At 36.1% G+C, this 248015-nt stretch overlaps 1 protein-coding gene across 15 annotated transcripts; it reads right to left on the bottom strand.

Moving 5' to 3' along the window:
• Positions 1-6615: 6615 nt before the first annotated feature.
• MPDZ (multiple PDZ domain crumbs cell polarity complex component) lies at positions 6616-224867 on the bottom strand. 15 transcript variants are annotated; one of them, XM_027862857.1, is made up of 48 exons: positions 224804-224867; positions 188935-189007; positions 185201-185367; positions 162763-162963; positions 161947-162086; positions 161051-161267; positions 155677-155805; positions 150178-150387; positions 146334-146448; positions 145529-145617; positions 137366-137561; positions 135334-135423; positions 131639-131742; positions 130058-130204; positions 128667-128831; positions 126789-126977; positions 123976-124185; positions 120797-120913; positions 115343-115504; positions 103628-103912; positions 103082-103205; positions 87309-87507; positions 83882-83923; positions 78516-78620; positions 74997-75092; positions 65964-66141; positions 63327-63437; positions 62700-62783; positions 53333-53495; positions 52033-52229; positions 51032-51123; positions 50693-50783; positions 49010-49090; positions 39771-39863; positions 39579-39653; positions 38860-39034; positions 36533-36678; positions 34900-34983; positions 34567-34760; positions 30762-30909; positions 27557-27658; positions 24297-24387; positions 21300-21343; positions 18729-18851; positions 17282-17386; positions 16348-16460; positions 14816-14939; positions 6616-8107 (listed from the first exon to the last, which is right to left on the bottom strand). In XM_027862857.1, exons 2-48 carry the CDS (start codon positions 188948-188950, stop codon positions 7961-7963), a joined length of 6276 nt encoding a protein of 2091 aa, XP_027718658.1. In that variant the 5' UTR covers positions 188951-189007; positions 224804-224867; the 3' UTR covers positions 6616-7960. The 15 variants fall into 15 exon arrangements, with proteins under 15 accessions (XP_027718658.1, XP_027718657.1, XP_027718655.1 ...); XM_027862856.1 differs by lacking the exon at positions 224804-224867 and adding an exon at positions 223885-223994; XM_027862854.1 differs by lacking the exon at positions 224804-224867 and adding an exon at positions 223737-223836.
• Positions 224868-248015: the final 23148 nt, after the last annotated feature.

Raw genomic sequence — 248015 nt, 5'->3', positions numbered from 1 at the left:
GAAAGAAAGAAAGAAAGAAAGAAAGAAAGAAAGAAAGAAAGAAAGAAGGAAAGAAAGAAAGAAAGAAAGAAAGAAAAAGAAAGAGAAAGAAAAGTAGTATGCTTCAGTCTATATTCAAATGCCATCCGTTCTTTCTCTGCAGGTGGATAGCATTTTTCAAAGGATTACATTTTCATAGAAAATATGATACAATGTAATAGTAAGATTCTTAATATGCTGAGGGTAACTTGGGGTCATAGGATTGTATATGTAGGGCTGGAATGAATTACGAGGGCCAGTCTAACCCCCTCATTTTACAAATGAGATCACTGAGATCCAGAGGAGCCAAGTGATTTGCTCAGGGTCATATAGGTAGTAGCACCTATTTTATCTTGGAGCCAGAGATTGGACCCCCAAGTTCAGAATTCTTTCCACTTCACCATACTACTTATTAAAAACTACTCTTTCCCTGAGAATAAAAGTCACTTTTTTCTTAAACAACTGGTCTAAGGACAAAAGAATGTGGCTAATTACAGTTCACTTTAAAAGTCAGGCAATCACTGAAAATATATACTTCTCTTTTAAAAAAATGTTAAAATATGTGGGTCATGTGGGATTTGTTTCCCACATGCGTGTTGGGGTCTGATTGCCCTCCTCAAACTTTGCTGGAATGGCAAGGCAAAGAACATATTTTTTACTCGGTTGAGAGATTTTATTATAACATTTAAAGCCAGTAAGGTGCATAATTAGGTATGTCTGCCATCTGTATAACCCTCCAGGTGCAAGAAGCATTATCCTTATTTAAGATTACCACAACATTGATTTTATTCCATTAATTTGTGGTATTCATTTTTTTTTTCAACTCAAAGCTGCCCAAATTGAAACATTAGACTTGATCAGCCAGCTTAGATTTGGGGGACAGCCCATTGTTCACCATCAATGGCAACTGATGGTAAAAAGGCTCCCACATCAAAGGAGATCATAATCCATTTGTAATTTGGTAGGCAAATCTCAGAGAGCTACCCGAGGCTCCAAGAAATAAAAGGATTTGCTCAGGGTCATACAAATAGTGTCAGTGGTGAGTTGCATGACTAAGATTTCTCATCACCAGGTCTAAGCCTCTACCCACTCCACTCTATCCACTGCCTTTAAACAACAGTCTTTAAGTAACTTCTGTGATATAAGAATTACTTTGAACAGCAGCAATTATTACAAGAAGCAAATTATTTTGAAAATTATCTCATACCAATTTGACAGCCTTTAAAAAAAGGAAACTACTTTGATTTGGCTAAAGAATAATTTGCAGCACGTAAGCCATAAAAAAAGTCTATCCAGTCTACCCTACAAAGCAGATTAATCTTCCAAATGTGTTGCTCTATTCATCACTGCTGTCCTTCAAAGCTTTCAATAGCTACCCATTACTAATTGAAGGCCTTTTACAATATGGCTCTAGTCTACTTTTTCAGTTTCTTATCCCAGTGCTCCCCTTTACATACTCTGCAGTACCAATAACCTAAATTACTCATTCCCAATATCCTCTTACCCTTGCCCTCTGCTGTCTCAGCATTTGTCAATACCAACCCCATCTTGGAATGCCTTCATTTGCATTCTCTGTTGAAATCCTTCTGTACTCAACTCATACCATTTTTTCCCATAGAATTTCAGCTGAACATCACCTTTCTATTCTTTAGAGTTCTCACAACATTTTTCTGATGTATTCATCACAATCTGTTTTGTATTCTTGTTTTCACATACGTGTTCCATCTCCCTTACTGGATTATCAGTTCTTTGTATGCAGAAACTCTGTCTTTTAAGAAACTTAAAAATAGTGGACAGAGTACTCTACTTGTAATCAGGAGACCTGAGAATGATGTTCGAACATCTTTTAGCTGTGTGACTCTGTGAAAATCACTGCACCTCTCTGCTCCTCAGATTCCTAATTTGTCAAATGGAGGTAGTCACACTGCCTACACTTATGGAGTGACTGTGAAGAAAGCTCTATCTAAACCTGAAAATGCCATAAAAATATAAATGATTATGTATCACATGATATCCTAGCCTTGCCTTTGCATTCCCAGTTTCTAGCATGTACAGTAACAGGCATTTAATAAAGGCTTATTAAGAAGGACAAGAATTTAAGAATACCTTGAAAGACCAACCTATGTCAATTGATAGTGTATTTTTTTTTCTTACCCATAAGGCAAAGAAAATAGAGATAGTATGATGAAATTATTTTATATGCTGTGACTGGTCATTCTCCATATTAAGGTAGCTGCTTAAGAAATCCTTGTTAGATTGACTGGGAGAATGTGTATTATAAGATTATGACTATCTTGAGTACCTGTCTTCTGGAACTTTTGCTTAATTTTGTATGGAACCTTTGCTGTTGTCTTACACTAGGCATTATCCTATTGGGTATGACTCCTTTATCCTTTTGCAAAATCTTCCTTTGTCTGCCTTCTTTCGGGTACTGTATCTGACTCATTCCTAAAGCTTACTTTTGGCAAAGATCCTTGGAGCCATTTTTAAGTGCACAAAGGTGAAGACCTTAAACCTCTAAGCTCTTAAACATAGGAGCGGAAATAGCACTCAGACTTATCAACATTAATGGAGTTCTGAATGTGGAATGCCATGAGGTGAGTTGGGGTGTGAAGCCAAGTCATCCCATATCAATCAGCAATGAGAAGAGTCAGAAAGCTCAAGAACCTGAAGTTCAAGGTAACAGAGTTTACTTCTAAAAATGTGGGGGGAGGAGGAAAGAGAGGTAAGAAGTTCATGAAGCAAGATCATATATGTCACGCCCTTCACAAAGAAGCTCAAAGTTATGTGGACAAGTCAGAGCTGCCTCTGAGTATCTGCCTAAGGCAGTGTCTTGACAGTGGTAACTTTGGAAACTTCAAGTGGTACCTCCGGTGAGGCAATTCCAAGGTCATTCATTTTAAAAGTAATAACTCACATTTCTATGGTAATTTATGGCCTCCAAAGCACTTATCACTCTTGTCCCTTGAAAGAGGTCATATGAATATTATTTTCCCTATCTTACCAATGAGGAACCAGGTTTACAGGGGGTAAGTGATTCAATCATGGTCACACAGCTAGTAAATACTGAAGTGGGGATTCCAACATAGCCCTCTTCCTTCCAAATCTAGGTGCTTTTTCCATTGTACCTCCTTTGGTTCCTTTCCTGTCCAGCCTTCCTTGCAATGGTCTGCCAATATAGTATTTGATTCTGAAGCAGACAGTCTTTGGACAGCCCAAGTGCTGCACTGGCATCCCCAAATCTGTAACCATGAAGGTAAAATTGAGAAATTGATGAGACACTGATGAGATCATGGGTCCATCAAAAAATAGATATTTTTGATCATCACAGATATCAAAGGAAATATCCTAATTTACTTTGAAATAGTGTCACATGAAGACAAATATTAAAAATTATTATATTCAGAAATAAAAACAGGTCATCAAGGAAAACATCTGTATATCTACAGAAATACTTTCACATTTAGGACAGGGACCTTACAGATACCTAATTCAACCCCTATTTTATGAAATGGGGAAACTGAAGTTCAGAAGGCATAATAAACCTTGCCAAAGGTCACATAGTGCATCAGTGGCAGAGTTAAAAGTGAACATGGCTCTCCTAACTTCCAAACTTTTCCCACTACCTTCCCGTACACTGCCTCTAGCTTTAAATGAAATTCCTTTCACAGCAATCAAGATTTCCTGTTGAGTGATTACGAGGTCAACAAGTGGCTCCCTTTTTAGAAAAAAAAAAAGGTAAAGTTAAATATTACTGCCAAGTAAACAAAGTTGAAGTACATCTTTGCCAGAAAATCAGATGTTTTCTAGTATGACTGAGCTAGTCACACGCTGTCAGTGACTTGAAAAAGCAGACCCCAGGCCTGTTGAAAGCAGGTGGGGATGATTTTGACATTCCCACACCTAGGAAAAGAATGATCTGTTTACTCTCACCTCCCTTCAGGCAGCCTTTCAACTTCTCAATGCAATCTGACTGAAATCTGAAGAGTAGCACTAAATCACTCTGCTGAATTTGTCGACCCTCAACCTAGCAGAGTATGCCAGACAATCACCTGTAGGCATCAATACGCTACTGTAAGTCATTTAGATGTCACTGGGGGAGGGGAGGGGCATTCCTTCTTCCCCTTTGGGATCTCCAGCCTATCAAATCCTCTTTTTCAGAGGCCCCTTTCTCACTGTTCCCCCTACTTGCCTCACCTCTGTGAACTTTCTGATCTTTTTATTTAACACAGCCTTCTTTTTTTTCCGGCTCCTTGCTCCATTCTGCTATCACTGTTACTACTATGTCCCAAGTTCTCTTCAGTCAAATTTCTTTGGTTTAAAAAAATCATGTTGCTGTAGCAATCCATCCTCTTTCATAGTTGTCAGCAGCTGTGACACCAACATCACTGAACTGCACTATTTCAGAGTTAGAAGCAACCCCAGAGGCCATCTAGTTCAATCTCATAAACTGAACATGAGTCCCATCTACAAATCTTGAAGAAGCAGGCATAGTCTTTACCTAAAGACCTCCAATGATGACCAACTCATGGCCTTCTTAGGCAGCCCATTCCACCTTTGGGCAGCTCCAATGTTAGGATGTTTTTTTCCTGACATCAAGCCAAAATTTGTCTATTTGTAACTTCTACCCACTGCTTCTTGTTCTGGCTTTTGGGGTGAAGCAGAACCAGGCTAATCCCTCTTTCCCAGACAGTTCTTCAGATATTCAGAATGCAGCTATCAAGTTTCTACTCTGGGCTAAACACCCCCAGATCCTTCAAGGAATCCTCATATGATGTAAAACATTCAAGGCCCTTTACCATCTTTGTTGCCCTCTTCTGGATGCATTCTAGTTTAGAAATGTCCCCCCAAAATATTAACGTTGCACAAGCTTAATGTGATCTGACTGTCTCAAAAGGAATGAAGTAGAATTTGTGTCCCCTACGGTAAACATCAGGATGAGATAAGTTTTTGAGTGGGTTTTCCTTTTCCTTCACCTCCCAATGCAATCAGTTCTGAAAAATCATTGTTAAGGTCCTATCTTAAGAGAAAGGGTAGATCAAATTCTTGTAGCTTAGGATGTATTGATGCTACATCCTCTATTAACTCTGCCATGTGGAGATGAAGAATCTCTAGCCTTTGCCAAGCCTGTATTGCTAATCTGAAGCCCTCTTCTGCTTCAGCCTTTATCCATAGTTGCTCCAGACAGAAGGAGGGAACTGAATAGACTTGGCAGGAAAGGGAAGGGAAGAAAGAAGGAGGTGGGGAGGGAAATTACAGTAGGGGGCAGTTTTACGGGTCATGCTGCTCTCTGGTGGGAATTTTAAAAGGGGAGACAAAGTACTTTGTGGCTGACTCACTCTCAGTCTTCCAAGATGTACTGTCACAATGCAGCCAAGAAAAATGGAGAAAGCTGGGTGGGAGGAAGTGGTGGGGAGAGGTGTTTCTTGAGCCCAGCCAATGTGAAGAGGCCCATCCAACTAGGATGAAGTCTACTACTCACAGTGATACTGGTTGAGGTAGTTCCACCTCCGTATTTTTTGATTTAAGATTAAGAATGTATAGTAGTGCTTCTCCACAAAAGTTCTTCGTGTCCCCCTCCATAAGAACAAAGAAGAAAGAATGAGCAGAACACAAAAAAAGATAAAGGGGATTACAATTTTAGATTCTACCACAGTGGGAATAGACTAGCAAATTGGTAATTATACTTTAATAACTGCATTCAGTCTGTTTATTCGATGAGTTTTTTGGAGATACATTGAGAAGGAAAGAAAAATTGAGGCCTCAAATGGATGGGAGCACACAAGTCAATAAGAGGTATGAGTTATTCTGGTGAATTAATCCAGGACACTAGATAATAATGTGGAGCCCAGAGGCAGTGGCCAAGAAGACCCTAGAAGGTTATCTGTTAATGATCAGGGGTGGAACTACCAGATGCATTTGAATAAGCTTATCAAAAACTTACAAACATGTTACCAAAATAACACTCCAAGCTGAAGCTCCAAGCCACACTCTCCAGTAAAGAAACATTGTTCATGTGGGAGCCAAACTATGGAGGGGAGGAGGCATGTTTCAATACTAAATGGGGCTTCCAAATGACTGCTGAGTTGCTGGTGGTGTCATGGAGAAACTCAGTAAAATAAAGGATTGTAGATACATTTTAGCCTTTCGCTGGGTACCTAAAACCACATTTCTTTGTTATGAGACTGTTTAAAAAGAGTTGCAATGATTAATTTTTGTTCATTAATTTGTATAAACATAAATTATTAATAATTTGTAAAGTGGGTATACCCATCCTAAATTCCTGTGAACCTTTAAAAAAACAATCCTCCTCATTAGTTTTTCTGCTATGCATATTGGTGTGTGTGTGTGTGTGTGTGTGTATGCACAGCATCTTTCTTTCCCTAAAACATTCTTTACCTTTCTTCACTGCATCAGGACTCCATTATAATTCTATTATTGAGTTTTTAATGGAAGTGAACAATGCTGAGTTTTCCATAATAATGATATCCTAGGATTCATGGATTATAATGGACATCATGTGTCCAATTAGACATGATAAAAACATAATTTAAAATCTTAAATCTTAAACAACAGAATGAAAAAGGCATCTTCCCATTAAAACAAAACATACATCTGTTTCTTTATTTGTATACCAGCGAGACAGCCTCATATTTATTCACTTCAGTTCTGCATTTGCACAAGAATGCAGTAATAAAATATCTGTACACTACTTCTGTTACAAATATAGATAATATTTAAAGTGACTTTACATATTCTAATGTAGGAGTTTCACGCTCTAAAATGGGAAGGAACACATGAAAATGCCTCACCAGTTGTCTCAATAAACAGTCCCATCTGTTTTCCTTGGTCTGAGGCTATTGTACTATAAGATGTTAATAGGAAGTAATGAAATGAAGTTATGTTAATCCCCTTAATTTTTCTATGAATTTACTAATGGCTTATCACCAAAATAATTACTAACACACTGTTGTTTTCAGACATTAAAATTAATACTAATTGTTAAGCCAATCACCCAGATCATTAACACATTTTTAGTGTTGCCTTGGTAGTTAAAACTAGCACTTGAAATATTTCAGGTTTTCTACATACCACTCCATTTTTAGCCTGGCTGCTTCCTGTAGAAAAAATATACACTGCAGAGTAATGGAAGCAAATGCCTACAATAATGGGAATATATCCTAGAATAGGTCATTAGTGAAAAGGAAAATTCTTAAGAGCCGTAAAGTATATTTTTTCTTCAAAATCATTCAGAGATCGTTTTATATATTGTCTGCCCCCAACCTAAGTTGAGAAAAACTAAACAGATAGAACAGATAGCAGGAACAGATAGAGGGCAATGAGAAATCCTTGTCCACACTGCACAGTACTCAAGCTAAAGGCATTACTGAAAAAAATTCATTGCAGCTTTGCACACCAGAGTACAATTTTTGTGTGTTTCCAGTAGGGGAGGGAATGTTGGCCAGATCACACCCAATTTTTTAAAAACCTACATTTTCTTTTTTACTTTAATTCTACCAACACTTAACCCCTTCAAAAATTTCCAAAAATGTCTGTCTCTAGCAACTATTTTGCCATGTATTTCTGCTTTATCCTTTACAAAATTTCACATATCTTTGCAAAGATGTGATGGGGTTACTCATATATTTTCTGTTTGGGTATTAAAGACAATAACTAGGAGTGAAAATGGGGCATAACGAGGGATGGTGGCCAAGTGAGGATATTCAGTACTAGGTCCACAAAGACACTACAGGAATCGATTGCATGAAATATTTTTAAAATGAGAAAAAGTATATCATTGAATGTCATTATCCTCTGAAACAGCTGAAGAGTCAAGTAAAGATGATGTGGGAAAAAAGTGACAAGAAAAACTCCATTCTCTTTACTAAGTAGAAGGAATATTCAATAAGGTGATCTGATGACCCAACCAGGTCAGCTCAGGTCACGAGAGAATGGTCAGCGTGACAGTGCCTTTTGTCCTCTTCAGGATGGCAACTGCTTCCTCATGGGTCACTCCTTCCAGGCTCTGACCATTGACAGCAATTATCTGATCACCCCTTTTCAGGCGCCCATCTTCAGCTGCAGCTCCCTGCAATGACAAAGAAGGGTTATTTATCTCCAGAAAACACTGCCTTCCCATTGTTGGACATACACCCCAGGAAGTTCAAAGGCCCAATATATGTCAACAAATTTGTAAAAGTACTCTTTATGACAGTAAAAGAACTAAAAACCAGATGGATGCTCATGGATTCCACAATGACTGAATATTATTATGAAGCAAGAATGATGAATATGAGTAATACAGAGAAACATGGGAATATTTGTATGGACTAATACAAAATGAAATAAGTAAAAGCAAAAGGTTAATCAATACAATGACTTCAACAATGTAAATGAAAAGATCACTATAAAGGAGCAAATCTCTACTCACTAGCTGTGTGACTCTGGGCAAGTCACTTAACCCCAACTGCCCCCCCCCAAAAAAAAGCAAATCTCTAAGTAAAGGAAAAACCAGAGAGAATAGACAATGAAACATAACTACCTTCTCAAGGTGGTGAGGGAGAGGAACTACTTGGGGAAGAATGTTGTATACACTGTGAGATGCTATCAGGTGTTTTACATAATTACTTTTCTTTGTTAAAAGGTGAGGTTCGAGGCAGCTATGTGGCACAATGGATAAAGCACCAGCCCTGGAGTCAGGAGGACCTGAGTTCAAATCTGACCTCAGACACTTGACACTTACTAGATGCGTGACACTGGGCAAGTCACTTAAACCCATTGCCTCGCAAAAAAAAAAAAAAAAAAGTGAGGTTCAATCAGGAGAGGAAGGTTTGTATACACTGTTGATCCCATCCGAGATTGTGATGAAAAGACAGAATGTATTAAATCAAAATCTACCACACTGCCTTGTAGTTGCAGGACACTGAAGACCTAAACCAGAGTGTAATTTTATTACATTACACCTACATTACACTCGGCCTCAGCGGACCATGGACACTTGATCTGATAGTGGTATGTATGTTAATAAAAGGAAAAAAAAACTTTTACTTAAGATAAAAGCTGAGACACCGATGTGAGCTAGAACTCTGTGGTATTATAACAGGATACAGAGAACATCTGGTCCAATTCCCTCATTTAACAGATGAGGAACCTGAGGCCCAGAGAACTGGAGTGATTTGCCCAAGGTTGCACAGTCACACAGATATTACAAAGACTTGAACTGAAGCCTTCCAGTTCCAAGTCCGATGCTCCTCCCATTTTACATGACACCACCTAAGAAATATGGTTCTTCATAGAAATTCACAAAAATTCTTTTTCTTCTTCTTTTTTTTTTTTTTTGCAAGGCAATTAGGGTTGTGACTTGCCCGGGGTCACACAGTTAGCAAGTGTCAAGTGTCTGAGGCGAGATTTCTATTTGAACGCAGGTCCTTCTGACTCCAGAGCGGTGCTCTATCCACTGCTCCGCCCAGCTGCCCCAGGACTTCCTTTTGATAAAAATTACCACCACTGTAGGATAACAGGATGACAGTTCCAGAGCTGGAAGGAACCACAGGAACCCTCTAGTTTTATCCACTCATTCTACAAATGAGAACCCTACGGCGCAGGGAAGCTTAAGTGACTTACCCTGTGGAAAGGATTAATCAAACCAAGATTCTACAACCTGCATTAGAATCTACAGAAAGAATATATAGAATTGGGCGGGAGATATTTAGCAGCCCTAAAACATACATTATTTCCTTTCTACCCATCTTTAGTGAAAAGATCTGAATAAACATAAAGTAATAAGAAGCTCACTTTTGTGGAAAGTTAGCTAAGAAGACACTGGGCATAAATTCTAATTCTAAATTTAGAGATGATTTCAAGTCTTTGGGTGGTTGTGAACAGACCTTGGTTCAGCACTTGCAGGAGTAGATAGGTAATGATGTGCAGTGAAAAGAGTCGTACCCTTGATGGTATTCAGGCAGTAAGAAGAAGGGAGGGTTTGGGGAAGAAATAGTGAGTTCAGTTTTGGACAAGTTGAATTAAAGAGCCCATTGAGGCACGTTCATGGTAGGAGCCCTGCAACTGTGAACAAAATTTTAAAAATCTAGAAAAAATTTCTGAGTAAACTATAACTAAAAACACTTTAACATAGCCACCTTGCCTTAAATAAATCTCACGTAAGCTGAAGAAATAACTGTTTTTTTCAACTTTAACTAAATATGTTTATATTTTTAGAGGAAGGGATAGATAGTTTAAATAGATCTGGATAATTATGCCTGTAGCTAGCTTGCTTTCAGGTAGAATACTTGAAGTCAGTGAAAACAATGGTGGTTTCTAAAATGACAAAAATGAACTTCCATATGCACATGGGCACTACAGCACTCTTGAAATCTCACGTTAAATTTTGTTAACAGATCTGACATCAGCCTCCTGGGCTGTAAGGTTGTGGAATTCTAATTTGTTTTTTCTATATAGGAAGTTCTGTCCAGGTGTCCATCTAAAAAAACTACTTTCCCCATAGATTTAGAGGTTTATTCTCCAAACACTGAGACCTTGGGTTTTGGCCTTTTATTCTTTCCTTCCATCTCATGACCCTTTCCAGTAGTGGATCTTTAAGATAGTACACATTCAATTGAATTGTTAGAGGGTATGATGTGAGAATATTCTGAGACACAAAAATGAAAATACTTTAATAGTTTCACTTCCTATTACTATTCACACTTATTTCTATTCCTAGTCTCAGCTTAGTGGTCTTGCTTGTTTTTTCAGGTTTACTGGACACTGTAATAGAATAATAGAATGCAATACAATCATTTTTCAAGAATCAGAGATGCTTTGAGCCAAAGGACAATGGAGAAACACTCTATGGTAATGTGGGAAGAGGGCATGTGTGGCAACATAGTAATGTAAAGAATACCATTGAGGAAATATATGATCAGAAAAGGAGAAGAAAGCCAGTTAAGTATCAAGAGGAAGAGATGAAGGTAGGTACAGATCATAAAAAAGGCCTAGAGTGGGATGTCAAGTTGTTTGTTTCTTTTAAAAAATATTTTGATAATAATAATTAGTTTCTTTTAAAATGCTGTATATTTTATTTTTATTAATTAATTAAATTTTAGTATTCAACATTCACTTCCATGAGATTTTAAGTTCTAAATTTCCCACCCCCTTCCCTCCCCCCTACCCAAGATGGTATGCAATCTAATATAGGCTATGCATATACATTCATATTAAACATATTTTCACATTAGTCAGGTTGTAAAGAATTAGAACCAATGGGAGAAACTATGAAAAAGGAGAAACAAACAAAAAAAAGTATATAGCATGCTTCAATCTGCATTTAGACTCCACAGTTCTTTTTCTGGATGTGGATAGAATTTTCCATCATGAGTCTTTTGGAGTTGTCTTAGGTCCTTGCATTGCTGAGAAGAGCTAACTCTATCAAAATTAGTTATCACACAATGTTGCTGTTACTGTGTACAACATTCTCCTGGTTCTGACCACTTCACTTAGCACCAGTTCACGTAAATCTTTCCAGGTTTTTCTGAAGTCCATTTCTTATGGAACAATGGTATTCCATTACATTTATATACCACAACTTGTTCAGCCATTCCCCAATTGATGGGCATTCCCTCAATTTCCAATTCTTTGACACTACATGAATTTTTGTACATGTGGGTCCTTTGTCCATTTGTATGATCTCTTTGGGATGCAGACCTAGAAATGGTATTGCTGGGTCAAAGGTTATGCACATTTTTATAGCCCTTTGGGCATAGTTCCAAATTGCTCTCCAGAATGGTTGGATCAGTTCACAACTCCAGCAATAATGCATTAGTGTTTCAATTTTCCCACATCTTCTCCAACATTATCATTTTCCTGTTTTGTCATGTTAGCCAATCTGATAAGTGTGATATGGTACCTCAGAGTTGCTTTGATCTGCATTTCTCTGATCAATAGTGATTTAGAGCATTTTTTCATGCAACTATAGATGGCTTTAATTTCTTCATCTGAAAACTGCCTCTTCATATCCTTTGACCATTTACCAATTGGAGAATGACTGTCTTCTTATAAATTTGATTCAGTTCTCTATATAGTTTAAAAATTACACCTTTATCAGAGACATGGGTTGTAAAAAATGTTTCCTAGCTTTCTGCTTCCCTTCTAATCTTGGTTGCACTGGTTTTGTTCATGCAAAAACTTTTCAATTTAATGCAATCAAAATTAGTCATTTTGCATTTCATAATGTTCTCCACCTCTTATTTGGTTATACATTCTTCCCTTCTCTATAGATCTGACAGGTAACTATTCCTTGCTTTCCTAATTTGCTTATAGTATCAGCTTTTATATCTAAAATGCATACCCATTTTTACTTTATCTGGGTATATGGTGTAAGATGTTGGTCTATGCCTCGTTTCTGCCATACAATTTTCCAGTTTTCCCAGCAGTTTTTGTTAAATAGTGAATTCTTATCCCAGAAGCTGAAGTGTTTGGGTTTATCAAACAATAGATTACTATAGTCATTGACTACTATATCTTGTGCACCTAAACCCATTCCACTGATCCACTACTCTGTTGCTTAGATAGTACCAAGTAGTTTTAATGATTGCTGCTTTATAATATAATTTGAGATCTGATATTGCCAGGCCACCTTCCCTTGCATTTCTTTTCATTAATTCCCTTGATATTATAGACTTTTTGTTCTTCCAAATGAATTTTGTTATTATTTTTTCTAGCTCTATAAAATAATTTTTTGGTAGTTTGATTGGTATGGTACTGAATAAGTACATTTATTTAGGTAGAGTTGTCATTTTTACTATATTAGCTCAGCCTACCCAAGAGCAACTGAATTTTTTTTTTTTGGCAAGGCAATGGGGTGATGTGACTTGCTCAGAGTCACAAAGCTAGTAAGTGTTACGTGTCTGAGGCCGGATATGAACTCAGGTCCTCCTGATTCCAGGGCCGGTGCTCTATCCACTGTGCCACCTCACTTGTCCCCTCAACTGATATTATTCCAATTATTTAGATCTGACTTTATTTGTGTGAAAAATGTTTTGTATTTGATTTTATGCATTCAAAAACATTGTTCTTAAAAGGGTTCAGACTGCTAAAGCCGTCCCTCAGAAAACAAAAAACACAAAAACAAAACAATGTCAAAAGCTGCTGATTTAAAGGAAGGAGTCTTACATATATTGGATAGCTTCTGTATGGAGAAGCTATGGGAGAACACAGACAGGATTCAAGATTTGTACAGTACAAGAAGATATGGATATGTTGTGACTTGCACTGATGGAAGGAACAATCACATAATAAAATCACAATTCCCCTGAAGTCTCTAAGTGAAAAGTGCAAAGAGCCACTGGGTGAGAAGCATTAAAAATTCATTATTATTAAGTGCCTTTTGCAATGAGAGGCAATTGTAGCTATTATGGGGTTCTTTGATGGAAATGATATAACTACATAAGGGAGGGCATAAGAAAGTGTATGGTTTGTGTATATCAGATTGCCAATTAAAGTGACAAAATGTAGCAGGAAAAAGTGCAGAGGTTAGAAATGAAGAAACAAAGAGTCTAGTCCAAGCTCTATCAGGAACTAGTTTATGACCTTGGACAAGCCATAACTCCTTTCTATGCTTCAGTTTTCTCAACTGTAAAATGAGGAACTTGGTTTAGATGTCCTCTAAGCTCCTTTGCAGGGCTAAAATTCTGATTTGATAGTTTATTCCATGAACTAACAATTCTACCCAGAAGCCTCCCTCATTCTGGTGCAGGTAGGATCCTTGACTTGCAAAGACTATTTTAATCAAGTATGAACTATGGAAGTTCCTACCGAACTGGTTTGGCCAGAGATTGTGTATCTCTTATACAGGGACCAGCTTAGCTAAATTTGAAGAAATACATCATCAGGGGCTGGATGCTGGGTGATGAACTTTTTGCTGTTTTTGTTGTTGTTTGGTCATAACAACTCACTGAAACTATCTACTGAAGCATAGATAGGATACAAATTGACTTACTGAAGAAAGAACTCACAGCAATGAAATAATGGACCCTATCAAGTACAACAATAATATGAAAATGACAAAAATATTTACATTTTATTTATTTTCAAGGTTTAGCTTAGCATTGTTATTTTGTTATTATTTTCAATAACTTAGGACAGAACCTGGCATACAGTAAGAACTTAATGTTTGCTGATTGGTTGACTGAAAGGATAGAGTATCCTTGGACTAGCTGACATTTCTACGTGACAGACTCTATACTAAGTGTTTTACAATTATTATCTCATTTTATCTTCATAACAAACCTAGGAGAAAGGTGCTATTACAAGGGTTAATTACATGACTTGCCCAAGTTTACATAACCAGGAAGTATCTGAGCCAGATTTGAATACAAGTCTTCCTGACTCCCAACCTAGAACTTCATGACCTCTGGGATTTATCTACGTATAATAAAATATTTAAACTATTCAAGCTGAAAACTGTACTAAGAGTTTAAGGTCACCTTGTATAATTATGTTCTGTTTTCAATGATAAAAGGAGAGGTCCCAATGACTAAATGAATTTTAACTACATGTCTATAGAGTGTTTCCTTAGCATTACATCCAATTTCAATTTAGGTTCATTTCCCTATAAATGTAACTAGGTGTCAAATCGGACAAAAATATTTAATAGCTCGTTCCTATAGGGAGTTCCCAAAGAAAATGATCAACTGCTGGCCATTTGGCATTTACCTCAGGCCATAAACTAATAAGCCAGCTGCTGACCACTAATAATGAATGTTTAGGGGGAGAATGGGATGGTTAAAATGTGTATTCTTACCTTTGCAAATACTGTTTTAACATAAATGGGTAAGTCTCCATGAGGGCTGCCGTATCCTCCCACTATACTGAAGCCCAGACCATCTGGTCCCCGGTCAAGGGTAATACTCTTATACTGAGGAGGGCTAAAGTAGAAGGAAAAAAAAAAAAAGGATTTTTAGTATGTGGGTGTGGATTTGATATATATGGAATTATCTGACAAGAAAGTTAGTTGGTCAGCCCATTGCTGGCAGCAGGTATATCATGAGTAGTTTTTAACTTGCTAATGTTTGCTATGCTGGAAATTCTAAATTTGCATAATCTAATGAAATCCCACTTAACACCTTAAATCTATTACTCATTTACAGTTCCGTTATACACTAAGATATTCACAGCATGTTCTCACTCAGCCCAGAAGGTTATTTGTTCTCTACTTTAGAGAGAGAGGGCTGCAATTTAGTGGACTATTCAAGTAATGTGATTTATATGAGCATCCTACTGTGCAGAGACAAGAACTAGGCCTACAAGAAAATAAATGCCACAATAGCATCCAGTCATTTGCAAACACACTTCATTTATCTGTGTCATCATTTATTGTGTGATTCCAAGCTTTTGCATTCATGGAAAAGGAGATTAGGTAATTGTCAATTGCAGGGCTTACTTCTAATAGGCTATAGGACAAAAGACACAATTTGACAACTCCACCTCATGCAGTGGGCCAGACCATACCAGCTTGTCTAGCCTACCAAGCCAAGCCTGAGGTGAGTGAGTATGAGAAGCCATGTTCCATTTGGCAATGGTTTTAATTCACTCAGCATCTATAAAGGGATAGGGGCTTGACCTGTAATTTCACTAATGTAGGAAGTTCCCAGGAGTAGGTAGGTAGTACAGTGGATATGGCACTGGGTCTGGAGTCATCAGAAACTTACTAGCTCTGTGACCCTGGGCAAGTTACTTAGCCCTGTTTGCCTCAGTTTCTTCATTTGTTAAATGAGCTGGAAAAGGAAATGGCAAAACATTGTAGCATATTTGCTAAGAAAACCGCAAATGGGATCGCAGAGAGTCAGACATGATTGAAAACCACTAAACAACAAGAAGGAAGTTCCCAGTTAAAGAAATACCTTCAAGCTTCAGCACTTTCTCTGCAACTTAGTCTCGGAGAGTTGCTTAGACAATTGAAAGCTTAAGTGACTTGCTCAGGGTTACACAGTGGAGACGGGTCAAAAGGAGAATCTGAACCTAGTTCCCAGGTGAGTTGTCTATCTACCACAACACAACTAAACCAACATAGTTTTTCCATTCCATTATACTTTTTAACTGAGCAGAGGAATTCATGATGCTTTTGCCCACTTTATTATTATTTTTCATGTATACATCAGTGTTGCAAGGAATTGGGATGGTCATGGTATTAAGAATGGAGAATGAGTGGCTGGTATTATAGGAAATAAAGAGTTGTGAAACCATTCTTGCTTCTTTTCAGTTATTCTTCACAATTTCACATTTCAAATGCTGAATACCCTTAAATTTTACATCAACAAAAATATATGAGCTCACCCCAAATCATCCTGAAAAATACTGTTTGATGTCAGGCCTGTAAAGGAAAGACCAGAGCCAGCTGGCTCCTGCTGTGGGCTGGTGACCACACTAACATCTCCTCCAGCAACCACCTGTATGCAAAAGAGAGGCACAATAAGATTCCCTGAGTTCATGTGACTGATGCTGATCTCAACATCAATCTTTTTTTGTCAGTAATTTTAAAAAAATATAGTCACACACATTAAAGAGAATTTCCCATGGGACAGAGGATCCTCAACATATTGTTAAACTTTTTAAAATTAAATTTTATTTTTTCAATTAACGAAAACTTACATTCTCTGCCTTCTACCCTTCACCCAACTGAAAAAGAAAAACAAAATCCTCCTAACAAATACATATAGTCAAGTAAAAGAAATCCCTATATTGACCTGTCAAAAAAAAGTCTCAATCTCTACCCAGAGGCCATTGCCTCCCCATCAGAGGTTGATGGCCCATTTCATCTTGAGTCCTCTGGAATTATGATTGGTCACTGTTTGATCAGAGTTCTTAAGTCTTTGAAAATTGTTTGTTTTTACAATATTATTGTTATTGTCATACACATTGTATCTACAAATGCAAAGGTTTCTTCATTTTACTTAAATGATATCTTATATTACTCTTTAGAGTTTTCTTTGGAAATCTTGGCCTCTCTCTCATTCAAAAGTCTAACAATAATTGAAAAGTAAAGTCTTTTAATTTCTTCCTTAAAAAAATATGTTGAAGAAAGTACCTCTTTAGTTCTTGCCTAGAATCCTTGAATTTATACATTTAAGAAGGAAATGCTAAATGTGAAAATGACAGCATTAACGGTTTAATAGTTTGGGGTTTTTGTTTTGCCTTTGTTTTACATCATTTATCCTTAAGCAACCCACATCCTAAAAAACTCTTACCTGTACTTAGAGAAAACTATTACCTGTACTTCAATGGAGCCAGAAGCATTTTTCAGTAAGCTCACTGCTTGGGAATGAGTCATACCCTCAGTTGACGTTCCACAAATACTCACAATCCTATCCCCAACCTTGGCAAGGGGAAAGAGAACACAAACCATTATTACAACTAAGTTAGCATGGGTATTCCTGAAAATTCAGGTATTTGGACCTCAGAAGTCCTAAGACCAATTCCTTTTCTACTTCATTATAAATCATAATTCCCCATTTGCAAATTTTTAAAAGTACTGTAAGTTGGAAGGCAGAGAAAATAAGACCATTTATCTCCTATCTCCATTCCTTTACAATGGCTGTCCACTGCTCCAAGGATGCTCTCACTTCTCAATTCTCCCTCTTAGAACCTCTAGCAACCTTCATGCCTTAACTCAAGTCTAAGTTCCCTTAAGAAACCTTTTCAGTTTCCCCTAGTTGCAGGTTCCCTCTAACTTTGAAATTATTCGGTATTTATTTTGAATAGAATTCTGTATTTGCTTATACGCATACATTTTTTTTCCTCTGTAGTAGAATGTATATTTCCAGGAGCACATAGTATGTGCATGACAAATGCTTATAGAATTTAATTGCCTTATATTGATACAGTTGGTGAATTTGGAGGCTGTTTCTTCCTTCATCCTTAACGATCTAGTCATCTAACGTGTCTGGAATGCTATCTGGGCTGCACATAAGATTTTAAAGCCAGGATTTATCAGGCTGAATCCCTTTGGACCGGCATTTTATCCCAAACTGGGGCACAGTTTCAGTATAAGTGGAATATTCCTATAGAATGCTTTAATTATGTGGACCCACTTGTGGCAGCTTTTCTCAGAGATATATTAGTGCCTGGATCATTTCACACACACTTAATCTACCTTTAAGAAAAAAAGATAAAAGTTTTTAGCCAAACTGAACAACAGCTCTCACAACAGAAAGCATCTCATAGGTTATTCACAGGGAGTGGGGCTGCTGGAGTCGACAGGAAGACCCCCAGGATGTGTATCCAAAAGAAGTTATAATGTTGTGATATTACACTGACCTTGGATAAAATTCATAATCTTATCTAACTTCTATGTAACTATCACTTAATTCAAGAGGCCAAAGAAGACTTTCAAACCAAATATATGTTCAAATTCAAAGTAAAATTTAGTACTTATTATATATTTTATCTTGCTATAGTTTTAATTAAGCCAAAAATGTTAAGATATATCTATATACTACTGCCTTTTTCTTGTTCGTGAATTTGGAGTTATCAAATAATTTTCTTCTTTCATTACAAGTATTCTACTTTTTACCAGAAATACCTCTACCCCAACTTTGATTTGTACTATTTGAGTTATAGAAGTTTTGATTTACAATACAGCAATAAAGGTCTGAGAGAAATTTTGCACCAAATTCTCCCACCAGAAATATGTCTGAGGACGTATACAGTTAAATTACTCTGAGTTTCTGGGTCTGTGCAGCAACTCCATTTGGATGCATCATGGCAATGAAAATTGGGACATCACCAAGTGGACTGCCTACACCTCCAGCAATGCTGATTCCCAGTGAGTCAGCAGGTCCCTGCCAAGAGAAGAAAAATAAAATTTAAAAAGTCATGCTTCATCTGAATTCTGATGCATAATATTTCATAAATATACTCCTATCTTATGGTGGGACATGAAGAGTAGAAAGCCAGATTTAAGACATTTATATCTTTATCTGTAGTAGAAACCATGACCTGTTCATTGATGGTATTGTTATTATTATTACCATTAATAACAACTAATATTTATATGCCACTTTAAGGATTACAAAGTAATTTACAAATACTATCTCATTTTTATTCTCCAAACAACCTTGGGGAAGTAGTCGGGGTGGACTGTTTTATTCCTCCAAATTTTCATTTCTGGGACTAAAGAAATGCTGGGAGTAGAAGATTTCTGAGCAGAAAGGAGCAAGAAGCTTCGGACTGGTCCTTAAAGTGTCAGAGTTACTTAAAGGGGTGCCATGGAAGGTAAGGGAGGAAAAGGAGGAAGAGAAAAATGCAGGTTCCTAAACTAAGGGACCAGAGGGAGAACGCAGTGGCTGGATCAGAAACTAGCTCAAACGTGGTGGGGCAGGAAAACAGAAAGGCTCTGAATTCCATGCATAAGTCACACAATTTGTAGCACTCAGTTTCATTCTGAGTTTATGCATGCATGTTTTACGCCCATCAGTCATTGAACTTCCTTTAAATGAATCACAGTTGGACTATGGCAACATTACTTACTCTAAGAATGGTCCTATCAAGTAAGAGAAATTAATAAAAATTAAACTTTTAATACACTCAGATTTCCATAAACAAAACAGGAGAGTATTGAATAATTTACCTGTCAGATGTACGGGTAAAGAAAGAATTTAGGACCAACAAGATATAGAAAGCACTATGAAATGTAAAATGACTAATTTTGATTATATAAAATTAAAAGTTTTTGCACAAACAAAACTAATACAACTAAAATTAGAAGGAAAGTAGAAAACTAGGAGAAAAATTTATAGCAAGTATCTCTGATAAGGTCTCATTTCTCAAATATTTGGAGAACTGAGTCAAATTTATAAGACTACAAGTCATTCCCCAATTGATAAATGGTCAAAGGATATGAACAGGCAGTTTTCAGAAAAAGAAAGCAAAGCTTTCTGTAGTCATATGAAAAAATTCTCTAAATCGCTACTGATTAGAGAAATGCAAATTAAAACAATTCTCAGGTACCACATCACACCCATCAGACTGGCTAACACAACAAAAAAGGAAAATGATAAATGTTGCAGGGGATGTGGAAGAAGGGTTACACTAATGGACTGTTGGTGGGGTTGTGAACTGATCCAGTTATTCTGGAGAACAATCTGGAACTATACCTGAAGGTCTATAAAGCTGTGCACAGCCTTTGATCTAGCAATACTACGATTAGGTATGCATCCCAAAGAAATTTTTGGAAAAAGGAAAAGAATCTATTCATACAAAATATTTACAGCAGCTTTTTCTGGTGGCTCAGAATTGAGGGGATGCCCATCAATTGGGGAATGGCTGAACAAGTTGTGGTTTATGATTGTAAGGGAATATTATTGTGCTATAAGAAATGACAAGCAAGATGATTTCAGGAAAAAACTTGAAAACCTTACATGAATTGATACAAAGTGAAATAAGCAAAACCAGGAAGACACTGTCACAGTAACAGCAATATTGCGCGATGAACTGTGAATGACTTAGCTATTCGCAGCAATACAATGATCCAAGATAATCACAGAGGACTCACTCATGATGAAAATTCTATCCATCTCCAGAAAAAGAACTGATACTGTCTGAATACAGACTGAAGCATACTATTTTTCACTCTTTTCTTTTTTTTTTTTTTGAGTTTTCTTGCCCAAAATGACTAATATGGAAATGTTTTACATGATTGCCCATGTATAACATCTCAGGGAGGAGGGAGGTGAGGAAAAGAGGGATAAACTTTGGAACTCAAAACTTAAAAAAAATAAAAATTGGTTTTGCATGTAACTGGGGAAAAATAAAATATTATTTTAAACATACTCAGATTTCTCTTATCTCTTTTTTAATGGTCAAATTAAGAAATGTCTGTTGCAGGGAGGTGCTCAGTTTGATAATAAAGGAAAAGTAAGAGGAGGAAAGGTGGCACATTTTTAAAATGTGAGATGATTCTATTTTTGCAGACAAAATGAAAAGTATGGTCTTAACAATTTTTTAAAGAACAAGTGAAAAGTTTCCAGATCCATTCACTGTAAACAAAAAGGCCTTTACCCTTATACTGCCTATGAATGGATATTTTACAACACTTAATAGTTACTTTCCTCAGGGAATTTTGCAATCTCTGCTTCCTACTTCTGCTCCATAAAACCAGGCCATATTGTACTAAACAAACATTTTTTTTCCCCACTGGGTATCTTAAAATGGCAAGACAGCTATCCAGAAAATAGATTTCACTGTCTCTCTCAACTGAATAGTTTATATGGCTTTCTGGTCCAATTTACCTTTTTTATTTCAACTGTTCTTAATCCTTGTATTTCCAAAGCCACTGTAAAATGAAAAAGTATGAAATACAGTTATTACAATGATAATGTTAATAAAATAGGCTAACCCAATCAAATGAAGTGCAAACAGTGCCTGACATGGGGTGTGTTATGAGATGGGTGGTTCACACTTATTTGTTTGGAAGAATCACTACAAAACTATTACCTACTATCAATCCACCCTTTTTAATACATTTTCCTATTCTAAAAGTTAGAACTAACCTTATACCACCCCCACTTTCTTCCTTGTCACTTTATATACTATCTAACTACATAATCCACTCTTAATGAGTTAAGAGAAGAACTCTTTACAAAAGTCTCTTTACAAAGGCATGAATGCACAACATCAGGGACTATGGTTATAACTTCATATAAAACAACCTAAGGATCCGAGTATTTTAATGTTGTTAATACTAAACACATTTTAAGCTGAATAATTCATTGAAGTCCAACTCTAATGCCTTCTTGGGGCACAGAGATAACCCTGGGTTCTTGGGGGCTGTGAAGATAACAGTCTCTGGTAGTCCCACCCTGTCAAGCAGCAGTCTCTGAGTATAGAATCAATGACATATTAAGCACCTATCATGTGAGGAATAATCTAGCTAAGTATAATTCACCAGGGTCCTGGCTACCAGGTGATATATTTTTAACCTAAGCCAGTAAAAGAAGTACCTATATAAATGAAATCATGGACCCCTGAAGTACTGAAAAAATGAAAACTAAGACCACCATATGGTTAGTTTCACAAATTTGGGCAAGCCTTAACCAATACTTGTGGCCAAAATTCCTCTGATGCAATTTTCACATAATTTACACATCAGAGGGAAAGCATGAGTTCTCAGTTTAAAAATAAAATAATTATGGAAAAATCAGTGTTTACTATGGGAGTGCCTCATATATATGCAGAATTTTTTTTAATGTTAATAGAAAAAAGTAATAAAAATACCAAACTGCCTAATAAGAAAAGTTTATAGGATCCCAATTTAATAACAGTAATGATAATAATACAAGAAAAAGCATTGTAGTTCAAGAAAGCTGGGCTTAGAGTCAAGAAAATCTGTATTCAAATTCCAATTCTGACACTTACTAACCAGGTGACCCCAGGCAAGCCCTTTAATTTCTTTGTTCCTAAAAGTAATTCCCTAGGATTTAGTTACTTAAAGCAAAGCCTATTTGCATTTGCTAAAATATACGCCATCTAAGTCCATCCTATTCAATCCTACTTGTGCAATAATAATAAGCCATAAATCTTGGCTAGAATAATTCTCTCCTCCATTTCCATCTATTAAAAGTTCATTTCTTCAAAGCCCAATTCAGATGCCATTTCCTTAAAGTCTCTCTGGATCACTCCATTTCTGTCTTCACTGCATATTGCTTTACACACACATACCTCCCTGGTTGAAAAAAGAGCTCTTTCAAATGTCTTATCCAGACTTAAAACTGGGTCACTTTATATTTCTCACTCTGTCTCAACCCCCATATCAAATTAGTGGCCAGGTAATGTGGATTCTATAATTTATTATATTTATTACATATGCTCCCATCTCCTCTGACGCTTCTACCACTCTGGTGTATGGTTTTATAACCTCATGCTTGAACTGCTGCAATAGCCTTCTGGTTGGTGTCCCTGCCTTATGCCTTGCCCCACACCAAGTCTTCTTCCACTGAGCTACCAAAGTGATTTTCCTAAAGTGCAGGTATGACTATTTCACCCCCCTATTCAATAAACTTCATTGGCTCCCTATTGCCTACAGGATCAAATATAAAATCCTTTTTTGATTTTTTAAAACACTCCATAACCTGACCCTTCCTAATTTTTCGATATTCTTATACCTTTCTCCCTTCTCTGCACTCACCCCGACATATTCTACAATCTAGTGACACTGGCCTCCTTTCTGTTCCTCAACCAAGATACTCCATCTTCCTACTTCAGTGGCTTTCCCCTATGCCTGGAACATTATCCCTCTTCATCTCTAGCCCCTGGCTTCTCAACTTCAAGTCTCAGCTAAAGTTGCATATTTTACTAATTTTTCCCAGTCTTCCTTAATTCCTAGTGCTTTCCCTCTCAGATTTTTTTTTCCAGTTTACTATATACATATATATGTGTATATATATATATATATATATATATATGTATGTATACACACACACATAATCTTGTTTGCACATAGTTATTTACTTGTTTCCCACATTAAACTATGAGCTCCTTGAGAGTAGGGGCTGCGCCCCCCCTTTCTTTGCATCCTCAGCTCATAGCCTAATGCCTAGCACATAGTAGGCACTTAATGAATATTTATCTACTTGACTTCTTGTTGCAATCACATATTCTCTGTATCACAGTTACTTATTTGCTTTCCTCCAGCAAGAGGACTTTGCAGTGGATACAGCACCAGCCTTGGGTTCAGGAAGACCTGAGTTCAGGAAGACCTGAGTTCAAATCTGGCCTCAGACACTTGACACTTACTAGCTGTGTGACCCTGGGCAAGTCACTTCACTCCACTGCCTCACAAAAAAAAGACTGCAAGATCCTTGAGAACATCTGGATCATATATATAGTAAACATTTAAATGTATACTTAGACAGTTTAAATCTGACAAAGTGCCATCTTCACAACAGCCCTGTGAGCAGACAGTCCAAATACTACTACCTCCACTTTACCAGTTTACAGATGAGTGAACTGAAGCTCAGTGAGCTGATGTGACTTGCCCATGGGTCTAGGTAACATCAGAACCAAGATATAAAACCAGTTGCCTGATCAGCACTTTATCCAGTAGAACACCAGACCTATACTTTTAAAGTTCAGTCTCCAATGGATATAACTTTTTTGGAATAGAGCAGAACACATAAAAACTTTCCACATTATTAAGATACTTTAGAGGAAAAGACTGTAGATCAAGTTTAGTGGAAGAAAATCCCCCTTTAATACACAATTTAATTCAAATATGAAGTTAATCTTACAGGCATTCTTCTTTGAAACACTGTCAAATGCCTCTGATGTGCTGGATCCAGAAAGAGGAAAAGTGAAGGATGACAGACTTCCTTCACTCATCTAGAAAAAAATAAAATCTCAATTATTCTTTTAAGTTTAGAAAGCAATAATAAGAAAACTGCTTAATTCTAAAATCCATTTCACTGGTTTCTTTTCATGCAACATTTAAAAATTAAGGCTCACACTGATAATGTTCTATTTCGGAGGCTGACTTTGCCTTTTCTTATGCCATTTCATTTTTGCTGACTTTTTCATTGGCTAAATTTGCCAAATTACAAAGCTTATAGAATCCAAGATAAATCAGCTTTAACTTCAAAAAGACTTTGAGAGATTCTGAAGACAATATTCTTATCAAACTGGGAAAATAATAACATTTCAAGTCATGATACTTTTAGGTGATGAAATCATTATTATAGGTCTATGCACAAACCATTATTAAAGGTCACTTGCCATCAACCAGGGAAGCATGTCAATAGGCCTGATAAATGAACACACACACACACACACACACACACACACACACAGAGATCCTGCTCTGTGCAATGAATCACTCTAAATGCAGTTAAAGAACAAGTTCATTCATTGGGATATCACCATTTAAACTTGAGAGAGGTAATTAAAATCAGAGGGGAAAGAGTTCAAATTAAGATAGCCCTGAGAACCTGAGGACTGAAGAGATAGAAAATCAATTTTCCATGTATTGGGTTAAAAAAAGACTGGACTGGTTCTCTTTGGCAAATAGGGACAGGACCAACAGTCTGAAGTAACAGAGAGGCAGATTTCAACACAATACAAATAAAACCTCCCCAATCATTGCATCTAAACAAAAAATGGAATGGGGTGATACTCCTCAGGTAATGTGAACTTTTTAGAGCTGGAGGTGTTGAAGGTAAGGCTGGGTGACCTCTCATTTCCAAGGAAGTTGTAGATAAGATTCACGATTTAGATAGAATAGAGCTCTGAGTCCTTTTCAAAGTCTATGATGCTGTATGTTTAATGGTGGCAAAGGCCACCATTATTTAGAAATATTTAGATTCATTTAGAAAACAAAAGTCAATTTCACCAAAAAAATTTGAGGGAAAATTGATTTTATGCATGAATACAGGTAAAGACCTGGGAATAATATTTAGCTAGCTACAAAATAATTCCATCTAGATTTCAGCATTGTTTTGTCTTCATTGTTACTTCCTCTAGTTCCAGGATTATGTAATGAAAATAAAATGTAGACCATTTAGAGAGGGTTGAAAGGAAAAGATTAAAAGATGTTAGGTGAGAGGTTGTGGTGATGGAATAGTACCCATAATGACGATATTTTTTGTTCTTTGTTTTTGTTATAAGGGATAGCTTGAGAGCAGGGAAGGTTGGAGGAATACAGTTGGAAGTGAAAGTGATGGAAAACAAAAAAAGAACAATAACACTTTTTTAAAAAAATGAGAAATGAAAATGCTGGTGAAATGGGATTATTTAGTCTCTAGGGAAAAAAAGGATTTTAACCACACTGAAATACTAGGATAAAAATTCAAACTGTGATTTTATTCATGTAAAAAATTCCCAGGTGAAGGAATTCCCTCTACCAATGCAAGCTGGCATCTTTTATGCAATTTACAGTCTTAGAGTTGCCTAGAACATCGAGAGATTAAGTGACTTGCCCAGGAGAAATAGCCCTACGGTGTCAGAGGCAGTTTTTGAGCCTAGCTCCTTCTGGCTTCAAGACCATCTTTCTATCCATGACACTAAACTGCTTCTATTAACTTCTTAATCTTGAAGTATACAATGGGATAATGTATGTGTGGTGATCCCTGTGTCATTCATTTACACAAAGGAAATGAACTTAAATTAGAAGAGGAGGAAATTAAACTGGATTATTAAGAATTTTCTACTTTAAGGTTAATAACACTAGAATGTGCTATCATACAAGATTTTAAGGTTTCTTTCCAAGATAGTTTGGTGGAATCCTACTTAGAAAGACAACAGATTTTTGAGAAGATATTTACATTTTCCGAGTGCTATGAACCCATGCTTTGTAGGGGGAGGTGTTTTCCAGCAAAAACAACAACAACAACAACAAACAAACACATTAGGCAATCATTTCTTTTGCGTATTTCATTTTTTGTTGTCTCCACAGGGACTCAGTGTCAGGGGTAACTATAAACTAGTTAACTAGTTTCCACACACATCCACACGTGGTTCCCTACTACCACTAGAATAAAATCTGAACTCATCAGCCTCACATTTAAGTCTCTGCCTAATCCATCTCCAACTCAGCCTTCCCAGCTTTACTTCACAGTATTCTAGGAAAACAACATTATAAGCTCTTCCCCAATCTCATCCTTACTTCTCTCTCCTCCATATATTTACATAAGCCATTTTCCACACACATAATGTGCTACTTCCTCACCTTCTTTTGAAATATTTTTCTTTCTTTAAGACCCAGCCCAAGTAGCACCTCATACATAAAGCTTTTCCTACCCACCAGTCACCCTGTCCAAGTACCATGATCTCCCTACTCAAGTATTTGACCCGGATTTACTCTTTCCTCTTTCTTTGGATTACACTAACCTATGTATACATTCTATCCTTTTTATTATACTGCAAACAGCTTGAAAGTTTTGAAACTTTATTATCATCCAGAACAACAATGCTTTTTATATAGTAGTTATGTAACAAATGATTGATGAACTGAATTTCTTGATGACTTGGGAAGTTTCAAATATCAAAACTGTGTCTTGGTTTCTATAGTCTTCACTTTAGTAACACTGCGTATTCTAATGATTGAGTGTGGCCTTAATATGTTATCTCATGGTTTTTTTTTTGTTTTTTTTTGTTGGTCTATTGATGTGTTGGTTAGCTTTACTGAACTGATCCCTCCCCCCCTCCACCTTTCCTTTCTTCCTTCCTTCTTTCTTCCTATTATTTATCAGATGGGATGACTCTCTAGGGAGAAGAGTAGGGAGAAATCTATGTAGAGATAAAGGTGATATAAAAGCAAAAGCTGTCAATATTTTTTAAATAAAAAGCTAAAAACGGGTTTGGCTACAAGGGAATAAACCGATTTTCATCCAGCCCTCCTTCCTCAAAGGAAAAAAAAAAGTTTCCATATTCTTCACTTGCCCCTACCAATGACCTTTTGATTCAGTGCTATCTGACCCTAATGGTCTTATAATATATTTAATTTCTTTGTGGTGTAGGGAGGCAGAATTCTGCTCTTTGGAATGCCACAATTACCAACCTGGCTACTTTGGGATGTCCTCCTCTCTGAATGGAATGAACCTGTTTTGATTCTTCCAACTTCCAATCTTACTGTACCTAGAGAACACTGAAGAACAGAACACTGAAGAATCGTTAATTTTCATTGAAGTCTTTCCATAAAATGCTACATTCAGATTTTATGTTACTGTATACCTCCACAGGCTGATTTTAAAAAGGTTGCCCCTTTTATAGTACCTTACAAGCAATTAGCTCATTATGCAATAGAACAGATGTAGATTGTATCTATCAAGGCAAGGGGAAATGGAGAGTTGCGTAATTATCTAGTGAAACTCATTGATCTAGACAAAAAATATGAACTGAATTAAATAACTGGTTTTTTTTTAATCCACCTCTTTTTTCCCCTCAACAGCAAAGTTATTCAGATAATTGCCCTAATTCTCCATTTCATTTTGCCTGAATAGTACAGTCACAAAAGGCTTCCTCTCTTGTGGGTACAAAAAGATAAACAGAAATTTTGGCTTAAAAGGCCATATTGTTAAAAGCAAAAGGAAAGCATTACAGATAAGAAATATCTTTGAGATAAGAAATATTGTAATGGATCAGAAGAGTAATTCATGCAGTTCCGTATTTCATCTGTGACCATGAAGTCAATGCTTATTTTGTAGACACGTAAAATACCTATTACTTATAACTTTAACTTCAAAAGATTTCAACAAAGGGAATACAGGATATGTGACTATAATTTCTAGAGCCAGTGGGCCAAAAAAGGATCACAATTATGTGGAGAAAGTTTAAAATATTAGTTATATTTTCTAAAAATTGAGACAAATGTGCCAATACTTTTTATCATAAATATAATTGCATGCTAGTTTCCTACATAGCCTACAAATATCACAAAGAAATTATATAGGAAAACTATACAGCTGAGTAGTAACATTGGTCAATGAGTCATGCAAGTGACAACTTGAACAAAAGTAACAGACTGAATAAAAAGGCAGTATTTGGTACCACATGCCTAAATCAGGGAGATGGTCTTCCATTCAGAACAGGACTCGTTCATTCTGGTCCCTTGGTCTGTCTCAACACACAGTTTCAAACCTCTAAAACATCTGACATGGAATGAAAAGTATGCAGTATCACTCCCAAGGCTCAAAGAGAAGGTGAAAGACTATGACAAAGACCAGAGGGTCATAGGAAAAATACTCTATGGCATGTGTGAGACCATAATATGTAAAGAAAAGCACAGAGCATAGGCTGGATTTAGGCCTAGGTGTGCAGGCTAGAGAATAAGCATGCTTTAAATTATCTCCCTTTCTCTCTATTGTCTCTACTTGAGGCAGCTGGTGGATAGAGTGCTGGGCCTGGAGTCAGAAAGACCTAAGTTCAAATCCAACTTCAGACACCAATCATGTGACTCTAGGCAAGTCATTTAACCTCCATCTGCCTCAATTTCTTCAACTGTAAAAAAATGGAATAATAATAGCACCTATACTGCAGGGCTGTTATCAGGATCAAATGAGGTAACATTTGTAAAAGTGTTTACCACACAGTAGATGATATATAAATGTTTATTCCTTTCCCTTCCTCCCTGTCCCATTGGTCTAAGGGGGAGGCACCATCTCTCTTCCTTCACAAGCAACAGACTAAACTTTCATGTGTGTGCTTTTTATTTTCCTTTCATCCTTGAAGAAAAAATCAATCTCTGTGAATCAACTAGGAAGGTTGACTCTCTTGCTCTGTCAGTCTCTCTTACTTCATTACGTCTTCCTCTCTTCTCTATTAGCACAAGAAGAGAAACAGTATAGAGGAGCCTTTCAGGAGTATCTCAGTTTCTCTTTAAGGTTGGACATGCTTACAGCCAGCCCATATAAGCGAAAGAAACAAGACCTTTACTCTGATCATTTGGAAGCTGGCTCTACTCATATTGCCCATAGAGAATGCTACAGTGCTTAGAAAGGGAGAAAGGCAGCAGGGTGGCCTCACTGCAACATAGCACTGTAACAATAGGATTTGGCCATTGCTAGGTATTTTCTCCTGTATTTCTGAGCATGTTTCCCTGATGCTAAAAAGGATTGCTCCTGGAGCTCCCCCTTAATCCTTGCGCTTTTCTTCTTGGATTATCTTTGATTTATCTTGTACATATCTTGCTCGACACAGTTGTTTGCATGTGGTCTCCTCCATTATTCTGTGAGATTCTTAAGGATGGGACTGTTTTTGCTTTTCGTTGTAAGACCAGCACTTATCTCTGTACCCAGCATGTAGCACATACTTAATAAGTGCTTGTTGGCCTAACTTAACAGTTGTGTACCACACTGCTAAGGTGAATGAGGTTAGGGGAACAAAGAACTTCAAATGACTTGGCTGTGATGACTATTTCCAAAGGCCAGAAAATGAGACGGCTTTTTGAGTCCTTACTTCTTGCTTAGGGCACAATGAAGGTAGAGTTTAAGAGATCCTACATGTCCGTGGCTGAGAGACCCTGATAATCTGTAAGGCTTCTGCATCCTTCTCTCTTTCATTAATTCTCCCTCTTCTGTTTGTCCTGTAGCGACTACGTGATTAAGCCAAGAGTCAGTTAAGTAGAACAGGGTATAATAAGGTTTTTATTTACAATCTAACCTCATTTCTTTATATAAGTCTGTAAGTACCTGAAATTTTGGAGTATGATTTAGAAAAGAAAAAAGAGATTTCCCCATCCACCTAGTATGTCCAAAGTATGTTTGTTTTAGGATAAAATTTCCCTGAAAGAATTAGCATTCATTTTAGTTCTGTATCTTCTAAAAATAGCATCGGCTTTTCAAAGATATATGGATGTGTGCCTGCACATGTGTGTACATGTGTGTGTATGTGGTGTTTTACTGAGGTAGATTAATCTATTGAAAACATCCTATTGCCAGTCATTAAAGCTCCAGTGAGGAAGACTGGCTTTTGGCCAAACTCTCTCCCTCCAAGAAACTTCTTTAACAGATCTTGAGGATGATGATTTTATTTACATCATTAAGAGTCCATTTATAATACTCCCTATTATCCAATAAAATGTATACCAATATTACAGATAATTGCACTTAAGATTACCATTTTAAAACTATCAGTGAATTAAAGGATCTTGTTTATTAAAGTGTGATGAGATCAGTAACTGTTAATTGCCATAACTCACTTTTAAGTTATTTTCTTTTGCCACAGTACTATGCAGCAACGTTATTATTAACTTTAAAAATGATTACCTTGAGTAATGCTGCAACAGCTTCCTGAGTGGCATTACGAACATCCTCCCCATTCACCATTAATATCTGGTCTCCCTGCATCAATCTTCCATCCATATCTGCAATTCCTCCTTTCACAATGTCTGACACAAATACTCCAGTATCATTTCTGCAAATACAATTTTTATTTTCAATTCAATTAATTTTTATTAAGTTCCTATGAGGTGCATGACTTTATCCTCAGCACAAGGAACAAAAATTCAAGATGAAACATGACACACCTTCAAGGAATTTTTACAAAAGATCCTTGGGGGTAAATTAGGGACAGGATACAACTGGAGGAAAACAACACATAAACCAAGAAATAAATACAAAATATTTTGAGCAAGGAGAGAAGACTAACAACTGAGGGAATTAGGGAAGGTTTTTGGGAGAGGGTAGCAACTATGATATCATTTTTTCCTAGCTATAATACAATGGTTATATAATGAATGAAACTTCACTTCAACAAATCACTTTTTTTTTTGCTTAGAGCTAAAGTTAGCTCTATTACTGTGACGTGAGGACATAATTATAGTTAAGACTAATCTTGAGGAGGTAGTGTTAATATTAAAACAGACTTAAGGAATATTTTAAACTAATCAATAACAGAATCTCATTATGAAGAGCTAGAAGGAACTTTGGAGGCCATGTAGTCCAGCACCTCATTCATTTTACAGGTGAGTAAACTGAGTACCCAGGAGGTCATCCTAGGCCACACAGGTAGTGACAGAGACAAGACTCGATCCTGGTCCCTCCTATTCCAAAGTCCATATTTTGTTTTGCTTTTTCCCCACTGTTCCATTTTGCCTCTTAATCTATAAATAAACATTTATTAAGATCAAATGTCTGATGCCCATTTTCTCAAAAACAAAACACAAAAAAACAAGATATTTAAAACTAGTGGCTAATTTTATTGTTTGGAAGATTTAACTTATCTACCACATAACATAAATACAGGTCTGGAGGTAAGCATCACATTACTTCCATTTTTTGGTTTTAATCATTGGTACAGTTGATTTGGAGACAGGTGGCTCAGTGCATAGAGTGCTGGGCCTGGAGTCAAGAAGACCTGAGTTCAAATCTGACCTCAGACACTCACTAGCTCTGTTACCCTGGGCAAGTCACTTAACCTCTGTTTGCCTTAATCCATTAGAGAATGGAATGACAAACCACTCTAGTAACTTAGCCAAGTTAACTTCATACATAGTCACAAAACACCAGACATGACTGCACAAGAAGAACACAGTTGATTTACACATAGTAGACCCTTACTAAACCAGACTGGCTCCTCACAATCACAATTTCTCCCCATGGAATAAGAACAAAATTATAAATCCTTGATTATGATTATTCATTACCATGGGATATAACAACATCACTAAAATAATCATCACTGACCCACCTGAGTGAATATAATACAGCAAAAATGGAATCCATTAGAATGAATGGAAGCTTTGAGAGAATAGGAATCTTTTCTTTCCTTTCCTTTTCTTTTTTAAAATTTATTATCTTCACCGCCTAGCACAGCACCTGACAAATAGTAGGCATTTAATAAATGCTTACTGATAGACTACACAGATTCTTTGTGAAAGGACTTGGGGTCAAATGCTACGTATGCCACTTAGTACCTGGGTTCCAGTTTCTTCATCTGTGGAATGAAGGGGACTGGACTTAAAATGACCTCTAAATTTCTGTCCACATCTAAATTTATAATCTGATGGTCCCAAAACAAGACATCTTAAGTGAAGGTCATTCTTATTCCTTGTTAAAATTAACCCATTCGCTGTAAGGGAAGATCATTCACAAGTGAATCCACGAGGAAACTTTGGGATGAGCATTCAGATGCATTTCGTTGGTTTTGGCTGGTTTTATAAGTACTGGGGTTGCAATATAAAAGGCCATAGTCACTGAGATTTTAATTCATTTGGAAAAAGAAGTCAGAAAGTTGCTTTGGGATCACAAGGATCTGAGGTCAGGAGGAAAGATCAGAGGGTTAAGGATTTAATACCCAGAGCTGACACCCTATAAGCCCTGCTGAGGCAAACCACCATCTGGAAGGCTTTGCTTCTGTCTTCTCTGCTGCAAAATGGGAAGACAATATCTACTCCGCAGGGCTTTTCCATTTTTCTCCTTCAGATTAACTGTTTCATGAAAATGAATTGCCCAGGAAAGGCAACTTAATTTTACCAATGCTCATTACTTTACCGGGCACCTGTGTAAAAAGGGCTGGTTAATTATGACCAGGGAGAGCACCAGAGACCAGAGGAGTTATGAGGCAGTCAAGGGAAGTTGTTAGCGTTTCTTCCTTGGAGTACAACAAAACTTGCACTGAGTAACCATCCCTGTCATAGCTCAGTCCTAGTCCGTCTTACAAGCAGAAAGCCAAACTGGACAAATTCTCAAAGTCCTATTCAAAAATTTTGATCTCACCATGGAAAAAGTATTGCAGCAAACAGACATTTGCTTAATGCATATACATTTTACTGAGTGGAAATAAAAGAGTGAGTGTTAACTTTATTTTTATTGAACTATCTGGCTACCTCTTAAGGGTGAAATGGGTTTATAAAAGATTTGGAAAAAGACAGGTTTTGTAACCTCACTTACATCTTTGAATTAATGCAAAATGTTGGAGAATAGTTAAAAGGAATCTTAAGTTGCTGGACCAAAGTGACTAAAGCACAAAGTAACTTAGCTTATTAGCTAAATGACAAAGGGATGGAGTGCTGGGCCTGGAGTCAAGAAGACCTAAGTTCAAATCCAGCCTCAGGTACTAGCTGTGTGAACCAGGGCAAGTCACTTAGCCCTGTTTGCCTCAGTTTCCTCATCTGTAAAATGAGCTGGACAAAGAAATGGCAAACCACTCCAATATCTTTGCCAAGCAAACCTCAAATGAGGTCACAAAGAATCAGACATGACTGAAATTACTGAATGACAAAAAACTCAGCCCATTACTGATTCTCTATTAGCATTTAAGTCAACTATAATACAGAAACATGTAAATATAACATGAATTGCTTAAAGGATGTTTTTTCCAAATTCTCTTTGGTCAGACCCTGGGATCTTGCAGGACCCTATAGGGAATCTGTGGAGTATTTTTCAAGTTGTTTTAAAATTGTGAATTTTTGTTTGAACTTTAGATTTGAGTGATTATATATTATTTCTGAATACGATTCCCTTTTCTCCTTTCAATTCCTTTTATTTTAGAAAAGTGTTTTGTAACCTTTAAAGTACCACACAGATGAGAGTTTTTATTATCTTTACCAGGTAGTAGTACATTTGTCACCAAATACAATCAATGACTTCATCCAATAGTGAACAAACAGTATAAACCCTACCATTGATTTAAGTCAATAAACATTTGTGAAGGGCCTGATCTGTGCAATATATAATAATTTACATTTATATAGTGCTTTAAATTTTTCAATATGTTTTCCTTAAAACAATCATATGAGGTAGATAGTACAAGTGTTACTGTTATCCTCATTTATAAAATAAGGAAACTGTTGAGTGACTTGCTAAAGCTTACACAATAAAAGACAGAACTGGGTTTCAAATCCAGGTTTCTCTTAACTCTAAATCCAATGCAATTTTCAAATTAAAGGCTGCATCCAGTACATAAAAAAATATTCAAAGCCTTGTGATTGTATGCAATAATATAAATTGATTCTATGAAATAAACAAATATTTGCTTATGTCCATGGCCCATACACAAATGTTCCTAGACTTTAGATTGTTTGAAAGCCCTCCCTTCCCCGATGTAGAGAATAAATTTGCCTTTTCATACCTTTTTCCAACAATACTCAATCCAAGTCCTTTTCCAGGCTTCTTTTGCAGTTCTACATTGAACATATCATACATGTCCTCCTCCTTATACTGGGCCTCATCCCTGTAGATAGTGAGGCGTACTTTCTGAGGAGTCTGCCTCAGTACATTAATAGCTTCATCATGTGTAGCATTCCTGAGATCAATCCCATTCACCTGGACCAGAGTCAAACATGGACTGTGAGAAACTAGGCTGGTGAAAAAGAATCAAATAACAAAACAAAACAAAACAAAACCACCTCCTTTTCATAACCAGTAAAAGCTTACATGTATTCTCTAAACTCTAAATCCATACCTCTAAAATCTGATCCCCAGCCCAAAGTCTTCCATCTTTACAGGCAGCTCCTTCCTCATAAACTTCATGGATAATAATGGCGCCCTGTGGAGTGAGAAGACAACTATTGTTTTTTGTGTTATCCCCACTCCAGTAAAGAAAAAAAAAAGACACAACCTAAATTCGTTCACTAACACGGGCTAAAGTATTACTGAATAAGATAAAAATACGTATGTGAGAGCACCACTTTTACAAAATAATCTTATGCAAACTATTGTAACACAGTGAATGGAGTGGTCAGTTTAAGAGTCAGGAGACCTGGGTTCATATCCCAGCTTGAACACTTATTATCTGTGTGACCAGGACCAAACCACTTCCCTTTTCTGTACCTTGGATCCTTCATCTATAAAATAAGAATCATAATAGTCGTACAGCATGTCTTACAGGGATGTCAAGATGAAACTGCTTTGTAAATTTTAAAAAGAACAAGCCTGTATACAAATATTTGTTATTAATAGAATGTAAAAATTCAAAACATACTTTTCAAACTGAAATTATTAAGGCACAACAGATATCTCTGGTACTCAAAAATATTTAAGATTAATTTACAGCTATTCAAACTAAAAAAAAATCTTCACAGGGTATATCTAGGTTATGAATACAGAAAATTTATGAGTTGTGAATGACAAGAAGTTTTGAAATCTGAGCATCACAAAACACTGCCAATATCACAAAACCTTACTACTCCAAAATTATTTTTTTTAAATAATGAGCAATTGAAGCTACTATCTAATCCAGAGAAGACTAGATGCTCTATTATTTCTTATGTAGTAATAAAATGATATGGATCATAGTTCTAGAGTTAGAAAAAGGGTGTGCTTGGGGCTAGTTCATATCAGATCATGAGAGCTAATTGTTACATTTTCATTGTGAGCATTTACCCCTCAGAAATCAGGAAACATCACAAATCAGGCCTTGATTTATTGTTTTCTTGAATATCTGGACTTTAGAAAGCAATGGAGAAAATGTTAAACATGCAGATTATACTTAAAACTGTATCATGCATACATTTCCCCCCAACAGAGCCAGTTGGAAGTGACTTCAAAAGCCTTATAATTGAACACCTCATTCTATAGATAAGGAAATGAGGTCCAGAGAGGATTAGTGAAGTCACATCCTCTGACTCCTAAGGCCAGTACTCTCATCAAAGATATGTCTAACTAGAAAAGGAAGCAGGCTGGTTGTGTAAAGAGAGAAGATAATGAACAGAAAATTCTAGTATCTACATGTTATTAAAATAATCAGAGGAAGGCCACTGGAGTACCAGATGGACTCTATGGAAAGACAGATGCTAACCTGTATTGATAGAGAGGTTCCTCTTCTAGGAGCTTCTTACATCAATGAAATCACAGATCCAGTCACTATCCCTTTATCATCTATAGCCCAGAGCAACCCCATGAAGAAGGCACTAAAATGTATAGATATTCTTTATCTACACTTTGCAGAGGAAGAAATGTAGGCTCATAAATGCTAAATGATTTTTTCCATGGTTATATAGTGAGTATTTGAACCCAGGTAGTTCTGATTCCAGTTCCAGCATTTTATCTACTCTGCTTGCTTCTTATCCTGAGATATTTACCACCTAAGTGCTCACCAGCAAAGTGTCTGCTCCTCCAACGATGCTCAATCCAAGCCCAGTGCGTCCTTTAGAAATGTCAATTGTTGTTTCACAGCCAGGGATAACTGGACAGGTCGCTGGGTCAGAAGGGAAAGTGGCTGGGGTGGAGGACCTGCTTGTGCCTTAAAATAGAGAAGATAAGCTTGACTCTATCAACAGAATGAAGAGGTAGAAACTGAGTTAAAGTTGCAAGGATTCACTGATATGTTTTGGGAGGCAAAATCTCCCACCAAGTAGGTGATATATTATTCAAAGTTTTATGATTCTATGCAGTAATATAAATTGATTCTATGAAATAAATAAATAAATATTTGCATATATCTATGGCCCACACACAATAAATAGGTAAATAAAAAGAGCTGAATAATCTCAAACTCAAAACATCTTCAGCAATCTTTGGTTGGAGACCATACCACTATTTTTACTTTCTTTCTCTTTCATTCTATTCACATCCATCTATGGTATAGTTATTACTTTTCTATAGCATTTTAAGGATTATAAAGTACTTTCCTAACTTAATATTCCCTAGGAGATAAGAGCAGTATTATTATCACCATTTTAAAGGTGAGAAGGCTGAGGCCCTCAAAGGAACATGTAAGCTGTATGACCTTGGGCACAGAACCTCTCCAATCCTCAAGTTTCCTCATCTACAACACAAGGGAGTTAAATGACATGACCTCAGAGATCTGTTCTAGCTCCACATCTATGCTTCAATTATCCTCAATCATTTGCTCAAAATCACACTAAGCAGTGTCAAGACTGGGAACTTGAAGCCAGGTCCCCTTTCCTTATACCTGGTGTCTGATTTAATAAGGTGTTAAGAGAAAGTCTCAAAATCATAATGATTCTTCTCCTTTATGTACATCATGTAAACTAAAATTATATATTTAGTTTTATGATATTCTTCATTTAATATGTTACCCAAGAACTAGTTTTAAGAAAGCCAATCAATAATAGCTTAAGTTTGAGATAAGATGTTCCTCTTTTTAGGAATTACAGAGAGATAGACCACTTTCTTCATTCTAAAATGGTAAGAACAGGTGTAAAGTATTTTCTTCTCTTATGCTATTTTTGCATGTATGATTTCAAATTATTTGGGGAATGCTATTCTGGGAACAGCAGAAAACTTAATGTGAAAGGGGAAATTTTCTAGAAAATCTTCAAACATTTTAATGAATTGGCAAATGTTCTCTATATAAAGTATTTCTTTCATCAGATACATACTATTTTGCTTTGAGATACTGTTTTGAACTATTTTTTGAATGTTTTGAACTACTGTTTCCCTAAAAAGCATTCCAAAAAAATGTGAATGTTTCAGGTTTTTTTATGCCAAAACAGATGAATCCTTTGGGGTTGTTAACATAACCAAATGGTTTCCCTACATTTCACAGTCAAGAACATTAAACAGTTTTTTGAAGAGAAGATGGTGCAAATGCTTTAAAATGTGTTTCTGCATGAATGAGAGGTTTTTATACAAGAAAAAGTTTTCCTAAATAGATGCACCAACATGTAAAGGAATAGCAGTAACTTATGTTTACGGCACTTTAATACAAAGCACTTCTCTCAAAATAACATTTACTTTATCTCAGGTGCGCAGCATGAAGTATTATTATCCCAGTTTCACAGATAAGAAAGTTGTGATTGAGAAAAACTAACCATTTTTGGTTAGGTAGGATATTTAGTATCTGATTGGAGACTCAAACCTATGCCTCTTAATTGCAGGTTCATCACTTTTTCTACTATGTCAAACTGCCCTCATGGTCTACATGGTCATGGGATCCTAGACCATGTTATAAAAGGAGACCTTCTGGCATTTTCATTACACTCTCATGGCATATTCTCCCAACGCTGACCTTTGCTATGCCATATTCCACACTACTACTGGTCATGGTATAATGGGATTCCAATACATAATGGTATTTTCTGAAGTATAAAGAGAACAAAATGATCCTAGTTTTCTAACCTGTGAATCAGAGAGCTAGCTAGGCTGGCAGAGGTTATAGACTATAGAGCTTTTTTTTTCATAACAGAAAGAATAAAATGTCCAGGTCACCCAATATTTTCCCTTGAGGCTACATTCCCAAAGGGAGTGAAACAAGTCTGTGTAGGACCCCTACATTATATATAACGTGAAGGACGTCCAATATGAAAATTTTGATCTGGGGCTGTCACTCACAAGCATGCTTTTAGAAGCACTAGGTAGGCTACTGGCTTCTTTACAGTGATCATCTGCTTGAATTGGGATTCTTATATACATACAGACTCTAATCTCTGAGACTTGAAGCTTGCAGTACTATCCTTACTTCTGATAGGTTCAGGTTCTGGAGATCCAGAAGGGGGCATCACTGGAGCTTGTGAGATGTTCTTTTTTTCTCCAATGGATACACTGAGGGTTGACTGGACAGGCTGGACTTCTGGGTCCTCCGCATTAATAGTAAGTTTCACTGTGTTCTTTGCAGTCTTCAAAAGATTTATAAACTGATTGAATAAAACAAAATTAATGAGCAAATTAAAGTAATGCAATTGGGACATTGATATCCCCAGAGGTTTATGCTTTCTATGACTAAGAGAAGAAATAAATATATTTAACGCCTAGTTTCCTCATCTATATAAATGTAAATGTTTGACCAGATGATTTCCAAGATTCCCTCTAAGCTCTAAATATTGAGAATCCCTCTATTAGACTACATGTATCTGGGAACAATCAGATCTGTGAATACATTAATAAAAATGTTACTCTGGTTATAAGATTGAAAGAGGATCTTGTTAGGATCCAAGGAAGTTTAATTATTTTCAAGGAAAAGTAATAGTCATTCAGTCAGTCAACTAGTGACTAACACACACACATACACACCACACTGTATACAAATATGTATATACATGGAATTACGCACACACATATACATGTATTATGCATACATACCAATCATACTTCTACATTCATTAACACACAAGCACATATACACACATGTACTTGGCTATAATTGTTTTATCAGTCACTCTCCTACTTTGATAAAGGTACCTTTTCCACAGGATAGCCCACAACAACTTCATCATCCACTGCTAAGATTTGATCTCCAACTTTGATACGTCCATCCTAGGAAGAAAAAGGAAATTTTCTGATACCTTTTTTTCTTTCTTGGAAGTAATACCCTACCTCTTCTCCACACATACACTATATTCTACAACAGCCATTATGCTAATAAAATCTCACCTTTGCTGCTACTCCATGATCAGTTAGACTCTTTATGACAACTCCATTAAGTGTATCTTCTTCACTGATAGCAATGCCCAAACCCCCTTGATCCTAGAGAAATAAAGACCATAGAACTCAGACAATTTCAAACAAAGAATTTTAATGTCCCCCAAAAGAAATATATGCAGGTATAATGTCTTCTGCTTACCATATTCAACACTTAATAACAGAGAAGAAGTTGAAAATTGATTTAAAGCCCATTGTTTAAAGAAATTAAGATCTCTACCCTTCCCTCAAGGCTTTATAATTTCCTTCTTAAAATCTGATGCATGTTCTCACATCTAAACCCTTTTGCAATTGAAGCAGAAATATCTGCTTAACTTTGAGTATAGACTCATCTAACTAAAGACCAGCTGAGCCAATGTGAGAGAGGTTCATCTCTAGGTGGTTTTACACTGGATGGTGGATTTATTTTGGAGCCATAGAAAATGATTTCCTAAATCATGGAGGGGTTGTGCTGTGTATTAGTGGAATAAACATCCACGATGACAAAATCATGCATCTTTCAAAGCACTGACACACGTATGTTAAGCAGCTAATAAATATATATATTTTTAATCTAACCAATATTATACGTGTAGAACTTGGAAATGTTATCTGAGACATCTGCCTGATCTTCCTGTATCTCTGGTCGCCTTTCAGAAAATATGTCCTTTCTTTTTCACCACTCCCCTTGCCTGTCCTATTCTTCTTTATGTTCCTTCCACTCAAAATAAGAGCTGATCCAAATGCAGCCATTAATCTTATCCTCCCTGTGCTAGCCAGGGCTTAGTATCCAGAGCCTGTTTCCATGGATATTTGAGTTTTGAGATTGCAGGGCTCCAAACTCTGGAGCACAAAGAGTCTCACTAAAAATCTGCCACAGCCTCAGAACTGAACTTCTTTTATCCATAGTCTTCACATTTTCTTTTATCAAAACCAAATGCTTAATAACATCAGCCTGTGATTCTCTTTACTATTAGGTATAACAACATTAAAATAGTTTTTTTGGAGTGTATCTCAATCTAACCAGAGCCAACAATACTTTTCTTTGTAATTTCTGCACATACAACAGACAAAAAAGTGAAAGGGAGGATTGAAACTGTTCTCATTGCTGATTGGAAATGTATACATGTCCTCCCATCCTTCTTTGCAGAGGTGACTGGCAATAGGTGTGGAAAGTCCCACACATTGTCAGACTTGGTTGATATGCTGGTTAGTTTTGCTGAATTGTTTTCTTTTGCTTCTATTCTTCTTTATAAGGGTTGGCTCTCTACAAAGCAGGGGTTATATTTGAAAAAGAAAGTGATGTAAAAGCAAAAAGATATTAATAAATATCTTTTAAAAGTATATATTGGCACTTTCCCTACTTTTGGAGAAAAACTCTTCTTCTAGAATGGCAAAGGAGTGCCTGACTCTCCTGTGAGAATTATTACATTTATGCATTTTCTAAGTTCAATTGTTTATTCCTTAACTGATTTTCCTTGGCCATTGACTCACAGGATCTCAGAGCTGGAAGGATCATGGGATCATAGGCTTAGAGCTGGAAGGGAAATTACAGGTCCTTGTATCCAATCCCTTTATTTCACAGATGAGAACTACAGAAATTAAGTGACTTGCCCAGAATCACAAAAGTAGTAAGTGTCTGAGGTGGGATTTGAACTCATGTCTTCATGACTATAAGCCCAATACTCCATTCTCTATTCAATACTGCCTCTTTTCTCAGAGTTCACCTAGTCCAATCTATATCTAAGAAAAAACCTTTACCTGACCATAAACGTAACCTCCCCTACTCCAGGTGATGCTACCACCCAGATGCCGATGGGTACTCAAGGGCCCAATAGGAGTAAGACATGTGGATCCCTTCCCCTCCATCATGCCAGGCCCCAAGCTGGATTCTCTCCTCTGGATTAGTTCTGACCTCTTACACTCCACTCCACCTGTTCCTGAGGTAAGCTCGATCCTGGGGGCAAAGCCCAGATGGCAGAGTAAAAGCAGTGACTTGCTTGAGCTCTCCCCCAAACCCCTCCAAACACCTATAAAAATGGCTCTAAACAAATGCTAGAGCAGCAGAACCCACAAAAAGACAGAGTGAAACAAATTTCCAGCCCAAGACAACCTGGATGGTTGATAGGAAAGGTAAGCTAGATCCTTACTCTGCTCTAGCCCTATCACTGGTTCCACTCTTCTCAATAGCCATTGTTCAGGCACCATTTCTCCTTCCTTATCAATTGCACTACTGCCCTCCAGATCGCTAGGTATTGCCATCTAATTTGCTACTGTACACTACGGTCTTCTGGCTTATCAATGACACGTTCAAATTCACTCAGGTAAGTACTAGCTCTGTGAAGTGGCCAAACCACTTCATTTCTGCTTGCCTCAGTTTTCTCAAATGTAAAATTGGGATAATAATAGCACCCGCCTCCCAGGCAGGTGAGGATCAAATGAGATAATATTTGCAAAGTGCTTAGCACTGTACTTGACACACAGCAAGTGCTATGTAAAAGTTATTATTGTTATTGTTTTACATTTTCCAACTCTATTGGGCCCAATACGTAGACCACCCAGAGTTCTGAAGGAAAGAGAATCTGCTCACTGTTGCTGTTAGACAAAACTCTCATTTTTCCAATTTAGGGAGTTAGTGAGTAGTTAAATTCTTATCTAGGAGTCAGAAAGAATAGACTACATTAAAAAAAATAGGAAAGTAAATCTTCTGAAGACACTACCTAACAAAAACTAAAGTCAAATACGAATAATTTTCTATAAGTTTTGGATTTTCCATGCCACTGTCCTTTTCTATTTGAACAAATAATTGTGAATTGACTTTTCACATATTGGTAATAAGTACAAGCATGAAATCATCAAGATCAGTGATTTCTAGGCAAATGATTTGTGTGTGTGTGTGTGTGTGTGTGTGTGTGTGTGTAGGTAGTATTTAGAAAGAGAAAGGAATACTGGTTCACAATTTTGAGGTCATCATTGATGCTATTTGTCAATAACTCTCCTTATCCCTTACCTCACATATCTCTTATTATTTACATCCTATCATTTACACACCCTATCATTTACAAATATTGTTTTCAGCTCTTCAAAAAAATCTGGGACCTGGCTCCTCCTTTCTACTCCCACTGCAATCAACATAGTTTAGGTCTAGAGTCTCAGGGGTGGGGAACCTGCGGCCTCGAAGCCACATGTGGCCTTCTAGGTTCTCAAGTGTTGTCCTTTGACTGAATCTAAACTTCATAGAACAAATCTGAAGTTTGGATTCAGTCAAATGGCCACACCTGAGGACCTAGAGAGCCACATGTGGCCTCAAGGCCACAGGTTCCCCACCACTAGCCTAGACCTAATAATATCCTTCCAACTGCTCTTCCTGCCTCTAATCTATTTCTTCTTCCTAAAGTGCTGCCATCATCATGTCACTTCTCACAACCTACCTAGCCCTGACATTCAAGGCCTTCCACAACTGATTTCAGTATCTGTCCAACCTCATCATTTCTTCACAAAGTCTTTGTTCCAGGTAAACTAATTCACTTTTTTTGTTGTTGATGTTTTTTGTTTGTTTTTGGTTGGGCAATGGGGTTAAGTGACTTGCCCAGGGTCACACAGCTAGTAAGTGTTACATGTCTGAGGTTGGAGTTGAACTCAGGTCCTCCGGAATCCAGGGCCGGTTCTCTTTCCACTGTACCCCACGTAGCTGCCCCACTAAATTACTTTTTATCCTGCCTTCTTATATTTTCATAATTTTGCTTGTACTGTTCCCAAGGCTTGGAGGAAACTACCTCAAATCTGTTAAAGTCCTATATTTCCTCAAGGCTCAATGCAGAGAGCATGAAGACTTCTCTACTGATCCCCAACCTCATAGCTGAAAATGATCTATCATATTCTTCTGATTTTTAAGAGTGCCCTGTCTAGCTCTCAGCTTTACTCCATCACATACTACCTAGTTTCATACTTATTTGTGTAAGTTCCTTAAAGAGAAGGCAAGGACTATGCCATTTTTTATCTCTTTATCCCCAGTGCCTAAGGTAATACTTTGTACAAACACACCAAACACTTGGTGGAGGCATATTAAAAAGTATCTTTTCAAGTTTCCTAGAAATACTAAGAAATAATATTTCTCACAAAAGATACTTCTAGAGTTTCGAGAAAAGCCCCTTAGAAATGTGGGTTGGAAGCAAAAAGTAAGGTCAAAAAGACCTTTCTTAAGGAAATGGATTAAGGGTAGAGTACTAAACCTTTATAAGAACGAATAACTCTCCTCTTGCTTATATCTTTATTTTTTCTACACCTAAAGTGATTTGGTTATTGACTCATCTGAAGGGCAATCTCTTCCGCCTAAGGAGATTAAAAGACTAGCATCCCCTCTTTTCATGGGATAGCTAGGTGGCTCATTGGATAGAAAACTAGGTTGGGAATCAGGAAGAGTCATTTTTCTGAGTTCAAATATGGCCTCAGAGACTAGCTGTGAGACCCTGGGCAAGTCATTTAACCCTGCCTGCCTCAGTGCCTCATCTGTAAAAGAAACTGGAGAAAGAAATGGTTATATCAGAATAAATAGGAAATAATTAACAGAGGGAAGGCCCTAGAATTAAGAGCTATTTGGAAAAGCTACTTTAAAAGGTGGAATTTTAGCTAGGACTTTAAGGAAGCCAGGAAGTGGAGATGAGGAGGGATAGCATTCCAGGCATGAGGGAGAACCAGAGAAAATGCTTGGAGGTGAGAGACAGGATGTCTTGTTCGTGGAACAGCAAGGTGGTCAGGGATACTTGATACAAGATTACATTGGGAAGGAGAGTGTAAGGTACAGGAAGATTGGGAAAGTGGAGAATATGGGTTAGGTTAGGAAGGGCTTTGAATGCCAAAAAGAGGATTTTATACTTGACCCTATAAGTAATAGGACATCACGAGAGTTTAATGAATATGGGGTTGCCATGGTCAGACTAGCACTTCCAGAGAATTACTTTGGTGGCTGATTGGAGGATGGACTGGGGTAGGGAAAGATTTGTGTCAAGCAGACCCACTAGCAAAATATTATAATAGTCCAGGTTTTGTGAGGTAATGAGGGCCTATAACAGGGTGGTAGTAGTATCATAGGAGGGGGGGATATGAAAGATGTTGCGAAGTACAAACTGACAGGCTGTGGCAGAAGGATTGGAGGGAGGTTGGGGGAGCAGTTTAGCTTTGGACATGTTGAGTTTAAGATGTCTACTCTACATCCAGTTATGGATGTCTGAAAGGCAGTCGGAGATGAGGGACTAGAAGTCAACAGAGAAGTTAGGGAAGGATAGGTAGATCTGAGAATCATCAGCATAGAGATGATAATTAAATCCATAGGAGCTGATGAGATCACCAAGTGAGGCAGTATAGAGGAAGAAGAGAAGAGGGCTAAGGACAGAGCCCTGTGGGACACCTATGGTTAATGGGTATGATTTGGATGAGGATCCAGCAAAGAAGACTGAGAAGCAGTCAAATAAGTAGGAGGAGGACCAGGAGAGAATGGTGTCCCAAAAACCTAGAGAGAAGGGCATATCAAGAAAAAGAGAGGGGTCAGTGTCAAAGTCTGCAGAGGAAGAATAAGGATTGAGAAAAGGCAACTGGATTTGGTAGTAAGATCACTCATAACTTTGGAGAGAGCAGTTTTACCAGAATGGTGAGGTCAGACTGTAGAGTTTTAAGAGAGTGAGACATGTATAACCTATATCAAATTGCTTACTCTCTCACAGAGAGAAGAGGAGAGGGACAGACATAATTTGGAACTCAAAATTTTTAAAAAAAGACTATTAAAATTGTTTTTACATGTAATTGGAGAAAAAATAAAGTATTACTTAAAAAAAAGGAGAGTGAGAAGAGAGGAAGTGGAGGCACCTATTGTAGATGGCATTCTTTAGGAGTTTTACCAGAAAGGGCAGAAAAGATATAGGATGACAGTTAATGGGGCTGGAAGGACTAAGAAGGTTTTTTTTTTTGAGGCTGGGGAAGACATGGGCATGTCTGTAGGGAGCAGGGAAATAGCCAGTAGACAGGAAGAGATCAAAGATAAGTGACAGAATGGGAAATACTAGGGGGCAATCTATTAGAGGAGTTGAAGTGAAATGGGATCACTTTTGCCCTCCTACGAAAGCTTAAGTTGGGAAGGAGAGAAAGATTGTGAGCCAGGTACTGAACTCCTTGAGAAAGGAAGGGGAGTTCCCTGGAAGTTTGTCTTTGTTCAATATTGGTATAAATGTTACCTGAAAGCCTGGGGCAGAGTCATGTCAGAGGTAATGGAAGACTATTCCAGTTTGAACATATCTCTTTTCAAGCTAAAAATGGCTTGGATATAGATTAATGATGAATCATATGTTTCTGGCATGATAGTTAGTTCCCAAATTCAGAATGTAATATTAGTATTATTTTTCTTTGAAAACTTAATGTTTATTAAGCTAAACAGAAGGAAAACACTTTAATCTCATCTATTTAATATGGAAGCTATAAAAATCTGGAGAGTTGGGGGGTGCTAAATTACTCAGAATGACAGTCTATAGATATTATTAATTTCCCACTTCACTTCTGTCAGGATGGATACTAGTGAGTAGCAAGAATAGCTTCGTGGAAAAAAACAAGTCTATGATAGATCACTCAAAAAAGTATAAAGTAAACAGGTAAGGAGGCAAGCCAAGATGTCTAAGGATAAGGTTTCTTATGCTATACAAAACAATGAGCAGGGAGGGTAGGGATATACATACACAAAGTAATTCTTGTCTTTGTGGCAGATTCAGAAATGAGAAATCCAGTAATAATCTGCTCACTCTGCTTGTATTCAGCTGAAATATTTATCTGAGGAACTGGAAAAGGAAAATTCTATGTGCTTCAATGAGCTGGTACTTCTCAATTGTGCAGGATGTGCTAATAATAATTCTGACCAAAACATATTTACATGCTAATAATATCTGATATTTTTAAAAATATTTAAATGCTAAATTGAAAAAAGCTAGTCTCAGAGGGATTCCCTGTTTATAAAAAAGATATGTTTGCGGATATCTCTCTACATAAGAATATATTGCTTTTATATAGAATTTTAAAGTTGTAAACTATCACATATACAGGGGTATGCTGGAGACAGTTCTAATTAGCTTGGAAGAGAGGATTGCTAAAATTTTCAGTGTTAGCATTTATACCTCAGTAATTGGTGATCTCGGTAAATCAGAACTTGATGTATTGTTTTGTTGATTGTCTAGACTAAAGAAAGTAATAATAATGCAGATCAAACTCAAATGTGTGCACTGCATGCATTTATATGTATATGTATATATATGCACACACACATATACACACATGTACATACATATACATATATGTATGTATATCTGTATAAACAAGTGTATATATACAGATATACACACACAGATACATATATATTCCAGAAATTTTATTGTTTAGTTATTTAAGTTATGTCCAATTCTTTTTTGACCCCATTGAGAGTTTTCTCAGCAAAGACAATGGAGAGGTTTGCCATTTCCTTCCCCAGCTTATTTTACAGATGAGAAGACTGAGGCAAACAGCATTAAGTGACTTGCCCAGGATCACACAGCTAGTAAGTGTCTAAGGCTGGATTTGAACTCAGGAAGACGAGTCTTCTCCAAGCCTGGCACTCTATCCACTGCGCCACCTAGCTGCCCTAAATCAGTTTGTTAAATATGTATCAGCGCACACCTATTTTATTCTATAAACACTGATGACGATGATGCTGATGATGACTACTAGTATTTATATAATGCTTCAAGGTTTGCAAAGCACTTTATATACATTATCTCATTTGATCTTTGCAACACCCCTGTGTTTATTTGATGATGTAAGGCAGGTAGTGCAATTACTATTCTCATTTTAAGTATAAGGAAACTGAGCCTCAAGATGTTAACTGTTTGGCCCAAAATCACAACAATTCTCTTTACTTTTCATTATTTTAATACATAGAGGCAATGTGGCAAAGCTAGGAAGACCAAGATTCAAATCTGGTCTCTAACACAAGGTGACTAGGTGATCTTGACCACTTTTCTTTCCAGTGTGTTAGGCTAACTCTCTAAGATTATATGTTTCAGAGAATGTACTACCTTGCATTGGTAGAAGTTTCCTCAGGCAGTAGTTCCCTGTACTGATGAAATCACAAATCCAATCATCCTTTAATGATTACTATAAATTGTAATATATATGCATGTGTGTATGTTTATGTAGCACATATGTGTGCATATATTGGTATATAGAGTATATATGTATATATACATATATATTTCTAAAAATCAATGCATGTATATATACCTGTACATATATACATTATCTATCCATCCAGCCATCCAGCCATCCAGCCATCTAACTTGCTAGATCAACACTGAACAAACGAGGGTGTTAAATTTCCCAGGAGTACTAAAGGGAAGTTCTTAAGGAGTGAGAACGTGGATCATTAACAAAGTTTCTATCAACAGACTGTGTAAAAGCTATCTTCTCTTCCAAACTCCTATCTCCTAAATTAAATGTGTCTTAAGTCTGCTTAAAATAAGCACTACTGGAGTGATTCACTTGTACCTTGTAGTGAAGACTCATGTACATTTCCAAAATAAATCAGATATATCAGTACTGTAAAATTATTCAGGTTACAATCCACATTTAATAATTCAATACTTTAAAAAATGTCAACTTCTTGTAGGTTTACAGTCAAATTGAATGCTTATTACTGAACACATCTAGGTTCCTAATGCCACAGAAAATGAAAAAAATATATAAAAGCTATCTTTCAGAAAGTACAGGACTCAATTATTTGTGTTACTCTTTTCAGAGAAACTCGAAGAAAAAGCTGCCTGTACTTCATTACCTCTCACTTATCAGCCTTTTTGTGATCTGGCTTCAAATCTCATTAATCAACTGAAATTAGTCTCTCTTTTTGGTATTTATTTTCTTTATATTTAAGCTATATACACTTAACCATGGTTTTGTTTTTTGGTTTTTTTTGTCTCCTCTATTGGGCTCTAGGGATTATTTCATTTAATGTATGCTGCAGCGGCATCTAGGGCAGTGCCTGGAACATTACAGGTCCTTAATAAATGTTTGATTGGGTGTAATGGACTGACTTTTGGTGTCCATTATAAATGTTTTCCCAAAAAATTGATTTCTCTTTTAAGCTATTACTTAGAAATTGTTTTGAAAAGACACATAAACTTCATGGCTATTTAAAAAAGATTTACCTTGGGAAGTTCCAGTTGATGAACATTTTTAAAAGAATTGAAGTCTATTGCTATAATAGAACTGGTAGTACTCAAGTCAGCCTACGGGAGGAAAAAAAACAAAAAAAATTCAAGTATATTTTCAAACAAAAAGATCCGTTTTAATCAAAACAATTCAATGGAGTGGCATTGTTGTTGTTGTTGTTATTATTATTGTTTAGCACTTGATGAAATTTACAAATATATTTTCTTACAAATTGAGTTTTAATCATTTTATAAAATAAATTACCTTCGAGGTCAAATGATTTTCCAAAGTTGCCTAGAATTTCTATGATGAAACTTTGCAGAAAATCTCTAAGGCACAGTTTCTTAACCTGAGATCCATAAACTTTAATAAAAAATTTTTGAGTACTATATTTCAATGTAATTGTGTTTTTTTGTAATATATACATATATATGCCACATTTAAAAACACTATTCTGAGATGGCTACAACACATATAAAGTTAAAAATCCCTACTTTAAAAACTCAAATGCCCTAAAACAGCAGGTTCTTCCTCAGCATCCATCAACCATTCTTTTTTCCACTTTTCTCTCCTCTAAATGAAACTAATCATCATTTAAATGTGTCAGTTTGAAAACTGTTTTTTGAATCAAATAGAAATGAACTGAGGATTGTGGATGACAAATATTGGCCCAATAGTACATCCTGGTATGACAAATAAAAGGCTTTTTTTATCTGCTTTAACAATTGCATAAACTTTGTGGATTAGTTTAGAGAATTTTGAATATTTTTAAATCATTACCGAAATTTGTAGTGGTGTGCAAATTATGTAGGATAAGCAATTTGGTACCATTTTGTGACAGCAATTGTGTGTATATACATGTGTGTGTGTGTTTACTACCACTGACACGATCCGGAACCTTTGATCAACAACACAGAATTTAGCTGATTTTCCCAACTTAGCACAGTTCTCTGTTAGTCGACCGCTATATTTTGCATCACACACGTGTGCTTTTTTGTTGTATTTTAATTCTGTAGCACTTAGGAACTGATATTACTCCAAAGAAACATATAAGACCTGTAGTTCTTAAAGAGCACACTTTAATGATGGAAACCTAAGGAGTATAATTAAGGCTAGATGTGGAAAAATGAACTGTCAAAGGTGCATTTAGGATGGTAAGTGTTGTTTAATGATGAAGAATTAGTTATAATAATAGCTAACACTTACATAGTGCTTTAAAATTTGCAAAGTTCTTTATAATTATTATCTTCACAACCATCCTGGGAAGTACAGGGTATTATCATACAATTTTACAGATGAAGAAACTGAGGCAAAGTAACCTCTGTGACTAGTACAGGATCACACAACTAGTAAGACTATGCAGTCATATCTAAACTCAGGTCTTCCTGACTCCAGACCCCAACGTTCTATCCACTGTGCCACCTGCATGCCTCATACATTAAAGAATTAAAGAATACGTGACAAATGACTGGAAATTTAATGCTAAATCATGTAAGACAAGTGACTGCAGTAAAAAGAGAATATACTGTATGTGAAAAGATTTTTAAATATGTAAAAAATTAAGGTACCTATATCAATTAATTCGATTATTTTACTTTGTCCTAATCAATTTGAGCATCACTCTACAGAGTACTAAATTAAGTCCTTTCACAAAGAAATAAAATATGTAACTAAGATACCTCCTGATTCTGAAGAGCCTCTACAGTAGAAGGTAAACCTTCCAGTCCTTTACCAGGACAAACAGCCATTTGATTCACTGCATCTTTATTTCTAGAAAACAAAGTATAATCATGCTAAGTTCAATTTAAATAACATATCTGTCTACAGTAACAGGTGGCAGTTAGGCACTAAAATAGAAATCTGTGATATTTATTTATTTTTTAAAATATACGTTTTGTTTTTCATTCATGCTTTGACACAGTAGACATCTAGTTAGTATTTGTGGAATAAACAGAAAAGAATGTACAATTGACTTGCTAGCTAAAGCATTTGGAAAACAATAGGAAAATAAGGCTTACCTGATAAAAATGATTTTTACTCTTGATGGGGCACATTTAATTATTGATGAGGCATTCTGATGACTTCTTCCATATAAAATTTGTCCATTTATCTGTATAAAACAAATATAGACTAGCCTTAAAATTTAGATTTCTCTAATTCATAAAACACTATCTTTAAAAAGTATAGTGTGTGTCACTTTTGATCATTCTGATGAAATAACTGTCTTAACATACATACATACACACAAGCACATATAATGTACGTATGTGTGTGTTTATGTTTAACCATCAATCTCTGAGAGTAGAAATAAAGATCATCTCTCTCTCCCTCTCTGTTTCTCCTTCTATCTAGCTCTATCCCTCTGTCTCTGTCTCTCTTTCCCCACCCCATACACAACACACACACATAAACCACATAGTTTAATGACCATGCAGTGTCTGAGATTAGTCACCATGTGCTCTAGTAGTCTAAGGCATCTGTCAGGCAAGCAGGAAGTCACTGGAGCTTGCCGTCTTCTATTAGCTCCAGTCACTTACGATCTGGCTCTCTCATCAATTAACAGGCTACTCAAATTATTCAGAGGATCTTCCTGCTGTGACTGCTGCCAGTTTCCTAGTATCTAACAGAAATCTCCGTGGTCAGAGTCCCAAATGAGTCTCTGTTTGACTCATGGGCAACAGAAGTTCTAGGGTGTGCTTTTATTTTATACTATATTTTATAGTGCTTCATTTTTACAAAGCACCTTCCTCATCAGTTATCCTGCGAAATATGTAATGTAGGTACTATAAATCCCATTTTACAGATTAGCAAATAAGGAGTCAGAGAGGTTAGGTGACTAACCCATGGTCATTTAGGTAAAGCCAACCTGACCTTCAATCATCAATGAGACCCTTTTTTTTTCCACAATAAAATGATAAGAGTGAATTATTGCTGCATTGCAAATTGGTGATTCTATCTTTTACTAGGATTTTCTTGTCTTCAGTATGTATCACAGAGTAGTATATCACAAGAAAGTTACCTCCAGAAGTTCATCTCCAATCTGCAGTCGACCATCTTTCCCAGCTGCACCATTTGGGTCAATTCCAACTATAAAGACACTCATTCTTGATCGATCTTTGTTTCCAGCAAGACTCAGGCCCAAACCAGTTCGGCCTTTTTCTAGTTCAATCATGAAGAGTTCACCAGCTAGGGTTCCATAGCGCTGAAGGATATTTTCTATATAAAATTGAAAGTGAGCAGGTTTCAGGAGCTAATTATTGTTATTAATATCTAAGAACTTTGATCATCATTACTTAGTTTCAATCTCCAAATGCTACCACCTCCTTTGTAAGTATTATATACTTTATGCTGTTTCTTCAGTTTCCTATGTCATTTTTTGAAGAAAGGTACTTTAACTTAAATCTTAAAAAAAAAAAAAGAAAAAGAAACATTGCCTTCTTTTTAACAACTTTGGCAAAATTAAAGAACCTCCCTCCTTTGCCTTTTAGAATGGTTAATTTTCTTAGAAGATGGCCTTTTTCTTTTCTTTTTTGTTTTTTGAAAGCTACAAAGTAATTTGGATGTAATTTAAATCGAAGTCTTCACTACGCCATATGAGCAAACTGACACATAGGGATATTAAATTGATTTGTTCACCATAATGCAACTAGTTAATGGCAGAACCAGGGCTAAAATGCAAATCTCCTGAATTACCTATAGGGAACCTTAACCTGGAGATAAGTCTTGCTTTCCCTGATGGAAAATTGCTTGTATACTAATGTACTTTTCATGAGCACAGCAAAATAAACATTCTTGAGGCTGTAATCCTGAAAACATAACTGTAAATAGGAATAGCTCTTGGAATTCCCTTTTATTTTAAATATCAATAAAGTAAAAGTGAAATTTTTTGAGTTTCTCACATTTGCAAAGTAAGAAAGGATTCAGCTTTCAGGTCTAGTTTACTGCTCACTCCTAGATCACGTTGTCTCTACGTTGAGGCCAAAAGACCATAACGATTAGACTATCAATTATACATGCATACCAACTATAATTAATTATAAACAATTTAATCATCAAAGGGAGCCCATTTATTCTTGCTTTCATGGAAGTCTCTTTATAGTAAACACTATAAATGGGAAAGTCTGTATAAAGAGGATTTTAAAAAAGAAAGAAAAACATGATTTGTTGCTTCAGGAATGTGTGCTATATTCAAGCAAAACCATGAATAATTTTCATTTTCAGATTATTCCGTTTAAGGAAACTAAACAGGCATTCACCTGGACCCAAACCTGTCTATTTTAACACTCCTTTCCAAAGACCATTCCAACACAACAACTTACTCCAGCTATAACCAAACTCGTCTTCTTTGTCTCCATCTTCTGAGACTTTGCTGGAACATGACTCTTCAGTATCACTGCTCATTCCAGAAAATGTTGAAGGAGGGGGCAGAGACAAGCTGGGGAATGAAGACTTTTCAGTCTCTGAATCCAACTGACTAGATGCCTGTGGAGAACAAGAAGAATGCAGTAAATATGTGCAGTCTAAGGACCAGAAAACTTCACAGAATGAAAAAAAAAAGTAGGAAACAATAACAACTATGACTTTAATGTTTCAAACACATAGCAGTTACATTGTGGAATGAAAGATATAGGGGAAAGTGATGGCATTCGATCACATGTATACTATGATTGACAAGATTCAGTTAAAGTCTAAACGTATTAAACACAGCAAAAATTCAAAGTCCAATTTAATAGACTGTTATGTGTTATTTTCAAAGTCAAGAATCATTCAGTTTTGAAGACTGAAATGACTATCATAGGAAATTAGCACAAACTTCCCCTTTAAAAAAATTCCTCATTCAAATTTTTTCATAAATATGCAGATGGAGTGGGTGAGGCTTGAGGGATTTGGCAGGTTCTTTCAAGAAATTAAAAGGAAGTTAACTGAGACATCCTGCTTTGAAATAGTAGCTCAACTGAAATGTCTACAAAACACACACCTTAGATTTACATTGAATTTTTGCATGCATTTTTCATATGCCCCTCTTGTGAAGAAAATGAGCTATGAATTCAGGATTCTCAACTCTACAAATGAGAAAGCATACATAAAGCACTCTGCAAACCATAGAGCACTATATAAATGTTATCTATCATTACTATTACTTCCTGACTCTTGTCTTTATGGAATCAGAGAATCGTGGAATAAGATGGAATGTCTGAGAGTCATCTAGTCTGATCCCAACCTGACAGTTCAGATTACAGACCTATTTTTGCATAGAACTTCACCGTCTTAGAAAAATGAGTCCAGGCCAATACACTGGAACACTGGCACCTTCAGAGGAGGGGCAAATGTAAAAATATTTGCTCTAAATATAAATAAGTCCAAAGCGATATATATGTATGTACATATATCACTTTGGATTATTTATATATGAGTGGGCATAGTTATAGTTACCCAGCAAATAAGCAATCATTAAACCACTATTAAAGTCTGGGTATATGTATATATTTGCATGCCACAATTTTAATACTGATTTCCCAAGAGAAGAAAAGACCCCAGAAATGCAAGTACCATGAGCTTTCAAAGCCTTCCCTGGTATGTCTAAAATTACACTGATCATTTTCCTTTTTCTCCCTCCTATTATACTGTTGCCTGTATTTCATCTTAGTCTTCATTGCTTCTTGTACATATATGCCTGGGCAGGGACTAAAATTTATTTCTTGGGCAACCAACTTCTCCTAGCTCCTAGTTACATAATATTAGGTACATAATAATAGGTGCTAACTGATTTTCAATCAGCTGTTCAAATAAACAGCACATGGCAGAATAGTGATAACAACTGGACCTACAATTTGATTAGTACAGGGACCTTCTGGATGAGGAAACTCCCTCTATCAAGGTAAAGCAAAACCTTCTCTGCAATTTAGTCTTACGAGAATTTCCCTAGAGCAGTGGTGTCAAAGTGGGGCCACTAAACCATACATAAGGATTCCTGTGAGCTACACATTGACTTAGCAAGCCATATATTAATAATATCTGTTTCATTCTATTTTTTATTTATTTTGTCAAATATTTCCAATTATATTTTAATCTGATTTGGATGGCACTCAGGAAAGGTGGGCCCACAGGGGGCCCTCCAGTATGTTTGACCTCTTTGGCCTAGAGCACTGAAATTAAGTGACTTGGTCACACAGGCCCGTATGAATCTCAATCAGAGGCCAAGTCCTTCTGGCCTCAAGGATGGATATCTACCTGCTATATTAAATTTCCTCTCATGACAGCATGTTAAAATAAAGACTATGTTGAGTAATTATGTAGCTCATAGAAACAGAAGGGGATTGAGAAGTAATTTATCCTCACATTTTATAGATGAAGAAAATGATGCCCAGAAAGAGGTTAATTGATTTGCCTTAAATTACAAAAGAATTTGGAAGAGAGTCAGGATTTGAACTCAGTTCCAGGATTCCAGAGTTCAATGCTTCAAGTCCAATCCTTTTTTGAAGATACCATGAAAATGACTCAGAAAAGGACATCAGAATTTCAAAGTACCAAGGAGTTATTATTATGCATATTAACTGCCCTGTCACAACAAAGTGCTGATCACATGATGATTTTGATTAACAAAGACTGCTGCATAACAAAGCCTGCTATATAATGAATGAGCTTTTCCATTAACAAAATGTTATCTAACCAGCCTAAATATTGCTATAACAAATGAAGCTTTTGTGATCTTAAAAAAAATGTGAGGCTGCTCCAAATTTCACCCAAGATGAGCTTTGTATTAATCTCACATGGCTCATACGATTCAGTCAAGTTTTATTAATAATACATTATAGAAATGTCTCTAAAATTTTTCAGTTATAAAAAAAGGGTAACTTTTTTATGATAAATGGAAATGATGGAAAAGTAAGAATTAGGAAAATTTTACCAAATAAAGCAATGAGCAAACTTAAAATATAAGCTTCCCAAAACTCTAAGAGAATTTTGGCAAATCTAGAAATGCAGACTGTATGGCTCCCAACAAAATTATGGCATGACGTCTTACATAAATGAGTTCTATTTAGGCTAGAATGTAGTTAGCAAACTTCTTTGCCTGGAATTCTAGGTCCTTCCCAGCCTTATCTTGATCCACTTCACTTCATGCAGTATCTGTTACAGCTAAAAATAGGCTATACTTTCACCTACCCTCTACCCAACAATCCAGCTTTTAACACATTTCTATCTTAGCTCACATTATGCCCTATGTGTGGAATTTCCCTTCCTTTTTCCATGTTGAATTCCTAACAATCCTTTCAAGCCTGCTCATGCCAACTCCATCAAATTCCATCCTTCATCCCTAGGTCAGAAATTACTTTTCTACCTTGAACTTGACTTTGCTTTGCAACTCTGATACACGTGCTGTGTAATGTTTATTTTAATTAGCTATATGTGTATCTTATCTCTCACAAGGTCTATGGCTTATCTAAACTTCCTATTGCCCCTGGTGACTACTACAGCTCTCTGAGCATAGCAGCAACTTAATGTGTATTTGCTGAATGGTATCTTCCTTGAAGACATCAGCTTGTTAGAAATACTCCTTAAGATAAAGTAAAATCTTTCAAAAGTGCACAGTGCAAACCTAAATGTTGCTATAGCAAAATACATGAACTCTTTAAGACTAGCCTTTTACCTACTGGAAGAGTGAGTGAAGTCCATTTCATTAACACTGACACACCTCCTCCCACTGAGCTTATGAATTAGCTCATTGTTGGCACTCTACACATTCCTTAATAGTAATGATAATCCTTTAACATGCATATTTTATAGCTTTCAGGATAGCACATAAGGTAGAAAACATAAGCTATTCTGAAAATATTACATGCCACATATATACGCACACATGAATGGCAACCATCAATCACAGCACACTAAATGCAACACACGCACTTATTCGTATAAAACTACACAGGGAGACAAACCTTAAATGGTGTGGGAGCAAAAGGGTTAGTTGGGGAACAACGGAAGGTAACTCTACCTGGATTCTGTACACCCTACAGTAACAGAAAATAATATTCCACATATTATGGATTATTATCAACTTCAATTATGCACATTCTTATAGTATATAATCCCTTGCATATTAAAGATGGGTAAAAATCTGCTGTAATTCATGAAATGCTTCCTCATAGACATGAATGGCAAATTCAACCCTTTCTATGATCAAATACCAGTATACAGTTTTTTTTAATGCCTGCTAATTTTTTCTAGGTTTTCCAAATTTACCAGAATACTAATTTTCATATAAAGTCTACAGAAGCAGAACTGCGTATGCTTCTTCTTGGTCCAGACACTTATCATCACAACATTTTGGGAATATAAATAGACTCATATCCACTATTACATAAGGAGGGCAGATGTAGACATACTATTCTGTTACTACTATGGACAAATCTGTTAATGTAGTAGTTTTAAAATTGTTTGCAACAGTGCAAAGTTTTCACAAATAACTTTTCATAAGTTGAACAGAAAAAAATAATTCATTTACAGACAACATTAATATCAAAAAATCAAAACTACACAAAAAAGACAAACACAGAACAATCACCCTTACTGTTCATAAGGGACATCTAATTTCAGTTGCAAAAATGAACTGGATCTAGTATAGACAATCTGTTTAAAAGAGTAATTGCATGCCTCCTAGAAACGCAAAAGTTTGGTTGTTTTTTTTTTTTTTGTTTTCCAGATCAAATTTAGCAATGTAAATTAAGAATTCATTAAAGCAATAACAAAGTACACAGCGCTTTTGGAAAGAGGAATTGCAAGCTAAAGGCATTATCCAACCTTGTCAGTGTTGAGCTGCAGAGAATCAGCAAAGGGGTTAGTGCTGCTGAAACTGTACTTAGTGTGAAGGTTGTACGGCAGGGAAGGCAAGGGGGGTTTCTAAAAGGAAACAGAAGAGGACCTATGAAGAAAAGCAGTTCTCACGTATGGCTTCAGAGCTAAAATGGAATATATTCTATTATAAGCTATATGTGTATATAACTATATTTAGCTTTTAGATCTAATTATTAATATAATCAGAATACTTAAATAATCTGAAATTAAAAGTGTTTAACCTAAAAACAAAATAATTGATGCTCCTTTTAAATGTTAAGAAATAAAAATAAGGAGTTCACAAGGGTCAAAACCAGCTCATAAATTTAAATATGGAAACTGGTTTGTCTGATGATGGCCCCACCCCAAGAGAATGCCTTTGTATTATTCATTGTATCAACAAATACATAAACACACATACATAGATGTTGACATATAGATGCCCCCACTATATTTTAAAGTATTGTAATAAGTACATTTGTTTCCTCATTTCAGAAAATAGAAATAATTTTACATTCCATTATATATGTATATATTCAAATACAAAACAAAACATTATAGTGTGCCAGTTCCAGAATCTCCACAGCTATGCCCTCTTTCCCATTTTCCATTGTACTATTATTACTTTTATTAGTTGTTAAAGTTATTTCTTTGATTATTTCATGCTTAACAACAAAAACAAAAACAAAAGGTAAAGAAAACAAATAGTTGAAGAAATAAATTTTGTCAATTTCTGTTTTCCTCTTCCTGTTGCTGGGGATAAAGGGAATGAGAAATAGGGTTTGGGGAAGTTGTGGGTGAAATCCAAAGAAGAAGAAGATGGGACACAGGGGAATCAACTTGAATAAATTTCCCTGAAAGGAAGTGAAAGACCTCAGGAATAGCCTATGAAAGTTCCTTGCAGTCTCTATTTTTTAACTTGTCTGTAATAATCTATAAGCCAGTATTTCTAGAGCCTAATAAATTGAAAAGAAGGATGTATGCCCACTGTAATCCAGTGTTTCCATAGTTTTTGGTTTTGGTTTTTTTTCCTGGGGGGGATATTTCCCCACCCTTATTTTTCAAATTTTCTTATTCTTTTATTTCATGTATCTTCTAAGAGAAAAATCTCATACATTTAAAATTCATTTCAGCTCTAGTTAGATGTTTGTGCTATTTCTCCTCATAAAAGTCTTGTTGGCAGACATTAAGTATAGGCTATGGTAGAGTCATGTGCCATGACACTGCACTCTGGCATGATTGTATTCTAGTGAAATATTCAGATACAAATTTCTACTAAAGCTTATGCCACAGTCTTCTTTCTAACTGCTGTTCTCTTAGTGTTTTCCTACAAAGGGAGGAAATAAATAAAAAATGGGCACACTGACACTTTTGTTCTTAGACTCTACAGGGCTTTTTAATAAAGTTTTTAGCTTAAATTCTTCATTTTACCAAGTGGAAAACCATTGGATTTTAGTCTCATTGAAGACAGGGCTTGTCATTTTTCAGTTTTGCATTCCATGATCTAGCCTGGTGCCTTGTACGTGTTGCATCATTCAATAACACTTGTTGCATTAAAATACCAAAGTTAATATGGTCATTTAACAATTTGATAAAGATGATTATGGAGAGGAGAACAAAATATCCTAGGTCCAATGGTTTAATCTTTTGTAGGGAATAAGATGGCACTCCTTTAGCATTTTAGCAACAGGAATTTTGTTGCAGTGGTTCCCAATGTTTTGTTGCTTTGGTCTTGGACAAACTCCTTTCAATAACAATAACAACAAAAACAAAAATGTGTTGTGAATCCCCAGGGTAATTTAATATACTATTTACAGTATCCTGCATTTATTTACTGCATAAGAAACATTAAGGAATTGCTACCAGGAACTCCTCAGAATGTTGTCACAAACTCCCAAAGGGTTCATGAACCTATAAATGGGAATGACTGTTTTGAAGGAACAGATGAAAGGTAATATGTTACAGTAACAAGAATGCTGGATGTGGACTGGAGTGAGAATTGAATTGAAATCTCACTTCTAGTACTTCTTAGGTAGGAGTCTGAGCAAGTTGCTTACCTCCTGAACCTTGATTTCTTTAACTGTAAGATGGGTATAATAATACTGGTAGATTATCTACCTCAAAGGGCTGGTGTGAAGATAACATGACATGCAGAGTACCATGTAAATGTCAACCATTATTATTAATAAAATTTAATGTGAGATTCTTTGGTTTTCTGGTCTAGAGCTATTATTTAATTTGTTTAAGAAACTCCCAAAGTAGAAACTTCCTCTACCGATGTAAATTGTCAAATCATCTATAACAGAGTTTCCTGGGGCGTGAAAAGGGAGGTGATCTGGCCATAACTGCACAAACCTGTACTCTACATCACCCTGCTTTTCCTATGAAATGTTCACCCTCCCCATGTAATACTATGGAAAACTTTAGAAATCATAAAAATCCAGGAAATGGCTGTATTTATCACTAACCAAATTTCTTAAGTTACTTTTTATTTGTAGGTTACCCGGGATTTGAAGTTGGCCCTGACATTAGAGTATAGAAGAACAGTATGAACACAGTATGAACAGTATGGAATGATAGATCACTTAAACATTCTTCTTATTATTACCTAAAAATTTATAGAAATGGAACAGAATTCACATTGAAAAGTCAGTGACTGCCATTTATATTTACATCCTCAAGAGCCAATGACAGCAAACTGGAGGATTATTAACTGGAAAAAAAAATAGGGTTGCAGTGGGAGAGAGAAGAGAGAAATTTGGCTCTTTTTGCACTGACTGAACCCACTTCAAATGGGAGACTGGTTCACTGAATTCATCAGTCTATTATGCACCATTCTGTTGTGTAAAATGCTATAAAGTAGAGATAAAGGCCCTGCCAGATTCATTGGCAGTTATAACTTTTAGGACAATTTACAAGCAAACTTATCTTATACCTATAATGGGCAGGTACCTACTGTGCAAAAACATCAGCTAGTAAAACTCAAGTACATTTTCCCATAGAGTTATAAGGAATAGGAATATAAACAACAGGAAGAAGAAGTGTCAAAAAAGGTAAATAAACCTCACTATAAACATTATGATGAATTCTGATTAAATCAATTCAGATGAGATCTGTCTTCAAATCTTGAAACAGTTTGAAGAAATAGGTAAACAGACTGAGGTACTCCTAAGATACAGGTACTCCTAAGATAATAAAACCAAAGGGAAGTAGTACATCATGTAAAGTGAGTGCTACATGGAGGGTTTACCCAAAAACAGTGCCAAAAATCTCATTAAGAGGTGTGGAGGGCTTTTGTTCAACTGAGTGGAAAGAATAGCCATACCAATGAAAGCATGGACTCATTCACATATCAAAGCACTATTTTATCAGGAATAAGAATACATTTAATATTAAAGCAGGATACCTTTATCTGTGGTAGAGAGATGTCTGGTCTTAAAACATTAAGAAGTTATGATTGGCACTGAGAGAAATGTTTATGAAGCTCTAAAGGTAATCCTGTGAATTACTAATCAGCAGTTTATATTATTGTCTCGAATACAGAAGTTGGAAACTAAAAAAAAAATAGCTTTAACGTCATTTAAACAAGCTATGCCAATGTTATCTTGCTGTATCTATGTTTAACACAACAAATGGAAGCATGAATGTATCAAGATTTATAATTATTTAAACAAGCTGAAAAGCATTTATATGGAATGCATTATGATGCTACCCTACCATTTCATAGATTTTCTCAATTGAATGGATAATTATTATCTAACAATAAACAACTGGATAATTATGAATTGCAGATGTGAAGATAGCTACTTAGAGTTGGAACTACTAAATTAATTTCTTACAGTCAACCCAGCCCAGAGCTACACCTGTCCTGATAACAAAAGTAAGAATTAGTAAGAGAAATCCAGTATTTTGTTTGTCACTTAGGCCTCTGAGTATTAACAATTTAGCTTTCCTGATCACATTGCACTACCTATTTGTTGGTGTTTCCCTATGCAACTAACCAACAGGTCCAATGTTCAGGAAAAGGATATAGAAAGTATTCAAATCCCTTTCTATCATAAAATTAGATTGGAAGAATTTTGCATTTTAATTTTAAGTGACTTGATAAAGATAGTTGAACTTAAAGTGTGCATGATATCCCTGAGAGAAATTATTATTTCTCTCATATTAATAACCAATTAATATGTAGGGGGGGGGAGAAGGAATCCAGGTTTTTTTGCTTTTCTGTTTCCTCATTCAAAGTTCAGACTTTCCAGAGCATTTCGGACCCTGCCCAAAGAATTCACCCCACCCAAACCATGTTATCTAGGTGGAATTCTTATCCCACCATTGTTCATAGATAGTAGAGGATAGATCCTTTTGTACAGATCAAGGCTTCTTAAACTTTTTCTAAAGTCAAGTCCCTAGCTCCTCATTAGAATAAGCCTACCTCTCACTATAATATGTATTCTCTCATTAGTTGTTAACCAATCATAGTTGATTTCTGGCCACTGGGAATACCCATTCTACCAAGGATATATAAGTGTCAAGTGGCCTACATAAATTGATTTGTCTTTGGTTTATGAGAGAAAGACAAATGACCATCATTTTATTAATGATCTGCTAGTCACAATTAATAAAACAGTTATTAATTACCCAGAAATTATGTCTCTCAGACTTTTCAATACATCACATCCCTAATTAAAGCCAGCTATGAGAAAATTTCACAAAGAAATTAAGCCTTAAGTAAACATACCCTATCATAAACTGCTGGCCTAATGCTCATTCTTAGAGGTCATTATAGTTTCTAATGTCTAAAGATAGCATTTCTGTCCCCAAAACAATTCATTAAACATTTTTTTTAAATCACTTTACCTGAGATGACTGATGGTAAAATGGGTTAGTAGGTTTCTGCCCACAGAGAGCAGATGCTGATGAGGTGCTAGACACAGACTCTGGCTGGGAAACAAAAGTTATGAAACCACTAGTAAATAGACATGCAGTTTATACAGAATCCATAACGAGAAGTTTAGTTTTAAGTGGTGCACACAGATACAGAAAGGCTCATTCACATGTGATCATAGGTTTTGATTAGCACAGAAGATTATTTAGAGAATAGAATTATGAAAGTACAGTGCTCTCTACTGATTGTTAAGATATTATCTTTGGTAATCACTGAATGTTCCAGTTATCTACTATCACACTGCTTTTCTCTTTAACGAGTTTTCCTTAAATCCTTTGTGACCATAGTCTGAATCAGACCTCTAGGGCCACCAATACATCTTGTTGATAGCTTTTTCAATAGGACTTTTCCAGTTTGTATAAATCAAATTAGAAATGATTTCCACATGGATTCTGTATCGTAAAAAAAAAAATCTGCAACAAGTCTCTTAGAGATTTCAAGAATCACTGTCTTTGTTTGCACAGACAATTGGACCCTTCATTAAACTCTAAATCAAGGAAGATTTTCAAATGCCTCTTCTACACTTTGCAGATGCTTACCCTCGTTCTGTTTATAATGCTCTGTACCATAAAGAGTACAGGGTTGCCTGCTTTCCGTATGGCTTCCACAGCTTGTTCATGGCTTGCATCTCTGAGGTCCATTCCATCCACCTGCAATGGAAGGCCTCAGCTTAACATTATAAGAAGCTAAAGTGAAAATGGAGCATTTTGTAGGTCTCAGGAGTGAGAATCATTTACCACGAGGGCATCAGGAATATCTGTTCAAAGCTTTGAAAGAATTTTGGCATTTTGGCAAGCTCTAAAACCAACTTTGTTGAGAATTCAGCTGGGACAGTGCATTTGTCATAAGAAATTCAGGACTTCCAGTAAACCTGATTGACAAAAAGGAACTGAGCATTCTTTATTTTTTCTTAATATTGCTAAGTTGTTTCTTAAATAATGAACACATCAGTATCATTTAAGGAATGATGTAAATAAATTCAACAGTCACATAACTTTTATGGTGAAAATCTTTTAACTTTTTTCTTTACCACTTAAAGATGGCTGAATATAATACTTCTTGTGGAGTAATGAGGATTATTTCCCCTTCTTTTTTCAGTCATTCTCTTTTTCTTATTCAATGTACAGTTCCTCTGATAAAGAAGAACCTATTCTGGTGCCCAGGAATATTCAATATTATGGTAAGGTTAGTTTTGCAAAAAGAGGTTTTTTGTTTTTTTGTTTTTTTTTTTTTTTGCAATAGACATGATAGGTGCTGGAAGCCAAGAAACGTGCTTATTTGTTAGTAATTTTTACACAAATAGCCTTAAAATAAAAGTTAAAGTTATGTTTTGTCTAATATAATAGACTATCTGAATCATAACCAAATGATAGAAAATAGAAAAAATGAAAAGAAACAGTCTAAAGGTCAAATGCTAATCCTGGTGGGAAAATAAAGAGAATCATAATCATGGTTTCATCATCTCCAGTGATTACAGATGTGGTATATGCTAACTCCAAACAGCAAAGTCAAGATCAACAGGGACAATTCTGGAAAGGAAAAAATATGAGCTATATGCATAGAATACCATTGTTTTTAGAACGTGAATCATTTCCAGTTACACTAGAAAATCTCTGCCAGTAAAATGGTCTGATTACTTAATTGTGCATCTTTCAGTGAACATTAACAAGCCTTCAACCTTTTTGTAGAATTCCCATTCTTAATAGATCAGAATTTCTTAATAGAGACATGCCACTGACTGTCATGTTTAAGCATATGAAAGTGACTTATTCTCTAACTGCAAGGGAGTGATGCGACTCCCTGTTTGACTGAGAATGTCCATTCAGACAACATTGTGCAAAAATGGAAGGGTGTTCCCCTCTGAGGGAGAAGTTTTCAATATATTGTCCTTTCTGGTTCGGTCAAGGAAATTTACTGTAAAGGACACATGGAAGAAATCGCTTTGTGATAGTGCAAGAAAGAAAAAGGATATATTCTTAGACTTCTAAGATTTTTTTGAAAGGTAGTCAATAGGCTTTCTAATGATAGGTGGGTGACTATGAGTTATTGAGAAGGGAAGTATCATCAAATAGAAAAGCCCACCATTCTCCAATCTGCATAATCACATAATCTAAAAAAGAAATGAAAAGAAAGGGAGCTATCTATCCTCTCTTCCACACGGAGGATCACAGGATCAGTGACTTGCAAAAGATCAAACAACTAAGATGTTTACAAGTGGATCGTTCTAACTCTGAGGTTGACTCTCTATCAATGACAGTAGCTTGCCTATCACAACTTAGAGTCTTAAGAGTTTACTTTATTACTGGGAGGTCACATATTTGCCAAGGATCATGCTGCCATTAAATGTCATAGACACAACTTGAACTCAGGTTGTCCTGAGACTGATATTACCTGATTCTCTCTCTTTGGGATAATTTAAATTTATGTCCATACGTACAGAATACATATTTATGAAAGGCAGTGTTGCATAGTGGGTAGAATTATGGACTTGGAGTCAGAAAAACACAGATACAATATCTTGCCTCTGACCCTTATCATCCAAGTGACTGGAGACAAGCCATACTAACCTCTCAGTAATTAAAGCAACTCCCTAGGGCTTATCTACTAAATAAGTAGCTCTCAGATTAGTTCCCATCCTTGCAGTTGTCCATACTGACAAAATCACACATTCTAGTATTCATACTTACATATATTTTTAAAACATAGATACATTTGCATATGCTAAATTAAAGCTTTTGGCAACTATATAAAATATGGATGATGGAAAATTTTTCCTCTGGGGTACAAGGGGAATTAAAGATGTCACAGGAATGATCCACTAAGAAAAGCCAAAAAACAATCAAATTAACCTGCAAGAGAAAAGTGATAATAAAATTTTCCTTGCTTTATACAAAAAAGTTTGTCAATTTAAAATCAACAAATTTATAATTCTGTTTGTAAAGAGCTTTGTAAGAAAAATCAATATACATTTTTTTTTCCTTCAGGAAGTTCATGAATGGGTCTCCTGTGAATAAAAACATCACCAAATACATATATACATTTTTAAGGTGTAGAGGAAATATTCTCATTGACTCAGACTGAGCTCCACTATAATGTTTGAAAAATAGTGAAAATTTTTTTTTCCCTTAGAAAATAAAATAAAATATTCAGTGCAGGAAAATGATATTGTAGGATACCTCTACTATTCTATCTCCCGTTTTTAAGGTTCCATTTTTGCCAGCTGGACTATCTTCCAGAACATGCTTGATGAAGATACCCCTCATCACTTCACCGTTGCTTAGCCGACTTCCCATCCCACGTCCACCAACAATGCTGATGCCCAGGGATTTGTTTGGTTCTCTCCACAGCTCAACCCTACCAAAAACAAAAAGAAGCAAAGTTTCTGTATTCATGTTAGTTTTGCAATAGTCACTTATCCAACTTCCTGAAACAACCATTTATGTGTAATCGGTTCTTTCTTTTCCTAAATATTTATATCCTATGCCTGTCAAATATTCTGAACTTGTTTACAAAGATTTGCAAATATATGCAAGGAACATATTTGTTTCCACTAAAGTTTTACCCTAGTGCCTCAGTGGAGTATGGGAGGGAGCACTGGTTTCTCAAAAGCTACATCAGCAAGCATAATTTGGAGTACTTCTGAATAGCCTAGAAAGACCAAAGGTTTGGCAAACAGTTTTATGTCTTTCATCTGAGGACCAGTTCAGTAGTCAGGAGAATCTCATTATTAGGTTAATGCTGAAGGTGATGAAATTCTCTGCCAAAGCAGCCATCTCACTCAGAAATAGAAGGCTGTGAGCAGTATTTGTGGAAGGAATATATCCATCTATCAGTACAGCAATGGGGGTCACAGACAGTGAATGAAATTGCCCACAAAAGTAGATTTTGTGGGGGGGGGTATGTGTAGGAGTATTGGGGGAGGGAACAGGGAAGTGAAGAGAGAAGCATCATATAGGCAAATTTAACGAGAAGCTAGAAGAACAACCAAAATATCGTAAAAGAGAACAGTCAAGTGCAAAGAAAAAAATCTTTCACTTACACCTGTATACAGGTTTGAATACGAGGAAAATGGTGTGAAGTGTGAGGTTGGCTAACAAGAGTTACAACTTATCTAAGACTAGCAAACCCTACATTATAATAAAATAACTACTATTTCTACAGTGCTTGAAGGTTGAAAAAGGGCTTACCTCACAAAGAGGTAAGATCTGTAGTGGGACTAATATTATATTCATTTTACATTGAGAAAAACTCCTTTGTTCAGGTATGAGTCAGCTCTTGGGTTTCACTTAAGGCTCTTTCCTGACTCCTCTTTTTTCACTCTAGCCTCTTGGTTATCCCAGCTGCTTCTTGGAGCTTACTTAAAATCTCATTGCAGATGACAAAAAAATCTACATATCTAGACTTAATCTCTCTTCTGAACTCTATTCCTAAATCTCCAACTGCCTGCTACCTGCAGATGTCTCATCAGCATCCCAAAATTTCCCATGTTTCAAATGGAACTTAGCACCTTTCCCCCAAATCTACCCATTTTCTAAACCTATAATTCTTTTGCATAGGTCCCCACACTGCCAGTCACCTGGCTCTGTAATCTTGGAGTCATCTTTGATCCTTTCCTCTTCCTTTCTCTACTATGTTCAATTCTACCTCTCCTCCCACATCTCTATCCTTTCTAACCACAAAGGCATCATTCTAGTTCAGGTTCTCAATCTTGTGTATATTCTTCGATAGCTGTTCCTTCTTCCATCTTTTGTACATGTCTTTTACAAATTCAGTTTGAGTTCCCTCTGTTGCTTTATAAACTCCCTTTTTTCTTTCCTATTGTAAATACTTATTTTTGTGTCCTCAAAATTTCATCCTCAATAACTTTTCATCCCTCTCAGGCTGATTTCCCCTGCAGAATTTTAGGCCATGGTATCCTATCTATATTCCTCTGATACCTTTGAGATCTTCCCCCCCCCAAAAAAATGCATGTCAGAAAAGGCCTGCTTTCCTTTTTTTTCTTTATCACAAATTTTAAGACAGATGGCCACTTGCCCACAAGTTTCCAATCATTTTTACCCCAGTAACCACTTCCTCCCTCTTAGGATTGAGTTCCAGAATTGCATTCCTTCTCTACTTTCTGAAGGATAAAATTATCACTGAAACAAATGAAATAACTGGTTTCTCTGTTTTGGGCAGAGAGAGCCCTAACAGACATCTGGATAAATGAAGTTTCTCATCAACTACGACATCAAAGTCTCTATATCAGAATTGTGATTCACATATTCCTCATCTATTTCCTACCTGTCCAGGTGATCTTTGATCTATTTCAACAGCACTATCATTTCTGTTTCTCCCTCCACTGATTTCTTCCCAAGTACTTTCCACCATGCTTCATATTTCCGTGGGCATATTTTCTAAATATATAACACTACCTGCTAACTATTGTTTATCTATTCTTGATCTCACCTCATGGTATCTCCTTTTTGATGAAGCCCCACTCATTCCTGAAATCTCAGTCCAAAGGCCCCATAAGAAAACTTTCCCAAATTCTCATCCACCCACTACTTTCCCTTATAACCTTGCGTAACACTTACTATTATGCCTTTCTGATGCATTTATCAAGTAGTAATGCACATCACACCTGGCTATGCTTCCGCACAAGATATAATTCCTACTAAACTATAAGGTCCATGATGGCTAAAACCTTTCTTTCTCCTCTTAATATAACAACATGCCCAAACACAGTCTTTTGAACATGATAACCACTAAATAAAAATTCCTTAAATTGATTTTACGCTTTATTTCTAGATCCCCTGAAATTGGTACTTTGTTACATCTTTAAAAGAAGCACATATGTTAATTATTCAGTCAAAGTTTATTTAACAAGCAAGAGTTCTTGGTTCCATTCGGCCAATGGCCCATGCAGATACTTTGTTATGTAGAAGGCACTGCTCAAAATAACAATCATATTTCAATTATTTAGAAGAGGCATTTCTTTGTATTTATCCCTTAATCATACACTGTCCTATACTCTTATTTAACCACTTTATATATTATCTTATCTACTGCATTAAAACCTCTTTGAGTTCAGGGACACATATCGGTCTTACATTTTTTCTATGCTCCAACGTACCAATCAATTTAGTGGAGGCAGAGCCACGATGGAGGAGTTAAGGCCGGGACTCATCTAAGCTCTCCCCCAAACCCCTCCAAATACCTTTAAATAATGACCCTAACCAAATTCTAGAGCAGCAGAACCCACAAAAAGAGGGACTGAAACAATTTCCAACCCGAGACAACTTAGAAGGTTGGGAAGAAAGGTCTGTTGCACCAGGGCACCAGCACAGACCAGGCCCCAGCAAACCAAGAGCAGGCCTCCGAGTGACTGAATCAATAGAAACAGGGGCAATTTCCAGACCTCTCAGCCCACAGATGGCCAGGGGATCAGATAGTAAGTCAGAAGGAGACTTGGAGGAGTCCCTCTGCTGGCAGCAGGGGCAGGACTCCGTTGCATTGACTGTACTTGAATCTGGGTGGCAGTCCTGGGTCTGAGTCCCAGTGTGAGAAGGAGCATTAGCACAGCAGAGCTTGTGGCTGCAGGCGGGCAGGGTCAGAGTTCCTAGTCACAGTTCCAGGTTTGAAAAGATTGCTTGTGTTCTCTCACAAAGCAGCGCACAGTACAAGAAAGTAATAAACACACCTCTTATTAAATCATACCATCTTGGAAGACCTGAAAACTCAGAGGTCCCCAGAATTACCTCTGAAAACAATTGCACAAAAAAAAAAAAACCTAAAGCTTGTAACAGTTTCCTTAGGAAGCAGAGCCCAAAATAGTCTGGAAAATGAGCAAACAACCGAAAAAAAATTCTGACCGTAGAAAGTTACCATGGTGACAAAGAAGATCAAAACACACACTGAGAAGAAGACAACAAAGTCAAACTTTCAGCAAAAAAAAGCCACAAAGAAAAATATGAATTTGTCTCAGGCCATGGAAGAGCTCAAAAAGGATTTTTAAAATCAAGTAAGAGAAACAGAGGAAAAAGTGGGAAGAGAAATGAGAGTGATACAAGAAAATCATTAAAAAAAAAGAATCAACAGCTTGGTAAAGGAAACAAAAAAAATAACACCCTAAAAAACCAAACAGGCCAAATGGGAAAAGAGGCACACAAATCCAATGAAGAAAAGAATGCCTTGAAAAGCAGAACTGGCCAAAATGAAAAAGGGACAAAAATTCACTGAAGAGAACTTAAAAAGTAGAACTGGCCAAATGGAAAAGGAAGTACAAAAGCTCACTAAAGAAAATAATTCCTTAAAAGTTGGAATTGGGCAAGTAGAAGCTAATGACTTTATGTAATGTCAAGAAACAATCAAACACAATCAAAAGAATGAAAAAAAAAATAGAAGGAAATGTGAAATCTCTCATTGGAAAAACAAATGGCCTGGAAAATAGATCCAGGAGAGATAATTTAAGAATTATTTGACTACCTGAAAGTCATGATTGAAAAAAAAAGCTTAGAAATCATCTTTCAATAAATTATCAAAAAAACAAACAAACAAACAAACCTGCCTTGATATTCGAGAACCAGAGGGTAAAATAAAATGGAAAGAAATCAACTGATCACCTCCTGGAAGAGATTCAAAAATGAAAACTCCCAAGAATATTATAGCCAAATTCCAGACCTCTCAGATCAAGGATAAAATACTGCAAGTAGCCAAAAAGAAACAATTCAAGTATCCTGGAACCATAGTCAGGATAACACAAGATTTACCAACTTCTACATTAAAGGACAGGAGAGCTTGGAATATGATATTCTGGAAGGCAAAACCAGGATTACAACCAAGAATCACCTATCCAGCAAAACTGAGTATAATCCTTCAGGAGGAAAAATGGACATTTAATGAAATAGAGGACTTGTAAGCATTCCTGATGGAAAGACCAGAACTGAAGAGAAATTTTGACTTTCAAATACAAGACACAAAAGAAGCATAGAAATGTAAACAGGAAAGAGAAGTCATAAGGGATTTGATAAAGTTAAACTGTTTATATTCCTACATGGAAAATGATATTTATAATTCCTAAAAAACTTTCTCATTATTAGAGCAGTTAGAAAGAGTAGACATAAACAGAAAGCAGAGGTGTGAGTTGAATGTGATGGTATGATTACCTAAAAAAATAAAATTAAGGGTTGAGAAAGAAGAACGCCTGGGAGAAGGGAAAGGGAGAGGTAGAATGGGATAAATTATGTGAAAAAAAGGCCTGAAAGAGATTTTCCAGAGGAGGGAAAAATGGGGGAATTGAGGAGGAGAGGACATGAACCTTACTCTCATCAGAATTAGCTAATAAAGGGAATAATAATACATGCTCAGGTGGGTACAGAAATCTCTCTTACCATATAGGAAAGTAGGAAGGGAAGAAGATAAGAGAAGGGGGAGTGGAGTTGATAGAAGGGAATGCAGTTTGGGAGAAGCAAAAGTCAGAAGCAAAACATTTTTGAGAACAGACAAGTTAAAAGTAGAGAGAGAGTAGAATAAACAGGGTAAAATGGGATAGGGGGAACATTCACAGTTGATAACCATTATTGTGAAAAAAAAATTTTAGAGTGAGTTTCTTTGATAAATACTTCATTTCTCAAACACATAAAGAAATGAGTTAAGTTTATAGAAATAAGAGCCATTCCTCAGTTGATAAATGGTTAAAGGATATGAAGAGAAAGTTTTTAGACAAAATAATCAAATCTATCTATAGTCATATGAAAAAATGCTCTAAATCACTATTGATGAGAGAAATGCAAATTAAAACAACTCTGATCTACCACCTCACAACTGTCAAGTTGGCTAATATGACAGAAAAGGAAAATGACAAATGTTGGAGGGGATATGGGAAAATTAAAACACTAATGTACTATTGGTGAAGTTGTATACTGATTCAACCATTCTGGAAAGCAATTTGGAACTACACCCAACGGGTTATAAAACCATGTATACCCTTTGACCAAGCAATACCACTACTGGGTCTGTATCCCAAAAAGATTAAAAAAAAAATGGAAAAGGACCTATTTTTACAAAAACATTTATAGCAGCTTTTTTAGTGGTGGCAAAGAATTGGAAATTGAAGGGATGTCCATCAATTGGGGAATAGCTGAACAAGCTGTTGTACATGATTGTGATAGAACACTATTGTGATTTAAGAAATGATGAGCTCAGATCTCAGAAAAACCTGGGAAGACATGAACCGATGCAAAGTGAAATGAGCAGAACCAGGAGAACATTGTACACAGTAACAGCAATATTGTATGATGACCTACTATGAATAATTTAGCTATTCTCAGTAATACAATGATCCAAGACAATTCTGTAGGACTTATGGTGAAAGGTGCTGTCCATCTCCAGAGAAAGAACTGGTGTGACCTACTATGAATAACTTAGCTATTCTCAGTAATACGATGATCCAAGACAGTTCTATAGGACTTATGATAAAAGGTGTTTCCATCTCCAGAAAGAGAGAACTGGTATAGCCTGAATGCAGATCAAAGATACTTTTTCTTTACCTACTTTATTTTTCTTGGCTTTTTTGTATGTGTTTTCTTTTACTGAATGCCTTATATGAAAATGTGCTTTGCATGACTACACATGTATAACGTATGTCAAATTGCTTGCTTTCTCAATGGGGGTGGGGGAGGAAGGGAATGAATTTGGAACTCAAAATTTGAAAAAAAGAATGTTAAAATTATTTTTATATATAATTAGGAAAAATAAAATATTAACTAAGATTAGAAAAGAAATTTAATGAATTAACTCAAATCAATTGAATCCTAAGCTAATCTGCTATAGCATTTATTTTATTCCATCACCACATTTTCTAAAAATAAAGCCAAAAAAGTTTTTAAAAATTCAACAAAAAGATGTCACTACTGGCATTCAATGAAATAGAGTATGCCCTAACCTTGGAATCTGAGGGTCTGGATTAAAAGGCTGACTTTGCCATTTACTATCAGTGTGACCTTAACAAGTCACTTAATGGCTCTCTGCCTCAGTTTCCTCATGTGTTAAATGAGGGGGTTTGACTAGATGCCTTCTTTTGTTCCTCCTATTCAATTCTAAATATAAAGTCATATAATTCATATCTGTAGCCTTTTCACTCCATGAACTTCCATTTTTCCCTCAGGGCAATTAAGGCAATAAGATAGATAGATGGACAGAATCATTTTAAAGCATTTACTGTGTTGTCAAGCACTATTAAGTTTGTGATCTATTATTCTACTATTAAAGCTGTTGTTTATAGGAAGCAGCTTGATAATAGATTTTTAGTTGGTTCCCCTGCCCCAATATTTGAGTAGTCAGTCAAATGAAATATGAATTCTAACCAATTCAATTTATAAAACTATCAGAAAAACAAAAATCCACCATTTGGGCTGCGCTTTTTTTAAAATCATGTAGACAAAGATTTGTATATAGCAATGGTCTGGGGCGATGAGCAAAGAAAACTAAATAGTTTTCCAACTCTGAACTATTCTTCACATTTTGTCCCAAAATTCTTTTGTTAAAAATTAGCTATACCTAATATATCTTGTCATGATACCATCACCAAACTATCCATTCTGGTCCTCAGTAACCTTCCCAATTCTGCACTCCATTTTTCCGAACGTCTTCCAATTCTTTCTTCCCAATCCCATCTCCCAAATCTTGTTCATTAGTGCACCCCAGATGAAGCCAAGAAATAAAGCTATAAAAATCAAAGTAAACATTAGCTCACACATCACCAAGACTAGGTTTTCAATAAGCTCAATATAATAACAACCAAATCTTTCAGTTCACATATTTATTCAGGAGATATAATCTGGCATAGTTGCAAGAGGGCTACACTTGGAATTAGAACAACTCAAGTTCATTTAAGTTCTGCTTTGGACACATGCTGAACTAAATATCTTTTCCCCCAAACTCTTCCTTCTTCCTAACTCCCCTATTACTTTTGAAGGTACCACTAACTATCCATATCTACCCATGCTAACAAAGTAGCTGTCATCCCTGACTCCTCCTTCTCTCTAACCCCCAATATCCTATCTTTTTGCCAAGACCTGTCATCTCCCATATATGCTCCCTTCTCTCCTCTAACACTGCCACCACTCTAGTGCAGGTCCTCATTATCCCATACTTGGACTACTGCAATAGCCTGCTGGCTTATCTGTTTATTTCAAGTCTCTCTCCTGTCAAGTCTCAGCTAGCAAAGTGATTTTCTTAAAGCATAAGACTGATCACGTCATCCTCCCACCACCTTTTCTCAATAAACTCCAATGGCTCCCTATTATCTTCAGGATCAAATATAAAATCTTCTGTTTGGCACTGAAAGTCTTTCATAACCTAGCCTCCTCTCCTTCGCTATTCCAATCTGTTTATACCTTACTACCCTCACATAATCTGCAGTCCAGTGACACCATCCTCCTTGCTATTTCTTGAGCAATCTTCTCCATCTTGAGACTGGGCATTTCACTTTTCCCCCATACCTGGAATGTTCCCTCTTCATCCCCACTTCCTAACTTCCTTCAAGCCCAGCTAAAATCACACCTTCTATTAGAACCTTTTCCCAGTTTTCCTTAATCTTAATGACTTCCTTCTGTTAGTTATTCCTAAACATACATATGTGTATATATATATATATATGTATATATAATGAATATAGTTTATACATAGTTGTTTGTATGTCTTCTCCTTTAGATAATGAGCTTCTCAAGGGAAGGGACTGTATTTTGCTTTTTTTTTTTTAATCCCCAGTGCTTAGGCAGTGCCTGCCAACATAGTAGGTAGGCACATGACAAATGTTTATTGACTGAATGATTCATAGTTTTTATTATAACTATTTGTTTCTTATCCTTTTATACCAATCACGGTGCTCTACCAGCTCTATAATAAATATACATAGAATGAATGGAATGGAAGGAGGAAAGAATGACTACACCTTTGTGGCACATTGTTATATATTTAATGTGCTTCTGTATACAAAGTTGTACCAGCTAAACCACTGGACATCAAAGTACTAAAGTGTGTGTATGAGAAAATACCATCATACTTAAGTAATCTGAAATCACACAAGGACTCTTTTTTTTTTTCAGTTTATGGAATGAAGGCATTTTCTACTGTAGTGAAGAAACCTAAAGAGCATGCTGACCAAATTCATAAGTATACACCCAAAATCCCTACAAAGACTTTTCTCAACCAGAAACAATACTCACCTCCTTGGCTGACTCCAGTTACTGCTGTAGGCTGCATTCTGAAGCTCACTTTCTTCTCCCTCTCCTTCCTCACGTTCTGGGAGTTCTGGGATTTCTCTGTGAAAGAGTGATGTACTGAGTACTTTAAAATACTTGTAAAAACACCCACAGATTTCTTACCACTGGTTCATCTGTTTCAGCATGAGCATAAAGCCTTTAGAACAACTATTTGTTTCAGCACTGTGAAACTCCTACTCACTCAACTCCTCTGCTCCATGATTGCAGTCAAAAGCAAGAGATGATGAAAACATTTTGTCATAAGCTTAGTGAAAAGATATAGAATAAATCTCTAAGACCAGAGTTTTTATTCTGGGTCTGTGAACTTGTTTGTTTGTTTTAAAAATATTTTTTGATAACTGTATTTCAATAAAAGTGGGTGCCTTTATTCTGGGTAAAAATATTATTCTGGGCAGCTAGGTGGCACAGTGGATAGAGCACCGGTCCTGAATTCAGGAGAATCTGAGTTCACATCTGACCTGAGACACATAACACTCGCTGTGTGACCCTAGGCAAGTCACTTAACCCCATTGCCTAGCCCCGCAAAAAATTATTCTGAGAAGGGGTCCATAGTTTTCACTAAACTACCAAAGGCATTCATGATGCAACAAAGGTTAAAAACCTGTACTCTAAGAATAAATACAGAGTCTGCAAAAATCTGTTTCTCTCCTACTGCAATGGGAAAATATCATCTGAGTTTTAAAGGAAAAACAATTGCTTCATTTCTTCATTTATTCGGCAAATACTTACTTACTTAGAAAAAAGCACAGTGCTTGGTACTTTGGGAGGTAGGGACACAAAAATATGCAAAGCATTCTTCCTGTCCTCAAGTAGCTTACCATCTATAAATCAATAGTTTCAAGCTAGTCTTTCCCATGGGTTGATTCCACAAAAGCTTTGGGGGAAAGAAAAAAAAGAACAAGAGCTTTAAAAGCAAGTGTTTTTTCCTTTAACTATAAGAGAAAAACAGAATATGCTTATGGCACAGCTGTGGCCCATCTGGAGTTACCAGACACATGCTACACTTCCTTACATAGGAAGTTTATTAAAATACAGACTGTGTTTGGATTTTCCCCCTTTCCATGTCTGCTGCAATTTTGCTTTTACCAAATGCTAACTATATAAGAAAATATATCTGGATTTCTGATTGGCAGTAAGTACAATAGATACCAGCAAGGGAATGCTTTTTTTTTCTAAAGAGAAAACATAGCCTATGTCATTTTAAAATCACATTTAAAGCCTACTGAAATAAAGTATACTAGGGGATTATTTATTTACAGTAGCTGGAAACCTACTGAAAAACAGTACAGACTCAAAGTGAACCCATTTCTGCAGCTGCACTGAGCTTTCCCATACTCTGATGCTCAAAGAAGTCAGTGCAGAGTAAAACAAAGTTGCAGCAATAGAATGGTATAGTGGAAACAACACTAGACTTAATATCAGAAAATCCAGGTCTACCATTTAGTACTTGTAGTACCTCAGGCAAGTTACCTAATCATTTTGGGTTTCAGTCTTCCCAACTATCAAATGGACAGGTTGGAATTGATCAGGAGTCTGTGAACTTGATTTTTAAAATAAATATATTTTGGCAACTGTGTTTCCATATAATGGAATTCCTTTAAAATCCTATCAATTTTACTTACAACATTTAAAAACATTATTCTGAAAAGGGATCTATAGACTTCATCAGACTGCCTAAGGGGGTCTATAATACAAAAAAGGTGAAAAAAAAATCCCTGGTCTAAATGGTTTTTAAGTACCTCTCTCAAGCTCTGATATTCTTTGAATCTATAAAAGGACATAATCAGAATCAATTATTTAAATATCTGGTTAAAATCTTATGATATAGGGGCAGCTAGGTGACATAGTGGATAGAGCACTGGCCCTGGTGTCAGGAGGACCTGAGTTCATCCAGCCTCAGACACACTCACTAGCTGTGTGACTCTGGGCAAGTCATTTAACCCCAATAGCCTCTCCAAAAAACAAACAAACAAACAAACAAAAAACTCCTGATGATACAAAACTTATATAAAGACTTTTAAAAGAAAACAAAAATAACTAGTGTTATGAAAAATAGAAGAAAAAAGTTTTAGAAGAGGAAAAACTTGCCTAAGCCATTCTGGAATCTTGTATAAAGCATGTATTTAGATTTTCTTTTTATTGAATATAGAGTACTGTAAAGTTTTGGTGTAATAATTTTGTTATTTAGGATTTGTTATTTAGGAAATAGTTAAAGAAGTTATTTTTATTCTTTTAGATTTCTCATAAAATGAGACTCTTTGTATGTTAATGTATAAAGAAAATTTAAACAAGGTTATTTTCAATTTGAAAATTTTGTATAGTTAAAAAAATGCTTCTGTATTCCTCATTGGTATGGTGCCACTGCAAAACTTTAGGGCAGAGTATTCTATTTAGCTAAACTATTCAGTTAATCAAGAAATCCATAAATCTTTTATTCTCAATGACATTTGTAGCTATAAATAGATTAACCTATGAAAGTCAGTATTTTCTAAAAATCTTATTTAATAAACAGAAATATTCCCTGACATAAAAAAGAAATAGTTTATGAAAAAAGGAGCCTCATTAAGCCTTCTATTTTACTAGCAGCAAATAGGTTTTACCTTAGAGTAGCAACCAAAACAGATGATTATGTTATTAAACAATGTATTATATTTTTTTATTGCCAGTACTCTTTGGGTTCATAGTATATTTTCCATGTTTTTCTATATTTTCTAGATTAAACATTTCCTTAGTATCAGGACCCTTGAAAAGAATGAGGTCACCAAGTAAAAGAGTGTCGAGCAACAGTAGTGGGTCAAAGAGCACTGGGGTATAACCACTATTTGGGGGCATGGTGTGGCTGCTTGAAAGCCTCTATGTCAATGGCATTATACAAAAGTTTAGTTATTCAGTTGTGTCTGACCCTTCATGACTCCTTTTGGGGTTTTCTTGGCAAAGATACTGAAATGGTTTGCCATTTGCCAGCTCATTTTACAGATGAGGAAATTGAAGCACACAAGGTTAAGTGACTTGCCCAGGGTCACACAACTAGTAAGTGTCTGAGGCCATCTTTGAACTCAGGATGATTAGTCTTCCTGACTTCAGGCCTGGCACTCTATCCACTGCACCACCTAGCTGTCCATGTAGAAGTTTACAGAGTTCTAATAACCTACTTTGAGATTATAGAAGCAAATTTTAGAATATCTGCTCACATTTGGAAAATATGAAAGAGCTCATTCTTCCAGCTCTGTCCCTTACACACAATTAAGCTCTAGGACTTGAATGCTAGCTGAGAAATAATTTTGCACAAATGTGAGTGGAAATTAGCATGTTATATTTCCCCCTGCCCCTTCCTTCCAGTTCATGGTTTCTCTTCAAAATCCTATTCTTGTTATTCCATAAGCAAAAAGTTGAACTCAACCATGGTCTTTCAGTTTTGACAAACTCTCTTGTGGTGCAGTTACTAGAGAGTATTTTGATTACCTGGCAGTATAAGATGAAAACATATCAAGTGACATTGTTTCCTCAGTCTGGTGTCCTAAATTTGCTCTGTACTCTTCCAAAAGCTCTGCAGGAACATAGGTAACCCTAGAAAATAAGACATTACATAAAAGTAAAAAGGGATATCAAAGATTAGCAGAATGTTAAGGAAAAAAATAAGAGAACCTTCCAAAAGGGCAAAAATTCAATATTACCATCCTTATTAATCATGTTCACAGAAAAGTATTTTTCTATATAAAAAAAAAATCTTTTTGAGTGTAATATACTAAAAGAAACCAAATTAGGAAGGAAGCCTCTGAAAATCTACGTGTAAACAATTTTTTTAAATGGCTATCACCCATGCTTTGAATGCATTCTTTCCTCATTCCTGCCTATTAGAAACTATTTCTTGATCTTTTCTAGTAAGCCTTCCCTGAGCAATTTCACCTTCCTCAAATTTACCAAATGTATTTTGTCTGACTCTTTGCTTGCCCTTATCACACTCTAATCGGTGTAAATGTAGTGCACTACACCCCGGTTAGACTTTAATGGAAGCTGCTTATCATCATTTTCATCTTTGGTATCTCCAGTATTGAGCAGAGTCAGGCACATACAGGTACTTTAAAAAATGTGTGTTGAACAGAACTGAATTGGTAGCATGGGCACATGAAATGATGCCCTAGAAAAAGTTGTTTTCTATCATGGCCTCCAAGTGAAGGCATTTGTCAACTTTATACAATTTGGCTTGGGTCCTCATTCAACTCAAAATGATTTATCCAATCACCTCTTAGTTGATGAACATGATGGTTTTCTTTTCATATTTCTTAATTTTTTGTCATCAATTAACACTGCTGAACACTCTCTTCTCTCTCACCTGGGATTTTATTTTTACTTTACTGCTCTCTCTTAGTTCTCCCACCTGACTACACCTCAGTCTTCTCTGATGGCTTATCAGCCACCCCATGCCCCCAAATAGCGGTTATACCCCAGTGCTCTTTCCTTGGCCTCCTATTCTTCCTCAACACTCTTTTAGTTGGTGACCTCATTGGCTCTCAAGAATTTTATGATCATCTCTATGCAAATGACTACCAGATCTATATATCCAGCCCTAGACCTTCTCTTGAGCTATAGTCCTGCATCACCAACTACCTACTGAACACTTTTAATTAGATGTCCTATAGTTATCTCAAACTCATCATGTCCAAATGAGAATTCATTATCTTTTCTCCAAAATTCACTCTTCTTCAAACTTCCCTATTTCTGCCAATGGTACCACCTAAATTTGCATCCATAGCGTGCTCCCTGACTCCTCACTCTCTCTTATCCCACATATCCAACCAATTCCCAAATCTTACTGTTTCTACCTCCACAACATTCCTCAAGTGTGTCCCCTTCTTTCCACTGATACATCCACCACCTCAGCTGAAATCCTCAAAAGCTCTCATCTGGACTACATCCTCCTAATTTATTCTCCCTGACTCATCCTGCCCTCTTTATACCATCTTCCACACAGGCAACAAAGTGATTTTCCTAAAGTACAGGTCTGACCACGTTATTCCTTTTAAAAAAATATTGATTTTATTTTTAGCTTATGGAATAAAACAAGCATTTCCATAACAATAAAAAAGATGACTACACACGAAACTGCAAATCTTTATTAATAAATTCCAATGATTCTCTACTATTCTAAGGTCAAATGTCAACTCCTCTGATTGACTTAATTTAAGGCCATTCCCAATCTGGCCCCGACTTCCATTTCTAGCTGTATTATATATCATTCTCCTTCATGTACCTTAAGTTCTAGTCAAATTGGCCTTCTTACTGTTTCAAATACCACCCTCCATTTCTTTTGTATAAGCTGTCCCACATACCTAGAATGTCCTATATTCTACCTCACCCTGGCTTCATATAATCCTTAGAATAATTCAGGACTCAGCTCTAGGAATGCTTTCTCAATAAACCAAACTGCTAGTATCTTCCCGGCCTAAATCTAATTTGTATATACCTATATGTGCATATGCCATCTCTCTGATAGAATGTAAGATCCTTAAGGGCAGGGCCTTTTTCTCTTGTGTCTTTGTATATCCAGTACAGTGCATAGGACATAGAAGATGTTTTATAAATGTTTGTTGATTGAATGTCATTTAGGTAGCATTAGTTTTCATTTTGTGTTCTGGGGACATAAGCAGCCAAATTTTTCCAATGAAAGTTCACAGGAAACCATGATAGTAGTGGGTGATTAATAAATGTTATGGCAGTTCCTAAATGATAATAAGGCTTACAATGATATCTTGGTATTGGAAATACATGTAAAGCATCAAACTCCTCTGAATATGTCCAGGTTCCAGGACACACCAAATTTAGTAGCCCATCGCACTAGCCTTGCCTATCCAGGGCTACTTTTATTCTTTCTGTATATCTAAACCAGTCACTTCAATTAGCAAGCACTATGAAGGACCACCTAAAAGTCCCACCAAATGGTGAGTCTCAAACTCTGAAATATGATATCAAATTGTTTAAACTATGTCAAAAATATCTTTCTCCTTCACAATCTTCCTCTAATGATATTTAGAAAAAGTTAACTTGACATTTAAAACACAAGCACTCATTTGTTCATTCACTAAATGCTCCTGGAGTAACTACTGCACTGTGCTAGGTATTGCCTCCTATTGCTTTGTGGATTGCTCAGTATCCCACTGTGGGCAAAGTATTTGGCTTTTGCCCCATTATGTTACTTAGTGCACCATACTTTGTGCTCCCTAGTTGGAACTTGAGCCATAGATCAATGAGTAACAGGGCAAGTTAAATATATTAAATGAGATCAAGTCTGTGTATTCGTGTAACTAAAGTGTACTTATGGACCAACAACTGCATAATACAGAGATTATAAATAATGCGAAAAATACCTACAAAATCAACATGAGGGTGATATTTACATGAAAAGTCAGTATTTTCTGGCAGGACTGAGGATTACCTTTTTATGTTACTCAAGTGGCCTAATTTATCAATTGAGGAAGTTATACAGTTTTATGTGGGGGTCTCTCTATTTCCTTTCACCCTTCAATGCCCACTACTATGTCCTGTTAATTAGCTTTCTATCCCAAATCACTAATGTACCATGTAGGTATACTCTTACCTAAGATACATCAACTCTATGGAACCACTTCCTTTGTATACATTTTTGCCAGGTGACATACATTAGCCAATGAAAGAGGAAACAATTTATTGGATTTAGTTTCAACCTGGAATTCAGGAGACCTAAAAAATTCTGGACCCAAATTTAATAACCGTTTGATCTTGGGCATGGCAATTAATTGTCTTATGGAATTTTAAGAAGGCATGCTATATGCTAGACAAATGATAGAGCAAGGAAAGTGTAGTACACTCCTGAGGTACAAATATGGAGTCCCACAATACAAAGGCCAGGCTATGTTACTATCACAGAATGTTCGGGTTGATAACATTCAACGGACTAAGATGAGAGGGGATGTCATTACAGAGGCCGAAACTGAAGCAGGGAAGTAAGGGTCTAAGAAGTAAGATAGAGGGAGTGCTGGATTATTTCTCTAACTTGACCTAACTCCTCAGAGCGTTAGTCTTTTACGGCAGTCCCAGCTCCCATCCTGAAATGACTATTTGAGTGTCCCTGAGTTGTGTCTTCTTTTGCTCCACCTGATTAGCAAGGCCATGGGTTCTGACATTAATGTCTACATTCATCTGATCTTCAAAATGGTAATGAAGAGGTAGGCATTTGACTCACAAAAGTGCTTTATGAAGCAATAAGTACTGAAACTCTTCAGAAGAAATAATAAAAATTGGAATTGTAAGCCCTGCAAAGGCAGAGTTTCTATCTCCCCCAAAATCTAGCATATTGCATTACATAATTCTTCCCCACCCCATCCCCCAACACCTTTGGTGGGGAAAAGGAGACAGGCAGTTCAGACCAGTGATTGCTTAAGTTTGGGAAACTCCCAAGATGGAATTGCTCTCCAAAAGAGATTTGAAATTCATTTATAATTTGAATCTGAAAGATTTGCCTAAGCCATCAAGAGTATAAGTGATTTGGGGCAGCTAGAAGATGCAGTGGATAGAGCACCGGCCCTGGGTTCAGGAGGACTTGAGTTCAAATCCAGCCTCAGACACATAACACTGACTAGATACATGACCCCGGGCAAGTCACTTAACCCCATTGCCTAGCCAAAAAAAAAAAAAAAAGCATAAGTAATTTGGCCATAGCCACATAGCTAGTGTATCAGAGGCACTTTCTAGCCTCACTCCATCATGTTGCCTCTCATTACAGTATATTTGTTGAATGAACAAGTAAGTGAATAAGCGAATACCAGGAGAGTCCATGAAGTTAAATATGGGGGAAATGAGTACTTTAACTAAGGGCCTAAAGAGTCTCTACAAGATAGGTGACAGTTCTAAAAATTTTGTCAACTATCCAAATCACAGTAGAGAAATCTTGAAGAAAAGTCTAGGAAAGTAATGAGGAAAGAACATGAGAACCCAAAGGAGAGAAAACAAAACCCAGTAAAACATTTTTAATTTATGTACGAGATGTTAAGCATCCACACAAGTGCTGTATAAAGAGCTTTGTTCTAGATCCTTTTCTCATTTTCCTCCTTGGACCAATAAAAGCTCTCTACAGATGCCTGCCAGACAGAAACCTGAGGGGGGAAAGGCAGTTTCATAAGTATTTATCCAAGATTTATCGAAGAGACAAGAACCAGCAACACCAACATCCCACAACACAAGGGTGCGTGCAGTGCAAGGGGGGTACTGAACACACGCTTGGCCACACTGTCACACAAAACAACCTCTAAACCACCAACAAAAAAACAGAAAACAAAACAAAAAAAACTGAAACTGTGTTATGTACCACATTTGGAACACATTGAAGACAACTTATCTGATAGCCAGTGTTACATATAAATATACATACACACTTAAAAATAAACTAACCTGCAGTAATATGTGAAGGGGCAAAACAAAACAAAAAAAGAAAACAAAAAAAAAAAAACCCGATAACATTAGTGCCGTAGAAAATGTGACACGGAGATTAATCCAGATACTGTGCTAGAGCTCATGGGTAGGATTATCCTCTTAGAAACAAGCTTGAAAGCTCAACGTTTAGAAAATACAATTTTTCAAATAGGCTAACAACCATCAATCTGAAAATGCAGCAACCATTTTCCAGCCCTGCTGGAATTTATGCTTAAATTTGAATAAGTAAAAAAGCTGAAATGTATACACTGAATCTATATCTGGATGCATCCCTGCTTTTGGATGTTATAAAAGCATGAAATGGTTTCACAGACAAATTGCAACATATAGCAATAATGAGCTTTTGAATCGCCAATACTCACACATAAAAGGGGGCCTGATCATCAGCAGGTGCTGGAGAAGATCTAGAATGTGAAGCATACGATGCAGCATCTTTTTACAATGGTGTTAACAAATGTCAGTGTCTTGTGCTGAATGTGAGATGCATACATATGTAGTTAAAAGTGTGTGCTCCTGTTCCTCCCCCCTCTTTCTACCTCCCTCCCATCTACACCTCCCCCGGAAAGCATCTGCTCTTTACTGGTGTCTATAGCAGTGATTATTAACAAGCATGGAAAAATGTAACTGCAATCAATCTTTTATTCCTTGATCAGGAATTCATCCCACACTTTAGGTTAAGGCAGGTGAATTCTGATTCAGCTCAGTAATTATCTGGCAGATGTTACTAGCAGCTGCTGCTAAGCGCAAAACCCTGGCTATTATTACAGAAATATAAGGGCTCCTGGCAAGGTGGAGTGAGAAGTGAAACAGAATGCATTCTGGTGAGGCTACACATCTGGTTTTCCCCAGAAAATAATGAAACCTGGAACTTAAACTGGCTGTTCTTGAACTCTTAAAACTCAAATTCTACACACACACACACACACACACACACACACACACACAGTTGCCATGTACTGTGACTTTCAAGAATATCCAAGCATTTTCTCAATAATCATAGAATTTCCTAAAGCCAAGCAATTTTATATTTCATTTTGGGGGATGCCTTTTTTTTCTTTTAGATCTCCTCTTAACAGGTTATCCACAATCCAACCAAAAATATCCCATCATCCTCCCCCCAATTTTTCCCCCCTTGTAGGAAGAAAACCTAGTCTCAGCTCTCAACATAGTTGGCAATCTTAAGCCAAAATTGAAACCTCAGTGGTTCAGAGGTGAGGCTTCTGCTCCTGTATGCTCAAATACAAGGGAATGACTTTTCTTTTGGGAAGATCAAATGGGATCCAAGGGAAATTATGTCCTAGCTTCATGCAAGGCTGGTGGCAAGGAAAGAACACTAAGGACAAATGCCCTTTCTCCCCAACACTTGTGATAGCTGACCAGAGGGGCTGAATGTTGGGTTGTTTTGTTTTGATTTGTTTTGGTTTTGTTTTTTTTTTTTTTTTTGCTTAGTACCCATTCTAGTGTGGGCTATAAGGAGTATGTGTGTGTGTGTGTGTGTGTGTATGTATATGTATATATGTACATGTATATGTCCTTCTTGCTTTGTATTCTCTGCCCAGTGAGCCAAACTCTACAACCATCTGAAGCAAGACTTGGTGGTCTTGGTGGTATCTATGATTCCCCCTCATAATATTAACACATTTTTTTTCTTTTTTTTTTGGAAATTACTTGCCAGACCCCCTCTCTAGATGCTCTTGACAGTCAGAATAAAGCTATCTTCAACATGAAATTAACAAATTCTGGTAAGGAATTGAAGGAAGAGGCAACAGAGAAGAGCAGCAATTTCAATTGTGGAGAAGGGATGGAATTCACTTCAGTCCTTTTAAGCCACAAACAGGAGCTAAGGCATGTCATTTTAAATTATAGTCACAATGTCCCTTTTATACAAAAGTCTACAAATATTGCAATGTACTAGAACACTGAGGATAGCAGTACTGAGCTCCAATTCAGGTATCTCAGGAAAATGGAAAGTGATCTGTATTAGCTCCAATAACAAAAAACTTAAAAATCATAATACAGCAAAAGAAAAGATTCAGTCATCACCTTATCCATATATGATGCCAGAGATAAACTATACAAATTAATATTTTACAATAAGTGGCTTTATCCCTTTATATCCCACTTATCTTTTGAAGAGAAATAAATGACAGTATAAAAGAACACTGAAAAGAAGACATGATTTCTTTCATTAGTGTGTACTTAGATAATATTTATAATTTTCACTTGTACTTAAATTGTGGTCAAGATTATTAAAGTTACATGACTTGATTTTTAAATCAAGGATTAATTAAGACATGCAAATATTGAAAAACTATTAATGAAGTTGGGAAAAGGGGTTAGGTTGTATAATAATAATACTTCTTTTATATATCACCAGCAGAGTCAACCAGAAAAATGTCATAAGATATACGTCTGCTTTTTATTGAAAGGAGAATGAAAACCAGATTGCAATTGTGGCTTTTCTTTATGAAAATTCAACATACATTCTTTGTAGGAGAACCAGTAATATAAAATGCATGTCAGTAAAATAATGTGCAGTACACAAAACCAGTTACACAAAGTAATCCTAACTCCAGTTCCAGATGAACATCATGCTTGGGTGCTTATGAACATCAGATTTGGCACTATTATATTCCCTATACAGGAATGGAAAATGTAGGATCATAGGATTCTCAGCTCTAAGGAAAGGAGGCCAAGACCTAAAGAAAGGTGACTTGAAAGCAGTGGTAAGTAGAAAAAACAGGGTTCAAACTCAGATCCTCTGACTCCCCGGCCCTTTGTTCATCACAACTAAACAAGGCTGTCTTTTATGAAAGAAAACAATCACCTTAGAAATTGTGGCCATAAAACAATAAGGCTGATTTTATAGGTGGCTTAAGGAAGCAGGCTTACTTTATAGGTACACATTATATGACAAGTTTAGTGGAGCTAAAAAAGGTAACATTTTGTCATACTCTAAGAGCGCTGATTACTTAGAAATATAAATCCAGAGCTAGAAAGTACATCATAGCTCCTGTAATTTAACCCCTCCATTTGATACAGAAGGAAAGTAAAGCATGGAGATTTTTTTGTTTTCTTTATTCAGTTTTAAGTGACTTATCAAAGTCACACAGGAAATGGCAGAGCCAGGATATGTTTAGGTCCCTAGACAAGGGTAGACTAGAGAGCTTCCATTGGGGAATAGACAGATTGTTCCAGGCCTATTTTTGAGACTCTCTGGTCAAACTATTTAACTCTGAAACTTCCTTCAGCATTGTACAACCAATGGGTATCCTAATGCTCAATTCAGCTTTTTTTCTTAGTGAGCCCCTCACTTTTGAAATTTATTGAGGACCCAGAGTGTCACCAAACCCTCCAATGGTTTTCACAGTGACAGGCTTAGGGGTAGAAAGGTCATGAGCAACATATTCTCAAGCTACAACTAAAGTTAAAGAAAAAACAGCAATGTTTAAATATAAATAGATATTGTTATGCAGCAAGAAAGAGAAATAATGCAAGGAATGTGATAGTTAACAAGGATTCTTTTATGTTTTTCTTTGTTACAGGAAGCAATCAATGTGATGTATGGGGTATCTAAGGAGAAATGACTGTAAAAACATGACAATACATTTAAAATATACAACTTATTAAGTGGTTAATGTTTAACAAATATTATGTTGATTTGAAAGATTTATAACAAAGAAAACTGAAAAGCACACATTTTAATGATTTTAGATCCTCTAATTTTATAGGTCATATAGGTCTCAGTGTGTTTAATTTTTTCAAAACTCTTTCCCTACTATTACTTACTTTATGTCAGGTCCAATGAGAGAATGCCTCCTTAACATGGCTCTTGCCTGGGCGCTAGTTAGATTGGTGGTAGATTCTTCATTAATGGATAAGATACAATCCCCTACACCAATCCGGCCATCTCGACTGATGGCTCCACCATGGATGATACTTCGAACTATCATTCCTGAGCCATCTTTGTTAGAACTTACCGTCATCCCTATGAAGAAACAGAAATAAAGGATTTTGTTGTGTACATAAGTTTTCAATATTTTAGGTAAATGGAGCCTACAGATGACAGAACAAACTGGCTTTTGTTAGGTTATTTAAAGCCAAATGGTGAAAAAAAAAGTCACCCAACTACCAGGGGAAGGAATTAATTTAATTTTTTTTTAAAATTAAATTACTTTTAAATTAATTTAATCCCAAATTAAATTTATTCTAATTTAATTTTAAGTGAAGTTTACTAAAGATTCAATATTCACCATTTAAAAAACTAAATGGATCTGTATCACAGAATAGATCAGTTAATAAAATATCCAGTCCTGTGACTATCAAATCAAGAAGATACCACTACTCAAACATCATTCCCTAGGTTGTTTTTCTGCCTATGTTGAGAAATTTTCACTGATCAAACTATACTATGACCAAAAACAGTATCCAAGTTCAGCTGCAGTGATACCTCCTACAGTAAGCCATTTCTAATTGGTTGACAAGAGTTTTCACAGGACTCAAATCTTCTGGTATTTACTCCTTTCTTTTTATTTTTAACACCCCTCCCCCCAGTATAATATAACTTTCTCAAAGGCAAGGACTATTTTTGTTTTTACCTTAGAATAACCCTCCCCTAGTACAGTGTTTTGAATATAGAAAGTGCTTAATAAATGCTTAGTGGAGCTGATTGAATTAAAATGTACAACACAAAAGCTGGTTGGGCTTACTGATGAAATGATAAAAAAAAACTCACATGAATGTAACTATTCGAGGCTTACAATGTACTTTCTCAAAATAACACTGAGGCTTCCATCAGTAATGTATTCCCATTTTATAAAAAAAAAAAGACTGAGAGGGTTACAGTGTTCTTCTCTGTTACCTCCCAGTCAATCAAGCTATTGGTCACTCTTACACCACTATATATAAATATCTATCATGCCCCCATTAAATTGCTCAGATTCCTTGAGAGTATCACCCACCACAACTGGTGTTTTAATAAACCTTGTCTCTGGTTGAAAGAAGGCTTGGGTTGAATTCATTCGAGGCAGGACCAGCATTGTTTGCCCTTCAATTTTAGGGTTCCCAGCACCTCTAGACCTCAACAATATTACCAAAGAGTAGGAGACCAGACTTCAAACATAAGTGCCCAGCACTCTTTCTCAGCTCTGTTACATACCACTGCTCTCCTAACTAGCTAAGAGTTCCATGGCTAGAGCCATGCAAAAGGCTAAAGCAGCTAGCCTGCATAGGAGTCAGACTAAGGGCAGAAATCAGTCAATGAACAATTATTTATTAAGCACTTATTTTATAACATGCATATGCTATATGCCAGAGATACAAAAAAGTCAAAAGTAGTCCCTTCACTCAAGGAGTTTACAATCTAATGGGGAAGACAACATGCAGATAAGTTGGTATGTGAAGGACACATACCCATTTGATGGAAAGTAACCTTATTGGGGAAGGTTCTAGGAGCTGAGAGGACCAGGAAAGGCCTCTGTGCTAAATGTTCTAGTTTTCTTGTTTTTTTGGTGGGTTGTTTTTTTTTTTTTATGAATCTTGAAAGAAGTTGAGTATTCTATATGAAGGACAGAAGAGACAACATTCTAGGCATGGTGCAGAGCAGTGACATCTCGTGCAAGGAAGAGAAAGAAAGTCAAATAAGCTGGATTCTAGAGTATGTGATGGGTAGAAAAGATAGGAGGCTAGAAAGGCAGGAAAGGACTAGGCTGTAAAGAACTTTAAATGGCAAACTTAAAACTATATTTGATTCTGGAGGTAACAAGGATCCCCTGGAGTTTACTGAGTAGGCTGAATGACATGGTCAGACCCATGCTTCAGGAAAATAACTCTGACGACTATGTGGAAGATAGACTGGGGAGGGGAGAGGTTTGAGACTGAGAGACTAATGATAAACCCAGCCAACTCAGTCCTAGTATGTGTATTATGAGTTAGGCTAAGCAAGAATCTGGAGTTCAGTCGCCATGACATTTTCAAACCCTGCCTCTAATCTAGTTGATCATGAGGTTGTCAAGACATGTCAACCCTACAAATGATGGTCAATCACTGTTATCTAAGTCTTAATTCTCTTCCTCACTCTAGTCCATTCCATATATGACTGCCAAAGTAATTTTTCTTAAGCACAAATCTGACCCTGTGACTCCCCGACTTAACCAACTCCAGTAACTCCCTATTGCCTCTCAGATAAATACTTAAACTACTCTGTTTAGCTTTTAAAAATCCTACACTTCCTGCCCCCAGCATATCGTTCTAGTTTTAATAGGTATTACTCCCATAATCTCTGAACTAGCCAAACTAGTCACTCTATTCTTCACACATGATATTCTAGCTCCCATCTCTATGCTTTTGCACTGGCTGTTCCCCATGATGGGATGCCCTTCCTCCTCATTTCTACCTCTTACCTTCCTTGGCTGCCTTCAAGTCCTAGCTAAAATCCCACCTTCTCTGAGAAGCCTTTCCTAATCCATCTTAATTCCGGTAACCTTCCCTCCACTGACTAGCTCCAATTTCTCCTATAAGTATCTTGTTTGTATATAGTTGTTTGCATGTTGTCTCACCCGTTAGAATGTGAGCACCTTGAAATCAGAGACTGTCATTTGTCTTTCTATCATGGGTGCTTAGCAAAGCATTTGGTACACAGTAGGTACAGGTTTACTGACTAACTGCATGCAAAAAAAAATTCTTTCATTAACTTGATCTCATCCATCTACAACCAAATTTTTCAAAAGCATAGTTTGTACTAATTGCCTGGACTTTTTCACTACATAATTCTTTACTTTAACCTTTTACTTTCTCTGGATATCCCCTCTTGAAGGTGACATGCATTCAGTGGTCTTTTTCCCCCTTCTTCCTGGGCAGGAATCCAGGCTCAAAATCTCTGCAAATTATTGACCCATATATAGTGTATCTTTCTTTTTTTAAAAAAATTATTTTATAGGGGCAGCTACTGTTTGGAGTCAAGAGGACCTGAGTTTAAAGCTGATCTCAGACACTTGACACTTAACTAGCTGTGTGACCCTAGGCAAGTCACTTAACCTCAACTACCTTACCAAAAAAAATCATTTTCCATTTATGGAATAAAACACAGTACAAAAAAAGATTGCATATGAAACTGCAAATCTACTATGCATAACTTGCTATTCCATTTAAATATATAACAAAATTATCAAGTAAATTTCTTTTTTTTCCCTTTTTTTCTTCCCTCTTCTCCCCCACAACCTAGGAGATGGCCATCATTAGTCACAAATGGGAATATATGTAAAATTATTCTACATATACTTTCATCTTTCTCTATTCTCTACTACAGAATAATCATTCAGTCATCTGTTGATAATCTCTACTGTTTCTCAAATCCAAATGTTCATTAATATTTAGGTTCTTATTATATCTTTCCTAGACTATTACAACACCTTCCTAACTAATTTCTAGATTATAGTCTCTAGACATTTCCTTCCCTTCTAAAACACAATGCATTTGACTGCTGGCAAATTTTAATTTCACAAATGCACCGTTCTCATTAGCAGCCCTTTGCACACAGGAGGTATCAGATAAATAGTCATTAAATTAATGATGTCATTATCTTTCTTCAAAACTTTTAATGGCTCTTCAATCAAATAAATAAAATCTAAATTCTTTAGCTTGGCTTTTAGGGTTTTATACAATATAGCTCCAATAAATCATTTGGCCTTACCTCACATTCCCCAAACAGACCCAGCATTTTTAATATTTTGTACTTTTGCTCGTGTCACTCTTTCACCAAAAATTCTCTCTCCCTCCTCCTCCCACTGCATCTTACTCTATGCCTATGGAAATAATACCCATTTCTTTTAGGATCAGATTGTCACCATGAAGTATTCCTATACAAAATAAAAATAGCTAACATCTATATAGAGCTTACTATGTACCAGGCATTGTGTTAAGCTCTTTATAAATATTATCTTATTTGATCCAAAACAACCCTGGAAGGTAGGTGCTATTATTATCTTCATTTTTACAGATGAAGAAACTGAGGCTGAGGTTAAGTGACTTGCTCAGGGCCACTTAGCTAGTAAGTATCTGAGACCAGATCTGAACTCAGGTCTTTCTGACTTCAGGTCCATTGCTCCATCAATTGGGCCACCTAGCTGTTTTTAACCATCTATAAGTGATTTCCTGCTTCTTATTCATCCATGTCCTTCCCTCATGGAATCTAGCACTGTGTCTTGTATAGTACCTGTAGAATAAATGAGCAATGAACAGAAACAGGGAAATTCAACAAAGATACTCCCATCAGCAAACACAGTGTCAGCAATACATTTTCTAACAGTATTTAGCTTTCCTGAAATAACAGTAATTTTTTTTTTCAATATAGACCTGCGATTTCAGCAGTGTAGCGAATTCTTGGTGTGAAAACTCCCTCTACTGACTGCAGATGGACAATTTGTCTGAAATTTACAGTCTTAGACAATGACCTAGGGAACTGGAAACTTAGAGGGTTTGCCATATTGTCATGAAGCTACAATGTATCAGGAGTAGGTCTTGAATCTAGGTCTTTCTGACTCCAAGGCAGGCCTACCACAATCATATTTACTGTTCATTTCAAATGAGAACTGAAAAGCACAGAGAGGAATAAACAATTAACCAAACAAGATATAGGAACATCTTGAAACATTTCCTAATTGAAGCAATTTCTCTATATTTAAAGAATTTAATAGGATATACATTATCAAAGAACTATAAATTTTCTTTGACTATTTCATTTGCAATAATTTTGTAATTATTTGCTTTTCAGAAAAGCATATTTTAATGAGTTTTTTCTATATGAAATAATGGGAAAATTCTCTAAACTAAGCATGCCACTCAGGTCTTAAATGTTTGTTATTATGGAGACTATTTTAATCCTCCTCATCAGGTTCTAGTTAACCAAACTAATAAGGACAAAGCCCTGGAAATATCGCGTACCTCTAGAGAGAGAGTGTATACAAAACACTACAACAGGATTTAGGAAACCTCACTTCCTGTTTTGGCACTGTCATTTATTAGCTGGCTAAGCTTTGATCAAGTTCCTTACTTTCTCTGGGCTTCAGTTTCCTTACTTGTGAAATGACAAAGTAGGGCTGATGATCTGAGTGGTCCCTTCCAGCATAAACATCCAAATGTTGTATTTACTTGCAACATACATTTTTATGCCTCCCAATCACTTCTCAATTCCCTGAAATTGTACTTTTGACTCCACTCCTTATCTGAAACTGTTCTATCCAAGATGGAGAATGATTTCATAACTGGCTAAGTCCAATAGTCTTTGCCCCCAGTCCTCATCATTTTTACCTATTTGCAGCTTTTGACATTGTTGACCGCTCCTTCCTCTTGTATAATCTCCTCCCTTGGGTTTCTGGGACACTGCTCTATATTGGTTTTACTCCTACCTATCTAATTACTCCTTCTTAGGCCCCAAGCTGATGCATCATCCTCTATCCACACACTAATTACAGTTATCCCTCAAGGTTCTGTCCTGAGCCGTCTTCTCTTTTCTCTATATATTCTTTCCTTTGGGGAGTTAACCATTTTCTCTGCAGATGACTCCCAAACCTACACATCCAGGCTCTAATCTCTCTTCTGAACTTCATTTCTATATAACCAACTGACTACTAGAAATCTCTACCTGGATGTCCTCAAAGCATCTTAACCACAAGTCCAAAGAGTAGCAATGAAACTACTGATGCTTCAAAGGTTTCCCCTACATTAAGAAGTGCAATGGTATTTTTACCTTTTACTGCTTTCCAAGTGTTTAATCATTTTGGTATAGATTATTTAATCAAAAATGAAAGCTAACAATGTCATGATTTGGGTTTAAAGTGCTACTGCAAGTCACAGTTGATGACATTAAAAGGAACACAATGCCAGATCTAAATGAATTTGTTGGCACAGCAGCAGCTTTCAACAGTACTAAACCTTACCTGACATAACTTTTACTTTAAAATTAAAAGCAGCTAAGCTCTGTGTGCAAAGTTGTGGCCGTATTAGCGAAACACAGGGTCTCAAGATGGAAAGGGAGTTCAAATGGAAAAAAAAAAAAAGGAAAAATACATCAAAACACAAAATGGCTTGCTACTGTTGGAGGCTATCACTCCTGAAGCAGGCATGAACAAAGGTGATTGATGAAGGCCTTAGCAGAGTCAGGCAAAAAGTAGACACCTCCGTCAGAACGCATTCATCTTGTCACTGTCAGATTATCTACTCCATTTGGTGTGCCCTTTTGCCCAAATCTTCAGATTTCTTCCCCTCTGCCCCAACCCAAATAAGGTTAAGTCCTGCTTCCACAAGAAAATCCCTGGTAAATACACACAGAAGAGCCACTGCATGTCTTCTCAAGCCAAGAGATACTGCAGACTAGAAAGAGAACCTACAGGGCAATTAGGTGGCACAGTGAATAGAGCTCTGGCCTTGGAGTCAGGAGGACTCAAGTTCAAATCCGGCCTCAGATACTTGTCACTTACTAGCTGGCTGACCCTGAGCAAGTCATTACCCCTGATTGCCTCACCAAAAAAAAAAAAGCAAAAACAGAAAGAAAGACTCCAAGGAATGGAAGGACTATCAATATCACATCAACTTTTCTTTCAAGGTCACTGCACTCCACCCTGCCCCTTTGAAGGCTGATAATTTAGACTACACCAGTGACTGATCACCACCAAAGACCTTCCTTACATGAGCGGCACATAATGTCCACCCTGAAAAGACAAAGATGGATAAGTCTCTCTTCCTGGAGTATGACTTCACTTCCCTTCTCTCGCCTGCTGACTGTAACTTCCAAGTGAAGTCTTTTCATTTACTATGCACAAAACAAAAATTAAATAAGGTGACATTAAAATGTTATTATAATGAGTGGGTTCTTATGAATGGGGCTTTATGTTCTCGAAGACCCACGAGGGCCAATGCTCTGATCCAAGCATTAAGATGAATATACTTGTGAGTTGTGGTTGTGCTGTAAAAAATAATTATTCATTAGCTTAAGTCAGATGGAATGCTTTAACTTCCAAGTCTGAATACAACATAGTATGGACTCAGTGGGTCTCTTCTGATACTGCAAAAAGTCCTCTTTGAGGGGCAGCTAGGTGGCACAGTGGATACAGCACTGGCCCTGGAGTCAGGAGGATCTGAGTTCAAATCCAGCCTCAGATACATAATACTCCCTAGCTGTGTGTGACTCTGGGCAAGTCACTTAACCCCAACTGCCTAACTAAAAAAAAAAAAAAAAAAAAAAGGCCTCTTTGAGATGGCAAAAGGAGACAAATGAAAATGTTAGAGGGGCTATGGGAAAACAGGCACACTACTGATAGAGCTGTAAATTGGACCAAACTTTCTGGAGAGCACTTTAGAATTAAGCTCCAAAAGTTACTAAATTGTGTATATCCTTTCACCTTGCTATAATACTAGTAGGCCTATACCCTAAAGAGATCAAAGAAAGAGGAAAGGTACTGATATGTATGTATGCAGACAGGCACTTAGTTATTTATAGCAGCTATTTTCATAAAAGGCAAAACTAGAACCTAAGGGGCTGCCCTCCTATTGGGGAATGGCTAAACAAACTGTAGTAGTGCAACATTATTATTCCATTTTTAAAAATGATTGAATGGAAAATTTCAGAGGAAATTGGAAAAATCTTTATGAACTGCTTCAGAGAGAAATGAGCATCACTAGAACAAGATATACAATGATAACATAACAGAGAGGAAAAACAAAAAACTTTGAAAAACTTTAGAACTCTAACAAAAGCAATAACGAATGCTGAGTCCAAGGGACAGAATATGAAACATGTCATGCATCATCTACAAAAGAGATGATGAAATTAAAACACATAATGAGATATGCCTTTCTGGATGTGCCCAATGTGGTAGGCTATGTATGTTTATTACAAAAGCTTTCTTTTCTTTTGGGGGATTGTAGTTGTGGTGGGGAGAAATATCAAATGTTTGTAAAAACAAAACAAAGAAATTTTAAAAAGGAGAAATGCCCTCTTTGTACTATAAAAGGATACTTCATAAATATATTATTACAAATGAAAGCTAGTTTACTTAAATTCACTAATTTGTATTATCTAATACAGAAATTCTAGAAATCCAGGGTCCATGAACTTGTTTGTTTTTTAAAAATAATTTGATAGGGGAAGCTAGGTGACGCAGTGGATAGAGCACCGACCCTGAAGTCAGGAGGATCTGAGTTCAAATCCAGCCTCAGACCAAACACTTGATACTTACTAGCTGTGTGACCCTGGGCAAGTCACTTAACCCCAACTGTCTAAAAAAAATAATAATAATAATAACAATGATGATGATAATAATTTGATAACTATATTTCAATATATTTGGTTTCCTTAGTAATTTTGTATATTTTATTTTTATTAATTTACATTAATCTGAGAAGAGATGCATAATGTAAATGAATCAATGAATTTGTAAATTATGATTTCATGGTAAGCATTGGCTTGCATTCAGTTTTTGATGATGACCTATGTAATTAACATTCCTAAAAAAAAACTTTGAAAACTTTTAGGAAAAGATTTTCTTTAAAAATGGTACCTTTCATTAAGAAAAAATGTTTAGGTAAACTTAAGTTAAAATGTTTACAGATCTAGATCTTGAAGAGGCCTTAAAAGGTCATTTATACTAACTCTCTTTCTACAGATGAGGAAAATAAGTCCCAGGGTGGTTAAATAAATTTGGTTAAGGTCACACAAGAAATAAATGGCAAAACTAGGATAAATCCAGCCTGCTTCCCTCCATACTTTGCAGGCTCTGTGTATTTGAAAAGGAAATTATATATCCTATTAGAAAGCGTTAAATAAATGCAAGTATATGTTTTCCATTACAATAACAACAACAAAAGTTTAATTTTAGAATGGTTAAGATACCCAAGTATTCTGGGCTCTTTCCATTCATCAGTTCAAATAGGTAAATGTTGCTTAGGGAAAATTTTGTATTAAGTGTTTGAGTTACTTAAACAATGCTCTTCCAAAACACTTGATATATTTAAAGCAATTACCTATAAATTCATTCATTTGACAAGCATTAATTAAGCACCTACTTCTGCAGAGCACTGTTCTATGACCCAGACACTATTAAAATTTTTATTCAATATAGTGCTTTATGAAGACCAGAGACAATGATATCTTCTTTCCAAGAAGAGATACTTAGTATATGTTCCTTCAATTAAACTGCTTGGTTTTCCCCTGTGCAATCCCCTTACTGCAAAGGAGGACAATGCTCCCTCTGGCCCAAACTCTGGAGTGTAATCATTGATTCAGCAGCCTGCAGAATTCTGCACAAGTACACAAAATATCACAGAGACAGGCATTCCCACTCCCTACATGACCTCTACCATATGTTCTACATCCTTCACAGGTAACAGTGTGGGAACAAGAGTGCAGAAATAAGCTTGATTCCTACAAAGATAAGGTTAAGGAGCACATCAATTCACAGGGTTATGTGAATCCAGGTTGGATTTTATGAATAGAAAATCCTGCTGGATTCTTTCAGCCACAAGTATTGTGCTAAGGCACACTTTTATGCAATGAATTTAATGCAACAGACTTTCACAACACATATTGAAAAATTCCATGACAACTTAATTTTCTCAGTGCTGGCCACTGCATCTTATTTCACAGTTAAATGTACAAAGTTTAATTTAACATAAATTAGGGAACACAGGTGAGAGATACTATGTTCCATTTCCTCTGCTAGAATGTAAGGTCCTGGAACATGCTTAACAACTAGTTAATTAATGTCTTAGAATTCTAGATCTCTCTTGAATGGTTAAGGACATTAGCACCAGCTATTTCCAACACACACTACCCTCTACCCATTACTTATTCAATGGACAGTAGGTGCCTACTGTATCAATCTAATTTCTTAATCAAACATTCAAAGCTCTCTATCAAATAGCCCTCACTCTTTGCCAACCTTATTTCTCAGTACTCTTTTATGGAAAATTTCTACTCCATGACAAGTTTTATTTCATTCTATTCAAATCAATAAATATTAAGTACAGAGTATCTGGAAGGAAGTGGGGATACACAATTTTTAAAAGACAATAATTCCTTCCCCCAAAGAATTTGTTAGGGGTATAAAATTTTAAAAAATAATAATTCCTCCCCCCAAAGAACTTTTTCATAAGAGAACAAAACATGTTCACAGATAAGGATATGCAAGGTACTCTGAGGAAGAGAGGGGTACTAACAACTAAGGCTCTCTGCAGGAGGTGGCACTTGAGCTGGGCAATGAACATTACAGAATCTTCAAAGTGCAGCTGAGGAGAGACTGCAAGTTCGTGAACCGTGCAGGTTCACTGAGGTGGAGAGTGGAATGTGAGTTCAGAAAAAAGCCAGTAACCAGTATACCTGTTGAGCTTCAACACAGAATGATGAATGACAGCTATGTGAAATAAATCTGATAATAGAGTCAGGAGACATTTTTGAGAGCCTTCAATGTAAGACTGAAGATATTGTAGTAATTCTAGAAGCAAGAAAGAACCAATGAGTAGAGTAACATAGTCAGAGCAATGCCTTAGGAAAGTAATTTTTGCAAATGTTTGGACAATGGATTGAAAATGAAAGAGACTGAAAGAAAGACACCAGTTAGGAGGCTATTGAAATAGTTTAGCCAAGGGGTGATGAGAGCCTGATCCAGAATTCTGGCTCTGTGAATAGAAATAAAACAATGATGCAAAACGTGCCTGTTGTCTAGATTAATATATACAGTTGGTTCAAGAGCCTGTTGAGTTATTACAAGTTTGTACTTGTATCACCCATACCTAGCATGGTATCTGGGACGTGTTGGTAGCATAATGCATATCTCTAATTAATTGAATGATATAACTGTTAATAGGTTCAAGACATATAGTGTTAGCTTTCTTCTAATGTAACATTTTCAGTTTTGCTTTAATTCATCTATGATCTGAGTGGAGACACAGAGAGCTGATTCTGATTTGATTCCTTTATCAGTAACCAATCACGTACTATTTGTTAAGGTATAGTCAGTCTAAATTTTAATACTTTGTTTAAGCTCTTCCAACATGGTGGAATGCGCCAGGACTTTTACCCTATTGGCATACCTTCAAGAAACCAGGTTCACTAACAGCACTAAAATAGGATTTCACAGAACACACATTAGACGCTCAATAAATGTTTATTCAATTTAATTGAAGTCTAATCTGTATGCTTTTTCCCTAAATATGGTATATTCATTCCCATCTCTATGACTTTTCATAGATGATTTTTATCATCTCCCTTTCTTTCCACTTGGAGGATATGTTTTCTTAACTACTGCCAATGATTTTTGAAAATAATGGAGGGCAAGAAAAGCATTGTTCCATTTTTAAAGGGAAAATTAAATAGAATCTGCAAACTATAAGCCAGTAATCATGACTTCTGCTTCTGGAAAAAACTCTAGATTTTATTTGCAAAGAGAAGGTTAATGAACATCTGGAAAAGGAAGTAGTGATCACAAAAAGCCAGAATAGCTTTTTTAGGAATTTTGTTGTTGTTCAGTTGTTTGGGTTGTGCTTGACTCTTTGTGACCCCATTTGGGGTTTTCTTGGCAAAGATACTGGAGTGGTTTGCCATTTCCTTCTCCAGCTCATTTTATAAATGAGGAAACTGAGGCAAACAGGGGTAAGTGACTTGCCCAGGGTTACAAAACTAGTAAGTGTCTGAGGCCAAATTTAAACTCAGAAGATAAGTCTTCCTGACTCCGGGCCCTGAACTCTATCCATTGTGCCACCTAACTACCATATAGCTATCTAGGACCTATTTATTAGAAATAGGTTTACCAAAAGGTTGTGGTATATGACTGTGATGGATTACTATTGTAATATAGAAATAATGAGCAAGAGCTATAAGAAATGATGAACAGGATAATTTCAGAAAAACCTGAGAAGACTTATATGAACGGATGCAAAGTGAAGTGAGCAGAATCAAGGGAACACTTTACATAGTATCAGCAATACCATAATGATGATACACTGTGAAAGACTTAGCTAATATGATTAATACAAATATCAAGACAATTCCAAAGGACCTATGATGAAAAATGCTACCTCCAAAGAGAGAAGTGATGAATTCCAAGTGTAGATTGAAGCATTTTTTTAACTCTATTTTTTTTGGTCTTTTTGTGTGTTTTCTTTCACAATACGGCTAATACAGAAATATGATTTGTTTTGTAGGACTTCACATGTATAATTGATATCCCATTGCTTGCCTTCTCAAGGAGTAGGAGGAAGGGTGACATGGAGAGCATTTGGGACTCAAAATTTTAAAAAAAGAATATTAAATTTTACATGTAACATATATGTATGTGTATATATATACATATATATTAAAAAAGGAATAGGTCATATCAGACTAATAATTCATTTCCTTTTGGGAAGAATTACTAGACTAGTTGAGCTGGGAAATACAATAGCTATAGTGTAACTAAATTTTAGTACAGTATTTGACAAAATCTCTAATCTTATTTTAATAGATGGAGTTATGTAGGCTAAATAGTACAATTAAATGGACTTGGACCCAGTTGAATGGCCAAATCCAAAGAGTTGTGGTTCGATGTTATCTCGGAAGGAGGGATTGGCACTGTTTAACCTCTTTATCAAGGACTTCAATAAATGCACAGATAGTACGTGTCTCAAAATTGAAGATGATAAGAAGCCGAGGAAAGTTGACATATTGGATTACAAGATTAGGAGTCAAAAAGACCTTGAGAGTTTAGAACACTGTATAGAACTGATTAAGATCTAACCTAATAGAGATGAATGTAACCTTACTTAGGTTAAAAAAATCAACTTCACTAGTAGAAGACAAGCATGATCAGTATATAGGCAGCGGTTCATCTGACAATTTTATGGGAGTGTTAGCGAATCAATGAGTCAATACTTTGATATGGTGGTCAAGTAAAATCTCAGGGCCTTAGGTTACATTAGAAGCAGCACAGTGGCCAAGATCAGTGAAGTGATAGTCCAGTCCTACTCTGCTTTGATTAGTGTTAGGTACCATATTTTAAGAAGGACATTGATAGGCTGGAGAGCATCCAGGAGTACAACCAGGATGGCAAAGGGCATTAAATTTCTGCCTTATGCAAAATGATTAAGGAAATGGGGAGGGGAGTATCATCTAAAGAAAACACTTAGCGAGTAAAGGAAAACTGTTTTCAAATATTTGACATGATAGCCTGTAGATGTGGGATTATGTCGCTTCTGCTTGGCTACCAAGGACAAAATTCGAAACAATGTACAGAAATATCAGAGGCAAATTTAGGCTTGATATGGGGAAAACAGACATCTTAACAACAATAAGCTCTGTCAAAGTGGAATTGGCTGCCTTAGTAGAGAAAATTCTTCCTGAGACTTACTTCAAACAAAAGCTGAAAGGCCATTTGTTGGGTAGGTCTCAGACAGGATTCTTGTTTAGATAGAAGTTGAACTGGAAAGCCACAGAGGTTCCTGACAATATAGTATTTCCATGATTTTTGATCTAGGCCATCTTCAAAACACAGCTCAAAATCACTTTTCCTTGAATTTTATACAATTGGGCTCTCTTTCCCAACCATTTACTTCTGCATCCCTATTCATATTCTCACTGCACACTACATTAATGGGTTCTTTGTTATATGATGATCCATTCATATGTTTATCGTTTCATTTTAAGGGGTGTGTGTGCGTGTGTGTGTGTGTGTGTGTGTGACAGAGAGAGAGAGATAGAGAGAGTGCAAAGGTCATTTCTTCCTTTGTAGGCCCCCAGGGCACCTAACACAGTACTCTGAACATGATACACACTCAGCAAATTCTTTTGATTAATATAAATATCAAAAACAGATGTTAAAATGTAAGAGCAAGGCACGCAGACTCAAAGGTTTGTTCTGGCTAAGCCATTATAATGAGATCTATTTAGCTTCAAAGGACATCTTAAATTCTGGCACACAGAACAGAAAGGCACTGCTTTAGGGAGGCTGACCTAAAAAAGTAAATAAAAGAGTAGGTTCTGAGGGTGTGATGGGGGCTTAAACTCAAAAAAAAACCAGTCTATATAATAAGGAAATCAATCATGAGAATCGTACACACATGAATTCTAAATGTATCAGTGGCAAAAAATATTTTAACACCATTGTGTACTTATTCCATTATTGAGGAATAATGGGAAGATCTGAAAGTACCAATCTTACATAGCTGGCATCACTAAAGTAGAGTGTAAAACAAGATGCATTTTGAGACTTGAAATAATTCTCAACGTACATACTTACATCACATCACAGTAGTAGCTCACATTTGTAGAGTGATATTTTAGTATGTGATATATAGCTGACTTCAGAGCTTCAGTTAGGAAGCCTGTTTGTAAGAACCATGCCCTCAAAAATGAGGCAGGAAGCTCTGATGAAGAGACTGTTTGAGACTTGGTAGCTTAACCAACACCTCAAGACTCAACCCAGCCAGTCTTGGACCATGTCGACCTCTCCATGGAAACTCAAATTCAGTAGGTAATTGTACCCCTTCCTTCATATATGCACATTGGAAGCCCCTGCACGTGAATCCTTTCAAAGGGTCAAGAAGTGGAGAAGAACGAAAAGCTCTTAGGTTGCCTAAGAACAAAGGGGTTCAGAAAACCCGAAAGTCAGCACTAGTTCATGCTGAGCAACCCCATCATCTGGCAGCCATTCATATTTCTAACTCTGGGCTCCTGATCCTTCACCTTTCTCTTAGTCTCTTGCTATCCTTTAACACCACCAAACCCAGTCTCTCCGATTATACTGTTACTGTCTGAGCTGTGATAGGCTAAACCTCTCTTCTCTGTAAGAAGCACGTCTATGAAGGCAATGAAGAACAAGGAGAAAAACTGGATCATTTTCCTTATTTTAACCATTACCTTCTGTTGCCAAATGAAAGTATTCTTCGTATGAATCTTCTTACTCTTTGACCCAATCTGAAGGACTGTTGTATTTGTATATTACAGTAAGCTACAATGCCTTATGGACAGTAATGTACATGAAGCACGCCAAGGGACCAGCTAATAGATATTTGATTTTGCCTGTGGCCCATCCAGCTGCCATTTTAGATGCTATTTCAATGAACAGAGTAAGTTAAATATTCAGAAGGACTCACTCTACCAAGCAATTTACTTATAACTGCCAACATTTAAAGAAACTAATAATTTAGTTTCGCAAATAATCTAGAATTGTAAATTACTAACTTCATTTTCTATAAATTCCATTACTGATATAATTTTTACTTTCATAAAAATGAACACCTTTAAATAACTAAGAGAAATATGCACAAATACCAGTATGAAATAAAGTCTTTCAACAAAGTGGTTAATCATCTGGGAGAAAATACAAGCATGAATTAACCAATTTGACCACGATTTATATAAAAAAGTACTAATCATCTATTTTCTCATTTTAGAAAAGAAATTGTAGAACTTTCTATGAGCCTAATAGTACTGGCATAAATCCATAAAATGCAACCAAAGAAAATTTTTGCTTAAGATTCACTATGCACATATAAAACACATACACACATATACACAGAAAATGGCTAGCACTTACCTAGGCTAGAATTGCCTTTTGCTATGATAATAGTCTTCTCAAATGACTGTTTGGATAAATTGTGGAATGTAGCACATTCATCAGAGGAATCCAGGGAGTCCTTTGCCGTAATGGGTTCTGGTTTCTGGCCAGAAGAAAAACAAGACGTGTGAAAACAAACAAAAAAAAAAAAAGAACTTGGAAATATGATTTCAACATCAGGGACATTCTCCAATTTTTTCAGGTTTAACTCACCAAGACAATAACTAAAATGGGGCAGTTTTCTAGAACTCAGTGAATCAATAAAGTGATACTTAATCTGGTTCACTGGAAAGATTGCTGGATTTAGAGTCAGAGCACCCAGGTCAAATCCTACCCCTGCTCTTTGTTGCAAATCACTTACTTTTTCTAGGCCTCAATTTCTGCATTTGTAAAATGAAAGCAATATACTACAGTATCTCTTAGCTCTAAATTTATAATCCCCTAACCTTATGCATGCATAAAAGAAGTGCTTAGTACCCCACCCCCAACTACAATACAAAATCTGCAACAAACAAAGGATTTTACTTGTCCAATAGAATCAGGAAGCATAAATGAAGAAAGTTTTGCACTGGAAAATGCTTCATTGGCTAGTTGAGATTCAGTCCAAATCTCTGCATTTTCACATTCAGTAAGGTTATCAATAGCTGGTGCAGGCAGGAGATCTGTGCTGGTAAAGCTAGAAGAAGCTTCCATTCTCAAGTCCACTGAAGATATGTTTTCATCTTGTCTCTGAATCAGATTCTTACTGTATAGATCCTCACTGGACATTTGAAAATCAAGCAGCAGATCAGAAGAATTTTCATCAGTATCCTAATTAAAAAAAAATCAAGAACCATAACCATAAATCGATTAATCAACTCTGTAGTAGAGTATGGTTTTTAAAACTACAATTTTAAAGTAATAAGATGGAGATAATACAACATAATCATTAAGTATTCAAAAAGTATTAACTAACATGCAGCCCTTCTCTTTGAAGCCTTCTGCTTACTGGATGTTCTTCTTGTCTTAACTTCTTTTGAATACTATTATTTTTTGCAAACCATATGGAACAAAGCATATGTTTTAGTGAGTGGATCTTCTATCATGTGCTGCTTGCAAGACCAGCTAAATACTGGACTCTTCTGAATCAATCCTTACTTTACAGAGCCTCAGGGTATCTATACAGTTATACCCAGGACAAAATTATTCCACAGAGAGTCTTCCATGAGTTTTTTAGAAAAGTAACTAATTTATATTCCTAAATTCCACTGCATTAATATTTTTAAATATGGATAATAATCAATATGATAGTGACATTAGCTCCTTGAAGGCAATACATGTTTCATTTTTTTGTCTCAGTAATTCTGGAAGTTAGTCCAGCACCCCATACATATTAGGTGTTTATTATGTTAGTTGAGTTGAACTGAATTAAACACAGTACATTTTAACTGACTGAGACTTCCCTAAGTCAGAAAAAGAAAGAATTATTTTGGCAAAAAACTTTTTTCAGGTCTAATGGGGGAAAAGCATTGGACAAGTGAGTCAGGAAATCTAGATTCCATTTCTGACAGTGCCTTGAACTAGCTTTGTGACCCCAGGGATATCTACAACCTAATATTACTAGGCCTCAAACTAGATGATCTCTAATGTCTCTTCCATTCTAATATGTGTGTGTATAAAATATATATGCATTTTGATATTATATATGCATTCATGTATGTGTGTACACCATTTTTCATTGTCATTTCCTCTTCTCTCTATACTTTCAATCATAAAACTAACAAGCTTTTCTATTCCAACAGAGGAAAAAACTCACATAAGGCAGAGGTTTTTAACCTGGAGGTCCATGATCTAAGATGGGGAAAAAATTGCATCTTTACTTCAATATAACTGATTTCCTTTATAATCCTATGTTTTTCATTTATGCATTTAAAAACATTATTCCAGGAAAGGGTCCACAGGTTTTATGCCACACCATGCCATGCCAAAGGGTCCATAACACAAATTAGGTTAAGAGCTCTTAACAGAGGATAGCGATGATGCTGGATAGTTTGAAATCCTGCATCAGTCCTTGACTTAAACCTCTCAATTCAATTAAAAATGGCCCAAACACAAGAAATAATAAAGGATAAGATAAGGATTATCTGGAGGAATATGATTAGGTCTCAAACGTCTATCCCTTCATACTCTACACCTTAGCTAGTCCACATACTCTGAGATTCAGTATCACCAGTCTCCTTTCTGTTCTTTGCATACATGTCACCTCCCAACTCTGTCTATTTTCACTGGCTGTCCTCCATCCCTGGAATGCTCCCCTTCTCAACTCCACCTCCTGGTTCTTTCAAATCTCAACTAAAACCCTACTTTCTGCAAAAAGACTTTCTCAAGCCTCAATCACAGTGCCTTCTTTCTGAGATTAACTCCAATGTGTCCCATATACCTCCTGCTCATACATAGTTGTTTGTATGTTGTTCCCACATTAAACTATGAGCTCTTTGAGAGCAGAGGCTATTTTTGCCTTTTTTTGTATCCCCAGAACTTAGCATGGAGTAGACAATAAATGTTTGTTGACAAGTTTACTGAATGGCGACAGAGGCAGAATGGTGTAGTTGATAGAAGGCAAGATTTAGAAGAACTGGGTTCAAATCCTGCCTCAAACTATGTAACCACAGGCAAATCACTCTGAGCCCTCATCTATAAGATGGAGATAATAATATAGCACCTATAGTATTCACTTTGCTGGGCTGTCATGATGATAAATCAAATGAAATGATGTATATAAAGCATTTTCAAAATTTTAAAGCTCTGTGCAAATGTCATGTGGTTCCTAGTTTTGACATCTGCTAGCTAAATTAAATTTGGGCTACAATTTTATCCTCTGTAAAAAAAAAAGATACTAATATTTGTACAAGTGCCCTCACAAGGTTTTGTGAAGTACTTTCTTATATGTAAATCACAGTTTTAATGTATAAATGCTAGCTAACTATTGTTATTGTTCTCTAACTACCAAAGCCATTATGAACTGTTACATAAAGAGTGGAGGAAAACAATAGATTATATTGTAATATAGGATGAAATTCCTATAAAATAATTTGCTGTTTCATTACTTTAAACTACTTAATTTTGTATTCACAATGAAAAACCAAATAGACTTATTAAAGTTAACTGATGTAACATATCTAATACCGCTGCATGACTTTCAAATTATGTAGAAGTCATTTAAAAATATACCCTCAAGAAGTGAAAGACACTAAAATTTGTAGTTAGAAAAACATCAGAGAAAGCCCCATCCTAGGTTAAGTTTACTGGAAATTACATGTCCCTAAGCCATGCTCAACAAAGAGTTAATATAGATACAAAGAAAAGAAAAAGCTAGTCAACACAACAGACAACATACGCCTACCTCAGAAATGTTCATGCTGCTCAAATGCCAAATCAGTTTTATTTTTGAGTCTTATGGGCTAAAAGAAAGGCATTTTTTATAAGAGCTTCAAAAATAACTCTACAATCCTCTAACACAATTTCATCTCCAAATTAATTTATTTCAAAAATCTGTGTTAATGTGTACCTACAAGTGAGATAGTCTTATAGTCCCCCAATGGGTAAAGTTGAATAAAAAGGAATTAGAATTTTTAACAAATGCCTCCCCCAATTCCCTACATTTTAAAAGTGGAATACATAAGTTATAACTACCCATCAACATAATCTAATATGTTAGGGTGTGGAGAGGGTTCTGACAAGATGGCTCCTTGAGTAGTGGTGACTAATTCCAATCTTCCCCTGCCTCACAATCATCTCAAAACAATAACAAATTGGTCAAATAGGAATTTTTTTCAGTAACAATAAAAGAGCGGAAATAAGTGGAATTCTCTTAAGGAAAATAATTATATTTGGGAATATTAACAGAAATACTGAAAAAGTAAAAAAAAGAGCTAATAGAATAAATAAGTAGAATAAAAATAGCAAAGGAGAAGAAATCCCCAGAAGAAAAGGATTGCTCTAATAACTGGACCCACAGAAGCAAGAATGAAGTCACTGCCCTAAATCTTTGGAGTGTTTAGAACTCAAGAAGAAACATATAAGATCTGCCATGTATCATTATGAAAATAAGATCAATCAAAAAATATAAGAAGAAGAATATGAGTGACAGCTTAAAAACAGTGGAAATCTAAGGCCTGGATATGCATAGATGAAACACTAATATTCAGGGATGGCAGAATAATAGGACAAAAATTATTTTAACAGTGTCATTGCAAAAAGTCTTAAATTCTCCTCAAAATAAAACAACAGAAGTAAAATACAGAATTCAGAGAGACAATCTGAGAATTATTGCTCTTCAAAAGAAATCCACAACCACGCTCCAGGAAAGCATGTATTTTCTGGGAATTTTTGGAAACAGACAGTAGAGTACAAATTGATAGACTCTAGTGGATCTTAATGGAGAGAAATTCTAAGTTTAGCTCACTCAGAAACGTAGCCGCAAAAAAAAAAAAAATCAGAGCTTCAATGTCAAAATTATAATTTTACTAGCAGCCTGAAGGAATCAATTCCCATTTCAAGAAGCTGCAAGACAAATCATATAATACTATAAAACAAAAATAAAGAATTCATTTCAATAGACATTTATTAAGCATCTACTATATACAAGGCCCTGTGCAAGGTAATGGAAGGAAGGAGGGATCAAAGACAAACATTCCCTACCTTCCAAGATTTTTCATTCTACTGGAAGGATAAAATATGTACAGAGAAAATATGACATAATTTTAAGAGACAAAAAGCACTAACAACTTATAAGACCAGGAAAAGCTTCATATATGGGGTGTCATCTGCCTTGAAGAAAGTTAGGCATTCTAACAGGCAGAGTTGAATTGAGAAGGTATTCTAGACGTTGGGAAAGTAATGCTAAATTTGGAGAAAAACTATTAGAAAACTGTTTAGAGTATAACACACATAACTGGGAGAAATACAAAATTTGCATGGAAAGCTAAATAGACATCATATTGTGAAGGGGTTTGAATGTCAGACTGAGCAACTTATATTTAATCTTATATGCCAGCAAATTAATGAAGTATAGGGTATTTCCTTTCATGGTTTTACAGAGCTATTTTCAAGGACTGTACTTTTGTGGTTCAATTAATTGTGAATTCATTTAGGTCACTGTACAGCATTTTAACAAAATTTATCAATAAAAAGCTGACTTATCGCTAAGTTACTGAAACCTGGGGAAGGAGGACCCTGTGGAACTATCAAACTTTCTTTTAAAATTCTTGAAAAAAAATAGACATCTTTCTGCTTTTCTTCTAGTTTGGGTTACATAGAGGATAGAGTGCTAGACTTGGAGTAAGGTGGACCTGAGTTCAAATTTTTCCTCAGACACTTAGGAACTGTGTGACCCTGGGCAAGTCATTTCATCTCTCGGTAGAATGGGGTTTATACAACCATTTTTTCTCATATGGTGGTTGTGAAGATCAAATGAGATAATGTAGGTAAAGTGCTTCGCAGACCTTAAAGCATCACATAAATTTTAACTATTATTGTTAATATCTAATACACTACAAAATTCTTCTTCTACACTTTTTGTTGAATATTTTTTACTATTTTGAGTAAACACAGCTGTTCCAAGTTTCTATTCTTCCTTTATTATATTATCTTCCAATTTTAATGAGCTATAGAACTATACTATGCATTCATTCTTTTTCCAAAGACGAGACTGTCTGAATTAAAGGATGACATTTTTTTCCAAGTTAGTAATGACATAACTGACATATAAAAAATAATTTCCATTATTATGACTATAATATAAATAAACCTGGGAAGGCAAAAGGTAGATAAAGATCGGAAGGGAAAAGTTCTTTGTTAGAGGGATAGCATGGTATAGTAGGAAAAACAATGGAATTAGAATAAAAATAACTAGCTTAAAAGTCCTTTTTCTGCTACTAATTAACAGTGAACTCTAGAGTTCATCACTGAGTAATTTCAAGGGTTTAAAAAATAACTGGGGTTTTCAAAAATTACACTATACTTTCCTTTCATTTATCACTCATAGGTGGTGAAAATAAAAGTGTCAATAATTGGAAATACCTTAGAGTTCATTTAGTATGGAACAGTAATCAATTTGAACTGGACATTTTGAACTTGATGTCCCATAAACATCTCCAATACAACATTTCCCAAATTGAACTCATCACTTTTTCCCCCCAAATCTCCCCCTTTTCCAAACTTCTCTATTATGGAGGATATACCATTCTCCCAGGCACTGAGGCTCATAATTTTAGTGTCATCCTTGACTACTCACTTGTACATATTTCCATATATATCTATGTCTTATCCTTTATACCTTCACACCATCTCTCCTCTATCTCCCCTTATCTTTACTGGCCTGAAATATTTTAAGTTTTCTTTTTGGTCTCCCTGCCTTAAGTCTCTCCCTGCTCCTGTCTATATTCCACTCAGCTGCCAAAGAGATATACCTAAAGAGTAGGTCTGACGATGTCACTCCCCTACTCAAAAACTCCCATGACTTTCTATTTCACTCGGAATCAAATAAAAAATCCTATTTAACTTTGAATTTTTTTGGCTTCATGATCTGGCTCTTTCCTATCTTTCCAGTTCTCTAATACTTTACCGCCTACTTATGATCCAAGGACAATAGACTTCTTGCTGTACCACCTACAAGGTGACATTCCCTATGCTTTCTGAACTAGGAAATAGAGATAAAAAAAGTTTAACATTTATTTGAAATCTAGGATAAATGAGGTGGTGAAAATAGAGCAGCTTATTGCCCTTAATAATTTCAAGTAATCAGGCCCAGAACAATATTCTAGTGTAGTAAAAAAAAAAAAACAGCAAAAACAAAAACAAACAAAAAAAATAACAACAAAAAAACCCCCAAACCTGCCAGATCTTGATGCCTAAGCTCCACTATCTCCTCTTCTTCTCTAATAGTCAAAGACGGAGCCTTTATCTTCAACAAAGAAAACTTCTCTGCATAATGCTTGATCCAATCTTCCCTCCTGAAGATTACCCCAACTACTATCCCCACGAATTTTCATTCTTTCCCTTTTCACTAGTTTTCTCTGCTATCTACAGATATGCTCAAGTCTCTCCTATCCTTAAAAGATCCTCACCAGATTCCATTATTCCAGAAATAGTCCTTTTTATCTCTCCTTCCTTTCTCAGCCAAACTCCTTGAAAAGGTCTTCTACACTCAATACCCCTCCTTCCTTTCCTCTCACTCTCTACTAAACTGTTTGCAAGCTGGTTTCTGCCCTAATAATTCACTACAACTACAAATGAGCAAATGACTTTGTTTTTTTCATTTCCTTATCTTTTATTTCTCTGCAATATTTGACATCATTCACTACCCTCTACTACTGAGTTTTGGGGCAATGTCTTCTCTTGATTTTCCTCCTAAAGATCTAAACATTTCTTTCTGGTATTCTTTGAGTTTTCATAATCTATGTCATGCCCACAAACCAGCCCTGGCTTCTCTCTTTTCTCTTTTATCTCTATGTTCTCTCACTGGGTGTCCTCAATAGCTCCCATAGGCTCAATTATCATCTCTATGTCAATGATTCTCACATCTATTTATCCATATTTGCTCTCCTGGGCTGTAGTATTCCTTCAAGAACTGCCTAGTTGACTGCTCCTCAGCTCTGGTATTCCTTCAAGAACATTAGAAGACGATGTTCCACAGAGATTTCAAACTCATCATGTTAAAAATAGAACTCAATGTGTTTTACCTCAAACTCACCTTCTCTTCTAAGTTTCCCCAACACTACTGAGGGCACCACCAATCCTTCCAGTCACTCATGTTTATAACCTCAGTGTCAAATATTGTTATTTCTATCTCTATTTCTCTTGAATACTTCATCTTTTTCTCTAATCACACATCTACCACTCTAGTTTAGTCCTCCATTACCTCTTACCTGGATACCTGGATTATTATAACAACCACCTGTCTTAAGCCTGACTAAGCACTGTCAGCAAGATCTAAAAAAATCATGAAGAATGAGAGAAAAAAGACAGAGAGAGACAGACAGACAGACAGACACAGACAGAGAGACAGGGAACAAAGGACTGTAAAAAAAAGTTCACGTTCTGATTTTTTTAAGTGGCTAAAGTCTTCAACTATAAATCAATGGGTATGACTGATTCATGGCAAAATTCTAGAATATATTATTTAAAGGATGCTTTTTGAATGCAGAGAAAATAAATTAGTAATCATTAAGAACCACAATCAACAGTAGGTCATAACATATTGACACTATTCCAATTTTGAAGGGGTTATTAGACAGATTAGGAGAATTCCATAAGCATATCCAGATTTCAGCAAGGGTCTTTAGAATCTCTCATCTTATGCTTGCAGATAAAAAAGGAGAGTGGTGGGTGAATTTGTCTAGTAAAGGATAATCATTTATGAGACAATGACAATTTGGACAGATATGGTTAATGGAGTGAGCCAGTGTCATTCAACAATATTTTTATCAATAATTTGGATGAAGATGAAGATAAGATCCCTATTAAATCTGTAAAATGAGATTTCAATATGTTGAAGTATTAGGTTAAAACTGGAAGGAATAGCTAACACAATGAATGACTGAATCAAGTTTCAAAGATCTTGATATGCTAGAATTATGGGCTGAATCTAATGAGATGAAAATTATTAGGGGTAAATATAAAGTACTATTCAAAAAACCAAATGCATAAGTATAAGATGGAGATGTCATAACTAGACAATTTATCTTTTAAAAAAAGGTGTAAAGGTTTGAGCAGACAGAAAGATTGCTATGAGGAAGTAACATGGCACCTAATATGATCTTAGGTAACAACAGAGGCATAATTTTTAAAAGGAGGGAAGTTGTTATTGTTGTCATCCTTCTAAAAGAACCAAGAAAATCACAGGGTGATGACTTGTGTGTGAACTTGGATTTAAGCAAGGCAGAATTGTACAAGATCGTCAGCCTCACTCTCTCTTCCAGAGTCATTGAAGTCCAATGGCAAGATGAAAGTCAGGATGACTGGCAATGATCCGAGATACGGTGGATGATCTTGACATCTTTGATGTCTGACTCTAAGCGCTCCACAGCATCTGCTTTAGCCATCTTCATGACTGTTGGAACAAATTGTTCCCATCTGCCCATTCTGCTGGGGGATGTCTTTATATACTTGAGGTAAACATTCTTCTAACTCACCAACAAGTTTGAGGCTTGTCAGTTACTCTCAACCTGGCTCAGTCTGTCTGTCAAGACCATTTACCAGGATGTGACTGCTGGACATGCTACAGCTTCTTGGAGCCACAGGTGACAGTTGGATAGACGAGCAGCCCTGAAAAGGGCTTGGCAAGGCCAGAGACACCAGTCCTCTCTAAACACCCCATACAACCTTTCAGTACTCTATCCCAGTCAGACTATATCTAGAGTATTCTGTAGAATATTTTAGAAAGGCCTACTAAAAAAAAAGCTACAGGAAATCCATAGCAGAATAATCAAAATGTTGAGGAAATTAGAGACCACTCCATATGAGGGTTAGTTGAAGGAAATGAGCACACGTTTTGCCTGTACAAGGGAAGACTTGGGGAGAACATGATAATACTCAAGTATCTAAAAGGCTACATCATGTGAAACAGGAATAAGACTTGATCTTCTTGACACAAGAAGGCAAAACTCAATGCAATATTTTAAAGTTGCTGAAAGGCAAATTTAGGTAAGATATAAAGAAAAACTCCTTAACAATGAGATTTCACAACACCTTTTGCAGTAGCAAAGAACTAGAAACAAAGTAGATAGATGCTCACTGACTGATAAATAGCTAAACACATAGCGATACATTGAGGTAAAAGAATGGTACTGAATCATAAGAAATGATGACTATGAAGAACACAGAAAAGTACAGGAAGCTTTACGTGCACTGTGGCAAAGTGATGCAAGTGGAACTAGTAAAGCAACATATAAAACATGAAAACAGCAACACAAATGGAAAGATCAATAAACAAAAAAAAAATAAAACAATAATCACAGGTGGCCCTAGAGAGGATAAAATGCTCCTCCCTCACTTCTTTGTAGGGATGGGAGACAAGAGTTACAGAACACTGAATATCAGCTGTGTGTTAGACTCAAATGATGTTGTCTATGTTTGCTAAACTGCTTTTCCCCCTCTCTGCACTTCTTGATTTAAAAAAAATATTACAAAGGATGGCTCTCCTAAGAAGAGTGGAAGATAAATGTTTGGAAATGAAGATAATATAAAAAGAAAATATAGTTAACAATTTTAAAAGCATAGGATGGGATGGCTAAAGGGATAGTGACCCTCCCTCCATCCACTGCAGAACTTCAAAGTAGAGACTGGACAGTTATTTATTAGTGATGTTATAGACGTGATTACCCTTTAAATTAAATGACCTCTGAGTTTCTTCACAAATATGATACCCTCTTACCTATGATAAAAAAAAATTTGGACATCTTTTTCCATTTATAAAACAAATTTTGGCCCAAAACCAAATATATTACAATTGCCAAGATCACTATGGTTCATGAACTGTTCTACTCTAAAAAAAAATTAAATTGAATACCGGCAGAAGTTTCTCAGTGTGTTTTTAAATAGTCCCATTAATGTATTCTTTGTTGTTTTCTTATTTACTTATTTCGATTGATAGGCCAGCTTGCCAAATTTCATTGCAACAATGAAGTAAACTGCTCAGAAAGAGAAGGGAAAAAGAGGGAGAGAGATGAAAACAGAAGACTTTGGTAAGCCAATATGTTGTACTACATACTGCCAGCATGTCCTGTAAAATATATGCTTCTCAGTATGCAGATAGTGTAATTCCTTTAAGTAACAATTACTAAGTTAAACAATGCAATCTGTCCCACTGGCATGAAGAAATGTGCTGTGTTGTGGATTAGGAGATTCCATTAGGAGATGAACTCAGATTCCAGCCCCAAGGCCGGTAAAGGCTGAATCTCTTCCAGGAAGGATACAACCAGACAGACAGTCTCAGGTGTGGTGATACAGGAGCAGCTGCTCCATTCAAGATGAGACCTTGCAAACCAATCCAAGGAAATTGCCCAGCATCATTTGCAGCCTGAACATGAGGGGAAAATCTTTGGGAAGGTTGTGGCCAAAAATTAATGCATAACTAAAAAGGAAAAATGTTGATACCCACACAAAATCTATGCCAGAATTTATATACATGTATAAATACACACATACATATACACAACCACCAAAGATAATATCAGTTAGTTATTTTTTCTATCTTCATAATATTTAAAGGCCTACTTTCTTGATATTTTAATAACATAGTTGGAGGTTTTTATTTCACATAATATTATCAGATTTAGTTTAGAAGGGCCAACCACAGAGTTTAATAAGCCTAATTCCTTCATTTTATATAATAAGATGAGGACTAGGCAGGTCAAATGATTTGCCCAGAGTCTTACATGTCACTGGAAAACTAGGGCCCAAACTTCACTCCTTCAGCTTGAAATCTAGTATTTTTTCCATTATTTTACTACCTTCCATAGTGTGTAATTTTCAATTCAATTCAAACAAAGGACTGCTGAATCGAATCAAAATCAAAAATACTTCAAACCAAAAGCATGGAACAGAAGAAAAAAAGACTCAGGGTCTAGAATGCCATCTGCCTACACAGGGCCAATTAGGTAAATAAGTTCTTTGTTCTTGCTCTCCACCACCTTGCCCACAGATTCAAAATAACTTCATTTTTGAAACTCACCATAGCTTAAAGGTAAAACAACTATAATCATAATTTTCCCTGAAAACTATTGTTGTTGACTATGTGTCATACTACACAGAATATGGAACAGTATACAAATATAGAAATACAAGAAATCTATTTATTACTTGTTAAGAAATCAATTTTACAGCCATTTATTTGTGAAATGAGTATTTCATTATTTCTTAAGAAACATGGAAATACAACTGGAATTTTTCAAATTGTCTTCAAATATTTTATCCTTCTGGGTTGTGAAAATAAAAATCATAGCTTTGAACCCTTGTGTGCCTGTCACACTGCCTCACAGATATTAGATATAAACAGTGTGTTACTGATCTGAGAGGTATCCAATCAACGCTCCCTAATGAAATTGTACTTTAATCTGATAATGAAGCCATGAGCAGATGGAACTGCAAAAACAGAAAGCCTCTACATTGAATTCAGCAGCCAGACATAAACACTGACCTTCAGATAATTATAATAACGGTTTCCCCCATCAATAAAATTACGTTTTGTTTTTTTTTTACCTTAGGAGGAGATGATGGAATAGAGAGGCTATAGTTCAGGCCACTGCTGCAGGCACTGCCATGGAGAGCTAACATTGAGGCTTGGAAGGTGTCCTCATCCTCAGGAGAGTACTGAGACTCGAAGGTGGATTCATCTGCTAAGTCTGCCTCATTTGCGTCCACCTAGCAATAAATATAATTGCATCAGTCTGAATATCTGTCTTATCACATATGTTCCCAACATTTGCCAGCTCAAGGCTAAAATGCATCCTGTTACTATTCTCATTTTGAATCTTTGTTATGCACAGAATCTTTGATACACCAAGCATTGGCTAATGCAACAGAACAAGGAAAAGCTGGCAACCAGGAGCAGAGGGTGCTGACATTAAGTGTCACAACTACATGACTTCATTCCTTTAATAACAGAGCCAATGTATTCTTTTCTTCACTAACAACAATTAGCAAAAGGCTTGGATGGCCCTTCTAAGTTTAAAGAAATTGTATAAATTAAGCATAATTTGTTTTCTAATTCATATTTTTAAAAGCACCATCTCCTCCTGAGATTCTAATGAAACATAAACTAAATCTTTTTTTAAACTTTCAGTCTTAATAATTTGCAGAGTAGTACTGAAGCAATGATTTTCAAAGATGTTAAAAAGCACATTTTAAAATATACTCTAAGTCTAGAAACCATTAAATTTTCAATGATTGAGACAATAATCAAATTTGGTGTTTGTAAGAACCCACAGAGGGGATTAATGCTAACATCACAATAGCAAGCCTTGAATCAGTTCCTAATCCAGGCAAAGTGAAGCAAGAATATGGAAGGAGGAAGTGTAATAGAAAGGGTAGGAACACTATACAAGGTGGAAGAACTCTCTACTTTCCATCTACAGTTCTGCTTGGTTTGAACTCTAAGGAACAGGATGTCCCCACACTTGGTACCCCATTATCTTCCCCTTTCCAGTTTCTAAATCCTCTTCCCCCATGAGACTGTAAGCTCCTTGAGGGCAGGGACATATTTGTATCCCTAGTGCTTAGCATAGTGCCTGGCATATAAGAAGTGCCTAATAAATGTTTACTGAATTGAATTGAATGAGACTATGATGAATGAGGGAGAGTTAACTTTTCTGTGGTGTGGGGGGGGAAGAAAAGAGTTGGTTGGTGATGATGCTTAGAAGCAATGAGGAATAAAAGAAGGGAGATATAGGTTCATAAGAATTTAGAGTGTGAAGGGACCTTAGTTCAACCCTTTCATTTTTACAAGTGAGGAAATTACATTGAGGGAGTTCATAGCAGTTATTATAAATGATCTTAGAAGAAAAGGAAACTAAGTCATTTACTGTTAGTAAGGAGGTCAAGGATATGGTTGGGAGTACAGCTGGTAACAACCTTCCCCCTCAAACCTCACAAAGTATTTCACAAGATCCTAATCTACTTAATGTTGCATATTATTGTTAACTGTATTGGTATCTTATATCCCTGTTAGTCTGAGCTCCTTGAAGGTCAGACCTATGTCTTCTATATAATTTACCCCCATTTCCTATCATGATGCTCTTTACATGGTAGGCCTATAATAAATCATGCTGTTACTATAGGTTAGAAATTGCTACTAATAACATTTCACATGCATAGAATGACATAGGGATTATCTACCAAGAAAACTATTGCTGTTCCTGGGAAACAAAGAGCTTGAAGTCCCTAGGAATAATCTTTCACAATTTTTTGGCATTTCCTTCACATATATATCATAGGACTTCAGAAGAAGCAGAGTACAGTTTTGAAAAAGTAAATTTGGTGGTAGTATAATGGCTGTTATCTCTTTCAAACTCTGCTTCTATTTCACATTTGCATTGGTGGTACTGATAGGGTAGGTAGCACTTTTTCTTCTGCTAAGGAAATCTAGAATTTCTGCATACAAACAGGCCTGGCTTGATTTCATGTAATTGGTTCCAAGTAAACACATTAGGTGAAGCAACATTACAGAGAACTGTCTTGTTATTTAGTTAAGTTAGTTCCATAGAAAAGAAGAGAGGCATAAGTTTTGTTTGTTTATTTGTTTGTTTTGTTTTTTGAGCATGGAATGGTTTTGTTCCGAGTGGACAGTGAGCTAGAAGCATCCTCGGAGGATGAAACTAAGGATATTATGGATAGGAGATGTGATGTTACAATGGGATTTATTTATGTAGGGATAAGGTACAGGAAGTGGACCTGCAATTTTACTCGAATAGGGAACTCCAAGAGGCAGAAAACTCCCATTATTGAGGCTGGTCAGCATTTCCTCTACAACTTCTAGTCTCAAAGAAATTCCTACAGCAGTGAAAAGTTAAGTAATTTGTGCAAGGTCACACTCTCAGTATCCATCAAAGGCAGGAACTGAACTCAGATCTTTCTAGATTCAAGAGCAACTCTCTATCTCCCATGCGAAACTGCCTCTCTTATCTTTAATGGTGTTACTGGAGCATAATAGTGGCAGAAGGAAGACGATTTACTGTATGCCTGTCATTTCTTCCTGAAAATCTGCTGTTTTAGACATGATACAATTTAATTCAATTCCATAAATATTTATTAAGTGCCTCTATGTGTAAGGTGCTATGCTGGCTGCATAAGACTTGAGACACAAAGGAAGCAGTCTTTGGAGGTTAGTCTACTGAGGTGACATAGCACATACATAGATAACGCAAGTATGAGTTTAGTAACAAAACAAAACAATAAGGGAAAGAAAAATAGCTTAGGAAAATTTCAGGAGGTCGAGAACATCAAAAATTATGAGGTTTGAGAAAGGCTTCATGGAGCATGTTTTCAACCACTATGACCATTTGTCATGTGAAATGTAACAAAGAGCTTGAGAAGTAATTTGTAATCTAGCTTGGAAGGAATGCACAGTACAGAAAAGAGAATGTTATGAAATCAGGCAGGAAGAGTACATGGGAGTCAGACTGGGGATTCTCCTTAAATAGCACGAGAAGTTTATATTTTATCATAGAAACAATAAAGAACCATTGAAGATAGGTAAGGGACAAGGCACTCCAGAGTACAATGGAGTGAGTGTATTGCTATCCTTGGGTAAAAATGCTTGAAAAATAAAGTTACTTTCAGTTGAAGTCAACTAAGCTTTGGAGTTTACAAAGGTCAATAAATGTATAAATGGATTTATTGAAGTGAGAAAGTATGTACAAGTGCCTAACACATGGTAGGTTACACACATAATATATGCTTTTTGAATTGTTTTGAACTGAACCTACAACACAAGACTGGTTATGAAAAACCATTTTTAAAGCTTATTTAAATGTTACCATGGTATAATTTATTCTTGAGGAATTCCCCTGGTCCACAGTAATTTCTATACTTAAAACATTTTCCTTCTTATTTCATTTTAACTTTCTTAGGGATGCAGAACCTGGAACAAAGAATGTAGAAGCATCCATTTCCCACCCCCTGTCTATCCTCCAAGGTCCAGTCCTGGGCTCTCTTCTTTGTTCCCTCTATTTTTCTCTTCCTTAGTGAGTTCATCATCTCCCAATGAGTTAATGGCTCTCAAATCTCTCTATCTTTCTACCTACCATCTATCAATCAATCAATCTGTCATCTAACCATGCCCTAATACTTCTTCTGAACTTGTGCAGTATCACCAACTGCCTGCTGGACATCTCCACCTGCATTTCCCAATATCGACTCAAGTTCCACACGTTCAAATCAGAACTCATTATCTTTTCCCCTAAACCTTCACCTCTTCCAAACTTCCTCTTTTCTATCACAGGCACTAGCATACTGCTAATCACCCAGGTTTAATCAATTCTTGACTGTTTCTTTTCCTTTAATCTCCCTTACCATAGCCAATCAATTGCCAAGCCTTTCTGCTGTGATCTCCATGATGCTGATCTCGTCTATCCCCTTCTCTCTGCTGCTCATCCAGCTCAGAACTTCATCATCTCTTGCCTATACTACTTTAACAGCCTTCTATTTGGCTTCCCTGTTTTCTCTTTTCTCTAATACATCCTTATCCAAATCATCATCCTAAGGCAGAGATCTATATTACTCATCCACTCAAAAACATTTAGAGCAAAAGCAACCTTTTTTCTTTGCATCATGGACTCTGTTAGCACTCTGGTGAAGCCTACAGACCTATTCTAAAAATAACCTAAATGAATAAAATAAAATATAGAGGATCAAAAAAGAAACCAATTATATTTGAACGCAGCTGTTAAAATTATTTTTTAAACAAGTTCATGGACCTTGGGTTAAAATTTTCTGACTCAGAGACTTCCCAAGGTCTCTGTAATTAAATACAAACTCCTCAGTCTCAGCATTACATATAATGTCATCCACAGTCTGGCTGCAAACTACCCTTCACAAATAATCCTAAATTCCTCTTATTTAAGCGCTCTACATTCTATCCAAGCTGGACTATTCCAGGAATACGACATTCTACTTCCCATCTCTCACAGAGCCATTTTCTCTTAAAATGAGCATTGGTATAGATACATTCAACTGAAGAATATAGGACTACAGTAAGTTAAGCTCTTATTTAAAGCAAGAAATTCATATGACCAACAGTGTGCTAAAAACTTATGATGAAGTATTTAATATATTCTAAAGCTGACACCAAAAATGTGTCTACCATGTGTGAATGATTTAAAGAAGACATCCAACTGCAATACAGTACAAGACATTAGACCAAATAAGTTTACAAAAATGTATGCCAAAAAGGTTAACAGGAAGACAATCTGGCCCTTAGTGCTAAATGTACAGCTAAATTTATCTATTTATTATATTTATACATTCCCTTTCTCCAAGGACAGAGTGAACACAAAGTCTTTACCTTAATTTTTACACTAAAGCATCAAAATTTGCTTTGGTAATTATACAAAGCATGAGATTTCTCTCTGCCCCACCCCCCATTTTTTTGACAGTCTCGTCCATAATCAAAAATAGAGCCAAATGCATATGATTTGGGCATGTCATATCGCCTAATAAGTGACTAGCTCTTCTCTTATAATAGGGTTTTGCTGATTAATCTATACTACACTGCAAACATCATGACAGCAATAAGAAAATATAGCTAGTGGCACATTAAAGAGACTGACTGTGATACATAATGAAAGAACAGAAAAGAAGAAAGTTAAAGAAAATCAATTTTAGAAAACTTGAGTTTAAAGTGAGTTATATTATACCTTAATAAGCTATTAATTACATTTCCCCCTCAAATATCAGCAAATTAATTTTCCACACACATATACATACACATGTATACACATATATATGATATATATGCATATAATATATACATATTTTTTCTTACTTCACCTTATAGCAGGGGTACGATGAATTGGCCAGGCTTAAAGTTTTTAAAAATCAAATTAGCAAAGAATCAGCACAAGCCTATTACATTAGTCTATTACAATGCTTAGCAAAGCAATCATTTAGGCCAAGAAAGGACTCTGAAAGAAGGCTTGGTAAATTTGGGGCACTGACCAGAGCTACCTCAGCATGGAAGAGGGCTACATCAGTCGGCCCTTCCTCCTCAAATGAGTATGCTGTGTAGAAAAAGGGATCTTCCTTAGCAGAAACATAACCTTCTTCTGGTGAAAGCTGCAGAAAGAATGAAGCTCAGAGTTGGATGAATAGACATTGAAAAGGATATGCAAAGAAAGACATGATGGGGAAGATTTTTCCGTTTTAAAATTTTTTTTTCTTTTTCTGATTATGAATTTGACAAACATAAACAAATATAAACATTTCCATATACAAAGAACATAAAAAGATGATTACATATGAAAAATTATATTACTTCTTAAATTTCTGAGTATATGTTAAATTTAATGTAGTAGTTTCAACATTGCCTTGCTTGTCCAAGGCCCCTTCTAAACTTCGTTCTGCTCTCTTCTGTGTCTTTAAGACACTTCTTTTTTCTTTTTTAAAAGTCACTATCATTACTCCCCTTCATCCTCAGAATTCTTCCTTCTCAAAACAAATATCCACCCCATCTCAACTTGTAACAAAGAATAACAGTCAAGAAAAACAAATCAACACATTGGCTATATCTGAAAACCTCTCATTCTGTACATTGAGCATTTACAGAAATTTTCAACAACAAAAGAAAAAAAACTAACCTGGGTTTAGAAAGAAAACACTCAATAAATAATTAGAAGTATTGAACTTTTATAACTATCATCTCCTTCACTTGTTATTTAATGAACTTATTATCATAGATCATTTACTTCTAATATAACACAACATTCTTATTTTGTCAGTTTTTAAATTTAAATTCCATCAGTTTTTGTTAAATCTTTCGGTTTTTAAATTTAAATTCCCCCATAAATGATTATCTTTTAAAAATAATATGAAATAAATTTAGTTCCCAACTTCATCTGTTATCCCTTCCGAGTAAAGAAACAATGACTATTAAAATGGAAACAAAACAATTTTTATGGAATAAAATGCTTCAGCACAGTGCAGAAGTACTTAAGAAATCATGAAATAACAGCTCCTTAAGCACAGTGCTTTGCACATAGTAGGTTTACAAGAAATGTTTGTTGAACTGACAGTTTTATTTTTCCCTTTCATTATTCAAGAAGGATATGAGTTAACAAAATATAATTTATTTGACTTTACTGTGTGCCATAAAAGACAGTTTGGGCCAACCTGGGAAATATAATTTAACTTCTCATAACAAAAATAATGGCTCGCATTTATATAGCACTTTAAGATTTGCAAAGTGTTTTTCCATACATTATTTTATTTGAGCCTCATGACCACTCTGTGAGACAGGTGCTATTATTATCCTCATTTTACAAATTAGAAATTAGAGGGTTGTTTTTACAAATTTTTACAAATTAGAATTAGAGGTTTAATGACTTTCTCAAAGTTTACTGCTAGTAAGTGTCTGAGTGGGATCTGAAGCGGCCTTCGAGGCCAGCTAGCTATCCATTACAACAATGCATGCCTCTGTCTACCCCTTAGCAACTCTCTAACACTGTAAGTTACAGAGAAGTTGTCAATTGGCATTATGTTGGGTGCATATCTGGGATTTCTTGCTACAATAAAATCATAGATCCACACCCCCCCATACACACACAGACACAGAGAGACACAGAGACACACACACGCACACCTTTGTGCCCTATTAAGTTCTTTTTAATTTAAAAAAAATAACCTTCTACTGTGTATATATGCCAGTATGACTAGAATGAAAAATTTTCAATTGTTGGTGAAAACCTGACAAAATGAATTTCTGTCAGTCACTGGTACATTGGAATCAATTTTCTAAATAAGTGCCTCAATGATTTCTTTTGGAATATTATTTGCTGTACCATAATTAATTAATGATGTGTTTGCAAGCAACTTGTGGATAATATGAATTATCTGCCACAGAATGGGCAGTTTGAGAAGAATCCCTTTATCAGTGCAGCAGCATCTTTGTCTACAGATAGTTATTTATCCTTCATGCTTTATAATTGTAATACGTTTTGCTAATCATCCTATTTAAATGATAGAGCAGCATTATGAAGTAACAGATAGAAAGCTGGCCTCAGAGTTATGAATACCTAAACTCAAGTTTTATCTCTGATAAACACTTGCTGAGTGTCCCTCAACAAGCCACACTGCTCCTCAGAGCACTAGGCAACTCTCCAAGATTCTATCTAGATTGCAAAGAAGTTGCCAACATGCATTAGAAGAAGGAGTTTCCTCTGCTGGGATTTTCTTGTATCTATGAAATTATCACAGGTCTAGTCTCTATCTTCTATTAGGTACTTTTGTGTATAAATTCTGTCTATATCAGTACTGTCTTTCCTCTTACATACAGAATGCATTGCAGGTATACCTCACTCTACGCAAATATAACATTTAAATATTGCTTATTTTTCAAAAAAGTAAAATTTGAAGATTCAAATTCATCTTGCTAGACAATTTTATACTTTATAAAATAATTCTTTAAATTAGCAAGCTCTCTTTCCTTCACTACTTTAAGATTCATTATTTCATTGGCCCCTACATAAATGTGTGTAAACACACACACACACACACACACATGCATACACACACCTACATATCAACCCTCCCCCATCATCATGATGTAAAATGCAAACCTTCCCTGTAGTCAACTTTCTTATGGTAAGCCTCGCTGACTTTAGTTTACCTAAGATATTTTAAATATGCTTTAATTTTCAAAACCAAAATGCATATGTAACTTTGCAGGATATCTATTGCAAAAAGTGTGGCATATTCACTTTTTCCAGCATAGTAGCAACCACACAGTTCAACCAAATCAAGGTCATAGGACCACTAGGTGAAAGGTATTTCTGTCACTGGAAATGAAGCAAATCCCAAGTCCTCTGGGGGGGATTATTAATACTTTTCTAGCATTCACTCTAGTGTTCCCCAACATTCATTTGCATTAATTAGTACACACTAATCATTAGTCAAAATGTTTATTTATGGGATTCTATTAGTATCTATCATTAGCAAATACATACATAAATAAAACACTCATGAGTGGTTGGGTTTTTTTTGTCTGTTACTGATGGAAATTATTATGTAAATTGTAAGGATAAATTTTCATTGTTCAAGATAACACCTTAACCTCAAAGTGAGTATATAGCCCATTTCCCCTGGAAAAGAGATAACAAAATCAACATAACCAAAACTCTTACAGGGAGAGGTTTAGTAACTCCAATTCTCACGGTTCCTGATGGTGCTCCTTTGAGGGCTTGCACAGCTTCTTCCAGACTGCCATTTTCCAAGTTAACATCATTGACGAACATAAGCCGGTCCCCAGGAAGAAGTCTTCCATCCTGTTCAGCGACACCACCAGGCACTAATGAACGAATTACAATGACTGTGCGAGCAGGGTCAACTGGATCCTGAAGCAAACAGAGCAAAAACAGTGAGGAAGGTGAAGAACATAGTTTATTTAGGAAAACCTCCAATTTTAAGTAATAATGGCTAGATAATTATTTTGAGTATTTCTCTTTAAAAATTTTTTAAAACTATTTAATAATATGCTCTTTACTATCTGTAATAAAGTTACTGTTACTGTGCTGCAAATTATTCATGGTTCTTTCTGGATCCTATACATGTTACTCAAAGGATCTGTGATTTCTTCCCAAATAGGAAATGCCCTCATAGGATCATAAATTTAGAAATGAATGGACCTTGGAGGTTTTTACATCCAACTCTGTTATTTTACAGATGAATACACAGAGGCCTAATAAAAGTAAGTGAATTGCCCAGGGCCACAAAAATTCTAGAAGTCAGAGGCAGAATTAGAATTCAGGTCTTCCTGAATCCAAAAACCAGTGCTATAACCAGGATGTTATCTAGATGCCCAATCAACAGACTGCAACTTCCTTATATCCTCCTGGTTTCTCTGGCTTTCTTCCCAACTCTGCTCAAATCACACCTTCTGCTAAAGGCCTTTTCCAGTCCCCTCTACTGCATATACTATATATGTATATATATATATTTTTGCTTATTACCTCATCTATTGGAATGTGGGATTCTTGAGTGCAGGGACTACATTTTTACTTTTCTTTGTATCCCAGCACAGATTAGATAAGATTTAGGGAATTGCTTGTAGCATACATTGGTTAGTAAAGTGACTTGACAGGGGTCAAAATACAAGTAAGTGTCTGAGGCAAAATATGAACCCATATCTTTCAGAATTCAAGTTCAGCCCTCCATCCATTAAACTATATTGCCTTATACATAGCAGAGGATAAATAATAAATGTTTGCAGCAAACAAGAAATGAGATCAGCAAAGCTACACTGTAACATTTGTTTTAGGCTATAGAAACACATACATGTTTTTTATATAAACAGCACAGTAAAATCAAAATGCCTGGAATACCCAAAGCCTGTACACTTTCTCTGTGCAATGCTTCACAGTTCTGCACTGTCAACTTCAGAAAAGAAACCATGTGCCCCAGAACACAGGCCACCAACTGGTGGAATTCAGAGCTAAGTGATCAGGGATGGATTAGCAAAGTAAGAGCAGAAAGATCTGGTAGGTGCAAGCAGGGAATAAATTAAATATGCCCATCTAGATGGAATGGGCATAGTTGGGTCAGACAAGGGTGGAGAAGGCCCAAGGTCAGTAATGAAGATGGGAGGCACAGAGGATCAAGAGGGAAAGAAGCATGGAATCCAGGGATATTTGAACCATGGGCAGTCTGTGAATTACAGAAGTGGCACATTACTTTGGAACAAAGAGGATACATTTTTATGTTAACTTTTATGACAATTAGCAAAGCAAATGCTCTAAATCTGAACATTAGAACTTTTGAGCCTGGCTAAAAATGAAAGTCCTCCATCCATGGCAAATAAAGGCACAAATGATCTATTTTCCTTCTCCCTGTCCCAGGAAAAGAGCATGAGACCCCTTTTTGGGGACTAGCCAAAAACTCTGAGCACCTTGAAAATATTTCTTGGATGCTCAAGCTGAAACACACTACAAAACACAAACACACAGCTTCAGTGATTTCTGGACCTGAAAACTGATGAAGGCCTTCTCTCTGCTCTTAGACTCAGGAACACTTGCCATATGTTATATCATAAAAGTTATTTTGCCTATGACAGTCCTTTAAAACCATCACTATAACTACCCAGTGAAAATAATAATTTAATTTTGTTTTAAAAAGTTCTTTCATATCTTAAACTGAAAAATAAAGGGGAAAAGGAACCACAAAATAATAACTAACAAAGCAATAACGGTGCATGGCTCTAGCTAGAGGCAGGATTCAGAAACTAGGCAGCATTGAGGGACCTTGCATCTTATATGACTTTATGGTGTCATCTAAGCTGGCTCTGTTGTTTGGCATTAATTAATGAAGAGCTACAGTTGCAGTCTATCAGACAGACTTTCCTATTCAGGCAATTTAATTGCAGAAAATAAGAAATGGCTCATATGATACTTGGCCATCTTAAAGTACAATCATAGACCTACTCAAACTTCTGAAACTAACAATTTAATATATATTTATATGGATATAAATATATAGATATATTATATCAAATGTCAAACACATCACTCATGCAAAAGACTAATTAAAAGATGAATATTTCACTTTTCAAGTACGAATATAGACTGGAATACAGTACATAAAACTCAAAATTTTGCATAAATTCATTTAAATGCAATCTATAAAATACATATTAATAAAATAAAATCAATTTCTAATATTCCTATGAATACCAACTATATTCTTCCTTTTTTTTTATCAAGAGTTAAATTATTGTTATGTCCATGGTGTCAGCTAATAAGAGAAATTCTTTTAGAAAACAACACTACTAGTCAATAATAATACAACTACTATTTGGAGAAAACTCAAATTTACTGCTGTCTATTGTACATAACAAAATAATATCTACTTTTAGCTTCTCTTTGGTCTCAAAGGTATAATTTGATCATGGAAATTACCTTAAAAAACAAAGCAGACTGATTCTGTTGAAATGAGTATATGTTACCTGATAGTCTAATATGCTAAAACCAAGTCCTACGCTCCCCTTTTCCAGCTCAATATGCTGAATGTTGATTTCCCACATTGCCAATGATGATCCTTGCACCTCTTCTGTATTCTGACCCACATCAGTCATGTCAAAAGCAGTATCCTCTGTCTCTGATGAGCCAATGAATTCACCGAGGTCTACATGAGGCTGGAGAAAAGAACAGAGAGCTCTTATTTCAGAAACACAAGATCAAGAGATATATTGTACCCACAGGAAAAGGGAAAATCCAAGCCCTCTTAGATAGAAAAAAATAGCTAAAGGAAAAATCACCAATGGGTCAGCTAATGTTTTGGCACTTCTAGAATCATGAGAGCAATTAATAAAAATAATCCAATTTTTTAAAGAAGGATAGAAGTCTACACTATTAAGTATTAAAGATATAAAGAGTTTAGTGACATTTTAAAGCACAAGTATGAAATAATTCAAGAGAAACTGGATTGGTACATAAGACATAAAGCATATAGAAAATAATTTTTACATGCTATTTTGTATTTAGGGTCTACAAAATATACAGTAAAATGATTGTTTTGATTTAATAATATTAGTTCAATATTTTAGTACTTCAATGGATCTATGATCTTCTTGAAGTGGGTTAATTTCTTGCTTTGCTTAAGATAGTAACGTATTCAGACATAGTACTCCTACATGATTCTTATCTATATCCCTTAAATACTCTACAAAGAATCAACCTAAAATGTAAGAAGTATTCCTCTAGGTGGATGCCGCTGCAGTTCTCACATACAGAATCACAGTTATTAAGCTCAGTGGGACCTTACGCCATTTTCTAGTCAAACCTCTATTTTACTGATAAGGAAACTGAGGCTTGGAGAGGTTAGCTGGCTTCTCCATGCTTACACAGGTAAGTGACAGACCCTAGTCCTCTGACCAGTAGCAAACTGTTCCTTTGACTTCCAAAATATCTAATGCAGCTTCAGTATTAGTACATAGCTCTAAGTGCTGGTCTTCTGAAGTTTTCCCCTTATGCTGAAACACTCTTCAAAATTTTCTATATAATCTCAATAGGACGAGTATCTAAAATGTATTTTTTCCTGTCAGATACTACTTGAAGGAGGAGCAAATTCTAACATAAATCATACAGTCTCTACCTTTCAACTTTGTTTTTTTTTTTTTTTTTTTTTTTGGTAAGGCGATTAGGGTTAAGTGACTTGCCCAGGGTCACACAGCTAGTAAGTGTTAAGTGTCTGAGGCTGGATTTGAACTCAGATCCTCCTGACTCCAAGGCCAGAGGTCTATTCACTGAGCCACCTAGCTGCTCCTTTTACCTTTCAATTTTAAAAATTGCTTCTACTGCTCTTCCAAAGAATAGATGGTCTCTGTTTTCTCACATTTTTTTCTAGTGGAGTAGAATGTATATAAAGGAAAACAGTATAATATATAATATAGAAATTTACTAATAGTGCAATGGCTTGAGTTCAATTTTTCCATATTTTAAAGATATAAATTCTGTAGTATAAGATATACTATTGGGATAAAGCCCACATTCATACATAACAAACAAGTCAAAACTCAAACCACACAATCAAGCATTCAACTCAAGGAAAATGCTATCCACATCCAGAAAAAGAACCATGGAATCTGAATGCAGATGGAAGCATACTATTTGCCCTCCTTTTCTTTTGTTGTTTTGTTTTATTTCTTCTTTCTTGTAGTTCTTCATCATTACTCATGTGGAAATATGCTTAACATGAATGTATAAGTAGAGTCTATATAAAAGAATTCAATTCAATAAACATTTATTAAATGTTTACTATTAGACTATGTTAGACTATGAATCATGTGAAGCAGCTATTAGCCAAATGAGAGTAAATAGAATACCTTTTCTGTTAAATGGGTATCAGAGACATTCAACCTCTCTAACTCATCCTGGTTAACAGGTAAGACAAGGGGACGACAGCAAACCATTGTCACTTGAATTGGAAGCTCTTTTAAAATATTCACCACATCTTTGTGATTTTCACCAAGTAAAGTTATTCCATTCACCTGTTCAAAAGGAAAAAATATATATATAGATAGATATGCCACAATGGCCCATGGAAAAACATGTCTTAACATCAAATAAAGTATATTGTTTCACAAATTAAGTGTTACTTTCTTGCATCTTATATGCAACATACCCACAAATGATTTCATATTTATTCAAGCTCTATAATGATTAGAAACAGTCCATGACTGTTTTCCCCCTTTCAGCTGAAGCTTAGATTGCTTTGGGCAAGGTTGGTACACTGGAGTCTAATTCAAATTCATATATAAAAGAATGTCAGGAGATTCTTTGGTTGATTTAAACTTCTGAGAGATTACCAGTCATCACAAAATAAAAAGTCAAAGGGAAAAGCTGTACTATAAAATCATCAGCTCTTACCTCCCTTTTATCTACATTTCTTCTGCCAGATTAAGAATCTCAGAGGTAAAATGAGGAATGCAGATATTATCACAAGACTTCAGAGCAAAAGGAACCTTAGCTGTCATTCGTTTCAGCCCCCTCATTGTACATATGTGGAAACTGAAGTTCAGAGACTGGAATGATTTACCCAAGGTCAGGTACACAATAGGCAGTAAAGAGAGTACACAGGTACTCTCTAAATTAAATTCTATCTATGAAGGGAAAGGTGAAGGTTGGGAGGTAGATGAAAAGGAGACTTAGCGATGGAATGGGATAGAGGTACAAAAAGTTTATTAAATTTTCTTGAACATAAAATGTTGGGATTTAGTTCTGAAAATGAGTATACACATGATATAGATTTTTTTTTCTGTGAGTTTAGAGTTTTTGTCATTTAGTCCTTAATGTGCCCTTTAAGGTAATACTCTAAGTCTTAAAGAATCATAAATTTAGAGAATCTCAGAGTTGGAAGGAACCCTAAAGGTCATCCTGGAGATAATTAAATGGCACAATGGATAGAACACTAGACTTGGACTCAAGAAAAACCTGAGTTCAAAAATTCTGCCTGAGACAATGACTAACTGTACACAATATTAGGCCAATCACTTAACCTCTCTCAGTATGTCCCCTAACCTATATAATGGGTGAAAGTACCTCCCGTTCCTCACAAGGTTGCTGTAAAGATCAAATGAAATTATATTTGTATAGCATTCTGAAAATCACAACATAAATAATGATGATTATCATTATTATTATTACTCCATTCAACATATACCTGAAAAGAAACTCTAAAACTTATTTACGGAAGGAAACAAAAACAATTTCTTACTTCCAGGAGTTCATCTCCACTGAAAAACTTCCCACTGTGTCCAACAGGTCCTTCGGGTAGAACAGATCTGATGAAATGATGTCCCACAGTTGCTTCCAAGCTTATTCCCAACCCACTGCTCTCACTGAACTTGTTCATGTGGGCAACCTAGAAGGACAGAAATCATATATATTTTTATTCCCCTCTACAAATAACTGTGATGTAAAGGCAAAGTGTATCAACTAAAATTATTTAATATAATAACTGATTAATTAAATGAATAATAAAATTATATATAATTATACATTACATATACACATATATATGTACATGTATATATATATAGGGGGAGAGAGAGAGAAATATATAGAGGGAAGGAGGGAAGGAAACAGACAGACCAACAGACAGAGATGGAGAGAGTCATCAGAATGCTGCTGAAATTGTTATGTTCCTGTTGGAACGATCACTGATGTCCATAAGTTTCTGGAAGTAAACTTAGCTCCAAGTTCCAGTATCAGTGGCAGTAAAGACTGGCCATAAGTTTCTGGAATTAGCTACGGAAGAGTTCAATTCACAGCATCCATTCTGCATTACAGGAAGAGTTCCTTCTTGCTGGAGATATATTTTTTTAATTAACAAAAGCTAATGCATTTTTTTCTTTATTTTTTCCCTAGTGACACATAATCAGAAATTAAAGTACTACTTATAAAGCTCAAAGGCTCTAGAATATGAAGAGATCTTAGAGATCAACAGTCCAATACTTTTATTTTACAGATGAGGAAAATGAGACTCAATAAGTCAAATGGATTGAACAAGTTTGCACCAAGCAGGAAGTTAGGTCTAATGACTCCAAATCCAATGTTCTTTCCACTCAATCCCACTACCTTAATAGGGCTTATTTTTGTGTAAGTAACCACTGTAAAAGTCTCAGAGAAGGACTGAATGTTCTTTGTAATTATGTGCCACATAATTAGGGTTGTGTTTGCTAAAATGATCCATTTTCTCTCTAATCCATAGGAACTTGAACCCTATCAAGAGTATCATCTAACCCAATACCTGATTGTTTCTGCCAAAGCCTGAGGATCTCACAGTTATGCAAAGGCAAATAAAAAGGCTTCATGTCACTATGGCTTAGGAAGAGTAAGAAAAAGTAATTCACGGTTCTAACCATTTATTGTTGGAACATGCCTTTTGTACTAATCAAAGTTTGCAAAGTTGATGAATTATGTGAATTTGGAAACTTCAGCTTTAGGAGGATTCACTACATCCTTACTTTCTTCTCCCCATTTATTTTATTTTCTTCTTTTTAATCATCCTTTTAAAAAGAAATTGACTCCAGAGCCCAGATCAGCACTCAAAATTTTAGTCTTCCCCAAAGGCCTGACATTTACCATTGGATTGGGACCAAATTACAAAGGATAATAATGGATTATTGTTGTTAATATAAAAAAGTTCTATATTACTTGAATAATTCTTTAGTCCTTTGTATTTCCTTATGTGAAACTGGAATATTATATCTCTATTAAAATAATAAGTCTAGTGTCAAACTTGCCAGATTATCTATTAAAAAATGCTAAAATCAGAACATAAAGGTTAACGTACCACTATTTCATAATTAAGGCCCATAATCCTTTGCCACTTATTCCGCAATTTTGCTTCTTGAAACTGTCTTTCATCAACTTCTATTTCTTCTGGTAGCTGATGGTCTAAAATAATTAAAGCCATTATTTAATTGACTATAACATTTTTCACATCTTGAAATTTGGTACAAAGTTAACTCATTATCAAAATATCTCCTCTTAAGTTAGTTTCATTATAACCTTTTTTGTATCCCACTTGTGCCTGGTTACACCTTTTCCCATGCTGTTCCCTATGATGCTCTCTAATTTTCTTCCTAGAAACCCATGGTTATTTCATACTGAAACCCAGCTCAAGTTTCTTTGAGAAGCCTTTATTTGACTCAGTGGAATACAACCGCCCTGAAGACAAGAGTAATCTCATTTTTGTATTTGAATCCTCAGTATCTATGACAGTGCCTGGCTGATGGTAGTAGGTGCTTAATAGTGCCTGCTGACTGACTGATTAACAAACTTAACATATCCCTGTTGATCACTCCTCTTCCCTTGGATTCTTTCAGTAGGTACACATTCTGATACAGCCTGGATTTGGAAACTGCTCTATTAGAAAGACTACTTGCATACTACTCCTTACTCCCACCCTTCACTGCCCCATCTAATTTCAGAGAAACATTTAGGGCCATTTACAACCATTAAAACTAAAAGGATTGGCTGTGGCTTCAAATAAGTAATATAAATAAAACCTTGCCTATGGGGAAACTAATTTTGTTACCTTCCTCTGCCAGCCTAACTCATCAAAACCAAATTCACAGAGCCTGAATGTCTCACTAGTATTTTCTAATAGATTCCATTGTTTTGGTTATTGTGTTCACTGCAGATGTAGGTAATCTCACATTATATTACTCATATTCCTCTTTCAAAAAAAAGTGATACATCAAAATCAGGTGAGGACACCCCCTCCCCATCCCCTCAATTTCAGCCAGTCCGATCCCTAATTGTAGACAGGTGCATCTCTCTGGACATAGGTCAGTTTCTGTGTATGTGTGTATATATTATATTATAACCAAGTGCAGACTTTATTCTGAGGTCACTCTTGTTTGGTAAAAGATATTGATAATAATATAATTCCTTGATTTACACAACAGATGGGTTTCCAATGAGTTATGTATATAATATATTTGTGTAAATTAAATTTTATTTTCATTTTATTAGGGAAATATGCTATTGAAAAGACTATGAAGTGATAAGTCCTTTTTCATAAAGTAAATCATTATGCACTAATTTATCTTTTACAAGTTTGGATTTTTGTATATTGGTTTTCTTAAAGCAAGAACACAACTCAATTTTGATTAAATGTTTCCTATGGTAGAACTTCAGTCAAAGATATGAAATGACTGTAATACCTATAGGTACCACTTAATTACTATCCAAAATGAAAGTCTGTTGTCATGTCAACATATTTACAAGGTTAACAAGTCCAAACACCTAAAATGAAAATCTTTCCCAAGGCTTCAGCAGATAATGCAAACGAGTAAAGCCAAGTTTGGGTTTGTTTTTCCTGCTTCCTATGCTTACTTACTCCTTATTGCTCTATAAAACATAGTCCTTAGTTTAATAACGCACCCCAAAGGGGAGTTTTATTGCTCAACAAAAATGTTCTTTATTGGGAAGTGTTTTTCTTGTTGAACTACTAACTGCTGACTCTTTAAGGTCTATTCAGTCTCTGCTTTTCTCTAAGCTAAACAGCCTCATTAATTTAAGTTGGACACTAAGAATTCAGGAAATTTTATTTTGCAACTTGTGTTATTTCTAAATTGGTAATTCTAAATACACCATTTCCAAAAACTTCAGAGATGACAGGCTCATTCTGGAATAGCCTTCAGCTCCTCGGGCTTCCTTCCCCTAGAATATCCATCTGCCATGCTGTTCCCCTTCTTCAATTGGCGAGTTCCTCCTGGGCCTCTCCATTTTGGGAAGGGGACCAGGTTGGTCAAACTCCTATTTGTGATTCTGACTTTCCAGACTTCACCAGGTACCTTCACCAGCATCACCACCTCCTTTCTCCCCCTAGTCTAACACACACATACACACACACACACACACACACACACACACGTTTTTCAGTTCTTCTTGGTGTGCTGTCCTCCCACATTAGAATCTAAGCTCCTTGAGGGCCGAGACTCTTTCTTCTTACTTATATTTGTATCTCCAGGGCTTAGCACAGTGTCTGACACATAGTAAGCATTTAATAAGTATTTGTTGCCTGCCTACCCCACTCAATATTATATTTAACTGTGCTGATGTCAGATAGTCCCGGTAGACTGTAAGTTCCTTAAGGGAAAGGATGATACCATTTTCATCTTAGTATCCCCAATATCTAATCTAATCTAATATCAATATCCCCATTCCTTTGCAGAGGTGGAAAGCCCAGTAATGTGGAACACTGCATATATTTTCAAACATTTTTTGATATACTGATCAGTTTTGCAGATTTCTAAAATATTTTTCTTCTTTTCCTTTAGAAATAGTCTTTGTTACATGGGATAACACTCTGGGAGGAGAAAGGGAACACTAGGAGAAGTTTTGGCCATGTAAAGATAAAAGATGTCAATAAAAATTCATTTTGAAAAACAAATAAAAAGAAAGTAATTTGTGCCTAATAAATGTCTAATGAATTGTTCTGAACTGACCTTTCAGGGGAAGAAATTTTAAGAGCATATGGAAGCATAGCAATATAAAGTAATCAGTAAGTTTAGGGTTTGTCCATGCTTATTGATGACTGAGGTATTATAAAGATGTTAGCAAGTGTATATACATACACACATGCATATATATATATACACACATGCACACACACACATACATATGTATGTATGTATATGTACATACAGATACATATGCATGTTTCTGATATTAGAGAGAACCAGAAGCAATCTAAAACTTCATGGTTCACCATCAAACATGATTCACTCCAAGATGGTTCCAGAACTACGATATGAACAGAGTCCTTTAAGCTACTCTAGAACTAGTCTGGATCCTTCTAAGTCACCCCCAGAGACTATCATGTGGTAAAGCAACCCAGCCACAATCTCAGTGATGCTAGAGCACTGAAATATATTAATGTCATATTATCATGGAACCCACTATTTTAAAATATGTGAAACCCTTAAAAAAGTTTCATCAATTCAAGAAGGCTGCTTCCTAGGAAAGAAGTTATGTTTTCCCCTCAGTTTTAAACAATACAGAGAATAGAACCTGTACAGAATAAACTCCTGGTTTTTAGAGCACCAAAAGAACATTGGAATATAAGTTCAAAAGCCTATGTACTAGTCTTAGCAAACTAGGTAGCTTAATTGCGAAGGGCTTGTTGACATACAGATTCTCTAGTGTTAATCTAGAAATCTTTCAGATATCTCTTATATTTGCTCTCTCTAGTCTCTGTCAATTTGTCCATAAGGGTTTGAAGTAGGGCTTTTGCCCATAGCAGGTCTTTAATTAAGTGTCTGCCAATTTAAAATATAATTGTTCAAGTGTCAACAAAATTGTCTGAAGTCCAAAGGTTCCTTTGTGAACACTGATCTATAGGGAAGAAACTTAACAACCCAAAAACGAGTACATAATCAACTACATATTCATGCCCTATGTCCATTAATCATGTCTGTGTTTAAATTACATGAAAAGTATTTCTTTTCTTAAAAATCACACACAGAATATACTGACTTGGTTCTGGATGCTTTTCAGTTTCTCCAATTTGCAACATGTTGGTATTTATCTCCACTGTTGGGGAAACATCATCCTTGTCACAGTTTTCTAAAAACAGAATGTGTTTAGTTTTTTGTTTTTAATACAATCATGATACATACATTCTTCAATAGCAAAGTAAATTCAGAAAATATATATTGAGTAACTATTGTGTGCAAATTACTCTGCTAGGTGCTAGGGATACAGAAGTGAAAATGGCAGTCTTTCCCCAGCTTACCATCTATTAAAGGATACAACACATACATAAATACATACATATTATATATGTACATGCATGTATAATACAGAGACATACATATATGAAAATACATGTATATATACACATATACATACATATATATGAAAATACATGTAATACAAATGACAATATGGTGCAAAGAAGAAAAATAAACAAAAAAATCTGTAAGATTCAGTTGAAGGAAGATTAAGTAAATTTTCCAGCTTTCAAAAATGCATCATCATTTATCTGTCTTGTAGGAAATGCCATTCTATAGTCAACTGCACCACTCTGTTTCGAGGTATTCCTTCTTTAGCAATTTTCTTTTTTTTGAACAATATTAATCATAATAGTATACATTTATATAATAACAGATAACACTTAAATAGTGTTTCACTTCCCCCCTTGCTGCTCACCTGGACATCTCCTGAAAAATATCTTCTGTCCCCTAAAAATACCATCTTCCTAAAAGATCACATGAGTTCTGAAACTCAAATCTTCAAAGTATCCCCTACCCCTTATACCTCTTCTTCCCTCTGATTACAAAGGATGGAGAGTAAACATCAGAGAATTCTTGCCACATCCTCTATTTAATGAGGGAGCCCAAGGTCATAATTTCCCACCTGGCTACAGAACTTCACGTACCGATGCTGAGTACGCTACCTCCCCTTGTTCTGTTCCCCACCCCCTACTTTTTACAGCCTTTTTTCTAATGTGTCTTCTCCCATTAGAATGTGAACTCTGAGGGTAAGAAATGTATTTCGCCTTTCTTTATATCCTCACTGGAATATAAAGAGCACTGGGCTGGGAATCAGGAAGGCTCATCTTCCCAAGTTCAAATCCTCAGATACTTAACTAGCTGTGTGACCCTGGGCAAGTCACTTAACTCTTTTTCCTTCAGTTCCTCATCTTTTAAATTAGCTGGAGAGTAAAATGGCAAACCACTCCAAAAAAAAAAAAACCCTAATGGGGTCACAAAGAATTAGACATGCCTGAAAAACCACTAAACAACAACAGACTGCTTTAAGTTGGTAAAATCCTTAACAAATATTACCTCATTTGGTCTTCTAAACAACACTGTGAGGCAGAAACTATATTATCCCCATTTTACAGAGAGAGAAACAGAGTCAGAGTAAAGTTAAGTAATTTGTCCAGGGTTATAAAGCTATTAAGTGTCTAAGAGGGATTCAAACACAAATCTTTCTGACTTCCAAGCTCCCATTCTAATACCCATGACACACAGCCTGTTGCCCAGAGTCACAAAGGTGATATGTCAAAGCTGGAAACTGATCACAGATTTCCCAAATCCATTACCCCACACTGCTTCTCATATCCTTGAGAGCCGATATGGAAAAAGCGTATCATTTCTTCACCTCAAAGGCTATGTGATTTTATCTATGTAAATATTCTCTCCCCTAACAGAGACAAGTAAACCTTGCATACCTTCTCAGATGGATTCATGAGCTGCTCCAGTAAAAAAAATTCATCATTTGATAGCCAATCTTCTGTTAATGTACCTCTCTACACTTAGGTGGACAGTCTTTAGAAAGCACTTTTGTTACCAGAGGCATTCTAAAAACCCTTCTAGCTTTTATTACCTTTTATTTATCAAGGTTTGGGAGCTTTTAGCTTTGAGAGCCCATAATCACCTCCATACTATGCTAAAGCATCAGAATAGGACTTGGATAGAAAAAAGAAGGCATGAGAGATTGAATTTTTACTTATTTTGTTTAAGCCTTGCCTTGAAAAAAATTATAATTAACGTGGGTTTACCTTTACTTATATTAACACCTGGAGCAGACAAAACTATGTCCTTTGTAACAGAAGCGTCTAAGTCCTCATCAGACCTGGACTGGGTTTCTGATTTAGTGATTTTTCTCATCAATGTCAGTCGCACAGTTTGTCCCGTATTTCGTAAAAGCTCTACCGCTTGCTGGTTTGTAAAGCCCTGCAGATCCGTGCCATCCACCTTAGAGAAAAGGAGGTCAGATGAAGCATCAACACATGATTCTTCATTCAACAAATATGCTGCCAGGCACTATGAAAGATACAATATTATACAGGACAGTTCTCCTTAAGAAGCTAACATTTTAGCAGAGAAGATAAGACTTTAGGAAGTCTTAAAGGTCAGTGATTATTTCATTTTTTTTTGTTTTGCATTTGAATACTCCCACCTTACCATAATTCCTAGCATATAACAAATGCTTGTTGATTGATTGGTTGATAACACATACACCAATAACAATTTAATGGAATACCAGATATTTTCTATATAGTGAGAAATAAATTACTCCAGGAGGTAAGAGGAATGTAAACCCATGCTTATAATTATTTTTTTTTATCTAAAATCAAGTCTATAGTGGATAGAACAAAAAAGTAAATTTAATCACCTTCCTTTTTTAATCCACAGTTAATGCCAAAAAAATTCCAAAATAAAAAGAAAATTAGATGAAATGGTGATTATATGTGGTCTGTAATCACTATCTCATACTTTTTTCATTTTGAAATTATTTTATACACAATAACACTGTGAATAATTTTGAGATCTTCTGCAATCCTTAAGCCATTATACATTGCTCGAGTCACAGACAAAAAGGATATAAACATATATAGGAAAGGGTTTAAATTTTCATGACACAAGTTGGTAAACCTGTGTGACTATAAAGCACAGTCAGTGCCATGGATAAACTCATCCTGGGATATTGACATAAAACACGCACATATATAACACACATTCTTTTTCAATATTTCAAGGACCCATGATATTATCAATGAGGGTATTCCCTTTACTGGCAGAGACTGTAGCCCTTCTTCTCCTTGCTAGATCATCTATATGAACTGTTGTGGCCAAAAAATTCTCTACCCAGTAGCCATCCTTCTGGAATGAAGCTAGCTGGCATGGTCCTTCTATAATTATAAGATAGCCTATTGTTGGGCCTGCGTACTCCCCTGGCACAACCTCTGAAAAGCCAGGGTCACCCTCCACAACATGAGATATAGGATACGTAAAGACATCTCATGCACATACAGATATAAAATATTCAGGCAATGAGCATTTAGTCAGTAACTCCTAGGCTTAGTGGACACAAAGACAAAATTATATAGGCCCTGAACTCAAGGAGCTTATGTTCTTAAGGGAGAGACATCATGTACAAATATATGCATAAGTAAAAAAGGTATAAAATAAATACAAGGTTATTGGGGAAGACACTAAAATCTGAAGGTGGAGGTCAAGAAAGTCCTCCAGTTTCCTGTGAAGAAAATTAGAGATTCTCAGAGGTTAACAGTGAGGTAAGAGGACATTCCAAGAATGGAGGACAAACTTTTCAAAGGCAGAGAGGCAGTGAGGCAGTGAGGCAATGTCATGTCAGTCAATCAGTTAACGAACATTTATTAGGCACCTATTATGAGCCAGAATATGCAGAAACACATAGGAACATATCTATATATTAGAATTAAGAGAGGCAAATGGTTGCTATAGAAGGTAGGATTTTAGCTGGGATTTGAAGGAAGCCAGGAAAACCAAGAAAGAAATGAGGAGGGAGAGCACTCCATGCATAGGGGTTAGCTAGTCCAACCTATTCATCGATTCACTATTTTATATATATACATATACACAACTTGCAAATGTTTGCCAAATAAAAAAGTCACAGTAGAAATAGCACCATATTTGCAGCAAGAGGAACTGAGTTCAAATCCTGACTCTGCTACTCACAACCTATATAACTCTCTAGGCAAACCATCAAACCAGTCAGGACCTGAGTGTTCTTGTGTGAAAAAAAGGAGTTGTCATACTAGATGATCTATAAAGTTGCTTCCAACTAAAGATCCATGATCTTTTAGTTTGTCACCAGAAGCTGGTGACAAACCATTAACCTCTTCACACTCAGTGAGGTGGGTGCCCAGACTACAGACAGAAAATACAATGGTGGCTCCATATGGGAAGCTTTTGTTACTTTAGAATAACTGAGTAGTACAACCTTTGAGAACCCAAAATCACTTCCACATATCAATGAGGGGATTAGCTTCAAGATTAACGTAAGTGCCTTGGAATTATGTTTATAAAAAGGATCTGGCAAAAATCCAATCCAAAATATACATATATATGCGTATATATACGCATATATACATATATTTCATGATTATACAGAATTCCCCAAAATACCAAAGAATTTAAGCTGAGGAGTTGCTTTTTCATTTTCGTTTCACAATTCCATGTTTTCTCTCATAACACAGCTGTATATCAAAATAGACTGTATGCCCACTTATCCATTTAACTTCAATAATTTAAATTCATCAAATAGTCTAAAGGAAACAAAATAGGTACTTTCTCCTCCATTCTTAGAAACTGAAGCTCATACTTAAAACATATAATCTTCCCTTCCCCTTTTCTTTCCCCTACTCCATATATGAAGAGGAAAGATTTTTTTTTCTTTAAGAATAGTAACAGGCAGGAAAGTATCCCTAACTATTCAAAGATATACTTTCTACCTGGTGAAGGTCTTTGAAGCAGCTAGTGGTACAGTGGATAGTGCTGATCCTAGGGTCAGAAATATCTAAATTCAAGACAGTTAAAAATTATGTGACTCTAGGCAAGTCACTTCATCTGTTTGCCTCAGTTTCTTCAACTGTAAAATGGGGATAGCTATAGTTCCTACTTCTCAAGGTTATTGTGAGGATCAAATGAAATATTTGTAAAACACTTAGTATAGTGGCTGGCACATAGTAGGCACTTAAAAAATACTTCCTTCCCAAGGTAAATGCCAAATAGAAGTAGGAGCCCTAACCAGTTTTGGTTCCTCTATGTTCATATATACCAGGATATATGGAGATATAGACTCAACTATGGTGTCTAAATCACTAGGACCACAAGGCACCAATCACTTAATGCAAAATGGATCACAAAAGAAAGATTCAGCCTATCCAGTAATGTCACAAACTGCTGCCGAGATACATCAGTTCTTCACTACAAATAATTTGGGATTTTTCTAGTGGGTAAATATTGTAAACTTGTAAAAGTTCTTACTTTCCCACCACAAGCGAGATGGCATCAAACCAGTTACTCATACACCCAACGCCTTCAAAATGACTTAACAGATCATACTGGGCAGCATTTAACTTCAAACTTAACATAGTAATATTCTGAAGTCCTTTTTTGATGTTTGTTGGAAAGTTTATAGTAATTTTCTTAAGTAAATGTAATTCTCAAGTTGTCTTTAACAAAGATTATCATGTATCAGTCAAAAAATGTTATTAAAATACCACTACTAGGTCTGTATACCAAAAGAGATAAAAAAAAACAAAAAGGAAAAGGACCTATATGTACAAAATATTTATATTCTTTTCTGGGGGTAAAGAATTAGAAGTTGAGGGGATTCCCATCAACTGGGGAATGGCCGAACAAGTTGTGGTATGTGATTAGGATGGAATACTATTGTACTGTAAGAAATGATGAGCAAGATGCTCTCAGAAAAACCTGGAAAGACATGCATGAGCTGATGCAAAGTGAAATGTACTGTGTACAAAGTAACAGCAATATTGTAAGTCGTGAATAACTTAGATTCTCAGCACTACAATGATCCACAATACAACTCTGAAAGATTTACAGTGAGAAATGCTATCCATCCCCAGAGACAGAACTGTGGGTGTCTGAGTATGGAATGAAGCATACTTTTTTCCAACTTTAATTTTCTTGAGTTTTCTTTTTCTTGTCTGTTTTCTTTTACAACATGACTATTACAGATGTGTTTTGCATGACTACACATGTATAACCTATATGGAATTGTTTTCCTTTTCAATGGGGGGGGTTGTAAGGGAAGAAAGGAGAGAATTTGGAACTCAAAGTTTTGAAGATAAATGTTAAAGATTTTTTTCATATGGCTGGTAAAAAATAAAATACTAAATAAAAGCTTAAAAAAGAATGCCACTAATACTGTCATAATCATACAGTAATTTAAAGTTTACAATTCTTTTCTTCTTTCATGACAAACTTGTTGTGTTATATAAAGCAGGTAGTACAAGGATTATTCCGTTTTTACCAATGAGGAAACTGAGGCTTGGTGAGGTTAAATGACTTGCTCAGAATAATACAGACAGTTTTGGAGCTGAGACTCACATATGTCTTCCAGTCCAAGTATTTTTCCAGTAGACTATCTGATTCTATCTAACATTAATTAAATAAACAAACCATCTAATTGTTACAAAAGAAAAAGTGCTAAAACAGTGAAAAGAATTAAAAGTTATTTGTTTTAACTCCATAAATATAAAAAACAGTGAAATGTTTATTACCTGGCACCCAAAACTCCAGTGGGTCTGAAGAGGCTGGCATTATAGCAACTCTGACATTTAATGAACAGTCAAGTAGAAGAAACTTCAATTATGCCTATAGTCATGAAAATGCAACCTGAGCTGAGTACCTTTTAATAGCATGTTTTAAATTATCCACAAGGTGCTAATGTTTCCTCTTCAAATTGATGTAAATGTGAAAAATTGGATTGCAACTAAAATAAGTTTTGTTTAATAAGAGGGATTATAACTAACTAGGAGATTAAAGTGGTGACTGTTGATGAAAAATTGAATATTTTGAATTTTGCTAAAAACCAAAGAGCTTTGATGAAGATTTCAAGGTAATGATTCTAAATACAGTAAGAAACAACTTGGAAAAACAAAAACAAACAAACAAACAAAAAATTTACTAGCTGTGTGACCCTGGGCAAGTCACTTAACCCCACTTGCCTCACCAAAAAGCAAAAACAAACAAACAAACAAAAAACCAACTTGGAAACTTTGGCCTTTGAATCAATAATTAACTTTTCAGTTAAAAAGTCATGTTACTCTCTCTAAAAGGTTACATAGCCTTCCATCTTAATGAGAAAGAAGCAAATGACAAGTGTAGGCAAAATGTAGTACTATAGCTCAAAATATTTTAATTTGTATATTTGTATATTTCCACATGTGCCCAAGTATATATTCGGCATATTAAAAAATTACTCTGTAAGCTCCTTGAGGGTAGGGGAGTTTTCAGTTGTGCTTTTGTATCAAAAGTGCTAGTACATAGCACTAACATAATCAAGGCTTACTGATTGATTGATTTCTACTTCACTTATTTACTTACCTATTAAGTACAGTGTTGTAGTAGAGAAAAAGAAGGGGAACAGAGAAAGAAAACAAGCTGGTAAAGAAGAGAGTAAATAAGTGTGTTGAGACCAAGTTTGAGCAAAGGTTAAAAACACAGGATCTGAGGAGCACTGTGGTACTTGTCAACAGCTTAATTATAGGTACGAAAAGTCAGGTGAGAAAACAGAAAGTAGGGAATCAGGCATATTTCCAAACTGAGGTTTATTTGTTTTGCTGAACAGAAACACTAAGGAAAGCTGTTTGTATTCTATAGACAAATTGGGTGAAGGCCACCCAATCAGCAGAATCAAGGTTCAGTCACTACTACAGAGTTTCTGCTAGGAGTCATGAAGAATTTCATGGAGAAGGTACAGAGTAACAGAGCAGAAAGCAAAAGTCTGAGGAGGAGGAGTACTAGTAGCAGTAATCAGCAGCAGCAGCAGCAGGAACATCCCCATCATCTTGTCTGCACCTGGAGTTGTCCCAAGATGCTTTCAATGAGTTTGCTGAAGGTGAACTTACATCTCAATACTTTAATTCAATTACAAAATTCAGTCACCTTATCCACCTCCATAGTAGCCCACAGAAAATTAAATGTAAAAGAATAACAACAGCGTTGTACCAGAAATGTTTCTGTCTTAACTCCATCAAAAAAAAGATAAAGAAATAATAACAATAACAACTCTTATTTCAGAAATCCATGATTTTACTAGGTGTAGGTGCTCTGGTGATCAACAAAGAATTCCTCCATACCTTACTGAATAATCTTCTTGAGTGTTTGTGGCCAAAAAATTTAACATATCGTACCTTATAATCTACCTTATAATCTACCTATAATCCACTATACTACCTTATAAACCCTTCTGCACTGAACTAGACTACTCCTTGGACAACAGACACATCATTGCCAGGTCTGTACTAGACGTCTTTCCAGCTTTGTTGCATCTACCAGGGCTTGCACATTCCTGACCCAGCCTTCAGAGCCCTGAGCTACCTCTCTGTCATGCATGGTAAAGCACTGGAAAAGAACTTTAGTAAAGGAATAACAATAATAATAATAATAATAATTCCTATTATTTACATGTATCTTTTAATTCAATTCAACAAGTATTTATTAAGTGTCTACTACATATCAGGCACTGGAATATTAAATGAATGAATGAATGAATGAATGAAATGGTCCCTGCCCTCAAGTAGCTCACATTCTATTGTATAGACAAATATGTTCACAGTATACAGATAAATACAAAATATATACTGAGAAAATATAAAGTTGTTACCAGTGGGAGGGAGGAAGAACAACCAGGAGTCGTCAGGAAAAGGCTATTATAGTAGGTAATATGTGAAATGGACCTTGAAGGGAGGAAAATGAAGTGTTCCAAGCACTTTATTATTTATAAATTACTTTTTCTATAGTTTCTCATTTGATTCTCATATAAGTACTATGAAGTTATCAGGATATATATGATTATTATTCCCATTTTACATATGAAGAAACTTCATTTCTAGCAGGTTAAGTGACTTGTCTAAGGTAATATAGGTAGTAAGAAACAGAGCCAAATCTCCAAATCCAATGTTTACTGATCTGCAGAATCTGGTAATTTGTTCCTATTTTTATGTCTTTGAAAGAACATTTGTTTTAGCAGAGAGAAAGCATTAAATTGGATTAAGGTCCCTATTAATCTTAGGAGACTTCTTTTGAAAATGGTCCTGCACATCTGTACCCCAAAAGTTTTCTGATAAGTATCATTTTTGTAAGGTTACTTGTTAGCAACAAAGAGGTTGATTAAAAGAAAGGGAGCCTATATCTTCTGAAAAATCTCAATCAATACCCACAATTAAAAGATACCCTGGTTATGTCCAAAACTACACACCTAACCAGTCCAAGAGAAAAAACATGAGTGTCACCAAGTGGTCCAACTAAGTAACTGCATGTATTTAGTTTTCCATCTACATCATATATATAAAGGCTATGATTCCCAATCTTTGGTCATGGACTCCTGATAAGATCATAGAGTTAATGCAAGGGGTCCATATTCTGTATATTTCTTCAATTACCTAAGATAATTGTACATAATTTTGTTATGTGTGGACACTCAAAATTTTTCATGTTAAATATCTGAAATATCTTAACTAAGACTTGTGATTTCTGGGCTTAACCACTCTAAAACATAAATCTAATGTATAAATATGATATTAAAGTGATAAGTAAAATATAAAACAGACACCAAGAACTTATTTAAGAAAATTCATTCCAGAGTAGAACTTGAAATCAATACAGATCTGATCCTGTTTCCAGTCTATAACACAATATAAATTGAACACATAGATGTCTCAAAATCTTTAAGATATGGTTAAGTTATTATTATTAAAATGTTAAACTTCTATTATCCAAAAGATTCCATAATCAGAGAACCTCATTCATCAATAAAGCAGGATAACTGAAGTATTTTTATACGCAATAGGTTCAAATATTGTTAGAGATGGAAAGGTCCTTAAAAAAATTTAATTGATAATAATATAAATTTAAATGTAATGACCAATATTCTCCCCAAGAAGAGATAAGGTGGGGGACTACTGGAACAGAATATTACATACCATATCAGACACATTGCTATATATAGATTTATATCTACATGTAGATTTTGAAATTAGCTTTGAACCTTTTTTCCTTATCTACTTTTCTTCCTTACAAGGGAAATGTTACTTAAAAACTAAGTATCAATCAATAAAGCTTTTAAAATAATATTTAAAATGACAACTTTTAAAAAAGAAATCTAATCTATCCCCATCATTTTAAAGATGAGGAAAGTGACTTACTGCTATAATTTGGTCACCAACACGGATCCTTCCATCATGTTCAACAGCACTGCTTTTTGTAATGCTCTTTACAAATATACCTGAAGATTCTGAGAATTGTTAAAAACAAAACAAAACAAAAGTTACTATTTTGTTATTGTTATATATGGCAATCTAAGCATGCCCTTAGAAATATCTAAATTAAAGATAACAGAAAACAAAACAGACATATCCCAGTTCCATATCTAAAGCTATAATTTTATATAATCCTACTGGCTACCATTTTAGATAAGCAGCATAATGGAATCCCAGTGGCCAGCCATTAAAAAAGAAACAAAAAACTGTTTTAAACTAATGCTAATAGACAGACCAACATACCCCCCCCCCAAAAAAAGAAGATGAAAACTGAGCATATTATTAAAGAGATTATTAAAGTAGATTTTACTTGACCTTCAATTTTACTGCCATCACCTCTACGATCCATTCCCTATTTCAATGGCACAATGAATTACAAATCTTGCTTATATGGATAAAAGGACTACATATTCTAGAGGGTGCATTGAGACCTTTATGCTTATGTTCTCCTCAATGACTACATATCCTTGGATTAAGGGATCAAATGTCCCTTATCAAGATTGGTATTTCCATACTCATTTCACCTAAGGTTCCAGGTCTAAAGTTGTTTTTTATAAGCATACAGTCTAAAGATATCAAATGAAGCTTTACTGTTTATATATCTATCTGAAAAAAGAATGTTTCATAAAGCAAAGACATCAGACAAAGCGACAGGACCACAGTTTTAAAACATTTTATCTTAAATTATTACCTGATTTTTTATCTCCAATGTAACCAGCAATAGTTATTCCTAATCCTTGGATATTTTTGGTGAGCTCTACATCAAATGTTTCAATCTCTCCATTTTTCTTCATGGACATTTCCACCTTAATTAAAAGAGCAAATAAAAATAGAGACTTGAGCTCCATTCAAGAAAATGCAATTCTTACATAGGAATGATATGACTGATTCAGACTCCACAGAAAGCTAGGAAAACTATTTACTTATTGAGAATTTCTAGCAATGTGGCCTGCTTCTTTTGCTAATCTAACATAGCTTAAAAAATAAGATTCCTTTTCTAAAAGGATGTCCCAGAAAATCTGCATAAAAACAGAATTTTAAAAACCAAATCCTGCATCGTCATTGACTTCTATTACTCTTTTGGAGGTGATTCTTCTTTACAAGTATGAGTTCAATTTGATCCTCTCAATCAATCAACAGGCTTTAGGGATGCAAAAATAATCCTTGCCCTTACGGGGCTTTCATTATAATAGGAAAGAAAACATAAATGGCTAGAGCCTAATATTTAAATTAACAGATTTTTTGCACCACTACACTCCATTCACCACTCCAAGCCATTCTTTCATATAACCAATAATAGTTCATATTTATGTAATGCTTTGAGATTTGTCAAATACACTCCCCAATAATAACCCTGTGAGGTAGATGGTATAAGGATTGCTATCCTCATTTTATGATAGATGAGGAAACTGAGGCTCACGGAGGTCAAGTCATGCTCACAATTACATAAGTCAGAACTCAAATCCAGGTTTCTTGATTATAAGATCAGTGCTCTTTCCATTACAACAATATTATATTTTCCTAGATCAATAAAGTACATAAGGGCACTGAAGTGCACAAGGAATCCCATAGCAAGCTGCATGCCTTAAGTCTCTCCCCATTCTAATCCATGCAGTCCCCAAAGTGACTTTCCTAAAGTGCAGGTCCCACAATGTCACCTTCCTACTGAATAAACATCAAGTCATTCCTTATCTCCTCCAGGATCAAATATGAAATTCTCTTTTTTGGCATTCAAAGCCCTTCATAACCTATCCCTCTACTCTCCTCCCCCCGCCCCACACATATATACCTTTCCGGTCTTCTTACCCTTCATTCCGCAGCATGTACTCTTCTGTCCCGTAACCTTGGCCTCCTAGCTGTTCCACAAACAAGCCACTCTTCCTTTCTGCTCCAGGCAATTTCTCTGGCTATCTCCCGTTGCTGGAATGTTCTCTCTCTTTGCCTACTGGCTTTCCTGGTTTTCTTCAAGACCCAGGTAAAATCCCACCTTCTACAGGAAGTCTTTCCCACTTCTCTCTATTATTTCCTATTTATCCTCTATTTGCTATTTACCCTATATATCCTATTTATCCTCTGAGTGTGTATATGCATACATATGTAAAAATCCCATACATCCTATACAAATATGTACTTTGTACTTGTCTTCCCCATTAGATTGTGAGGTCCTTGAGAACAACTGTCTTTTGTCACATTTTGTATGCCCAGTGCTAAGCTCCTGGCACATAATAGGCACTTAATAAATGCTTAAGACTGGCAAGTTCTTTTGTAAAATGCATAACCCTCTTGTAATATGTAAAATTATATCTTACTGTTAAGAAGCCTGATTTAGTTGACAGACTCTAAATTAAGAATACTTGGGTTCAAGTCCCATCTCTGACACATACAGGTTTTGTGACCCTGGGAAAGTCAAGTCTCAATGCCCTAAGCAATTGGTTTCTAAGATCATAGTTATCTTGTAAGATCTGGTCTACTTAAGTAGAGGGATTTTCTAGTTTCACTCGGTGCTCCCTATACCAAAGAAATCTCATATCTGGTATAAAACAAAACCCTATATTGTATTTTTTAATTACAATTTTGTAACAGGCTTCTTTAAATAAGAATACATTTTTACTACACACAAATAACCTTCCTTCTTAGAATGCCAAATATGATCTAGATTTCATAAATGTGCCAACACTCTCCAATCTGTGAAATTGTGTCGCCAATGAATGGTTAGGCATTAATGAGCTGGTCATTAGCTGACTAGTGAAATAATTCAAATCACTAATACACAATGAATCATGAGGCCATCGGTAGACTGAACTGGATTACCAACACAAGCCATTTTTACTATAAAATGACAATACCCTAGTGTCTGATCTTGGGCCAAGTGGGGTCTAAAGCTGGGTATTCTGGACCTCTTCTAATCCTAACTACTTCTCATTGTCATTCTACCTAAATGAGATATAATGCTATACATAAAGTTTGATTTCATTTTTCCCTTACACATAATTATCTGTGCAAACTTAGCAAAAGTTTAGAATTTAGATAATTACCAGAAAATGACAGGATGAAATCTGCTTCAATGGAAACAAATGTGTTTTCTATTTTTAATAAGACTTATGCGAGTGCTATTTTAGAGGGTGGCAATTTGACTATCAGATGATTTTAAAAGGGGCACAAGCTCCAGAAATGAGGATATGCACAGAATAGAGTTTTTTAAGCATTCAATTACATCAAGTGGTTTTGGTACTGCATTCATTTATGTATTGCTGAATAAAATCTTTTGTCTATCACAAAAGAATGCCATTTAAATGCTTTCCCAAACAAGATTTCTCTTTCTTTTTTCTTTCCTTTCCCAAAAAATAACAGCCAAACATATACTAAAAACAACAAAATCATGGAAAATTCTAGTTATCTACTGAAAAAATTTCAAACATTTGCTAAAGAGTTCAAAATTCCTCCTCCTTCCCCTACCCCATCCCCCAAGAATTAATAACTTTCTGTTTAGAATAACATCAATTTGATTTTTTTAATTAAAAAAACTATGAGAACATAATATGTATCTTTACAATTATTATAATAATTATCTCTTAAACTTTTTTACTGCTTTTCTTTAAGAACTAAGTATTGGGAACAAAATATTTTTGGAAGCAAATTCTTATAATTAGTAAACACTCCCTAAGGGCATATAGCCAAAAAATTGAAATAATGACCCCACTGCAAAAATTTTCACATGAATTTTCAAAACGTTCTTTTGTATCAGAAGTCAAAGACAAGTATGAGATATCCCTATGAATAAAGATTTGATCACTAGCAATGGGCAGCAAGCTGCAGATGTAAACCATAAACTAAATACTACATTTTGCTAGAGTGTTTAATCAGAATAAAAGGAAGGACCATTTCCCACAAACCTTTTGTCTTCAATTTGGCATCAGGTATAAGATGGTTATCTGTTCTTTCCAAACAAAATGCTAATTGTTTTACGTTAAAAACTTGTCCATTTTTATCAAATACAAAATTTTTTTCAAAAAAAATTAATGAAAAGGCTGTTTTCTAGTTGCTTAGATTACAAAAGACCTTTAAAGATCCTTCTAGTTAGGCAAACAAAGAGGGAAAAGACTAGAAGATTTAATATGTTAATACTAAAGGCTAGTCTTTAAAAAATATATCTGTCAGAACACCATATCTCAACACTTTATCTGAGCATGAATGAATGATTCATTACAGAATAACCTTTTTTCATAATTTACTTTTTCCCTCCTAAAAAAAAAAGCCAAGTTTTGTTTTGTTTTGTTTTGTTTTATTTCCCTCATCAGGCTATTTGAGGAAGGGCTCTGTAAATTTTAAGCTACTGTATAAATGTAAGCTGTTATTCCTGTATAGCTAAATAGTCTCCTTGCTTAACAGACTGCCAAGTTTTTAGCAAATTTCTCTTTAATGCATTTGTTAATTAGAACTAAAATGCAACAGAACTTTGCCCATTAGTTCAGGTTCTGCATAGAACAACTTTATAACATAAGTACTGTCTTCCAAATCAGTTTGTGTACACTCACCTGCTTTTCCGACATGGAAGACGTTGAAGAGGATAACGTGATGCCTGAAGAAGTTGTTACCATGGGTTCTTCTATGACGCCTCTTGCAATCACCAACTTGACTCGATTCCCACACTGCCTGAGTACTTGTGCTACTTGCTCACTGCTCATACCAGCCAAGTCTGTCTCCCCAATTTTCAGGATATGGTCTCCGCTACATAATCGCCCATGCTGAATGAGATAGTGAATGATTAATGACCCAAATATTGTCCTACAATGGAACTACTGACCTAAAAAATTATTATTTTTAAATCACATCATTTTTGTAAAGTCAAATGTAGGAAGAAATTAGCTTTGTGAAGTGCCAATAAAGGATGGACATACTTTGCTTGTGAATTTAAGAGCCACTTATTACAGAATAAATGAGGCATACACAAATGAGCTTCTAGTCAGATCAAACAAAAGATATTTATCGTGTATCTTCTATGTGCAAAAATAAAAACAAACACATAAAAATTATCACTTGAATGGGTGGAGACATAAAGGAAGGTTGGGTCATTATAAGCTGGTAAAACTCATGGCACTGAAGGTATCTAATAAGCAAAAGTAAGAAAAAAGGTAGTAGAAAGGAAAAAAAAAAACTCAGTCAGCTTGGTGTAGTGGATAAAATGGTGAGTTTGGAATCACAAGACTGATTCAGATCTCACATCTGCCACTGACTTTGCTACGTGACCATAGGTAAATCACTTAAACTCTCTGAGCCTCAGTGTCCTTGGCTATAAAATGGTAATGATAATTAATATTTGTGCCCCTTACCTCCCAGAGATGTAGTGAGAAGCTGTTGCTATGATACTTGTAAATACCTTAGAACAGGGCTTACACATAATAGGCTATATGTAAATGTTATTTATTGTTGTTATTATTATTAAATTGTATGCAAAGCACAACCTAAATGTCAGCTATTTATAGAAAGGAAACAAAAAGGAAAGAGCAAAAGCCCAAAGACAGGGACGCACAGAAATACTCAAGGGACAAAATAGCAGGTCAGACTGGCAAGAACTTTCACAAAGTATTCACAAAGAGAACAGATGCAGATACAATTGCAAAGGTAAAGATAATCCCAGGTTGTGGAGAGCCCATGAAGATGGTGGAGGAATACGTGCTTCATTCAACAGCTCACCCATTCTATATCTATTCTCCATAATACTGCCACAACAACCTTCCTTTAAAACACTGGTCCAGCCTTGTCACTTTCCCGCTACTAATTCTATAGTTGCTCCCTACTGCTTCCAAGATAAAATATGAACTGCTCAGCTTGGCATTTAAATCATTCCACAATTGGACTCCAGCCTAACTTTCCAGATTGATTTCATGTTACTCCCTTTCACTAACTCTGGGTTCCAGGACAATTAGCCTAACTGCTATCCCCTGAACTCAGCATTTTGTCTCTTTGCCACCAAATCTTAGTACAGATTTTTTCCCACCCTCATCATCTCTGCATTTTACAATTCTCAATTTCCTTCAAGGTTCAGTTCAGGTGCCACATCCTCTGTGAAGTCTTCTTGATCTCTCTAGTAAGTAATGAGCCCCGCTCCCCCTTTCTCTCTCTTTCTCTCTCTCTCTCTCTCTCTCTCTCTCTCTCTCTCTCTCTCTCTCTTTCTCTCTCTCTCTCTCTCTCTCTCCTCAAACAATTGTGCATTTCCTTATCAGTGTATACTGTAGAATGTCAGTTCCTTGAGGGCAGGGACTGTGTTTCTAGAAGTCTCAGGATCCTAGAACAATGTTTTTATTAATACCAAGAGATTAGTAAGTCTTTGTTTAATAGGTTTAAATCTCTCCATTAAATGTCTCTGCCTAGTAAGAAAACCATGACAGTGATGGAAGAAATTCATCTAGTTGAGTATGCTGAACATATTAGAGAAAAGTGTCAGGAGGTAGTTTAGAAGTCTAATACAGTACTCCAGACATACTTCAAATGAAAAGAACCTGTGAACTACAGTGTTAGATGTAGGGAAAGGAAGGAATAAAGGAAGAAATATTAAAAGACATTTTGAAGAAAAAGTAGATAGGATTTATCTTGGCTAAATAGGATTTAGTCAAAGATGATAAACATAATTAAATTATATATGCAGAAAATTAGATGATCGTGATATCAACTATTTCTTATTCTATTGTTGTTGCTGTTGTTGTTTAGTCATTTCAGCTGTGTCTGACTCTTCATGACCCCATGAGGGTTTTCTTGGCAAAGATCCTGGAGTAGTTTGTCATTTCCTTCTCCAGATCATTGGACAGATGAGGAAACTGAGGCAAAAAGGGTTAAGTGACTTTCCCAGGGTCACACAGCCAGTAAGTGTCTGAGGTCCGATTTGAACTTAGGAAGATGAGTCTTCCTGACTTTAGGTTTGGCACTCTATCCACTGTGTCACCTAGCTGCCCCTTATACTATTATAATACAATCAAATTGAGAAAGTGTAAATGAATTGTATTTACACAAATTATAAAAAATATTTAATAACAGATCTGAATCCTTCCCTCATCCTTAACTATATACATAGATACTTAATAAATGTGTATGTATGTACATACATATGTATACACACATCTGCATATATTTATACATATTTATTAAGCACCTATGTGCCAAGTACTGTGCTAAGTACTGGAAATATAAAAAGAGACAAAAAGATAGTCCCTACCCTCAAGGAACTTATAATCTAATGGAGGAAACAACAGTCAAACAAATATGTACAAATCAAGCTATATACAAGATACATAGGAAATAATTAGCAGAGGAAAGATAACTAGAATTAAAAGGGGTTGAGAAAGGTTTTCTGTAAAAGACAGGGTTTTAGTTGGGACTTAAAGGAAGACAAGAAAGTCAGCAGGCAAGGTTGAGGAGGGAAATTTTTCCAGGCATTGGCATTAGAAAATTCCTGGAGGGGAAAGATAGAAAAACCAGGAGACCAGTCTCACTGGATGAAAGAGTACATGGCAGAGAGTAAGATGCAAGAAGACTGGAAAAGTAGGAGGGGGCTAGGTAATGAAGGTCTTTAAATGAGATACAAATGATTTTCTATTTGTTCCTGGACTCAATGGGGAGCCAATGGTGTTTACTAAGCAGGGAGGTGTGCTGTGACATGATTAGACCCTCATTTTGGAAAAAATCACTTTGGTGGCTGAATGGAGTACGGATTGGAGTGCGGAAGAGACTTGAGGAAGGCTGATCCATCAGCAGATTATTGCAAAATGATAGACTGATCGATTGATAGATAGAAAAGCTATATATATAGACGCACATATGGACATATAGATGGACAGATCTAGTTCTAAACATATGTTAAGACAAGCTTTCTGAAAAATACCTGGAATCTTTATGCCTTTTTGATAGAAGGATAAAGAAATCCCTGTGTCTGCAAAGATGAGAGGGATATCTACTGTACAAATATGCATTAATTTATATTATAGTGCTATAGATCACAAGGGAACACAGTGATTCTTCCATGGAACTATTTCCCTCTTAAATTAGCCTGCAGAGTTAATATTTAGGTCCTTACTTCAAAAGAACTTAAAAAGAGAGGAGCTAGCACGGCTTGGTTATGTTCTCTGCTAAGTAAAGACACACAGCAAGAGCTTTCAATGAAAGCAAACTGCTTATGTTACATCCAAATGCTGTCTAATATTAACAGCAAGAAAGAGCAAAAGCTGATTAATTACATTTCTATTTATTCCTTGATCATAAGACTAAATTTTTACATAATGCTTTCTGCTTTGATTGTCATCATGAGCATAGGAAATATATATTGAGCATAGATCATTGGTATGAAAGTTAAGACATGAAATTAAAATTAGTGTCTGAAATACAGTTCCATTTATAAATGGCTATAATTAAGGATGAACTCTTCACAAAAATAATTAACTTTATCAACTATGGAAACATATCAAAAATCTTTTTCAGTTTCTCTAGAGAGATTAAGAAATAACATGTCCCCCTAAACTGTTTTCCAGACTCCTTGGGGACAGGTTGAGAAAAAAAGGCCTTTCATTAGGTGAATATGCTTAAAGATTATCTCCTCAGTCCCTTGAAGGGATTAGACAAGAATCCACTTTTTGGAACTACCTTTTCATGAAAACAGGGGCACTCTCATGGGCCCCTATTTAACTTCAATTTCCTTAAAGGTAGTGGTCCAGGAGGAATGGGATGGTCACTAGGTTCCTCACTTCTAGTATGTTAGTCCAAAGACTGTATTTTAAGGTATCTTTTCCCATTTCAAGATTTCTATAAATGTTTATTTTTTTGGGGTAGAATCATGTTGGAGGGCATAAGGGATGATGATAGTTTAGACATCTTTTTTTAAACAAGCTAGAAATAGTGTGGATATTAATTAATGGTAAATTAAATAAAACTTTTTGACAGACTGATGCCCAAGTACAGAATACAGTATTAGTATTAATGTTTTTAATCTCAACACAATAAATGTGTGAAGCATCATTACAATTAATGAATTTGTCAATTATTCTTCTGTTACATGTACACTCCAATAAAATCCTACTGTGATCCCTCATCATGCCATGCAGGTTGCCTTGGCAACTCTTTGATGTCAAAGGTTACCGATTATGGTAGCACAGGCTCTGAAAGATGTACTATCAAACTCAAAGGGACCAGTATGGGACTGTACATATGTCATCTAAGAACAAACCCCACCTAATTTGCAGAGGCTCACCACTAGATGATAAATTTTTGAGGTCATAGCAACTCATGAAAATTATCTCCAAAGACTTGCAAGGGCCATAATCTATATTTCAGGAAGGGACCCACACACCAATGAAATCACATATTATTTGAAACTGTAAAAGAAATATCTGTATTAGCCATTGTTTTACTATGTAACCCATATTAAACACATGTTATGCCATGCTGTGCTTCATACACAAAGATGATATGTAACCCATGTTTAATGACCCATGATGAGGATATGAGTTTTTCAGGTGAAATGAAAGGATTTTTTCCCAATAATAGCAACTGGTTGAGCTCTTCTCAAATTCTCCTAGTAACAAATAACAATGCACTTATAAGAGCTGGGTTTAGGAATACTGTCTTTTGTGGCCATGGAACACATTGAAGATAAATGGTAGATACAGGGATGTAATCCAAAGCTTTGATCTCATCATGGGAGTTCTTACAGATAACCTAGACAAAAATTTAGGATGAAACACAGATCTCAGATGACTTTCTTACCTGAGACTAAAGAAAAAAAAATTGATCAATAAAACCTACAGTTCAGTTACTTTAATATTACGTAAGTCATTCATTAAACAAACATTTATTAGATGCCTGCTATGAACAAAAGCACTTTTCCAGTTGCTGGAGATAAAAAGACAAAAATAAAATAGTTTCTGCCATCCAGGAGCTTACTCTACTAGGATATAGTTCAAAGGTTTTGCTTTTGATTTCTAATGAAAGATTATGATACTAACTTATGGTAATTGTAAATAAAATACATCCCCATTAAATGAGATTACCTGATCAGCCACTCCTCCAGGCAAAATGGTTTTTACTATTACTCCAGTTGATTTTCCTCCTACTATACCAAATCCTAGGCCTGATCCATCATTAAGCAATTCAATAGTCTCCACATGTTGCCACTGAACCTGAATAAAAATAATAAATGCTGATATTATAATAGTGCTTTTCAACTTACAAAGGACTTTCCTCACAACGATTTTTTGAGGTAGATAGGGCAAGTACAGTCAATTCGGCTATAACACAAGTTTTGAAAACTCGAATTTGTTCCAACTCGGTACATTAGGGAATATTTTATGGTTTATGCTCAACTTCTTATGCAGAAAACTGCACCACTTCACAATAACTCACAAGATGCAATCTTTCCCAAGCCTAATTCCATAAGCAAACTTTATTTCTTCTTCAAGGCAAAATTCCCTATTTATCGTATATGTTCAGGTTCAGTATAAGCTATGAGCAGAAAAGGTCTGGCTCCTGCCACTTCTACCTTCACTGCCATACCCTATGACCTCCTGTCCTGCCAAGAGGCCCAGAGTTGGGAAGCAGCTCCAGGCTTTGGACTAGACCGCTATTTATTGTAGTATTTATGTTTTTTCTTAACCATTTAACAGTTTATGAAACCATGTAACTGTTTTTATCAAGTTTCTATTTTTATTGTCATTGATAAAGGTTTTGAGAGTTGTGCCCCTAAACCCATTTTTCCCCACATGCTCTATGGGTTTTATTGCATAATTCTACATAGTGCAGTGCTTTTGTGGAATACATATATCAAGTCATAGCAGAAATGCATGCATTATTATACCTATATTTACAGAATGGGGCTTGAGAAGGTAAAGAAAATTGTCCAAATTGACACAGATAGCATCAAAGCCTAGACTGGAACCCAGCTTTTCCGGTTCCAACTCTCCTTTCTGCCTTCCTACTCTCATCTCAAGAATAAATTTACCTAAGTTTGAAAAGAACCGGAAAAAAATTAAAATCTATTGTAGATGATATTATTATGAATTGTTGTTGTTACTATTGTTGAATTATTGAGTTGTATCCAACTCTTCATAACCCCAAGAACCACAGCATGCCAGGCCCTTAAATTCTCCACTATCTCCTGAAGTCTGTCCAAGTTTATGTTTCCATAATACTATATCCATGTTTCCATGATACTATTATCCATATCATCCTCTGCCTTTTGCCTTCAATCTTTCCTAACATCAGAGTCTTTTTCAATGAGTCCTGTCTTCTCATCATGTGGCCAAAATAGTTAAGCTTCAGCTAAAGAATTTGACCTTCCAAGGAATAGTGTGAATTAATTTCTTTAAGTATTGACTGATTTGATCTCCTTGCTGTCCAAGGGATTCTCAAAAGTCTTCTCCAGCACTACAATTCAAAAGTGTCGATTCTGTGGAGCTCAGCTTTACTTAAAATCCAACTCCCACAGTCATATATTGCTACTGAAAAACCATAGCTTTAACTATATGGACCTTTGTTGGCAAGGTGATGTCTGCTTTTTAGTATGCTATCCAGATTTGTCACAGCTTTCCTAAGGAGCAAATGTGTTGTTTTTTTTTTTAATTTCACGGCTGCAGTCACTATTTGCAGTGATCTTGGAGCCCAAGAATATAAAATCAGACACTGCTTCCATTTCTTCTCCCTCCATTTGCCCGGAAGTGATGGGAACTTTTACCCTCATCAAAAGGATTCTTAATTCTTCGTTTTCTGCCATCAGAGCAGTATTATCTGCATATCTGAGATTGCTGATATTTTTCCCAACAACCTTAATTCCAGCTTTTGATTTATCCAGCCTGGCACTTTACATGATGTATTCTGCATATAAGTTAAAGTTAAGTACTACTAGCCTTGTTGTACTCTTTTTCCAATCTTAAACAAATCAGTTGTTCCAGGTTTGGTTCTAACTGTTGTTTCTTGATCTACATACAGATTCCTCAGGAGACAAGTAAGGTGATCTGGTAGTACCATCACTTTTAGGATTTGCCACATTTTGTTGTAACCCACATAGTCAAAGGCTTTAGTGCAGTCAATGAAGCAGAAGTAGACGTTTTTCTGAAACTCCCTTGCTTTCTCTATAATACAGCAAATTATGGCAATTTGGTCTCTGGTTCCTGTGCCTCTTTGAAAATCAGCCTGCTTTTCTGGTACTTCTCGGATCACATATTGCTGAAGCCTAGCTTTCAGAATCTTAAGCATAACCTTGCCGGCATGTGAAATGAATGCAAATGTTCAGTTATTATGGTTACCTTCATTTTTTAATAATATTTTCTTTTTCCCCAATTACATGTTAAAATGATTTTTAAACATTTGTTGTTGTTTTTTTTGTTAAGTTTTGAGTTCCAAATTCTATCCTTTTATGCCTCCCCTCTCTGCCCTCCCCAAGATAGTAAGCAATGCGATATAGGTTAAACATGTGCAATCATGTAAAACATTTCCATATTAGTCATTTTGTACAGGAAGATGTAAGAAAGAAAGGAAGGAAGGAAGGAAGGAAGGAAAGAAGAAAGAATGAAAGAAAGAAAGAAAGAAAGAAAGAAAGAAAGAAAGAAAGAAAGAAAGAAAGAAAGAAAGAAAGAAAGAAAGAAGGAAAGAAAGAAAGAAGGAAAGAAAGAAGGAAAGAAAGAAGGAAGAAAGGAAGGAAGAAAGGAAGGAAGGAAGAAAGGAAAGAAGAAAGAAAAGAAGGAAAGAAAGAAGAAAAGAAAAAGAAAAGAAGGAAGGAAGAAAAGAAATAAAAACAGTATGCTTCAGTTTATATTCAGACAGTACCAGTTCTTTCTCTGAAGGTGGACAGCATGCTTCATCACAAGTCCTTTGGTATTGTCTTGGATCATTGTACTGCTAAGAATAGCTAAGTCACTCACAGTTCTTCATTGTACAATATTACTGTTACTGTGTACAATGCTCTCTTGATTCTGCTTGCTTTACTTTACATCAGTTCATGTAAACCTTTCCAGATTTTTTCTGAAATCATCCTGCTTGTCATTTCTTAGCATAATAATATTCCATCACAATCATATACTACAGTTTATTCAGCCATTTCCCATATGATGGGCATCCCCTCAATTTCCAACTCTTAGCCATCACAAAACGAGAAGCTATAAATATTTTTATATGAATAGGTCCTTTTTGCCTTTTTAGATCTCTTTGGAATAAAGACCTAGCAATGGATTAAAGGGTATGCAGAGTTTCGTAGCCCTTTGGCCATAGTTCCAAATTGCTCTCCAGAATGGTGAGATCAGTCACAACTCTATCAAAAGTACGTTAGTGTCCCAGTTTTCCCACAGTCTCTCTAACATTTGTCATTTTCCTTTCTGGTCATATTAACCAATCTGATAGATGTGAGGTGGTACCTCAGAATTGTTTTAATTTGCATTTCTCTAATCAATAATGATTTACAGAATTTTTGTATGACTACAAATATCTTTGATTTCTTTGTCTGAAAACTGTCGGTTTGTATCCTTTGATGACTTACCAATTGGGGAATGATTTGTATTCTTGTAAATTTGTCTCAAGTTCTCTATACAGTTGAGAAATGAGGCTCTTATCAGAGATACTTGTTGCAAAAAATTTCCTCCAGTTTTCTGCTTTCCTTTTAATTTTGGTTGCACTGATGTTGTTTGTGCAAAAACTTTATGATTTTATATAATCACAATTATCTATTTTACATTTTGTAATATTCTCTATATCTTGTTTGGTCCTAAATTCTTTCCTTATCTATAGATATGACAGGCAAATTATTCCATACTCTCCTAATTTGCTTATGGTGTCTGTCACCCATTATATGTAAATCACATACCTACTGTGACCTTATCTTGGCATATGATGTGAGAAGTTGGTCTATACTTAGTTTCTGCAATAGAGTTTTCTAGTTTTCCCAGCAGTTTTTTTTCAAATCATGAGTTTTTGTTCCAAAATCTTGGCTCTTTGGGTTTATCATATACTAGGTTACTATGGTCATTTACGATAATGTATTATGTACCTGATCTATTCCAGTGATCTACCACTCTATTTCTTAGACAGCACCAGATTATTTTGATAATTACCACTTCATAATACAGTTTGAAATCTGGTATAGTCAGACCATCTTCTTTTACTTTTTTTTTATTGATTCCCTTGATATTCTTGCCCTTTTGTTCTTCCAGATGAATTTTATTATTTTTTCTAGCTCAATGAAATAAATTTTTGTTATGACACTGAATAAATAGATTAAGCTAGGTAGAATTATCATTGTTATGACATTGGCTTGGCCTATCAATGAGCAATTAATATTTTTCCAGTTATTTAGATCTTAACTTTATTCGTGTGAAAAGTGTTTTATGATTATGTTCATATAGTTCCTGGATCTGTCTTGGCAGGTAGATTTCCAAGCATTTTATATTGTCTATAGTTATTTTAAATGGAATCTCTCTTTCTATATGACTACCTTTAAATAATCAAATTTAGATTTAGATTTATAAGCCCTATACACAGAAGTTTCAGTGCCCTTGTTTGGTAGTCAATGGATCAGCACCTCTATAATGTGAAATAAAGCTTTCTATAGATGATTCTCAAACTTAATGGAAACGTCATTTATTTCATTTATTATTATTCTTTAGTATCAGTTAAAATTAAATTCTGAAAATCTTGTGTAGAATTTTTTTAAACAGGAAAACATTCATCTGTTTCACATGATTTAACGTAGAAGCAGAAAGTTAAATCAGATGACTCTTTAAGGTCAATCAATCAAAAACATTTAAGAACTTCCCATATGCCAGACATTGTGCTAGGTTCTGGTGATACAAAAATATACACATATCCAAAATGCAAAATTTATACAAAATAAAACAAAGTGATTTTTTTTTTGAAGGGAGATTATACAAGATTTGGGGACTCAGGACATAGAATATGTAGTATGTGATCAACAGCAAGAAGGACAGTTTGAGGAGACAAAGGAGGGTGGGAGAATGGGACAGAAAAAGGGAAGGAAGGAAGGAAGAGGGAGGGAAAGAAGAAAGGAAAGAAAGAAGAAATAGAAGGAGGGAGGGAGGGAAAGAAGGAAGAAATAGAAGGAAGGAGGGAGGGAAGGAAGGAAGGCAGGAAGGAAGAAATAGAAGGAAGGAGGGAGGAAAGGGAGAGACAGAAGGAGCCACACAAGAGGTGAAATAATTTGCCCATTGTCACTAAAGCTAATAAGTGTCTGAGGCCTATTCTGAACTAAGATTTCCCTGACTCCAGGCCCAGCCCTCTGTCCACTGCAACATCTAGCTGCAATCCCATGACAGGGATCACATATCCATGATTATAAGTACATGGACAACAGGGAGGTAGTGGGACTGCACACACACACACACACACACACACACACTTCTTTGAAAAAAGTGAGATACTCACTACTGGATTGGAGTGAGCTGAAACTGTGCTAGCAGCAGATGGAGAACGAGAAACTATAGGGCTCATGAGTGGAGGCAAGGAGCCTCTGGCAACAATGAGCTGAACATCATCTTTGGCCTTCTGAAGGATGCTGATAGCCTGTTGGTGTGTTATTGTTTGATCAAGCGCATATCCATTGATCGCCAGTATTTGATCTGCTTCCTTCAATCTTCCATCTCTGTCAAAGAGGAGTAAGAGGAGGACAAAAATATGTGACAGCTGTCACTAAAATCGCCAGTGCTTCCAGACAGATTTCTAGTGTTTTTATTATCCCATTTTCTCTTTTCCACACTTTGTAATCTTCCTCCTGCAGTTCTTCGAAAGGAAGTTATTTGGGCCCTCTGGTAATTAGCTAGTTCTCTTTGAAGCTAATCCTACTGCCACTCCAGTACCCTATGGCTATCTCCTCCCCTTCAACGGCCTCTTCACACGGGTACCCATCTCAAGCAAAACATGCCCCCACTCAGATGCTCCCAGCTCAGCTTCTCACAGTCAAAGCCCTGTGTTTATCCTTGACTACGAGCTTCAGAGTTGATAGGACCCTATCAATTACTATGCCAGCACTCAATCAGGAAACTAGACTAAAATCTTATTTATATGAAGAAATGAGGTTGGGTTCTATAAAAACAGAACTCACCTGTATTTTCTAAAAACTTGACTCTATACCAGAAAAAGAAGTAAACATAAACTTTGAAAACTGTTTAGTGAGTTTTTCAGATCAATTTTTTTTTCTCTAAAAAATACTTTCGAGACAGACCTCTGTGGGAGATCCCTTACTGCTCTAAATCTATGCCATGATAATGAAGAAAGAGAAGAATTCGGTGTACTCGTGACAGGATTCGGGGGAAAAGTCTCACCTTTGTGCCACACTTCCATCTTGAATCTCTTGCACAAATATTCCCAGTTCACCTCTGTTTTCACTCTTCAGTCCCACAACACTAAACCCTAGGCCACCACTTGGAGGCTTAACAAGTTCAAAAATCTCTATAGGGCGACCCTGTTCAAGAAACAAACCAATCAAAAATTATGAAAAAGAGAAGCAAACCTCTTCAATGTAATAATATCTTATTTGTATGTCTTCATACCTTATAATATGTTTTACATATGTTAGTTTTTTTGAGCCTCACACCCTCTGAAGGATGTTAATATTGTGACCCCCATTTTCCAGATGAACAACAGGAGGGTGTAGCTCAGGGTGGATTCACTCAAAGGGCTGCACTTGACGATTTAGAGGACCACATGTGACTTCAAGGCTACAGGTTCTCAACTCCTGGTCTAGATGTTAAAAGACTTACCTGAGGTCACACAGACAGTTAAGCAACAGAGACAGCTTAGCATGTTAGCAGATATTTCATTTATCCTTAATAATATCTAACAGAACATATGAAAGGCTACAAAAATACCCAAAGGCAAATCCTGCAATTAAAAATCAGACACTCACTAAAAAAAGTCATCACAAAATAATTACTTTCCATTGATAGCAATTGCATTTAAATTCCATCTCCCTACCATCTAAAAATTCCCACAAAATATGTTCTTTCATCAATAAAATGACTCAGACATTTTTTACTTCACAATATTTAACTGAGAAAGGCCTTAATTATCTGAGGGCAACATATTCATAAATGCAAGCAAATGCTAATCGTTGTGAACAACAAGAAGTCATTTCTCACCTGTGCCATATTTTTGATTAGCTGATCAAATTCATCACCTGAAGGTTTCCCATTGATTTGAGGAGTACTGGATCCCATATGTGATTCAAAATCGCCATTATTTTGACCCAATAAATAAGATTCATTATATGAAGTAGGATGCCCACTAGATGCAAAATGTGGAAACTCACCAGTTGAAGATACGGATGGTGTAACATTTACCTGAGGATGACAAAAAGATTATTATGAACTTGCAGTCTTATATAACTGATTCGTTAAGTGTATCCGAAGAAGCTAGAATGCCCTTTTAAATACTTACATCAAGGATGTGTGATTTCATTGGTGTTGGCTAGTCCTCCACCAATGCAAATCTCAATCCCTCCATACCTTAGCAAACAGTCTGCTAATGTCACTGCAGCCAAAAAAGGAATCACCATGCAACTATCTGAGGACATTTTTCTCTCAACTTGTTTTGGCTGGTCCTTGTATGATAGACATCAATACAACCTGTTTTGGGGCCCTCACCTGAAGACTTCTGACTTTGGTGAGATGTATTAAAATCAGGGTTCTGCTTACATAGCCTTCAGGGTGATCATCACAAATAATAAGGTAATAATAAGGTCCTCAGAGGCCATCTAGAACAACCCCCTTCATTTTATAGATGAAAAAACAGACTAAATGACTTGCTCAAGGTCAAGTAAACACGAGGTAGGATTTGAACCCAGGTCCTTTGCCTTGTGCAGAAAACTCTTCAAAAAATGTTAAATAAATTGTATAGCAAGATCACATGAATGTAGAGAATTTATTTTCTGAATTAGTTTCCCTGATTTACTAAAACTTTCCTCAATGGATTCCAGGGACTGATATAGGGTCATAGATTTGGAGCATGGAAAGGGGATTTTAGAGATTACCAAGTCCAAACCTCTCATTTTATAAACTAGGAAACTGGGACTCAGAGAAATTAGGTGACTTGTGCAAAATCACACGGGTATTTAGTGTCCAAGGCAGTATTAGAACCTATGTTTTCCTGACTCCAAGTTCAGTGTTCTATCCCCTACACTATACTCTCTCTCAAAGTGTAAGCTGAACATTTGATGTTTGGGATATTGATATATGTCTCATCTTATTATATATTTTAGCTAAAGTACCTAATTTTTTTCACAAATGTTTATAAAGGGAAATAATGTTTTGTATATGAAGTTCCCAGGAAAACTCCAGGGTTAGAACCCAAATGATTGAATGAACCCAAAGTTTTGTCCAGATGACCAAAATAACCATACTTCATTACAGTCCTAATAGTTTATAGAATCAGAGAACTATAGACTTGAAGTTGGAATGGACTGATCCTTAATGGAAGAGAGAGTGAATGAAATGCCCTCTAATCCCCTAGGGATGGTTTGGGAAGACTAATCCAGATTGATTTGGTCTCTCACCTGAGAGTGAGGGCATGACTTGCAGTTGACCCCAGATCCTAAATCCCATCAGGGAGAGCTCCACATGGTCTGGGAAGCTCTGAAGGGACCAGGTTCCCTTCTGAAAAAGGAGGCTGGATTTTCTTTGCTTTTTCTTTTCTCTGCTGCCTTGGGTGAGAGAAAGGCCATTTCAAATTTCAGGATAGGCAAATGCTAAGTACTAAATAAACAAGTGGTATTGGATAAAATGTTCTTTGTTTGTTGACTCTTCATAACTGCCTTCAGGACAAACGGTGATTTCCACCTCTACATGTAGGGCCTTACATGACCTGTGCCACTTTGACTGTTTCGAGACTCTTCTTTATTGCACTTCAGAAAGCAAGAGGAAAGACACTGTTTATGCTGTCCAAGGAGCTGGGGGGACTTTTCTGATTTGGCAACATGGACAATGTTTAAAATGCATACAAGACAACTTACCAAGCATGGCAATTTTTTTTTAAATGTGAGGTAACGTGGTGGGGTGTAGAGGATGTAAACCTCATACTCAAAGCATGCTCAATATTTTCTGCCTGCTGCCAGCCTACATGGAAAAAAGTGAGGAAATGGGAGGGCCCTACTCCCCAAATGAGAGCATACCTATATATTCTGCCTGTTTCTAGTGTGATTAACACATGAAGAAGAAGATTTGATGCTGAGCTATAACTAAGCTGTAATTTCTTACCTGGAACTGACATGTGGCCCACAAATATAGCACACTGTTCTTTGCCTCTTTCCATTGTTTTTCTTTCCTGCTTTTGAGAAAAGAAGTTCTGCAGACAGCTATGACCTTGCGAGCTTTGAAAAGTCAGAATGGCAAACCACTAGAACTCCAGGAGCCAAAGTGTATGCCAGATTTTGTAGCCAATTGAGATGATGAGGAGTGAACAACTCAGCAACCTGCCTAGGAGTTATAGCAATTTACCTATGGGCTATACCAAATTTGAAAGTGAACTAGGGTGGAGGGAGAGCAGAAGGGTAAACTCTCTGTAGAACCTGCTTTCAGTTTGAGCCCACTTTCCCCAGAGACTGAGGATGTGGTAGTACGGGGAAGTATGCTCCCAGGTGTTGGAGGAAAATGTTCTTGCTATATCATCTTAGTAAATAAACCTTTGTGAAAGCTTAAAAAAAGAATTCCCCTCTATAAATCTGAAACAAGTGGGCATCCAACCTTCTCCTGAAGATCTGAACTGAGGGGAAGTTCGCTAATTCCCAAGGCAGCCCATTCCATTTTGAGGTCGCTCTAGTTACTCTGAAGCTTTTCTTTGTATATCAAGCCTAAATTTGTAGCTTTTGTCCATTGTTCTTAATTCTGTTCTCTCAGGATAAGCAGAATAAGCTGAACCTTTTTTCCATGACAAGTCCTTATAAGCAACTGATGGAAGCTATCATCCCCTCTCCTCCACCCCCAATTGCTCTTCTCCAAGTTAAACAGCCCCAATTCCTTCAACGAATCCTCTTTGTGGCATAATCCCAAGGCCCTTCACCATTCTGATCAACTTCCTCTCACTGTTCTTCAGTTTATTGTTATACTTCTTAAACTCAGCACTAAACATAATACTCTAAGAGTGCTTTGACCAGAGTAGAAAACAGTCAGACTCATAACTCCCTTGTTTTGGACACAATCCCTCTCAATGCATCATAGGAGAGTTAAATTAGCTCTCTTTTCCTGTCCCATCACACACATATCACATATCACACAGTCATAATAATGACTCACATTGAATTTGCAGCACATTAAAGCCACCTTATTATTTTTTGTCAAACTACTGTCTAGTTAAAACTCCTCCACGTTGTATCTGTGAATGTTTGTTTGTTTAGAATGTAGAACTTATTACTGAATTCCATCTTATTGATTTAGCCTAATGGTCTAACCTGTGTCAAGATCATTCAGAGTCAACCTTTTCAAAGTGGTTTGTGGGAAACACTTTTCTTTAGGTCACACAGATGTGGATGTCACAATGTAAAACTATGTAAGGATTAAGAGGGTACTCAGGAAACAGTGATGAGAACTAGAAAGAGAAGCCAGTCCATCAATAAGCATTTGTTAAGTGCCTACAGTGTGCCAGGTATTGTGCTAAGTAAGCACTGAAGATATAAAAAAAAGAAAAAGATAGCCCCTTCTCTCGAGGACATTACAGTCTAACAAGGGAGACAAAAATGCAAAGAGGTAGGTACAAACAAAATACAGACAAAATAAAACGGAGATGATCTGAGGGAATGTTTGTTGACTGACTTGAGAAGCAAATACACTGAAGCCTCCCTATAGCAGAATAAAGCAGAATCATGTCAATAGCTGATTGCCCTGATCTCCATACAAAATTTAGTTACTGAACTGCTCAAAAGAGTTCATTCCAAGCTGGTCTCACCTTTTTATATAGTGCTTTAGGATATGCAAAGTGCTGAACACACAGTATCTCAATTGAGACTCATGGCAACTCTGTGAGTTAGGAGCTACATTATTCTCATTTTACAGATGAGAAAACTGAGGTTCAGAGATACAGTCACCCGGGCAGTCACAAAACTAGCAAGTGTGAAAGGAAGGACTTGAACCTTGATCCAACACTCTAAGTCTCTGGATTGGAAGGAACAGATACAGCCCACATTCTAACCTGTATTACAGTGTTAATGAGGATCCAGTAATTGCCTGAAATGTCAGTGATTTTTGTCATCAAACATCAAACATGTTCTTTCAGTAGAGAATTCAAAATCAACACATGACTTCATTCCCTAAGACTTAACAAAAAAAGTAGGCTTGTTATACATCAGCTCTTGCTTTTTAAATTTTTTTTAGTTTGAGATATATCAAATTTGGAATAGTCAGATGGCAGAATCTATGCTAGGCAATATGGCACAGCAGATAAAGTAAAAGACCAGGAATCAGAAGACCTAGGCACAAATTCTGGATCTACCTCTTGCTAGCTAAGTGACCTTGCACAAGTTAATACTTAGGCTCTCTACACATTAGTTTATCTGCAGAACAGAAGTAACAAAGACGGTCCAACCTAACAGCATAGGCTGCTGTGAGATTCAAATGGAGGGAGTACGGGAAAGCACTTTATAAACTATTACAGGTGTTGAGGTGCCAGGATACTGTCTGGTCCTATGATTTGATCAGTCCAGGGAAGTCTCAGTGTGGAAGTTTACTCTACCTAATGAAGACCTGTAGATAAGCACCCTACAATTCCCCTGACTTTAGAGTCTTAAAGATATGACTAGAACACCGAGGTTAAACAACCTACCCATGGTCTCCCATACAGTATTTATCTGAGGAATGATTTAGGCCTTCCTGATGCTGACTGGCTCCATTATTACACCATTCTACCTCCAAATGTATTTGTACAAATATAATCATTATTTTATCGTTACACTCATTAATGCTATTCCTCCATTCCAACTCTTCCAACCATTCTAACAGAGCTCAACTTCTATTTCCTGGATTTCTTTGCCACCTCCATCTCAGCTTCCTTCTCATGCTAGAGATGCTGTCTCCTCTGTATCCTCTTCCTCTGACTGGTAAGTTCCTCCTTGGAAGTCCCACTTTGGAAAGTAGCCATGCTATCCAAGCTCACTTCCAACCTGACTCAACTTTTAATTCTCTATACTATTTTCTACCTTGCCCTCACACGAGTACTTTCCTCACATATTAAGCATTTAAGAAAAACTCACTCACTCATTTACTAACTCTATCTTCTCATTGTGGCACATACTGTGACTGCAGGTTCTCAAAGGCTATAAAAGTGGCACAAAAGCCCCCTCAGTCCTACCAAGGGGAAAGGCTTCAAGTTCAGGTCAGGTGGCCAACTGTATGCCTTCCAAAAAGCCTTATCATATAGCTTAGCACACAGTAGGTGCTAAATAAATGCTTGTTGATTTATCATAAAATGGTTGGCCACCAAGAAATGAATATTTTCAACTACAAAAACTCATTAAAAACATTTTCTAAGGCATTCAATCTGTGTGGGTGTAAGAAGTGCCTACCACACCACTGAAATCACAGTATCTTTAAGTGTTGAATCATTATTACTGTTGCTGTTGCTACTGTTATTCCTATGAGTGAGGAATTTTGTAGGGACTTTTCTTCTTTCTCCATAAACCATCACACTAACCATGCAAATTGATGAGTTGTTATATATAACTATTGTAAAATGCAGTACAGTCTGTAAGTCCCAAAGACAGCTTTCAGATTACCAATGATCCAACGATTTTATTAGCTACCTGTTTTCAACTATTGGGAGGGAGATGGAGAGGATGTCAAAGATGGAAAACATATGGTAATCCTTTAAATGATTATTTTAAAGCATTTGGGATCAATTAATTTATATGTACCTATACCTAAATATATGTATGTATGTGTATATTATACTATATATATGTAGAATGTATGTGTGTGTGTGTGTGTGTATATATATACATATATATATATATATATATATTTTTTTTTTAAACAGCCTTGTTATGCCAAGATTGGTTTTTTATCCTGAGCCATGGCAACTTCAAAAAAGTCTGCCAGCAGATTCTACACATCTCAGGTTGAAGCAGATGGCATGATGAAAGCTGCGACAGGCTGAGGATCCCACACACAAGGTCCTAACGCCTATGGTGTGTTTGCATAGAGAAAAAAATATTTGGACTCATGCTATGGTGAGCCAGGATGAACAAACTATATGCTGGGAACAAAGTAATGAGTCCTTCAAAGGTAATCTCTGGTACGTTAAGAGATTAATTCTCATTCCAAGGAAGAACACTCTCAGAATACAGCTTACTTCGTCTGGCTCAACTAATTACAGTATTAAGATCCCTAAGGGAAAAAAGTTCATGTTAATAAATTAGGTTTGTTTTTTAGTTTGTTTGTTTAAATCAGTTGAAAATTCATTCAATTCATTCTTGAAAAAAATGTCATTAAATTTGGGTCTACAAAGACACACTAAAAAAAGTGTTGTTGTTTTTTTTAATGATTAGCTGTATTATTCAACCCACCAAAAGGTTCTTTAAAAAAATTTAATCTACATCACGAAGTACAAAATTAGGCAGTTTTTAAATGTGTCTACAAAAGTTGTTATTGATAAGTCCAGTCTAGTAGATATATATGAGGACCCAGTTTAGAGAAAATAAATTTAAAGGTATAAAGGTGGCAACTACTGGAGTTTGGGTCTATGAACAGAACCTAAATTTAGATAATTATAGACCAGATTCAACAAATAATTATCAAGTTTTCACCCCACATTTGCCATTTCCTTCAGGAATCCTTCCCTGATCCCCAGAGTCAGTAACTATATTTTTCTACTTTGAATCTTAAAACACTTATTTTTTAAATCAATAAATTCATAAGCATCTATTAAGTACCTACGATGTGCCAGGCTCTATTCTACACTTAGAGGATCATGGGATCACAAATTCAGGACCGGAATGAACCGCAGAAGTCACCAAATCCATCTTCTTCATTTTACTCAACATATAATCTTGTATAGTATAGTTCTCTGAGTATATGCTTTAGTCCTCTTACAGACTCTGCATTATATAAGAGCAAGGAATTAGTCCTATTTAAAATTTGTTATCTCCTTGATCGTTTACATGCAATAGTTATTTAATAAATGTTTAAGCTGAATTACTGAGTGGAGGTGACTTTCAAGTGTTCTTGAAGCATAAGAAAGAAAAAAAGTAACTAGATTTATTCATTATACTTACTGTTAACACACAAAACAGATACCTGAAGTCTTAAAAAGATGTCTTTTTAGGTTATATGGCAGCAAACTAATTATACAGTTTACATGTCTGTACACGGAAAGATTTTGTTTTAACTCTGCTGCATTTAATAGTATTATGATGCAAAAGGTAAAGGGATGCTTATGCCCTGAAGGTACAATCATCACAGGTCTGGGAAAACTCCAAGAGTTCTCAGATTCAAATCCCCCAAGACTGTTTTCTTCATAAGAAGAAAGTTGGTCTGAAAGCCTCTTTTTCAAGCTGAACGTTCTCTGACTACATAACTCGATAGGCAACTGTTTTGGCTTTCCCCACTGAAGGAACTTAACTACAAAACAAAATTATTCTTAGTTTTTCTAGATATACAGGAGAATAACAAGTCAAGTATTGAGAAATTCTATCTTGGAAAGGCTAGGCACTTTAATGCACTGTTGATGTCTCTGTGACTTGGTCTAGCCATTCTGAAAAAAAGAATTTGAACCTCTTCTACTAAAGTCACTAAAATATACATACCTTCTTTGATCCAGGAATATCATCACTATGAGGGATATATGACAAAGAGTTAACAGGGAGAGAAAAGGTCTCACATATACAAAAATATTCATAGTAGTACATTTTGTTATACTAAAGAACTAAAAGGGAAAGTGGGTGCCCACCACTTAGAGAATGATAAAACAAATTATGCTATATAAATGTTAATAGGATCTTATTGTGCTATTAGGAATAACAAAGTCACTTTACCTCATCTGCCTCAGTTTCCATCCATGTAAAGTGGGGATGATGACAGTATTTACTTCTCAGAGTTGTGAGGACAATGTGAGATAATATTTGTAAATTGCTTAGCAAATCTTAAAGCACTTATAAAAATGATAGCTATTAATCATTATTAAGGAAAATGACTTTAAAAGACATCAGATCTCTGATAAATGCAGTGACCACATATACCTTTGGAAAAATGATGAAGAAGCATGCCTCCTTCCTCTTGGCAGGGAACTGGGCAGGTTAAAAACAACATGGGGTCAATGAACTTGGTTGTTTAAAAAATATTTTGATGACTAGATTTCAATATATTGGTTTTCTCTGTATCTGGTTTATTTTATTTTGTACATTTAAAAATATTATTCTGTAAAGCAGCCCTATCCATAGGCTTCATCAGACTGCCAAAGTGGTTCAGGACAAACAAAACAAAGTTTAGAATCCCTGGCTCAGAGATAAATAACGAGAGAGAAATTTTCAACCATGGCCAAGTTACTGATTTATTTTGTTTGATACCCTTCCTTGTTACAAAAACTTCTGTCAGGGGCCAAAACAGAATGGGAGACAGACAGATAACTAGTGGATAATAACAGAAATGTAGAAAAATGAGAGGAACAGGGAAACATTCAAAAACAGAAGAAAATAAAAGCAAGTCCAAAAAGGGGCATAAATTGGGTTATTTTGTCACTACCTTCTAAAATTTAATATATATTTTTAAAAAAAAGCTCACCACTCCATTTTTGCTCTCCTTTGTATATGAAACGTTTGTGCAGTTTGGTGATTGTTAAGTGCATCATAAAAATAAAATGTATTACATTGATGGATAATAAAGATGTTGGGAAAGTTTAATGTCTTAAATTCTTTATAGTACGAGAAGCTCTCCCTTAACCTTCTCTTGTTAAGTTTCCATGACTGTCCATATGCTTTTGCTTAGGCATACTGGCTCCCTCCTTTATTTGCATTTTCATAATAGACACAAAAGATGATCTGCCTCCAATATAGTAATTTTAAAAGCTTCTTATTTCAGAATATTTATAAAAGATCACCATCAAAAATATTTATTACCTAATTGCCCGTGGTGCTCCCGACCTACACGTTATCCACAAGTCCTCACTATCTCTCACACACCCCCAAATCCAATTTTGTTGCCACGCCCTATCAAGGCTGCTAAGTGACTTAGTGGATTGAATACCCAGCCTACAGTCAGGAAGACTCATCTTCCTGAGTTCAAATCTGGCCTCACACACTTACTAGTTGTTTGTTTCTTCACCTACAAAATTAGCTGGAGAATGGAATGGAAAATCACTCCAGTATCTTTGCCAAGTAAATCCCAAAACGGGGTCATGAAGAGTCAGACACAATTGAAAACAAATGAACAACAACAATCTAGTTCACCTTTGCAACATTTCTCTAATACACCTCTTGATACTGCCACCACCCCAGTGCAGGCCCTCATCACCCTCGGACTACTGCAATAATCTGATGATGCATCTGCCTGTCTCAAGTCTCTCCCTAATCCAGTCCATCCTCCACTCAGTCACCATCATGATCATCTTTCTAAATCTCAAGTCCAATCAAATTGATTTTCTAGTCAATATACTCCATTGGCTCCCTACTGCCTCTGAAAAATCTTCTTTTTCAGTGTTCAAAGCCCTTTATAACCTGGACTCCACCCTCCACACACACACCCACAGACACACATACATACACTTTTCCAGTCTTCTTATACCTTACTCTCTACCACATACTCCTTGATCCAGTGACACTGGTCTCCTAACTATTCCTCAAACAAGACACTGTATTTTTCTCTCTAGGCATTTTCTCGGACTGTCCTCCATTCCTGGAATGGCCTCCATCCTCATCTCTGCTTACTTCTTTCAAGTCCCAACTAAAATCTCACCTTCTACAGGAAGCCCTTCCCAACCTATCTTAATTTCAGTGCCTCCCTTCTTTTAATTATTTCCCATTTGTCCTGTTTAAGTCTTGTTTGTATCTGTTTGTTTGCTTGTTGTCTCCCCCATTGTACTGTGAACTCCTTGAGAGAAGGGACTGTCTTTTGCCTCTTTTTGTATCCTCAATGATTAGCACAGTGCCTCATACATACTGGGCACTTAATAAATGCTTACTGACTGATTGTATTAGATTCTATGGAATGAAAACAGAATGCCAAAATTCTGGTTTGTTCTCAATTATTTTGCTTATGCATCTGTTAAATTTCAAACTTACAAACAACTTACATCTTAAAAAAAAAAAACTGCACCTCTAGAATCTATGTCCATCCTTAGATATACAGGAATCTGATGCTTTAAAAAAAAAAACAGGAAATGTACTCAAATATATGAATTCATTTTTTACTCAAGATGTTAAAAATATGAAGATACAGAATTCCATTTATATTTCATCTATCTCTAATTTTTTTTTACGGAGAAGGTTAATGCTATTACCTAGCTGTTTCACTGGCCAGTCATCAGTCTTTTCAGAAATACTTAGTATAACTATGTTGCCTTATGAAAAGATCAACCTGAATTTCCTCAAGCATTTTGGGCAGATTATCATGTCTACTCTTGGCTGTCGTTTTTTTCTAAACTTATTTTGATTACACTATGTAGAGTAGCAAGAAAATATCACTTTTGCTTCTGTCTATTTAATGGATACTATGCATATTGAATAAACAAAAATAAAACACAAGCAAATCACAGAGTTCAAGAATATTTAAATACTTTGTGGGCTCAAGTTTTAATACCTTAGCCAGTATTAAAACTTTTAACTTTGCTGAAGTTCTCAAGCATAGCCTGTTTACATCAAGATGACAAATCTAGATGCTTCTTCCATATGTAAGGATCTATTCTTTCATTAATATATCTACTCCCTCTGTCAATATACACTGTAACCCCTCTGTAACTGAATAGATGGCCCTCAACAGCTGCCATGGCTGAAGAATCCCTTACCCTGTGTCCCTTACCTTGTGGTATGACCCTCTGCACTTACTGTGGACAGTCTTAGGACAAGAGACAAAGAATCCATTACCAGGCCTGATACTAAAAGCCTTTTAAAGAAGACTTGAAATGGCCTGCTAGAGTTTAGGTTCTGTCAGCATTGCTTTTGAGAGCTCACAATCACCTCCAGGCCCTAAGGAGGTATCAGAGGTCTATGTAGAAGATATCTACTTAAATTTCTCTGCTTCTTCTTGTTTTTTGGCTTTAACTGTATAAGAAATAAAAAGTGAAGCTTGTTTGGGAAAATTTGTAGTGACAGGTGGACCTCTAACAAATGTGGGCATTTTTTTTTTAAATCTGCACCTTGTCTTTTCTTGCAAAGGAAAGAAATTTGATTATTTTGTTGTGAATTTACACAAATGCTGTAACCAACTATTTGGAACTGGTCCCAAATATGAAATGCAAAGAAGAATGAATTGATCCAACACTGAGAGTATTCACTAAAACACAACACCAAAAATCGGAGTAATCAGAAATTTTTTCATATATAATAGGCACATGTTTCAAGTTTTAGACCTAGGGAAGCCTCCTTTTCCATAAATCTTTCAGTAAAATACTGATTAGAGCACAGTTCTGATGCATTATTGAAGAGCCAAATTCTTGCACAGTAATTGATGGTGGCACTCTGATTTAATGATCCTTATTTTTAAAGCTAATTAAAGAAATTGAGTTGCATGTTCAAAGGGGATTAGCTTAATGTGACGAGACTATTTTGGACATAAAATGGCTCCTGGCTCCTGAATTAAATGATAGACAAAATGGAACAGAAAGCCTTTGGAAAATAAATACTTTTATTTTCAGGTGCAGTAGAAATAAGTATGTCTGTTCCTTCCTCCATCCTTTCAAAAAGAAGTTAGATTAGAAATAATTATAAAATGTTAAGATATCCTACAAGGTCATTTTATCATATTCCAACATGGCCATCTGGACAGTTCTTTTTGTACTTCAAAAGTAAAATTTGTATTTCATTAAAGCCACAGTTTAACAAAATGTGTTAAATTACTTCTGACTAACACTGGCCATCATCAGGGAAAGAACCATTGGGTGGTTTCCTGGTTATCTTTTGATAACAATTCCTTACCACAGAGCAAATGAAGGAGAGGCATCATTTTGAAGAATGTATGCTGCTAGTGGCTCTGGATCAGTACCTCTATCTTTATGGATGCAGGTGCATCACAGTGAGTGAACTTGATTTATTTTTTTTCAACTTCTCAGAATTAAATAGGATCAATTCTCACCTGAGTAACTGAAGGTGCAGGGAAAATAATTCCTCACTTAATCCCTCCCCTTGATGCTTAATATTATTATAGACAGACTGTCATATCAACAATATTCCAAAAACTTTTAACTTAACTTTTTGGGTTTTATTTGATTTTGGAGTCAGAGACAGAGTTTGGATTTGAACTCAGAAGTGCAGGGTTAGGGTCCTGGCTATAACACTTGATAACTTGTGTGTGCTTGAGCAAAATTATTGACCCTCTCCAAGTTTCAGTTTACTCAATTGTAAAACAGGAGAACTAATATTTTTGCTAATGAAATTCAATGCAACAAGCCTATACTGAACTCCTACTACACTTCAAGGGATGAATAGAGAAAAGAGCTGTTCTCACAGTTAGGATGACTTGAGTTAAAGTCTCACCTTGAATATATACTGGCAGTGTGACCCTGAGCACAATGAACCTCTCAGGGTCTACAGGCAACTATATAAGATTATACAGGAAGTTGAAGATATTCATTGTTAGAGGGTTTCCTCACCCGAAAGTAACCTGCTTTGATAAAATTACAGATGCAGACCCTGAAACAAAACAAAACAAGGCACTAAAGATATAAAGACCTAAAACAATCTTTGACTTCAAGGAACTTACATTTTACTGGAGGGCAGGGATATGACATGCATGCAGATAAGTAAAAAGAAGATAATTTGAAGAGAAAGAGACCTTTGACAATAAGAAGAAACAAGAAATATTCAGAGAGACAAAGGTGGGAGGTAGGACATGGCAGTCATACAGAATGGCATCTACAGAAGGGAGAGGGAATGTAGAGTTCAGAACACAATTGGTCTAGAATGAAAAGTATATGAAGGATTGATATATGAATTAAGTCAGGAAAGGAAGGGTTCTAGGATAATGAATACAGAGGAAGAAGGGACATTAGAAGTACCGATTGTAACTATTTAATTTATAAATGAAGAAACTGAGATCCAGAGCGGTAAAGTGACTTGCTCAAGATCTCACAGGTAGATAGTTAAGAGAAGCAGGGTTTGCACCCAAGTTCTCTGATTCAAAAACCAGTATTCTTTCTATTGGAGGGAAGTATTGTATAAATAGTAAGGCACTATATAAATATGAGCCAGTATTCTACAAAATGTTATCAACTCAAGCTAATGGTCAACCTTGCAGCTTTCAATGACTGATGTAAAGGATGGCCTATATATATTCCCTCCTAAGAAGCCTCTTTCCATCTTCATTCACTGGACCAAGTTTCCTTAATGTGCTTGACCTTTCTTAAATCTACATCTTAAAGAACTATTTCCATAAAACAATTAGGTAATACATATTTTCCTAAATATCATTAATCAGTGCAGAATTGCTTCAAGACAGTAGAAACAGCCCCACAGAATTTTCAAGCTGAAGGACAGAAGGGAATAGGGGATCATGTGATCACTGCTTCTCATTCTAGAGATGTGGTAACTAAAACCAAAAATTTCTATGTATTTTTAATGCCCTAAAAATTAATATGGGATACAAAATAGGCTAATTGGTAACATTAGATTTGGGAGTCTGGGGAGGGACTATAAATTGGAAGGAATTAACTATTTCTTTAAAAAGAAGGGGATAGAGACTATGATTGATTTCTAAGAACCCTTCCAGCTCTAATCTATTACCTTGATTAATGTTGTGTCTATACAAATGAAGTGGCTTGTGACATGTTTGATCTGCTTGTTATAGCCATTTAGTGGCCAAATCCAAAAACTTCATGATAAATCATATTAATGTTTATGAAAAATGACTATAGCTAAGAATGGTGAATTAGGTACAATGACATTGTACCTAATTCAATGGTCATAAATAGTCATAGATAAGCTAAATATTGCTGAAATTCTTGGTTCAGTGGTCATGAATTAAGAAGTGGGAGGCACAATGTATAAAGTATATACGGACCTGGAGTCAGGAGGAGTTGAATTCAAATCAAGCCTCACACAAATGCTACCGATGACTCTGGGTAAGTCACTTAAACTTTCACTGCCTCCATTTCCTTATCTGCAAAATGAGGATAATATCTCCTTCCAAGGCTGTTGTGAGGATAAAGTTTGTAAAATGCTTTACAAACCTTAAATTGCTATATAAACTAGCTATCATTATTACCTTGATCAGGTGAACCTTAGTGATGTTATCTGGGTATCTGGTTGTTTTACTTATTTTCATTTCACTTCATTTTCTGTGTATAGTAAATACTTTAGTCTCACTCAGCGTATGGCAAGGCAAATAAAACATGCTAAGATTTTACTTAGTAAGAGATCTTTTGTGAGAATCGGGTAAGTAAAAGGTCCCTAAGCAACAAAAGCAGAGCCCAAGAACTTTATGGGACTGGCCATTGCTCATTAACTATTTGTTCTTGCTTTACATATAATTATAAAAATTTCAATAATTTAATTATAATTTATTTATTACACACAGGGTGTCCCAAAAGTCTTATATATATGACACATTATGTCATTTGAAATATAATTTAAATTTTAATAATAATAATAATATACAAATTCTATGTTTTCTGGCCCCACTATAAATTACAAGCAGAAAATCTGGGAGGAGGGATGTGAGAAGCTACTGTATAATAATAAGTGAAATAATTTGCCTAAGGGCACAAAAGTGATTAAAAAAAACTCAGGTTTTAGTATGTGTTTGGTTTTTTTTTTCTCTACCACTTACAGAGTATTAACTGCTAACCTTCTTTATCCTGTTGGGAAAGAATTTGGAAACTAACATTTATTAAGACTTTAAGTGATATACATTTCTTTCATTTATAGAACCTGATGGATACTTTTTGTCATACTATGATTCCTAGTACTGATAGCTGCACCTATCTCATTAAGTAGCAGATTCAAATCCAGATCCTTTTACTCTAAATTCAGTCATTCTGTCAGCTTCTTTACATTCATGAATTATGACCTCACAGCAGAGCTCCATGAATAAACAAATCAATCTCCAAAGACTTTATTTCAAACTAGTAGAGTCAAAATGCCCTCTGAGGTCAGTAGCAGGTTTTGGCTCTCATCCCAAATCTGAAAGGTCATTTAACTTTGTCGCTAAAATTCCACCCAGCACCATTTGCTGTTTTAGACATGGATGCACAAACACACATACTGGCCTAAAATAGCAAGATGGTGTTGCATTTTAATCCAGTGCTACATAAAAAGCTTGCCCAGGAAAAAGAATTTTGGTCCCTTCTTTCAAGTACTCTATATTTACATACTTTTAGTTAAAGGAACAAACACTCAAAAGCTGTTATTGAACCAAAAATAAAGTACTCAAGATTCCTACAGTAAATAAACTTCATGGTAAATGTAAAAACATATAAGTGATTCTTCTTCATTATCTGACGTTGCTTTTTAAATTCCTCCTAGATAAGGGATAGGAAACTATTCGTTTTCTTCTCCGGTCATTGATTTTGTTCAATTATTTTTTTAAAATCCTGAACGTGTTGGTATAAGGAATCTGGTGTAGAAATTCTATCCACAAATGCATATGGGCACTTCATTGACTTAGCATTTTCAAAAATTACCCAGGGTGCTAAAAATTAAATTACTTGGCCATGCTCATAGGATATGCCTGAGGCAGGACCTAAATCCAGAAATTCCTGTTTTCGGCTCTATCTCTATCCAATATTCCCCATTGCCTTTTGTAATTCTCATATCACTGCCTTATGGTAATAAAACTTTTGGAATGCTCAAAAATACTGTTAATCTTCAAAAGATATATAAATCATTCCACTAAAGATGGAGGATGCTTTTTAATGGGATAAAGATATATTTCCTTTCTTTCTGTTGCCTTCCCATCAACAGCAAGTCATAATTTCATCTACGCATTCGGGGGAGATGGAAGTAATTTCCCCTTCAGGGATAGTAGGTTTACAAATGAATAAACTCCATTCCAAACTCAAAATAAATTTTGGATGTATCTACTTTTTGGTATAATATTTCTGTCCAATGCTTCATAAATTAAAATCCTCTTAGGTTAATTGGTCAAAAAATCTGAACAAACAATTCTCAAAAGAAGAACCACAAATATTAACAGACAGATAAAAGATCTCTTCAAATCACGACTGGGAAAAGAAATGCAAATTGAGCAAGTGAAGTGCCATCTTATACCCAGCTAAGAAGCAAAGATGACCGAAACAGGAAATCAATGGTGGATGGGCTATGGACAGATAAGCACAATGCTGATGGAGTTTTGAATTGTTTCAATCATTCTGTAAAGTATTCTGAAATCATGTTAAGCAGGAGATGAAAATGTCCAGGCCCTTTCACTTAGAAATTCCCTTTTATCAAAGACAGAAAGGAGGATTCCAAAATATTCAGAGTAGCACTTATTGTAATTTTATTTTGAGAATTTCCTGGCATCTATGGAAATAACTGGAGAAGACACCAATGTCACAAACCACCGTTGAGTGGTATTCAGTTACTCTCATTGTTATACTCAGTATGCACTAACTGATTATACAGTCACTTAGTCATTAGCTTGATTTTTGTAGATATAATTCAAATGACAGGACATATCCATCAGGCTTCTAAATAAAAAGAGATGGTTAAGGCCTAAGCTACCACTTTTCAATTTAATAAATATTAAGTACCTACTATATGCGAGAAACCATACCAGGTGCAGAGAGTGCTGGGAGATATAAGGACAAAAAAAAAAACCTCTGACCTCAAGGAGTTTACATTTTATTAGTGGTTAGACACATGCACCTGGATAAGAAACAATTTGAGGAAAAAGCCCTAAAAATTGGGATTGGGAAAGGATTTTCAATCCTTTAGAATTTTGATTCTGAACCTGATAAGAAGCTAGAAAAACCAAGAGGCTGAGCTGGGGAAGCTGCATATCCCTTCCAGCCAGGCATGGGAAGCAATTTATGCATTGGCAAAAAGGAAGCAGGAGAGAAGAGTGATAATTTTAGAGAAAAGCAAGAAGGCCAGTTTGGCTGAGATGTAGAGAATATGAAAGAAGTCATATGAAATAACTTCTGAAAAGGCAGGCTAAGGCCAGATTGTGTTGGGCCTTCCTTAAATGACTAATTAACTGCCAAGTTTATGCTTTGGGGGGGGGGGGTTTGGTTTGTTTTTTATCCTCTAGACAATAGAGGGCTACCGGGGATTTCTGTGCAAGGAAGTGGCCTAGACCTATAAATAACAATCTATTTTATATTACTTTTGGAAATCAGTAAGACAATGTTTTGTGTGGAAAGGAAATACATTAACGCTATCATCCTTTTTAAACATCTAAGGAATTTTAATTTTGCCCCCATTGGCTTTTTTTTATTGATGCCTCTCAGTTATACATCACATTCACTTCTGAATACATCGGTCTTTCTGCTCTCCCAACCATTCAGTCTTCCCTTGTAACAAAGATCCAAAAGAAAAAGAAACTAGGTGATCAAAGGCACTAATTCATCAACTGACAGTACATGCATTACCCAACCTCCACAGTCCTCTACTTCCACAACAAGGAAAGGGGCACATTGTCTGGACACATTCAGTTTTAGTATTCTTTTCATTTACATTATTGCATATGCTATTTAACTGGTTCTGCTAACTTCCCTCTACATTAGTTCCTGTAAGTTTTCCCATCACATCCATGTACCAAAGCTTGTGTCACACATATTATCCATACTTATAAATGGGTTATGCAACAATCTGTTGGGTGGGGAGGTAGGACAGAAACCTTACAAAATCAAGCACACAGTGAGGTGTTGCAACTCAAAAAAAAAATGGATTTCAACGATATCTGGACCATGATTCCAGGTAACCAGTACATAAGACCTACGTGATTCATGTAATCCTGTTTTTTGACCCAAATTATCTTCATCACTTTATCATCTACCCACTTCACCTGCATAGACACAGACAAGAGTCTTCTGGAAACTTTTTAAGCTTCAACATAGAAATATTTATGATAACTAAGTCATAGTTTTGCTGCAAACAACTTAAGAGACAACATGGCACAGCGGAGAGAATGCTGAATCTGAAGTCTTTTGGCTTCAAATCCTATCTCTGGCACTTACTTTTGGGGTGTTATGCCCCTCAATTTATAAGTCCCTAGGCCTGTTTCCTCAACCATAATCTGAAGGAGTTATAATTGATGAATTCAAAGATGTCTTCCAACTCTAAATCTATCATCCTATGAACTTAAGCCAAATATATATGTGTGTATAATATATGCATATATAAATTACATATTATTCTCTGGTCATTTCATCTGACAAGGCAATGAATTTATGAGAAAACTGAGTTTTGCCGGTATTGGGTCTGAGAAGTTGCACAGACTGTACAGCCAAAGTACAACATCCTTATGGCTGGCAAGTTTCTATGATTAAACCATTAACGTATTTATTCCTACCCCCCCCATCCCCCACAATAGCTGGATTTTGGTCATGAATAAGCACTAAGCCCTGGGGTGATTAGCTATAATAATGATTCAGTGACAGTAGGTCTACTGCTTGAAAATGTGCATTTGACAGATCATTGACACACAGTCAGAGTCCTTTTCACTTAAATGGGAATTGTGCAATAGGGCAATGAATTGAGACCGTTAGAGATTATCTGGGTTTAACAGCACGTCCTTTTAGCTGGCAGTTATAACAATATACCAAGCAGCAGAATTAAACAGAGGCATCAATTATACCCCCCAACCTGTTAGTATTTTTGACAATATTTAAATAGCACATCCCTTTAGGGCATGGCTTTTATGCCCTCTTCCTTACACACCTGTCAAGTATTTAATTTGCCAAAGGAAACAGTTTGATTTCCAAGGGCAATCTTAATATTGAAGTAGCAAATTGGGAAAATTGAACCTTATTGAATAGAAGTAATGAGAAGAATCTGAGAAAAAAAATAATAGGCTTAATTCAATGTGGCATGCACGCATCTGTCATTGACAAAACAATGCGATCAAGTTCCCCCATATGCTGCATATACCTCAGGCTTATAAATTATTCACTTTCTTCTCTTCTCAGGGACATAGAGGCATGCTAAAGAAGGCTGATCTAGGGGCTCAAATTTCTAGCTCTGAGGACTGTACAAAGACTGTGCCTAGAAAAATTCACCTGTTGTGGTAAACGAAGATAAAATAAATGCCTGATCACTGCTGTCAGAGCTTAGTATGGAACTTCCTCATTTTAATATTAATAAAATACATGTTTTAAATGGTAGCAGCTAGGTGACACAGGACAGAATGCTGGATCTGGAACCAGGAAGCCCTCAGTTCAAATCTGGCCTCAAACTCTAGCTATGTGGCTCTGGACAAGTCGTTTAACCACTACCTGCTTCAGTTTTCTCAACTATAAAATGGGAATGATTATAGCACCTACCTCCCAGGATTATTGTGAAGATAAAATGAGATATTCTTGAAGTGCTCTGCAAACCTTAAAGCAAAATATAAGTGCTAACTATTGATATGATTTCTAAATTACCATAAGAGGATAAAATTTTGGGTCAAAATATACCTGAGACATCATTTAATCCAACTGTTCATTTTCCAAATAAAGAAACTGTTACCTAATCTTTTGTTTTTTTTTCTGATGAGGCAATTGGGTTAAGTGACTTGCCCAGGGTCACACAGCTAGTAAGTGTCCAGTATCTGGTCTGAGGCCACATTTGAACTCAGGTCCTCCTGACTCCAGGGTCAGTGCTGTATCCACTGAGCCACCTAGCTGCCCCTTTTTTCTGCCTAATCTTTTTGTTTGTTTGTTTGTTTTTAAGAAACTGTGCTACAAAGAGGTGATGTGACTTGACCAAAATCAGAGAGGTAAATAAGTAGCAGAGCACGGATTAAAATTCTCTGAAGCCTTAATCCAATGTCCTTTCCATAATACCATAAACAGGTAGAAGAAAAAACAAGACCTTCTCTTTTTTTTTTTTTGGTAAACTTTGGCAAAGAAAAAAAAATACTAGCATAATGAGACCCAGGATATTCATAAAGAAATGAATTAGAACAAATAAAAAGAATGACACAAATGAGTCAGTTAAGGAAGTACTTAATGTTTCTAGATATTGATAGTCAATGACTATGGTAAAATATAACTGAAAGTGCCAACCCTTCCAGAGGGGCAAAGGAGAAATTTCCCCTGCTTCTTTTATATCTCTCTGTAAGTGCTATATATCAGACAAGTATTTAAGGTACACTTGTTAAATATAAAGAAAAAAGAAATATGGATGTTAATTCTTCTCCCTCTACGTGAAAGAGGTAGTAGACAAGATTACTTTCAAAAGTATACCTAAGACACTATCATAGAATGTACCTTCACAATTTATCTCTACTCTCTGTAGATAGTGGCTGGGATATCTTCAGATAAGTTACAGCCGAATCTTACAGAAGTGGAGAGGACCAAAAATTACTGCTTCAGTCTAGAGTAGAGGTTCTTAACCTTTTTTGTGGAATCAAACCTTTCGGAATTCTGGTGAAGCCCATGGACCCATTCTCAGAATAATGTTTTCAAATGCTCAAAATAAAATACAAAGAAAATAATTATAATGAAATAAAGATGTAATTTTATTTCAGTATCAAAGTCCCCCTAAAATATCATTGGTGGACCCTGGGCTAAGAAACCATGTTTTACAGTATTTTTTTTTTTACCATTTCATACACAGCATGTTTTATAAACAAAACAATACATCAGCCATTGGCTTCCTATCTTTGCTTTTCAATGAATTCTCCCCCCCAAAATTGAATTGGCTAAAAATTAAGTCAAATCAGCAAGCATTTATATAGCATCTACTACGTGCTGTGCTAAGCAATGCAGGAGGAATTTCAGGAGTAATGGGATAAAAAATATGAGAGAACTTCAGAAAAGACAAAGACCAGGCCTCTTTTATTTACTGGTTATATTTACTACTACTTTTTTCCCATTTTGGATGTTTCTCTAATTAAAATAAAAAATGTTTTTATACATTATTTCTCTTCAATTCTTCTATGGTCATCTAACAAAAAGAAATAAAACTAAAAAAATAAAAACTCAACATAAGCAAGATATTTATATCTTGGACCTTGATATTTCATAAAGCTTGTCAAGTCATTGTACATTGTACAAAATCACTTTAATTATTTTTCAAGGGTACTAACACATAAGTTCATCATAGTCTACCTAAATATAACCAAAACATCAAGGGTCTTTCACAAATCCAAGATTTATTGAGAAGAAATTATTCTACCAGCCTTCCTCAGTCTATTTCTCCTAACTTCTAGATTCACAGACAGATTACATGCTTCACTTAGGACTTCCCCTCTCACCTCTGATCAGACTTAAATCATGAACCTTTCATAAAGTATTTGACTGAAGCTGCTTCACCTTAAGTCACTGAATCTTCAAGCTACTTTGTGACTTCAAAGCTACTTTGTGCCATCTCACTCATAAAAGTGGCAAACTAAGGTTTCTCAATAATTCTCAACATTATCATAAAAAGCACTGTAACAATACCAAAACTGATTGTAATTATTATTAAATTGACTTGAAAGTTTATATAGGAAAAATATAATAACTTGTATTCAAAATAATGACCTGGATAGGTCAAAATATCTGGGAAATTTAATAATAGAAATTGAAATATGGCTAATTTAATTATTTGAGTTCAGAGCATGCACACCCTCAGGTTCCATATGGTCAATGTGATATATTCCATTCTAATTTAAATGCTTGAAAGTTTCTTTTCTATAAAAATTCCAAATAAAAATTGTTAACATAAAAAAATAGAATGCTGTGTTACATTTGGAAGTTCGAGTGTTTATCACCATCTGACGCTGTCATGGGGAAGCAATTGCTCCTTACACTCCTTTAAGAAGTGAGAATTTGCAACGCCACCAACTGATGACAATGTAATTATCCCTCATACTGTCAAAATAGAGGTGCTTTCCCTTCCTTACATACATGATTACACATGCAAATCCAAGCTTATCAGAAATAGCATAAGGAAGGGGATCAAGCGTTTGAATGGGAATGAGAAACATCACATGAACAATAAGCCCTAGTGATGGAGACCACATGTACATACAGCTCTCTATCTTAAACATATTTGTATCATCTCCTTCTTCTGTAGGAATTCATTCTTTGGCATCCAGACAGCTTTCAACAGAATGTCATATCATCCACAATATACAGCAATAACCATGGCAAAAAATAACTAGAGGAAGAAAAAAGCCACAGTGAATCTGAATGTCTCATTTTGGGCTTAAGTGATTTAATTAACTATTCATTAACATATACAGAAATCAGCCTTTCAGAAAAATAAAAGGGATAGCAGCCAAGCAATTTCTGGAATGCCTGCTAAAATGGGTGATGACCTACCTGGTCTTTCAGCTGCTGAACTGATGTCTGAAGGTTCAGAATCTGACTGAAGAGAGGGCTCTGCAGGACTGACTTTAGGAGACTCAACTTGTCCTCATTGGCTATATCACCGCGTTCCCGCAGTTTAGCCTGCAATCGCTCTGCTGCTTGTAGGGCCCGGCTGGTGTCTACAACAAAGTATAGTAATAGTCAGTAGTAGGTTAAAAAAAAAAAGGATTCAAATCATAATAAAATTTTGTTGACTGACTGATACTAAGATAACCATCTTTTCCAATGAAACAATGAAACTATATCCAGTCTCACCAAAATAATAATAACACTTCAGATTTACATAGGGCCTTTATAAACTGTTACACATATATTATATTTCATTCGAAGTGGTGAAAAAAAGTATCCTCCATTATACAGATGAGGAAACTAAGGTACAGAAGAGTTAATCGATTTACCAGAAGTCACATGGATTGTTAATGACAAAGCTGGAAGGTGAGCTCTCACAGTCTGACTCCAAATCCAGTGTTTTTTTTTTTTTTTGCCACCATACCATGATGCCTCTCACAAAAAAAAATCATAGGAGAACCATAAAAGGTTAACTTGCTACTAAAAAATACACTCACTCAAGCCTGCCATGACTAATGCAAAAAAAAAAAGTAAAAGAGAGAAGAAAAAAGAAAAGAAAGAAAAGAAAATGAAAAATTGCTTGACAGAACACTTTGTGAATAAAAAATTAAAAAAAAAAAAACAGGTGCAGCTACGTGGCACAGTGGACAGAGCACCGGCCCTGAAGTCAGGAGGACCTGAGTTCAAATCCGGCCTCAGACCAAACACTTGACATTTACTAGCTGTGTGACCCTAGGCAAGTCACTTAACCCCAACTGCCTAAAAATAAAATAAAATAAAATAAAATAAATAAGCCAGAACACTTTGTGGTAGGAAAAAAAATGGAAACATAGTAGATGCCTATTAACTGGGGAATAAATAAATTGTGGTACGCAAATGTAATGGACTATTACTGGGTAGTAATAAATGACAAACATGATGAATACAGAGAAACATGGAAGGAATTAATTAAACTAATACAAAATTAAGTAAGTAGAGCCTTACTCCTTTGAAGAGATGTGTGGGAGGAATAGGGTGGAGAAAGAGGGAGAGGTCCACAGGTATGTAATATTGCATATGATATCACTTTTTTGATGTCTTGATCAGTTTTGCAGGATTTTTCCTCTTCCTCTTTTTTCTTTTTTTCTTTTTTTTCTTTTTTTAATAAAGAAAGAGGACTTGGGAGAGGGATACAAGAGTAAATCCGAGTGATAAAAAACAAATTACATCAACAAAAATTTGTTTTTAAAAAGATGCTTGAAAGCAAGGGTACATTTAGGCTATTCAATGTAATATTTAATTCCATTTTCCTTTCTCTCCTTTTAAAATTAAGAAAAAAACTATTTTACTTACAGTATATGTGAATTTAAATATAAGCTATTTCTACTTTCATACACAAATACCTGATCAGAGTGAATTTTATTATTCTAACATTTTCTTATTTCTAGACTATAAAAAGAAAAAAAGAGAAACTCGTTATTAAATGGATTCAAATATACTGTAGGTCATGTCGCCAGCACTAAAACTGAGCTAACCTATAAAGTACCCATCGGTTCTATCCTCTCATTACAAGGATCAGAGACCTAGAGAGCATGAATGGAGCTCAAACACTATAGTCCAATCTCCTCAATTTTACAGACAAGAAAAGAGGCTCACATAGGATAAGTCACTCTCCCAAGGTCACAGAGGTAGTATTAGGGATGGGACTGAACCTAGGTCCTCTGACTCCATAGCTAGTTTCCTATAAGTAATAGATCAGACTAACCATATCAAACAAAGAGATTATTCTGAACTGCTTCAGGAGTCTTCAAGAAGTGAAAGGAGTGAGACTATGTCTGCCACTAAAGAAACAAACAAAAATCTTGGCAACTGATCCCGTCACTTCCTGGCAAATAGAGGGAGAAGAAATGGAAGCAGTGTCAGATTTTATATTCTTGTGTTCAAAGATCACTGCAAACAGAGACTACAACCCTGAAATTAAAAAAAAACGTTTGCTCCTCAGAAGGAAAGCTATGGCAAATCTGCACAGCATACTAAAAAGAAAAGACATCACCATGCTGACAAAGGTCCATATAATCAAAACTATGATTGTGAGAGTTGGACTGTAAGGAAAGCTGAGAGCAGCAGAATGACACTTTTGAATTATGGTGCTGGAGAAGACTTTTGAGAGTCCCTTGGACAGCAAGGCAATCAAATCAGTTAATATTAAAAGAAATTAATTCAGATTATTCACTGGAAGGTCAAATACTGAAGCTAAAGCTTAAATACCTTGGCCATATAATGAGAAGACAGGACTCACAGGAAAAGAACCTGATGTTGGGAAAGACTGAAGGCAAAAGGAAAAGGGGACAGCAGAGGATGACATGGATAGAAAGTGTCATGGAAGCAATGAAGATGAGTTTGGACAGACCTCAGGAGACAGTGAAGAATGGAAGGTCTCTGCCCAATATGCTATAGTCCATGGTGTCACAAACAGTCCAAAATAACTGAATAACAACAAAAGCATGCTGCTTTTAAGGGAAAACATTTTGTATGGGTTTCATTGTCCTATCAGTCTAAGATTTTGCATAAGTAAGGCAGCAAGTAATTTTCTACCAAAAACAATGGAAAGAAGCATTATAAACATTAAATATAAAAAATATATAACAACAGGGAGGGGATAGATGGTCAAAGGGATGAGTTGGTCTCAAAAGAATTACTAAATATTAATAACCACATAAAAATTCTCCAAATCACCCATAATAAGAGAAATGCAAATCAAAACAACTCTGTTTCCTCTCACAGCAAATTGGCAAAGATGACAAAAGATGGGAATAATAAATATAGGAAGATAGGCATACAAAAGTAGTGGTGGTAGAGTTGTGAATCCATACAATCATTTTGGAAATGAATTTGTAGTGATGCAAATACAGTCACTAAAATGTTTCATACCCTTTGACCCAGAGATTCCACTACTGTACATATACTTCAAGGAGGTCACTGTTAAAAAGAGTCTTCCTACATATACCAGGGAATTCCAGTTCTAGCAAAGAGATATTTAATCACAGAACAATATTTTCAAGCTAAAAAAATAGAGCTATAGATACTATAGATAGGCATCACACAACTCTAGACAATTTTAATAATTCAAACTGAAAATATAAATTCAAAGGATACTGAGATTTAAAGCTGAGAGAGACCTTTTCAATACCCATTTTAAGTTGCCTTAAATCTTCATTAAATTTTATCTATATTAGCCTACATTATCCAAATTCTGTTGTTCTTCCATTCCCCAGAGAGTTTATATGAGTATTAGAATTCTAATGCAGGTCAATATGACATGGAAAAAGCAAAATTAAGATTTGAGTCCTCATCTTCATTCAATGTTACACTTTAAATAATATTGCCCTACACTTTAAAAAAAAAGAAACTAAAACTGGGTCTATTCTGAATTTACTCAAGTCCACTGTTGCTAGAATAATTAAAGTTTTTAAAAGTTTTAATTATTGTTTTAGAATAAATTATTCAGGTAAAGAAAAAATCACATGTTTATTGGATAAAGCATATTACTGAAGAAAGAAGCTTGTTTGGGTCAGTATTTTAAAGGCTGTAATTTCTAATTTCATTTACAAAAGTGAACAAGAAAGAATCAGTCTTACCTATAGTTTCCAACATTTTTTTTAGAAGTTCAGTTTCTCTTTCAAATGACTAATGGTGTTTGTTACTATAATCCTGTGAATGGAAAAAAAAAAGAAAATGAAATGCTCATTTGACAGAACTTTTAAATTTTACTCTAAAACTAAGCACTCTGAAACAGATTTTGATACACTTACATTCATTTCACATTTAAAATGCAGCTGATAACTCTAAGGTAACCCTTTCATGGGACAAGAAAAAAGGGGTGTGTTAATTTGGGGACTTATTAAAGTAATCTAATATTGCATAATTACATTATTTGCATAATGAAGTAAAGGTTTGTAGTCTATTTTAATCAAGGTCCCATAAGTTTAGTTTCCAAAATACTTCTCTCAGAAATTTCTATCCAGATCTGTATTCACATATCTGGTACCAAGTTAAAAGACTAAACATTTATTTGCTGTGGAAAGTGGGGGGACAGAGAAACTATATACCCTGGACAATCACAAAAGCCTTCCAATTGGTCTCCTTGCCTCAAATCTCTCCTCTTCCAACCAATCCCCAACACAGTCACCAAAGTGACTTTTCTGTAAGTGTAGGTTTAACTATGTCACCTCTTCTTTTTCCTCCAATCCCCCCCACCAGTTAATAAACTCCTATGGCTCCCTAAAAATATCTCCAATATAAAATATAAAATCCTCTAGAAGCTATGCTTCCAATATTTCGTGTTTTCTCACACTATATTCCTGTTCATAAGCTCCATGGTCCGTCTTACTAGCTGTTTTTTGCACACTGTAATTCATCTCCCAGTCCATGACTTTGCAATATAGGTCACCTATGCCTAGGAAGCTTAACTTTTTACCTCCATCTCTTGATATCCCTAGCTTCTTTGAAGACTCAGTTTAAGTGCCACTTCCTTCCATTACTATTTTCTTTATTATTTTTTTATTATTTCATAATAAACTTTAAATGGATTAAAGATCATAGCATAAAAAATTAGAAGCAGATCATATACCTTGCACAGCTATGAGTAGGAGATGTAGTCTTAATGAAATAATGAATGGAAGTAATTACAAAACATCATTTAAATAATTTTGATTACATGAAATTGAAAAGCTTCTGCACAGACAAAATTAATGCCTCTAAGAAGTAAAGTGGTCAAATAGGAAAAGAAAATCTTTGTATCAAATTTCTCATGTAACAGTTTAGTATCTAAGATACATAGGTAACTAATATATATACACATACATATACACGCATATTTAATATATTATATGATGATATATATATATAATAATAATACTATGTAATATACACACATATATGTATGTCAATATGTGCGTATACCAAATGTCATTCCCCAGTACATAGATGGTTAAAGGCTATGTCATTCTCAAAGGAATTACTAAATATTAATAACCACATAAAAATGCTCCAAATCACTAATAACAAGAGAAATGCAAATCAAAACAACCCTGTTTCTTCTCACAGCAAATTGGCAAAGATAACAAAAATGGGAATAAATATAGGAAGATAGGCATACAAAAGTAGTGGTGGTAGAGTTGTAAATCCATACAGTCATTTTGGAAATGAAGTTATAGTTATGCAAATAGAGTAACTAAAATGTTCCATACTCTTTGACCCAGAGATTCCACTACTATACACATACTTCAAGGTCACTGTTAAAAAGAAAGTCTTCCTACATATACCAAAATATCTATAGTACAATTTTTGTAGTGCCAAATGACTGAAAACATAGTAGATGCGCATCAATTAGAGAACTGCTAAACAAACTAGTATAAATGTGATGGGATATTACTGCGCTATAAGAAATGAAGATTATGATAAATATAGAAAAGCATGATAAGACTTAACTGGAACAGACTACAAAGTGAAATTACCAGAGCCAAGAAAAGCATATACACAATGACGACAACAATGTTCCACTGGTATATTACTATTACATATATTTTCACATTTTTGATGTACTGATCAGTTTTGCTGATTGCTTTTTCTCTTTTTACTTAAAAAATATTATTTGCTATATGAAATGGAGGGAGAAGCATACATGAGGAAATGTAGGCAACGTAAAAACAAAAGATAATAAGAACTACATATACAAGGTGGGGGAGAAAGGGAGATAGAAAGTACACATAAATGTAAAGAAAATAAATGCATATATACATACACAAGAGGGGAAAAGGGGAAAAAAAGATAACTTTTCCAGAGGCTAATCTTCACATGGCATGATCTCAAGGTCCTTAGGTTCAAGAATGGCACATTAAAAAAAAAAAAAAGAAACAATGCTATAAGAAATGATGAACAGGCTGACTTCAGAAAAACCTGGAAAGACTTGTATGGTCTGATGCTGAGTGAAGTGAGCAGAACCAAGAGAATGTTGTACACAATAACAGCCACATTGTGTGATGACTAATATTGATAAACTTAACCATTCCCAGCAATACAAGGATCTAAGACATCTCCAGAGGCCTTGTGATGGAAAATGCTATCCACACCCAAAGAAAGAACTATGGAAGCCGAACTGTTATTTTTTTTCTCTTCTGTTGAGTTTTGTTTCTTCTTTCTAATGGTTCCTCCTATTGGTTTTAATTTCTACTTACAACATCATTAATGTGAAAATATGTTTAATATGAATGTAAATGTATAGCCTATATCAGATTGTGCGCCGCCTTGGGGAGGGTGGTGGGGAGGAAGAGGGGAAAAATTTTAAACTCAGAAGCATATGGAAGAGATTATTGATAAATCAAAATAAATTTAAAAAAAGGAACCAAACTTGATCTGGGTTCAAACCCCAGTTCTGATGCATACTACCTGTGTGACTGTGGGTAAATCACTTTAATCTCTCTGTGCTTCGGTTTCCTCATCTGTAAAATGAAGAGGTTGAATTAAATAGACTTTGAATCCAGCTCTAGATCCATGATCCGAGAATTTCTTCATCATCCAGATTGTCCTCTTCTAGACACTCTCTAGCTTACTAATGTCCCTACAAAAATGTGGCTTCCAGAAATGAGCAAAATACTCCAAACATAGTTTCAGAAGACTAGAATACAGTGCGACTATCATCTCCTAAGTCCTAAAGAGTCTCTATTAACACAGCTTAAAATCACATTAGCTTGTTTTAGTTGCAAAATTCCACTGTTATCCCATACAGAGTGTGCAGTACGCTGAAATATTTGTCTTTTTAGATGAATTGCTATCTAGCAATACCCCCCCATCTTGTATATGTGAAATTGACTTTGAATGTGCCTGCAAGACTCCCTCTACATTTATCCCAGTTAAATTTAATTTCCAATTCAGTGCAACATTCTTGCCTGTCAAGATCTGTATGAATTTGATATCTTTGGACATTGTCTCTTTCAGTTTTGTGTCATCTGCAAATCTGATAAGCGTTCCATCTAAGCCATTATGCAAGTCATTGAAAGAGACTTGATTTCTTACTATTCTTCTCCCAACTTCCATTCAGTATGACATTTTGGTATTCATCTAACATTACCTGTCCTTGCTTCCATCATAACGGGTATATCTTTTAAAAATCTAAGTCAGTTGGTAAAATTCTCATTTATACCTGGTCTGTTAAGACAACTCCTCTTTTGCTTTCTCTTTAGAATTGTTTCTCTCTGTACCTTTAGAACATAGTTCACTATCCTGTTTGGGCTGACTTCTCCTATAGAATTTCAGGCCATGGGATCCTATCTATCCTTTTGCTAAATACTTTGAAATTTGTTTTCCCCAAAAAAATACCTAAGGTGAACATCATTATGTTTATGCTTATGCTTTCCTCTCCTTCTCTATAGTAAATTCCAAAATGGGAGTTGCTTCTCTCTGGATGAATAGTGAGAATTAGATGCAAAATAGTAGCTCTTTTGTTGGTTCCCCTATGTTATGAAGGATAAAAATATCTTTAAGGTAAACCAAGGAATGATTAGCTTCTCTGCTTTTAGCAGTTTTAGATGTTTAGATAACTGAAGGTTCCTTTCTTTACTATATCCTGAGATCTCTTTTCTGCACAGTACATTGGCTACTGGAGTAAAGGATGAGTAACAAGGATAGAAGCTCTTAAGTTAACCTCCTGAACGAAGTGATGAGTTAGGTACTCATTGAGAGTTTCAAGACACGGAACATATGGCCAACATTTGTGAAAGGGTGAATGAAAAAAAAGAATTTATTAAGTACTTACTATATACAAGTGTGAAAAGGATATTCAGTTTCTTCTTTCAAGGCCTCCAATTCTAATGCAGGAGACCATACATAAACACCCTAAACTTATGGTCAAAGCTTCCTGTCTCCATCCTACCTCCTCTCTATATATCTATCTTTAAGTAATTTCCTAACTCACTGCCAAGATCATGTCACTCTTTTGAAGAACAGTAGATGGAAGATTTTAGATTTAAAGCTGCAAGCGACCTAAGAGATTGAGTCTAAATCCCTCATTTTACAAATGAGAAAAATCAGGCTCAGAGATATTAAGTTATTTGCCGAAGGTCATATATCTAATAAGCATCTGAGGCAGGATTTGAATTTGGGTCTTCCTGACACCAAATTCAGCATGCTATCTACCACACCAGACTGCCAAAGGTTTGCCATTGTCTTCCCAATTAAGTTTAAAGTCCTGCCCTTATCATTTAAGGTCTTCCACAATCTGTTTCCAACCTGCCTGTTCAGTCTTATCTCTAACTACTCCCCTTTTCATATTATATGTTCCAGCTGATCTCTAATTTGTCCTAGCCTCTGTTGTCTTCATACTTGGAAGGAAAGGAAGACAACAAGTATGTATTGAGTGCTTACTATGTGCCAGTTAAAATATTGTCTCATTTGATCCTCATAAGAGATAGGGGCTATTATTATTCCCATTTTATAGTTGAGCATACTGAGTGTCTGAAGCCAGATTAAAACTCAAATAGTCCTAACTCCAGGTTCAGCACTCTATCCACTGCACCACCTACGTGTCTCTAGTCATGCAAAGGCATGGGTTCATCCTAAGCGTGATGGTTAAAGTAGACTCCCTCCTCCCATCTCTCTATTGATGTCCCTTCATCCCTTTAACTCCCAACACAGACGGATGTCATCTCCTCTAAGAAGCTTTTCTTGAGCCCATCATTTCTTAATTTATAAGTGATCTTTCCTTCCTCAAATTTTCAAGCATATTTTACCTTGATTTTCTTTGCTCCTTAGCACTGATGGAGCCTTAAGGTTTGCAGAGCACTTTGCAAATATTACATCCCATTTTATCCTCACACGAGCCCTGGGAAGTAGGTGTTATTATTACACCCATTTTACAGATGTGGAAAAAGACCAATGGAGGTTAAATGACCTGCCCAGGATAACACAGCTAGTAAGCATAGGAGGCAGGTACAAGAATGCAATGAAATATAATTACATCACAACAATGATAAAGTAAGGTTTTGGAGAAAAAATGGGAAAACCTGTTTAAAGTTTTAACTTGTCTAAATAAGGAAAGAGCTAACAAATTACACATACACATATACACAGAATGAGCACAACAATGCAAATGAAGACAACAAACCTCAGGTCAAGGAGAATGGAGGACATTGGTATCAAATGACTAAAGTTAAAGCACCCTTCCCATCTGTAAACAATCGGTGAACTGAAATGAGCAGAAGCGATCTGCACAGTGACAATCATCTCATTACGGGGTTTAATGTTGAACTGCTCTTGGTGAATATAAAGGTCTGCTTCATGGTATCTACAGTTTCAACACCAAATGTATCGATAAAAATAGTTTAAAATGCATTTGTAAACACCTATTCTCACAAGCTATTTCAATAATACATTCTATTTTTTAAAATTAGGAATTAAAGCTAACATCATTAAATTAGAATCAACCTCCGCTCTTTTGGGAAGAGCAAAGCAAAAGCTTAATAAAGGCTTATTGCCTGCTAGACTCCCTACCTCGATGCTGTCTTACGATACAGTAGGTCATAATAAATCATTTTCAATGGATTTTGGGTTTTGGTTTTTTTTGGTGAGGCAATTGGGGTTAAGTGACTTGCCCAGAGTCATACAGCTAGGAAGTATTATGTATCTGAGGTCAGATTTAAACTCAGGTCCTCCTGACTGCAGGACGGGTGCACTATCCACTGCACCACCTAGCTGCCCCCTTCAATGGATTTTTAATATTTTTATCTTTGCTCATTTGGGAATGACACTGTACAATGACAGCCTCGAGGAAAATAATTAATAACTAAAAAGTATTGTAAATATAATCAATATTTTAAAAACACAAGCAAAGTGTAGCACCTATGTATGAAATTTGAAAATTGTTTCTGGAAACACGTAATTTTTCAAGATAATGTGGAAATTCATTCATTTGGCAAGTATATATTAAATGCCTACTAGGAGTAAGGAACTGTACCAGGCCCAGAAGATGCAAAGGAAAGGAAGGGAATACGCATTTATATAGTGCTTATTTTATACTAGACAATGCTAAGTGCCTTACAAATATTATCTCATTTCATCTTCATAACAACCATATGGGGTGCTATTATTATCATCTCCTTTTTACAGTTGAGAAAACTGAGGAAAACAGAGTTTAAGTGACTTGACCAGGTTCATACCAGCTAGTAAGTGTCTGAGGCCAGACATGAACTTAGATGTTCCTGATGCTAGGCCCATAATTCTATCTACTGTACCACCTAGATGCCTCTGGCTGAAAAATAAAAACAGAACAGTCCCTATCCTCAAAAACCTTACATTTTACTTGAGGGATACAATATAAATGACTTTTTAAATACAAAATCTATAGAAAGTAAATATAAAGTAATTTGGGTGCCAGGAAGGAGTGTTAATAATGAGTGAGATCAGGAAAGGCCTCATGATGGTAGTGGTATCCAAGTTGTGCCTTCAAGCGAGCCAGAGATTTCATGATGTGAAAATGAAGAAGAGGTAGGGCATAGTCTGTCCAAAGTCATGGGGATAAGAAGCAAAACGTCATATATTGGGAATGACAAGTAAGCCAGTCTGGCAGGAATACAGAGTTGTTAGGGGGAATAATCTGAAATAAGTCTGGAAAGGAAGGCTGAAGCCAGATTGTGAGGGGCTTAAATACCAAAGGACTTTGTATTTTATCCTGGAGGCAATTTGAGTAGGGAAATGACCTAGGTCTCAAAAATATCAATGTGGCAGCTGTGTGAAGGATGGATTGGAGAAGACTGATGAGGTGGGATGACCACTTATGAAGCACTTATGAAGGAACTATCTAGAGCGTTTTTGGTGTGAGTAGAAAAATCTAAAAAACCTTGTTGAGATAGGATAGATAGGATTGGTGAAGGGAGGAGAAAAAAGTCAAGGATGACACAGAGATTTAAAACTTGGGTATCTGGAAAGATGGTGGTCCCCTTCTCAAAAACATGGAAGTTAGAAAGAAGGGTGAGTCTTGGGGAAAGATAATCAATTCTGCTGTGGATATGCTGAATTTGAGTTGAGTATGGAACATCTAAGTGGATTGGCCCAGCTGACTTCTGGTGATATGGGAGTATAGTTTAAGAGAGAAATTAGAGCTGAATAGACAGATCTGGGAATTATCTACATAAAGATGGTAATTGAACCTATGGGAGCTAATAAGACCATCAAAATAAAGTATAAAAAGAGATGAGGGCCCCCGAGAGAGAGCCATGCAGCGTGTCTAGCCTTCAGGGACAAGGCATGTATGACGAACTTGCAAAGAACAGTGGAAAGGAGTAGGGAAGCAGGAAGAAAGATAAGCAAAAGAAAGAATTGTAGTCTCCTACATTCAGAAAAATGAGAGGATCCAGGAGGATAAGATGAGCAACAGTATTAAATAGTGCATAGTCAAGAAGGAAAAATAATGAGAATAAGCCACTGGATTTAGAAATTAAGAAACTGTTGAAGGAAACAGTTTCAGTCAGAAGACAGCTAAACTTGAAAAGTGAGTGGGAGGTGAGGAAGTAGAGGTAAGTTGTTGGGTTTATTTTGTTGTTGTTTTGTTTTTTGTTTTTGTTTTTGTTTTTTTTTCTAGAAGTGTGCCTAGAAAGCAAAAGAAAGAGAAAGGCTGATAGCTTGAGGAGATGCAATGTTAAAATAAAGGTTTTTGCTTTTTGGGTTGTTTTTGGAGAGGGGGACATCTGGGCAAATTTGGAGTCCAGTTTAGGAGACAGTGGCTAAAAAGAGACTGAAGTTTAGAGAGAAGGCAGAGGTGATTAAAGGGACAGACCCACAAAGGAAACAGCAGGGAATGTGTACAAAGAAACAAACAGTTGAAAAAGCTGAATTAAACAAAGAGGAGGAAAACCTCTACCTTAGCAACTGGAACTGAGGAGAGAATGGGGTTTGGGGGATGATGCTGAATGGATTAGAGATAGCAAATTGGAAATTAGGTCATCACAAAAGATGGCCTTTAAGGTTTACAGAAAGTATGAGGATAGATATTTTAAGAAGTAAGAGTATAAGGAAGATGTGTAAGTGGCTTGGTAAAAGAAGAAAAGATTTAGAAAAGGACTGAGAGATCAATCAAGAAAGAATAAAAGGTTTAGCATGTAGCCAGATGGGACTTTGTGGTGGTAGATCCACAAAACAGAGCTCTGTGACTTCCTCTAATTGTGATAAGCAGCACATTAGCAGAAACAAAGAATACAGATATTAGAAGGAACCCAATTGTGGGGCTCAGAAAAGTACCAGTGGTGATTAAGAAAAGAGAACAAGGGATTCAGGAGGAAAGGACAGTATTAAAAGATGAACTGCTTAAACATAAGGTAAAGATTTTGAAAAGAAGAAAACAATGCCAGAGTAGATATGGAGGTCTGGGAAATCAAGAAGGATGGAGTGAATGGAGGTCACAATGGGGAGGAAGTATAGCTTTAAGATAAGTGAGACAGAAGGGGAGAAGAAAGGATAAACAATCATGAATATGATAAATAATATCATAATAAAGGAATATCAGAGTTTTCTATCATGGAGGTTGAACATTTATAGGTAATGATAAGGTCAAGCTATACCATCTCTATGTGAAGCTGATGCTGAATAAAGGTTAATGAACTGCGAGTTCAGGGAATTTGAGGGGATATCAACCTGGATACCGCAGTGCTCTAGAATAACAGCAGGAGTTGGAATGGAATGATTATGAACACATATAAATGATCTACAAAGAAATCATAGTGATACTGCAATTCACATGTGTTAAACACAAAAACCCACTTAAAATGCCAAAAAAAATTAACACCAAATATTTTCAGAAAAATGGTTGTCTCATTTCATCGTGGCCTACTCTCTTCTCTTCTCTCTCTCTATCTTCACATGTGTATGTGTGTTTATGTATGTATATATAGTATTCTGTATGTGTGTGTACACACATATATATACATATATATGCATACACACATATATGCACACACAAAGGCAAGGTCATTCAGGATACAAGGAAGAAAATAGAGGTAACATCTCCTCTTTACAACCACCTAAGTATTAGATTCTGACTCTGTCACCTCTGTTGTGAGGGCCTGCTGAGCCCTTTCAGGGCTGCCCACCCACCTTTGGTGTCCAGCTTCACCCAACTCTCACCTGTGGCTCCAGGAAGCTATAGCGCATGCAGCAATCACACCCTGGTAAAACCATCTGGGCTGATGGGCTAAACCAAGTTAAGGGGAATCAACAGGCTTCAAACTTGTCACAGGAATGTCTACTCCAAGAATATGAAGACTTCCCCTGGCAGAACAGGCAGATAAGAACAATTTGTTCCAATAGCCATGAAGGTGGCTAAAGTGCTTAGAGCTTGGTCAGACATCAAAGATGCCCAAGGTCATGCACTACATCCTGGGCCGTCACCAGTGGTCCTGACTTTTGTCTTGCCACTGGACTTTGATGACTCTGGAAGATTGAGGCTGAGGACTTTGTGCAACTCTGCCTTGTTTAAATCCCAATTCAGGCATGACATGGGGACATCACCCCATGATGTTATTGGTCTTCTTCAAAATGAAGGACAAGCAACAACTGTTTTCTATTTATCATATATATATATATATACACATATATACATATACATATATATACATATATACATATACATATACATATATATATATATATACATACAGCTCACTTTGTATGTATTTGTTTGCATGTTGTTTCCTTCGATTGATTGTAAGTTCCGTGAAGGTGGGTACTATGTTTTGCTTTATTTTATATCCCTAGAACACATTACTTGGTATGTAGTACAATAAATATTACCAAATGTTCATCGATTGATTGCCTGAAAGATACACATAGATAGAAAAATAATATATTTAATAAATGTGCCAGGGATGTAAATATAAGAAAACAAGATAATCCCTGCCCTCAAGTTGCTTATATTCATAAAAGAGAAGATAGCACATGGGCAGCTAAGTGTCAAAGCAGATAGAGTGTGGGTCTGGATTCAGGAAGACTCATCTTCCTGAGTCCAAATCTGGCCTCAGACATTTACTAGCTATGTGACCCTGGATAAGTCACTCAACCCTGTGTGCCTCAGTTTCCTCACCTATAAAATGAGCGGGAGAAGGAAATGGAAAGCTGATCCATTATTTCTGCCAAGAAAACCCCAAATGGGGTCATGAAAAGTTGGACATGACTGAAACAGCTGAACAATACCACATAAAGGGGAAGTAGAAGATATGCGATGGGGAGAGGAAGCCTCATGCTACGCAGATGGCCAGAGATGGCATGAAGGCCTGGTTCCAAGCAAGTTCAGGTGAAAGTTGACCTATCAGAGGCCAGCATCCCAGGTACAGAATCTAGAACCTATGAACTACCATGATGATGATGATCATGATAAAGACAATGACTTAGCCAAAAGGCAGATGCTATAGTATCCATCTACTGACCTGTGGAATCATTTGGTAGTCAGTGAAGGCCTTCATCCTCTGCTGCACATAGAAATACCTAAGAGACTCTTAAAATGGTAACAGATTTACCAAAGAATTGATGAATTTCCTAGTAACTAAGTAACCAAACAGTAGGTTGGTTCTATCAATTCTGGAACAGATGTATCAGTTGCATTGACTACCTGCCACCGTGTAGAAAAACTTGTTGGTTCTTTAACTGAAATTTTCTTTTTCATATAGTGTTACAGAGTGTGGCTTTCTTTCTAATGCATCAATCAATCAGCAAGCATTTATTAAATGACTAATATGTCCCTGTAATTGCATTAGAGAGTCTAAGCTGAAAATACAAATGATTCTAATATACATGATGTATGAAGACTTGACTAAAAAATAAGTATGTTTACACTAAAAATAACATTTCAAGTCAGTGGGGCATCTGCCTGATGTCTCCTTATGGGTAGGCTAAAGCTAGTGAATTCTTTCAGCTACAGTAGAGCTAAGACTGATCATATGTCCCTACTATGTCCAGCATCAATATGGTGAGCCTGTAGGAGGGATTGGGGGAGTGGGCCACCAGGGTGCCTAAGTAGGTACAAACTAGCCCAAATCAGAAAAGGGATTAGGGTTAAAGCTTCTATGTCCATCAACAGTAGAATTGGGCCAAAGTGGCCAGTGTCCTTCTATCCTGAATGAGAGAGGGAAAGATCCAGTCTCAAAAAAATAATTGATTGAAAATAACAGCAGCAATTAAGAGAAAATATAACCAAAATATAAATGTTTCCAATTATCTTAAAAACTTCTAGTTTAAAAGAAAAAAATAAGATTTGAAGAGTCCAGCTGCAAATCAGCTACTCTTCAAAATCTCATATTATCTACTCGATTTTAATTTAGTAAGCAGAGAAATAAAAGCTTGTGTTCTTTTGTAGCTAATCTGTCACAAAGTCTGTTGGGCATGGCGACAATACTGAGCAATGTATTTTCAGTAATAATTCATGCTCCAGGATAGCAGTACTGTTACCTTATTTGAAAAGCACAGAAACTACCACTATGTAACACTGTCTTTAAAAAAGAAACTGTAGCTTTTTTCTTAGTTTCAGTTCTCATGAATTTCATTTTCAAAAACTTGACCTAAAAATATACTTCTGGTTTAATTTGTAATTTTTTAATTTTATGCACAGGAAACCCACACTTCCTTCAAAAATTATACTACTATACAAAATTGCTATACATAATTTAGATTTATACCACAAAAGTAATGAAGTCCTTAATATTAAACATATCCTCAACCTTAACACTAAATATATGATTACCAATATCTTTCCAGAAAGCTGATTTCATTAGTATCTTAGTTACTATCAAGAAACACTTCAAACCCACATCTGGAACCTCAAAAGAGAATATGAACTGGTCTGAAGCCCAAAAAGCCTTCTTGGAAGAGCTCAAGAAGGATTTTAAAAGTCAAATAAGAGAGATAGAAGAAAAATTGGGAAAAGAAATGAGAGACTCAATAACTTGGAAAAGGAAGAACAAAATTAACTGTAGAAAACAAGTCCTTAAAAACTACAATTGGCCAACTGGAAAAAAAAGTACACCGAAGAAAACAAATTCCTAAAAAAAAAACAAAACAAAACAATTGGCCAAATGGAGGAGGTACAAAATCTAATAGAAGAAAACACAATTTGTTAAAAATTAGAATTGGGCAAGGAAGCTAATGACTCTGTGACAGAGCAAGAATCAGTCAAACAGAAACAAAAGAGTTAAAAAAAAATAGATGAAATCGTAAAATACCTCATTGGCAAAACAACTGACTTGGAAAACAGATCCAGGAGACACAATTTAAAAATTACTGGTCTACCTGAAAATCACGATGAAAAAAGAGTCTGGATAGCATCTTTCAGGAAATCATCAAGGAAAACTGCCCTGAGGTCCGAGAACCAGAGAGTAAAACAGTCAGAGAAAGAATCCACCCATCACCTCCTGAAAGAGATCCCAAATTGAAAATGCCAAGGAATATAGTAGCCAAATTCCAAAATTACCAGGTCAAAGAGAAAATACTATAAGCAGCCAGAAAGAAACAATATAAGTAACATGGAACCAGAGTCAGGATTACTCAGGACCTTGCAGCTTCTATACTAAAAGATCATAGGGTTGTGGAATATGATATTCTGTAAGGCAAAAGAGCTTGGATTACAACCAAGGATCAACCACACAGTGAAAATTAGCATAATCTTTCAGGGGAGGATGGACATTCAATGAAATAGGGGACTTCCATACCTTCCTGATAAAAAGACCAGAGCTCAACTGAAAATTTGATCTTCAAATACAAGACTCAAGAGAGACATAAAAAGGTAAATGGGACAGAAAAAAACAACATATTATTAATAAGGGCAAACTGTTTACATCTCTACAAGGAATTACAGGAAGAAATAGACAGCTAAACTATACTAGTGGGAGACCTCAACCTCCCCCTCTCTGAACTAGATAAATCTAACCATAAAATAAATAAGAAAGAAGTTAAGGAGGTGAACAGAATTTTAGAAAAGTTAGGTATGGTGGACCTCTGGAGAAAACTGAATGGGGATAGAAAGGAATATACTTTATTCAACAATACATGGCACATACACAAAAACTAATCATGTACTAGGGCATAAAAACCTCACAATCCTATGCAGAAAGGCAGAAATATTAAATGCATCCTTTTCAGATCATGATACAATAAAAACTACATGTAATAAAGGGCCATGGAAAGACAAACTGAAAAATAATTGGAAACTAAATGATTTAATCCTAAAAAATGAATGGATCAAACAACAAATCATAGAAACAATCAATAACTTCACTCAAGAGAATGACAATAATGATGCAACATACCAAAACTTATAGGATGCAGTAAAAGCAGTTCTTAGGGAAAGTTTTATATCTCTAAAAGCTTTTATGAATAAAATAGAGAAAGAGGAGATGAATGAATTGGGCATAGAACTAAAAAAAACTAGAAAAAGAACAAATTAAAAATCCTCAATTAAACAACACCAAATTGGAAATACTGAAAACCAAAGGAGAAATTAATAAAATTGAAAGTAAGAAAACTATTTAACTAATAAATAAAACTAAGAGCTAGTTTTGTAAAAAAAAAAACCAACAAAATAGATAAAAATTTGGTTAATTTTAATTTAAAAAAAGAAAGAAGAAAACCAAATTACTAGTATCAAAAACAAAAAGGGTGAATCTACCACCAAGGAAGAGGAAATTAAAACAATAATTAGGAACTATTTTGCCCACCTGTATGCCAATAAATTTGACAATCTTAGTAAAATGGATACACATTTACAAAAATATAAATTGCCCAGCTTAACAGAAGAGGAAGTAAAATACTTAAATGACCCCATCTCAGAAAAGGGAATTGAACAAGCCATTAAATAATTCTCTAGGAAAAAATCTCCAGGGCCAGATGGATTTACAAGTGAATTTTATCAAACATTTAAAGAACAATTAATTCCAATACTATATAGACTATTTGGGAAAAAATCCAAAGAAGGAGTCTTACCAAATTCTTTCGATGATACAAATATGGTGATGATACCTAAACTGAGAAGAGTCAAAATGGAGAAAGAAAATTATAGACCAATTTCCCTAATGAATTTTGATGCAAAAATTTTAAATAAAATATTAGCAAATAGATTACAGCTACTTATCACAAGAATAATACATTATGAACAGTTAGGATTTATACCAGGAATGCAGGGCTGGCTCAACATTAGGAAAACTATCAGCATAACTGATCATATCAACAACAAAACTAACAGAAAGCACATGATCATCTCAATAGATGCAGAAAAAGCTTTTGACAAAATACAACACCTATTCCTATTAAGAACACTAGAGAGCATAGGAATAAATGGAGCCTTCCTTAAAATAATAAGCAGCATTTACCTAAAACCTTCAGCAAGCATCATATGTAACGGGGACAAGCTAGAAGCATTTTCAATAAGATAGGGGGTGAAACAAGGATGTCCATTATCACCACTGTTGTTCAATATAGTACTGGAAATGTTAGTTTTAGCAATAAGAGAAGAAAAAGAAATGGAAGGTATTAGAATAGGCAAAGAAGAAACAAAGCTATCACTCTTTTCAGATGATATGATGATAGACTTAGAGAATCCTAGAGAATCAAGTAAAAAACTACTTGAAATAATAAACAACTTTAGCAAAGTTGCAGGCTATAAAATAAACCCACATAAATCATTGGCATTTCTATATATTACCAACAAAGCCCAAGAGCGCAAGAGATAGAAAGATAAATTCCATTTAAAGTTACTGTAGACATAAAATATTTAGGAGTCTACCTCCCAAAAGAAACCCAGGAACTGTATGAACACAATTACAAAACACTTTTCACACAAATAAAGTCAGATCTAAATAACTGGAAAAACATCAGTTGCTCATGGGTAGGCTGAGCTAATGTAATAAAAATGACAATTCTACCTAAGCTAATTTAGTCATTCAGTGTCATACCAAGCAAACTAACAAAAAAAAATTATTTTACAGAGCTGGAAAAAATAATAACAAGATTCATTTGGAATAACAAAAGGTCCAGAATATCAAGGGAACTAATGAAAAGAAATGCAAGGGAAGGTGGCCTAGCTGTTCCAGATCTTAAATTGTCTGATAAAGCAGCAATCATCAAAACTATTTGGTACTGGCTAAGAAATAGAGTGGTGGTTCAGTGGAATAGGTTAGATATGCAAGACATAGTAGTCAATGACTGTAGTAACCTACTATTTCATAAACCCAAATAGTCCAGTTTCTGGGACAAGAACTTACTCTTTGACAAAAACTGCTGGGAAAAGTGGACAAGAGTATGGCAGAAACTACGCATAGATCAAAATTTCACACACTTATACCAAAATAAAGTCAAAAAATGGGTCCATGATTTAGATATAAAGGCTGATACTGTAAGCAAAGTGGGAGAGCAAGGAATAGTTTACTTATTAGATGTATGGAGAATAAAAGAATTCGTGACCAAACAGGAGATAGAGAACATTACAAAAAGCAGAATGGATAACTTTGATTACATAAAATTGAAAAGTTTTTGCACAAACAATGACAATGCAACCAAGAGTAGAAGGAAAGTAGAAAAATTGGGAAAGAATTTTTACAACCAGTCTCTCTGAGAAGAGCTTAATTTCTAAAATATAGAGAGAATTAAGTCAAATTTATAAGAATACAAGTAATTCCCCAATTTATAAGTGGTCAAAGGACATGAACAGGCAGTTCTCAGATGAAGAAATTAAAGCCATCTACAGTCATATGAAAAATGCTCTAAATCACTATTGATTAAAGAAATGAAAATCAAAACAACTCTGAGATACCACATCACCCCTATCAGATTGGTCAACACGACAAAACAGGAAAATAATAAATGTTGGAGAAGATGTGGGAAAATTCGAACACTAATGCATTGCTGGTGGAGTTGTGAAATGATCCAACCATTTTGGAGAGCAATTTGGAACTATGCCCAAAGGGCTATAAAAATGTGCATACCCTTTGACCCAGCAATAGCACTTCTAAAGCTATATCCCAAAGAGATCACACAAATGGGGAAATGACCCACATGTATAAAAATACATGTGGTGGCAAAGAATTGGAAATTAAGGGAATTCCCATAAACTGGGGAATGGCTGAACAAGTTGTGGTATATAAATGTAATGGAATACTATTGTGCTATAAGAAATGATGAGCAGGCAGACTTCAGAAAAAACTGGAAAGACTGGCATGGACTGATGCTGAGTGAAGTGAACAGAACGAGGAGAACGTTGTACACAGTAACAGCCAAGTTGTACAATGACTAATGTTGATAGACTGAGCCCTTCTCAGCAATGCAAGGATCATTTCCAAAGGTCTCATAATGGAAAATGCTATCCACATCCAAAGAAAGAACTATGGAGGCTGAATGCAGATACAAGCATATGACTTGCTATTTTTTTTCTTGTTTTGTTTTGTTTCCTCTTTCTGATGGTTCCTCTTATTGGTTCTAATTCTTCTTTACAATATTATTAATGTGAAAATATGTTTAATAGGAATGTATATGTATAGCCTGTATCAGGGGGTCAATGCAATTTAAAAATTATTTTGCTAATTGTATTTAAATATAGTTACATTTCTTTATAATCCTGTGTATTTTATTTTATCCATTTAAAAACACTGTCCTGAGAAGGGATCTACAGGCTTCACTAAACCCAGAGGGGTCCATGACACAAAAAAGGTTAAGAAGAATCCTTGACCTAAGTGGTACATGACAGAGGCCAAGATATTGGAAGAGCTGTCACACAGAAAGTAGACTAGGACTATGTTTTTCTTGCTCTTGGAAGGCATTAGTAGGAGCTGTAAGAAACTACAGAAATGCAGATTTGGGCTCAACAAAAGGGAAAAACTTCCTAACAATCAGGGCTGTCCAAAAGTGGAACGGGCTCTCTACCTCTGAAAGCAGCGGGATCATTTCTCAAAGTAGGTTCTATAATCAGAGGCTGGATGACCACCTGCCAGGCATACTTTGGAGCAGAGTCCTGTTCTGGTATGCATTGGACTAGATAACCTTTGAGGACACTTAAAACTTTGAGATTCAATGATTATATCTAACTCTAAATCCAAGGAGCTAGTGAAATACAGATTATCTTCAATTTTAACAGAATATTCTTGCTTCACATTTTGTATATATTGAAATGATAGTTTTATAAGCTATATAATCAGTCAAACAATAAATGGGAGCTAATAATAAAATAGGTGGCACATTAAAATGCCTGTATAAGTAAACAAATAAACCAAACTCACACTGTTTTGATTTACAGACTAACTTTTGACAATGACCCATAAATTCCAAAGAACTAGGTAAAAATAGTATAGTATTAAACTCCCTTCTCTATGCATTTCTCACTATTAAATGTTTTCATTGAAATTTAATATGTGTGTGTATGTGCATGTGTATATATATACATATATACATATATATACACATTTAATATTCTATACATAATAGAGAAATTTTTTTCTCATAAAATACAACTATTCATACCAATAAACACCTGACTTCACTAAATAAAGTGACTCGGTCTCAAGCATTTTGACTCTGCATATTAGTTCCTTTTATACTGAAAATAAATAGGCCACAAATTAAATTTTTGTTTTCTGAGTAACAAGTTATAATACTGGTTTGTTTTTTTTGTTTTGTTTTGTTTTGCTGAAGAGCAGATCTCCTAAAGTAAATACCTGCAAAGCAATTTTGCACTGTTCAAAATTTTGCTGGATCCCTATCTCCTCCTAAAGGCATGTGACTTGTGAAATTTTTTTAAAAATAATATCACTTATCATTCACCTCCAAATAAATTATTACTCATCTAAATATTATGTCATCTTCTTTCAGGCCAAAAAATTTCAAAGTATATTTTTTTCTCTGAAAAAGTAAGCCTCTAAATATAATGGTTCATGTCCCTATATTGCCCTGTATAAGGCTTAGCAAACTGACCCACAAGCTTTTTTATACAGATGGGAGTGATTTAAGCCCTTCTTGTTTTTCTCCCCCCCCCCCAAGCATTGTTATAGTCATTTAGATTTTCAAAGTTGAGTATCTGATGATACCAAGTTTTTGGTTTACATACCTAAGATGCAAGATATAAAGTATATTTTTATAACAGAATCAGTCATCGGTTTTCTACATGGACCAGCTGGACAAGACTCTCCTAAAATGTTACAATCTCAATGAGCAGCTCCTGAAGCCACTGTTTCCCAAAGAAACCTCCCATTGTAACCACAGAGTACTTTAATACATATTTCAGAGTACAAAATCTTGTATGCAGAGAATGCTAGAAACTCAGCTTTGCAGTGCAGAACTCACAAGGGCTTATCTACAAAAGCAGTTAACTCTCCAGAGAAACTTATTCTGGCTGCAACCTTAGCTGCTCCTGCCATTGCTATTTTGCCTGCCAATGATGAGGCAATTTTCCATTGGGGCCCTGCAGATGAGACCTTAGTATTTATAAAAAGCATAAGTACTCCAAAGATCTTCCCTGGCACTCAATGCATGGCCTGAAGTTTCTAAAGGAAATGACTGAGTGGACTTTGCTCATGACTCTTACAGCAACCTGATGACCAGGCTTTTCTTTTAGTTTGTGAAATTCTAGTAACAGTGTTGGTGCTGAAGAACATATATCTTTTGTCTATTATCCCTCAGGAGTGATTCCTTAGGGAGCAGATAGGAAGGAAAGTGAAAGAAGCTTACTCTCTCGGGGAAAAAAATACAGAAAATTCAGAAAATCTTGTCCGTCCTCATGGACCACCCCACCACCACCACCTATCAACTCAAAGGAGGAAAAAAAGTTTCCCAATAGTTATTTTCTAGTGCTTTTTTTCTATTACTGTTAAAAAATAACAAAATTTCTACCATTTTCCTCTTATTTTTAAGACTTTTTGCTGTTGTTGTGTAGGGCTTCCACCATTTACATTTTTACACAAGTCAATCATATCTTACCCTCCTTACCACTTGGCTTCATCATATAGAATTGGACTTTTGTGTCTCTCCCCATCCATCAGTACCTCCTAAATTAAGTTTGTGACTTTTCTGATTTTCCTTTGGTCAATCTAGACAGACATAAATATACAAAGTTCACAAGCTACAGACCCTAAAGGGCAGCCTGAAGTTTCTGACAGTAAATCCCCTGGAGAGAAATCATTATATGTGTGCATACATATATACCCACACATATACATATACACATACATATGTATGTATATGAAGGTATGGATAGATGTGTGTGTATGTGTGTGTGTGATATTTTAAAGCAACTGTTTTGGTTCTATGATTGGTCAGCAGTTATTAATATTCTGGATCCACTGGAGGGTATTTCTCTTTGTACTAAAACTCTCACATACCCTGCAAATGACTACTTCTTTTTAAACATTATGTACACTATGCTTAACAAATAAACTTACTGCTTACAACCCATGAAGCATCAGAGATCATGGCTTAAGAAACTAAAAATTTAAGAAACTTTTATAAGAGCCAGAATCAGAGCTTCTCTATAATTATCAAGTCCTCACAGTCAAGTGAAGTGAGTGAGGTAGGAAAAATCTTCTGGAATGAAACTGTGGCAATCATCCAGATAATGAAGGACAAAAATAAACCAACCTTGCTACTAGGTGAGGCAACATAGTAAAGAGTAGGTTGCTGAGGACCCACCTGACTAAACTGAATGCTACAATGATTAAATTTACTCTTCAACTCTCCTTCAGTGGTTTTCAAAATGTGGTCTAGGGACGCCTTTTTCCAGGGGTCCATGAGGTCATAATTATTTTCATAACAATACTAAGACTTTTTCTAATAAATTTCTAATATGGTAAATATGGACAGATATAACTTCCATAAACAAAAGCTCTGGGGAGGTCCTCTATTTTAAGAATACAAAGGAATTCTGGGGCCAAAAAGTTTGAGCATCCCTGCTCTATTTCTTTCTACCTTTAAAAAAAACCAACTTTAAAAAAAAAACTTTATTTCCAGGGCAGGCAAGTTCTCAAAGAGACAAAAGTTTCTAGATAAAGGTCAGGTATAATTAACATACTCAGAAAACCTCTGAAGGTATAGACTTATCTTTACTGAAAATATTAAGTCAATAATCTGTTCCTCATCTTTCAGGTTGGGTTATCATTATTTTAAAATCTCTATAATTTCTAAACCAACAAGGGAAAACTTAATGAAGTAATCAGTCTGATAAAGAGACTAAGGGTTGATGGTAACCTGTACAGCTCTATCTTTGGTACTAAAAGCTAAGGAAACCTTAGGATAAATTACATTTTCCACATGTGTGAATTTCACATTTGACTGAAGCATTGAAAGCTCTTTAAGCCATGAAACTTCAGTTATTTTAACCAGTTTGGGGAAGAACCTTTCAAGAAGTAAATGAGATAACATGTGCAAAGTGCTTTGTAAACCTTAAAGCATGGGCAGCTAGGTTTCAATGGGCAGCTACAAGGCACAGTGGATACAGTTACAAGCCTGAAGTCATGAAGACTCATCTCCCTGAGTTCAAATCTGCCTTAGACACCGAGTAGCTGTGTGACCCTGGGCAATTCATTTAATTCTATTTCCCTCAGTTTCCTCATCTGTAAAATGAATTGGAAAAGGAAACTGCAAATCACTCCAGTATCTTTGTCAAGGAAACTCCAAACAGGGTCACAAAGACTCAGATATGACTGAAAAACATGAGACATCACAGAAAAACTTAAGTGAAGAAACGAAACTTATATAATTGAACCTTATGTGGAAGACATATGGCTGGAGTTAGGAACATCAGTTACTGTGGTATACCAACTATAGTACTGTGATACCTAAGCAGCCCACCAAATTCAATTCTCCAATGATCTCTTAACCACTTAATCAACTAGCTTTTTCAAAGGCCTCATTCTACTTGGCTTTTCTACAGCTTTAGACAGTGTTGTTCACATCCTACACATTTTTCTCCTTTTGCTTCTTGGCTTTGTTTCTTGTTTCTCCTCCTGCTTGGGAGAACTCTCCTTCTCCATCTTCTTTGCCAGATTATCATTCTTCTCCTGCATACTAACCGTAGTCTGTCCTTTCCCCCTCTCATACTTCCTGTCCCCTCTCCTTTGGTTCCTCTTCATTTCTCACTAGTCTCTCCCTAGGTGATCTCTTCAATTATCATCTCCATTCAGATGACTTCCAAAATCTCTATCAATAGTCTCCAGATTTTTTTGATTATGTAAAAAATTGAGGGGTACACACTCCAAAAATATTACATAAATTATATATAACATATATATATACTACTGTACCAATAATTATATAATCATAATACATAAAAATAGAAATGCAAGAAGTACAATAAAGATGAAATAACATTTGATCTTAGTGTCAAAGGGGAGCCTTGGAGTTTTCTGAGTTGGGAAGTGACAAGATCAGGTCTGAGTTTTAGAAAAATAATTTTGGCAACTATATGGATTGGAGAGACAATTAGGATGTTATTGAAATAGTTCAGGCAAAAGGTGATGAGGGACTGAACTAAGGTGGTAGCTGCATAAGTAGAGAGAAAGGGGTACATGAGAAAGATATCAGGTAACAGTGGATAGAGTGTTGAACTTGGGACTTCTGAAGATCTAAATTCAAGCCCCACCTTAGCCTCTTAGCTATGGTAAACTGGGTAAGTCAACAACTTCTCTCAGCCTCAATTTTCTTACCTGTTAAAGTATCTATAAAAAAAATCCACACTGGGATGTTTTGAGGATCAAGTGATATAATTATCTAAAAAGCTTTGCAAATCTTAAAGCAGTACATAAATGCTAGCTATTTATTTTTATCATCATTATCATCATTATCATTAGATGCAAAGGTAGAACAGACAAGATTTGCCAACTTATTGGATATATTGGGCAAGGGAGAGAAAAGAATTGAAGATGATACCCAGGTGTCGACTGGAAAGGTAATGGTATCCTCAACAGTAAGAGGGAGGTTTGTAAGAGACACAGGTTTAAGTACAATGATAATGAAGTCTGTATTAAAGATCACAAACTATTCTTTCCTGCTTATGTGACTCATTCTGACACCACCACCCCCCAAAAAAAGGTGGGAGAGGCAGAACTCTTACTCACCAGATACTAGCCCCTGGCTCACAGCCTGCCCTCCTAGAGGTACCTACCAATCAATAGGGTAATTGGGAGGAAGGGGAGAAGGAATTTTCCCAGTATCTCCTAGCCAGATGCTGCTTTGGGTGTCCAGGTAGCACCTGAGAACTTTCCAAGGGGTCAAAGCCTAGCTCAAGAAAGGGTAGAGTTTAGAGCTTGCATAGCACTGTAGCTGGTAGAATGAAGGAGCATTGGGGCAGAGAGTAAGGGCCTGGTATGACTATTGTTAATAAGCCCTACTTTGGCAAGAGCAGAAAGTGTGGGATAAGATCCACCTTCCTACACTTCAATTTGTTGATCATACATCTCTTGAGGTCAGAACATGGGCCCACACTTTGGAGAACACGGATGTAATCTGGTCAGCCTCAAGCCAAAGCTAAACAAGAATGCCTTCTAAACATGCCCAACAAGCAGATATCCCACTTTTTCTTGAAGACTTCTAGTAATTGAGATCCCAATTCCTCTTGAGACATTTCATTCCACTTTTGCATAGCTCTAATCATTAGGAAGTTTTTCCTTACATCAAGCCTCAGTTTGTCTCTTGGCAGCTTCTAGCTATCATTCCTACTTCTACCTCCCTAAAGACAAAGAGGATAACTAATCTCTCCCATATTACGGCGCTTCAAATACTTAAACACAGCTATCAATTACCATCTCTGAGTTTTATTTTCTCCAGGCTAAGTATTCCTATTTTCTTGCATCCCCCAATCCTCAAATGGCATGAACTTAGGTCACACACCATCCTCTAGATATTTTTGAACTTATCACTGTCCTTCCTGAAGTATAATGTCCAAAACTGAACAAATTACTCCAGACAGTCTGATCTAGGCAAAATACAATGGGGGATATCACTTCCATGGTCCAACACACTAAACCCACCTTAACACAACACAATCAAATTAACTTTCTTGGAGTCCACTAAAACCCCCAGATCTTTTTCAAAACAGCTATTGAGTCATGCTTCTCCAACTCTGTATTTTTGAAGGTTCTTTTTGAAATCTAAGAATCAGACTTTACATAGAATCTTCTTAAAATGTATCTTCTTAGATTTAGCCTAGTAATCTAGTTTGTAAAATTCTTTTTGAATTCCAGCTCTGCCATCTACCACATTAGCTATGTTTCCCAGCTTAGTGTCATCAGTATTCCTTTATCCAAGACACTGATAAGAATGTTAAACAATCCAAGGCCAAGCTCCAGATCCCTGGGGCGTTCCTTTGGAGTGGCCTCTCCAAGGTAATATAAACTATTAGTAATTTTCCTTAGGTACAGCTATACAAAGTTCTCATTCCACCTAACTGTAATAATTTGTCAACAACATCATGGCATCTATTTCAGAAAAATTAACATGAGAACTTTTTTTTTCAAATGCTTTCCTAAAATATAGTTAAACAAGCATTCCTCTCATCTACCAATCTTTAAACTGTGTCAAAAAAAGGAAATAAAGTGAGTCTGTAAAAGTCATCAAGTCTGAGAAATTCCTTATAATAACTTTAAAATATTTTAGACAGTTATTTTCTGATACTAAAAATTAACAAATGGCAGATAATTAAGAAAAACAAGAATAGAAAAAGTTACAAATATAATGAATATTCTTCTGAATATATTCAGTGCTAAAATATACTTTTTAAAAGATGAAGCTTGAGTAGGGTGTTCTATTTTTGGCCATCCTATTACTCTTCAGTCCATACTATTCTGTGTGCTAATAGGAGAACAAATTACATGTGGAAACTTTTGAAAAATCTAAGTAATTAAGCAAATATGAAACCTAAGTTGCCTTTAAAAGACAATGGAAAGCAGTGAGGTCTTTCTATCAACCAATGATAGAGAACACAGTTATAACATTACTGTAGGCACTTAATATGTTTGCTGTTGAGTTCCAAAGTTCCTTACTAAAGTGTTGGATGAACACAGAGCTATGTGAATCAATGATATATCCAAGAAGTCCTCTTTTAAAAAAAATGATTCAAAACTCGTTAATGGGTGAAATAATCTAAACTATAGCTCTATTACCAAAGTTAAATTAAATCATCATCTTTTCTAATACCAATCAATCTATAGGCATTTATTATTTGTTATGTATTATTTTATTATATATTATAGATTTATATAGATTTACATATACTTATATATCATGATTTACTATTACATTTATATTATTATTTATTATTAAGGGCTTACTATATGCCAGGATTGTAGTAGGCACCGAGGATACAACATAAAAGTCTCTAGTACACATAAATTAAGTCAACAGTATCAAGATAAGTTAATGTCTATGTAACAATGTTATTGTTATTGGTACATCATTGGTAACAATAATAACAACAAAAATTTGCTAATCATTTTTGTCTTCTGTGAATTTCAAAAGAACACACACCCAAGAGGAAAATTAACTTTGTCCCCAGGAATTAAATGTGAAGTTTTTTGTTTTTGTTTTTGTTTTTTTTAATTTGATATTGTGATCATAGGCAGGCTTTCTTTGAAGGCCATAAGTAGTATCCACTGGTGGCCACGTGTATCAGTGGGAGTCTAAGAATTAATTCATGAAAGTTAGCAGGAGGGATTACAAATATAGAGCAGGAAAAAGTCCTCTGAAGTCATCTAGTCCAACTCCCTATTTTACAGAGGAGGAAACTGAGGCCCAGAAAGATGAAAAAGCTTTCCCAAGACTGTACAAGCAGTGTCAGAGGTGAGACTCATACTCAGGTCCTCTACCTACAAAGCCGCTTGTTCACGCCACCATTTGAACCTCTCCAAATAGGTTGATGACACTAAAAGGAAAATATAAGATCAAGAATTATCAGATAATTAAATCCCCATAAACATGATTCCATAACACAACATGAATTCATGTATCATACATATGTACATATACATATGCATGCATACATACATGCATGCCAATCAAGCTACCATTTGTATTTTTGTAGTGCTAATCACAGACATCCAAATGGTAAGCTCTCACAGAAACATTTAAAAAGGTCTCATTGTCTTTCAATAAACCTGACTATTTGATTCTTAATTAACTCATCTACTGTTTAACTACATTCATTAAGTGTATTTCATTACAGCACTCAAAGGACAAATGCAAATATTAAGGTTATAAAGGAACTTTTATTATGACAATAATCCACTAGCAAATGAGATTTTTGCCTGAGCTATTCAGAAGACTATTTCATTTTGCCATTTCATTTACAGCGAGTGAATCTCTCCACTCACACCTCCATCTTGATAGTTCAGGCCCCCATTACTCCCAGCCTAGATAATAAGGGCCTAACTAGTTTCTCAGAATCCAGCTTCTTAACCCTTAAAAGCATATTTCCCATCAAATTAATCCTCTTTAAATAGCTTAAGCGAACCGCAGTGGCTCTCAGCAACCTGTGGGATAAAATATAAACTCCTTAACCTGGTATTTGAGACCCTCCACAACTGGCCTCCAATCTCCCCTTCTAGCCTTATTTCCCATTACTTCCCTTCAAATACTATTCTGGTCATACTCTAGCCCCATTATGTTGTAAACTTCTTGAAGACAAACCCCCATCATTTTAAATCAATGAATACCTGGTGCCCAACAAAGCAGGTGTTTAATAATAGTTTGTTGAACTTAACTGAATAATTCTACAAGGTAACAAATGTGAACAGAAGTCCATGAGGAATTCAGAACAATACAATCTATACTCCTCGATAGTAGGTATTGCATTTCTTATCTTGAATTATCCCATCTGGTTCTAAGTATGTGATAATTATTTTCTTCAATAGGGTACTTGATTCAAGCTCTCTTTTTTAAAAAAAATTCAGATGGGGTTGATATTCTTAATCCTACTCAGGCAATATTTTAGTTTAGTCTCCATAAATACTTGTTGTTTATTGATGTAGCTAAAGTTAGCAAGGATTAGTCTGAGATGGGGCAGGAAAGAAGGACAGTGTATATATGAGGAGCAATGTTAGAAAAACGAAGGGTAGTGAAGTGAAATGGTCCCTAGATTTACAGTCTAGAGGGCAGAGGTCTAAATTCCATCAGCTAAGCTACTAATTTCCTGTGCATCCTTGAACATTTGTGGCTCCAAGAAGCTGTAGTATGCATAGCATCCACACCCAGTAAGTGACAGGCCTCAAACCCTCTGCTGAGTTAGGACAATGTCTACCCCAAGCATGTGAAGACTTCTCTGGCAGAACAGACTGATGAGAACAATTTGTTCCAGCAGCCATGAAGGTGGCTGAAGCAGGTGCTGTGGAGTGCTTAAGAGTTTGGTCTAAGATCATCAAAGATGCTCAAGGTCATCCACTGCATTCTGAGCCAACATCAGCCATCTTGACTTTTGTCTTGCCACTAAACTTCAAAGACTCTGGAAGAAAGAGTGAGGCTGGTAACTTTATGCAACTCTGCCTCACTTAAATCCCAACTCAGGCACAAGTCAAGACATCACCCCATGACATTATTAGTCCTCTTCAAAAATGAAGGAAAAACAACAATTTCCTGTGTGACCTTGAACAAGCAACAGCCTTTCTGGGTCTCAGTTATCCTCACCTATAAAATGAAGGGATGCCAGTAGAGATCAAGTAGTGGAAAAAAGTAGGCTTATATTTTTCTTTGCCTCATTTCTTCATACAGTTGTAGAAATGAGGCAAAGAAAAATATAAGCCTACTTTTTTCACATGTTGAAATTATTTGCTATATGGTTAAAGATGGCATATTTCTTTTTTCTTCATATATCATGAAAAATTAAATGCATACAAGTTATTCCCTAAACAGGGATTCTTCATCTTTTTTGTTTTTCCTGTATCCCTTCACCGGGCTGATCAAAGCAAATGGATCCCTTCACAGAATACTGTTTCCTGCCTATATAATTGAAGGAAATGACAAATTTCAGTGAAAGGTTAGAAAAAATAAGGATGTTAATTTTTTTCCCATTCAAGTTCATATACCCCCTAAAATCTATTCACAGAACCCTCCATAGATACCAGGTCATGAACCCAGGCCCTAGAGGCAAGACAGAAGCACGAATGAGCTCAGAGGCTTAGAATAAATGCAGTGTATCAAGGGGAAGGGGAAAGGAAAAGGAAAATAGTCACTGCTCATTTTGGCCCAGAGATACATCTGTTATCTCAGCCCAGCTGGCCACTCCACCAGGAAGTGAGACACAGGAGCAGAACCAGAGGAGAGAGCAGCAAGAGACAGCAGGCTTCGAATGAGGGGGAAAAAATGGCTTTGGAGAGATATAGTAATGACCAGCAGCACATGAAGTAGAGCTCCAAGAATCCATGGTGGCTTAAACCATATAGTCCAGAAGGAAACCCAATTGCTTGTCTAGAGCTACAGGGAAGAGAAGCCAACTCCATACTCAGAGAGTATCAGCTGTGCAATTTGGAATCACTTCATAGTAATAAAAAATAAAAAGATGAATCAAAGAATTATAAGATTAGAGTTGGAAGGGACCTCAAAGATCATCTAGGCCAAGCCTCAACCTAAATTATTAATCCCATCTACCAAATCCCCAATAAGTTGTCATCCAGCATTTAAAGGTCTATAGTGACAGGGAACTCACTATCACCTCAAGGCTTCCTATTCCACTTTGGATTCCTCTAATTGTTGGGCAGTATTTCTTCTGAGCTGAAATTCACCTCCCTATAACCACCAGCAGTAGGAATAAAAGTCTAATCTGACTGCCATGTTGAAAGCCCTTCAAATAATAAATGTTGTCTGATTAATTCATGACTACTATCATGTTCTCCTGAAGCCTGTTCTTCTTTAGGTTAATATTTTCCATTTCTTCCAAAAATACTTACAAGCCAGATTTATGGTTAGCTTGGTCTCTCTGTCTTCCTCTCCCTGTCCCAAAAGCCATATGCTCTAGCTTATTAGTGTCTCTTCTAAAGTGTAACAGCCAGAATTTAACATAATATTCTGGATTTGGTCTGAATGGAATAGAGTGCGACAGAGAAAATTACTTCTCTCTTTGTAAAGCTCATAGGATAGTTAGATTTAGAGCTGGATGGAACATCAGAGATCATCTAATCCAATCTTCTCATTTTGCAGATGAAGAATCTGAGCCTCTGAGAAGTTCCATGACTTGTTAGATAGCATAAAACTAGTAAATAGCAGATCCCAGACTTGGCTTCCTAATCCAAGGTTTTTTTCTATAGTTGCATCTTATACCAATGCTGTCTATCTTCTGTTAATTATAAGATCAGACTACCTTTTTTTTTTTGACTGGTTGGAAGGAGAAACAGCTTCTAAGAAGTTGTCACCAATTTTTTCCAAGAAAGGGCTCAACACAGCATTTTAGTAGGACTATCATTAAATCCAAAAAAGAAAAATCTTGAGGATGGCATGGAGTCAAAACTCAATTTCATTAACAAAAAAAAGGGGGGTGGGGTGGGGAACAAGATCCAATTCTTCCTAGAACTGAGAAAGCTCACTGTGAAAGACTTGAGAAACAGTGAAAGAAAAACAAAACATTCCATAAGAAATATATATATGTATGTATGTGTATATATATATATATGTATATATATATATAATATATATATTATATATATATATATATATCTTGGATAATGGAACTCAATGGTTTCAGACTGATATCTAAAACACAAGAGCAGGCTGACTGAAACAAGCTCCTCAATTCTTTTGATTCTACTTTCTCTGCCAAGGAGAATGACCTCAACCCTTAAAGTAACAAGAAAAAAAGTGGGAGTTCATGTCCAAGATAAGTCAGAAGATAATAAGGTAGCACCTAGCTACCCCTATTGAATTTATGTCACCTGACTCACACGAATTAGTCATCTTGATACTCAGAAAACTAGTAAGATGTGACTGCTGACTCACTGTATTTTAAATGAGGGTGGTACCACAAAATTAGATGAAAAAAAAGATAACTGTCCTAATTTTCAAAGAAAACAGTGGGAGGGATGGAAGTATAGTCTGAACCCTATAGATCAGTGAGTTTAATTTTGATTCCTGGAAAAATTCTAGACTAGGTTATTAAAGATATGGTTGGTAGATATACTGAAAGAAAAGCAATGATTACAAGAAGCCAGCATGGCTTCAACAAGAAATAATGGACTTCAGATGCAGAATGAGACACACATATGAAGATACAGCCACTGCTGGATCTTTTGTTTCACTGTGCTAACTGGTTACAAGAAAAGCCGGGTTGTTTGGTTTAGTTTGTTTTTTTTTTAATGGGGACCGGGTTATTGATAGTGATGAGGTGGAGGTGGGAAAGAGACACAAAGGGGAAAGGAAGGTAAAAAGGAAGGAGATTTAAGCTTTTTTCGTGCAGAAAATAAAAGAAAGTTTAGTTGGAGAAAGACAATCAAGGCAGGTCTAAAACATTTTGAATTTACTATATACTTTGTAAAAACATCAAGTTGTACAGAATGAATTCACAATTTTGTGTACAATCTCCTTTTCCTGTTTTTTTATATCAATATGTTCATATTTGTCAAGTTCAAAATAGTTTCATATAAAATATATAAGCATATAGCATATATGAAAACAAATAACAGGTGAGGCCAAACTAACCTCATTTCCTTTTTCTGACATAATCATTCAACTAATAAATGAGGGAAATGCTATGGAAAAGTTTTAATAAAGTATCTCACACTATGCCTGTAGGAAAGACGGAGATATATGGAAGAAACAGTAAATACAATTAGATTGATAGTTCAAGGTCATTATAGCAAGAGGTGTCCAGTAGAGCATCCCAGGTATCTGCGCTTGCCCCCATGTGCTATTTAACACTTACATCAATGACTCAGGTAAAGATCTAGAAAGCATTCTCATCAAACGTGTAGATGATGCCATGCTAGGAGAAGAGCTAAAACAATGGATGGCAGTCAAAATCTGAAGAGATCTTGACAGGCAATAGATATAAATGTCAAGTTTTATACTTGGGTACCAAAAACTCAGCCTTACAAGACGGTGGAATAATGGTTAGACAACAGTCCTTCTGAAAAAAATCTGGAGTTTTAGATGAATTGCAAGCTCAGTATGAATTAGTTGTGTGATGTGGCCCCAGAAAAGTTAATATGTCCTTGAACTGCATTAAAAGAGGCGTTGTTTCCAGGAGTAGACAATCCCACAGTATTCTGCCATCATCAGATCTCATCTTAAGCGCGTTCAGTTCTAGGAACTATAAAATGGCACTGATAAGCTGGAGTATCCAGAAGAGGGCAACCAGGATGGTAAAAGGCTCTGAGTACCTGTCACGTCATGTCATGTCATGTAAGAACTGGTTGAAGGAAATGAAAATCTTTAGGTCAGAGAAAAGAAGTCTTGCGGGGGGGGGGGGCAGTGAGAGAAGGTTGTTAGGGATTTTTAAGTAATTAAAGGGCTGTTATATGGAAGAGGAATTAGACCTTTCTGTTAGATCCCAGAAGGATAGGACCAAAAACAAAGGGTGAAAATTTCAAAGAGGCAAATTTAAGCCTGAAGGCAGGAAAATCTTCCTAATAATTAGAGCTGTCCAAAAGGGTAATGGACTGCCCTGAGTGGTAGTGGGTTCCTGCTCCTTGGAAGTATTTAAGCAGAAGCTCACTGACCATTTGTCTTGGATGTTATAGTGGGAATTCTTTTAATGTATACTTTGGACTAGATGACTGCTGAGGTCACTTCCAACTAGAAAATTCTGAGAATCTGTGAAGATTCAGAATAGTCTTTAACTGGAAGAAAAAAAAGGAAATAAGTAAAGGAAAGGAAATAAGAGCAAGGAAATGGGCACAGATGAAGGAGACTGACTGAAAATATCTATATTACTTTGTAATATTCCTTTGTTATTTGTTTTCATACTCTGTGGGATAGCCTACCTCCCTACACTAATTTGTAATAAACCCTTTTAAAAAACCTAAGAGTAATTTCCTATTTGGAGGAGCAGGAGTATGGGAAATGAGCCTACAATCTCTCTTACAATCCAGTAAGAGAACCAGAAAAGCCAGTACAAAAGGGGAGTTTGGGAACAGATAGATAAAGTGAATCAACAGGCCAAGTGGAGTCACATATAAGGAGTGGAAGAGGTCCTCAAACAAAAACAATGACCACATCTACTTTACAGCTACTCCATTCTCAAAAAGCATGAGTGGGAGTCTGAATTAACCAAAGACCATTTAACTACAGCGCATTTTATGCAAGACCCATTTATGGATGCAATCAATATGTAGAAATTGGTAAAAATCCAACCATCTATGCACAGAAATGCCTATTTTGAAATTGTTTTTAAATACAGTAGGACATCAGGCATAGTAGGAGTGTGTAAAATAGACTAAATTTGGAGTCTCATGTCCTAGGTTCAAATACCAACTCTGCTACTTATTTTCTTCATGACTTCACACTTGTCACTCTACCACTTTGGTCTTCAGATTCCTTATCTGAGCTGGACTAGACAACTTCTAACGACTCTTCCAGCTCTAAATACTCCAAGACCATCATGATACCAGCATAGTTTTCTTGGGTCAGGAATGCAGAATGCTGAGATGCAAATAATAATGTCCTAGAACAAACTCAGATGGAAAACATACAACTGGTTATCCCAGAGTCTTATGTCCTATGAGTGCCTTTGCACCTAGCAGGCTCTCAGTAAATGGTTCTCAGACTGAAGTGTATTAATGGTGCCACCATCTAAGGAATCTATATTTATGAACTCACAGAAACCAACAGGATAGGGAAGAGAACTCGGGTGACCCAGTTACTACAGGGAAGCTTATTTAAACAGGATTGTAGGATCCTGGATTTAGAGCTGGAATGGACCCTGGAGATCTCCTAGTCAAGCTTCCAAATTTAACATTCTTACTATCATGGGGACTTCTTTAGGATCCTCAGTGGGATAGTGCAATTGTGAAATACAAACCAAACTCCTTAACTGCTTCTCCAAAGAATCCAACAATTCTCTCTCCCCTAACTTCTTCCTTCCTCTCCCTTTAGATCTCTGGAGCCAGTCCATTTTAGAAAACAGATCCCCTGTGGCAGCTGTAGGCTAAAACTAATCACCCAGGACTTTCTGTGTCCAAAATGGCACTCCAGTGTACTCCTATGGGTCTCTTGGAATGCCTCCAGGCTGTAAAGATGATGTACACAATTTCTCTGGGGCAAGACTGCATTACCCTTTGGTGATTATGAGGCACAGAGCAGGCATTAGGTAAAGTAGGACCTTGCATATAATGAAATTTGAAAGACAATGAAAACAACTCTCTCCAATGAATAAGCAACTACCCTTCCCCCCTCTCCTAACCATCCAAAGATGTGGCCTTCCAGATTATAAGGGTAATAATAGAGAGTCTAAAGGCAAGCAGAAGAGGGAGATTATTATTAATAGTAATAATAATAATAATAATAACAGCTAACTATATTATAAAGGTTTGTAAAGTACTTTACCTACATTCTGCCATCTGATCCCCACAACAACCCTGTAAGACAAGTATTACAGGTGTTATTATCCCCACTTTACAGATGAAGAGTCTGAGGCATAGAGAAGATGACTTACCCTTGGTCACACAGGTAATACACAGTAGAAATAGGATTGAAACCCTGATCTTTCCAAATCCAGTTCTAACAACGTAACCCAACAGAAAGGGGGGGGAAGAGAAAAGTCAAAAAGAAAAAGACTGGTGTGTATTTGCCATATTATACACCCATATATAAAATTTAAATGCTGATAAGACCATACATAAAGCTTTTCTTCATTAATTTTTCCTAACACTGAGGAGAGGGAAGGTTTTATCAAAAACACGTAGCCTACTTCATCATTTTGTTTAAGGCTGGCTCCAAGGAGCCTATGACTACCTTAACTAAATTAAACAATGAACCCATTATAGCGTGTCTGTGAGACATCTGGTTTGCAAAACTTTACATGGCCTTAATTGGTCCTCTCTACTTGGGTAGGATCCATCTGGCTATCCTAAATAAATTGGTCTGTCTGTAAAGAGGTTCAATACATGGGCCAAGCTATACCCAGAGACATGGGTATACCAGTGTTACCACTCACAATGTTTTATACTAGAATAGTCTTAGTTCAATTTCAGAAATTCAAATGTTGGTGCAGTAAAAATAATAATAATACTCATTTATACAGTACTTTTAAGGTTTACAGAGCTCTTATTTATTCCAAAGTGCAGTTGCCATCCTAAATGTTACCAAGTTTGTAACTAAACACGGCCCAACTTAATTAACACTAATAGCTGTGTAACCTTTAAAACCCTAACAAATATTTCCTCCATTAACTGGTGCCAAAATTCTCATCATCATCATCATGGCCATTTATGTAGCACTTTAAGATTTACAAAGCACTTTCTTCACTATGGGGTTGTGAAACTCTTACCACTTCTACTTTACAAGTCAGGAAAATGTCAGTTTCAGAGACTGGCCCACAGTAAGGAAGCTAGAAAATAGCATTAGAATCTGGATTCAAATCCAGTTCTCTTCAATCCAAAGTGAATTTTCTTTCCATTACACTAATCATGTTTTGATCGCTACAAAATCATGTAAGAAAGACCATGTCAAAGAACCACAGAAACCAAATGGTTATGAGGAGACACAAAGGGAATAGTTAATAATAGGGTTGCCCACCAAACATGACTTATAGGCAGGGTTGACTGCTTTTCAGGTTTCTTATGTCTTTCCATCAGAGGAAGAGAGAGGAGTTTCCTTCATAGCTGGTGAATTTGTGTCTCCATTATCTCATGAGCAGAAAAACAATCACCACCCCAAAAGCACATTCCACTTTCCAGCTGCTTTTACTGGGCACAGTAGTCAGCAGTCCTGGAGGGGATGGGTAGAAAGATAACATGTTTCACCGTACTGTGTCAGTATATATCTGTATCCTGTACTTTTCTGCTATCACTCAACTGCTCATGTAACACGTTCCCATCCCCCTACCCCCACCCCACTACCAGCTCCTACTCCTCCCTCCTTCTCCAGCAGTCCAAACTTGAAATTTCATGTGGGCTGTTGTAAAGGATAGTCCAGCCTTTGTGCTGCAGCAAAGATAGTAAGCTAAAATAGCTCTCTACTCCATCCTCATCCTCCACCCCCGCCCAAACACACGGAAACACGCGCGCGCGCACACACACACACACACGGAGGAGACATTTCCAAAATAACGCTGCATTCAAAGATCCGCTTTCTAATGCTGAGACCACAAACAAAGGAGCCAAATCTAGGCGGAGGCGGCGGGAGAAAGGGGGCCTGAATGGAGGAAAAGAAAAGGAGGCGACAGCTAAATGCTCGTAACTGAAACTAGCCGCAGATGCAAGGGCAGAAACGCCACTGGTGTGTGCACTACTCTGCCTCCTACCAATTATGCAGCTCTGATCCGGGTCCCCAGCCACAGCTGCTACAGTCGCAGTCGCTCGCCTCCTCCTTCTCCTCCTCCTCCTCCTCCGCCGCGGCTGCTACACTGATTCCCAAGAGCCAAGCACACGTCTACAGAGCAGCATCCCTACCCTTTGGTCCTCCCGGAGCCCCCAATAGACGCTCTCTCGCAATCCAGCCACCAGTAACATCTCAGAAGTAGCCCTTACTGAAGCCCAGCCGCTGAAATCACAGCGGATACGGCAACATTGAAAAAGCAACAGGCTCCCAACCCCCCCTTCTCCCCCTCCCCCTCAAAACAGCCCGGCGCATACAAACACACACACGCACGCACCCGTCTTCATTTCCCCTCTTGCATGACCAGGCCTGGTATTATTCCTTCCTCCCCCTCCCCCCCAAAAAAGCAACATTACTAACAACCCTCCATCTAGGGAGGAAAAATTAAAAAAAGAACTTTTGCACCATGTTTAAGAGAGGGGGAAGACTGCGAGAAGGGATGGAATCGGCCAAAGGAAACTTCCAAACCTTGTGCTTTCAAAGAGACAAGGGAGAAGCGGTTTGTTTTTTGTTTGGGTTTTTTTTTTTTTTTTTTGGTAAAGAAAGCCGCCGGAGCTTTTTAGGGCTGGTTCCAACGCACCCCGTATTCCCACCCCGCACTTGCGCGCAAACAAAACACGCGGAATCACGAGATCCCGATGGAACATTCCCGGGGAATTGAGCGAGGGCTGGGCGGGGAAAGGGGGAGCATTCCTCACTCCCCCCCCTCACCCCACCGCGCCTCCACCGCCCCTTAGGACAGTTTCCAAGCTCCAACTCCTTACCCAGCTCGTTCCTGCAGCCCTCCCCAGCTAGGTGGGATTTGCCTCGGGCGGGGACTAAGAGAGGAAAGGAGGCGGGGGGGGGGGGAGCCGCGGGAAGTGGGGAGGGGGTCCTTTAGTGGCTCTGGTTTTCTCGCCGGGCAACCGCTCTCTTCTGAAGTAACGGCCCAGAGAACAGCTACAGGATAAACACACACACACACACACACACACTCACACTCACATACACTACCATGAAACTTAATCCTCCTCAGCCATCCAGCGGCCAGACGCCAGTCTTCTCGGCCGCAACCCCCTCCCTCCCCCCGCCTCTACTTAGAGACGCTCCTGCGCCAAGCCTGGCAGCAGCCGCAGTTAGAAGAGAGGGGGCTGTGAGAGGCAACCATGACAACTCCGCTCAGCCCCGCAGCCTTCCCGGTGCTGGTGACCCCCAGCCAGCCCTAACCCACGCTAGCTTTTCTCTTGGCTTGGCACATTTCTCAGCCTCGGGGCAGAACTGGACTTTAAAATAAAGGGTCCAGACTAGACAGGCTCCTTTCTTGAGCAGACTTGAAGTCTGTGGGGGTGTTTAGTTTAAGTACAAAGCAGTGGATGAGAAATACTTGGGTGATCCTGTTGAGAATGGATTGGCCACTGTCCCTTTAAGGAGAGAGGACTTAGCTCTTTACTGTGAGCAACTGAGGCCAAGGAAGGTTTCCAATTTGAAAAGAAGCTCTCTGGGTGAACGGGTCATAGTTGGGCCCAGCCAGGGCTAAAAAGAAAATGGAGACTTTCTGCTGTTTTGGCTACTCGGATAAAAGCTAGTCCGTGATGACTCACAGTGAAGGAGATTAAGTGTACCATTTTAGGAGTTATCTTTCTGTAACACTGAATCCGAGAGGCCAAGAATTCTTCCAAAGAAGAAAACATTGTGTCCTGGTGCCGTGCTGTTCAGCAAACATTTATGAAGGGCCTACTGTGTGCAATCACGGTACACTGAGAATATCCTTCACATGTGCCTGATAATAGGACGTACTGCAGATGACCAGGTTAAAATCTTATAGGCAAGAGCACGAATACATTTTTTTAAAATAATAATTTATGCTGGATTTTGGAATACAATTATATGGGGAACGGATTTACCCCCTAAATATCTATTATTAAAATTAGTTTGCACTTATCAGATGTTTAAGGCATGAGAAAAAAGAAACTCTAAAAAGCATGTTATGCTGCAGAAAGTCAATAAACAAAAAGGGATAAGGATGTGTTGAACACTGGGAATACTAAAAAAAGGAGAGAAAAAAACAGCCCCTGCCCTCAAGTAGCTCACAGTCTAATGGAAGCGGCAACAGGTAAATATATACAGACAATCTATATATACAGGATAAATAGGAAATAATTATCAGAGAGAAGGCACTAGAATGAAGAGAGATTGGGAACGACTTCCTGTAGAAAATGAAATTTTAGGTGTAATTTACAGAAAGCCAAGGGAGACAACAGGCTGAGATGAGGAAGAATAGTGCAGACTTGAGAGGCAAAGAAAATGGCCAGAGTTGAGAGGTAAGAGATGGAATATCTTGTTCCTGAAACAGTAAAAGTCAGTGTCACTGGATTGAAGAGTGTGTGGGAAAAGACTGGAAAAGTAAGAGAGGAGTAAGTTATGAAGGGCTTTGAATGACAAACAACATTTTCTGTTTGATAATTGAGCTCATAGGGAGCCACCCAAGTTTACTGAGTGAGGATGGAGGGAAGGTTACATTGTCGGGTTTTGGAAAATCACTTTGTTGGCTGAATGGAGGATGAACTGGAGTGGAGAGACAAGGCAGACAGTCCCATCAGCAGGCTAATACAATAGGATAGGCATGAGGTGATGAGGGCCTGAACTAGAGTTGAGGAATTTTCAGAGGAGAAAAGTAGGTGTATTCAAGAAATGTTACATGATAACTTTATTATGTATTTTAAAATAGAAAGTTGTACATAATAGATTTTCAGCTTCATGTGCAATCATCTTTTTTTTATTTTACTATGTTGTGGAAATGCTTGTGTTATTTCATAAATTAAAATTTTTTTAAAAAGCTGAGGTATAGAGATGTTACATGACTTTCTCAGGGTTACACTCTTGGTAACTGCTTTTTAAACCTAGATCTTTCTAACTGTGAGGCCAGTGCTCAAATTCACTACACCTGTGGTATCAAATTCAAGTAGAAATGAATCCTTGTTGGACTCATATTGATTTAGAAAACCACAAATTAACATTATTTATACTGTATTGTGTTTTTATTTAGTTAAACATTTCCCAATTACATTTTAATCTGGTTTCCACACTGGAGTCACTTGCTGCTGGAGATTTTTTGACACCCTCTGCACTATACAATGGTTATCACCCTGTTAATGATTTGGCCAAATTTAAAAGTAATGAAAGTTTTTTTTTTTTAAATCTTACAAGGTGAAATTGACAGGCCTTGGCAACAGATTGAATATTGGAGGTGGTGGGGGTGGTAAGAGATAGTGAGGAATTCAGAATGACACCTAGGTTGTAAACCTGAGGAACTGGAGGATAGTTATACCAGGGGTGGGGAATCTGCGACCTTGAGGCCAGATGTGACTTCAAGACTTCCAGTTCCCCACCTCTGGTATACCCTCAACAGTAATAGGGAAAGTAGGAAGGGGAGGGGAAAGTTTGGGGGAAAGACGAGTTTGATTTTGGATATGAAGATATGAAAATGTCTGCTGCATATCCAATTTGAGATATTAGAAAGGCACAGGTAGATGTGAGAGTGGAGGTCTGTTGAGAATTTGGGTCAGGAGAGGTAGATTTGAGAATCAGCAGCATAGAGATGGTAATTAAATTTATGGGAGTTAATGATATCACCAACTTAGGTAGTATAGAAGGAGAAGCAAATAGGACCCAGGATACAAACCTGTGAGACATCTGTGGTAAGAGGGTAAACTTTGGATGAGGAGTATTAGTTTAAAAAAGTTCTAGAGACATAATTCCTGGATAATTAATCATTTTATTAATAAGGCTAGCATGTCACTAATAAAAGAGGTCAGTATCACTCTTGAATGCCAAAGACCCTCATGGGGGTGGGCTCAAGACTTATGTGGCCTTGGAAAAGTGGATGTTCCAGAGGGTGGCAATCAACTCTAATTGGTTAACAAGTAATGAGAGAGAATGAATAAGTAATGAGAGAGAATGAATATTACTAAGAGGGGCTGGACCTATTCCAATGAACTTTGATTATTTCATATACTTCTAAATTATCCTCAGCCTTGGGCAATCTAATCAAAGAATTTATCCTTACCCAAACCTAAGTAGAACACAATGGGTTTAAATTCTTTGTAAAATTGGGTGGGGTCTGACCAAGATTGAACAAGAGAGTTAATTCAATCTCAGTATGAGTAATGTCCTTCAAGAGAATGAAGTGAGGACTACAGAAAAAGAGGAAACTCTAAATCTCCCCCAAACCATTGCTTATTAATAATCATTTCTTTCAGTAGCCAACAAAGGAGACTGTGAAGGAACAGTCAGGTAGGAGGAGGATCAGGAAAGAGTGGTGTTCTGAAAACCTAGAAAAAAGGGAGTATCTAGGAAAAGAGTATGATCAACAGTGTCAGAGGCTTTAGAGAGGTTGAAGAGAATGAGGGTTGAGAAAAGGCCATTGGATTTGGCAGTTTCTTTGGAAAGAGATATTTTGGTGAAATGATGACAGAAGTTGAATTTTAAAAGATTAAGAAGAGAATGAGAGGAAAGAAAGTAGAGATACCTATTATAGAAGGCATTTCTAAGGAATTTAACCACAAAGAAAATTGCAATTAAAGTACAATTAGTGATAATACCATAAATTGATAATTAACCTATAGACTACTGATTTATATGTGAGCCTAATATTCTTAATCTGAAGGGTTAAGCAGATGTCTGTAAAACACTCTCCTGCAGAATCAGGCTAGACTGACAAAAGAGACGGGTTGTTTTGTTTGTTTGTTTTAGGCAATTGAGGTTAAGTGACTTGCCCAGGGTCACACAGCTAGTGACAAGTATTTGGTCTGAGGTCTGATTTGAATTCAGGTCCTCCTGACTTCAGGGCCAGTGCTCTATCCACTGTGCCACCTAGCTGCCCCCCAAAAGAGAGCTTTGTCTCGATTTTTTTTTTAACTGGTTTTTGACTGGATTTTTCCATGGCTAAAATAAATGCATCTCTCATGAACCCTTTAACATGAGGAATGAAATATATTACCATTTGTAACCCACTTATACGAAATAAGTGTTGTTTACCTTAGAGTCAAGTCAGGATAAATAAATACATGAAAAACATTTATTAAGTGAATACTAAATGATTTAATACTTATTAAGGGAATACTTAATGATTCATTGAACTTTAGGGAAATAAATTGACCGACCCTTTCCAGAAATAAGGATAGGATGGTAGTATTGATTTGATTGCTGACTCCAGAGCAAGGGATTGGGGTCTCTCTTGGTTAACAAAGATGGAATTCCAAACATAGTCTTGTCTGAAGGTTTGAGTCCAACTAGAGAAAGTGCTCTAGTTGAATTTATGTTCACTCACTCACTAACCCAAGTGTAGAAATGAGAATATATTCTTAAAACTCTCCTCCTTCCTACCCATCCAAATCTAGCCTGAGCACAATTTACTGCTTTGCCATTCTGGTTGTCCCTGAATGTAGAGAAAGATGAAAAAATTGCTTTCTCAAGGGTTTCTTAAACTTTTTCCACTTACTACCCTTTCAGTCCTTCTTAAACTGTGGACTGCCCATTGTATACCAGCCTATTTCCTTGCTCTTGAGGTGATCCCAAGAAACCTAAAAAATAAAATAATATTTCTCCCCTGGAACCAGCAAAGAAGAACTAAAAAACATGAATTAGAGGAAGGTAGAAGGAAGACTCAGTGAATATTTTTTTTAAATAAAACCTGAGTTTTAATCTCTAGAGCTATTTTGAGTGGATACATTTTATTTGAATAGATATTGGCACAAGTGAGTGGCAGATTTGATCAGTCAAGTTAATACGTACTTATTAAATGCCTACTATGTGCTAGGCTCAACTGGGGATAAAAAGACAAAAAACAGTCCCTGATAAGTTTTATGAGTTTCCCAGCCTTATAGATTATAGTGAGGCCTTTTTTTTTTTAAGGCAGTGTCAAATGCCCACTTGTATCTTATTATGAGGACACTGGGAAGTGATACCTGGTCAATTGAGACTGAGGTAGATATTTGTCTAAAAAACTTTTCCTCTCTGTGGTCAATGAAAGAGAACTGATAGTTAAGCACCCCAAGTCTCTCTTTTTTATGAACTCACTTTCCCATGAGATTTTGTGCCAGAGGGCATCAAAATTGAGCAGTAGGAGGAAAGAATATTTCTCTCTTCTTCATTACCCCTAGGAACACTAATAGCCCTCTTGCAAAAAGAGCATGTTTCTGTTGTATTGGATTAAAATAAAGAATGTGCATTATATTTTAAAACTACATATTTTAAAAATCTCTGCATCTTCTTGAAAATTTTAGAGTTGAGAAAACAAAATCCTGCCTGCTAAGTACACTAATCACTGGTACAACTTTATTTTGTCAGAAGGCCTAATCTCAAAGAATGAGTAGGTTAAAGAACAAATCATAGAAACAATAAATAATTTTATTAAAGAGAATGGCAATAATGAGACACCATACAAAAACCTATGGGATACAGCAAAAGCAGTGATCAGAGGAAAATTTATATCTCTAAATGCTTACATCAATAAAATAGAGAAAGAACCAAAAGCAGAACCAAAACAGAGAGAGAGAGAGAGAGAGAGTTCAATTGATCTAATTAACACATCAGCTAAAATGCATTTATTAACTTCCTACTATGTGCCTGCCTAGTGCTATGCTAAACAATAGTTATATTAAGATAAAAATGAAACATTCCCTGCCCTTAAGGAGCTGACATTTTAATAGAGGAAGCAACATATGCATATATAAGTATATAAAATATGAAATACCTTTATGAAGGAGAGCATTAACGGCTAGAGTGATCAGGAAAGGTTTTGAGTAGAAGGTGTAAAGGAAACCATCAAGGAAAACTGACAGTCTGTGCTGTACTCCACCTTCATGGTCCCCGCCCTCTACAAAGAAGGGATAGAAGTATATTCTCATATCTCTTTTTTAAGTGCTAAACTTAGATATTACAATTAAAGAGCATTATGTTTCAATTTTTGTTGGGTTTTTGCCCCATTTACATTGTTCTATTATTGTGTATGTTGCTTTCCTGATTCTGATTATTTCCTCTTGCATCAGTTCATATATCTTCTCATGCCCTCCTATAATTTTTTTATTCAGTTTCTTATGTTGCAGTAATATTCCATTCCATTCATGTACAAAGTTTGTCTAGCCATTGCCCAATTTATGTATCTACATTGTTTCCTGGTCTTTGTTATTACAAAGAGAGCTGCTATAAATGTTGGTATATATATGACTCTTTTTTCTAGCTTTTGTCTCCTGAGGGTGTATGCCTAGCAATGGGCTCTCAGAATCAAAGGATATGGATATTTTAATCACTTCCTTGGCAAAATTCCAGATGCTTTCTAAAATGAATGGACCTATTCACAGTTCCACCAACAATGTATTAATGCACCTCTTTCCACACACGCCCTAAAATTGACTATTTCTATCTTTGATCATCTTTGAAAATTTACTGGGTATAATTTGAAAACTCAGTTGTTCTGTTTTACATTCCTTACTATAAGTGATTTGTATCAATCTTTCATATGTTAAAAAACTTAAAAGATTTCATACGTTAACATTCTTCTTTTGAGAACTTTTTTCCTTATCACTTGAATGTTTGTTGATTTAGGATTTCTGTTATTATATATTTTGCTGTTATAAAACTGATTTGGTTCCCTCTATATCTTGGATATCAGACTTTTATCAGAAATTTTTAATGCAAAGAATTTTTCCCAATTGATAACTTTTCTTCTTATCCTAGTTCCATTGATTTTTGTTAGTTCAAAAATTTTGAATTTCAAGTAATCAAAATTCTTTATTTTATCTTTATAATCTTTGATATGTAATCAATAACAAAGTCCTGCATACTGTATCTTATGTCTGTCTCCTTTTCTCTCTTCTGACTACCAATGCCCCAGAGCAGGTCCTCATTACCAGCCACCTGGACAGACTTCATTCTTCCCCTTCTGAAATTCATATTTCACACAGATGTTGGAATTATCATGATTATGAATAAATCTTATTATCCTTCTCCTCTGTTGAAAATCCTTCAATGGTTCCCTATTGCCTACTTAATAAAATTCAAACTCCTTTGTAGGGGCCTCAAAAGTCTCCCTAATTTGGCACCACAAAATCTTTAATAACCTTATTTACTACTATAATTGGCTTCTGTATGTAAGGATTTTTCTCTTGCCCACTTACAATGCCATGTTATAGAGACATCAGTCTCTATCTGTCCTAGGAAGTGTGCTTTTTCACATAGCATGGAGATTTTTCAGACATGGAAATTTTCCAGAAGGGTACTGGGAAGAAGACAAGAGGAAGGGTAGGAAATGGCCACAGGAAAAGACCTCCCAAACATCCCACTGAGGTTGCAGACATGGAGCTCCTGCAACCTTATATAAACATCGAACTCTGTCCCCATGCCTAGCAAAGAAAAACTTTAGATTTGATGTGAGAGCCCCGATGTCCAGCCTGTGAAGTCCTCATCCTATCTTCAGTAAAAGCAGCAACTGCAGTTGTAGCAGATTCCTGATCTTTCAGTGTTCCAGTGGCACACAGACACGTTCCATTAATCAGTTTCTTTATGCTGATCTGAAAGCTGTGTCTTATCACCTTAGTATGGGTACCAGAAACACAGGGCAGAGACCAAGACTGCATCATGAAGCCAGACTCAGCTGGACTTTTAGTTTTCCATCCCCGTGTATTATAAATTGGTTTCATTTAGACCATAAGTGTTGAAAGGTAGGATCTTAATATGTTTTCCTGATTTTGTCCTGCTTTTCTATTTTAAGTAAAGAATCTATTTTCATCAACATTATATGATGTCATGTGATTGATCCAAAATGACTTGGCCTTTTGAGGATGACATTCCTGGTAACTTACTAGCATTCATTTGAGTGGGTCGATCCTAGACTAGCCTTTAAAAGCTTAGATGTATTAAATAGAGAGGACTATATGCGCTCTCTATATTCCAAGCTGGACTAGCTACCTGCTATCTATAATACGCTGAATATTCTTTCCTCCATAACTTTGCTCAAGGTGTCACCAATATTTGGATTATATTTTCCTCCCTCTACCTCCATCTTTTGAATTCCTATCTATAAAGCCCAAATAATATACTACCTCCTCCAGGATAGTCCCAATAAAAACCCTTACTTACTCAGTAATTCTTCCTCAGGGCAGCTAGGTGGAGAAGTGGAAAGAGGATTAGGCCTGCAGTCAGGAAGACCTGAGTTTGAATCCAGCCTAGGACTAGTACTAGCTGTGTGACCCAGGGCGAGTCACGTAACCTAGTTTGCCTCAGTTTGCTCACCTGTAAAATGAGAAAACCACTCTAGTATCTTCGCCAAGAAAACACTACATAGGGTCCTGAAAAGTCATACACAATTGAAATGACTGAACAACAACAACAACAACAACGAATTCTTCCTTCCCTCTAACTTCACATAGTACTTACCTTGCACTTCTGTTTGCATGTATCACTTGTTTTATATTATAGTTTTTGTTCTTTTGTTTTTGTTTTTTTTTTAATGTATACCATGTTACCCTACTAGACTGAAGGGGAAAGACTATGTCTTATCTAAACTTGGTATCTACTGAAGTATACCAAGCTGCACATAATAGGTTTGATAGAATTGTACTGAGTTCCCAATTTGAAATCTTCCCTCAGGCTAGGTGGGGAAATACTTCAGTGACTCCTAATATCCTTCAATTAGATTGAAGGATTGATTGTCCAGAGATTGGCATGTCATCTCAGTGCTTTTCCAGTTTATTCCTATTAGACTAGAAAGCACTTGAGCAAATTAACAGAGCGTATCAAAGACAGTAGCTTAAAGGAGACATCATCCACCTCAATGATATTGAAGTTCAAAAACATTCCCGGTTGTCTTTGTACCAAAAGCCATTACTCTATCCTCTTCCAGATATGTGACATTTGGGAAAACCAATGTTCCTCCAAGCTTAAGTCCTCACTAAATGGAGTTAACAAATAATATCGCAGTAACAGTGAGGTATGAAAGTATAATTATATGTCAGTTATCCAAGGACTAGCATAATTCAATTTGGAGGGGTTTATCACCAAGTTGGCTATGAAGTGATGAATTTTTCAGTTATAAGAGCTTTCAGACCCTCTATTCATTTGTAAGGATTTGTGACTATTTGGGTGGAGAGAAGGTCCACACCCTACAGATTCAGAACAACGGGCTAGGATAAAATTTATTATGTCAGATGAATAATAAAAAAAAGACAGAATTTCAGATAAAGCAAAAGCAAACATTGATACTATATAGAGAGAGAAATGGGAAAATACATTATGATGAAAGGCACCACAGATAATGAAATAATGTAGTTGTTAAAATATATATACTGAATAGTGTAGCAAATAATTTCTTAAAGAAAAGCAAACTGGAATGGGGAGGAGCTACCCTAAGTCTAGGTGATCTTAACATTTCTCAGTCATGACTTAATACAAAAAAAAAAGGAAATTGCAAATGAAATGTTTGAAAAACTTCATTTGATAGCCCTATGAAGTTCTTCTGAATGACAATCTTTAGAGAATATATGCATTTTTCAGATACTTGTAGGTCTTATACAGAAACTGTTAAGGCCTAAGGAACTCAAATGCAGAAAGTCAGAAATCTCAAGCACATCTTTTTACACATAATGCAATAAAATGGTCATGATAAGGAAAATGTGAAACAAAATATGAATTTAAATGGAAAAGAAGAAATTATGTTTGCAATGATTAATGAATCATAGAAATAATTTTAAAAATTTAAAATATTTGGATCATAGAAATAATTTTAAAATATATGAAATAGAATATATGAAATATGAAATAGAATAAAATCAGAATATATGGAATATGGCTAAAGCAAATGTGGAAGGAGTGGATGGTGCATGCAGAATGATGGATGGCTTCAGTTTCTCTAGTCAGATCTCTGTGGTTAGATGTTCCTTGTCAGGGTACTGTTGCGGGCTTCTATACCCCAGGAATCCCCTAGTCCCTGCACAATTTTGGGTTACTGGCCTTTTCACTTGAGCTCATGCTAGTTTTTCTGGCACAGTATCTTCCAAAGCTCATGGACAACTTTTGGGGGCAGTCTTGGACTGAAGGAGAAGTTTACTGATGTTTCTCTTTGGGTTTATGGCTGGATCTGGTGCCTTTTTTTGGTCATTGCCAAAGTATATTTGGGAAAGCTGGGCTCCTCCCATTGCCATCTTAACTAAAAGTCTAAAGGAAGAAGTTTTTTACTTCCGATTATGAAAGCACAACAATTGCCACCCTATCCTTTATTCTTTCTTTAGGAAAAAGCAGAAATAATATTATTTCTGTCTGAAGTCTTGTTGGACTAATTTGAATGAATTAACCTTGTCTGTTCTTAATCGGTATCCTAGACTGAGATCCTTTTGTAGTCTACCAATTTCTAAAGACAAAATAAGTCAAAGTTCAGGGAGAAACTCTGACCTTTCAAACTTTAGAATTTGGGTGGCAACTGAACAAGGGTTGGAGCCCCTTTGATTAATCTAATTAAGAGAAGTACTTCTTTTCTTTCCGCTAGACCAGATTGAATGGATTCATTCTCCAGGATACACTGAAAGTTATTTTATTGTTCTGTGTGATGAATCAAAAACTGTTATCTAAACTTTTTTCCCTTATTTAATCTTGACTGTGGAATTTTGCTTCCTGAATGCAATAAATTATAAGAAGAAAATCAATCAGAGAGGTATTTTCAAAAACAGGACAGAGCTCCAATACTTTGAGTGACTATCTATTTCTTTCTGTCTCTGTCTCTCTCAGCAGATATGGATTCTTGGATTTAGATAATTCATTAATTTGTCTTTACTAGATTCATTCCAGAAGTTCAGAGTACTGACTTTTTTCTTCTACATGGTCTATTGTCTGAATAAGAACTGGATATTTATTGAGGTTAAAAGCCTAAATAAATACAGTCACATACTAAATTTCTACTTTCATTTTTTTTTCCTGTTGTCCTCAAAGACATTTGTAAATCTTTTATGTTTTTTCAGTCTGTTCAATGATAATGAAGTTGTAATTTTCACTTTTCTTTCAGTTGAATATTGTATACTCTACAGACAGGGAGAGGGAGGTAGGTAGAAAGAATCAAACTAGGAAGATGTGTGTGTGTGTGTGTGTGTGGTTATTCAGGACACCCTGATTAATTTACTGCCCTCATCCCAGCTAATTTGACAAAATCACAAAGCGGGACATAACAGAGTGCTAATGTGCTAAATGAAGTACAATCCCTTTATCAAGTATGAAAAGGTTTCCCCTGTTGGAATTGGAGATCAGCTAGCCATTTGATGACCAAAAATTGGCCCACTTTGGTGGCCTTTAAAAAGCTAACCTGTCAGCTATGGAGTCAGAAGGAGGGCATAGGCAGTTAATTAGTTAATTTCCCCACACTGTGACCCCAGGTAGCAAAGAAGAAGGCAAACTATGGATTTAAGATGTGGTTAGCCCTTAAGCTACAGCAAGAACCAGGTCCATCAAGCCTAGATGCCACCTACCCAGCAGAGATGCTTGCACAGTGTAGACGTGGGGGGTGGGGGAGGAGTAGCATGAGGATACTATGAGAAGAGAGAGAGGATATCAGGGTATTACAGTGCCAGAGGTATTAGTTGCCTTACCTTGCGTTGTGTTCCTGACATGTGTTTCTCACTACCAGCATACTCTTAAGTTTGTGACCATCCTTGCCAGTGAGGTTATGTGTATTTCTGAGACAGTGTAATCTAGGTTTATAGGGGGGAAAAGAATATCATTTTGGTAGATGCCTTTGTTTTGAGCTAATTCTGTTTATTTGCTGACATTTCAAGGCAACAGCACTGGTAGGGCTTCTGAGCTATGAGAGTAGCCACTTTTTAGACCACCGAACTCATGAGTGGACATTCAAGTTGAAGGCAAGAAGTTGGGGATCAGCTAGCCATTGGATGACCAAAAATTGGTCATTAAATAACCTCAGATAGCGATGCTGGGGCTTATTTATAAGAGGGAATTGAGGGGATGGTAAAGTCAGTTGAAGGTTTTTTAAGGGTATGGAATTTAAAAGACACAGGGAAGGAAGGATAAGATATGGAAAGACTGAAAATTGTAGAGGGGAATGGGTGATGGATAGGAGAAACTCCCCAAGAAGACTGGGGAAAAAGATCAAATGCCCAAGGGAAAGGATTGGTATTATCAGAGACAAAGCCAATATCTTCCTCAGAGACTTGATCAAAGGAGTCAAGAGTGAGTGAGTGATGATATTGAAGCAATTAGAAGGGTAGAATTATTTCAGTGAAATGTAAGACTAGGAAGTCCTTTGCTGATAGAGAGAACATTGTGGGTGTTACTTCAGAAAAGATATGGACCAGTTGTCCTCTGAGATCCCTTCCAGCTCTAAATCTGTGATCCTGTGTATAATTATTATTTGTGTAGTAGGGATTGGTCAGAGGACCCTGATCAATTAAGTTCCCTGACCACTTCATGAAATTACAAAATTTAAGAGAGAGGTAATGAGGACTATGACGTGTAAAGGTCTACCCCTTTCAAACTATGGTTTGATTTGTGTCTTGTAAAGTGTGTGCCACCTTTCAAACTATGGTAGTTTGAAACTCTTGAAGGGAAAGACTTTGGTGAATTTGCATATGAAAAGTCCAGGACTGAGGGAAGATAATGGACCTTCTCAGGTGACCTAATCTCCAAAGACTTCATGATGTGGAAAAATGGGAGGGACTAAGAATTTTAAGTGGTTGAATTACACTGAAATCTGATATTAATAAATAAATAAATTTAATAAATAAATAAATAATAAAATCTGATATATTAATGTATACCCTGACCTTGATTTATTTTCCTTGTTCTTATTCATAGGCTTGCTCTGACCCTGTCTGGCCCTATTATTTAAAGGGAGGGGGGAGCAAAAAAAAAGGGAATTATATTTCTGTTTAGCATCTATTGACAAAGCAACTTGTTCATTAAGAAGCCTAATATCTCATTTATGTCAATTAGCAAATTTAATTGTTTGGATTTCACAAATGTGCACGATTTTCACAGGTCTAACATTTTGTAACAAAGACCCAATCTTTCAATTTTGATGTAGGCATTGCTTTTGTAACACTAAACTGCCACTACCACAACTTGAACACTTCTCCAACTCACTGAATTGAGGTTCTCATGTTAAAGCTGATTACTTCTTGGCTCTGGGTTCTAGGGATAACCCTGAAGGATTGAGGTTTCTCGTACTTTTGCTCACAAGTCCCTACCCAGCATTCCTCCTGATGAAAATCAGCTAGATGTAATTAGACTCTTCAAAAGGTATTTTACTCAAGTGGTCTATAAGGACAGGAGATATGAAAGTATTCCTCCAAATTATGGCTCACTCTTCCTATGCATATTTAAGGTCCTTAGGCAGAGTACAATAGTAGTGAGGCACATGTGTTGAGAATATGTGTAGTAAAAGAGTAAACTCTCAACTTTTGATTACTAAAAGTCCCATTTATCATTTGTGGAATCTCATGTGGTTCCCTTTTAGTGTGATTTTCTACTCCTTTCCATTTTTGCATTGGCACACCTATTTCAAGGTTCCTGCTTGGTCATTTGATTCTTGTGGCAATTTCTGCTAGCTCCCTGGTGGGACCTTTGAGATCTCAGGATTTCCTGAACTCAAATAGTTGCACATGGCAGAGAGAGAGACAGAGAGAGAGAGAGAGAGACAGAGAGACAGAGAGACAGAGAGACAGAGACAGAGACAGAGACAGAGAGAGAGAGAGAGAGAGAGAGAATTTGAGTGAATTGGCTTATTGTTTTATATATTATAGACCCAGAGGTGTGTATGATGTAGTCAATCAGAAAATATTTCATCTGTCTTTAATACAATGATCAAAGCACTAATTCCACTCAAGTTAATTAAGGACTTGTTTGCATCTAGTTTACACTTTTGATCATTTCAATGAGCTGTCTGGGCCTTCTGTGATTTCATTAATTGATGTGGAGGACTCACAGACTTCAAATAATCTACTGATTTAAAAAGGAAATGAGCTTTATCCATAAGAGGCAGATACACAAATATACATGTATGCCTTACATAAACAAATAAATGATATATGCATAATCTCTACGTATAGAGACAGCCACAGTTTTAGTGGATAGAGTATTTAGAGTGCTAGGCTTAAAGTCAGGAGGACCAGAGTTCAAATCCTGCCTTTGACATTAATCAATTTGATGACCCTGGCTAAGTAAAACATTTAACTTCTCTCTCTCAATACCCTAAGACTTCTCTACTAAGTCATTAATGGCAAACCATTTGATTAAGGGAGTTGTCAACTAGTGACATCTTTGTATGCTATAATGATTCTTTTATAGATGTAGCATTAAACCAGAATTTTGTTAAAAGTGTTGATTAGTCTTTTGCCCTTTAATGTTTTATTTTATTTTTAGTTCAATTCAACAAATATTTATTAAGCACCATGTACTATATTCCTTCTACCATGTACAAGAAATCTGATCTAGTTATATGGGGTACAAAGATAAAAACCAGAACAGCTCTCACTGTGTGGGAGGAGAATACATTCTATTTTCTATGAAAGTGATGTCTTCAAAGTATTCAGAGAAATATACTTCTGTTTTCCATATAAAAATGATCTTGACATTTGCTTATAGTTTCCTTCCCAAATCGAAGATTCCATTTATGTCCTATATCCCAATGCGAAAATCATTTTCTAACTAGCTCCCTACTTTACCTTCATTTTGCCATTTTGCTAATTTTTCATTTCACTATTAATCTTCAATATGAAACTTTGCCAAAGGCTTCCTGAAAATCTAAATGCACATCTGTTAGACTTTCTTATTTATTGGACAGTGAGATTCCAAGAGTATTCCTGAAAAACATTTAAAACTCGTTTTCCTTGCCTGTATCTTTGCTGACTTTCCCTAATCAAACTACTTTCCAAGACATTCTTTTAATTCTGCATTTGTAAATGGTTTTCAAGATTTTACAATTTTGGAGGTTAAATGTATTACTCTCTGAATATGGGTTTGTCTCTGCGTTATTATATTCATATAATAGGACTTTCATATTTTCAGTGATTTCATGTTGAAATAATAAAACATAGATTGTGTGGATAATCATAATAGGACTGGTTTTATAAATAGGTAGCATAAACAAGTTTTCATAAAACTTGTTTTCAGGAGTCCCTTGCTGAAATATATCTTCCCTCAGATTTTCCTTGATGTTTGAAATTTTATCATTGCAGATTCATTCCTTTGGGTTTAGAGATATTAAAAATCTCAAGTATCATTGTACAAGGCCAACTCTGATTCTGTCATCACAACTACAATTGCTGCTGCTGCTACTACTTCTACTATTACTATTGCTGCTATTGCTATTACTACTACTATTAGTACTATTGCTTCTTCTTTTACTACTACTATTACTACTACTACTACTATTAAAAGTACTAACTATTAATATTGTTGGTGAGAAATGTAACTGACATTTCTAAAGCCCTTTCAGGTAGATTTCCTCAACATAACAGTATGACTCAGGGAGTAAAATTATTATTCATATATATATATAATAGGAGAGTGTTGTATGAGTGTGTGTGTGTGTGTGTGTGTGTGTTTTGCAGGCAGGCAGGATTACATACCTCTACCAGTGGTGTTAAACTCAAATAGAAAAACGGACCACTGAACAAAAACAAGGATCCCTGTGGACTGCATACTAATTTAGAAAGCTATGTAGTAATATTACACATGTTCTATTCTATTTTTATATTGTTAAATATTTCCCGATGACCTTTAAATTTTGACTCAGCAGCACTTGGGAACATTGAGGGCTGTGTGTTTGACACCTCTTGTCTAGGAAACAGGACTTTAAGCTAAATTCTTAATCACTATTTCTTCCTTCCTTCCTTTCTTCCTATCTTCTTTCTTCTGTGTAAAATTTTTCTACTATCCAACTTCCTGACAAGGATGTCATTTCCTTTTGATGACTAATTTACCCTCTGGTTCTAGGACCTCAGGGCAGGTTCTTTGATGATTTCCTGAAGGATGTTGTCCAGGCTCTTTTTTTCATCATGGTTTTCAGGTAGACAAATAAAAATTTTAAATTGGCTCTCCAGGATCTATTTTTCAGGTCAGTTGTTTTACCAATGAGGTATTTTACATTGTCTTCTATTTTTTCATTCTTTTGTTTCTGTTTGACTGATTCTCGCTTTGTCACAGAGTCATTAGCTTCCACTTGCCCAATTCTAATTTTTTACACATTGTTTTCTTCTATTAGATTTTGTACCTCCTTCTCCATTTGGACAGTTATGCTTTTTAAGGAGTTGTTTTCTCCAGTGTACTTTTTTTCCAGTTGGCCAATTGTATTTTTTAGGGACTTGTTTTCTACAGTTAATTTTTGTCTTCACTTTTCCAAGCTATTGACTCTCTCTTGCATACCTCTCATTTCTTTTCCCAATTTTTCTTCTACCTCTCTTATTTGACTTTTAAAATCCTTCTTGAGCTCTTCCAAGAAGGCTTTTTGGGCTTCAGACCAGTTCATATTCCCTTTTGAGGTTCCAGATGTGGGTTTGTTGACAATGTTGTCCTCTTCAGAATTTCTGCCTTGATCTACACTGTTCCCATAATAAGAATCTATAGTATGTTTCTTTTTGCTCATGTTGTTTGCTTATTTTCTGGCCTTTAAAAAGATTGAGCTCTCCTGTTGGGGAGCAGGGGGCACTGACCCAAGCTTCTTGTGTTGGGAGCCCAGGACCTGGTCACTGGCTTTGTGTGCTGGGGCCTCTGATACTGGCAGTTGGAGGTTGTAGGATTCTGGCAGCTTACCTGTTATTGAGCTGGAATCAGCAACACTAGAACTCTAGGGGTAGGATTGGGTAGTCTGGCCCCTGGAGGTTGCCTGCTCACCTGGACCTTTCATTCCTTTCCCTGTCTTCGGCTGCTTTCAGACAGATGTTTCACTGTTACAGGATGTTTCTGTGCCTGGGGGGAATCCTTGGAGCACTTCTCAGAGTTTTGCTGAGGCACTGGGAGACTTGGTTGCCATAGAACACCAAGGTACATGGTGGTTTTTTGAATCTCTTTCCACTGCTTCCCTGCCCTTACTGAGGCACGTGGGGGTCCTGGTGTTGGTGTTTACCTGCTCCACCACCTGGGTTTCAGGATCTCCTCCTTGTATGCTGAGGTGGGGCTTTCTGCTGGTTTGCTGGAATGCCTCCTGTTCTGTACTGCTCTCCTTTCCCCAGGGCAAGAGGGACCTTTTCTGTTAATCCCTCATGCTACCTGAGCTACTGGACTACTGCACCCCATCTTTCTGCTGGTTCAACTTTTCCAGGGTTTTTCCTGGGGTGATATTTTCTGGGCTTTCAGAGGTTAATAAGGAACACTGAGAGTGACATACTTCTTACTCTGTCATCTTGGCTCCAGGAAGCAGAACTCCTTGATCACTATTTCTTAATGGGGAAAGTGAAACCCCATGTTTCATATCCAAGGCTTGACTCCCTTTCTTCCAGATACCAGTTCCACAATGAATACATACATAGAAAATAACAAAGAAACCCATTTATCCAAGTTGATAGCAAAGCAGAAAACAGAGAAAGTACACATATGAAAATATATACTAGACAATTCACATTGAAGGCGCTCTCCCATTGGGAAGGAGCTGTCCTAGATCAACCAAGAGAGTCCCAACTCTCACCCAAAAGAGAAAATTCCCTGAAGTTTTTAGTGTAGCAAACTGAGAATAAGTTCATGATCAAAGTTCTACATTTCCACTTCTTCCCAAAGTTTTTCTACCTTCACAGAATTAAGGAAGGTTGGAATCCAAAATATCTCTCTCAATGCTGCAAGCCAGTAGAACTGAAGGGACTGAAGGGAGCTGAGCTCTCTTCTCTCCTGCTCTCAACAACTCTACTCTGGTCTTCTTGCAGGTCCAAGGCATTGATCTCCACTGAGGAGAAAGTCTCATATTAATGGGCTTTGGGGCTCCGGTTACACATAGAGGTAATAATTTCATCACATCTTCATTTCATATAGGAATATGCTTTTTCATTCCTTTGGGATATCTTTAAATTCCCAGGAGTGGAGAAAGCCTATAGTATTTGTTCCCAATCCAAAATAACTTCAGACAGTTTTGTTATCCATATTTCTAATTAAAGCTCTCCTTTTTGTAATACTCTTTCAAGTCTTTTGATAAAATTAGGAAGAACATTTCAATCAGGCAATTTTTTAAAAAACTGCATTTTGACCCAGTAGTGTAGGATTATTTTCAACAATAGAGATCAATATTTAATCAAAAATGTAGAATAATAATCAAAGGATGCAAAGCAAAGGAACAGGTAAACACATCTTAATGCCCATTCCCAAGTGAATGAATTATTCCCAGTTCCTACCAGAGTAGCCTGAGAAAACAGTTTCTCTATACTCAGACCTTCAGAATAGGGTAAAGGCACCCTCTATCTCTCTTAATGTGTGTGTCTCTCTCTGTACAACCATTGAGTAAGTATAAATATCCCAGAGTTCTGCTTCTGTGGCCAATTAATTTTGTGGTATCTATTTAGCCTCAATGTCTTTAAGGTTGACAGGGGTTACACATGCAAAACTGGTTGGCTGCAATTTCTTATGTACAGGTAGAAGAATCACCTGGCTGAAAAGAAAGACAAATCCTGTTTGCTTTTTTCTTGCTTAATGTACACACATTAATGTTGGTGGGTAGAGTCTATAAAGTTGTACAAACTCTCTGTTCATGATGCCGCACCTTAACAATTCTTTAGATATGGTCATTTGTTGGAGGCAAAGGGTAAAAGTGAATTTTAGCCAATGTGCTTTTCTGAATCTTTGTTAGAAGGTGAATCTTGATAAGTGATGGTGAGTCAGCAAGGTATTAGTCTTAACTCCTTATTATAGCAATATAAATTGGCCCATTTATGAGCTGCTCAGTGCACCCATATCTGCCAACAGTAGCACCACTGAAGGAGGCACTACAAATCTTTGTCTTCTCTCTCCTCCTTCCCCTAATTCGAATAACCTTGGAGAATAAGGGATGACAAGAGCAAAAAAAGCTGTATGTAATAGAGATCCACAGTTTTATGTACAGTTCTCTTTTGTGTATATGGAAATTTTTTTTTAATTTGGTGATAAATTCAGAATAAAAAAAGAAACCAGAAAAAAAAAGAAGATCAAGATGGACTAAGAGTTTGAAAGAAAGCAGAATGCTACCTCCCTGAGCAGTGGTTCTGGCATCTAGTTCATGCCCTAATTGAAGGAACTTTAATATTTAGAAAAAAGAGGGCAGGGAAGATATTATAGGTGTTGTCAAGTACTTGAGAGGTTATCATGTGAGAAAGGAACAGACTTCTATTTGCCCTCGAGGGAAAAACTAGAAGCAAAGGTCAAAGTCACAAATAAAAAAAATATATTTTTAATGAAATGAAAACTTCTTCACAGTTAGAGTCATCCAAAAATAGAATAGGTTTTCTCAGATTCCAAAAGAATGCTGTCTGGCAGGGAGTACTGGGAGAGAATCAATCAACTAGTATTCATTTAGTACCTATTATGTGTCAGGCAATAAGCTAAGCGCTAGGGATACAAAGAAAGGCAAAAGACAGACTCTACTTTCAAGGAGTTCACAATCTAATGGGGAAGACAACATGCAAATAATTATTTACAAACAAGATATGGGCAAGATCAATTGGAAATAATCAACAGAGAAAAGATATTAGAATTAATGAGGATCAGGAAAGACTTGTGGTAGGAGATAGGGTTTTAGCTGGGATTTGAAGGAAGCCGGGAGGTAGAGAGGAGAAGCAAGAGAATTCCAGTTATGGGAGATAGTGAAAATGCACAGAATCAGGAGACAGAGTGTCTTGTGTGAGGAATAGCAAGGAAGCCAGTGTTACTAGACTACAGAGTACATAATGGAGGCTGGAGAGTAAAGTGTAAAAAGATTGGAAAGATGGTAGTGGAAATCAGATGATGAAGGACTTTGGTCACCAAACAGTATTTTATATTTGATCCTGGTGATGATAGGGTACCATTAGAGTTTAGCCAAGTGACATGGTCAGACCTTCCCTTTAGGAAGATCACTTTGGCAGCTGAATGGAGGATGGACTGGAGTGGGAAGAGACTTGAGGCAGGCAACAGGCTGTTGCAATAGAGATGGCTGCGAACTATGACAAGGCAATGTTTGCTCACAGGAAGTTGGAAAGGATGACCTGCTCGTAAGGTCAAATAGGAGATTGTTCCTCTAATCACAGCTGGACCTTGCATATACAGTTTGGGACCATGGGGCCTGTTGTACCAAAGACAGTTTAAAAATGGGGCACCCTGGTCCTAAGGAGCTTCTAAGTCAAAAAGCCACTTGAACAAGGACAGAGGCCCTCGAGTAATTTTCTTCAATGGGTTTGATAGAGTTGGGAAAGGAAAAAGTTCTCAGCTGTGCAGGTTAGGAGATGGAGGGTGGGAACTCCCTACATAGAAGATGCCTGGTGCTATACACTGAGCGCTACAGAAAGTGGAGCAACACAGGACCACAAAAGTGAATTATAAGAATGTGTGGTAGGAAATGAGGGCTGCAAAAAAGCAGTGGTGCAAGGAGAAATAGAGGGGAGTAGGAGGAGTCCTGCCATCCTACTGCAGCTTTACCCAGAGTGTTCTGGAAATGACTGAGATGGCTACTCTCTGTAGGTGGGGACTGTTCATTTTTATGGACACAGACATCAGCCTTATTTATTTCCCTTAATCCTGAAATAAGCCTATTTGTGCTTTGAGCTTTGTGAACCTGTGTGATTATAAAGGTGACTACACTTAGCATATGGATGAAAATTTCCCAGATGAACAATAAGCTAGAAAAGTGAGATGGCCCCCAAATTATACCTGGGCCCACTGCCTCAGAAGAGAGCCTCTGATATTAGATTATATCACTATTTGAAGTATAAGCTTTTACAACCATGCATAAATATATAGATCATTTTAATGCAAGAAATTACAAGTCCCTAAGGCTTTGTATTCATGTATTTGTCCTCTGACTGAATATAAAATATTCTTTGTTTCAGTCTGATAGTGACTAAGGTTGTTGTCCATAAAAAGTGGCCTCACTGTGTAACAACAAGCATGTTAATACATTGTTGGTGGGATTGCAGCTGGGAATGTAATCATTTTGGAGATCATAAAGGTAATATATAATGAGTCATGAAAATTTATCAGACCTTTCAACCCAGCAGTTCTACTAATAGGTCCCTATCCTCAAAATATCATAGGATCATTCATTTAAATATAGAAGGGATTTGAATCAATTTCTAGACCAACACCCTAATTTTGTAGTTGAGGAAAATGAACTCCAGAGAGGGTAAGTGATTTTCCCAAGGCCATGCAATTACAAAATGTAAGAGCAAAGATTTGATATCAGGACCTCTGACCCTCAATTCATTTCTCTTTCCACTGTATCATGTTCTGTTTGGAAGAGAAAGAAATTAGAAACAACTCTTCTGCCTAACAATTGGAGACATGCTAAATAAACTAGGTCATATTCAGTAAGAAATAAAAAAAAAAATGCAGTATTCAGGGACCTATGGTAGTTGATACACAGTGAAATAAACAAGTACTATATACATACAGACCAGGACTATATATAAAAGGAGGTAAGGAAAGAAGGAAGGAGGCAGGAAGGGAAGGTAGAACCAAGTGTGATATAACTTTAATGAGACCTAGAAGGGGAAATAGAACAAGAGCACTTTTTTTTAACTTGTTTGCTATTTGCTACTTTTTTTTTTTACCTTATCAGAAACCAAGAATGCAGTGTAAAATTTGCCACTTGATTTATAGGTTTATTTGTATAGAGATTTGATTAAGACACCGAGATAGTATAGTGAATAGGACTTTGAACATAGAGTAAGGAAAACCTGAATTCAAATCTGGCTACAGACACTCAATATCTATGTCTCGGGTGGCAGTGGATAGAGCACCAGGCCTGGAGTCAGAAAGACCTGAGTTCAAATGTGATCTCAGACACTTACTGGCTGTGTGACCCTGGACAAGTCATTTAACCACATTTGCCTCAGTTTCATTATCTATAAAATGAGCTGGAGAAGGAAATGGCAAACCACCCCAGTATCTGCCAAGAAAACCCCAAAAGGGGTCATAAAGAGTCAGACAAAACTGAAAACAATGAAACAACAACAAAATGGGGATAATAATAGCTCCTATCTCCCTAGGGTTGTTGTGAGGATAACTAAAAGTCAGAAAACATATGTAAAACATATTGCAAACCTGAAAGCACTATATAAATGGTATCTGTTATTGATGGTTTATAATATGTTTTAAAAAATTATCCAATGGAGTTTCCGTCTTAACATGACTTGCTATTATAAAACAACAAAAATTTTCACATCTTGATGACATTTCAAGTTTTCTAAAATACTTTCCTTACAACTATTAAGTATGGTGAATAACATTACTATTTTGCAGATGAGAAAACTGAGCTTGAGATGTTAATTACTTGTCCATGCCATTTCAACTAGTGAGTTGTTATAATGGAAAGAGCATTTGACAAAGCATGTCCCTCCAAACATACAATTATATAAATTAAAAAATTCCGATTAATATTACCTATAAGTTGGATCTAATTCTTATTCCCTAATACTAAGAATTAAAAAGGATTCCACCATATCTCAAAATTGCGAAACAAATATTCTAAATTAATTCATTCTTGCAATGTCACCCATGTTATTGCATGAACTTAAAATTAGGAACCTTTATCTTAAGTTTAGTGCTGGAAATTGATTTGATATTTTTAATTGCATTTGCAAGAAGAGAAAATTAGTTTTAGTTGTGATAAAATGTACTTTGGCAACATTGGTGCATAGATTTCCATTTATACATTATTTTAAATGGTTATATTCTTCCCAGAGTACACATTTTCAACTACCTATTATTACTATTATATGTTATACATTAGTATCTTGAGGGGGGAATATGTCCCTTAATGTAGAACTTGGGATTATGATATTATCATTTTGATTTTTTTTTATAGCTACTGAGAGAACCCTGCAATTATAACATATTAAAATACTTTTACTGATTCACTTACAAAAAAATGCTCATGACAAACACCTCAGCTTAAGGCATTTTTGGGTAAGGCAAATATATGAATTTCTTTTGCTTAACTTATTTGTTACAAGGATTGTGCTGTTATTCTTTTTTTGTTTCTTATAGAGGGGTGTGTTTGGGCAAGGAGTTATACACTCTC

This window comes from Vombatus ursinus, unplaced genomic scaffold (genome assembly GCF_900497805.2).
Source record: "Vombatus ursinus unplaced genomic scaffold, bare-nosed wombat genome assembly UNPS02014770.1, whole genome shotgun sequence".
Lineage (NCBI taxonomy): Eukaryota > Metazoa > Chordata > Mammalia > Diprotodontia > Vombatidae > Vombatus > Vombatus ursinus.
The sequence above is the reverse complement of the archived record's forward strand: the minus strand, read 5'-3'. Positions and strand labels throughout refer to the sequence as shown.

Excerpts from the sequence above, each read along its gene's own strand:
- MPDZ (XM_027862857.1), bottom strand. Across the intron at positions 115,505-120,796 it reads TCCATGCTGAGGTAGCTCTG|GTGGACGCAAATGAGGCAGA; the intron begins GTCAGTGCCCCA and ends ATTTATTGCTAG. Across the intron at positions 62,784-63,326 it reads GCATTATAAACAGAACGAGG|CCAGAGTCTGTGTCTAGCAC; the intron begins GTAAGCATCTGC and ends TTTGTTTCCCAG.